We start from the raw sequence: 233551 nt of genomic DNA on the forward strand, positions 1-233551 counted from the left end.
CAAGTACTTACCTCGCGGACCTTTGAAAAAGCGTCGCTCTGCCTCACTGTAACTAACTGAGGTATCGACCGCAAATTCAGTCACAAATCCTCCTATGATGCAATCGAGCCAATGATCGACAACACGGGCGATCTTATCCTCAGAGGCTTCTAGTCTCTGTACTAACTCTGGGGTCCAGAAAATAGGACTGTCAAGTCTCCACCTTCCTTGGCTATTCGCTAGCTTCACGATCCACTTGCATAACTCAACTAGAAAGGAACAAAAAAAGATCTTGTGGATTTCTGTATATAGGTATCTGTCCGGCCACTATTCCTTTGTCAGCCATGGATTTCTGTTCTCCTGTGCCGCGAATTTGTGGACCTTTCTATCCAACCGGTCTTTGATCTCTTTCTTAGTTGGATTCCAGTGATATGACATCACACATCTCTTATGTAGATTCTGGTCCCGACAACGGAACCATTTGTTGGCTGTGTGGGGCTTGACCCAGTTAGCCAAACAAATCCCTACACTACTGGCCCTTTCGGCATCAGCCCACGGAGTGCGGACCGAAGTCTCACCCGAAGCAGTATGGGGGGATGCTGGAACCAAGTTTCCGCACCCTGAGATGGTCATGATGTCAGTTTATACCCTTTGTTCCTACTTTCGCGCAGGTCACTAAGCTTTAGGGCTCTGTCAGTCTAGCCCTTTATTCCGCCCTTTAGTACCTTCGCGAAGGTGTATGATTGACCTTCGTGCAACCTTAACTTGCGGTCCAAGTATTTTCGCGCTGCTATGACAGTGTATTTTAAAGGTTCCCAAGTTATCTTAAGCATTTTACTTATCATACTAAACAATCATAGCAAGCGCCGCGTAAACAGTTATTCTTACTTGCATTCAATTACCCAATATAATCACATATAATTGCACATCATATAAACATTATAACTTAAACCCAAATCACAATATAACCAGATGCATTAACAGGAAATAAATACACATAATTTGAAGAATACTTCTCTTCATTAATATCTTCAGATAATTACAAACTCTATCCGCCCTATGCACACAGCTGCGGACTTCCACCCTAGGCCTTTGCGCACTCAGCTGCAGAGCCTCTACCTATGCTAAGACCCAAACACTTAGAATTCTCTACCAAGACTCCAAGACTTGTCTTCTTCTTCGAAAACTACTTCTTGCTACTTAGAGCTTACTTACTTAGCTCCTTTTTATACAATCCCATGGTCCGCGGACTATGGGTGGATCTTTACAGCTGAATTTACACTTTATAAAATAAGGGCAGACAACCTTTTATGACTCTTGACACCTTCGTGCTCCGCGACCACAAAATGTGGAGACTTTACAACTTTATTACACAATTGACCCAAAACATGGGCTTTTAGCCCCAAAACTGTCCTTGAGGGATCTCGTTCCCAACAATTCATAATGTAGGCACAAAAGTAGAATGGAGGGAGGTTATCTGAAGAGGAGGCTTTCTTTTGTCGATGTTCAGCAATGGTGGTGGCTAGGTTATCAGATAGGATGGAGGGCCAATTCATGATGTGGGAATTAACACAGGCATCAATTAGAGGAATCCATTCTATTGAAAACTTAGTATTATTAGGTAGCCCATATAATCTACATAACATAGCTGCTGCATAGTTGTAGGGGTTTTCCAAAGAGGCTATAGCATACATACGCAATTTGTCATATTTGAATTTTTTGTCCAACACTCTCCAACCTTGAATCAACTTAAAGGGGTTTGGGTTCTTCTTTGTGAAGTTAGCCACAAATGTGTTGTCATAGATATCCTGCGAGTCAGGTATGTGGTACATTTTCTTCAAGTTCTCTGCTTTGAACGACCCTATGAGCTCCATTCTTGAATTCTTGAATTGCCTATCTTCAATGGTAAGGTTTTCGATCACCCCCCTGATCATATCCGTGTATGGGAGGATTTTAGCTCTTGCTCCTGTCATATGGAGGAAATAATAGGAAGCATCTATGCATTAAAGTCTTGAAGGCCTTGTTGAGTTAGCTGTAGCTCTCGTGACAATGATTTTAGGACGTTCATCCTCCAGCCTATTGTATATGACCTCCCAAGCTGTTGTGCCTCCGACAGTGTCACAAACTGTATTAGCGAAAATAGGAGCCATCTATGTAAACTCAGTTTCAATAATGGTCTGCTTGCTCTATTTCTGCATCACCTTTCCTAGTGACATGTCTTTTGTAACTTGCCTGAAATAGGTGAGATATATCAGCGCAGATGGTATCAGATAATTAAGACTGAAAGCTTCTTTGAAATGATTATGGATCGTGAGAAAGGTTTAATGAGATACTTGATGTTAACTACCCATAACTTGGAAAATAATTATCCTTCCTCGGGCCGTTATATATTTTTTAACATGTTAATTCGTTCGTTTTGGTATTTAAAACGTAATTATTTCACACGTTTTATCACTCTTAATTGCGCAATTCGCAATTGTTAAAGGGATACCATATAGCGCTACCAGATGCATCAAGCGAAATTCGATTGCGGATATCGCACTATCGCATTTCGCAAATCGCTAACGGACATTCTAATGGCATAGCTAAGTTTCTTGCGAAGTGCGAAATGCGATTGCGAAATGACAAGGTGCTATTTATCGGGTTATCGCAACGGGAGATTTAATCGCAGATCGCAATTTTTTGAAGATGCTTTAAGATAGTCACACGAAAAAGTGCAATTTGCGATGTGGATTTCATCCTTAGTTCGTTTTGCAAGGTTTTGCTAGGTATTTTCTTAGAGTTAGGTATTATTATCCTAAGCCTAAAAATTTAAAAGAGTCCCCATTTATAACTCTAACCTTAGCTATTGTTCTTTATAAATGGGGGGTTGTTTCGTAGTATGATACTTTTATTATTTGGCCCATGGACGGGATAAGTTGGAAGTATTCAGGCAACATCTAAGTAATCAATTTGACTTTATCAAGTTCATTATGCCAAGTTGAGGACAAAAGGAGTTTGCCTTTCCTAGATGTTCTCATCTCCAAAAATGTTGATGGTCCCATTTCTCACTAGGTTTACTATAAAAAGGCTCACACAGAGTAATACGTCCACATTGAGTCCCATCATCTTCGACCCAAAGAGTTTGGTGTTTTAAACACCTCGCCGACCCGAGCATTAAGGATCTCTGATGAACATCTTAATGATGAAAAATGTCACCTCTTAAATGTTTTTGTGAAAAATTTCTATAAGAAATACCAAGGCACAAGGCTTTCCAAAAAGCTAGCCAAAGTCCTAGATAATAAAAGGGATAGTGTTCACTCCATCTCCAAGGTATAACTTCCCTTTATCTAAGGAACTACAATAAGATCGCTCACATTTTAAGAAAGCATAAGGTTTCAGCCGCTTTCAAGCTGTTTAACACCATACGTCATATCCTAAAGTCAACTAGCGATCTAGTACACACTTCAAACATTAAAGGGATCTACTTAATCCCGTGCTCATGTGGGGCTCCTTATGTCACGCCCCTACACCTGCGGTGATCTTCCAACCGCTTGTATCGAGGTGCGGCACCACCGAACGCTTTCTTTTTAACAATACTAACGTTTATGGACTACGCCTACTCCAACATAAACTTACTTTAACTTATGTTCTCTTGCAACCAAGTAAAGAGTTATCCTTTATACTTTAAAGAAGACCATTCTCAATTATTAACCATGAACAATAAACCGAGAACATCAACAATACACAAGTATAAAGGGAGGGGCAACTCCCGGTAAAGTCTGCCCAACAATATATTATAACAGCTTCTTCAATTTTACAATACAAGTGTGCTTGACAAACTTCAAGCCAACACTTAGCCAAATAATACAACCGAGGGGCAATCCTGCCTTTACAACATCTTGTGCCTTTCTTGCACAAAGGACGGTGCTCACCCGAGCCACCAAGAATCCTTGCCAAGCCTTACACCAAGAACTGCACCTTAGAACTCACCCCGGACACGGTTGCCTCACTCAAAACGCACTTAAGTCAAAACTGCACCTTTGGTAGCACTACGCATGAGGTATGCGTAGTCTACCTCTATTTCTGCGCTGTTTTACCCCTTGTATATGAGAGATGAGCGAAGATGCTTGGATGCTTATGAGCTCTCAACGTATGCCATATATATGCATACTACATAGTTTATGTGTGGACCCATATGTGGGTGGTAGCCCTTTGGCCGACCCCCAAATTGGCATTCACACACCCTTTTTAATCTTTATTCAAGTCGGCCTTACCACCGTAAGCCAACCTCCACGCACAGGTATAAACCTCGCACTTCATTTCACCATTTTTAACTTTCGTCGCATTTCTGTGTGCTGAAACGTCGCTTTCCCGTGTGCGCTCACCCGCCCGTCGTGCAGACCCGCCCGCCGTGCAGCCTCGCCCGCCCGCCGTGGAGCCTCGCCCGCCTGTCGTGCAGACCTGCCCGCGTCCGCCCGTGCGCCCGCGCCCGCCCGTGCGCCCGTGCACGGTGACTTCGCCCGGCGCCCGAACGCGCCCGTACCCAAGGACCTTACACCTTATGCTAGAGAGATGGGTCGATTTGTTAAACAAAGGGTTTAAGAACATATAGTTGACAATAAGCATAGTTGGTCCTGTTCCTCAGCTCTAGTGAAGCATGTTGAGAAAACCAAACACCACATTTGCATTGAAGACTACAAGATCCTAGTCAAAATTAGACACTATCATCATAAGAAGTTTAGGGAAACCGTTGAGATTGAAAAACAAGTGGGCAATCTGAACAAAGATGATAGTTGGAAGATTAGTAGGAACTAGATTCCTACCCTCTCCTATAGTTTTACCTCTTCTCTAAGCATTTCATCTTCTTTTCCTTGGTTTCTTGCCTCCTTTTTTTTGGCTTTCCCTATCTCTCTTGTCCCTTTCCTTTTTTTTTCATGGGTTTAATACTCTTTAACCTTAATTAATATGATGTCTGGATATTTTTTTAATCATGATAAATATTTTATTATATTATTTCATTCTTTTATATATATATATATATATCAAATTATTTATTTTTAATTTTTAAATTGTTTGTACCCATTACCAATTTTGGATCATTTGACTTCTTTTTTTGACTTATTTCCTTATTTTAAAGTTATCATTACTATTTATTCATATATATTTTATTATAATATAATAATTTTATATTAACTAATATAACTTCTTCTTTATGATAGATTTTTCGGCGAAAATCACATGAGAAACCATTTGTCGACGCGTTTCGAACCAACCAGTGTGGTTCATCGTCAGGACAAGTTGAAAAACAGATCCAGCTTAGCCTGTTTAAATAGCTAGAGCAGAGACACCAACGGTTACCTGGGCAAAAAGTTGACTTAAGGAGCAAGGTCAAATTTAGTTATATTAGGTATAAAATAAATAAATAAATATATAAATGAAAAATAAAATAAAAATAAATTATAAATGGTATCATTAGTTAGGTAAAACAAAAGGGAAGTAGTTACGTAACGGAACTTCTCTTGTAATATATAAATCTTCTCTTGTAATATATAAATATGTAAACAAATTTTAATTTGTTTACATATTTATATATTACAAGAGAAGATTTATATATTACAAGAGAAGTTCCGTTACGTAACTACTTCCCTTTTGTTTTACCTAACTAATGATACCATTTATAATTTTTTTTTATTTTATTTTTCATTTATATATTTATTTATTTATTTTATACCTAATATAACTAAATTTGACCTTGCTCCTTAAGTCAACTTTTTGCCCAGGTAACCGTTGGTGTCTCTGCTCTAGCTATTTAAGCAGGCTAAGCTGGATCTGTTTTTCAACTTGTCCTGACGATGAACCACACTGGTTGGTTCGAAAAGCGTCGACAAATGGTTTCTCATGTGATTTTCGCCGGAAAAATCTATCATAAACTTGTTATGGATCACAGAAGCCTCAACTCTACAATAACTTCTTCTTCTTTCTTTATGTTTTAACTATCCAACGTTTATCAATGTTATATATTTATTTTTCAATGTTTGATCAAATTTCTTATCTAAGTCTTGTTCGCTCAAAACAAAAAATATTAGAATGTGATGAATCCAAAAATGCAAAATCAAATTTCTCTTCTCACAAAAGCCTTAATTTACCTAATATTTTTATCTCCCCATGACCATATTTATCATCATTCATATATATTTTAATATAATATAATATTTTAATATTTATTAATTTTATATTAACTAATATAACCATTTAATTGTGGTTATTTTTTAATTAATCTTAACTATCCAATATCTCTTTACATTGTTTCTATTATATATTTATTTTTCAATATTTGATCACATTTCTTGTCTTGATGAACCACATTTGTTGACTAGAAACAAAATATATTAAAATGTGATGAATCCAGAAATGCAAAATCAAAATTCTTTTATCACAAAAATCTTAACTTTGAAAAATCATATCCTATGAAATTTACCTTAGTATCTTATCTACCCAAGAACACATTTATTATCAATATTCACATAACTATTTGTATTAATATTATTTCTCCTCTAACAAATAAATAAAATTTACTAAACATTTTATGTAATTGTATCCACATTCATCACTAATTATAAGTATATACAACTTTTTGTATAAAGTAGAAAAAATCATAAAATCTTCTCCATTTTATATAAATTGAATAAGTTTAAAAATTAAAAAAATATTTTTTATACAAAAATACATTTTTAAATTTACAAAATAAAATATTTACAATTTCGTCAATTAACAAATAAATCAATCCTTTATCTTATCGGAACATACACTAATTTAATATATAACTTTATCTTAATTTTAAAATTAAATTAATTATTATTATTATTATTATAAAATTTGAAATCTATTTACAATATTCCCAAGGGTGTATACATATCAATATCAAATTGACAAATTTGCAAGGGAGTTGTCTATAATGCGACTTTTTGGAGATTCCGGTGACGGAATCCGGCGGAAGAAATTGAGGTTAAATCTTGATTTGTTGCAGTTAAAATGGTTTTTTAACTGCATATTTGGATTCAACACCCTCAAAAAGCCGTGGAATGCCTTGATTGTGCAGAAACTAGCTATCAAACTTGCGATTCCAATAAATTGCTGCTGGATTTTGCCCTGAAAAACCCACCGGAAAGACTTCCAAAAAGTCTCATTATAGACAACTGCAATTTGCAAGGCAGTGGCTAACCAGCCTGCCATAGGGCATTAAATGCCCGGGGAGATGCAGGCTGGATAGCTCGCTAACATGTGAATTCACATTTCTTATTTAGTGCCCAGTTTCCGAATTCGCGTGTTAGCGGGCTATCCAGCTTACATCTCTCGGGGCATTTAATACCCTATGACAGGCTGATTAGCCGCTGCCAATTTGCAATATTCGCACCGTGTATACATATTAATATCAAATTGACACCCGAGAAACGATCGAAATTCCGCGCGCCCTGCTGCGCACCTGACCTGAACCCTGAGCGTGCCCGCGCCTGGCAGCTTTGCTGCTGGGCTGCAGCCTCCTGCTGCTGCCCCCCCATTGCCCAGGGCCTTCTGCCCTCTCCTCTACTGGGCCTCCTGCCCTTTTACCCTTCCAGTTCGTTGGCGGAGCGCCCCTGCGCTGCACTATGGATCCACCCTCTCAGGAGCAGGCAGAACTGGAGAAAGCTTTTGCATCTCTCATTCCAAAGAACAACACGGAAAGGATCCGCCCTTCAGCCTCAAAGTTTGTCAAAAAACTTGATGCAATCCCGGAAGTATCGCTCCCCCCCGCCCTTCCAAGGAGAGCTGTTGTGGCTCTTGCTGAACGAGGCTTGGTAGGCCAGTTCACGGGGTTATGGCCTTCTCCTCGCACGGTCCAACGTTGGGTAGAACGAAACTGGAATGCAATGGTCCAAGGCAAGATCGCAATAAGGTTTTGTGGAAGGGGGTTCTTCACCTTCCTCTTTGAATCAGTGGAAGATCGTAACCTCATTTTCAGAAATGGTCCCTACTTCATGGACACCAGAGGCCTTTATCTCAACCGATGGACTCCCGACTTCGATCCAGAAATGGACGTCCCTAACGCGGTCCCCGTCTGGGTCCGCCTTCCACATCTGCCACTCCACTGTTGGGGAGATGAATCTGTGCGAGCCATCGGGAACGCGGTAGGGAAATACATCGATAGATCGGAGCCAAAGGAGAATATGCATGCATGCGCTAGGATATGTGTAGAAGTGGATTTGGGGAAAGGATTACCGGAGGCAATCAAACTCAAAGTAGACCAGTGGACGCACATTCAGCAGGTGGACTACGAGCAGCTGCCATTCAAGTGTAAGGTATGTCATGAATACGGGCATTTTGCTAATAGGTGCAGCAAATCTAAATCAATAGATAATAGCAATGATGAAGCCCCGGAAGAAGCTTGGGAAATCGTCAAGAAAAAAAAGACAAACCCTCCCCCTGTTTCATCAGAGCCCTCCTCTGAAACCCCAATCCTCTCTTCTCATCCCTCTAGATCTGGCCCTCCCTTCCCTTCCTCCTCCAATCCTTTCGAATCCTTGGCATCAGAGGAACCCTTATCCCCCCCTCCGTCTCCCAAGGGCCCCAGGGCTTCCCCTTCTTCCCCCCTCCAGGCCTCCCCCCCTCCAACAGTGGAAAGAATTCTAACTAGAAATAAAACAAAGGAAAACATCTCAGCCACGGACCCCCCAAGAAAAGTAGGAAGGAAATCAAACAAAGAGATAAGAGATGAGAATGCAACAAAAGAAATGGCCACAGGGACCCAACAGCCAATGGATACTTACCTTGATAAGAATAAAGGAAGCGGGGAGAAGATGAAGGAGAAGAGCGGGATCCACAACAAATCAAGTAAATGATGATTTTGGTCTCTTGGAACTGTAGGGGGATGGGCTCCTCCCTAAAATCAAATGCAGTTCGAGACCTTATTAAAGCAGAACATCCAGACTTCCTCCTACTCCAGGAGACCAAAATCAATGAACAAGAATTCCATAACAGTCTTAAAAGAAGTAGAAATTATGAAGGACTAGCCATGAGTGCAATAGGAGCCTTAGGAGGCATAGGGGCAATCTGGAATAAAAACAAATGGAAACTCACAGACAACAGGCAAAACAGATGGTGGATCAGACTAGATATGCAAAGCACAGCCAAGATGGAGGAATACACAATTTATAATGTCTATGCTCCTCCCCATTTCAGAGACAAAGCCTCTTGCTGGGATTCTCTCATCACAGATCTTGTGACTGCCCAAGGGAGGAATATTTTCCTGGGAGGAGACCTTAACTTAATAAGGAATGCAGATGAGAAAATAGGAGGGAATTTTTTGGTCGATCCCTCAAGAGACAAACTGGAAGAAATCATTCAAACACACAGTCTTATTGACATCCCTCCTCAGAATGGCCGCTACACCTGGTCAAACAAAAGAACAGGCAAAAACAATATCAAAGAGAGACTTGATCGAATTCTAGTTCAGGAGAGAATTGTTGCCAACTTCTCGAGGATTCGAAGTACAATTATACAGGGCTTCATATCAGACCACAAACCAGTGGCGCTGCATTTAGACAAAGGGGAAGACATGGGTCCGCTGCCATTCAAATACAATAGAGCATGGGATTCCAGTGAGGACTTCAGAAACGTGATAAAAGAAGCCTGGGCAACGGAGATAACAGGCTCCCCACACTTCATTTGGGAATCAAAGCTCAAACTGCTGCGGATTGCCATAAAACAGTGGGCTAGGAATCACGCGTTTGAGGAAAGGAAGGAAAAAACCGACCTGCAAATGAAATTAGAGCAATGGTATCAGGAAAAGGAAGCCGGCCAAGATACAGAAGAAGACCAAAGGAAAGAAAGTGAGCTGTATAAGGCACTCTACAACCAGCATCGTAAAGAAGAGGACGAGCAAAGACAGAAATCAAGATGTCTCTGGCTCAATTCTGGGGACAAAAACACCTCGTTTTTCCATAACAGTCTTAAAGTAAGGAGAGCTGGAAACAACATTGAAAGGATAACATTTGAAGGCAGAGAGCTTATGGACCAAGGGGAAATCAAGGAGGCGGCATCTAGACACTTCCAAACTCTTCTTACAGCAGACCCTCACTATCAGGAAAATCCGGAATTCCTCAATATCGTTGAGAGAAAGATCTCTGAAGCACAAAACTGTGAGCTGGACAAAGAAATCTCAAGGGAGGAGATTGAATGGTCAATCCATAGTATGCCCTTGGACAAAGCCCCTGGGCTTGATGGCTTCACGGTGAGCTTTTATAAAACTCACTGGGATATCATCAAGAAAGATTACATAAGAATGGTGAAAAATTTCCACTCAAAATGTAAAATGGGCAGCAGCATCAAATCTTCACATTTAGCGCTAATCCCAAAAGAGCCCAATCCCCAATCTTTTGACAGGTTCAGACCTATTTCATTGTGCAATGTCTCTTACAAAATTATCACTAAGATCCTGGCAAATAGGTTAAAAAAAATCCTTCCCTCACTCATTTCCGAAAACCAAGGAGGATTTGTCCCCAAGAGACATATAACAGATAATGTTATTCTCATTCAGGAGGCGATACACAGCAGCTTAGCCAGAAATGAAAAGGGTATGATCATCAAGCTGGACATGGCGAACGCTTTTGATAGGGTAAACCACTCTTTTCTGCAGGCAGTCCTAAAGAACTTCGGTGTCTCAGAGCTCTTCATCAGCAGGGTCATGGAATGCATCTCCTACAATTGGACAGCCCCTTTAATTAATGGCAGGCCCTGCAGCGCCTTCAAAAGTTCAAGAGGCATGAGGCAAGGATGTCCTCTATCTCCTTTCCTCTATATCATCATGGCAGAAACACTAAGTTTGCACCTGGAAAACAAGCGAAAGTTAAAGGAAATAATAGGAGTGGACATTGTTCGTGGAACCAAGGGGATCAATCACTCCTTATTTGCAGACGACACCCTTCTAATCGGCGGTGCATCAAGCCTCATGGCCAGGAGATTCAAGAACATCCTGGACCTCTTCCTTCAAGCCTCTGGGGGCAAATTAAACAACAATAAGTGCATGGTCTATACCTGGAATGTACCAAGATACATAACTCAAAGAATCTCTATGATCATGGAAATCCCAGCCCAATCAAATTGGTCCCACTTTATGTACTTAGGGCTGCCGCTAGCTAAAGAATCAATCAAAAATGAAGTTTGGGTAAAGCTAATCGAGAAATTGAGAGGGAAACTGCAGAGTTGGGGGATGTATTGGCTCAACTTGGCGGGCAGAACGATACTCATCAAGGCCATTCTATCAGCTCTTCCTATCTACCAATTTGCCATTACCCTCGCCCCAGCAAGCATCCATAAGCACATGGAGTTGATTATCAGAAGTTTCCTATGGAAGGGGGGAAAGCAAGACACAAAAAAATTCAGCTTGGTGAAATGGGAAAAGGTCATCCTTCCCCTAGAAAAAGGAGGACTGGGAATTAGAATTCCAAGACTGGCAAATATGGCAATGGGCTTCAAGTTAACTTGGAGAATCCTCAACGAGAAAGGGACCTGGTGGGCAGAGGCCATCAAAAGGAAATATCTGAATGGGATCAACAGCAACATCCTCTCTGAAGTCATCACTGATAGACATTGTACACCTGTTTGGAAATTGATCAAAAAAACTCTTCCCCTCTTCAAATCTAGCATATCTAAAGCCCCAGGTAACGGAAGATATATCAGCATATGGGAGGATAGAATTATGGGCACGGAAGCCAGGGAAAAGTCCACCAAATTCAGGCCCCTTCATCAGTGGATGACAGAAGCTAACCTCAAAACCCTCTTTGACATCTCCCTTTGGGACCAAAACAACTGGATAGGATGGAAAGCACTGCATCTCCCCAATGAAATAGAGAACCTCTGGAGTGACCTTAAGCTCTCTCTCACAGGGTCAGCCCCTATAAACAGAACGACAGATGACAATTATGTTTGGGATCCAAACGGAGGCAACTACACAGTGAAAGAAGGTTACAAGGCACTCCAAAATTCAACAGCAATCAACAACTGGCATCTATATAAAGCAGCATGGAGAATTGAAAGCCTGCCGAAGATAAAACTATTCAATTGGACCCTGCTTCATGGCAAAATCCTAACAGCAGAAAACCTTAGGAAAAAGGGTATCTAGGGCCCCTCATTTTGTTTCATGTGCAGGGAGGCAGAGGAAAACATCAATCATCTTTTCATTGACTGTCCAGTAGCAAGGTCTTGTTGGAAGCTTATAACTAGTCCTCTAAATATTGGAGACCTTCCCAATCAGATTTCTCTCCTCCAGAAAGGTTGGGGGAAAAGCTTCCCTTACGCCAACAAAAACATGAATCTGGCAAAGAGGATATGGACCAGCATCCCTTCAAATCTCTGTTGGCAGTTATGGTTAGCTAGGAATGAAAGTATTTTCAAAAATACGAAACCTAGTATATCCAGCATTCTGGCCAAAACAACTGCTCTCATCACAGAAACAATAGAAGCAAATGGAATCTCTCAAGCTGACCCGGACTATACAGATGGCAGGGTGAAGGAGTGGGTTTGGAGATTCAACTATAAACCAAGAGCAAAAAATAATACAATAACAGGCCCTGGACAAAAGGATTGGAAACTGAGAGGGACAAAGGACGAAGTCAACAATTGGATCCAAAATCAAAAGAGGTTTACACTCCACTTTGACGGGGCTTCAAAAAATAATCCAGGCAGAGCTGGAGCTGGGGGAATAATTAGGGATCCTCAGGGGAAAACGATTGTTACATATGAGTGGGGCTTGGGTACCATGACGAATAACAAGGCTGAAGCTTACAGCCTTCTAATGGGGACCTCCATCGCCATGAAACTAGGCATCCAAAATCTTCTAGTACTGGGCGACTCTGCAATCATAATAGCAGCTATGAACTCTGGAAAAGACTTTAACCAAACAGCCTTAAACAGAATCAAAGGCAGAATCATGGATCAGATCAGGGGCTTCAGCAAAGTGACATTCAAGCATATCCTAAGAAGCAACAACGTGGAAGCGGATGAGCAAGCAAACAATGCAACAGGAAGATCCACGGGCCAGGTAAGGGAAAACAATGAGTCTTATGAAAGGGATATTCCATAGACAGGCCTCTATCCCCTCTCTCCAGGTTATCGGTCACCTCAGGCATCCATATCAATGCATTTGGCCCTTCCACAACTTATCTTCATCATTTCCTATCCTTCTCGACTGCCAAAACAGGTGTTACAGGACAGCATATCGCCCTCAGGATCCGAGGAACGCAGGCAGGGTATGGACTCTCTCACTGACCAGCGCAGACATTTTCAGATGGTGTGATCACGCCCATACTGGTGGCAGGCTCCTCGGGCACGTAAAAATCACCTCTAAAGATCTCACCGATACCAAGAACAGATACTCTACTACTCGAAACAAGAAAGAGCAAGTCCTCACCGCTCCTATAAATGACAGTGAGCATCTCAGGACCACCACAGTTCAAGGCTATGCAAGACAGAGGCGCGGTGATTTCTACAGGCGAAGGCTTCAGTTAGCGGGCTCCTTCCAGGATCATAAGATCAGCTTTTTGTTTATGGTAAACATCGGGCTCCTCTCGGTTTTCATTAGTCAAACTAATCTTTCGTTCTGTTTTCGCAGAGGTCCAGGGATTACTTATTTCATAGTGGACTGCGCTTCTTCTCCTCCGATCCTCCCTCTCAGGATTTTTGTCCCTCCCTTTGTTCTTCTCCGCCCTGCTACCCTCCTCCACTCCCACCCCTCTGTTCTTCACTCCGTTCACTGCCTCATGGAGAACCAAGACCTGATAAATGTCCATGACCCAGCCATCAGGCCAATCGACAGACTCTTCAGCAGAGACTGCACCATGTGTAAAGCTCACACAATAACGATCAACAGTTTTGTGAAGCAGTTTAAGGATTTGAAGGATGATTTCGAAACTGATAGCAGGTCGAAGAGAAAGAAGCTAGAGAATCAGAAGGAAGAGATTGAAAGTCTCAAAGGAAGGTGCAGTCACCTTGAAGAAGCCATCGAACAGATTAAAGCACTCTCTCAAAGTTACCAGGCTGAAGCCTCCACCAAGGCTAGTGCAAGGAGGGATCCCAGGCCGGATGATTCGGTCACACAAAAACTCCCTAAAATCTTACATGGTTTTCAAATTCTGCTGGTTAGGCGGCACCTTTGTAAGGCAATATAGCCAATCTCTTTTTAACTTCAGTCATTATAGAGGCAGAATTGAGGAAAATGGGTCTGCGTACCTAATTTTGATCCTCTTCGCTCTAATCTCTGACATCTATGTACTAGAATTTTGATCTTGGGGTTTTATAATATGAAAGTAACCGAAGTTGTTAAAAAAAAATATCAAATTGACACCCACCGTGTATACGTATCAGTATCAAATTGAAAAATTTGCAATAGTCCCACCGTGTATACATATCAGTTATCAAATTGACAAAAATGTTTTGTAGGGATCTTGACTGAACGGCAAATCCTGTCAATCCAAAGGATTCTATTCGCATTACTTTTACCTCTGGTTTCGTCGTCCCCTTTAAACTGTCTTTGGCTGAGCGTGCATTCCCATTTTCGTTTTTCATCATCCTGGATACCTAGCGGCGGAAGAGCAACTCACTAGTCAGTGCTTTGGTCCCTCCTTCTTTCTTTTTTTTTTTCAGAGAGAAAATCATCATGGTCCCTCATTCTTTCTTTGCCTATTGAACAACGTGACATGGAAAATAATATTAAGGTCCGTTCACTGAATCAGACTCTGAAGTCTTCGGTTAGTTTGTAGTAGGAGTTAGAAAAAATATGCATTCTCAGCAATTTTAATGACATTTCATACGAAGCTCGATCGATTACATGGAACTGAATTCGTATCTACAACCTCCATTAACAATCTTAAATATGTAACCATGTAAGTTGGTGAAGGCTTTTGCTTGCAATTTTAGGGTTTACTAGTCCTGAACGATTTCAAATGGAACAATGTGTTTTGTTTGTTGGTTTCTTTGAAATATTCTTCTATTAAACTTTACAAGGGATGATAAAAAGAACTAACAGAAATCGGGGCTAAAACAGAAACCCAAAAAGCCAAGAGCCCCATTTTTCCTAGCAAACCATGGAGACCCAAAACCGCTAGTATCAGACTATATTATTTTTTATTTCGAGACATATTTTTCGGCAATAATCACATCAAAATTCATTTGTCCACACAACCAACAAGTGTGATTCATCGTCAGGACAAGATGAAGAACCACATCATGGCACCAAGTTAAATAGAGTTAAATAGAATGAAACGATTACCATGGAAAGGACCACAACACCACAACAAAAAACCACCATGGAAAGGACCACAACGCCACAACAACAAAACACTGGACCAAGAATTGGGGGAAAGTTTGAATAAATTAATTAATTAGCAAATTGTTAGGTTCAATTTTTTTATTTAAATATATATCCTAAGTTTGAATAAATTAATTAATTAGCAAATTGTTAGGTTCAATTTTTTTATTTAAATATATATCCTAAATAAACGTTAAGAGATAATATAAGATCTTCCTTTTTATTTTGATTTTGTTAGGTAAGCACCCACGGAGATTTGAACTTGTGACCTATCGCAATGAGTGCTTTAACTTTGCACCCATTCACCGTCAATCCAAAGCCCCATGGGCTAAGATCTTCCTTTTTATTAACTTACACTGCCATATGAATAAAAATATGAATATTAAATAATCAATTAGTTAATTAGTTAATTAAGTTTATTTATTTAAATATCTATGTAAAAATATATTCTCCTCAATATTTAATTAAAAATAAAATATGTATAAATTTATGAAAAATCATGGCACAAACTAAGATACAAATATAAATGATTCCTATTAATTCATTAAGTATTAAATTGTTTGATAAATTTATTTATTTTCAAATGAATATATATGTTATAATTTGGGATAAATTATGGTAAAATATAAATGATTACTAACTAATCAATCACTTAGCTAATTTGTTTAAATGTTTTTATTTAATAAGAATGTAACTTACTAAATAAAAGGAAATTTTATAAGAATATGTACTGCGAAATTAAACCTAATAACCTAATAAATATTACGCTAAGCTATATTTTCCTCTTATTTATAATTTAGAAATAAACTAATTAATATAGGATCAAATCGAAAACTTTAATAAAAACAGAGGTAAAGAGTACCAAAAAAAGAAAAAAACTATAAATCAAGAAAAAGGAGAACAAAAACAAACCAGGAGCTGAGGGAATAAAACTAGAAAGGAAAACAATGAAAAGAAGGAAGGAGGGTAAAAAAGAAGGCGGGGGGGAGCTAAGAAGAAAGGGCAAGGATCCAATAACTGGTAATCTTCTAGCCGTCATCCCTACTAAGATTGCTCGACCTCCTTTCAATTTCTATGGCCTCCCTGAACTTGCAGTGATGAAAATGAGCAATCTTAGCAATAACCTGGGCCTCCTCAATACATATATGATGCTTAGACTTCTCCGCATGCTCAGCCAAGGCTGAAGACCTGGTCCTCCCATGCTTGATGTCCACTGCGTGCTCATGAATCCTCTGACTAATAGAGCGCCCAATGTCACCAACATAGGGGGTCCCACAAGAACATGGAATAACATAAACACCCTTCATGTCCTTGGGGTCAACAGGGTCTTTTACAAACCCAAGGGAGTTACAAATGGTGTTAAGCAGTCTAAAGGTTGAGGGAATATTATGCTTCCTAAGGAGCCTCGCGATCTTGTCAATGGTCCCCTGGATGTAAGGGAGATGCACCCCTGAGATTTGATCTTTAGGGTCATTCTTAACCTTGGGACCTCTGCTAGCTTTAAGGAAAGCTTTTCGACCTTGGTACCTACTATATCCATTATTAACAAAAACATTAAGGAGATGGGCTTTCTCCTTATCAAGGTTCTTTTCATTAGAGATTCTCAATGCCCGAGTAGCAAGCGTGTTGAGAACACCAACTTTTGAGCAGGGAAATGATGAGAGTTGGCATGAAGATACTGCTCAGTCTGAATTTTTTTCGAAACACTTGGTGGGAGAAAGAACCGTCATCCTTTTTCGAAATAAGAACATCAAGGAAAGGCAGGCACCCCTCAACTTCATTTTCCATAGTAAACTTTATGGAGGAAGATTGATCGTTGAGATGCTAGAAAAAAAAGATCTAACTCTTCTTGGCCATGAGACCAGATGACACAAGTGTCATCCACAAACCTTTTCCAAAGCTTGGGCAGGAGCCGGGCTGAGGCCAAAGCCCTGGATTCAAAGTCTTCCATAAAAAGATTAGCAACAACCAGGGACAGGGGGGAGCCCATGGCAACCCCGCATGTCTGCTCATAGAATTCTCCTTCAAAGCAGAAAAAAGTAGAAGTAAGACAAATCTCTACTAAACAAGCGGTATCAGGATCAGTGAGGCAATTGATGACCTCAATAGCTTCCTTAATAGGGATGCAAGTGTAAAGGGAGACTACATCGAACCTCAAGGTCAAACTTTATGCCCTTTAACTCATTGACAAATGCAGAAGAGTCTTTGACGAATGAATCTGTAAGACCAACAAGGGGTTTAAGCTTCAAGGCAAGGAATTTGGCTAGGAGGTAGGTTGGCCCTCCTATGGTGTTGACAATGGGTCTCAGGGGGGCCCCTTCCTTGTGGATCTTTGGAAGACCATAGATCCTCGGAGTGATGGGGCTACTCTCAATAAGCTTGTGGCAAAGGGTGCCCATAATGTTACTAGACTTAATAGCCAGAGCAACTGTTTTGGAGATCCTTTTCAGGGGATTCTTATTAAGCTTTTTGTAGCTTCCACTATTACACAGGTGATCCAACATCTTCCTGCGATAATCCTCTTTGTCAAGGATAACAACAGCCCCACCTTTGTCGACTTTAAGAACAACAATGTCCTTGTTATGGTTCAAGGATCTGAGGGCATCAAATTCATCCTTGCTAATATTGTTCCTAGGGGGCTTTGCCTTCCTGAGGATTACAACACAATCTTGCCTTATTGTGTCTTTAATATTATCAGGCAAGCCCCTAATCCCAAACTCCACGTCACACATAATGTCTTCCACAGGGATTTTTCTAGGAGCAAGGGAAAAATTTAGTCCCTTACCAAGAAGACTATAGACAAAAGGGGGAAAGGAAAAACTAGAAAAATTGACTACCTTATTCCTAAGAGATGGATTATTATTATTATTATTATTACCACCACTATTGCTATTATTATCATTGATATTTTTATTACTATTATTATATTTTTTCATCATTGCTAATGTTGATGTTATTATTATTAATGATATTATTATTATTTGATTTTAGACTTTTGTGATCCATATTTTGAATATTATTATTAATATTACCGTAATTGAAATTATTATTAGTTATATCTTCTTCTTCTTCTTTTTAATTTAATTTTGAGTAAGGTTAAATCTATTAAAAAAGAGGAAAATTATTTACATAAGGACCGAAGTCAGTGCATTGCTCTGAAAAGAGCCAAAATTCCCAAGAAAGCAGATGTGAAACCAGTAGCAGAACCCACACAGGGGATCGGTATGAAGCCTTTCTGGAGAACCCCATGGACCCAAACAACAAAAAGCATAGGTAGACCATCGCCTTTCTACAACAGAACTATAGTAGACATGTTCAAAATAAACCATTACAAAACCAAAAGACAAACCCACGTCAGCGAGAACAAACTAGTCAGCAGGCGGTTCTTCCACGATCTGGCACCAACCGAACTCTGGCACATCATCAACAGGAGCAGCGATCTGATTGGAGGGCCCGGGATCCGTTGGCACCATCTCAGCATCCTGAGTGCTGCATCCTGGGGCTACCTGAACCTGCAGCGGCGCCACTCCAATGCCGAATTGAGTCGCAGAGGAAGGACCAGCAACTGCTCCCGAGCCCCCCGGATGAGAATTTGAACCTTCCAGCTGAGTTGTTTCATAGAAAAACACGGATATGTGGGCAATTATCTGGGGCCGATGCAGAGAGCTGTTGAATGTGAAGATGGTAGAGCCTGTCGAGGGTGGAGGCCCACGATAATGGCTGGAAACCTGCCGTCTCTCGCACCCACTTCGGGTTCCAGGATAATGACCAGAGAAGAGTTCACTGGTGGGGGCGGGCGAGTCCAAGGAAGAACCAGTTGGAGTGCGCCGGGGTTGCCCTCTACGGCACCCCATTCTCTGACGAAGGCGAGCCATTGAAGAAGGGGTAATGGGAAGGTTGCAGTCCGCCTGGTGCTTAGAACAATAAATGCGCGGGGACCTTGGAGAATGCCTAAGAATACCAAAAAGATTGCCTAGACCAATCTCCCTCCCTCCCAACTTGAAGACCGAGCGGAAGATGAAATTGTGGAATAGGGGGACGCAAACTGTAGACGGATTACTCAGACGCATTCCAGAGGAGCCGGCGGCCGGGACAGAGAAAACAAGATAATAAACCAACCCGAGAATCTTCAGACTTAGACCCAGAGCCCTCCCATGGAAAGAAATGTGCCAAAGGAGCTGCCCTTGAAAGGCCAAACAAAGCTTCCTTATCAAGGGCTCAGAAACTTCCGAAAGAACCGGAGTTCGAACAGAGGCGATGGGATGATCCCAAACAAACAATTCGCAAGGAGTGAGCATGAGCGCAGGGCATTGCCACTCCTTAAACTTGCCAAACCTGTCACGCAAAACCACATTCATAACTTCAGCATTGATGAACGCCGTCATCCCTTGCAAGTAGCAGCGTGCGGAGGGAGAATCCATTGCAGTGGGTAGAGAGAATGAGCCCAAATCACCTGACGGGGGGATAAAATACACCTGCTCGCGCGCATGCTAGGTGTTACTCCTATCTCCAATATTTAACTCCTTGTATTGGGTGGGCAGGCGTCGAGCCGCCTCGCCCCACCCCAGTCCTGTCAAATTTAAAACCGCTTCAGTCACCCGCATCCGGGGTATTAGTTATATCTTTATTCCTATTAACATTATTATATTTTTTATTATATTTATATTCAATATTCATATTACCGTAATTGAATTTTTTATTAATATTATTATTAATACTGTTAATATCATTATTATAGAATTTCATATTACTGTAGTCACTATTGACAGAATTTAAAAGATGCACCCTATCGTTATTTTCAATACTGTTATCATTATAACATATTAACTCAACGAGCTTTGGTACCACTAGCCCTCGAGCCACAGACAATATAGCTACGAGCAGTTAGATTGTGGACTCTGAAGCCCTAAGGAGTTGAGACTCTATTGTCTAAGGCTTTGAGTTTACGCTTGAGGAAAAGAAATTTGAAATGCTTCCCATGCCTATTGTTGCACATTGAATGAAGGAGTAATTGGAGTTGGGGTTTTTTGGTATTACATACGGGTATGTGGAGACTCCCATCATGGTGTAACGAAAAATCACTTCTCTTCAAGCCACAATCTATTGAAGGAACCTGGTAGTAAACAATACACTTGGAATGGATTGAGCACCAACTCGCTTCCTCGTCCATGCTTGGCCACCAGGCTTACAGTGTCCTCTACGAGGATTGACTAGTATTTCTCCATAATTTACAGGTTAATCTTTTAACCGGATTAGCTAGTCTCCTCGTTAGATGGTGTTTTGGTGGCTATTTCAGTTTTTTCGCTGGATATGCAGTAAAAGGTTCTTGGTTGGGTTTTTAGTTTCTACGCGGGCTTCTTGGCAGATGTATATTGACATTTTCCTCCTGTGAAGGGTGCTGCGACTGCAAGAGAACTTGTTTTTACCAACCAAGTATGCCTCATCCACTCTATAAACGCACTTTTATGTGATAAACATATTTGGGTGGTTTCACTGTTTGCCATATTGCTTACTGGGTAAATGTTCCTGATTACTGGGTTAATGTTTATAGCTCAGCTTAGTTTTTATTTAACTCTGATAAAATTCATAGACTGGGTTTTCCTCCGTTTTGAAGCCTTCTCATCACTACCTTATGCCGTGGGGTTTTGAAGCCATCAGGGACTATTACTCTGCATTTTCTTCTGTTTGGTTTACCACCTTCCATTTTAATTCACAAATTCCATCATGGCTCCAATTATCAAACCACATAGTTATTACTAGACCCTGCAAGCAATATGGGTTTCGGATATGCAATCTCTGGGTAAATTGCATGGGGTGTTACTGCTGCTGCTGTGATTTTGGTTTCTAAATCCATACTCTGGTTTCTTTGCATGTTATTACACACTCTGTGTATCATTTCCAAAATTCCAGTTTCATTGGCCATTTCCCTGGTGGAACACTCTCCTATCTCGTCTATTTGGCTCTTGATACCACTGTTTGAATGAATCTTCGCTTGATGCTTGGGTGAGCTTTCCTCTCCGTCTGTTTTTTTTTTTCCAGAGCTTGTCACCTTCGGCGTTACTCCCTGTTTCTTTGGCTTCTATTTTCTGTTGGCCGGTTTATCATTTCTAGGTGATTGTTTAAATTTTTCGGCTGGTGGGTGGCACTCTCATAAACTGACACCTCCTTGTTTTAAGACAACGCGTCATCCAGACGCTTTTCCATGTGATCATTAACTTCACATTGTTCCAAATCTGGATTATATTCCTTCTGTCAGTAACCTATCTCATTCCCGTTTTGGATCGTCCACTTGACGGCGTCTGACCTCCTGGTACATGATATTTTATTCCTCACACGCTCATTATCGCCTCGTTTTTTGTGGATTGGTGATCCCAAAGCTTGGTGGGCTAGATTTCTTGTCTGACATACCTATTTTTCTTCTCTACCGCCCTTCCTATCTTTATTTCTTTGTCGGGAGTATTAGACCTTTTCACCACCCTTCCCTCGAATTTCCATCCCATGGCGGACAACGTTTCTGACGTGTCTGCCAGCTCGGCTCTTATCCATGCCACCATGGAAGCTGAATCACTGCGTATTGGTTGTTCTGACCACGTCTGACAAAATAGCCCTCGTTCCCTTGATGCATGGCATACCATTCTCGGGGATGACAGGGTGCCAGATGTCACCCAAGGGCCTCATGTGCCGCAGGGTGGCGGGCATGCACTACATCAACGACGATCTAAACATCATTCTATTAAAACCTCTCCACCACCTTTGGCTCTAGCTTTGGATAACGCTACTCTGGTGGATCGTATTAACAGTCTCCAAAAATGCGCCCTCGTTGGCAGGTGGTATTTCTCGGAGATGGAGGACTCTGAGATGCGAAAATGGATTGACAAGAAATGGAAGACTATGCTCGGGTACTTGCCAACTGTTGTGAGACTGTTGAAAGGCTGGTACAACTTTCATTTTCTCAGTCAAGAGGACTTGGAGAAAATCAAAGCCATACCGTGGATTCATGGAAAAAGCTTCCTCGCCCTTCATAAATGGTACATAGGGTATAATCCTCTACACAATACGCTTACAAACAAACTGGTTTGGGTTAAATTGCCCGCCTGCCACTTGAATTATGGACCAAACAGGCTCTAACTGATATTGGCAATGCCATTGGCAAATTTATTTATGTTGACCCACGTTGTCTGGGGGCACAGGACAAGAGAGTTGCCTGGATTCTCATCGAGAAAGATTATCGTGGAAGGTTTCCTTATCATATTGAACTTCACTGGGGCGACACCTATCTTCAACAAAGGCTGGACTATTGGGGGGTTCCCTTCCGATGTTCTTTCTGTCATAGGATGGGTCATCTGCGGGTTTAGTGCCCTCTTCGACCGGGTGGACGCCTTCATGGTAGGAGATGTTACAATGGTGCCACGGTGTCCCGCTCTGACATGGGTCGACCGAGCCATAATGGTCATCGGGCTGTGCCACATATGCAACATACAATCATCCAGGTATGCCACAGGACAAAAACTCCAATCATCCACATGCTTTTGGTTCTATCGTTTCATCACCCATCTCAATTTCGTCTTCCCCGAGTGCCTCTCCAAAATCAGATTTCCCACTATCTGACAGTCCCCCCCCATTCATATGTCAACCGCCACTGGAACCGACTCCCTGTCAGGACATTCCTACCCCTTTTTTGGCTCCACACCCATATCACGACACCTTCCACCTCACACATCTCATATGTAGCTCCCCCGATACCACTCCGTCGTCAGTCCAAGGACAAAGGTCCTTGTCTTAGCATTACTCCCCCAAATTCGCCTACTGCCTCGCCTACAAACTCTGTCGGGAGTGATCTGGACTTCCTATTACAAAGAAAGACTTTAAACCTTCGTACCCTCACTATCCATAAATCGGGGGGTCCTTCCTCTCCCCACATCAGCCCTACCTCGGCGGGCAACATTACTGTCCGAAGGAAACAAAACCGAGGTAGTCGTCATTTTCGGGGACGCCCCAAGACAAACCCATTTTCCTCCCCCATGGATCGTTTTCTAGTTGATGTTCCCATTGCTGACATCTCCCCCTCACGGGCCCTTAGAGCACGACTTCTCAAGAAAGATCTCCCATGACGTGCATTATTTCCCTAAATATCCGGGGTCTGGGGGCTGCCCCTAAATACTTGGCTCTCAAACATCTTTTAACTTCTTTGCATCCCTTCATTATCCTCATTCAAGAAACCATGCATAATGTTCCACACACTGTTCAATACTTTCGGAAAATGTTTCCGAACTGGTACATATCTGCTACTGCTGCTATGGGTCTCTCTAGTGGATTGGTGGCATTATGGGACCCTAGCTGGATCAATATAAAGGCCTATAAGTGTTTTGCGGGTATATTGCTGGAAGGCAGCATTCGTGGCCTTCTTGGTCGTGTGCACATCCTCAACATATATGCACCATACAGAGATAGATGCATCTTCTGGGATTGTTTTTTATCTTCTGGCATGATGGATCTGGATTCTCTCATCATCGCGGGGGACCTAAATTGCACTGTCAATTTGGATGAAGTTTGGCATTGCTCTAGGAAAATAGACTGCCTAGCTTGGAAGATACAAGATGTTATTCTTATGCATAACTTTGTGGATATTTGCCCTACTAAAATTGCCTCTACATGGGACAATGGCCGTACTGGCACGACATATGTTGCTAAGACACTTGATCGTTTTCTGATCCATGAAAAGTTGTTGGGTTGTTTGGGGGATGTTTGTACTAACATCATCAACAATCATATATCCGATCATAGACCTATCACTCTACGATGGAGGAAAATGGATATTCGCACGGGCATCCCCCAGACCAAGCTCCACGCTGGGAAGCGGTAGAACCGACAACGAAGTACAAGAAACTGGAGGTAAGAAAAGAGAGACTGGAACCTCAGATTCTTATGCAAGTAAGCAGCTCAGAAAGTAGAGAGACTGGAACCTCAGATTCTTATGCAAGTAAGCAGCTCTAGCGTGAATGAAAAACCCGAACTGCAGCCAGCAATCAAGAGCATGTCACCAACAGATTGTCACTGAGGTGTGCCGACGCAACAACCCCGGTGTACGGGCGGCGTAGATGTTAAATTTTAACATGAAAAATAAATATAAACTATAGAATCAATCTCAACAGCTAAATTTGTAGGTAAGAAAAAGTAAAAAGAAGTTACCAAGCCTCATTTTAGATTGGATATAAAATTTTACCGATAAACCATGCGAACACTTACTGGAATCCATACAAACACGTACTTTGATCATCAATTGAAGATTAGATATAAAATTTTGTCCTTAAACCAGAAACACTTAGGGCAATCCATACTTACGAGAATCCATTGCGAAATTCTAGCCCCTACTTCCATTACCTAAAACATTCTAAACCCGGATTAAAAAATCCTAGATCCATACATGTCTGTTCTTGAATCCGACAATAAGAGGGATCTAGGCTGGAAATTGTACAAAATTCGGCGCTTGAATTCTATTACCTAATTGCCATTGCCTTCTTTCTCACAACTTTTGTTCTGAACAAATGTACAAAATTCGGCGCTTGAATTCCATTACCTAATTGCCATTGCCTTCTTTCTCACAACTTTTGTTCTGAACAAATCCATCGTTACAGAGTTTGAGGAGTAAGGGAGCATATATGCTCTTTCCATTCCAGGATAAATGTTTTAAGAAATGTCTTTACTGCAAAATCTACGTGGTCCTTTTTGTTAAATTTACCAGCTCGAAGGTTTTGACGGAGTTCGCTGCCGCCGTGATTTTTTTCTTGCACTCGTCTCTTTAAATTAATTTTATCGAGATTGTTTTCTGTCGATGTCAGTCAGGCTGAAGCTATTGTGCCAAAAATGCAAAATACTGAAATTAGTCGTGTAAATTTTCATGAATTGATTTTCAGTTAACCAAACCGGGAAGTTTTGCATTTTTAGAATGAATAATCCAGATTAAAAAACATATTTTGGGGCCACTGCAAAATGGCGGAGAACTTCATCAGTAATTTGAAATTGTGCACTGAATTTTACCATTTTATTTGCATTTAATATATTATAAATACTGTTGAACCTATGTTGGCGGAGAACTTTATGAGTAATTTGAAATTGTGCTCTGATTTTTACCAATTTATTTGCAGTTATTATATTATAAATACTGTTAAAACCTATGTTGCACGGGTTCGCGAACCCGGGGTGGTGGTGGGGTTCTTGAACCCGTCCTGCGTTTCCCATGTACCGAATTCGCGTACGGATGCTTATGAGAAGAACCCATAAGAACCAGATTCTGATATGAAGAATCAGGTTCTCCATTTAAAAAATTTTGGGTTCTGGTGGTAGGAGGTTTGCTGTCGAATATTTGTTGTGTTATATTCACATGGTCGAGTCTATTTGGCTTTAGCGTTGTCTCTAATCGTTGCACTGCTTGATTTGGGAAATAATTGGTCCTTCGGGTGCAGGGTAAATATATTTGCGCGTTGATCATAGAAAGCGGAATATTCTCTTGAAATCTTGTCAACTAACAGCCATCCGACGAATTATCACAGGTCTATAGATCTAAAACTCTTCAGTGTGTGCTTTGTTGGATAACTAGAGGATTAGTTCGTCTATTTATATTTCGGTGGTATTTTTGTGGCTGTGCCTTTACTCCATGATCTGCAGCACTGGGCATAAATTGTGCTGTAACTTTCGAGGATTAGTCTGTCTATTTATATTTAGGTTAAAATTTGTGGTTCTACTCCACAATCTGCAGCCCTAGGGATAAATCGGTCTTTATATTTCGGTTAAATTTTGTGATTCTACTCCACAATCTGCAACCCTAGGCATAAACTGTGCAGGACAATGGATTGAAAGGTGGAGGAATCGAAAACATCATCCACGATGTTTGCTGGTAAAGTGGTTTTTAGGTGCAGTTATATGTTCCAGCAGCATTGTTCGTTTTAGAGGTACAAGGTTATATGAGCCAGTCATGTGAAACTAGGACAAGAGGATGAGCAGGGGCATATTACGTCTGGATCAAGGGTAAGGAGAACCCCGATGATGGGTATCTGGAACCCAAAAACAGGTTCTTTCGGGTTCTTGTGGACCGATTTTGGATTAAAAATTTAAATAAAATTTTGTAGTGAAAGCTAAAAATTAAAATTAATAAAAGATAAAAGTTAAATTTAAATATTTTATTGAATGTTAAAGGTAAACCGTAAATACTAAAACCTACAGGCGAAGTCGACTTTTCTTTCATTTTGTTCACCCTTTGACGCCGGCAGAGGACGGGTAAGGAGAACCCCGATGATGGGTATCTGGAACCCAAAAACAGGTTCTTTCGGGTTCTTGTGGACCGATTTTGGATTAAAAATTTAAATAAAATTTTGTAGTGAAAGTAAAAAATTAAAATTAATGAAAGATAAAAGTTAAATTTAAATATTTTATTGAATGTTAAAGGTAAACCGTAAATACTTAAACCTAAAGGCGAAGTCGACTTTTCTTTCATTTTGTTCACCCTTCGACGCCGGCAGAGGACGGGCATTTGACGACAGGCATTTGGTTTCAGAGGACGAGGTGTTTGAGGGGAATTCGTTGGTGTATGCGAGGGGACTGAAGATTTCCTCCACAGAGACGCTAACGCCTTGAGAAGATTGTTCGTTGGTCTGCAGGAGAGTCGAGACATAATCCGTGCGGCGTGACTCAATCCACAGAGACGCATCACGCACTCCACAGGTAGTTGACTCTTGACTCTTGCCCACCTTCAGTGAAAAAATGAAATGTACCCTCAAACACCTGTAATTAAAGCAAAAAATTACATTCAGGATTCAAAATCCTAACAATGCTAAAAGGAAAATGAGAACAACACAGGAAATTAATCTGGCTTTTATAGCAATTTCTCACAGGAACTGTTGTCGGAAACTTGTAACAACAGCATGCTTTTGCTAATTTTATACATAAAACCACTTACATATTGCCGAAAAGTTTATTCTAGCTTACTTGGTGATTTTGATTGACAATACTCTTTTCCACTTTACTTAGATATCCAAATGTACCAATGGTCCATGTGATGTTAGTTGTTTTCATGGTTTTCATTGTCGACACTGAAAAGCAATCAGCCAATTGCCGAAAACCATCATATTTTTTGAACACTAAAGCATCATCAAAACAAAACATGGTATACCTTAAATCATAAAAACATGGTATACCTTAAATCATAAATATTTTAGTTTTGTTGTTTAAAGTTGAAAAATATACAAATTTATATATATTATAATTTATAAAATATAATATAATATGATATATAAATTATAATATACCTCGACGAGCCACGCACCCTGTTTCAAAAAATGACATCCCCAAACCCACGTTTCCGGGCAACATAGGTTAAAACCATTTTATTTTATAATAACTAAATACATGAGAACTTCTACCTGCCTTTCTTCAATTTGTCTGCAATTAATTTATATAATTACTTTTAAAGTATTATCCCTGTCAAAGCCACTCTTAGCAACCGACATTGTATTTGTAAAGCAACTTCGATCCATTTGTCTCTCTCTGCAATGTGCTCGGTCAGGTGTTTTTAGGCCCTTAAATCCGGTTGCAGATATGATTTGTTATGCTACGAGTTCTTTTCTATCTTATATAACGTTACTAGTATTTTGAGCTCATGCACTATTGGTCGTCAAAACCTAGGCAGAGTTTAAAGGAGCTTTATGCCGAACTTTATATATCTGACACTGCACATAGCGCGGCTAATAATCATATCCTTCTGTAATAATACTATTACTTACCAGAGTATTGAACATTTGACAGGTATCATTAAAACAGAGCAAATCGTGTTCTAGAAATAGCCAAACAGATACTTCGAATGCAGTTAGGAACTATGTGAGGCAGACATGGGGGCTTCCCCATAGGTTTTCAATCATTTGGAGTTTTTGCCTTTTCAACCATCGAAAAATGTGGTTTCTTTCCCCATTTTCTCTGCTGAAGAAATATGAAAATTAGCTCTTACGGCGATAGCGATTTTTCACTTTCCGGTTGATTTTCCCACCCTTCCACCATTTATTTTTGGCATATAATCAATCCATGCATGTCGAGTCTGTTTCTTATTCTTTATGTTATGGAAAATATTCTGTCAGGGTATATTTTTCTCAGCTTAGCAGTCCTTGCGCTAAATTTGGTTCCCTTGTATGTAGCTTTTGCTGCAGTTTGAATTTTTTTAAAACCATATTGGCAATAAAAGCTATGCCATCTGTTGGTCGCAGAGACAGGAATGGTTGTGGGGAAGTGTAGTATTTATTTCTATTGCAAATGCAAAACAAAAACAAATCATTTTCAATGGATTTACATTTTGGGTAGGGGCTTAGGATTTAGGGTTTAAGGGGTCTCAGTGAATAGAGCCAACAGTAAATTCAGTGAACAGTGCCATCAGATGGGATTCATGAGGTGCACCGTACACCATAAGACGTAGATTGACACCAGTAAAGTATTCTGAGCCATTTTTATTAATAAACTGGGAATGGGTACATAGAATGAGCTGAAACAATAGGACCTGGGCTTGCTATGCAAGCTATGCAAAACCCAGAAGAAATATCTCTGATGCAGATGAGGAATGGCCTGGAACAGAAAATGCGCACTGCCCAAAAATAATCTGCTGCTGACCGCTGGCTGGAACAATGATTTTAGGGCTGAATACTCCTTGGAATGCTCTGAATATTTAACCCTAGACTTCTCTCTCAAAACCCATAAAATACTGGGAAAGAGTTTGGCCCAACTCGAAGCAGTGTGAAAGCTCACACCCCTAGTCACCTTGTATGGTCCATCGAAGTGAAGCTTGAGATTCTCGACCCCTTTTTGCTTGAGAGTTGATTGCCAGTACGGCTATAGGCGTAGATAAATCAAGTCTCCAACCCCAAATTGCCTCTCAACTCGGTGGCGGTCTGCATAGATCTTATGCTGATTTTGTGCAACTTGTAAAGTGTCCTTGAGAGCCTTGAGTGTCTCTTGGTTCTCTTGGCTCCAATCTCTAGCTCCTGGGGCCCTGCTGTCTCCAAACACCATGTCAGCAAAAGATAAAGCATCATAACCATAAAGAGCTCTGAAAGGGGACATACCGATGGACATATGATATGAGGTGTTGTAGCAATACTCCCCAAGGTGTAGCCACTTCACCCATGCTCGCTGCTGCCTTGTCACGTAGTTTCTCAAGCAGCCTTCCAGCCACTTGTTCACTGCCTCTCTTTGTCTATCGGTTTGAGGGTGGTAGCTGGTACTATGTGTGAGGTCAGTGCACACCAATCTAAAAAGCTCCTTCCAAAAGCTCCCCATGAAATTGCTATCTCTGTCATTGATAATGGTTTTTCAAAGACCATGCAACCTAAACACCTACTTGAAAAAGTGCTTGGTTACGAGTGAAGCTGAGTACCTGGATGGACTAGCGAAAAATTGGGTGAACTTAGCCAACCTGTCCACCACCACATAGATGCAGTCTTGCCCCTGAACCATTGGGAGTCTTGTGATGAAGTCCATGGAGATGCTCTCCCATTTTTGCTCTAGAATAGGTAGAGGCTGAAGTAGTCCTATTAGTGCTTGTGCTCTACCTTATTTCTCTGGCACATGCTGCACTCCTGTACATATCTCAAGACATCCCCTTGAGGCCCCTCCATGTGAAACGTTCCTTGACAGCTCTGTAGGTCTTCAGGAAACCTGGATGCCCTACAAGAGGTGAATCGTGTGTTGCCCTTAGGATCTTCTCTTGAAGCTGAGACCCCAGAACCAGATAAATTCGATTCTTGTAGTATATCACCTCATCCATGACGCTATACCTATCATCCCCAAAGGTCCCATCCAAAATCTCACATGCCTGTTGGTTCTTGGAGTACTCTACTAGAAGCTGTGCCCTCCAATCCTGTGTGATATCCATGAGAGAGTGTGTCGGGGGTCTCTTGGAAAGCGCATCAACTACCACATTATGCTTCCCCTTGACGTACTCTATCTCAAAATCATAGGCTTGGATCTTGCTGACCCACTTTTGCTATTTATCATTGAGCTCCTTTTGCTCCAAGAAGAACTGGCAATTGTTGTGATCGGTCTTCACGTTGAACCGGTTCCCCACCAGATACTGTTTGAACTTGGCCAATGCATGCATTATGGCTAACATCTCTTTGTCATATATAGTCTCGAAGTTTTCGACTCTCATAAGCGATAGGGCGACCACCTTGCATCAAAACTGCTCCAATGCCCTCACCTGATGCATCACACTCCAATATGAAGGGTTGTGAGAAGTTTGGTAGTGCTAAAATGGGGCAGGAACTCATCACTACCTTGAGGTGCTCAAAAGCCTCCTATGCTGCATCTATCCACTCAAACGCCCCCTTCTTTGTGAGATCTGTGAGGGGTGCTGCCAACTGTGAAAACCCCTTCACAAACCGCCAGTAATATGTGCATATACCCAAGAAACCTCTCAGCTCTGTCATGCCCCTAGGAGTAGGCCAATCCAAAATGGCCCGAATCTTCTCCTGGTGAACTCACACTCCATCCTCCTTAATCACGTGGCCCAAGTACATCATCTTTGTCAAGCCAAATTCACACTTAGACATTTTGGCGTACAACTGTTGCTCCTCCAAAATGTGCAACACCTCCTCCAAGTGCTGTGGGTGCTCCTCCCAAGTCCTACCGTATGTCAGTATATCATCGAAAAACACCAACACATATTTGCACAACTGCTTGTGGAACACATGGTTAATGCAAGATTGGAAAGTATTCGGTGCATTGGTTAGCCCAAAGGGCATAACTAGGAACTCAAAGTTCCCATAGTGGCACCAAAAAACGGTCTTCGGGATGTCTTGCTCCCTCACCTGAATCTGGTGGTACCCTAAGTGCATGTCTATCTTGGAGAAGTTCTTGGCTCTTGGTTCCTCGTAGCTCGTCCATCAGCTCATCTATGCATGGGATGGGGTATCTGTTTTTCAGTGTCTTCTTATTAGGGGCCTTGTAGTTGATGCACATGCATAGAGTCCCATCCTTCTTCTTCATGAGTACCACAAAAAAAGTGAAGGGGCTAGAGAACTCAACCTGATATGGTCCAAGGTCAGCGACTCATGAATGGACCTCTCAATCTCATCCTGATATCCCTTGGGATGTCTGTAGGGAGTGGTGATGATCGCTTGCACCCCCTCTAGCTCGTCCATCAACTCATCTATGCATGGGATGGGGTATCTGTTTTTAAGTGTCTTCTTATTAAGGGCCTTGTAGTTGATGCACATGCATAGAGTCTCGCCCTTCTTCTTCACGAGTACCACGGAAGAAGTGAAGGGGCTAGAACTCGACCTGATATGGCCCAAGGTCAACAACTCATGAATGGACCTCTCAATCTCATCTTGGTATGCCTTGGATGTCTGTAGGGAGTGGTGATGACCACCTGCACCCTCTCTAGCTCTATGGTGTGTTGAAAACCTCTGTTTGGGGGACAACCTGGAAGAATCTCTCCAAAAACTACCTAATGTCTTTGAAGAATTGCTAAAATATCTGGATGATGCTGCTGTGCTAGAGTACCTAGCTCCGAAATCTTGAGCTCCACTACCCATGCTATATCCCCATGTCGCAAATCCGCCTCCATCCTGTGACACCACTTGAGGTGGGTAGGAATGCATACCCCTCAACACTACCTTCTTCCCATCAGGCCCCACAAACTCCATCTCTAGGGCCTTGTAATCCGTAGTGACATGCCCAAGAGAGTACAACCATTAAACGCCCAACACCACATTGGTGTCCAATATGTCTACTACAAAGAAGTCGGTGATGACTGAGTAGTTCCCCATCGTAAACGTCATCTTGGGGATTAGCTTGGTGCATTGCTTCGTTCAATCCCTTGGTACTGGTATTGAGAAGCCCTTAAAAGGCTAAGTGTGTAATCCCCTATGTTCTACCAACTGTGCGTCTATGAAGTTGTGGGTGGCTCCACTGTCTACTAAGACAGTCACTCACTGCCCCTGAATAGTGCCTTTGATCCATAATGTCAGGGACCTCAGAATCCCTGTAAGTGAAGCGATGATGCCTCCCTTGGCACCCTGATAATGCGGCTCCTCCCCTGCATCATGGTGCTCCTCCTCTCCTATTTGCTCCTGCTCGTCCTCCTCAGGCTCACTATCAGAAAACACCTTAATATAATGGGCCTTGCCTTTGGAACACTTGTGCCCTTGTGCCCAAGGCTCATGACATGTAAAGCATAGCTTCTGCCTTTGGAGGTCCCTCCTAGCCTCATCATCCATCTATCCACGTCTTGTCCACACCTTTTGAGGAGGTCTAGTGTCCTTACCTTTCTGAGGAAAGGTAGGCCTGCGAGGTACCCTGGTCTTAAGGACTCCATCTAGCATGTCCTAGTTCGGGCAATAGCATCATGCAAAGTCACAGGCTTATAAGCCCTCACCTGCCCATTCAATGGGTCTGACAGCCCCTCCACAAATAGGATTGTTACTGCTCAAACTAGTAGGGGGTCGTAGAGGGGCACTTGCTAGGTCAAGAGCGACAATGAAGCTAAAGGCCATTGGCACTGCAGCTAAAGCTTCCTACTCTTTATGGACTTTCATCGATGGGAGGAGACCTGATATCTGGAGAATCCCTTATGAAGGATAGATCAACTAAGATGGATGTGAATTGATATCGACGACCCTTTCCTAGGAGAGACTCAAGAGTGGAACTTGCTTGCCTTTTAAACAAGGTACAAGGATATCTAGGATAGGGGAATAGGGATTTGAGGGCTTGGCTTAGGGAATGTGACTTGTAAAGGAGCTTCCTAAACCCTAAAATTATTGTGGAACTTGGTTTCCCAAGTGGTTTTTGGGGAGTTGACTTTGATAAGATATGGGACCACATGGGACCAAGTGGACCCAGGTTAGGTCAAGAGGATAGGATTTAGCAACCAATGATTTGCTTGACCTAATTAGGGAGGGGAAAGGGATCAAGGAATGAATTTTCAATGGAAGGCAATGCAAAGATCCCAGTGAGGTCACTAGCCAAAGGAAACCTAGGGCAAGAAACAGTCCTTGAGCTAGGGCTTGCAATATCTCAAGATCCCACCCTCGGATTTGCCTCAAATTTGGAGGGCCTCTAGAGCAAACTCCATCGCAGTTGTGGACCAAAAATCGAAGTATTTGGATGGCTAGATTGTGATATGACTGATGCCCTAGGTGACCTATGTAGGCTAAGCCTAGAAAGAAAGAGAGAAGGTGAAGAAAAATATTCTTTAAAGTGATCACCAGTGGAAGACCAATGCCTTGCTCTTTGGGAGAGATGGAGTCATGGATAAATTAGGGTTTGACTTGATTTCAACTTATCAAGGAGGCCTAGAAGACACTTCGCTAGGCTTAGGGCTAGTTTGAAGCAACTTCAAGGTCTTTATACTTCATTTAGCATAATTTGATGACTTATCAAGAGAAATTTTATTCCTAGGAACATTCATTCATTCATTGCATGGCCCAATCATAGACAACACCATTTAGAAACTCAATTTCCACAACTTCGCATAAATTGATGCATAAATAAGCCCTAGAATAGCGAAATTCCCAACATCATGATGCAGCAAATTTTCATAACAAAAATAACATTTAAAAGGTACTTACATGCAAGAAGAATATATCCAATCATCAAATTTGCCAACAAGAGAAGCTCCAAGACAAAGAAGATTTAGCCAAACATCAAAATAAATCCATTCATCCAAAAAAATCTCCTCCTCCAAAGAATGCGAGATTCTCACAAGAGCTAATAATCAATCCAAGTGATGATACAAGTGAATTCACGTCTCTCCTATTTATACACTCATTAGGAGTTCGAATTACCTAATTTGAGCCTACATTAGCCCATCAACTAAAATAATGTGTAAATAACTATCTAATGGTGACAAGTCCACCATACTAGCTCACAAATAAAATAATAAGCCCCCCAATAGGTCGAATGATCAATAATGCATGTCATTGGGCTCTCTCAGAGGCTTGATGAAGTTTGTAAGGTCGAATGATCAATAAAGCATGTCGTTGGGCCCTCTCAGAGGCCTGATGAAGTCCATAAGTACCAAAATGATGAGTTGGACTTCCAAAAGTAATGGACACGGGGTTGGCCCCTTGTTCTCCACATAATAAACCTATGGTGCTCCCAATGGCTGTGACGGCATGCAAGTGACCTCATGGGTTTCTAAGTAAGTCGAAGATGCATGTAGACCACTTATAAGGGCTCAGATGATGGTGTAAGTGATGCCACATCATCCTACACGTCCTGGATCATCTGCTAAGGGTATGGTGCAAATCTGGGGCCAGCTGGGCATGATGGATCAGGTGCATCTTCCTTGTCCAATAAGTGAACCACGAGCAATCTCTGAATGGTTATGGGGATCCATGGAGTGCTTTCTATTGCTGTGGAGGCCCATGCCTCTCAACGCACACCCTACATGTGCCACTGTAACCCTCTGGAGGATTAGGACCTTGTATAGCCAAACCCAACATGGAGACCATCTGCAATTCAGCATAAGATCCAATGAGTCCCCTAGCCTTCCAGTACAACAAGTCATTAGAGAAATCTAGTAAATGAGCTTACCAATCATGGATCACAGGTGGGGACTTCATAATGGCCTGCCCTTCCATAATGGGCTTCGGGATGTGCCAATGTCTCCTAAACTCCAAATGGGGTTAACCAAGAATCCATTTAGGTGGTTTCTATTTCTAAAGGGGATAATATATTCAAGGTACATCCTTCAAAAGGTGGTGGCATGTGACAAATCGCTGAATGAAGTAGGGGATGAGAAGGGGCAGCCTTGGGTCACATGTTGGGGTACGAGGGTAGCTAATAAGAGGGAAGCCCACACTTAGGTTTATAATGTATAGGAGGGAGCAGTCGTGGTACATGAGGTGCCTCGACCTTGACTTTTCCACCCTTCTTTATATGCCTTTTGCCTTTTTATGGTTTTCTTTGATTAACTACTTGGGGCTCAAGGGGTAAGAGCATGATGCATAAGATATAACAGTGAATACCCCCTTTTAAGGTAGGGCAGTTCATTGCCCACTAGGGGTTGGGACAATCATGGGTTCCTATATGATGAAGGGGGCTCATAGAACCTGTGGGAACCAGAGTGATGGGGTAGAGCTCATATATTGGCTTTTTCCCATGTGCTAAATGTGTTTGTCTTGACCATCTTTTGCATTTTGTGGTACATTTTCCTGTTGAATGTGGCCAAATATGCTTTTATCCTTCTTTTTAGTAGCATCAACTTTCGGGGCATCATTCCAGGCTTGGCCCAAGGTCTGGGCAAGGGGAAGGGGTGAGGTATCCCCATGTGGACCCAGGTGGGAGAAATGATGAATGGAGTAATAATGAGTGGAAAGGGGGTAATTTATGCGAATAAGGGAGCGGGACCACGCAACCAAAATCAAGGTTTCTCGTGAAATACCATACCTAAGCCAAATGGCCAATAAAAGAGATCCCACGGGACTAGAATCCAAGGTTAATATCCAAAAGGGGTCTAGGGGACAAGAGCGCAAACCTAGCCTATTCTTTCCCCGAATCCCCCATTAATCCATGCCTAGAAGTGTCCATGATAAGCAAATTACAATACTCAATTACCAAATGACAAGGCGTACCTTTACGTTCAGGAGGCCCACCTTCAAATATACGATCATGGCAAATGGGCAAGGGACCATATGGCTGGCTCAAGTGGTGGAGAAATGGCACAGTGAGCTAGCTAGTGGTTGTAAGGGGTTGCTGGATGCGACTGAGGACCGTCTTGGAGAAATTTTTTTCTCCTAGGGATATCACCCACAAAATGGTGGGTAACAAGCATAACTAGTCTCGCTTTGAGATATCTGATATCATCACTGCCAACCTTTGAAACTCTACAATATATACCCTTGCGTCCCCAGTCTGCCTCAATTGCACTAACTCCCTGAAGTGCAACTTTGGGTCCTTCATTTCAAATCGCTTTATAAGCCTCCGAGTGAACTTTGTGTGGGACGTAATGGCAGCGTGACCGAGGGTGATCAATCTATGATACCACCATTCTTGTGTGTCTCCATCTAGGTGCAAGGTGGCAAACTTAATCACATCTGTCTTCCTCATGGGGTTTAGCTGGAAATAGGTGTCCAACTTTTGCACCCATGCTCTAGCAGAACTCTTGGTTGACCCATCAAAGCTGGGAAGAGTTATCTTTCCCTCTGTCCTCTGTATGTCGTGGTTCCACTAGTCTCCCTTATACGATGCCCCAACTTCTGTTCTATGCTTCTCCTTTAAGTGGCAAAACTCTTTGAAAGACATGGTCATCTTGATTCTCGGATCCAACACATCATTCTCCTCAATCCCCTCTGAGAATGACTTCATTAGAGTTGTGAATGAGTCTGGCTCTCCTTAGGGTCCATCTAAAAATTGGGGCATAGTGGGACAGCTAGAAGGACCAGTTAAACGTGGGTATCTTGATGGTTTGTGCATGCATGTATTTGGCTCTCTTCACTAGTTGAGGATCCACCTTCCCCATCCTTTTTGTGTCTCCCTTGGTTCTACAAATGCACGCTAGCCAACTGTGCCAACATGTCCATCATAGGCTTCTGCTGCCTGGTCAACTTTGCCAATGTCAACTCCTTGCTTCCCTGTTCAGGCTCTCCCTCATTCTGCATGGGCTCTTTGTCCCAGGTATCACGCCCTCTTGCGTGTTGTAACCTCAGTGTCTGAAAAAGGGTAAGGGACCTAAACTCTACCTTGTCCTCTTCTACCTTGGTCCTTGCCTCTGTGAAATACAATACCATTGAACCAAGGTGGCATCACCAGTTCCTGCTCCCGTAGCGGGCCAAGAACATGCTCTGATATTACTGTAATATTCCTAAATGGAAAATTAACAGTAATACCAAAACAATGTACAAGGAACAACAAGATAAATAAAAATCACAACCACAAATCAATACACGTTAAACACCAACGAAGTATTCTAATCCATTTTATTAATAAACTGGGGATGGGTACATAGAGTGAGCTTAAATATAGACCCTGGACTTGCTATGCAAAACCCAGAAGAAATATCACTGACCTAGATGAGGAATGGCCTGGAACAAGAAATACGCACTGCCCAAAAATAATCTGTTGCTGACTGCTGGCTGGAACAGTGATTTTAGGGCTCCTTGGAATGCTCTGAAAATGTAACCTCGGACTCCTCTCCCAAAACCCGAAAAAACCCCCGGAAAGAGTTTGGCCCAACTCCAAGCAGTGTGAGAGCCCTCCAAATGGTGCACGCATTGCCAAATTCAGATGAAATTGTCCCTCCAAATTGGCTCAATATTGGCTCTGCAAAATGCCACCAAAAATCACTGCACCAAAGGGGAAAATGCTCCTATAGTTTCCATCTTCACCCAAATCCTGTAGCTGGCCCTAATTCTGCTAGCTTGAACTGCCTCTGTGCCCGGGTAGTGCACACAACTGGAAAATCTGCTGCAATTGACTCCCTGTGGAAGCCCCATAATGGGCTCCCCAAATTCCCAGCTAGGGAGACACTTGAAGTTCTTCGAAACTGGTGTTGATTTCGCCTGAAATCCTTGTGCTCAACAACACTCCAACCCTTCTGCTAAACAGCTCCAAGAGAGGTGGGATTGAAATGTAATGGTCAAAAGATGGCTGGAAATGCCTCCCTTTTCGCCTTATATACTCCTGGCACATGCGTGACCCCTTGGTGGTCCCCACTTTCCAATAATTCACACTCCTCTCTCTAAGGGGTGCGTCTTGCCTCCTTTTTTAAGCGCGGGCCACATTAACCCACATCTCCTAAGCTCCCAAAACGCCAAAATTGCAAAAATGTGCTACACTTAGCAGCTTTATGGAATAGGGGATATTACATATGGACATTTATAAAAATAAATTTGTCGAAACTTGATAACTAGTTGCCTCAGGGGACAGGATATATCATGGATATTTTCATGTTAAAAAAATTGGACTTTCGATATTAATATGGAACAGTCATCTGAACAGTTTATGGTGTATTGATTAGAGGCAGTGACAGTCAAGTAAAGTAAGTTTTACAGGTGTGTATCTACACTAATGGTAACTGAGCTGTCAGAAACAATGTTTAACTGGTAGAATTTGACGGTAAAAAATTTATTTTCAGTGACTGTTATATATGTGTGTGTGTTAATGTTCTGAAATTGTTTTTAAAGATATAAATATTTTTACGTACAGATCAACATGGAAAGTAGGTTTTTGGTAGATGCTGTTGACACTGCATAGCGAGGTTCAGAACTGTTTATTATGAGATGTAAGTTGTTTTTTAATTATTTTCCATTTTTATATTAATTAACCATTTAATATTTTTCATTTTCTATGAATAAGATTAATTTGGATAGCTAAATTTTAAGCACAGAGAATGATATAACTACCGGTAATGATCTGAAAATCATATCAATAAAAATTAAATTGATAATATAAAAAAATATAAATATCTCTTCAATTATCTTTATATTTTATAAATTTAATTTTTATATAAATAAATATAAATTTAATGTTTAAATAAAAAATAAAACCTATGTTATAAAGAAATTAACAGCCTAGATCCATCTTAATTCCGAATCTACCAAGCTTTGAGAGGGATAAAATCTCTTGAGATATAAACCTCTTGTAGAGTAAAAAGAGATTTGATCTCTCTCGGTGCTTGGTATATCTGGAGTTAATATGGATCTAGGCTGGTTTTACTCAACGGATGATTTTCCAACTTTAAGTTCAAATGAATATTTGAAATTTTTTCTAAATTAAACTTGTGGTTAAAGGAATATTTGAAAATTGCTTCATACTACAGTGTCAAAAAGGGAATTCGGCAATTTTTTCTATTTGACTGGGAAATTTGATCTATATTTCATTTGCAAGGTTTAATGGCCTTCGAAGGGCACAGCAGATTGCAAATTTGTTCACAAAACATCTAGTAAGTATGATACAAAATTATATAATGAAATCATTCTAAACAACAGATTTGTTTTAGAACGAGTAACAAACTCTATGACATGAGCAGAGGATAAATGAAAGTTTGTTTGGATAATAAATAGGAAATAGCAGCTACAGCGGAGGAAATACAACACAAATATCTGCAACAGAGGCTACTTTTTTCCAAGTTCTGCTCTTCCACGTCACTCTCCAATATGGCTGCAGTAAGTCACTTTTTTTCAGTTGCCATCACCTTTTTTTCTTATAATAAGTTGTTTCATCCTAAATGCTCCTACTTTGGATTGATTGGCAGCCAGAGGAAGCCCAGCAACTTAATGGAGCCAAGGAAGAAGATCATGAGAAGAAGAAGAAGAAAGAGGAAAAGGTACAAAATTGAAAATACCATCTTAATTATCTTAGAATAAGTGCATGCTTACAATATCAGCTATCTTGGATATTGTGATTGATGCAAATTCAATGTTACACGGGGTTACACTCCCCAGTATTGTGGATGCATGCATGGGATGGTGGGACACCTTACAAAATGTTTATAGGCATCCCCAACAAGTGAAACTCAGCCAAACACACAGCATATGTTTTGCAAGGAACGGGGTGTGATTTGTACTTGTTCTGGGGGGTGGGGGTGATTGTCTAGATTCTCTTCCCCTGAAAAGAAGGATGCCTAGGTGCTTCCCCTCCCGAAAAATGGAACTTAGGTGCCCAGATATCTTGTTTGAGAAATTCATAAAAGAAAACAAAATGAAAGTGTTTGTAACATTTACAAATTTGAGCCCACGGGGCTTTGGATTGACGGTGAATGGGTGCGCTGTTAAGGCACTCCTTGCGATAGGTCACCAGTTCAAATCCCCCGTGGGTACTTAGATTAGTCTTAACTAGAAAAAAAAAAACATTTACAAATTTGAAATTACAATGGTGATTGATTAACTCCAATTAGTGTTTAGATTGTATCATTTTGATATATGTTCCACATCTTCAAATTTTTATTTATGATTTTGGAGATGGGTTCCCTATGCCAGGTGCCCCAATGTCCTTCTTGTGTCCCGCTCCTCCTTAAAATTTAGGGGATATCTCCACATGTCCCAATTCATAAAAGAAAACAAAATGAAAGTGTTTGTAACATTTACAAATTTGAAATTACAATGGTGATTGATTAACTCCAATTAGTGTTTAGATTGTATCATTTTGATATATGTTCCACATCTTCAAATTTTTATTTATGGTTTTGGAGATGGGTTCCCTATGCCAGGTGCCCCAATGTCCTTCCTGTGCCCCGCTCCTCCTTAAAATTTAGGGGATATCTCCACATGTCCCACGGGTGTGCTTCCTTGCTCCTGCATCCCCATGTCCTGTAAACTTGGTGGAACATTGTATAAATTTTGAACTTGCCCATAAGAGGGGAATCTGACCTCTGCTCATTGGCAAAGGATGAGACCTTTATTAGAAGACGATAAGCAAATGGAGGCATCCTCTAATGGAGCTTGGGGTCTATGATGACTCCACAAGAATGGAAGTTGTATCTGCTCCATTATAAATTTATTTTGTTTTCACTTTTCCCCTTGTGTCTGTGTCCTTATGTGAACGTTTTGTGTAAAGATGAAAAGATTGTACTTTTCAATTTTTGATTATAAGAATGATCACTTTGTTTTTGACTATTTATATGCCTTGCTCCTCAGATTTGCTCATGTCAAGAAATCAAGTTTAGCATAATAGTAGGTTGGTCGTATTTATTGAATGCAGCGTGCAGGTCAATCCTTAAGGGTTCATTTTGTGTGCAAACCCATTATAGGTCTTGTTGCAGACAAGGTACCCTGTTTGGATAAGTTGATCGGGACTTCAATCAAATCTGGAACTTTTTCCCATGGTTATAAATTGAATGAATGTTGGATTGTGCACTGGAAAATTTAAATTTTCTAAAATGAGACTGAACTACTGTTCATTGTTCGTGGTGTTTTTTGCTTCTGTCGGCTCAATTGGTGCAAGATTTTGTTAACATGTGCGTTTGTCACAATCTTTGCAACATGTCATGGACCAAATATTGATTTGATACATAGTACTATGCTCATGTTTTTAGTTTCAACTTTATGCAGGCCAGGGAAAAGGAGCTAAAGAAACTCAAAGCAGCACAGAAAGCTGAAGCAGCAAAGTCACAGGTTGTGAGATTAATACTTTTATCATTTTTCTATCATGATGATGAACAGCAACGTGCCTTTGTTTTCCTGCAATTTAGGAACTGTACCATTTTTAAATTTTTGCTATTAAGAATTAAACTGTTTAGATGTCCCAGGGGCTTATTCTCATATACAAAGATGCCGGTTTCTCTTTTTCACACTGCTGAAGCTTGTATACAGGCTGAAAAGGGATCACAGCTGTCGAAGAAATCTGAACAAAAAGCAGCAAAGAAGGCTGCAGCAGATGAAAACCAAGAACAGTATCAAGATCCCCCAACTCCTCTTGGTGAGAAGAAAAGGCTTGCTCCAGAAATGGCCAAAGCATACAATCCAAGTGCTGTGGAAGCTGGGTAAGTGCAGATCAATTGTCCATTTGTGTTTGAGGCCTGTAGTTAGTGTTTATTGTCTACTGATGCAAATGCTATATTATGCTATTGTTGTAACTTTTTGTTCTTATAGATGGTACGAGTGGTGGGAAAAGTCAGGTTTCTTTGTAGCTGATGCTAACAGCAAAAAGCCTCCATTTGTAATTGTGAGTATTCTTTCAGTATCAGATTAAGAGATATACTATAATTAAGATGACAATTATAAAGTCAATAAAATGACAAATGTGGGTTACTGTGTTAGCCTTATGATTGTGTATTTGCCAATGACAATGGTCTGGGCATTCCTTAATTTTTGTAGTGTCATGCATGCGTATTCTCTCATATTGCATGTAAATTTGAGAAACATATTGTAAACACCGTACCATCACACTTGTTCCTTTTCATCACTGAAAAATCTATTCTTGTATTTATACAACCAAAGCATCTCGAAGGCGACATTTATTCCATTGACAATTTTTTAGCCTGATGCTTTTTTCTGAATCAACAACATATTCATATACAGGTATTGCCCCTACCTCCCAGAAGTCTCATTCCAAGCCAGAGTTCTATGAACATTTAGGTAATGAAGGGAATGAGAGTTTTTATATAGAGTATTACATGATAATGATGAAGCTAAAAACATGCTCAAGCTCTATATTTTTAAACCATTATTTAAATTTTTTTAATGGCAGCATCTCAGAATGTTGTTTTCATACTCTGGCAAAAAGAATGTAGGAAATATTTGGACCACACTCATGGTGTTAAATTCAACCCTTAAACTAGATTGCAATCTGTTAGTTTAAATGGGGGACTCACTTAAGAAAGTTGCCTTCTTTATTTAACTTGAGTAGCCTTTTCAGGACTGAAGCTCAGCAGAAGCATCACTGTTCTAGCACATCTTAATAAAGGGTGTGCATTTCTATCTGTGCTAAGGATGGTATATCCTAACAGATGCCAAGCAAGGGATTTCCTGTTCCAGCTACTAGTAACATTAACTTATGTATCTGTGGTTCTGAACCTCTGGCATTTGGATTGAGATTGTGAATGCTTATGCTATTACTTGTATGTGTTTGTATAGTTCTTCTATTCAAGATCTAGTGTCTAGGTTTATTGGCAACAATTGCAGAAATGTAGTGGAGGATCTTCTACTGAAACTGTGGCATGAAACATGCAGTCCAATTAAGAGTTCTATTAGGGGTTGCAAAACAACAAAGATTCAATCACGCTTATTTGTATCAGTTATAAATTTTAAAAAATCATAGAAACACAATAGTCATCTTTAAAACAAGTTAACAAAAATAAAGAAACATATTTATATCACTGTGGTACATATCAAGAATTACATATGATGATGTGCTATATTTGTGGGTTATTAATCTTGACAAACAAGAGGGAATACTCCATCATCTGGCCGGAAATTTTGGAAAAAACACGGGAAAGCCTGGAAAGCAAAAGCTGAAGCCAGTATTGTTGGCTGAATTTGAAAATTGACCCTAGAAGTATAGATCAGTGTTGCAAACATTGCTGGCTGGTGTTTCTTTTGTGATGTCCAAGCAGAAATGGTACATTGTTTTCAAATAATAGGGGCATTGTGATGTTAAGAAAAAGTTGCCAAGGCTGTGAAAAAATGCCTTGATAAGCCTGAAAATCTATTTTTGGGTCATTTTCTCTAAAGCGGGGATTGAAAACAAAGGAATCTATCATCGTCTACCATTACCCTTAGGAGGCCAAACAATTGTTTTCATCACCATCAAATAAATTTTTGTGGAGTAGGGATTGATTTCTACCAGCCATTTCATATTTCGAAGGGATTGACTCATTAAATTTATTATGACTCTCTTTCAGGTTAGAATATTAGTGCTTGAATCTCCAGTTGTGGGTGATGTAATTTGAGAGACCCACAGATGTGGATATTGTTTCCTTGGATAACATTGACACAATGTATGAGTGGAGGGTGGGGAGCCTTGTTATGAAGGAGGCATTTGAGTGGGTTACAGGAGGAACAGTAACAGGGGGTAGGGGTGAATGACATCGTTTATGTCTATGACAATCTATAGTTATGGATGATGTAAATTATGCAACTCACTTGTGTGGATATTGTTTCTTTAGATAACATTGGCACCATGTATGAGTGGAGGGTTGGGAGCCTTGTTACATGAGGTGGAGGAGCAGGGGGTAGGGGTGAATGACCCACAACCATTTGGTTGGAGGAGGATTGTTGGCATTATGATTCAGATTTGGCACTATGACACAGGTGTTGTCCTTGATGGCAACTCACACAGATGACAGATCACAGTTCAGGCTCTTAAAATGAAGAAATAGAGGTATACGCAGGTTCCCTATTGTCCAAGTCGCGTGTACATGCGGGTTAGTAGAACGAAAGGCGCGTACAACGTGCACACGCACTTTCATGCAAAGAAAGGCGTGTACAACATGCACACGCACTTTCATGCAAAGAAAGGCGCGTACATGTTGGAAAACTAGTTTTGGTCTGTGGTATTTGGTCCATGGTATTTTGATCCATGGTATTGGTCCAAAGTATCATGTTCGAAATATTGACCCCAGGTATTTGGTCCAAGGTATTGCTTCTAAGTGGTTTTGGACCATGGTATTGAGTAAGGCCTAAGACTATAAAAGGAGGAGAAGATCATTAGGCAAAAGCACTCAAGTATTGAATATCTAATGAAGAATAAGATCTAGAATACAGGTCATTGGGTTATGGTGCATCGCTGGATTTGAATCAAGGAGGAACCTAAGCGCTTGATAAAGGATAAGTTCTATTGATGGGTCAAGATCTTAAGGCTTGAAGAGAAGTATCTTTGTGTTGTTTTGATTTTTTATCTGAATGTTTGGCACATGTCGTAATCTGTAAATCTGATGATCTGGGTATAACTGATGTCTGAATAGTTGTAAAAGTTAAATCATCTTTTACAGATTTGTATGCAGGGTCATTATAGAAAAGGCGCGTATACATGCCGGCAGCATTTCAAAACGGCGTGTACGCAGGTTTGCCTTGATACAAGTGCGCATGCATGCAGGTTCGTCACATTGAAGTAGCGTACACCTCATAAAATATGTTTTAGCTACTTCTGATTGATGTTGCAGTGTTCTGGGTTCTGGTGACTGTCACTGTATTCTGGTTACAACATTCAGAGAAGTGATTGTTAGATTCAGTTTTGGTTGGTGCAAATGAGATTGATTGATGCAAATATATTTGATGTTTGATTGATGATGTTGATGGATCCAGTTTGAAAATTTATGAAACATGGTCCTTGGAAGAAAAGAGAAGGTTGTAGCTTTCTGTAGGTCAGGACTTACGTACTAGTAAACACATCAGCTAGTACAAAAGCTAAGGGGTTTGAAGCTCCCTTCCAGGAGAAGCTGGAGAACGAGAGAAAGTTGCAGCCTTCTGCAGGTAGAAGCCTGTGTACTGGTATAAGACTTCATTAGTACAGAAATATTGTAAAAAGAAGTTTCTTATTAAAAGAAGATAGAGACGAATTGCAGCAGGTGGTTTTCACCCACATTGGGTTTCCACCTTATATCTTGTGTTCTTGTGTGTGATTGTTGGCTCTATTTTTACTGCACCTGGTTACTATTTATATGGTTCTGATACACAGATTAAAGTTCAACATATGAGGAATTAACTAAATTATAAGTTTTCAGGGTATAGGTTAGTTGCTTTAAATATAGTTGCGTATATACGCAAGTTCCATTAACTGAAGTAGCATATATGAATCTGATTTTGAAATGAAATATTAGTGACTTGATAATACTGATTCACCCCCCCTCTCAGTATTATTTCCAACAATTGGTATCAGAGCAGGTCCTTCAGAAGAAGCTTGATTGCTTGAAGGAAGATCTATCATTATGAGTAACTACGAAAGAGAGGCATCCATTAGACCATCGATCTTTGATGGGAGCAACTTCGTCTATTGGAAGGTAAGAACCACAACCTATCTTCAATCTCTTTGAACAGATGTCTGGGAAATCGTAGAAGGAGGATATACATTTCCATCAGCAATTCCTACAGATACGGCAGGTAAAAAGCAATATGAAACCAATGCCAAGGTTGTCAATACATTATTGGGGAGTCTATCACAATCAGAATTTGTCAAAGTTATGCAACTCAAGATCGTCAAAGAAATATGGGACAAGATCATTCTAAGCTATGAAGGGGATGACCAGGTAAAACGTGCAAAACTGCAATTTCTCAGAATTCAATATGAAACGCTCAAAATGCATAATGATGAAAGTATAGCTAATTACTTCTTACGTATAGATGAGAGTGTTAATCGCATGAAGAAATTGGGTGAAGAGATAAAAGAAGTTACTTTAGTTGAAAAAGTTTTAAGATCTTTGTCTACTAAGTTTGAATCAAAAGTTTTTGCTATAGAAGAAAAGCAGGATCTTTAGAGTATCACTATGACACAGTTGCATGGAATCTTAACTGCTTTTGAAATGAGAAAAGGAGGTCCATCAGACATGAGAGTGAAGATGAGAGAAAAGGAGGTCCATAGTTAATTACTTCTTACGTATAGATGAGAGTGTTAATCGCATGAAGAACTTGGGTGAAGAGATAAAAGAAGTTACTTTAGTTGAAAAAGTTTTAAGATCTTTGTCTACTAAGTTTGAATCAAAAGTTTTTGCTATAGAAGAAAAGCAGGATCTTCAGAGTATCACTATGACACAGCTGCATGGAATCTTAACTGCTTTTGAAATGAGAAAAGGAGGTCCATCAGACATGAGAGAAGTCGCCTTTAAAGCTTCAGGAAGAGAAGAGCTCAATGAACCAGGACATATTTCAGAAGGAGAGGAAGAAGCAAACTTTGTTAAGAACCTTCAATGGGGTTTTGGAAGATTCAAAGGTAAACTACCTTTCAAATGCTTTGCTTGTGGAAGAGTCGGTCATTATGCTGCCAAATGTTCTCACAAAGATAAGCTTGATAAAGGTAAGGAATCAACAAAATGGAATAAAAAAACAAAGTGTAAGTAAGAAGAGCTACTATATGCATGAAGATAGCGATGGTTTATCAAATAGTGATGAAGATGAAAATAATAATGATTATAGACTTCTGATGGCTTTTGAAGATGATGATTTTTTGGATGCTTTAAATGAAGATGGTCTTTATGAAGAAATATCTAAACATAAAATTTGTTTAGAAGAAAAGAATATGATTATAGATACTCTAACATTCCAACTCGTTGAAAGGGAAAAACATAATGAAAAATTAGAGTGTGAAATTGTGGGTCTAAGAAAGGATATTGAGAAAACAAAAGCTCTCAATCTTAGATTCGCTAAAGGATCAGAGACCCTAAATGAAATTATCAAAGTGCAGCGTTCTCCTCTGATAAAGATAGGTCTGGGATATATTGAAGAAGCACAGAAACCGTCCACCTCCACTAAAAGCTATCTTGATGCAGTAAAGAGCAGTGAACAGTTTGACAATCGTCAACAAAGGCATAAAGCAGATCACCAAGTAAATCGAGGTCAATCTACTTCAAGGATGAACAGAAGCCACAACCAACCATAGGTAAATCATGCTCAGTTTGCTTCAAGAATGAATGTCAATGGAAACTACAATCACTTGGTCAATAGGTTCGATAATCGCAGGAATTTCTTTAATGGCCAATGTTTTTCATGTCATAACTTTGGACACAAAGCTGCTCAATGTGTTGCTTACAAGACCATCATGACTAGGGAAGCACGAAATCAAAAGAATGTGATTGGGATCATGAAAAGGACCTACAATAACTTTTCTCCTCTTGAAAATGAAATAGAATGCTCTATCTGAAATAGAATGCTAGGGGGGTTGAAGCTCCTTTCCAGGAGAAGCTGGAGAATGAGAGAAGGTTGTAGCCTTCTACAGGTAGAAGCTTGTGTACTGGTATAAGACCGCACCAGTACAGAAATATTGTAAAAAGAAGTTTCTTATTAAAAGAAGATAGAGACGAATTGCAGCAGGTGGTTTTCACCCACATTGGGTTTCCACCTTATATCTTGTGTTCTTGTGTGTGATTGTCTGCTATGTTTTTACTGCACCTGGTTACTATTTATATGGTTCTGATACACAGATTAAAGTTCAACATATGAGGAATTAACTAAATTATAAGTTTTCAGGGTATACGCTAGTTGCTTTAAATACAATTGCGTATATATGCAAGCTCCATTAACTGAAGTAGCGTATATGAATCTGATTGTGAAATGAAATATTAGTGACTTGATAATACTGATTCACCCCCCCTCTCAGTATTATTTCCAACAGAGATTGTGAGTGAGGAGGCTGATGTGCCACTCTCAGCACCACCTTCTACATAAAGTGAGACACTTACCAATAGTCATCTGTTTATGGCCACAAGACCTGCTAGAAGATGAGCCATTACTATAAATTGTAAAAAGGGCAGAGGGAATGAATTATGAGGCACTTGGTTGTTACATGAGAAGGAGCAAGAGCATGGGGTAAGGGAGGAAGATCTACAACCTTTGAAGGATATGAGGAAATTGAGAGTGAGGAGGCTAATTTGCCATCCTTAGCACCACTTTTTGCATGGAGTGAGACATCCAGCAGTGGTCATCTATCTGTGACCACAAGACCTCCTACTAGAGGATGAACCATACTATTACTTGTTAAAAAGCCAAAGGGAATTGATAGCTAGCTGTTAGATTAGTCATTGTAGATGACTCATGATGATACGATACATTTATTATATATTTGATGTAAATTTGTGTTCAATTGAGTTCTGATTGGACGGCTCTCAGAATTTAGTATTGACTGTGAATATTTGATGTATCATTTGGTGTCTCATACATCTCTTGATACATGAGTGTTCTTTCATATTTATGTGGCATTGCAATAATTTGACGTTAGTTTATATTTTAAAAAAATTGAAAAAAATTGAAAAAATGAATTTATTTTGTATTTCTTAAATGCTTGTCATGGTTTGTGAAAAATTTTGATAATGTTTCTGATGTGGCGAGGTCAAGACCCTTGACAAATTTTTGATGATATGGGTGTTTACAATACTGGTATAGAGTGCCTTGTGACTGCTGGATATTTGGCATTAATCTTTGATTTAGCATGAGAATTCACCACATATTCACAAAAGATTTAGTGAAATGACAAATGAACAATTGTTTACCATCTTGTCGTAGCGTAACCAAGAAGCTTTTTTTACTGGTTATTTGTCATCAGCTATCAGTCACATGGTATGCGTTCATGTTCAAATTTGACAATAATGAATTTGTCAAATTGGGTGTAGCTCGAGTGGCTGAGAGGAAAGTTGTTATCCTCTCAACCCAGGTTCCATCCCTACTCTGTGACATGCTTGCGCATACCACTATAAAGTAGATAACATAAATAATATTTTAAAACCTACGTATATAAAATATTAAAAATATTGCATGTAAGATATCTTGAGTGAAAATTCATTTCACGGAGGGAAATGAAATAAGATGTGGACCTTTGCCTTTTGTAATTTGATCACTGACGAAGATGGAATGCATTTCGATCTTGAGTGTTTATTCATTCAATCAACCAAAGATAGGGGCCTGGATGCATTTCAGCATAGGTTACAGAGAATGGAAACACCAAAAATTACAGACAATGCAGACAACTGGGAATATGAATGTAGAGAACAGTATTTTTCAACTTGCTGAATGCAGACAACATAAATTACAGGGATACATTTAGGTAATAAATTTACTTATTAGAGTTTAGTCCTTTTAATATTTGATGAATATGAGATGCATTTATTGAGCAGATTAAAATTCAGAGAATTTTGAATTTCTTCCCAGAACTCTGTTGAACCATGTGATTACGTTCTCAGCATGATCTTGTTACTGACTTAGACACTCTTCCATAAGATATAGTGCAATAGATGTCCCAACTCTAGAAACTAGGAATCTTTATGGTAAAAGCTATGCAAGTGAACTCTCTTCTGCAATTTTCCTATCCTTTACTTATAATTTGGTAGTTATTTTGAAATATTTGATAGTGGTTGCTGGAAAGCAAGAGTCATATATATATATATATGCAAGCAATAGTTCCCAATGATAGGGAGGCAACTCCAAACATGGCATTCTAAGAAAATAATGCCAAGGAAGTACTTGCTGATATCCTTGATTTGTAACTAGATCTGTAAGATGCACATTGATGAAGTAGAAATGTGTTTGAATAAATTTGAAAGTCCCATATCATGTCAATGTGGTCAAGTGTGCAAAATGTTTCGGTAATAAATAATGTGCTGGGAGAAATGTGGACAGTAGTGGTGGTTTTCTCCCACATTGGGTTTCCACCTAAAATCCTGGTGTTCATATGTGTTTGATGTGCTTTATGGTCTACATGTCTTATTCTTGATGCTGGTCATGGTTTATTGAATATGCTTACACATTAACTTGCTAATAAAGTAATGGTTCACGTTAATTGTAAATGAAAGCATCAATTAAGTAAAGTTTAATTGGGAACAAAACACTGATTCCCCCCAGTGTTTCTAACAAGATCTAATGCGTCTCCTCACCATCAGGTACAATAATTCATTAGTGCATCTAAGTGAACCAAGCTTGTTAGTCGAGGGCACAAATGAGACTTCACATTGGGCCCCCCTTTCAAATTTAGGGCTTTTAGCATGTAATAGTGTTACCTCCCTAGTTAGGACTGGTTAATAAACAACCCTATTAAGTGTTCCCAACCCCTAAAGGGAAAGGCATGCCCAAGGTTGTAATGATGAGGGATGTCCACATATTTGGGTGTATAGATGTAGGAGGGAGCAATTGTGGTACATGAGTTACCTCGACCTTTGTTTTCCCACCCTTCATTTTCCTTTTGCCTTTTCTTGATTTTTCTTTATTATACTGCTTGGGGGTCTAGGGGATGAGAGCATGCTGTGCATGATATAAGTAGTGAGTACCCTGTTAAGGTAGGGCAGTTCATTGCCCACCAGGGGTTGGGACATGCATGGGTTCCTTAATGATGTTTGGGGTGCTCATAGGGTAGGGGGCATAGGAACCAGAGTGATGGCGATAATGATAAGCGCTAGAGCTTATGTTTGGCTTTTTCCCATGTACTAATATATTGTCCCGACCATCTTTTGCATTTTGTGGTATTATTTTCTTTTGTATGTGGCCATGATATGCTTTAATCTATTTTTAAATGCATCAACCTTTGGGGCAACATTCCAGTCCCACCCCAGACATGTGGACAATGGGAGGGGGAGTAGTAGAGCCTTGTGGACCCAGTGGTCATGTGGACCCAGAGGGGGAAGATGACGAAATAGGGAATGCAATGTGTGGACAAGAGAGAAAAATGTGAAACAGGACCTCACCACCAAAATCAGGGCTTCCCAGGTAGTGCCCATCCTGAAGCTATAAGTCAATAGGGGAGATCCCGTGGGACTAGGGTTGAGGATTAACCCCCCATTTAAGGTGAGGGAGCAAGACTACAGTCAAAACCGTTCATCCTTCCAACTCATCCAATAATCCATACCCAATGGTGCCCAAGGAAAAACAAGCATAAGCACCCGATTGCACAATGAAAGACATACCTTTAGGATTGGATGGACCACCTTCAAATATACGCTTTGAATAGATGGGCGAGGGGACATATGACTAGCTTAGGGAACAAAGATCAACTGACACAACATCAGCTACATTAGTGGCCGTTAGGGTCTGCTGGTTGAAGACAAATCTAGGAGAAAAATTCTCCTATGGAGTCACCCACTGGTGGTGGGCAACATCTGGCTCTAACTGGGACATGAGCTCTTTGTAGAGTGCACGAACCATGTACTCGAACGAGGAGGTCATGAGAACACTAGCAATCCTCTGGGACCATAGACCTGTATCCTGCACATCACAAATAATTGTTGGAAGCATCTGTCCTGGGCATACTTTTATCGCCCACATTTTCACCAAATAATAAATCACACAAAAAATAAAATCTATTGTAAAGTGCATGTTTAATCTAAATGCCTCTATTCTAGCATGAGAACATGATATGATGATGTTAGCCATGCAAAAATCAATATGTAGTGCATCCTACTCTAACATGCGTTTTACATTATGCAAATATAAGTGTAATCATAGATCCAATGCAACCAACATATCATCAAATCAATATAATATTTCCTACCCCTATGATTTATTATGAGGGGAGGTCACAAGGGTGGGCGGTGGGAAAATAAAGTGACCATATATAAAAGATCATGGATGAGCAAGGAAAGAGGGATGCAACTTGCACCATTGGATTCTTTCTTCCAACCAAAAGATGGAGATATCAACAATTAAGCTCATGAACCTTCGATGAATGGCCACCTCAAGCATATCATCCTCCTCTTGGACCTTTTTAGTTATGTCATGCTTCATGGTTTCTGCAAGGTCATGACGGGAAGGAAAAGGAGGCAGTTGGCACGAAGGATCACGACCAATGAGTTTTTTTTCCTCATGATCATATTCTGGAGGGGGAAAGGGTTCATCATCATTAGTGATTGTGTAAAATGGTGTGAGGAAAGGGTCCACAGATGACTCGAATATATCCCCAAGATCATATGGAAGGTAGGGACAACCAAGGCCCCTATTGATGTCATCATCAATATCATAGATAGGGTCATGGTCAGAATAACAATCAGTCACCTCCCACTGTTCTTTTTCAATGCATAAGTAATCTTTAATACTGTCTTGTAGGGGAGTGTAATTACCCTCTCTTTCGAGGTTATCGACAGTTGTATCATCAGAAGAAATATCTTGGAAAAGGGAAGACTAACCTTAACCTCATCTTCTTTATCAGTATCATAGATAGGTTCCTTATCAAAAGGATGGCCATCAATCTCCATGTGGCCATGATATGCTTTAATCTATTTTTAAATGCATCAACCTTTGGGGCAACATTCCAGTCCCACCCCAGACATGTGGACAATGGGAGGGGGAGTAGTAGAGCCTTGTGGACCCAGTGGTCATGTGGACCTAGAGGGGGAAGATGACGAAATAGGGAATGCAATGTGTGGACAAGAGAGAAAAATGTGAAACAGGACCGCACCACCAAAATCAGGGCTTCCCAAGTAGTGCCCATCCTGAAGCTATAAGTCAATAGGGGAGATCCCGTGGGACTAGGGTTGAGGATTAACCCCCCATTTAAGGTGAGGGAGCAAGACTACAGTCAAAACCGTTCATCCTTCCAACTCATCCAATAATCCATACCCAATGGTGCCCAAGGAAAAACAAGCATAAGCACCCGATTGCACAATGAAAGACATACCTTTAGGATTGGATGGACCACCTTCAAATATACGCTTTGAATAGATGGGCGAGGGGACATATGACTAGCTTAGGGAACAAAGATCAACTGACACAACATCAGCTACATTAGTGGCCGTTAGGGTCTGCTGGTTGAAGACAAATCTAGGAGAAAAATTCTCCTATGGAGTCACCCACTAGTGGTGGGCAACATCTGGCTCTAACTGGGACATGAGCTCTTTGTAGAGTGCACGAACCATGTACTCGAACGAGGAGGTCATGAGAACACTAGCAATCCTCTGGGACCATAGACCTGTATCCTGCACATCACAAATAATTGTTGGAAGCATCTGTCCTGGGCATACTTTTATCGCCCATATTTTCACCAAATAATAAATCACACAAAAAATAAAATCTATTGTAAAGTGCATGTTTAATCTAAATGCCTCTATTCTAGCATGAGAACATGATATGATGATGTTAGCTATGCAAAAATCAATATGTAGTGCATCCTACTCTAACATGCGTTTTACATTATACAAATATAAGTGTAATCATAGATCCAATGCAACCAACATATCATCAAATCAATATAATATTTCCTACCCCTATGATTTATTATGAGGGGAGGTCACAAGGGTGGGAGGTGGGAAAATAAAGTGACCATATATAAAAGATCATGGATGAGCAAGGAAAAGAGGGATGCAACTTGCACCATTGGATTCTTTCTTCCAACCAAAAGATGGAGAAATCAACAATTAATCTCATGAACCTTCGATGAATGGCCACCTCAAGCATATCATCCTCCTCTTGGACCTTTTTAGTTATGTCATGCTTCATGGTTTCTGCAAGGTCATGACGGGAAGGAAAAGGAGGCAGTTGGCACGAAGGATCACGACCAATGAGGTTTTTTTCCTCATGATCATATTTTGGAGGGGGAAGGGGTTCATCATCATTAGTGATTGTGTAAAATGGTGTGAGGAAAGGGTCCACAGATGACTCGAATATATCCCCAAGATCATATGGAAAGTAGGGACAACCAAGGCCCCTATTGATGTCATCATCAATATCATAGATAGGGTCATGGTTAGAATAACAATCAGTCACCTCCCACTGTTCTTTTTCAATGCATAAGTAATCTTTAATACCATCTTGTAGGGGAGTGTAATTACCCTCTCTTTCGAGGTTATCGACAGTTGTATCATCAGAAGAAATATCTTGGAAAAGGGAAGACTAACCTTAACCTCATCTTCTTTATCAGTATCATAGATAGGTTCCTTATCAAAAGGATGGCCATCAATCTCCCACTTCCCCTCTTCAATATGTAAGTAGTCAACAATATCATCATCCAAGGGGTTAATGGGAGCATCCTCCTCAATGTTAGGGATAACATTTTTGAAAGAGATTGGGTTATCTCGAACTCTACTCTCCAAGGAATTCTCTTTATCAAAATTCTTAACAAGATCACCCTTATTGTCTTCATTTATGACCGAATCTTGATGATCTAGAAAGAGATCTTCTTCTTCCTCACAATCCTCCCCACATTCAGGGAATGCTTCCTCAAATGCCATATTCCACATTTGACACGCTTCCACATTGGTTTCAAAGGTTGGTCCTTTATGCAAGAAGAAACATGAAATTAATGCAGAGGAGGAAATGCTTTTATGCTTACACAACCTAATCCAATCATAATCAAAATGAAGAGATAGGATAAACAAGTAAAACCAGTCATTGGGTTGAGTTATGTTGAGTTTTGAAATATATCTCATGAATGTCATGATATGATTGGCTATTGAAAGTGGATCCCCATCGAATATGGACACATCCTTTATGTACTCCAATTTGGGGTATTGCGGGTTCATGCTATGTCCAAAGTAGGAAAATGCTCGATTAGCATGTTGTTGGTCTTTATGTATTGATGACATGGGATTCGCCAAGGTAAATAAACTTTGCCTTAAAGAATGCTTGCTTCACCCAACAAACACTAAAACTTTGAAGCTCAATAAAGAACAAGGGATTTGTTCTTCTAATGGAGTCGCCATAAGAGGATCTATATTGTCGTTGAAATGATCACCTCATCAAATATTTGACCAAGGAGGGAGATTTGCTTCCTCCCCAACAACGACACAAAAAATGTTGCCACAAAATCTAGCCAGGCCCCAGGAAGGGGGACCTAAAGGACAACTACTAGGTTAAGTGACAACAATGGGACAAGGACCTATTGTCACCTCACTTAATGTCCCCTGCTCTTTACAGACTTTCACCGATGGGAGGAGTCCTGATATGGAGGAAATCACTTGTAAAGATGATGTCAATGACAAGGTATGAAGTGATTTCCAAGGCTCGTTCAAGGAGACTCAATTAGGGCATAATGCTATAAAGAAGCTAAAGGCTCTCCAAGAAAGACCTAGGAGGGAAGGTATGGACTTGGGGTTTTTGATTTCAATGATGATGAGAATACTTAAGGAAAAGACTTCCAAGATGATATAGGACCTCTTAATAAGCTTTGTAAGATGATTAGACACCTTAAATAGACTTTCACTATCTTTGAGAGACCTAATTAGGGATTATGCTAGACTTTTGGTTTTTAGGAAAAACATGAGAAAAAATTCCTCCAAAGTACTCTCTAGGTCGAGGCAAGATAGAAGAAAAGGTCTAGCTTGATTTATTCCTTTGAATATTGTGTTCATAACTTCATATGACCCTCAAGAAGACCACCTTATCCAAGTAAGAGCCAACTAGGCTTCCTTCCAAGGGCACACCTAGGGCATAAGACGATTAGACAACTTAAATAGATTTTCGCTATCTTTGAGAGACCTAATTAGGGATTATGCTAGACTTAGGGTTTTTAGGAAAAACGTGGGAAGAAATTCCTCCAAAGTACTCTCTAGGTCAAGGCAAGATAGAAGAAAGGGTCTAGCAAGATTTATTCCTTTGAATACTATGTTCATATGACCCTTAAGAAGACCACCTTATCCAAGGAAGAGCCAACTAGGCTTCTTTCCAAGGGCACACCTAGGGCATAAGATTTCCGGAGATTTAACTGTGAGAATTCCACCAAACTTTGAGATCCTCTAGAGGATCCACTGGCGTAGGTTTCTATCGAAGCGGATTTTAAAAATCTCTCCTCCAAAGAATTTCGTAGGGTACCCTAGCTAGGCCATCTAGGAAAAGGGGCCAGAAATTGGAAGAGAAGGAAAAGAGAAGGAGGTTGACCATCAATTTTGCTTGGACCAATGCCTAATTCTTGGGCTATGGAGTCTGACGATTAAAGATTTGCGAAATTTGTCTTCATGAAGATCAAAGAATGGTGCCCTAGCAACTACTATTCTATAATTACATACTCAATATCTATCGTTTTTTCATGGAAGAAGGACAAAATCCCATCCACTTAGAACATTCATCTATTGTCATTCAATGAGTAACATGTGCAATTTACAACCAAACAATATTTGACATTGATTTTCAATAAATTAGAGCACAAGAGATTTAGCTAGTTGCTATAATTCCACATATTAAACATTATTCCAAGAAAATTTCTCAACGAAATAGTACTTACAAGATGACAAGAGATATATCCAACCATAGAAAAACAAGTAGCTTCAAGTAAGATGGAAATTTCAGCCTCCAAAGATATCGAAATGCATCAATAGAATCTACAAGTAGCATCCAAGAAAAAGTGCGAAATTCGTACAAGAGAAGTTCCAAGTGACGATGACGATGATCTCTCACAATGACAATCATCTTTATTTATATGATCCTCTACTAATTAGATTTAGCCTAATTAGCCCCTAACAATTATAAAATAATGTGCAAAATAGAAATTTTGGTGACAAGCCCACCAAATATCTAATAAAGTAATGAATAAGCCATCCATAAGTGAGCCGAAATTATGAAATCATGGTGTAGAAGGGCCATTGGTGGGCCTCATTGAGTCCTCAAGGTGCCGTGATGAGAGTGAGGGCTCCATGAATGATAAATAAGGGGGTGGCCCCTTGATCTCTATGTAAATCATTATGTAGTGCTCCAAAGTGGCTCTGGGGCACAAGTAGTGGTCTCATAGGTAACCTAATGAAAGATAAACCTGTAGACTGCTCTAAATGAGGGCTTTGAAGATGGTGCATGCCCTTCCATGTCTCAAAGGTGAGACAAACCTCCTCTGGGCCTCGGATCAGCTACCAAACCCTATGATCACTGCTAAGCTGGCTGGGGGCAATGCTAGTCCAAGTGCACCATCTCGTGGAAATTATGGGGCGATGAACAAGTTGTTGAAGGTGTTGAGGTTACTCATGGCATGAGGTAATTCTCTGTTACATAATGGAATCCCATGGCTCTCAACGCATCCCCTACAAGTGTCAATATGATCCTCTAGTGGGCTTGGGCCCCAGTTAAGTTGCCCAACCCATGATGGAACCACCTGCCAATTACACATAAGATCCAATGCGTCTCCTCATCATTAGGTACAATAATTCATTAGTGCATCTAAGTGAACCAAGCTTGTTAGTCAAGGGCACAAATGAGACTTCATACTAGGCTTCCCCTCAAAATTTGTGGCTTTGAGCATGTAATAGTGTTACCTCCCTAGGTAGGAGTGGTTGATAAACAACCCTATTAGGTGTTCCCAACCCCTAAAGGGAAAGGCATGTCCAAGGTACATCCTTCAAGTGATAGGGGTCATGTGAATAATGATGAGATGGATTGGGACACAGGGGTCTCAAGGCCAAATGCCATGGGTTCAAGGGTGGTAATGATGAGGGATGTCCACATATTTGGGTGTATAAATGTAGGAGGGAGCAATCGTGGTACATGAGTTACCCCGACCTTTGTTTTTCCACCCTTCTTCATTTGCCTTTTGCCTTTTCTTGATTTTTCTTTATTATACTACTCGGGGCTCCAGGGGATGAGAGCATGCTGTGTATGATATAAGCAATGAGTACGCCCTTAAGGTAGGGCAGTTCATCGCCCACGAGGGTTTGGGACATGCATGGGTTCCTTAATGATGTTGGGAGCACTCATGGGAGGGGGGGCATAAAAACTAGGGTGATGGCCATAATGATAAGAGGTAGAGCTCATGTTTGTCTTTTGCCCACGCACTAATATATTGTTTCGACTATCTTTTGCATTTTGTGGTATTATTGACTTTTGTATGTGGCCATGATATGCTTTTATCTTTTTCTTTAGATGCATCAACCTTCAGGGCAATGTTCCAGGCCCAACCCAGGCATGTGGACAATGGGAGGGGGAGTAGCAGAGCCTTGTGGACCCAGTGGTCATGTGGACCCAGAGGGGGAAGATGATGAAATAGGGCATGTGATGTGTGGAGGGGAGTGAAAAATGTGAAACGGGAAAATGGTATCGTGCTACCAAAATCAGGGCTTCCCAAGTAGTGCCCATTCTGACGTTATAAGCCAATAGGGGAGATCCCGTGGGACTAGGGTTGAGGATTAACCTCCCATTTAAGGTGAGGGAACAAGACTACAGTCAAAACCATTCATCCTTCCAAGTCACCCAATAATCCATACCCAATGGTGCCAAAGGAAAAATAGGCATAAGCACCTGATTGCACAATGAAAACATACCTTTAGGATTGGATGGCCCACCTTCCAACATACGCTCTCAACAAAAGGGTGAGGGGACGTATGACTGGCTCAAGGAGTGGAGTTCAACTGGCACAACATCGGCTACATTGGTGGTCGTTAGCGGCTGCCGGTTGAAGACAAATCTAGGAGAAAACTTCTCCTATGGGGTCACCCATTGGTAGATGGTAACAAACCCAACAATATTTTCTTGAGAAATTGTCTTTTTAGCAAGGTTTACAAATCAGAAAATTGTTTAAAAATCTGAGCCAACTTTACAAGTCAAATCACTAGCCAAACTTGGTCAAAACACTGTTGGTCAATGCTTGTCAAACCGGTCGAAACTCAACTCGGTCAACATTGGTCAAACTTGTTGGAAATAATATTGGGAGGGGGGTGAATCAGTATTATCAGATCAATAATTTTATTTCTCAAGCAGATTTATATACGCTACTTCAGTGAAGTGAACTAGCGTGTACACGCAACTGTGTTAGAGAAACCAATGTATATCCAGAGAACTTGTGATTTAGACAATTTATCATTTGTTGATCTTAAACTAGTACATCAGTAACTTCAAAAGCAAAATAAAGCATTACACATAAGCAACACACATGAACACCAAGATTTAAGGTGGAAACCCAATGTGGGTGAAAACCACCTGCTGCTGTTGTCTTTGTTTTCTTTTAATAATAAGAAAATCTATTTACAATATTGTACTGGTGCAAAATCATACCAGTACGTAGGCTTCTACCTACAGAAGGTTACAACCCTCCAACTTCTACTCGAAGGAAGCTACAATCCTCTAGCTCTTGTACTAGCCAATATGTTTACTAGTATGTAGGTGCTAGCCTATAGAAAAACTGCACTCTTCCACTAGGGACCACGTTTCATAAATTTTAACACTGGATACTCCTGGAACACAACACCACAATCTGAAGGCCAAGTTTCATCGAATTTTCATACTAGACCCATCAACAACATCGAAGCTCAAAATTAATCACCATTGCAATACAACCATCAAATACATCTGCATCAACCAACATTCAATTAATCTAAACAATCAGATCACTGATACCGGAACACTAAGTTGAACCCAAAAACCTGCATCATCATTCAGAGCCAGCTATAACCTCAAAAATCATGCATCAGAGTGTATACGCTACTTGGCTGAACCCAAACTGCGTGTATATGCTACTTCCGTTAATCAAACCTGCGTATATCTTCAAAACTACTGCAAACATAAACTTTTGAATCAAGTCTGTACCAACCAACAATACACTGAACATCTACTGTCAACTTAGAGAGCTTTACACAGGCAACAATAGAGATCACTTCTTCTCACTTATACAATCAATCTATCAAATATCAAACTCCTTATTCATTCAGTTTTACATTCAGATCTAAGAAGACTTCATTGACAGACAGTAGTAAAACAACAACACTGATCTGATAGATCAGACATCCATGAACATCAAGCTTTTCTTTTGCATACGCTACTTGGAAGAGCTGAACTGGCGTGTATACGCACCTTCACCAAAGCGAATCAACGTAGAGATCTGCAAATACTTACTTCATAACTTTGCTGCACCTCTGGACTTTAAACATACTGAGATCAGAACATTTATAGTGTAAATCATGCGTTAGCATTCAGATCTAGACTATCCATGATTAAACCATATAATAATAATTCATTTTAGGTTTCATGATCTTGATCCATCATTAGATCTCATCCCCATCAACCGCTAAGGTTCATCCTTAGTTCAGATCAAGCAAAGCACCATAAACCCATAACATGCATATTTGCTTTTGATCTCACTCTTCATAAGATATTCATTACTTCTCGCCTTGGCCTAATGATCTTTTCCTTCTTATATAGTTTTAGGCCTTTCTCAATACCTTGGACCAAAACCACTTAGGACCAATACCTTGGACCAAATACCTTGGACCAATATCTCGGACCCAATACCTTGGGCCAGATACCTTGGACCGATACCTTGGACCAAAACCTTGATTTTCCATCCCATACGCGCTTTTCCTTCTGTGAAAGTGCATGTATACATATACGTTTTTTTTGTTCTGTGGACCAGCGTGTATACGCTGTTTTGACTAAGTGGACCTGCGTATACTACTTAAACTGCTTTACATCAACCTTTTTCTTTATCTTCTTTATTCTGATCAGTAGACTTTAGTTCCATCTTCCTGTTCTTCTGTACCAGTGCCCTGTTACCTCTGAATAGACCTATTACACTATAATTTTCCATATTATTTTTGAAATGATTTCTTTGAACTGCCCTGCATTTTGTCACATCTGTAAACACAACTGCGATGCATTCTGTTACATCTGATACCTCTCTTGTAGATTCATCTTGTTACCATATACAAGTGAGTTGTTTTGCTACAAGTGGGTTGCAATCAAGTACAACACATACATCATAATGCCAACAATCTCCCCCTTTGGACTTGATGGCAACCATGTTGGTGTTGATTACTGCAAGCTGTAGAAACCGTTGAAGAAATTTCAACCCCCACTCCTGTTATCAGTTTTCCTTATCACTCCACGTATTTAGTTTAAAATCCAAGCATGATAAAAATTCTAAAATCTGGAAATGATAATATTTTTCTGAAAACACAAATTTAGAGATTTCACAACTGCTGAAATTGCAGAAATAAAACACAGCGAAATTATGACAGCGACACATAGAAAATAACACAGTGATTTTTGGTCAATGTGACCCTGGAAAAACCCCCTACAACTCTTGGGGAAAACCAGTTTGAGAGCTCTTCTTTATTTCCGAAAATGCTTTTACAAAGAAACTGAAATACACAGTAAAAATTCTAGTGACCACAAATTACAATTTATCTCGATTTCTGTGCTTGAACTCCACCTCGAAAATCATGCCAATCAACAAATAGCCAAAACAGAAATTTTTACAACAATAAAACAACATTAAATGCTGTACGGCCAGCCTTGAAAAATGTGCCCAGAACTTGCTGTCTCTCTTCCTCGATTTTTGTGCCTTTCTCCTGCTGTACGGTTTTTCCTTGGGATGCGTGCCAATAAATGCCGCTGCCCAGGTTTGCTGAAATGTCTTCTTGTTGCTATCCTTCACTTCCTCATTGCTTAGAAATTTTCTCCTTGCTCTCTCTTTTGTTTCTCCCAAATGCTCATGAAAGAATGAATTGATCTTTTCCTCTTCACTTCTCCTTTTATTTTCTAAATGACCTTTTGGGTTACCCTAAGATCTAATGGTTGAGATTCATTTAGATCTAGGGATGAGAATAAATGTGCATTTAATTCTCACTTTCTATTTTTTAACTCACCCACTTAACCCACTTAGCCATTTATTTCCATAGTCACTTTTTCACTTTCTAATTCTTCATTCACTTTAATAAAGTCACCTTTAAAGTAGAATGTAACTTTACCACTTATAAAGTCACTTATAAATTAGAATGTAACTTTACCACTTATAAAGTCACTTTTAAATTAAATTGACTTTACCACTTATAAAGTCACTTTAGGAGAAAAGTAAAAAATAAATTTGGACACTTTTCTGTAGGCGAAATATCAAAAAGCCTTAGGGAACCACTTGTCCTCTAGTACCCAAATTTTAACACTCCCTCTTACCGAGGAAAGTGTTCCTCACCACTCCCATCTTGTTTCTGAAGTATACATGCTTGCCCCTTGGTAAGGCTTTGGTGAAAATGTCCTCTACCTGCTCATTTGTCGAAATGTACTCAAGCTTGACAGATCCCTTTTGAACATAGTCTCTAATGAAGTGATACTTGATATCAATATGCTTTGACCTGTCATGAAAAAATAGATTCTCCGTGAGTTTTATGCAACTCTGATTATCACAGTAAATTACTGAAGGTCTCAATGCCTGACCAAATAGACCAAACAACATCTTGCAAAGCCATATGGCCTCACAACTAGCCAAACTAGTAGCCATATACTCTGCCTCAGCTGAACTCAATGCAATTGACTGTTGTTTCCGACCGATCCACGACACAACTACCGAACCCAACCCAAAACAACACCCGGAAGTACTCTCCCTATCTGAAGCACAACCTGTGCAATTTGAATCCGTGTACCCTGCCAGTCTCACTCCATCACCCTATTTATAATCCAGACCAAAATCCACTGTCCCCTGCAAGTAACGAAGAATGTGTTTTGCAGCCACCCAGTGCACTCTCTTGGGCTCACACATGAACTAACTCATAGTGTTAATTGCAAAACATATAGTTGGTTGAGTGTTGACCAAATACATCAAACAACCAATCAACTGTCTGTATAGAGTAAGATCCACCAACTCGAAATCAGAAGCGTGAAGCTTCTTCCAGTTAGTGATCATAGGTGTAGACATGGGTTTGCAGTCCTCCATGTGAAATCTGCTAAGAATATCCACAATGTACTTCCCTTGTCCTTGGAAGAAATGCTTCTCCTCTTGCCACACCTCCAATCCCAGAAAATATTGCATCAAGCCGATATCCTTCATTTCAAGCTCTGAAGCAAGATCTCTCTTGCAACCCTCAATGAGTCTCTCTGCACCAGTGATGATCAAGTCATCAACATACAACACCAGAATGAGAGGCTTCTCACCCACCACAATGAAGTATAGGTTCGGATCAACCTCACTCTTTGTGAAACCCAACTGCTGCAAGTATGTATCAATCCTCGAGTACCAAGCTCTAGGAGCTTGCTTCAGGCCATAGAGTTCCTTTTTCAATCTGCATACATGGGACTCCTTCCCATGCACCTCAAAGCCCTGCGACTGCTCAATATAAACCTCCTCCTGAATGAAGCCATTGAGAAATGCGGTCTTCACATCCATCTGGTGGATCTTCCAACCCATCTCTGCTGCAATCGATATAATGGAGCGAATAGATGTATATTGAGCTACGGGAGCGAAGGTCTCCTCATAGTCAACTCCCTCTACCTGTGAGAACCCTCTCGCCACAAATCGAGCCTTGAACTTCTCGATGCTACCATCTACAACATGCTTTATCTTGTAGAGCCATCTGGAAGTAACAATCGATTTACCTTCAAGCCTTGTCACTACCTCCCAAACATCGTTCTTCATAATAGACGAATACTCCTCCATCATGGCCTCTCTCCAGACCTGCTCGTTGGCTGCCTCATAACTAGAAGGCTCGGAGTCAACAATTCTTGTTACCAATGCCATGTAACTACAAAACCGCTCAGGTGGTTTACTTTCTCTAACCTGTCTCTTTGGCCCAACAACTAATGTGGTCTCGTGCAAGGTATCTTAAAGCCACTTGGGCTTCCTCTTCCTTGAGCATATTTCTCCCACTGGAGTGAAAGAATCCTCATCATCATCAGAAGCCTGAACTCCTGAAGGCCTGCCAACTGATCTCATGCCTGAATCTGTGCCTGTAGATGCTGAAGTACTGTGCGAACTGTCCATTAGCGGACTACCTTTTGAACTGCTCTATGGACTGCCTTGCACGCTGCCTGAAAAACCACCCACCTGACTCTGAGAGCCACTGCTCACTGATGGACCTGACACTGTAATCGATGTACCACTCGATCTCTGACCACTCGATCCCTGTGACTGACTCAACTGCTCCTGAGGGTAAGGTGACTCCGGATACTCTAACTCCCATGACCTCCTGAAAGCTCTCTCCTCCTCGAACTTCACATCCCACTTGACAACCACTTTCCTCTGCGCGGGAATATAAATCCGATAAGCTTTTGAGGTCTCACTATAACCCACAAAGATGCTCTTGTCTGCAGTGGGCTCTAGCTTGGTCTTGTTCTCCTTGGGGACATAGGAATATGTAAGAGACCCAAAGAAACGAAAGTGCCCAACATCAGGCTTATTCCCAGAAAAAGCCTCCTCCGGAGTCGCATTCTCCGAGGCACGATGTGGACTCTTGTTCTGCAAGTACACAGCAGTGTTGCAGGCCTGCCCACAAAAATAAAGGTAACCCCTGATCATGAAGCATGGCTTTGGCAGCCCCTGCAATGGATCTGTTCTTCCTCTCTGAACTCCCTCCTAATGCCTGCCTCAACACAACAATCAACAAACTCACCAAGGGTATACTCCCCTCCATTGTCCTACCTAAGGACCTTGATCTTCCTACCTGTCTGGGTCTCCACAAGAGCTTTGAACTCTTGAAACTGCTTGAAGACCTCACTCTTGGTCTTCAAGAAATAAATCCAGCTCTTCCTAGAGTGGTCATCAATGAATAAAACATAGTACTCGTAGCCACTCAATGATACATGAGACATCCGACCACTCACATCAGTATGTATCAAGTCAAGGATCCTGGTCGCTCTGCGGTCACTGTTGGAAAAAGGGGATCTGGCAAACTTCCCCATAGCACATCCTCTGCCTACATCAAGGTGATCAGAACTGAAATCTGGCACACTAGTGGTGATCTCCCGCAATGTACTCAAGGCCTATGTCACACGGTTCGAGTTCGAGTTCGAGTTCGACAACGATTAAGTTCGATTCAAGTTCGAAATTTCTGATCAGGTTCGAATGACGTTCGGCATTAGGTTCGACTATACATATTTTTCAATATATATATATATATATATATATATCTATATATCACAAAATAATAGAAAATTCAAAATCGATCCATAAACACATGAACACAAATTCTTATGAACAGGCTTTTGGCTTTTGGGTATTAAAATATTCAAAATTTAAGAAAAACATTTTTAATAATAGTAAGATGTATATTCTCAAAAAAAACTTATAATTTTTTTTTTATCAAATCTAATTTATATTTAGATTCAAATTCAAACTTAATAGTTATATTATTTATTATCTTTGATTGATATCAATTCAGATTTACCTATTTACTACTAAACCAATAATTTAATAACTTTCTTTTTAAATATTTGAAATTTTAAATATAAAAATGGTTACTTTAAAATATTCAAAATTTAAGAAAAAACATCTTTAATAATACTAAGATGTATATTCTTAAAAAAAAATCTTACAATTTCTTTTTTATCAAATCTAATTTATATTTACATTCAAATTCAAACTTAATAATTATATTCTTTATTATCTTTGATTGATATCAATTCAGATTTACCTATTTACTACTCAACCAAATTTTTATTCAAGTCTTTTATCATTCAAATTACATTGAGTTTATCATGCACATAAGTAGAGTTGTTTATAGCAACTTTGACTTTAGACATACTTGTGTGATTTTGGTGCCTTGGTCATTTATTATGGTATGAAATCAATCTAAACAATTTCTTTTGAATATGTTATGTTGTTAACTGATAAACTCTACCAACTTATAGAAGTTTGAATAGCAATCAACAGCCAAAAACCATCCAGAATCTGTTAATTATTTCTTTGATCTGGCTTACTGAGCCATAAGTCCTTTGGATTTTCCAGCTACGTAGACCGCTTCCAGCAATTTCCTTTCCTACAAACATTCTGCCCACTGTTTTGAGCTGCTCAATAATGTAACCCCATGCGTTGCCTGCCGCTGGGTTCTTCCAATCCACAGAATCTCCAATCAGCTCAGCGTCCCTTTTACTTTCTTGTGAAAGCAGAGAAATGCTCAGTAAGCCAGATCGCACAGCCGCACAAACAAACGCTCAGCCGACAATGTGTGCCAAAACGCTAGCCAGCAATGGTTTATAAAAAATAATTTGGCGGGAACAATTGCTAAAAGGCGGTATGCGGCCCCTGGTTATCCTTTAAAACCGTCAACAAAACCATCTAAGGAAAATCGTCGAACCTGAACAAATTCGTTGAAGTTCGCGATTAAGTTCGATTAGGTTCGTTAGGTTCGTTTAGGTTCGATAAAATTCGTTCAGGTTCGAATTCGCCTTTAGGTTCGAATTTCAGGTTCGGCGAACCTGAACGAACCTGAAATTTTTTTACAGGTTCGGCGAATTTCAAACCTGAAGCTTCAGGTTCGCCGAACCCTGTGACTTAGCTCAAGGCACCATGATACATGTGCCCCATCCTGCGGTGCCAAATCTCACACAACTTTGAACTGCTAGATCTGCTGTCGGTCCTGTCTTGGGTGCTGCTACTTAATGCCATCAGGGGTTGGAATGAGAACTTGTACACCTTGCATGGCGCACACCAATCCCTCTAGCTGAAGAAGCTGGAGTTCCTCTAGGATATATAAGCACCTGCCCTCTCCTGAACAACACATCATACCCTCTATCCTCAAGTGCTGAGACGGATATCAGGTTCTTCTTCATTCTAGGCACATATAGAACATCTAACACTTTCAAGGGAGGTTTGGGTCCCCTATCAAATGTCAATGTCCCCACACCGACTGCTCTAACAATGCTGTCATCACCAAGTACTACCTCCATATCAGTATCACCCTTTGAAAGCTCTGAGAAGTACTCTCTGACTCCTGTCATGTGGCGGGAAGCACCACTGTCAACATACCAAATGCTAGAAGATGCTCTGCTAGTAGCGGGGAATGCACACTTCCGCTGAACCTGTATGGCAGGTGATCCTGCGCTAGTGGCCTCACTAGCTATGAACCCAAACTCCCGATCAAATCTCTCTGAGAAGCTCTCTATCTCTACAGAAGCTGCCATGGGTTTGTCTTTCCCTTTCTTGTTCTTCTTCTCCGGACACACAACAGTATAGTGTCCCAACTTTTGAAAATTCCAACATTTGACTTTGGAATAGTCCTTCTCCTTGTTTTGTTGCTTGCCTTTACCTTTGCTTTTGCCTCCACTATTGGAAGCTTGCTTCTTTGCTCTGCCCTTCTTGCCTTTTGCTAACAATGCCACATTGTCATCCTCCTCCACCTGTTTGGTTGCCCCAAGATGTTTCTTTCTGATCTCATTCTGAATGCAATCATCCCCACAACCTCTCCCAATCGGGAAGGTTTTCTCATGCAACAATGCCATCCACAAAATTCTCTCAAGTCTTGGGAAGACCATTCAAAGCAATTCTCACCAACTCAGTGGGTGCAATGATCTCACCTACAACTGCCAACTCATCTCTCACTGAAGTGATCTTTGTGAGGTATGCTGTAGCATTGTCAGTCTTAGCTATTTTAATGGCCTCCAGTTTCTCCTTTAGGACCATTTTTTTGTTTTCATTTGAGCTCTGGTAAACACTGGTCAAGGCTGTCCACATCTCATGTGCATAAGTCTTTCCTTTCACATGAGGAATGACATGGTCTTTGATTCCTTCTAGAATCAATCTTTTTGCCTTAGCATTCTTTTTGTTAAACTCTACCCACTGTACAGGGTTAGCAGGTACTACTACTGGGTTCTGTATGGTATTTACCATAATGCCCCATACTTTTGCTTCTTCAAAGATGCTTTGGATTCTCTCCTTCCATGCACTGTAGTTGTTCTGCCCGTCCAACCTGTCTTCAACTCTCAAACTCAAAGACATGTTTCACTTTCTTACCAAATTGAAATTTTCAAATCTGTGGTAAAGGTTTCTGTTTTCTGTGTAAAAATCAGTGTGCTGTAATTTTCACTTCACTGTCCCAAACTACGCTTTTCAGCCAACCAAGCTCTGATACCATGAAGAAATTTCAACCCCCACTCCGGTTATCAGTTTTCCTTATCACTCTATGCATTTAGTTTTAAATCCAAGCGTGATAAAAATTGTAAAATCTGGAAATGATAATATTTTTCTGAAAACACAAATTTAGAGATTTCACAACTGCTGAAATTGCAAAAATAAAACACAGCAAAATTATGATAGCCACACACAGAAAATAACACAGTGATTATTGGTCAATGTGACCTTGGAAAAACCCCTTACAACTTTTGGGGAAAACCAGTTTGAGAGCTCTTTTTTTATTTCTGAAAATGCTTTTACAGAGAAACTGAAATACACAGTAAAAATTCCAGCAACCACAAATTACAACTTATCTCGATTTCCATGCTTGAACTCCACCTCGAAAATCGTGCCAATCAGCGAATAGCCAAAACATAAATTTTTACAACAATAAAACAACATTAAATGCTGTACGACCAGCCTCGAAAAATGTGCCTGGAACTTGCTATCCCTCTTCCTCGATTTCTGTGCCTTTCTCCTGTTGTACAGTTTTCCTTGGGATGCGTGCCAATAAATGCCGCTGCCCAGAGTTGCTGAAATGTCATTTTGCTGCTCTCCTTTTCTTTCTCACTGTTCAGAAATTTTCTCCTTGCTCTCTCAAATGCTCATGAAAGAATGAATTGATCTTTTCCTCTTCTCTTCTCCTTTTATTCTCTAAATGACCGTTTGGGTTACCCTAAGATCTAATGGCTGAGATTAATTTAGATCTAGGGATGAAAATAAATGTGCAGTTAATTCTCGCTTTTTATTTTTTACCTCACTGACTTAAATAAAGACCCACTTAGCCTTTTATTTCCATAGTCACTTTTTCACTTTCTAATTCTTCATTCACTTTAATAAAGTCACCTTTAAAGTAGAATGTAACTTTACCACTTATAAAGTCACTTTTAAATTAGAATGTAACTTTACCACTTATAAAGTCACTTTTAAATTAAATTGACTTTACCACTTATAAAGTCATTTTAGGAGAAAAGTAAAAGAATAAATTTGGACACTTTTCCCTAGGTGAAAGATCAAAGCCTTAGGGAACCACTTGTTCTCTGGTACCCAAATTTTAACAACCAACACCAAAATACTCTCCCCCTTTGACATCAAGAGCAAAGGTTAGACCAAGATATTCTCCCCCTTTGATATCAAGGGAAAAGGGGTGACCAAAGTGAAGGCTTTCATATCTGAACAACTGAATATAAACATTGATCATGCTCCCCCTAGGCACATGCTGAATTCGCTGATGCTGTGATGCACTAAACCGTCCATGCTCCCCTTGAGCACATGCAGAGTCTACAAAAATATTTTCCAAAAGAATAACTTGACTCTATAACTCACCTATGTGAGTTTGACCTTCCTATCACCAATGACCCATACATACATCAATCTCCCAACCAAGTGGGGATATACCAAATTTGACTCATCCACCCAACCAAGTGGGGATATACCAAATTTGACTCATCCACGCAACCAAGTGGGGATATACCAATTGTTTATACATGACAGAAATACAATAAATTTTACATCATCCATCCCATGCAAAGTGGGGATACAAATTACATCATTTTTCCAATAGGACTCATTCAAATGTATGGGAAGTCATATATCACGCCCTATACTTTTACATGACTTAAGCAACAAATGGTATAAATATCTGAAGCCATCGTTGGACTCAGCAACCATAATGCCAACAATGCAGAATGCGTATGAAGGTTAATGCTCCCCCTGAACCTGTGCTACCTATGCATTGTTAACAAGTCATTAATCAAGACATCTTTGTCAGTTTGATAAAAATTAACGAACACAACATATCGTTAGGTGATAATCATCAACATTTGACAGAGCACCCATATCAGAGTCTGACCCATTGTTTTTCCTGTTAGACAAACATATACGCTTCTTCAGCTACCGAAACCCGCATTTGACTCATCCACCCAACGAAGTGGGGATATACCAATTGTTTATACATGACAGAAATACAATAAATTTTACATCATCCATCCCATGCAAAGTGGGGATACAAATTACATCATTTTTCCAATAGGACTCATTCAAATGTATGGGAAGTCATATATCACACCCTATACTTTTACATGACTTAAGCAACAAATGGTATAAATATCTGAAGCCATCGCTGGACTCAGCAACCATAATGCCAACAATGCAGAATGCGTATGAAGGCTAATGCTCCCCCTGAACCTGTGCTACCTATGCATTGTTAACAAGTCGTTAATCAAGGCATCTTTGTCAGTCTGATAAAAATTAATGAACACAACATATCGTTAGGTGATAATCATCAACATTTGACAGAGCATCCATATCAGAGTCTGACCCACTGTTTTTCCTGTTAGACAAACATATACGCTTTTTCAACTACCGAAACCTGCATGTATACGCGACTATACTTCATGAACCTGCGTATAATAACCTTCCTTTGAAAAACTGGATTTAACAATAGGATGATGCAACAACTACTCCTAGCTTTTGTCTGAGATATTCAAATGTTTCTTTGGGCAGTGGTTTAGTGAATATATCAACAACTTGTTCTTTGGAGGGGACATATTCCAATTTGACCTTTTGTTCTAGCACTTGTTCTCGTAGAAAATGGTACTTGATGGGTATGTGCTCGGTCTTGGAGTGCATGACTGGATTCTTTGAAACACTGATGGCACTTGCATTATCACATAGAATGGAGATGGGTGGAGTACATGTGATTTGAATGTCTTGCAAAGTTTGTATCATCCAAAGTAGTTGTGTGTAGCAAGATGCAGCAGCGACATATTCTGCTTCAGCTGTAGATAAAGCAATTGAACTTTGTTTTTTGCTGAACCAAGACACTAACCTGGAACCCATATAGAATGCACCACCACTAATGCTTTTTCTATCATCAACACTTCCTGCCCAATCTACCTTTGTATATGCACGAAGAGTAAGATTTGCATCTCTAGGATACCATAGTCCAAAGTCCTGAGTTCCTTGAAGATATTTGAAAATTTTTTGCGCTGCCTGAAGGTGTGATTCCTTTGGATTTGCTTGGAATCTTCCAACTCTTCCTACTGCATGCATGATGTCAAGTCGGGTACTTGTTAGATAAAACAGACTGCCTATCGTGAATCTGTAAGTTGGTTGATGTTCTGCGGCTGATTCATCATATGAGTTGAGATTGCATCCTGTTACCATTGGAGTACATACAGGTTTAGAATCTTCCATTTCGTACTTTTTCAAGATTTGGTTGAGATATTTGGTTTGTGAGAGAAAAATACCATTTTAATTTGCTGAACTTGTAGACCAAGAAAATAGGGAAGTTCACCAAGCAAGGACATTTCAAATTCTTGCTGCATTACTGAAGCAAAATTCTGACTCATGGATTCTTCATTGCTACCAAAAATGATATCATCAACATAAACAATAATAACTAGCAATTTATCATTTTCAATCTTTGTATATAAATTGCTATTTGCAGAACCTTTTGTAAAACCTTGTTGGTGTAGATATTTGTCAAGGTGGTAATACCAAGCCCTTGGAGCTTGTTTCAGACCATAGAGAGCCTTTTTGAGTCTGCATACAAGTTTTCCATCATTTCCAAGAATGAATCCTTCTTGCTGTTCAATATAAACTTCTTCTTCTAAATTTTCATTAAGGAGGGCTGATTTTACATTCATTTGGTATATTTTGAATTTTCGAAGACTAGAAAGAGCAAGAAACATTCTTATGGCTTCAAGTCTGGCAACAGGTGCAAAAGTTTCTTCAAAATCTATACCTTCTTGTTGAACATACCCTTTACAAACAAGTCTGGCCTTGTTTCTAATGACTTCTCCATTTTCATTCAGCTTGTTCTTGAATATCCATTTAGTTCCTATAATATTTTTATCATGAGGTCTAGGAACTAATTCTCAAGTGTCAATTTTTCAATTTGTTCAAGTTCTTCATCCATGGCCTTGACCCAACATTAATCTTTGCATGCTTCATTTACATTTTGAGGTTCGGTGGAGGATAGTAATGCTAGATAGCTTGAGGTCCCTGTAATAGTTATTCTTGTCTGCACACCAGCGTCCTTTTCTCTTAAAATTTGAATTTTTGGATGATTTTTCTGAACATACTTGGACGGAGGCTTTTCTTCTACCATTATATCTTCTTCTGGTGCTTCATTGGTTTTTTCTTCAATATAATTTTGATTTGATGTGGGAAGTAATCCCCATCTTCCTCATTGTAATAATATTCTGTTGATTTTATCTGTTTTGGATTTTTGCATGCTTCATCAACTACAACATCAATGCTTTCAACAATTTTCCCATGTCTTTTATTATAGTATTTATATCCTTTACTTCTGGAAGAATAACCCAGAAGAATCCCTTCATCTGCTTTGGGTTCAAACTTACCAAGCTTTTCATCAGTCCTTTTGATAAAGCATTTGCTTCCAAAAACTTTAAAATATTTTACAGTAGGAGTCTTACCATACTAAAGTTCATGTGGAGTTTGAGTGCTATTTACTGGAACATTTGCTTTGTTGAAAATAGTCACGGCAGCAAATGCAGCTTCACCCCAGAAGGTTGCAGGAGTTCCAGATTCATCTAGCATAGCTCGAGCCATTTGTTGAACTGTTCTGTTCATCCTTTCTACCACACCATTTTGCTGAGGAGTTTTTGCGGTGGAGAATTGCCTTTTTATTCTATGTTGCTGGCAAAAATCAAAGAATTCATCCGATATAAATTCCCCTCCTTGATCAGATCTGAGGCATTTGATTTTTCGATCTGATTCATTTTCAACCAAAGCTTTGAAGGCTTGGAACTTTTCAAATGCTTTATCTTTATGCTTTAGAAGAGCTATCCAACATATTATGGAAAAATCATTAATGAAAAAAATAAAGTATTCTTCTCCACGAGGTGACTTTTTCCTTGTTGGTCCACATAAATCAGTATGGATAAGTTCAAGAGGCTTACTAGCTGACCCTTCTTTTTCCATGAAGTGAACTTTGGTTTGCTTACCGATTTGACATGGTTTGCATATTGTATTTTCTGGGATGCTGATATCTGGAAGATCACGAACAACCTTGAGTTTGCATGCTTTTCTTATTTGAGAAAAGCTTAGATGTCCCAATCTTCTATGCCACAACCAGTTTTCATCATTTTTGCTTAGATAGCACTTTTGTTGTCCTCCTTTGAGTATGCATAAGTTGTTTGGAGTTCTTGTACCTTTGATCACGGTCTCTCCTGTATCAAACTCATGAACAATACATTCGTTTGATCGAAACACCATTTCATTTCCTTGATCACACATTTGATTGACACTCAACAGGTTATGCTTTAAACCATCTATATACATAACAGTTCTAGCTTTAACCTTTTCTTTCAAGAAAACATAACCTTTACCTTTTATGACAGCGGGAGTGTCATTTCCAAATGAGACATTATTTCCTTTTTCTAAGGCATGATATGAGTGAAGTTCCTCTTTGTCACCTGTCATATGTTTGAAGCATCCATTGTCAATGTACCACTAATTTTCTTGTCCTTTTGCATATAAGGCTATACCACATCTTTCTGTTTGAGATTTTTTCCTTCTCCATATCTTGGGATTTAATGGCGTTTACTTTTATGGAGGTGTTTGCTGAAATTTGCTCCTGCATTCAGATTCTTCATGACCAAATTTGTTACAAATTGAGCATTCTATTTCATTTTCAAGAGGAGAAAAGTTATTATAGGAACTTCTCTTGATCCCTGTTACATTCCTTTGATTTCGTGCTTCTCTAGTCATGATGATTTTGTAAGCAACGCATTGAGCAGCTTTGTGCCCAAAATTATGACATGAAAAGCATTGCCCATTAAAGAAGTTTCTGCGACTATCGAATCTATTTACCTGTTGATTGTAGTTTCTATTGATATTCATCTTTGGAGCAAATTGAGTATGATTTGCCTAAGGTTGGTTGTGGCTTCTATTGATATTCATCCTTGGAGCAAATTGAGTATGATTTACTTGGTGATCAGCGTTATGCCTTTGCTGACGATTGTCATACTGTTTACTGGTCTTTGCTGCATTAAAATAGCTTTTGGTGGAGGCTGACGACTTTTGTGATTGAGATGCTTCTTCAGTATATCCGAGACCTGTCTTTATCAGAGGAGAACGTTGAACTTTGATAATTTCATTTGAAGTTTCTGATCCTTTAGCAAATCTAAGATTGAGAGATTTTGTTTTCTCAAGATCTTTTCTTAGACCCATAATTTCACATTCTAGTTTTTCATTGTGTTTTTATTGTTGAAATTTGGTACCGGAGGACAGGTGGTTCCCTAAGGCTTTGATCTTTGGCCTAGGGAAAAGTGTCCAAAAGAATTTAATTTTTCTCCTAAAGTAACTTTATAATTTTTATAAAGTTAAATCTAATTTGAAAGTGACTTTAAGTGATAAAGTTACTAAGTCTAATTTTAAAGTGACTTTATAAAGTCAATGAAAAATTAGAAAGGAAAAGTGACTTTGGAAATAAATGACTAAGTGGGTCTTTATTAAAGTGGGGTGAATTAAAAAATAGAAAGTGAGATTTAAATGAACATTTAATCTCAGCCATTGATCTAAATCTATTTCAGCCATTGGATTTAGGGATCACCCAAAAGTCATTTAGGGTTGGGTTAAGGGAGGAAAAGGAGGAAAAGATCAATTATTCTTTCATGAGCAGATTGGGAGAAGGAGAGCAAGAGAGCAAGGGAGATTTCTGGACACGGAGGAGAAAGAGGCAGCAGTTTGGCACACACACCAAGGCAGCACTTCAGCAAATCCGAACAGCATAAAGAACAAGCAGAAAAAGGCAGTTTTTGTGAGCAAAATAGTGGAAAAAATTATTTTTCAGCACGAATATCGAGGAGGCGATTTTCTGCACTTTTCCCGAGGGCTGTCCGTACAAGTCCGTACGGCCGTCCGTACAGTCCGTACGGTCCGTACAGTCCGTACGGTCCGTACAGCTCTTCCAGCAGTTTTCAGATTGTCGTTTGGGCTGAAAACAGATAAGTTTTGCTTGCTGGAAAAATTTCTGTTTTGCTGATTTTTTGCTGAAAAAATTTTCTCTGTAAAAGGCATTTTCCAGAAATAAAGAAGAGCTCTCAAACTGGTTTTCCCCAAGAGTTGTAGGGGGTTTTTCCAGGGTCAAGTTGACCAAAAATCACTGAGTTTAAATGTGTTTTTATGGCTGTTTTAATTGCTGATTTTTTATTTCTGCAATTTCCAGCACTCTGAAAAATTTCCAGAATTTGTGTTTTCAGCAATATTTATTTTTTTCAGTCTGTTAAATGTATGGCTATGGGAATGGGCATTTAACTATATGGGAGAAATAAGGTGAAACTGAAAACCGGGGTGGGAAACAGAAAATTTTACATGGTATCAGAGCTTGAGCGCTGAAGGGCAGTTTGGGACAGCAAAAGAGAAAAAATACAGCTGCTGATTTTTTTTCACTCAGAAAATTCCAGCAAGCTGATTTTTCATAAACAGCAGTTTTATCTTTACCACAGCAGTGCTATTTTTCAGTTTTAGGACAGCAAGATGTCATTGGGATTGAGGGTGGAGGATAGGTTGGATGGGCATACAAATTACAGCGTTTGGAAGGAGAGAATGCAGAGTATCTTTGAGGAGGCAGAAGTCTGGGATATCATGGTGCATACAGCACAGCACCCTGTTGTTGTGCCTACTGATGCTACTCAGTTGGCAGCTTATAATAGAAAGAACAACAAGGGTAAGAGGCTGATTCTAGACGGAATCAAAGACCATTGCATTCCTCATGTGAGAGGAAAGAGCAATGCCCATGAGATGTGGACAGCATTGTCCAATCTCTACCAGAGTACCAATGAGAACCGGAAGATGGTCCTGAAGGAGAAGCTGAAGAACATTAAGATGGGGAATGATAGTGCAGCTGGATATCTCACAAAGATTACCAATGTGAGAGATGAGTTGGCAGCGATTGGAGAGGCCATTCCATCCACTGAGTTGGTGCGTATTGCAGTGAATGGCCTCCCCCGTTCATGGTTGAACTTTGCTGATGGGGTTTGTGCACGTGAGACCCTTCCCACATGGGAGAGGTTTTGGGATGATTGTATACAGACAGAGATCAGGAAAGGACAGCTTGGGGCAGCCAAGCCAGTTGAGCAGGATGAGGACGTAGCACTGGTGGCAGGAGGCAAGAAAGGCAAAGGGAAGAAGCAGGCTTCCACAAGCGGTGGTGGAGGCAAAGGCAAAGGTAAAGGTAAACAGGGTAACTCACAAAAGGACTATTCCAAAGTGAAGTGTTGGAATTGTCAGAAGATGGGACACTATGCAGTTGTGTGTCCGGAGAAGAAGAAGAAGAAGGGGAAGACCCAGGATGTGGCAGCGTCAGCTGAGATTGAGGACTTTGCAGGTCGTTTTGACCGGGAGTTTGCGTTCACTACATGTGAGTCCTCTAGTGCAGGATCACCTGCCACACAGGTTCAGAGGGAGCATGCTTTTCCCTCGATTAGCGGAGCATCTACAGGTATCTGGTATGTGGACAGTGGGGCTTCACGTCACATGACAGGAGTCCGGGAGTACTTCTCAGAGCTTTCAGAGAGTGGCACTGATATTGAGGTAGTACTCGGTGATGACAGAGTTGTTAGAGCAGTCGGGGTGGGGACAGTGACATTTCAGAGGGAGTCCAAACCTCCCTTGAAGGTGTCAGAGGTTCTTTATGTGCCAGGGATGAGGAAGAACCTCATATCCGTCTCAGCGTTGGAGGACAGAGGATATGAGGTACTGTTCAGGGAAGGATAGGTGTTGATGTATCCCAGGGGCTCTCCAGCTGATTCAGCTAGAGTGATAGGTGTACGCCATGCAAAGGTGTACAAGTTTGCATTCCAGCCCCCTTTGGCATTGAGCTGTAGTACCGACAGCAGAGCTAGCAGTTCTGAGCTATGCGAGATTTGGCACCGCAGGATGGGGCACATGTCTCATGGAGCCTTGAGGACATTGCGGGAGATCACTACAGGTGTGCCAGATTTCAGTACTGATCACCATGATACTTGCAGAGGTTGTGCGATGGGCAAGTTTGCCAAATCCCCTTTTCCCAGCAGTGACAGCAGAGCGACGGGGATACTTGATTTGATTCATTCCGATGTGAGCGGTCGGATGTCTCATGTTTCCTTGAGTGGATATGAGTACTATGTCTTATTCATTGATGATCACTCCAGGAGGACCTGGATTTATTTCTTGAAGACCAAGAGTGAGGTCTTCAAGCGGTTTCAGGAGTTCAGAGCTCTTGTGGAGACTCAGACAGGTCGAAAGATCAAGTCCCTGAGGTCGGACAATGGAGGAGAGTACACCCTTGGAGAGTTTGTTGACTATTGTGCAGAGGCAGGCATTAGGAGGGAGTTCACTGTTCCTTACAACCCCCAGCAGAACGGGGTTGCGGAGAGGAAGAACAGATCCATCATAGGGGCTGCCAAAGCCATGCTATATGATCAGGGGTTGCCATTGTTCTTGTGGGCAGAGGCCTGCAACACAGCTGTTTACTTGCAGAACAGGAGTCCGCATCGTGCCTTGGGGCACATGACTCCGGAGGAGGCTTTCTTTGGGAAGAAGCCTGATCTTGGTCATCTTCATATCCTTGGATGCATTACATACTCCTATATACCCAAGGAGGAGAGGACCAAACTAGAGCCCACCGCAGAGAAGGGTATCTTTGTGGGCTACAGTGAGACCTCAAAGGCCTTTCGGATTTACATTCCTGCACAGAGGAAAGTTGTTGTCAGACGGGATGTGAAGTTCGAGGAGGACAGGGCCTTTAGGAGGTCACGGGAGTTAGAGTATCTGGATCAGCCAGACCCTCAGCAGCAGTTGAGTCAGTCGCAGGGATCCAGTGGGCAGGGATCAGGAGGATCCGGAGGTACATCTATGAGGATGTCAGGTCCATCAGTGAGCAGTGGCTCGCCGAGCCAGAGGGGTGGTGCTCCGGGCAGCATGCAGAGCAGTTCACAGAGCAGTTCACTAGGGAGTCCACTGATGGACAGTTCACACGGTACCTCAGCTTCTACAGGTTCAGGTGCAGGCAGGAGGACAGCAGACAGACAGTCAGGAGTTCAGGCTACTGATGGGGATGAGGAGGAGGAGTTTCATTCTCCTATGGGAGAAGCATGCTCAGGGAAGAGGAAGCCCAAGTGGCTTCAGGACACCTTGAGAGATGCCACATCTGTTGCTGAGCCGAAGAGGCCGGTCAGAGAGAGTAGACCACCTGAGAGATTTTGTAGCTATATGGCGATGGTTACCAGCATCCTTGACTCTGAGCCTTCTAGCTATGAGGAGGCAGCTAGCCAGCAGGTCTGGAGAGAGGCCATGCAGGAGGAGTATTCTTCTATCATGAAGAATGATGTTTGGGAGGTGGTGCCGAGGCCTGAGGGCAAATCCGTGGTTACTTCCAGATGGCTTTACAAGGTAAAGCATGCTGCAGATGGCAGCATTGAGAAATTCAAAGCAAGGTTTGTGGCTAGAGGGTTCTCACAGGTAGAGGGAGTTGATTATGAGGAGACCTTCGCTCCCGTGGCTCGATATACTTCGATCCGCTCCATTATATCGATAGCAGCAGAGATGGGTTGGAAGATCCACCAGATGGATGTGAAGACCGCATTTCTCAATGGCTTCATACAGGAGGAGGTGTACATTGAGCAGCCACAGGGCTTTGAGGTGCATGGGAAGGAGTCCCATGTGTGCAGATTGAAGAAGGCCCTTTATGGCCTGAAGCAAGCTCCCAGAGCTTGGTACTCCAGGATAGATGCATACTTGCAGGGGATGGGTTTCACAAAGAGTGAGGCAGATCCGAACCTTTACTTTATTGTGATTGGTGAGGAGCCTCTCATTCTGGTGCTGTATGTGGATGACTTGATCATTACAGGTGCAGAGAGACTCATAGAGCACTGCAAGAGAGATCTTGCAGCGGAGTTTGAGATGAAGGACATCGGCTTGATGCATTACTTTTTGGGTTTGGAGGTGTGGCAGGAGGAGGGGCATTTCTTCCTGGGGCAGGGGAAGTATATTGTGGACATCCTTAGCAGATTCCACATGGAGGATTGTAGACCCATGTCGACACCGATGATCACCAACTGGAAGAAGCTTCATGCTTCGGATTCCGAGTTGGTGGATCCCACATTGTACAGGCAGCTGATTGGTTCCTTGATGTATTTGGTCAACACCAGACCAGATATCTGTTTTGCAGTCAACACGATGAGTCAGTTTATGTGTGAGCCTAGGAAGGTTCACTGGGTGGCTGCAAAACACATTTTGCGGTACTTGCAGGGGACAGTGGATTATGGTCTGGACTACAGGCAGGGAGATGGAGTGAGATTGGCAGGATACACTGATTCTGATTGGGCAGGTTGTGCTTCTGATAGGAAGAGCACTTCAGGGTGTTGTTTTGGGTTGGGTTCAGCAGTAGTGTCATGGTTCAGCCGGAAGCAGCAGTCAGTAGCACTGAGTTCAGCGGAAGCAGAGTATATGGCAGCCAGTCTAGCTAGTTGTGAGGCCATCTGGCTTCGCAAGATGTTGTTTGGCTTATTTGGTCAGCCGTTGAGACCTTCAGTGATTTACTGTGATAATCAAAGTTGCATTAAACTCACGGAGAATCCAGTATTTCATGACAGGTCAAAGCATATCGGGATCAGATATCATTTCATCAGAGACCATGTTCAGAAGGGAGCTGTAAAGCTTGAGTATATTTCCACTGATGAGCAGGTTGCTGATATTCTTACCAAAGCCTTACCACGGGGCAAGCATGTCTACTTCAGAGACAAGATGGGTGTGGTGAGGAACACCTTCCTCGGTAAGAGGGAGTGTTGAAATTTGGTACCGGAGGACAGGTGGTTCCCTAAGGCTTTGATCTTTGGCCCAGGGAAAAGTGTCCAAAAGAATTTAATTTTTCTCCTAAAGTAACTTTATAATTTTTATAAAGTTAAATCTAATTTGAAAGTGACTTTAAGTGATAAAGTTACTAAGTCTAATTTTAAAGTGACTTTATAAAGTCAATGAAAAATTAGAAAGGAAAAGTGACTTTGGAAATAAATGACTAAGTGGGTCTTTATTAAAGTGGGGTGAATTAAAAAATAGAAAGTGAGATTTAAATGAGCATTTAATCTCAGCCATTGATCTAAATCTATTTCAGCCATTGGATTTAGGGATCACCCAAAAGTCATTTAGGGTTGGGTTAAGGGAGGAAAAGGAGGAAAAGATCAATTATTCTTTCATGAGCAGATTGGGAGAAGGAGAGCAAGAGAGCAAGGGAGATTTCTGGACACGGAGGAGAAAGAGGCAGCAGTTTGGCACACACACCAAGGCAGCACTTCAGCAAATCCGAACAGCATAAAGAACAAGCAGAAAAAGGCAGTTTTTGTGAGCAAAATAGTGGAAAAAATTATTTTTCAGCACGAATATCGAGGAGGCGATTTTCTGCACTTTTCCCGAGGGCTGTCCGTACAAGTCCGTACGGCCGTCCGTACAGTCCGTACGGTCCGTACATCCGTACAGTCCGTACGGTCCGTACAGCTCTTCCAGCAGTTTTCAGATTGTCGTTTGGGCTGAAAACAGATAAGTTTTGCTTGCTGGAAAAATTTCTGTTTTGCTGATTTTTTGCTGAAAAAATTTTCTCTGTAAAAGGCATTTTCCAGAAATAAAGAAGAGCTCTCAAACTGGTTTTCCCCAAGAGTTGTAGGGGGTTTTTCCAAGGTCAAGTTGACAAAAAATCACTGAGTTTAAATGTGTTTTTATGGCTGTTTTAATTGCTGATTTTTTATTTCTGCAATTTCCAGCACTCTGAAAAATTTCCAGAATTTGTGTTTTCAGCAATATTTATTTTTTTCAGTCTGTTAAATGTATGGCTATGGGAATGGGCATTTAACTATATGGGAGAAATAAGGTGAAACTGAAAACCGGGGTGGGAAACAGAAAATTTTACATTTATTTTTTCAGCAAGTTGGTATGTCAAGGTATTTATGATCATATTCTTTTCTTCTAAATAGATTTTGAGTTTAGATATTTCTTCATGAAAGTTTTCCTCTTCTAAAGCATTCCAAAAATCATCATTGTCATAAGCCATGAGAAGTTTATAATCATCACTATTAGATAAACCATCACTATCCTCTTCTGAACTATCCCAAAAATCATCGCTATCATAAGCCATGAGAAGTATGTAATCTTGACCAGTTTCATCTTCATCACTATTAGATAAATCATCGCTATCTTCATGAGTATAGTAACTCCTTCTATTCATAACTTGTTTCTTATTCCCATTTGTATATTCCTTTCCTTTTTCATATTTATCTTTATGAGGACATTTGGCAGCATAATGACCGACTCTACCACAAGCAAAGCATTTGAAAGGTAGCTTACCTCTGAACTTTCCAGAACCCCGTTGAAGCTTCTTGATAAAATTTACCTCATCTTCTTCATCTGAAATGTGTCCCGATTCATTTTGTTCTTCCTTTTCTTTTCCTTTTGCTGAAGCTTTAAATGCGGCTTCTCTCATATCTGATGGACCTCCTTTTCTCATCTCAAAAGCAGTTAGGATTCCGTGAAGCTGTGTCATAGTGATATTTTGCAGATCCTGTTTTTCTTCTATGACAGACACTTTTGATTCAAATTTAGCAGACAAGGATTTCAAAATTTTCTCAACTAAGGTAAATTCCTTTATTTCTTTACCTAGATTCTTCATACAATTAACAACCTCATCTATACGTAAGAAGTAACTAGCTATACTCATCACTATGCATCTTAAGAGTTTCATACTGAATTTTGAGAGTTTGAAGCTTAGCATGTTTTACCTGAGAGTCTCCTTCGTAGCTCTGAACGATTTTGTCCCATATCTCTTTGGCTGATTTGAGCTGCATGACTTTGACAAACTCTGATTGTGACAAACTTCCCAATAAAGTATTGACAACTTTGGCATTGGTTTCATATTGCTTTTTACCTGCCGTGTTTGTAGGAATTGCTGTTGGAAAATTATATCCTCCTTCCACAATTTCCCAGACATCTGTTCCAAGAGATTGTAGATAGGTTGTGGTTCTTATTTTCCAATAAACAAAGTTGCTCCCATCGAAGATTGGCGGTCTGATGGATCCCATGCTTTCGTGATTATTCATCTTGATGGATCTTCCTTCAAGCGATCAAGCTTCTTCTGAAGGACCTGCTCTGATACCAATTGTTGGAAATAATACTGAGAGGGGGGTGAATCAGTATTATCAGATCAATAATTTTATTTCTCAAATAGATTTATATATGCTACTTCAGTGAAGTGAACTAGTGTGTACACGCAACTGTGATTAGAGAAATCAACGTATAATCGGAGAACTTGTGATTTAAACAATTTATCATGTGTTGATCTTAAACTAATACATCAGTAACTTAAAAAGCAAAATAAAGCATCACACATGAACACCAAGATTTAAGGTGGAAACCCAATGTGGGTGAAAACCACCTACTGCTGTTGTCTCTGTCTTCTTTTAATAATAAGAAAATCTGTTTACACTCTTGTACTGGTGCAGACTCATACCAGTACGCAGGCTTCTACTTGCAGAAGGTTACAACCTTTTCTCGTTCTCCAGCCTCTACTAGAAGGGAGCGACAACCCCCTAGTTCTTGTATTAGCCAATATGTTTACTAGTACGTAGGTGTCAGCCTACAGAAAAACTCCACTCTTCCACCAGGGACCACGTTTCATAAATTTTCAGACTGGATACTCCTGGAACACAATACCACAATCTGAAGGCCACGTTTCATCGAATTTTCATACTGGACCCATAAACAACATTGAAGCTCAAAATTAATCACCACTACAATACAACCATCAAATACATCTGCATCAACCATCATTTAGTTAATTTTGAACAATCAGATCACTGACACCAGAACACTAAGTTGAACCCAAAAACCTGCATCATCATTCAGAGCTAGTTGTAACCCAAAAATCATGCATCAGAGTGTATACAATACTTCACTGAACCCAAACTGTGTGTATAGGCTACTTCCGTTAATCAAACTTGCGTATATCTTCAAAACTACTGCAAACATAAACTTTTGAATCAAGTCTGTACCAACCAGCAATATACTGAACATCTACTGTCAACTTACAAAGCTTTACACAGGCAACAACAGAGATCACTTCTCACTTATACAATCAATCTATCAAATATCAAACTCCTTATTCATTCAGTTTTACATTCAGATCTAAGAAAACTTCATTGACAGACAACAATAAAACAACAGCATTGATCTGATAGATCAGTCATCCTTGAACATCAAGCTTTTCTTTTGCATACGCTACTTGGAAGAGCCGAACCAGTGTGTATACGCACCTTCACCAAAGTGAACCAGCGTACAGATCTGCAAATACTTCATAACTTCGTTGCACCTCTGGACTTCAGACATACCGAGATCAGAACATTTACAGTGTAAATCATGTGTTAGCATTCAGATCTAGACTATCCATGATCAAACCATATAATAATAATTCATTTTAAGTCTCATGATCTTGATACATCATAAGATCTCATCCCCATCAATCGCTAAGGTTCATCCTTAGTTTAGATCAAGCAAAGCACCATAAACCCATAACTTGCATATTTGCTTTTGATCTCACTCTTCATAAGATATTCATTACTTCCCGCCTTGGCCTAATGATCTTTTCCTCCTTATATAGTTTTAGGCGTTTCTCAATACCTTGGACCAAAACCACTTAGGACCAATACCTTGGACCAAATACCTTGGGCCATATACCTTGGACCAATACCTTGGACCAAAACCTTGATTTTCCATCCCATATGCGCTTTTCCTTCTGTGAAAGTGCGTGTATACGTATATGCATTTTTTGTTCTGTGGACCAGCATGTATACGCCGTTTTGACTAAGTGTACCTGTGTATACTTCTTAAACTGCTTTACATCAACCTTTTTCTTTACCTTCTTTATTCTGATCAGTAGACCTTAGTTCCATCTTCTTGTTCTTCTATACCAGTGCCCTGTTACCTCTGAATAGACTTGTTACACTGTAATTTTCCATATTACTTCTGAAATGATTCCTTTGAACTGCCCTGCATTTTGTCACATTTGTAAACACAACTGCCATGCATTCTGTTACATCTGATACCTCTCCTATAGATTCATCTCGTTACCATATACAAGTGAGTTGTTACCTCTAGGGAGAATCTTCCCAATTGGGACAGATTCTGGGATGATTGTGTGCAACATGAGATATGAAAGACTGGCAGTGGTGGGGTGAAGATAGTAGATGAGGAGGATGTAACCTTGACAGCCAGGGGGAAGAACAAAGGGAAGGTCAAGAAAGGGGCCTCATCAGATGGGGCTAAGGGAAAGGAGAAGAAGAAGAAGAAAGATACGGATATTTCCAAAGTCAAATGTTGGGCATGTCAGAAGATGGGACATTATGCTGCTATGTGTCCTGAGAGGAAGAACAAAGGGAAGAACGGTACTGTAGCTTCATTAGAGGTGGAGCAGTGTGCTTCATAGTTTGACTAGGACTTTGCATTTATTACTTTTACATATAGTAGGAGTACATCATCAGATGTGTGGTACATAGACAGCAGGGCTTCCCGCCATATGACAGGTGCACGAGAGTGCTTTTCAGAGCTTGCGGAGAGGGCACTTGGTATTGAGATTGTACTAGGAGATGACCGCACTGTGAGAGCTGTTGGTGTGCAGACTGTGACCTTTGAGAGGGAGTCCTTGCCTCCTTTGAAGGTCATGGATGTTTTGTATGTTCCGGGGATGAAGAAGAACTTGATTTCAGTGTTTGCTATGGAGGAGAGGGGGTTTGACGTCACTTTCTCAAGAGGGCAGGTATTGATGCATCCCAGGGGAGCTTCCATCACTTCGGCCAAAGTGATTGGAGTCTGCTCTGGGAAACTATACATGTTTAGTTTTCAGTCGGCAAGAGCTTTGGTGAGTAGTGCATTTGGTATCACTCACACTTGTACCACCAACAATAGAGACTTGTGCGAGTTATGGCACATATGCATCATGGAGCTTTGAGAGTATTGAGGGAGATCACTATTGGAGTTCTTGATTTCAGTGTCGAGCATTATGAGGTCTGTAGAGGGTGTGCTTTGGGAAAGTACACCAAGTTACCATTCCCAACGAGCAACAATAGATCTACAGATATACTAGACTTGATTCATATTGATGTTAGTGGTCGTATGTCTCATGTGTCTTTGGGTGGTTATGAGTATTATGTTATATTCATTGATGACTACTCTAGGAGGACTTGGATATATTTCCTAAAGACCAAGGGTGAGGTCTTCAGTTGCTTTAAAGAGTTCAAAGCTCTTGTGGAAAAGCAGACAGGTAGGAAGATTCAGGTCTTGAGGTCAAACAATGGTGGTGAGTACACCAATGGTGGGTTTTCTGACTTCTGTGCATAGGAGGGCATTAGGAGAGAGTTCACAGTTCCTTACAACCCCAACAGAATGGGGTGTTTAAAAGGGAGAACAAAGCTATTGTTGGGGCTGCTAGAAAGATGATTCATGATCAGGGGTTGCCTTTATTTTTGTGGCTGAGGCTTGCAATACTGTTGTTTATCTTTAGAACATGAGTCCTCACAGAGTATTGGGGAATATGACTCGGAGGAGGCTTTCACTAGAGAGAAGTCTCATGTGGGACATCTTCGTATCTTTTGATGTTTCACATATTCTTATATCCCCAAGGAGTAGAGGACGAAGCTGGAACCCATGGCAGAGAAGGGTATCTTTGTGGGTCACAACGAGACTTTGAAGGCCTATCGAATCTTCATTCCTTCTAAACAGAGAGTGATGATTAGGATGGATGTGAAGTTCGAGGAAGAGAGGGCCTATCGGAGATCACGGGAGTATGATGAGAGAGAGTCACAGACTTCTCCTCAGCAGGGAGGTCAGGTACAGGGAGCAGGACCTTAGGGTTCTGGATTGACTGGTACAAGAGGTACTTCAGTGTCAGTGACATCTAGGGCACCAGTGGCGAGTTCATCGAGCACTTCTTTAGGGAGTCCACTGGTACAAAGTTCACATGGCACTTCAACTGACACAGGCACAGGTGCCAGTACAGGTTCTTCAAGGACAGGTGTTGGTACATGCACACTAGGGTCAGTTCGCAGACCTTCAGGTTCACCAGATTGGGGGGCAGAGGATGCGGTTCCTTATGGGGAAGCTTCTTCAGGAAGAGGAGGCCTAAGTGGCTTCAAGACACCTTGAAGGAAGCAGAGTCTGTTGGTCCTCCGAAGAGGGTGAATAGGGAGAATGTGTCACTTGAGCAGTTTTGCAGTTATGTAGCCAAGGCTACCAACATTGTTGACTCTGAGCCTACTGGCTATGAGGAGGCTGCCAACCAGGGGGTATGGAGAGAGGCTATGGTGGAGGAGTATGCCTCTATCATTAAGAACAATGTCTGGCAAGTGGTGCCTAGGCCTGAGGGCAAGTCAGTTGTGACTTCCAGGTGGCTCTTCACGATCAAGCATGCTACGGATGGCAACATTGAGAAATTCAAGGCGAGGTTTGTGGCTAGAGGGTTCTCACAGATAGAGGGAGTTGACTATGATGAGACCTTCGCTCCCGTAGCTCGGTACACTTCTATCCGGTCCCTTATTTCTGTTGCTGCAAAAATGGGTTGGCAGATCCATCAGATGGATGTGAAGACCGCATTTCTGAACGAAGTTATAGAGGAGGAGGTGTATGTTGAGCAGCCATAGGGCTTTGAGGCACTTGGGCGGGAGACCCATGTATGCCGGTTGAGACAAGCACTCTATAGACTTAAGCAAGCTCTGAGAGCTTGGTGTTTGAGGATTGATACTTGCAGCAGGTCGATTTCACGAAGAGTGATGCAGATTCGAACCTATACGACATTGTTGTAGGGGATGATTCTCTCATTCTTGTGCTGTATGGCTATGAGGAGGCTGCCAACCAGGGGGTATGGAGAGAGGCTATGGTGGAGGAGTATGCCTCTATCATTAAGAACAATGTCTGGCAAGTGGTGCCTAGGCCTGAGGGCAAGTCAGTTGTGACTTCCAGGTGGCTCAACGCGATCAAGCATGCTACGGATGGCAACATTGAGAAATTCAAGGCGAGGTTTGTGGCTAGAGGGTTCTCACAGATAGAGGGAGTTGACTATGATGAGACCTTCGCTCCCATAGCTCGGTACACTTCTATCTGGTCCCTTATTTCTGTTGCTGCAAAAATGGGTTGGCAGATCCATCAGATGTATGTGAAGACCGCATTTCTGAACGTAGTTATAGAGGAGGAGGTGTATGTTGAGCAGCCACAGGGCTTTGAGGCACTTGGGCGGGAGACCCATGTATGCCGGTTGAGACAAGCACTCTACAGACTTAAGCAAGCTCTGAGAGCTTGGTGTTTGAGGATTGATACTTGCAGCAGGTCGATTTCACGAAGAGTGATACAGATCCGAACCTATACGACATTGTTGTAGGGGATGATTCTCTCATTCTTGTGCTGTATGTTAATGACTTGTTCATTACTGGGTCAGAGAGACTAATTAGTGGTTGCAAGGAGGATCTTGCTATGGAGTTCGAGATGAAGGACATTGGACTGATGCATTACTTTTTGGGGCTTGAGGTGTGGCAGGAGGAGGGGCATATCTTTCTGGGGCAGGGGCAGTATGCTGTGGATGTGTTGAGCAAATTTCACATGGCAGAATTTAGACCCATGTCTACACCTATAATCACCAACCAGAAGAATCTTCATGCTTCAGATTCTAGTTTGGTGGATCCCACATTGTATAGGCAGCTTATTGGGTCCTTCATGTATCTGGTCAACTCTAGGTCAGATATATACTTTGCAATGAACACACTTAGCCAGTTCATGGTTGAGCCTAGGAGGGTGCACTGGGTAGCTGCAAAGCACATGCTGCAAAGTACATTCTTCGCTACGTGCAGGGGACTATTGATTATGGTTTGGACTATAGGCAGGGAGATGGAGTGAGGCTGGCAGGTTACACAGATTCAGATTGGGTAGGTTGTGCTTTTGACAGGAAAAGCACTTCAGGGTGTTGCTTCAGATTGGGTTCGACAGCTGTGTCGTGGTTCAGTCGAAAGCAAAAGTCAGTTGCTTTGAGCTCTTCTGAGGCCGAGGATATGGCTGTTAGCCAGGCTAGTTGTGAGGCCATTTACCTTCGCAAGTTGTTGTATGGCCTATTTGATCAGGAGTTGAGATCGACGATTATTCACTGTGATAATCATAGTCGCATTAAACTCACGGAGAATCTAGTGTTTCATGACAGGTCAAAACACATTGATATCAGATATCATTTCATCAGGGACTATGTTTAGAAGGGGACAGTGAAGTTGGAGTATATATCAATAGATGAGCAGGTGGCTGATGTTCTCACGAAGTCCTTGCCAAGAGGCAAGCATGTCCATTTCATTGTGGTGAGAAACACTTTCCTCGGTAAGAGGGAGTGTGATTTTTAATGTACCTTGGACAAGTGGTTTTCCATGGGTTAGTCTCTACCTAGGGAAAAGTGTCCATAATAATTCTTTCCCTAAGTGTGACTTTATAAAGTGAAAGTGACTTTATAAGTGGTAAAGTCAATGTTAAATGATAAAGTGAAAAGTGACTTTAGACTTAAAGTACAATGTGGGTACTTTATTTAATGGGTGAGTTAAAAAATAGAAAATGAGAATTAAATTCATATTTATTCTCATCCCTTGATCTAAATGAATTTGAGCCATTAGATCTTAGGGTTGCCCAAAAGTCATTTAGGGAAACAAAAGGGGAAAAGAAAAGAGAGACTAATTTCATTCTTCATGAGCAGATTGGAGAGAGGAGGTTGAGAGCTGGAGAAAAGTTCTGAAGGAGAAATTTGTTGCAGCAAGCTGAAGGAGTGATTTCTGGGTAAAGCTGGGCATGGAAATCGAGGCATAGCAGACAACATAAGGTGGAGTACGAACAACATTGAATGCTGTGAGCTGCACACTGTTCGAGACAAGTTTTTGAGATTTTTTTTTGAAAAAAATCCGTACAGTTCGTACAACAATACAGAATCCGTACAATACAGTATGTACGAAATCTATACAGTACAGTCTGTACGGTTAGTGTCTATACAATACATATTTTCAACTTCAAGTGGGTACAGAAATCGAGGCAAAGTAGGCACGGTTTCCAAGGAGTTTTGGGTTGAAGAGATAAGTTGTATTTTGCTGTTTTGTTTTGTCTGCAAATGTATTTTTCCTAAACTTGAAACATAAATAAATTTGAAGAGCTCTCTAACAGGTTTTCGCTGGAGAAGATTGAAGGGGTTTTGCTTAGGCCTAAGTTGATCAAAAATTTGTGTATTTTTATGTGTGTTGCTGGTCTGTTTATGTCCATATTTATTTTCAGCATGTGTTGATAGTCCCATGTGTATTAATCTGAAAATTTCATTTTCATAATTCTATATGTTGAATGTATGTTTATGGGAAGGGCATTTAACTGAATGAGAGTGATAAGTTGAAATTAAAACCGGGTTGGGATTGTAGGAAACATTTTAGTCATCAAATTTCAACAATGTACACCTAAGTGTGGGAAAGTTTCCAAACCCACAAGGTATAAATTTTAAGGCGCAATGCTCGGAGCAAGGGCTGTCGCCTATTCCATACTCACTACGTTTAAGCTCTCTCCTAGGCATGCGAAAGCGGGGTAGTCCCTAAAGATGATTAGAAAGGAAAAACTTGTTGAAAACAACAAGTTCTAGGAGACTAAGGGCTAGGCAATTTAAGGATTATTTAGCATGTAAACTTATTAATGGGCAATGTATATGTTAGCAAGATGAATTCCAATTAGATCAATATGGCAATAGCAAAATAAACATATAAAGACCAGTGCCTTAATAACAATGCTCAATAAAGATATACCACTTGCAAAAGATAATATTTCAAGGTACAAGACATGCAAAGCTGCAAGACAAGCGTTGGTATAAGTAACCGAGAGTTTATAAGCAACTAAAAATATGAGCAATAAGATTGAGATAAAACTTGCGAGAAAATGTAAACTTGTATTTCAAGTAAAAGATACTCAATAATGATATAGCATGAAAATAACACGTACAAGAATGTAAAGTAAAATTTGCAAGTGAATAAATTATCCCACAATTCTAGCTACAATAACCAAATGAGAGATGAATGAAATGCAAGATCTATCTATGTGAAATGCAAGGATCTTGGTCAATTTTAATTAAAATGCCTAATCTAAGGTGAAGGCCTTCTCCTCAATTGTCAGAAACTAGTCTTAAACAAGGTTGTAGAAAGAAGTGTTGGAAAAGGACGCTAAGGCCTCATTAATGATACCTACCCAGGACTTCTAATGACCCAAGTGCCTTCGTTCCTACAAAGGACTCGACCACAAGAGAACAAGGTCACTTGTTTTAATCATTGAGTAAGGGTCAAGCTCTTGAATTGAAAATTGGAGTAGGCCTATCTTTTTATTCAACCAAGCTTATGCTTCGAGGTAGTTTTAAGAATACAAATCTAACTTTAATATGCAAGATGAGATGTCAATGAAATGCTTCAATGAGATGCAACTATAACCATAGATGCTTCAAAGAAAGAGATACTAATCCACAAGATAATGGTAAACACTTAGAACAAGAATAGCTTAGCTTACACAAATGACCAATGAAGCATAATGATTACTCAATGAAACAAAGGACTCGACCGCAAGAGAACAAGGTCACTTGTTTTAATCATTGAGTAAGGGTCAAGCTCTTGAATCGAAAATTGGAGAAGGTTGGCCTATATTTTTATTCAACCAAGCTTATGCTTCGAGTTAGATTTAAGAATACAAATCTAACTCTAATATGCAAGATGAGATGTCAATGAAATGCTTCAATGAGATGCAATTATAACCATAGATGCTTCAAAGAAAGAGATGCTAATCCACAAGATAATGGTAAACACTTAGAACAAGATTAGCTTAGCTTACACAAATAACCAATGAAGCATAATGATTACTCAATGAAACAAGAGATGACAAGATTAGGGAAAGAATTCAAATGCCTTGATTACAAAAGATAAACAACTTTAAGAGCACAAGATAATTGAAAGATGGCAGATGAGATTGCTAATGCAAATTATTACTTTAGTCTAGAATACAAATGATTTGACACAAGAATACTCAAGTGCAACTAAATCGAGTAGCAATAGTTCACAATAGCAAGATTAAGAGATGTAAGAGATTGGATGCAAGTTAGTAGTTAGATCTAATCTAGGTTAGTGAGTTAGAATGTCCTCCCTTTTAAATAAGGAGGGGGGATACCATGGGATGAATTCCCAAGCTCCCTCAAGAAATAATTTCTTTTATTATTGAAAGTTACAAAGAGAGACCCTTTTGACAAAGAGAAGGGCTCTTTAAACTTTGAAGAGGGCTTACAATTGATGGATCTCTAGACAACAAAAAGGATCCTCTTCAAGTTACAACAAAGAAATAAGGAGCAACAAATAGATCATATAAGAAACTAGCTCCAAATCCTTAACCAAATATGATTTTCTCATGAAGGAAAAGAGCCTCCTTGCCCTCGGCTTAAGGGACAAAGGAACTCAAACAAAATCTTCGATTTTCAATTTCCAAATAGTATGAAATATCCCTGTAAAACAAAGTCTTGAAACTTGATGATTGCCCTCTTGCAAAATCACAATGTTAACCTCAAGAAAGCTCGCACTAGGTAAGAAAAATGCCCTAGGCCTTCAACAAGAATGAACAATAGTCCTAGAAAGCTCATAGCCTTAGATGAAAAGAAGGCTTGAAAGCTTATGGCCAACCAAGAATTTAATAAAAAAAAAAATTAAATTTTATTTAAATTTTCAATGGGAATTTCTTAAGGTTCGAGGTCCGCAACTTCAAAATTTCACTGAAAGCCCTCTTCCAAACCAACTTTCACACCAGTGGAAGGAGGCTCATTTGGAGCTCACGACCTTGAGGAAAAAGGCCTCCAAATAATACTTGCGGCCCTGCCAAAATATGCAAGCTATCAAATAATGAATTTCCTTCCAAAATTTGGTGAGAAAACCCCTTCCAAAATTGATTTTAATTCTCTGCAAAATAGTGAAGGGTTAGTATATTGAAATAATAAAAACAAGCCCTAGATGGCTTGCGGCTTCCTCCTGAAATTGACACCGAAAGCCTGCGGTTTCTCAAGGAAATTTTAAACAAAAAATTTAGCTACCGAATCAAATAAAAACCCCTTGCTAAAATGTGAGAGGAAGCTTTCCAAGGCTAGTGGCTTATGGATTTTTTGCAAAAAAATGAATTTGATGCAAAAATTCCAAGGATATCAAGATAATCGCTCTCGACCTTGAAGGAAGGGCTAGAAACCCTAGCGGTTAGTAATAGAGGCCGATTTACAGAGTGGTTTGTGAAGAAAATCTCAAACCCTTATCCTGCCTTCATCTTCAGATCTGCAAAAGAAAAACCATAAAGAAAAATTCCAAAATATGTATGCAAGATGAACAAGATTATATTAGAAGGGTTAGATCTATTCTCAAAATTTACATATAAATTACAGATGTACAAGGAATAAGCTCATATTAGCCAGATCTATTTGATTAAGCACAATAGAATAAGAGAAACTTGAAAATATTAATTTTATGGGGTAAATGGCAAAGTAACTCCCTCAAAATTCTGAATGATAAGTCTTCAAAAAGTTCCACTATCGGTTCTTAGCTATTATGCCTCGAGAAGTTGGGTAATTCAATCAACAATGTCCCCAAGTGCCCAAGTCTCAAGTAGTTAGATGATTCAAACAAAAATGTCTCCAAGTACCCAAGTCTGATCAAACAAGATAATTTCTACACGCTGAAAATTTTTGTTAGATCCATAAGGATTGGATGGCACTTGAGAAGGAAGTCTAGTGGTTCAAACAAGAATCCACCAGATCTGCCCTATCAAAAGTGTTTCCCCAATCCAAATAATGGTGCAAGATACCATAATAGGTTGAAGAATAATACCATAGCTTTGCCCCAAAAACTTTATTTTATTGCTAAAAAAAATTACAAGATCTAGCAGAGCTTCTTCGCCAAGAGCTTGATCGCAATAATAATGTGTTACAATGAGGAGTCTTGAGCTCAATTTATAGAAAAAAATGAGAGATCTAGATCTCTCTCCAAGTGAAAATGGCTAGGCGCACAAAGTTGACTTGACCCCGGAGAAGAACAACTAGTTGAAAGGTTGATCCATGTCAAAATAATCTTGTCCCATGATATGGAAGAAAAAATTCGAATTCCTTGATGATGGCTTTGATCCTGGTCCAAAAACTATTTTTTTTTTTTTCGAATTTTTCTCCTTGAAAAATTCCCATTCACTTAACCACCTTGGACCACAAATTCAATTTTTCTGTTAAAAAATCAAATTTTCTTGGGAATTAATTCCTGTTTTCTGGCTCAACAATTTTTTCTTGGATTTTTGCTTGCTCGATTTGTGGAGATTCCCTTCTTGGAAAGTGCACATTCCTTTTTTTAATATTTTTCACTTGGAAAGAATTTTATTTTTCTTTCATTTGTATTTTCTGATCAGATTCCGGCTAATTATTTTGCAATTTTTTGTTAGAAAATAAAAATAATTATAATTTGTGGGGATAGACATATTTTCAACCCTCAAAAAGTGTCTAAATAGAAAGTTGAGGTGTAGATGTCTAATTATGATTACTCATACCCCCATCAACTTCTATAAACATTAGATTTTACATTTTACATCAAGATAATTATTAAAATCCCGAGCAATGGGAAATTTTAATAATTAAAGTTAGAGACTTGGACTTAACCAAATTCTGCAAGACTTTAGACATGATCTGGTGTGACCTTTTACATCGACTCTACACACTAGGACTCACTTAAGATTTTACCATTAATCCCCACTCTAGCTTTGGGGTATATTTGGGAGAAAAACTCAACTAATTATTTGCAGTTGAAAACACAAATAATTAGTTGAGGAAAAAAAACTCCCTAGAGTGAAACTCTCTAGAAAAAATCATAAGCTTACCTAGATGTGTTACATGGCTTTATAAACATACTAGAATTATTTTTACATAATGGTCGACAGGGTTGCAGAATTTGGATTACAATTGAAGACCAAAAGCTGAATGATGATGATGAATTCTGGATGTCTGACTGCTCTGACGATGAAAAATGTCTGAAAAAATATATTTTGCTATAGGGTAGCTGACACATGAGTGGTCAACAGGTTGTTTTCTAAGCAATTTGAAGTTTGACAACTCCAGAATTTCAAGAAATTGAAGAGTTAAAGAACTTAGAAATTTAGAGAATTTGGGATTTTAACCCCAATGAGGGTTATGATACAACTTGATGGAGTACGTATGGTATTTCAAATTTGAGGAGTGAATCTATTTAAGAAGTTCCTTTTTTCAGTTATTAATGTTGTATTGTTAAGAGGGGTGTTGGAGTATAACAGTCCAATACTAGGAAGTGCAACGTAATAAAATTATGTTTGTTAAAATCTTATCAGACATAGTTAACTTAATGCCGTTAGGTCATGGTTATAGTTTAAAGTACCTATGAACCAAATAAAAGGGAATCAACGTTATTGCATCAATTGATTCTGGTGTCCTCAAAATAAGACATATATTCCTATATTTTGTCCTTTTGTGCTCAATATTTTAACAAATAGTATGACTCATAACTCAACAACCTTAGCAAATAGAGAAGTAGAAGAGCACACAATTTGACCCAAATATTTTCCCCATTATAGATGTATTGTCAATGTAAACTTGTTTTAAATAGATAATATCATGATAGCATATATTGTGAAACACCATGGATTATGGATCATGACATGTGCCAAAAAGTTAGACACTAAAAATTGTTGAGTTAAGACTTAGGAATGGTAAGTCCATTATGTCTATGCCTCAATGTCGAGAAAATTGAAGTTCTCAGCCGTGAACTATGGCTTCTTATTCTCAACAATCCAATCTGATATTGGATCAACCTTGGTCAGGACAATTGCAGCGTTATCGTTGCTTCATGTAGTGTTTGTATTGAAAGCTTAACTCTCTAGATAATAAAAAAGGCTTTAAAGTAAATAAATAGAGAATAGGAAAAAAAGGAATTTTAAAACAATTAAGATTAAAATTCCCATCTTCTCAAGTGCTTTTTGCTGAGCTGGAGATTTTAGTTGATGCAGACTAAATCATTCAATTGTTTGGTCCTATCAGTTGCATTTCTTAGACCATGCATGCTCAAATATGTTCCCTTCAAACTTTCAATTCGATGCATCACATTTTTGACTCAAAATATAGATGGATACTAGAGATTTTCCCTCTAGATACAAAAATATGGCGAAAGGGCATCATTCCATCCATGCAAGACCTCATTTATTATTGTAAGATAGCTGGGAAAAATGAACAAAAAGAGGTTTCTTTCTCGTGTATATTGATGCCAATGAGTTTTTGCCTTGTCGAGTTGGATTCAATGAGTTTAGAAGACACATAAGTAACTTGTGGTACTCGTAATTGCACGGGGCCATTCATTGTTCTTAGATAGTTTGGAAAAATTGAACAAAAGCAATTCAAACATAGTTTTTCCTTATCCATATATATAGATGGTAATGAGTTTTTTTATTTGGGTTTGTCAAGTTAGGGTTACTGAGTTGGAAAGACACATGAGGTACTTGCAATATTTGTGGTTCCAACCCAGTTGTTGGCAATGGGGTTTTGCCAGGTCAAATTGATTTCACCTAGTTTTAGCACCGAGTCAGGTATAACCCACAAGTCTAGGTTATATGACACAAGTCCTGCTATTATGCTTTGGTCGTATGGATTTCTTTACAACAATATGTTAAGTGTGGATACATATATTTTTGAGCGCTGTGGTTGTGTTGCATTCAAGTCCAATATTGTTTACATAGTGGATGTTCTTACTCTTGTAGCAAAAACTATATGTTCCTGCACACTGGGCACTGTCGGGACACTGGAAATTGTTAGGAGTACATCCCATGTGTTTTTGGAGGATGACATTTGGTTACTTGAAAAATGGGGATATCATGATGTTTCCAACCCACAATGGACACCCAGGCCTCTCCTTTGGTTCCTAATTCCTCATCGCCTGTCAAAATAAAATCCATGTAAAAAAATTGCAATATTGGATCTTTGCTGTGTTTATTTGTGATTGGTATTGCGGAATTGAATATATTACTATCCTAAGTGATGTTTTTCTCAGTGTTTTAAAAACCGTTTTCAAAAACCGGTTACTGGTCAAACCGGCCAGTTAGCAAGCTGGCCGGTCCGAACTGGCCAAAAAACCCGGTTTGGAAGGCAGTTTCTCCAATTTTTGGCCCTAACCGGTGAAAACCGGCTGGTTTTAGGCATGCCCACCATAACTTGCAAAAAGCGGATTTCTAACTGTGGTTTTGGGGTTTTGGGGGGGAACTAAGGGTGTTTTCCCTCCAAAAACACCCTCTCCAAGCTATAAGAGGCCCCTCTCACTCTCATTTGTCTCACACAACTGATTTGGAGTGTTTGTGAGTTTGTTTGTGAGCTTGGAGAGTGTTGAGTTTTTGCTGAAGTAGTCATCTTGGAGTTGGAGTTGGAGCTATTTTGGAGATAGTGTGTAGCTGTCAGTGGAGTTGCCATCTTCAAGAGGAGGCTAAGGAAGCTAGTTTGCATTTCCAGGGAAGGATTTGCACTTGAAAATTCCTTATTTGACTGTTGTCCATGAATTAATTTTTTTTATGTGTTATAAACTTCTCACTTCTATGATCTACCATCCAGGGAGTCATCATGCCTCCAAAAGCCAGAGATACTGCATGGGCTCATTGTGATATGATTGATGGCAAAATGATCTGCAAATATTGCCAAAAATCCATTCAAGGAGGGGGTATTAACAGGTTCAAGCAACACTTGGTTGGGATAGGAGGCCATGTAAAGCCATGTGGAGCACCAAATGAAATAATAGGGCATATTAGGGCAGAATACCTTCAGAAGTTTGAGACTCAAGTCACTGAACCAATAGAGAAGTTTGTGACTGCAAAGTTTGGGAGTCGAGACTCAACCAACTGAGTTTGATCATGATGACTGAGACTCATGAGAAGTTTCAACTTCAAGTGATAATGTTGATCACTATTATAGTATTTACTATTATCATATATGTAGAGTCTAGACTGAAGTCTTGTAGTAGGCCACTGGCCCCATAGTTTGTAGGCTTTGTTTTTGCACTCTAGAGGCCATTTAGAGCCTCATTGCTTATGTATTTTGTCGATGATATGTATTGCACTCGGTGCCATTTTGATATATTCACCTTTACATGGTATATAAATGAGCAATCTTTGCATATTTTGTCTCTATTGGCTTGGAATCATGGTTTTAAATCTTAAAAATAGTTTTTTTCATTAAAAAATAATTATTTAATGTATTTTTCTAAAACCGGTTCGTTTAGACCAAACCAGTCCCGGTTAGACCGGTTCCGGTCGGTAAACCGGTTCATTAGGTGGACCGGTCCGGTCACCGGTTCCGGTTTTAAAAACATTGGTTTTTCTTCATGATATTGTATACATGGTTGTATACAATATTATGATGATAAAAGACAATATTAGATGCATTTTATGTTAATTTTGCACTGCTCTATGCTATTTCAATTACTTTAGCCCAATTCACTTTTTCGATTAGCAATCTTTTCAACAATAATTAATTTTTCCAATAAACAATAGTAACTGAAGATAGAATAGTAAATGCAATGACAATAGGAGACAATCAACACATCAACAAGAGATACTGATTTTGTCAAAGACTAAGGAAAAACCCTTTGAAATTCTTCTTCTATTAGATTGTCTTCAAATGTTCAGCAGAGGTTACAATGAGCCCAAATCCATAAATAAGAATGAAAGTCAAAGATTGACTTATCCAACAATACAACCAACCAAACTCCAAAACATGAGCCAATAGTCAAATCTGGTCAACTGTCATAATCTGCAATTCTGAAAAGTCAACAGCAGTCAACGTGCTCTAACCAGTCCACAAATCTGCAGTCAAAGTCCTCCAATCAAACTCGGTCAAAGATCAAAGAGTGTGGCCTCAATTGCTAGTCAACCAGAGCCCAAAACAGTCCAAAAATATCCAGTCAAACTCGGTCAAAAGACAGAAACTTCCGCAGTCAAGTCTGCAATTCTGCTGCGGTCAAAGTGCTCCAAATGCCTTGGTTTTTGTGCCCAAAAATGTGGCCAGCCCAAACATAAATCCTCCCAAAAGGTTGAACCCAAAATCAGCCCAGAAAGTCAAAGTCAAGGCTGGTCAAAGTTGCAGAACAGCTTCAGATTTCAGCCACCTGTAATTCGTCCTTCTTCTAGTCCACACATGTGAAGAGATCCTGTAATTTTGTATGAACCAATGAGGAGAGGAGAGAGATGTGTGGGTGATGATGAGTGTCCAAATGAGGTGGAGGTCACATGTATTTATAGGTGTCGGAGGAGGGATTAATTAGCCTCTAGGCCAAGTTGATCAAAAGTGACATGGTGGGCTTCACATCAAAAGTACACTTTCCCTTATCTGAATCCAGTGCTTCAAAGGTCAATTTTGGTCCTCTTGGAAAGAGGAGTCGAGTCCAATGATTGGAATTTGTCACTGAGCTACCAAATTAACATTTTATACCAAAAAATTCACTGGTTTTGAAAGACACGTTAGTAAATTTGTGATACTTGTGATTCCAACTCATAGTTGTCGATTTACAGTTGTTTTCAATGAGTTTTGCCAGGTCAAACTGTTTTGACCTTGTTTTAGGACCAAGTTAGGTCAACCTACGGGACTTGGTATTACTAGCCTAGTTCTGCTACTATGCTTGGGTGTTATGAATTTCTTTCCTACAATACATTAGTCTGGATTGATATATTCTTGATCTCTATGATTGTGGGGCAATCAAGTCCAATATTGTCTATATAGTGGATATTCTTATGCTTGTAGCAAAAGCTATATGATGAGTTGATCCACAAGGATGCGGCCCTTGCATTTCCTGCATATTGGGTACTGTTGAGATATCGGGACATGTTATGTACATCCCATGTGATTTCAGGGGATGAAATGGCAGAATTGCTTGCAAAATGGGGATGTAATGATGTCTCCCAGCCCATGGTGGACACCAAGGTGCCCCCTATGGTGCCTAGCCCTACAACCCCCTCCTAAAATAGATCCATTTGAAAAACTGCAACAGTGGAATTAGATAAATCGCTAACCCAAGTCACTCACAGGGAATTGAACTTGGGTGGGGGAGATAACAACTATTTTGCCCACCACCCGTGATAATTCCAATTGACACACACACACATACAAGATTCAAATTCATATTCAATAATGAAAGAATAAATACATTGATCCATGCATAATTGAATTAAATAATGAAATAGTCTGATCCATATTCATCATTCATACTGGTACATACATCATTCATACTCATCATTCATCCATACACTACAAGATTCAATAATGAAATGCATTGATCCATATTCATCATTCGTCATTCTAGAATCTACTTTGATTTAAAAATTAAATTCATCTTTCATCATTCTAGATTCTAATTTGATTTAAAATTTAAATTCATCATTCTAGAATCTAATTAATACTAAGCAAAATAGACTATAGTAGACACTGAAATCTGAACACTGGAATAGTAAATTGATATAACTCAAACTCAATAATAGTAAAAAGTGACGAGTCAAAGAATCAGTTTGAGGTCATTGATATCTAGATTCAAGACTCAAATGTTGAAATTGAAAATTAAAAATGGACAATGAGCATTGAAGGAGCGTTTGCGGGGGAGGAGAGGCAACAATTAATTGGTAAGTTAGATAGTTCTGTGGGTTAAGCCGAGCAGAGGTAAGCTTGGTAAGGTCATTGATATCTAGATTCAAGACTCAAATGTTGAAATTGAAAATTAAAAATAGAAAATGAGCATTGAAGGAGCGTTTGCGGGGGAGGAGAGGCAACAATTAATTGGTAAGTTAGATAGTTCCGTGGGTTAAGCCGAGCAGAGGTAAGCTTGGTAAGTCAAATGAGCTAGGGATTGCGAATTAGTTTAGGTTTTGATATTTTTAAAATTTTAAGGGTTATTAAACACATGTCCTTCCTCAAAAGGGGTGCTTCTAGTGTCCCCCTTTTGAGGGGGGGTGCCTAGAAGCACCCCTTTTGTGGAAATGCGTTCCCCACACTGCTGGAATGTTTCCCTTGTGTCTCCTCATGTTTTCCCAAAAGGGGGACATGGGAAAATGTTTCCCCATGTGTCCCTCCGTCGTAGGTGCGTGCACCCCACCTTGGGGATGCATCCCCATTGAACACTGGAATAAAATGCTTCCTTTAAACTCTATTAAAAATTATTTTAGATGCATTCTAAACAAAATTATGGGTGGCATAAATTAGCTGCCATGAGCAAAACCCAACATTACATACACACAAAGGGTTATATCAAAAGTAGAAATGTTTCTCCTTTCTGGGGAATGCCCATGAACTTTCCATGAAAAGGGAGTCACCAATATGCTCCCTTTGGAAAATGGGGATGCCTGGCTGCTGCCCCTGAATTTTGAAATTATAAATGTCATTCTATTTCAGGTATTTAAATTTAAATTTTATTAGGATTTTGGATGCGGTCCCCTATGTTGGGAACCTCAATCTACCCAGTGAAGTTGACGTAGCAGTCAAATCGCTGCGCGAAGGTGGGTCCCTTATCCCACAAACAAGGGGGTCTCATACACCAATTTGGTGTCTGGCTTGGCCGTGACCTTAAAATTGGGTAATAATAGTAATAATAATCTAAAATTTTGGGGGTGTTTCCACACATCTCTCAGACATCTTTCCCTATTCCTGTATGAAATTTGGTGGAACATTGAGAGTAGGTTCTGTTCAGAACCTCTCCGTTTTCATATTTTCACAAATGCTATATATGGTGCAATATCCGATTGCATGTTTTCCCAGGGACAGAATATAAGCTTTTCCCTGAATAAAAAGACAGACAGACAGACAGACACACATACACATTATGATGTTGCACTTCGTTCAGTCTTGATCTATCTATAATTTCTTTCTTTTGCTATACAGATGATGTATAGTAGTTTTGAGAAGCCACTGTTTTACTTTTGCTTGTTATAAATTTGTTTGTATTAGCAGCATTGTATGTATATATACATTTTTTGATATACAGGTGATATATAGTCATTTTGAGATGCCACTGATTTTCCTGTTATAAATTTGTTCGTATTAGCAGCGTTGTATGTATATATATATATATATATATATATATATCTTTTGATATACAAGTAATATATAGTCATTTTGAGATGCCACTGATTTGCTTGTTATAAATTTGTTTGCATTAGCAGCATTATGGGCCACACCATTTTTTTTGTATGTTGTCAACTTTCCATTGCCTTCAAATATGGACTCCTTGAATTATTTATCACTAATTACAGCATTACGAAATGATGCTGTAATTTTTGGAAGTCCTATTTGGACTGCTCAATATCTACTGAGCTGTTTCCTTTGGTTGCTTCTCCATGCAAAGTATGAGATTCCTTTGGTGATTAAATTCTTCTCGTAGGCTGTTTTTATGTTGATACTTTTTTGCCACTTATTTTTCTCATTATTAATCACTGTCCTATAACAATGTAGCTACTATTAACACTAGCTAATGTCCCTGACCAGGATGGATTCCCCTCTAAGACATACTATGTGTATGATACTGTCCAATGTAAAACGTTTGTGATCACCTTGCATAATTTCTAATGAATCAGGTTGACAATAATATGCATGCAATAATCCAAGCCACCACATCTATGATCACCATAATCGCAGGCACTTGAAAATATATAAAAAATAGCAATGCATTGACCATGCTTTAGATCATGGGTCAAAGTGATCTTACCGGTCTAAAATTCAGGAAACAATAAAGTTAACATGCATAGAAATTTAGAAATGTACCCTTTGTTTTAAATAACCCCTCTATGATTGCAAACTGTAGCACAAAGTGCCAAATTTGAAGGTTGCAATCTATTCCTGTTATATTGTACCATGTTTTATAATGTAGAATTTTATCATTAATGATGTTTGTGGCAGCAAAAGAGGATGTTGTTACCTCCACATGGTCAAACACCATCATTAAATTCACTATAAATGCTAAGAATTAGTCTGAAAAAACATTTTTGTGGTCACAATCGATTCCCTTGCCTTTTTTAACTTCAAAATCCTAATCATTCAGTAATAAATGGTCATATATGTACTATCAGATGATGGAAATAATGATGCAAGGAGATAGATGATAGTTTATTTATAGTAGTTACAAGTTACAACACCTTCCGATGGCCTTCTGGTGGACATGCAATTTAATTAACACTGCAATTGGATTGGTTGACGTGTGACCATTTTTATTAGCACTCTCAGTTTGTTCTAGCTAACTTGCATCTAACCTTTCTCATATCCACCATCTAAATGTGGTTCCTTTTCCATTTGATCATAATTATGACGAAAACCTTTTTATATTTTTAGATCATAGAATTATGTCAATGGCATAGGAAAGAGGAGAAATATTTTTTCGCTAATCAATTTTCCACATATTTAGTCTTAAAAATGATATTTAGACTTTACCAGATTTAAAATATTAATGGCTCTTTGTTTCATCATTAAAATTTAGATTTTTGTTTATTTCAGGTTTTACCTCCACCAAATGTTACAGGAGCGCTACACATTGGGCATGGTCTTACCTCTTCTATTGAGGTAGACCGTAGTACTGTAATTCCTTTGTTTTTATATTGGCCTTCTCATAACAATTCCCTCTTTCCACTTTGAATACAATTGTCTTTTTCTTTGCAGTGTTTCGTTGTAACATTTTTCTTTTTGGATGTAGGATGCCATCATCAGGTGGCGTAGAATGAGTGGTTACAATGCTCTTTGGGTGCCTGGAATGGACCATGCTGGAATAGCAACGCAGGTTTGAGTATTTGTGAATTTTTCTAGTAGAACTTTATTTTCTTATTGTGCCAATTTATATAAGCAACACAATATTGTTCAATGTTAAGTAGATGTAGTGCATGTTGATTGATATTTTTGTTGAGATTTCTAGGGCACAAGCTAGAATAAATTTTCTTCAACATGTTAACTACTACTAATGATTGAATTGCCATCGATTCCACATAGCATCATCAAGTGGTTATATAGAATAACATTTCAACCAATAATATGAATGCGCAGTAGAAAGTAACCATGAGACAATGAAACAAAAGACACAGAAATTAGGCTTGATGCCAGGGCAAAACCCACAAGGGGAAAACCCATAAATCTTTCCTTATCAGAGAGAGGTTTCAGAATTCATTAATACATCAGAAATAGCAACATCAAGATAATAGCCAAACCAAGAACAAGATGAAGTGTCAATCCCTCCATCTGAGTTTCAGCCCCCTCCTGCTTCTAACTTCGTTGGATCAGAGATAGTCAAGACACAAGTCGATTACAAATGAGGAGATGAGGTCTCCTTTAAATGGTCTTCAAAGGGGGTCGAATGGGTGCCTCTTAGGGGCCCAACCAACTTGAACAAAAGAAGTCCGACTTGAGTAATTTAGGAGGCATAAATCAAAATTCAAAATTTTCAATTTCCTCATGTTGAAAATACCGACCATGGCTATCATATTTCCAACACTCCCTCTTAGCCAGGGAGGTAATTTTCATTCTCTCTCTCAAGATCAATCTCCCTGACCAATCCATAGGTCTCTCAGCCCATAGCGTAAGGGAGAGATCACAAGTACAAATCTCTCTCTCTCTGTCAAGATCAATCTCCCTGACCAATCCATAGGTCTCTTGGTCCACAACTTAAGGGAGAGATCATTATTCTCATAATTATTAGAATATATTAGAATATTCCTATTTAGCATTTAATGCTCATTCCTTTTAGCTGTTACTATTTATATTCTTTTAGCAGTTTCTTTGATGAAACTGAGTGTTTCTATATTCTACATAGAAACCTGATGTTTCTATTATTGTAAATATCTCTGTATTATGATTGAGCTGTTTGCTCATTCGAAATTAATTCATTGAACATTCTTTTATGGTATCAGAGCAAGGTTAAGAGATTCTTCTTGAACAGTAATTCTCTTTGCATCGTAATCTCTTGAGTCCTTTCTAAGGTCGAGCCCTCTGTAAGCCAGGCAGCCTTCACTGAGTCTTAGCCTCGGCTTTGCTCGCTGTGATAAAAGCTTACAGTCGTCCATCTCGATACAGAAATGGATTCTTCTCTTGCATGATCATTTTATTAAAGAAATAACTCTGTGGCGGTGAATGTTTTCGTGGGAGCGGGATTTTTTTTGGCTGGCCAGTTTTGCTTGGAATCGCGGATCCGGCTATCTTCTTCTTCACCGGGCGGCTACTCGACCACACCGTGGAATTTCCCAGCATTCGTGATCCAGGTGTTTTTCTCTCAAATCTCATTTGTCTGTTTGAAAATCGGAGTTGTGTTTTGAAAAGTCGATCTGCGGGCATCTGTCATTTTTTAACTACTGCTAAAACGCTGTCAAACTCGTGGATTATGTACCTGAGGATATATATTTTGAAACCCGTGATTTATAAGTCAAACCCGTGATTTTGAAACGCCCGTGGATTTATAAGTCAAGTGACGTGCGTCAAACCCGTGTGCGTTAAACCCTTGGAAGTATATTTAAAAACCCGTGGTTCATTGTATTTCACGTAAACTGTGTATTTTGCAAACGCTGTATTTTGCAAACACCGTTACGTAACCCGTGGTTCAGTGTATCTCTGTCATACGCCTGTGGTTCATTATATCTCTGTTATACGCCCGTGGCTCATTATATTTCACGTAACCGGTGTATTTTGCAAACGCTGTATTGTTGCAAACGCTGTTACGTAACCCGTGGTTCATTGTATACGTGTGTGATCACTTCAATATCAAGCGTATTCACCTGTGGCCTTTATATACACGTCTATAAACATAGCTGAGACGGGACGTGCAGGTTTGATAACTCACGTGGTTCTATTTCAAGCATATGACCTGTAGCTGAGCGTGAAGTAACGTGATGCTTGGATAGCTCACGTGGGCCATTGTTTACATCTTTGTGTATTTTCTGTGGGCCAATTTGATACCTGAGAAATATATATATCCGTGGTGTTTGCCGGCAGTAGGTTACCATTCAGCAGAAGTGTGAAACTAAGACAGCACATTCTTCATTACAAACTCAGACCTGTGACATTTGGTTATTGCATCAGTATACTCTTATGGTAGACCGGTATTATCTTGTGGAAAACTGTATTTTCAGAACTGTACTCTGTGCTAGCAGTATTACTATTGTTTTAGACAGCAGAGATATTCTTTAGCAGGTCAAAGTCTGTTCTTTAAATTTTCACCAGGATAAACAGTCAGCTACATTGTTCTTGTGTGTCATACTTCTGTATTTTCTTTGTGAAAATGGCCACACTTACCAATCTGATGTTAGAAGGAAATCAACGCTTTAATGGCAGCAACTATAACATTTGGAAACAAAGAATGTTGACCATTTTTGAGTACAGGCGTCTTGATCAACTCATTTTGGGCAAAGAGCTTCGTCCAGGTACAGCCGGGACCGATCAAGATAAATTTGATGATCGAAATCGAGAGGCTGTTATGCTTCTCAAGCTCTCTGTCGCTGATGATCAGTTACCACAGATCCCTTCTGGCAAGACAGCTGCTGAAATCTGGCAACAGTTGAAAGAATTGCATGAGACATCTGATAAAAGCAGAGCTTTTTTTCTCAAAAATCAGTTGTTCTCCATCTTGATGGATGAACATATGTCTTTACAAGAACATCTCAACAAAATTAAAGACATTCGAGATCAGCTCGAAGCCATTGGTCGGACCATGGAGGAAGAAGATATGGTAGTCATTACTCTGAAGAGTCTACCGAAATCTTATGAACACTTCATTGAAACGCTCAACATTACCACCACAAATGTTGATCTGAAGTTTCCAGATTTATGTACCAAACTTCTGCAGCAGGATCGGTGGAAACAACAGTTTGGTAGTAGTGCTTCATCAGTGTCCTCGGAAAATGCATTTTCTGCAAAATATCAGTCCTCTCAGTCCTTTCAGCAGAAAGGCTCCTCTCAGCCTTTTGATCCTGCTAGGAAGAAAAGTGTGCAGTGTAATTACTGTCACAAGTTCGGTCACACGAAGAAAGATTGCCGGCAGAGGATTGCTTCTGAACAGAGGAAACAGGGCGGGCCACATCAGACAGCAAATGTTGCAGAACATTCCGAGCAGACAGAGTCTGCCTTTTACGCCTTTATGGCTAAAAGGTCTTCAGATCATGTTCCTTCCTCTGCATGGTACATTGATTCTGGCGCATCACGTCATTTTTCTCACAGGCGTGACTGGTTTATTGACTTCTCACCTTTCAGTGATTCCGTGGTATTTGGCGGAGGTGAAAAGTACACAGTAGCTGGCAGAGGTACAGTTCAAATTCAGTCTGGCCCGCACACTTATATTTCTGAATGTATACTATGTTCCTGGTATGGAAATTAATCTGCTATCTGTCAGCCAGATTATGAGAAATTCGCCTCAACTTGATGTAGTGTTCAGTACCCACAAGTGCTCCATTATTGACAGGGAGTCTAGGTTAACAGTTGCTGTTGGCCTAGAAGATCATGGTTTATACAGGCTACTTGACACCGGTGACTCTTCAGAAGTGGCTCTAGCAGCACGTATTTCTCCTATCAGCACTCTATGGCATCAGCGATATGGGCATCTCAATATGCAGTATCTCTCTCAGCTCTCTAGGGAGGGACTTGTGTCTGGATTACCTGATATTCAGACTCAGCAGTTGGGGGTATGCAGCGCCTGTCAAGCGGGAAAGCAACATCGGTCTTCATTCAAAAATGGGGAATCTTGGCGCGCATCTAAGGTACTTCAGTTACTTCATGCTGATATTTGCGGACCTATGAATACAGCTTCTATCACTGCTTGCAAATATTTTTTACTTATTGTAGATGATTTCAGTAGAAAGATGTGGGTATATTTTTTAAAAAATAAATCTGATGTTCTTAGTACCTTTCAGAAGTTTAAAACTTTAGTGGAGAAAGAATCTGGTTGTAACATAATGACCCTTAGGACAGACAATGGGGGGGAATTTTGTTCTTCAGCGTTTGCCAACTTCTGTGATATCCATGGCATCAAACGTCAATTAACCACTCCTTACACTCCTCAGCAAAACAGTGTTGTCGAGCGTCGCAATCGCACGGTTGTTGAAATGGCTCGTTCCATGCTACAACACAGGAGTGTTCCAAACAAATTCTGGGCTGAAGCAGTATTTACTGCTGTTTATCTTCTTAACAGATCACCCACTCAGGCTGTTACAGGGAAGACTCCTGAAGAGGTTTGGTCTGGCCGAAAGCCTAAGATCAGTCACCTCAAAGTTTTTGGCTCAGTTGCATATGTTTGGATTCCAGCTGCTAAGCGATCTAAGTTGGATTCCAAAAGCCAGAAACTCATGATGACAGGGTACAGTGATCATCACAAGGCCTATAGGCTGATAGATATAGCCACTGGTCGCCTTAGCTTCAGTCGGGATGTAGTATTTGATGAAGACAGAGGATTTTTTCAGTCTTCTTCTTCTAAGCAGTGTTCTGAGGATCAGTCTCACAGTGTTCTTCTTCCGGTCGGTCCACCTGATGGGAGGGATGATGTAGCATCAGTATTTGATCATACTCTATCTGAGCTTCCTCCAGAAAATAACCCTCCTCTTGCGGCCCCTATTGTTCTTGAGTCTCCTCCACCTCCTCCTGATATTGGTTCCTCTACTTCTGCTATTACTTCTTCTACTCTTCGACCAAAATGGTGGGCTAAAACCATTGGTGATCTCCGGGATGATGAGCTCCTTGAAGGCAGAACTTCTAGACATAAGAGCAGACAACAGTCTACAGTCAATTTTGCTCTTATGGCTAACCTGCACAGTACTTTTGAGCCTCAAACCTATTCAGAGGCTAAGGGTACATCTGAGTGGGAACAGGCTATGGAAGCCGAATTCCAGAGTCTTCAGAAGAATCACACATGGACACTTTCTGATCTTCCTGCAGATAAAAAACCCATAGGCTGCAAATGGGTGTATAAAGTGAAATACAAAGCTGATGGAACCATAGACAAGTATAAAGCTCGGCTTGTGGCTCGAGGATTTTCACAGAAGGAAGGCATCGACTATGAGGAGACTTTTGCTCCTACAGCCAAGATGAGTACCATAAGGCTTGTTCTTGCCTTAGCAGCTCAGTTCAATTGGAAAGTTCATCAGATGGATGTAAAAAGTGCTTTCCTAAATGGTGATCTCCAAGAAGAAGTCTACATGACGCAGCCTCCAGGATTTAAGGTTGCTGGTCAAGAACAGAAAGTGTGTCGGTTAGCTAAAGCAATCTATGGATTGAAACAAGCTCCTCGGGCTTGGTACATGAAAATTGATCAGTATCTGACAGATCAGGGTTTTCAGCGGAGCCCTTCTGATGCAAACCTGTACATCAAGCATACTGGTGATGATATCTTGTTTGTGGTTGTCTATGTGGATGATCTTATCATTACTGGCAGCTCTGCACATTTGATCCATGGGATCAAACAAGATTTATGCAGAACTTTTGAGATGACAGACTTGGGGCTTCTTCATTATTGTCTGGGGGTTGAAGTTTGGCAGACTGAAAATCAGATCTTTCTCTCTCAGTCCAAGTATGCCAAAAATCTTGTGGACAGATTCAGAATGCAGGATTGCAAACCGGCCACGACTCCTATGGAACCAGGGCTCAAACTTTCAGCTCAGTCATCCTCTCCCCTTGTGGATGAAACTTTATTCAGACAATTAGTGGGCAGTCTCATCTATCTTACTGCTACCAGACCTGACATCAGTTTTGCAGTAAGCTACATTTCTCGCTTCATGTCCGCTCCTAAAGCTGATCATTGGCAAGCAGCAAAGCGTGTGCTACGATATGTGCGTGGCACTTCTGATTATGGCCTTCTATACACTCGAAGTTCCAATCCTATTCTCAGTGGTTACACTGATTCTGACTGGGCCGGTTCGGTTGATGACCGTAAATCTACAGCTGGGTATGTGTTTAATCTAGGATCCGGTGCTGTTACTTGGACTAGTAAGAAGCAACAGGCAGTGGCTCTCTCCTCAACAGAAGCCGAGTATCGGGGAGCAGTTAAGGCATCCTGTGAGGCAGTTTGGCTTCGACGTATGCTGGCAGATATGCATGTTTCTCAGACAGGGCCTACTTTGTTTTGTGATAATCAGGGAGTGCTCAAACTTGCCAAGAATCCTGTCTTTCATGAACGAACAAAGCATGTGGAAACTCATTGTCACTACATTCGCCAGCTTGTTGAAGACGGCTCAGTTCAGTTGCAATATGTTCCCACAACAGAGCAGCCCGCCGACATCTTCACCAAGCCTCTTGGTCCTGATAAATTTGTAAAATTCAGAGGGTCTATTGGTGTTGTAAATAGATTGAGCATTAAGGGAGGGTATTAGAATATATTAGAATATTCCTATTTAGCATTTAATGCTCATTCCTTTTAGCTGTTACTATTTACATTCTTTTAGCAGTTTCTTTGATGAAACTGAGTGTTTCTATATTCTACATAGAAACCTGATGTTTCTATTATTGTAAATATCTCTGTATTATGATTGAGCTGTTTGCTCATTCGAAATTAATTCATTGAACATTCTTTTAATAATAAGGAAAGATACATAACATCCAACACATCGCAAAAACCAAAACCCTATGGCTTCTAGGTCAGTGCCCTACTGACCAGTGGGATCAGTAAATGAAGCAAAACCAAGCATATGCATAGGTACATCACCTCGACCACAAGCAAGGTCTCTCGGTCCACGAGTTAAGGGAGGAATCCCCATCTCAATCCCGGACTATATAGTCTCACGGTACACAACCGAAGGGAGAGAACTCGAGATCAATCTCCCGGGCCAATCCATAGGTCTCACAACCACTGCCTAAGGGAGAGATCACAAAATCAGTGGCCCCAACCAAATTGGTCTCACAGTCATCATGACCTAAGGGATCATTTTATGCCTCAAAACCAAGCTCCTTGACCAGACTCATTGGCCTCACAGTTAATTGACCTAAGGGAGTGACAATCTTCCCGACCAATCCATAGGTCTCATAATCACAACCTAAGGAAGATTCAGGATGCTATATAATCAATGCTCCCTCTCCAAGAGTAATTCTCAACCATTCCAGGCTTCTTATAGAAGCAAAACATCAACAACTTGCTCAATAACATAAAAGTAGCCATGGTGGATTTCAACACTTGGTCAAACATTTCAGTAGACAACAATAGACTGAACAACCAGGTATTCATTTAGCTTCAGTTGTGGCTTCTCACAGAAGAAAACATCAACAACCCTCTCATCAACAAACATGTATACCATGATCGATTCTAGCACAAGATCAAATAGATTAGCAAACAACTTCCGAAGCCTTCTTCATAAATCAACTACATTTCCAACATCAATCGTGCTAAATGCAATTGAAACATTTGTGTCATTCCGACCAACATAACACCCAAATAGAGTCAACAATCAGGTGGTTCAACGAGCAAAACAAAAAGATCCATCAAGTTAGCAACATAGTCTTGCAACTTCTTCAAATTTTCATCATGGAGATGTCCAAGGACTCATTGTCCGTTATGCCAAATCACAACAAGTATTTCACCAGGCTCATGCCTTTATGAGAATAACTCCCTCTTACACTGGACACAAAAGTCCTTAGTTCTTGTCAGGAACATATCATCAATACATAGCAAAAAAATTGCAGGCTTATCTTCATCAGATTTGGATTAGCATTCTTCAAGACATCTAATCATCTTCATCTTGAAAGTCACAACCGACTTCTTTTCATCATATATCAAAGCATGCTTCAATCAGGCTGATCTTGTCTGCTACTTCTAAGTCCAAAGCTCATCCAATCATGAGTCTTCTCGTCACATTGTTCTTCCATCCATTTCCAACGATTTCCACACCTTAGCAATCTTCATTATGTACATGCAATCCTCGCTAGGAGTTGGTGGAAGAACAAATACAACCATGCAAGATATACAAAGACAAGAAACTCATAATGAAACAATAAACAAGAAGGTATTTATCTCTTGAGAATGTGTCAGCTCATTCTTGATCTTAGCCTTCTCAGATTTAGTCAACCTCATCGACATCATCAAGGAGTTGACCTCGTCCACATCATTATCAAGGAGTCCACATCATCAAGGAGTCCATATCATCATCATCAAAGGGTTGTCCTCGTTCACATCATTATCAAGGAGTCCATATCATCAGTAACAATTTGAATATAAAAGAAATACAAGATACTTTTCTTTTTGACAACATTTCAGCTCCCTCTTAATCTTTAGCCTCTTTGCATTCGACCTGCAAATCAACCTCATCATCGAGATGTCAAATCTTTTAGGAGCTAGGGTTTTGTTCTTCTTTTAAATGGAAGCAATCAATCCATAAGCTTAAGGCTTTATTCTCCAACCCTTTTTGTCTAGATAGGGTTAACAATTGTATAGCAAGGGTTTTGATTCTAAACCCTAAAATTTCTTCAAGCTTAGTCTAGGGTTTTACAAACTCATTCTTGCACTCTTTTCCCAACTTCATCATTCTCGCTATCTGTCCTAGGGTTTGGTCTGAAAACCCTAGGGCTTTCTTATTCAAACCTTCTTGCTAGATTTTCAAAAATTTGTAGTGATCCTTGATCACTTTAAACCCAATATTTTCCTCTTCATAGTGCAATAAACCTTATTATTCTTATCCATATAAGTCCTTCAAATCATAATATATTTAGTCATTTATGACTCTTTCTTTGAGATTCAAGTACTCGAAGAGGAATTCAACCTTTCTTTAATTGACAACATGCAACCTGAATCACGGGTCGTAGCACAACTTAGACTTTCAACACATACAAATCTCTTGATACAAGTCTCATGACAGAATAGCCTCTGGATGAAAGTCTTTTACTTCAATAGGAATGTTGCAAACACAGGATCCAAAAACACAATGGATAGATACATACCTTCTATTTGGACACTGAGCTACTCATCACTGTTTGATTGCTCTAAAGGGGGTTTGAACAAAACTCTAAGGAAGATCATTATTGAAACTTCAATAATCATTACAATAATCCTGATCATCAGACTTACAAAGGAGTATGGCTTCTAAATTATATGATGGGCTTTCCAGGTGATATGGTGTTGGATCATTGGCTTCATTGCTTCCTCATTAATTAGGTTGGCCCCTTTTCAGAGTTATTTGTCCTTTTTATGTACAGAAGTCACTTGGTATCATAGACACACCAAGAATCTGAATCCTCCATGGACTTGACACCTTTCATAGGGATAAAGAAATCTCTTTCCATAAAAATATACAAACCTTGGACTTGATTTCTACTCCAGGCAACTCAGACTGTTTCTTCCACACTTAGGACTTATACTAGGTCTCAGTCATCTTCCAGATGTCATGAATGTAGCTCATCATCATCATGCTTAACAAAAGCTTGGATCATCATATTGAATTCGGATCATCACAGAGTTCAGATCGTAATCAATTCAGATCACAGAGCTTGGATCATGTTGTCATCATATCAATACAGATATTCTTACTAGCGTTTGTAAGATAGTATCATTGTAATTAGGATGCAACATAGGATTTGATGAGAATTTGGATTGCCTCAATTAGGCTCATATTTCCTTAGGTTTGCAAATTTCCACAGTGCAATGTACCTTAGAGAAGATCACATACCGTGCCATAGAGAGGCTTGCATACCATGCCACATAGAGGCTCGCATTACACCACAAAGATGCTCACATGACAAAGTATAAATGCCTTAGAGAGTTGGTGCCTTAGGTTTGCAAACTTCCACAGAAGATAGATGTCATCACACACCAAAGAGGCTCACATACCATAGGAGAACAGTGCCACAAAGACACTCGCATGACAAAAAATAGTGCCACATATAAGTCTCGCATGAATTATAGAGATGATGATGCCACAAAACTCACAAAACTCGCATGTTTCCACAGAGAACCACAAATTCATAGCTCACACTGTACACATCATAATAAACTTCAAACCTTCATTCGTTTTTTATCATTCCATGCATCATTCATAGTGATAAGGTGACTCAGGATAACATGATTTCCACAACTAATTAATGTCTCAACAGAGATATGATGCTATACGTAACTTGCATGAACTACCACAGAACTGGGCCTAAGTTACAGATTTGGCTTTTAACCACAATAGGGTTACCTCATGTTAAATTTTGCAGATTTAAAATTTAATTTCTGAGATCATAAACCATAGAAGACAGTCAATGAACATCAAGACATAGGATTTGGTACATGGAAAACATTGCAAACACGACTTTTATCAGGAAGGCTTAAGTTGTATGCTACTTGGCTGATCTTTTTGTTAATATGGTATGGTACATAGACTTTTGGTGCCAATTTGTTTTTTCCCTTCTGTTTTAAGGATAATTGCTTGTAAGGTTGAAGTTTAACAAATACCCATTGTCCAACTTCAAATTCTCTCTCTATTTTGTTTCGGTTAGCTTGCTACTTTATACGATTTCTTGCAATATTTAGATTTTCTTTTAGTGCTTGGATGACCTTTGGGTTTCTGTTGTGAACTTAAATTCATAACAATCAATTAAAATATTATTTAAATAAATAAATTATTAATTATAAACAATTAATTAACAAATAATTTCTAAATGAAGAGACATTAGTCCCCAAGGGACATGTCTCTCTGATTAGGCATGGCCAGTCAACTCCTATTTAAGGAGCACTGCCTCAGCCTTGTAATCATCATTCGAATTTTATCAATTAATATATATGTTACATTCAGAACTCATCTGGTGTATTTTTACAGTTAAATAGCAAATTAGAAATAAATATTTCTAACAGTAGTATCGAAGCCAACATTAGACTGGTGACACCCACGACGTCCTGTTGGTCGTCAAGCCCTACGAGCCTCCCATCCTCGGCCTGCTCTACGGTTTTGCTGCTGTAAGCATTGTTGGCACAGTCGTGCGTTGTGCTCTGTGGCAGCAAGGCCGCTGTTCTCCGAACAACCGTGCAGTTCCCTGTGCTCAGCGGTGTGGAGGAACAACGTGCCGTGGAGGAGCAGTCAAACAACCGTGCCACTGTTGAAAGATCCGCTGTTTGCATCTGTCTACATGTGTAAATCAGCGTAGAAAACAACCAAGGGACATTTGCGAGTTAAATGTAGACCGTGGAAGACATTACACTTGCTGTTCGCAGGTAAACGGGAGCCACGAGACTACGGTCGGATGTAGCAGGAGCCAGGAGGAGCCATGGTATTAACGCTCGGAAGATACAGGGAGTCATGGTCAAGGTCAATGGACGTGACTCGAGTAGACCTGTGACATTTGTTCATTTAAAAAAAATCGATTTACATGGTCATTTAAAAACTATATAATATAAGAACTAAAATTTAATTAATTAATTTAAAATATTTTTATTATTAATATTTAAAAAAAAAGATTGGGTCTTCAGGGAAAAAATGAAACAAAATGGCGGGCAACAACAATGACGATATGAAAAAAATTCATAAAGACATCAGCAAGTTAAATAAACGCTTAGATAACGTCGAGAAGTCAGTTAGTAAGCAGGACCAGATGGCCAACGATATCTCTTACTAAAAAAATTTGATGAGCCTACGTTTCGGAGAGGCCGATCCAGCTTTAGCTACACAGAGTCCCAAGACTCCGGAAGGTGAGACTTCTCTAGAGCATGAGTTCTTGAGACATGAGAAGCAGCGAAGAGGCTATCGGCTTCTCCAAGCTGCAGTAGAGAGTCTCCTGTAAGCTCTGATGGGACATCCACAGAAGAAGAATTTAACTAAATGTAAGAATTTAACTGTAGTCCTTAAATTATAATGTTTCCCAGGCTTTCACCTGATATTTTACAGTGTCCATTTCAACCAGGATGAATCTAGATACAGAGGCAGGAGGCTGAAATGGCTATTCTGTTATAATTCCCATTTTTCAAAGAAGGTTTAGGGAAAACTGGATAAAGTGGAAAAATGTCTTTTCCAACAATGCGTACTAAACTGTTGACAACATTGCAGTTTTTCAACCATTTATTCACATTCACTAACAACACTTACCACCATAGTTCTTCCAAAGGGAGCTTCCTACTTGTAGTGCTTGGAAGCGACATGACCCCCAACTGATCCTTTATATGTTTCTTTAAAAATACAATCAACTCGATTAGTGCCATGTACTTCTGCAAAAAGCGTTCAAACTTTATCTTGTACGTCACCAACATGCCCCTGGAATCAATTGATAAGGAGCAACTTTTTATAACAAGTTTTTGCCTTAATGCTTTGTTCATCACGATAGGGCCTAAGCACAAGGGCAGCGGTCAATTCATTGGAACTCAGCTGGTTCAGAATGCCTGGACAAGGTAGTGGATATTCCTATCATTTTAGGGTTTGAACAGGGGAAAGAGACCAATTGTATCCATGAATATTGTGGCTGAGGAATCATATCAGGGAATAGAAGGATGGGATGGGAAGCTCACGTAGGAGGTTCTAGATAAGTCGATGGAAGAACTTTGGCATGAAAAATTGTATTGAGCCTCCTCCGATCAAGTTGTTCATCATGATGTGAGTCCAGCTGCTAATTGGCTCGGTAGCTTACCAACCTTGAGTCCCAACCCACCAGCCTAACATCAGGATTAAATTGATTATATTGTCAGTGAACTTTTGTATCAGAAAATTTATACTTTTCAATATAAGTACTAAGAATAAGATGGTATTTAGTAACCAACCGTAGTTGGTTAGCAGCTAAGAATATTAGTTAGATTGTTAGAAAAAAAGCACTAAGAATAAGATGGTAGTTGGTAACAAACCACAGTTGGTTAACATCTGGGAATAATAGTTAGATTGGTATAAACTAGTTATGAATATTGTATAAAGGTTTAAACACAATGATGGGGTGCGGAGTTAAAGCCAAGCATCTGGAATTCCACTGTTTGATATCGTGTCTGGTAGACCACTCCTAAAGAGAGGAGACGATTCATCCCATACAATGTTGATGTTGATAGTTCGGACAGGTGCTTCTGCATAGGCTAGGTGTTGAGTATGCAGAAGATGTCCAAAGGCCTCTTTAGGTACTTGCTTATATTGAGCAAGTGACTTTTATGATTTCTTCCATAAGTTTAACTCAGGAAAAACACTTCAATTAATTGATCAATCTTTAATTAATGTTGGCTATTCAACCAAGGTATTTATTGAGACATGAATTTAATTCATTTTAGTGAATTAGATTTAATCTCTATCGCTTGATCTAAGTGGGTTAGCATTTCATCCTAACCATCCATCATTTTGGACATTGAGGGTTAGGGATTTGGCTTAATTAAAATCATAAGAGAAGCCTAAGGGAGATGTGAAGACATATGGAATGTGTGGGAGAGAGATTTTCTCTAGAGATTGAAGAGAAGAAGTGTGCAGTGAGGTGGTTTCAGGAGAAGAAAGAGGAGGCCGAGTTTGTGGAGAGGAGGTTGAGACTTGGAGAGGGCAAATCTGTGAGGGGTTGAGTTTTTCCAGCCAGGTTTGTGCAAGGGAAGGAGGATGAATGTCTCTAGTGCGCATGGGCCGTATAGGCTGAGGAGAAGGCGCAAGGGGCCCTATAGGCTGAGGAGAAGGAGGTCGAATTTGCACGTGGAGGCTGAGTTATTTCCAGGGCCAAAATTTCCAGTGGGCCAAACTCTTCAGGTGGTCGAAAATTTAGGTTCCATTGTGCTGTATTTTCTTTGTATTCTTTGATCATCATTTTCTTTGTTAAGGAAGCCCTACTTTTCCTCAGTAATAAAAAAGTGAAGGATAACCTGTTGTTCTGCTGTGTTTTCTGACTGATTTTCTAGCAGTTTTCAGAAAATTTAATCGATCAAGTGACTTTTATGATTTCTTTCATAAGTTTAACTCAGGAAAAACACTTCAATTAATTGATCAATCTTTAATTAATGTTGGCTATTCAACCAAGGTATTTATTGAGACATGAATTTAATTCATTTTAGTGAATTAGATTTAATCTCTATCACTTGATCTAAGTGGGTTAGAATTTCATCCTTTCCATCCATCATTTTGGACATTGAGGGTTAGGGATTTGGCTTAACTAAAATTATAAGAGAAGCCGATGGGAGATGTGAAGACATATGGAATGTGTGGGAGAGAGATTTTCTCTAGAGATTGAAGAGAAGAAGTGTGCAGTGAGGTGGTTTCAGGAGAAGAAAGAGGAGGCCGAGTTTGTGGAGAGGAGGTTGAGACTTGGAGAGGGCAAAATCTGTGAGGGGTTGAGTTTTTCCAGCCAGGTTTGTGCAAGGGAAGGAGGATGAATGTCTCTAGTGCGCATGGGGCCGTATAGGCTGAGGAGAAGGCACAAGGGGCTGTATAGGCTGAGGAGAAGGAGGTCGAATTTGCACATGGAGGCTGAGTTATTTGCAGGGCCAAAATTTCCAGTGGGCCAAATTCTTCAGGTGGTCGAAAATTTAGGTTCCATTGTGCTGTATTTTCTTTGTATTCTTTGATTGTCATTTTCTTTGTTAAGGAAGCCCTAATTTTCCTCAGTAATAAAAAAGTGAAGGATAATTTGTTGTTCTGCTGTGTTTTCTGACTGATTTTCTAGCAGTTTTAAAAAAATTTAATTGATGGGTGAATTTTATTTCTGGGTATAAAATAAATTGCTGAGAATAATAAATCAGACCTGGCATTGGAAAATTAACATGTAGCATACATGTTCTCTTTGGCTGTAATGTGCTTGTGGTGTTCTTTACTGCCATGTGCTGAGCTTTCAATGCTGTTCTTAATTTGGCTAGAAGTTTGAAAAATATTGAATACTAAAATTTGAATGGGAAGGGTGAAATTAATTGGGGTATGAAACATAACATCAGGGAATAACTGTGTAGGTAAATTGTTCACAGTGGCAGAGAATGGTTGTAAAGTTGATGGTGATTCAACCAAAATCTGATCATTTTTGCGAAATATTTTAGAAACCTCTAATCAAACAATATTTAAATTATGCCATTCTTATTTCTGGCTTTATCATTGTTTTTACATTTCATTTATGACCACAGGCTTTCTATAACACCTTGTGGTATTTTGTATTCCCATTTCTCCCTCCACCATATGAGCATAGTTCATATGGTGCCCCATCTTAAGTCTCGGACTTTAAGAAATTGGAGTAAACAATTGAGAAAACCTACAGGACATCCACCTTTCTGTCAAGAAATGATGAATGATTTCATTGTTGATATGGAGTTCTTTATGAGCATTGTTATGTTTAAATCCATCTTTTATGGCAATTTCAGAGGAAGGGACATTACTTGTCACATATTCAAGCAAAACATTTAAATCTTTGGGAATTTAATGGGTCACAAGATTGACTTAATGCTGCTCTCTTTTGCTGTCTTATGATAGGTCTTATTTTGTTTGACCAATTGTTGCAACTATTCTGTTGCTGTCCAATTTGCAGGTGGTGGTTGAAAAGAAACTAATGCGTGAAAGAGGATTAACAAGGCATGATCTTGGACGTGAGCAATTTACGGCTGAGGTAAGTAGTGTAACACCAAGAATTTTCCTTGACATCTAGTTGAATGGTGATGATATGTCAAAGATGGTTGAACAGAATAATTCTCATCTGGAAAGAACACTAATATGATGTCAATGATCTGTCCATTTGGTACATCCATATCTAACTGACTTTGGATCTTTAATCCTAGGCTGTTTGAGGTCTTTTCAGCTGATTGTTTATTCTGTTTGTAGGTGTGGAAGTGGAAAGATGAATATGGAGGAAAAATTTTGAACCAGGAACGTCGTCTGGGTGCCTCACTTGATTGGTCTCGAGAGGTTAGGAATTTCTATTGTATTAGTAATTGTAATGTTGCAAGTTGGAAACGAGCATAACAATAGAATGATACAAAATGTACACTATATATGCATGTAGATATTCTAAATGAGGCATGAATGCAGTGCTTCACAATGGATGATAAAAGATCAAAAGCAGTAACTGAGGCCTTTGTTCGACTGTATAAAGAAGGCCTTATTTACAGGTATGCCTTTAGTCGTCTACTTATTCATTTACGTCCGTTAGAGAGTAGAACATTACATTTACATTGTGGTTCTTGAGTCAAAGATTCATTTCAATCTTTACAACTTTGCTAATTCCAGAAAAGTTACTGTTACGAACAAATTTCATATACTCATAAGTTAAATACTCCAGAAGACTTGGAATATGAAGATCTCCATTGAAGATACAAGAATGTATTTTAAAATATATGAATGAGAATGATATTAGAAATGAGAGTGAGGGTCTGCTTATATATGCTAGGTAGGTGTCCCTTTATGAATGATCATGTCCTTAGGGACATACCTCTTCATTAACTAATTAATCATTATTTATGCTGTTTTGTTATCAACGTTGCACGAAGCAGGGACAAAATAGGGATGTTTTATGGAAGCGGGGATGCGGAAGCGTCATTTCCCAAAAATCTAGGAAGCAAGGCGTCTCGGAAGTGTCTACTATATATATGTATTTTATATTTTTTATATTTATATTAAAAAAATTGTATATAAAAATTAATTATCCCTGTAATTATTAGTTAAATTAAGGCAAGGAGATCATGCCCATTCACCAAGAGGCACCCAAGGCAGTATTTAAGCCAGGGGCCTCCCATAATTGTATCATCATCTTATTCATTAATAATATATACACATCATTTTCTGTTAAATGTTGGGTTTCTCTATTGCATGTGGTATAAGAGTTGTTGATTCTCCTTGGAATTCTCCATTAGTCCCTTTTTCATTCCGCCTCCTTCACTCATTCGACCCCCCCTTCAACTCCAACACAAACAGTCATGCCGTGTCACTTAATCTGCTGTGCCCCCCGCACTCATCTTCCACCGTCGTGCTCCATCGCCCTCAACGTCCGCTGCCCATCTCTGCGTTTGTGTCCCACGCCGCCTATAGTCCCCGCACTCAACTTCCATTGTTATGCTCCACTGCACTTGACAAAAGTATGAAATATCGAAAACCCCAATGAATTAGAAATATAATATTTACAAATCTACAATAATATTTAGATCAAGCAAATCTGCAGATTTAAACAAATTTTGCACAAATTTAGAAATAAATTTGAAATTTTAAAGAGGCACAAGCCTAAGAACAACCTTGCAAATAAAATATTTTATAAGATAACTTAAGAAATAAAAAAAAACAGTGGGCTCTTTAGATTAAGTAAACTGAGAGTCAGTTGGTCCAGCTGAGGACTTCCCTAAATACTCAAATCCTGAATGATAACTTCTACACACTTAGATCTGCTTGTTCGATTAATAGAAATTCAAAAAATGATCATAAAATTATCAAGAAATAGATATACTTGCTACTATCAAATCAAAATGATATTTAAAAAACCCAGAGATCTGTGCAAGATACCTGTCCACAGATTAATTCTCAAAGGCTATTAACCAAAAAATGCAAATAAAAACAACAGAGTATTAAGAACAATATTACCACATAAATTTGAACGAGGAACACCATGGTCTGAAACCCCAAAGTCTTTGCGTTTTATTAACCAAAAAAAGTTACAAGAGCTTTCTTGGAGCAAGTACACGATTCAGAAATCAGATCCAAATAATAGAGAGAGGCCTCTAATTTATAGAAAAATTCTCCGACAGCTAGATTGCTTGATCCTTGCGAAAACAATCTCAACTGTTGATGAAGATCAAATGATCTTTTAATCATTACCATTGAAATAAAGTTACATTTTGAGGAAATTCGAATTTCACTTTTAATTAACTCAAAAATGATTATTTTGAGTTAATTGCCGCACAAAGTTGACTTTGACTTAACTACTATGGCACAAGGGTTCAAAATATCTTGAAATTTTCAATATTCCCTTGGTCGGGGCCTCTAAAAATTAAAAACTTTAAAACCCACGAATTTTAAATGTTGGAGAATTTAAATTTTCCTAGGACCTAAATTGATTAAATTTCTGCCTTTAGCATTTTAATTTATTTTACTCAGAAATTTTAATTAATTGAATCATGAGGGGATTATTAATTTTTTCAACCCTCTAGTATTTAGCCATGGTGTCTAACTACAAGGAACCATGCATTAAATAATTATTACATGAAATATTACATTTCTAACCCAAGAAGGGGGAACACCCGTTCGTTATAGACTCTCAACATTTACCTATTTTTGCGACACAAAATATGATCTAGTAGACTAAGTGACTTGTAATAAAATAATCTAACCAAATAGTTAGAATTATTCCCAAATCACTTTTACAGAGACTCGATAAATAACACTAAGACTCATTTAAAATCCTGACGACAAAATCTACCCTAGGTTTGGGGTGAGACTGGAGGGAAAAACTTTGCCGATCATCCGTGTTTAGAAACACACATGAATCAGTGAGACTAAAAACCTCCTAGGATAGAAATCATCATTAGAAAAATAATTTTACCTACGTTGTTACATACATTTGTTTTACTAGGATCATTTACATTACAAAATGTAGAATGGGTTTACAAAACTCCAGTGTACATATAACTGACAATGATGAATCTGTGGATCATATGAGTGCTCGGACATGATGGAAATCCATATGCGAAAAAATGTACATCTATGGGGTAGTTGACATGGAGTGGTCAACAATGAGCGATAGAGATGCCAAATTTAAGGGTATTTTTGGAAGGAATTTTTCAAACATATAGGAACTTACCTCAACATGAGTTCAACTTACCATCCTCAAACAGATGACCAAACAGAGGTTGTCAATAAATGTTTAGAAGCTTACTTACGTTGTTACGCCATAGACAAACAAAATAAGTGTGTTCAATGGTTACATCTCGCTGAATGGTGGTACAATTCAACTTACCACACACACGTCAACAAAAATGACTCCATTTCAAGCTCTGTACGGTTATGAACCTCCGAAATTGAAGGAATTTGCTATCATTGAGATGAAGCTTCCAATTATTAAAAACCAGTTAGAGGAAACCCAAAAAATTGTCCAAACTCTAAAAGAAAATCTAAATAATGCAAGGAATCGTATGAAGCAGCAAGCTGACCGAAATAGAACCGAGAGAGAATTTGAAGTTGGAGAATGGGTCTTTGTTAAACTCCAACCTTATAAGTAGTTGTCCTTAAAACAAAAAGGAAAAATCAAATTGGCACCAAAGTTTTATGGACTGTACCAGATCAACAAAAAGATCAGCCAAGTAGCATACAATTTAAGCCTTCTCGATAAAAGTCGTGTTTGCAACATTTTCCATGTATCCTGCCTTAAAAAATCACTTGGTCAACATCAATCAGCGCAAACAACACTTCCGACTTTAGATGACGAAGGAAGGGTTATTCTAGAACCAGAAGGTATCATCTCCATTAGGGAAAAGAAACTGCGATCACGAGTAATCAAAGAATACCTGATCAAGTGGAAGGACTTACCGGAAGAAGAAGCTTCTTAGGAGAGATAAGTGTTTCGTCAATAACACCCATCATTACATATGCTTTGAGGACAAAACATCTTTTCACCAAGCATTATTAGTTAAATTAAGGCAAAGGGCATGATCTTTGATCATGCCCATTCACCAAGAGGCACCCGAGGCAGTATTTAAGCCAGGGGCCTCCCACAATTGTATCATCATCTTATTCATTAATAATATATACATATCATTTTAGGTTAAATGCAGGGTTTCTCTGCTGCAAAAAACATCCCAAATACGAAATTAGTTGTAGAAGACATGGAAACATGCATATTTTTACATAAATCAAGGTAGATACGACATCCATGATTCCATTGTACCTCAATGATTAATTATTCAAGCATCAACCATCCAGATTCTAGCAATTACAAACATACACAAGTTTTTAAGAGTATTATAAAACATAAAGCATTTAGAAGATAAAATCATCAAACATTCAAATAAATTTTCTAACAAGTGAGCAACTGTCAACATTAGTCATGTGCAAAATTCAAATAATAGTGTTTACAAAATAGGCCACTTGGCCACCATCAAGACTTAAGTACACATTGAACTAGGAAGAGTAAGACAAAAAATTTCAAATTCACAACAAGCCTACAAGCCTAATCTATGAAAAAATTAGTAATTTGTGCATATATCTACTAATCTCTCCTCCTTCCACCATGAACAGTACGTGGCGATGGGCCTCCACGTGGTGACAATGAAGAAGATGGTGGCTGTGGAAGTTGTGGCACTGAAACTGATGAAGATGAAGCCCCTGTTGTTGGTGTTAAAGCATGGAACCTGGAACCAAGGGACTAGATGGGGGTGGCATCTCAACTCGATCATCATCATCCTGGATAAGAGCATCCTCTAATGCTCTAATCGCAATACTTCATCCTCCAAATTGGGTTCCTCTGGATTTTTGTCCCAAACCTTAAGGTCTTTATTAGTCTTTGCATCATCATAGTAATGGGACAACAATCACAAGTTGTAGTTAACATAAACCACGCTCTTTGCCTGGTCTAAATTGAACCTATTCCTTTTAACACCGTGGATGAAAGAATAAAAGCTCCAACACCTCTCTGCAGAAGAAGTGTTTACCACCTGTGATAGCACCCACAATGCCAAAGTCTGTAGAAGTGGAGTAGCACCTCCATGCATGTTCCACCACTCAAGAGAAGAAAAAGTCTATCGATCTCTAATTGCATGCATGCTTCGAAATGGACCAGTGCCAAGCGTATAGTTGCTCAACTGTTTTCGTACCATGGCAGCCTTCTCATCAGGGACTAATTTATCCAATGCTCTCGTATAAGCCTCTAGAATCTCTGGATCTAGGTGTGCTTTTCTCGTGCTCCCCCCCCATGTGCTAGTGTTGAAGGCCATGATGGATGATAATATTTAGGTGTTAGAACATATGCTAAGGCATGCAATGGAATGCTTAGCATATCCCATCATTTTTCCACCTCGGAACAACTATAATTGTACAAGGTGATATCTATAGGCTCAACAATGTCTTTAATCTACCCCAACATGCTATCTATTTGCTCATACACCTCCCCAATTATTGGCCGATCTAAATATGCAAAGTTGATCATGTAATAAATTTGTTTGGTGAATTACAAAACATATTTAATCTGTGACCAAAAGAACATGACAAGAATAGTGTCCTTGGCTACATTAGCACCGTATCTATCAGTGTTAATTTCCTCCCATGACTCAAAGGTCACCATGTTAGTTAAAGCCTGCCTCACCTTCGCTAGCCGCCTAAAGGTGATGTAATAACTTGCAAATCTTGTTTTTGCAAGTTTAAGCAACTGCAACTTGGAGTAAGTGCCATGAAAGTATTTTACCCTTGTATGCCTTCTGATAATTTAACGAGTTGTTTCCGTCTCTTGTAAAGCTCATTAGTCCATCCACATTCTTTATGCTTCACAATATCATGCATCAAAAGGTTCAATGTGTGCACCAAGCACTTAGTCCAAACAATGTGTGGATGGGTATGCTCAATAACTTTTCCTGCTGCCTTACAATTTGTTGCATTATCAGTGATCACTTAAACCACATTATTAGGACCAACTTCTTTGATTGATTGCAATAGGAGACCTGCAATGTTTTGGGAAGTTGCATTGACAGAAGAGGAGTCATGACATGTAATAAATATTGCACCACTAGCAGAAACACCAAGAACAGTTATCAAATGTTGGTTTCTAATATTTGTCCACCCATCTGATACAATGGATACCCCACAATCCACTCACTCATTTGTAAAACGTGTCAAAGTTCTTTGAACCTTTGCTTTTTCTCTTTCTAATAACACTGTTCTAGCTTTCTCATAGTTGGGAATCTTGTATCCTTTTGGGGCCTCATTGATGGCCTTAACCATATCATGCCAATAGGGAGAGGGAAACACATTGAATGGTACACCGCAAACACAAAGAAATTGGACTATTTTTCCATCCACATCATCCCTCCCAACAACATTAAGGAAATCCCTTATTCTTCTACCTCCAAAGGTTGCAGAATTACCATGAGGAGATGAGCTACCAAATCTAGAGGTTGCACTTGATTCAGATTGAGTTTCTTGTTTCTTGCTTTTTTGTTGTGCAATCTCCTCTATTTGGATGTATTTTCTTCTTTGTTCAGTTGAAATATTTGGGCAAATTTGTATCCCATGACATCCTTTTTCTCATCACTTTCAATCACCCCACAAAGATGCCTCCTCATATGGGTGTATGAACCACTATATGGTTTTCCTCCATGACAACCATGAGGGCACAAAAACTTGTAGCTTCCACCACCTTTTCCTCCTTCAAGTTTGGTCACAAGGGTGTCAATGCAACTTTCCCCTCTATTGTTTCAATGTTCTCTTCAGGTTCATCCCCTTCCTCCGCATCATACATTGGGTCACTTATATGGGGACCACTATCCTCTTGTTCTTTTTCCCTTCTATTCCTACTTCCCCCTTGCCATCATGAAAACCAAAAGTGGAATGATACATAGAAGCCAAAAGAACACCATCTTGGAATATGAATATAGGTGGTGGACAACTTGCAATTACATGAGTAAGAAAAAAATGGGAAAGAGTAGGAGAGGGAGGAGAAAAAATACAAAAAACAATGACAGAAAAATGAAGGAGTTTGGGGTTTGCACTTATCTCTTTAGAACCCTTCTTTACTCCTCCAAGCTCCTCCTCCACTGCTCCTAGCTCCTCCTCCTTCACTCCTCCAAGCTCTCCTCAAGTCTCTCTTCTCCTCTCTTCTCCTCTTTTCTCCAAGCTCTCCATAAATACAAGAGTGAGGAAATGAGAGGAGAAATAGAGTTTTATTCCCTTCATTCTTTTCCCTAATCTAAGTTAAACCCACCCCTAACCACAATTAAAAAACAAGAAGAGTTTTGTGGGTTTTGTAGGTGGCCCACAAAAGCAGTCAGGATTCGCTTAGAGTCGGCCCCGATCCCTGCGGCGAATCCACCAAGTGATCTGGTCCTGGAACCATGTCTCAGGCGTACGGAAATGCATATTGGGCAGGATAGTTCCCACAGACCAGGAATCATTTTTTCCGGCCCGATCCGTGTTTTCGAATTTCCGAGACGCAGTTCTAGGGTGGGATCACGCATGGATCCATACGTTTCACGAATCCAAGTTTTGATCCAAGGGGGGGTTGCTCTTTGTCCAACACTAGTTATTATTATTTATATTTATATCTTATTCATAACATTGCCTTCCTCCTCAAAAAGATTTGTCCTCAAAGCTTACTGATGAAAAGACTTGATCTCTTTTTTTGTTTTGAATGTCTTTTCGTCTCGAAACTGCCATCTTCGTTGATGCAAGACGATTTGATCCTTTGAGTGATAAATAAAATTGCCGCACTGAGGAGGGATTTGACTATCCTAAATTAATCTTCTGTGAAACTTGGCAGTTACTTGACAACTGGGACAATTTGTTATTGTTAGTCTAGATTGTGTCGACATCATCATTCTTCATATCAGGAGTTTGTTGTTTCTGTTTTGAGTGATACAAATACGCAGACTAATTGAGATGTCTACTCTTGTGGTTCAAATGTCGATAAAGAGTACTGGTGATTTGATTTTCTCTTATCACGTGTTTGGCAATTTCCTGATTTACTCTAGGTGTCGATGTTGAGTTGGTTACAGAAACGTCACTTGGAATTTCTATCATTTGAACTACAACATCTGAATATGTTTTTCCTTCAACTGGTTTATCCTCTTTTTGAGTTGTGGTATTGACTGGATTGGTATTCGTTCCCTTATCTTCAGTTTGGATAGTTACATTTGACGACTTTGATACATCTTTCGTTTTTTCAATGATTGCATATCATTTTTTAGTTTCTTAATTTGAGTGAGTAATTTCTCGCTATGGTCCTTAAGGCGAGTAATTTCTTCGTTTTTGTTAGTGGCGATTTTGTCAACTTCCCTTTGCATATTTTCAATTTTGTATCGCATTTTACTTTCTTGAAGAATTACTTCTGATATTTCTTGCATATCTTTTGGCATCATTGAATCTGGCTTCAAAGTAACATCCTGTAGCGTTATTTTTTTTCTTTTTGCGGGAGAATGTCAAAAACTTCTTTTTCGTATTTAGGATAAAGGACCCTAGAGTTTCCATCCAGGGTGAGTCCAAAACAATGTCACTATCGCCAAAAAATAAAGTTTTCATGGTGAATTGCGAGATAAAGGTATAATCCCAAATCCTTAGTTGTAGATTGCTTATGTCGTATGATGTGTTGTTTTTATTTATATCTATATTTTATTCATAACAATTACTTATTAAACATAGTCCATGGTGAAGAGCATAAATGCTACCCATTTTTCGTCGCTGTCATTATCAATGACCATGTGTTCCCATGGTTAAGCTCTTCTTGTCATTCTTCCTTTTCAGTTTGATTCAAATATGTTCAGTTTCTGTTTGATATAGGTCTCATAATCAGCGGTTTCTTTTGTCCCTATCTGGGATATCATGTATGTCGCAGTGTGGAAAAAGTCTACAAAAAAGCGGGATTAAATCCTAAAATTGCGATTTTTTCAACAAAACGATTTAATCCTCCGATTTTTTGCGGAGTTTTTCAAAAACAAAAAAATCGCGATTTATTCGTTATATGCTCGATTTTATTGGGAGTCGACCGAAAAAGTCGGCCATCTCTGCTGAATGTGGGATATGACAGTGGTGTTTAAAGGCTATCATATAGTGAGTTGATAAGCAAAATTACTATGAGTTGCCACTACTGTTAAAGTTGTTATACAATGAATTTGACGAGGCAATTTGTTGTGAGGAGGTTGAACAATAAGGGTTTTGGACAACTAGTATTCAGTGTCTTGGAAGGGCCAAACCATTGTGAGTCGATGATATACTTTGATGCTGATTGTACTGTGATTAGGTGGTCAAATCCACTTGAGAAGTAGATCTGGTTAGGGTCGAGTATATTGTGTATTTTGGAGTCTCAAATACTCAGTGAGCAATTGATGGCAAATGAAGCAAAGGATCTGCCAGGTGTCAAGGACAAAAAATGCAGAAAGGTTTGATCTAGATGGGCTACTTCAACAAGTAAGCTATATGTTTGTTCTTGTCTATTTCTCATTGGTTAGATTGCAGATCTGATGTTGCAGACTACAAGCCCTAATGGACCGTGGATACTCTAGATGTTAAAAAAAAAATGAATATTTTTGTGTTTGCCGACTTTTTCAAAAAACTCCCGACTTTAACGAGTTTTTCAACCTTTGGACCCTTGCTGATTTAATCCCGACTTCGACTTTTTCCACATTGGTATGTCGTAACTTGTCAATCCACAAAATGACAAATTGTGAATACATAATGGTTTTTGCAACATTTTCTAACGTGTAGGTGAGTGTAATAATCCCACATTAGCAACAATTTTGAGACAAGGGCAGTTTTCATATACACACCAAAAGCTTTGCCAATCCATAAGCTGGCTTTGGGGTGAAAGTATTTTGGTTGTTGTGATAGCGCCTTCGCTTTCTTTGGTATTAACATCACTTGGAGATGCTTGTGTTCTTTGTTGGTCCTCTTCCTTGTAGTGGTCCTCAGCACTATGCCAGTTAAACCTCACATAACAGCCAAGTACGAATTTATTATGAATATAATTTATATAAAAATAATATAAATATAAATAATAACGATAATGATAATAAATATTAATTAAATAATGATTAGTATAGAAGAGGACCGTCTCGAAGGACATGACCATTCATGAAAGAGTACCTGCCTAGGTATATAATCTGGAAGAGACAATAATTTTTTTACTTCTTATCTTTTTATACAAAAGTAATCTGTATACAAGCCACATACGAATTCAAATCAACAACCATCACTCATAAGTTATTACTCATAAACTATTTCCAAAATTTTATTCCATAAACCATTAGATGGACCCTTCCCAATACCCACAACAAGAGTGCCGGAGAGCTCTTGGCTCATCTCCAAAACTATACATTCAAGTGATCCAATGCTCTTTGATATCATGGCAAGCCATTTCATTGTCTATTTATATTCATTCATTAATATGTAGTTCCAATTACTAAAACTTAACTTTTGAGGTTATTGAAACCAATTACTTATCATTAATAAATAAGCAACAGAACTCAAGCATACCCATGAAAGCAGCAGCTTCACAAATCTAGAAGAGGAATCTAACATTCTGAAGTGTCAAGAAAACAATCCATCTGCTACTATGATGTATCGCGATCTTAATGCAACATCAAGTTCACCAAGAGATTCCATATCTTAACCATCTTACACATTCAGTATTTCAAACTGATTTCATTACATAAACACATTCAAGTAATTCAAAACAATGCCATGAGAACACTCAGATAAGAAGTATACAAATCCTTCTTTTATTCATACAATCCTTTGTCTATATCAAGAAGCATTTCCAGCTTGAGATTAAACTTCAGCTCTACCTTTTATTTCAAAACATAGCCAAACAAGATGAATTTAGGATCTTTACCTAAAACCATATCTGTTTGTAACAAGAAACATGCTCTTTATTGTCATGCCAACAAGGCTAAAATATAAAGGAAAGTCTCACATTGAGTATGGTAGTGAAGAGCATATATAATGGTTATACAAAGGGGAATCAACAATGGAAGCTTATAAATATATCTGTCTATTAATTCTAGTTCATACATAACTTTGGACACTTGGCAAATAGGCTCAGAACATCAAGCTTTTGGGAGACAACTTTTGTCAAACACTTGGTCTGCAAGTCTTTATGAAAACATGTTGCATGCATGGTGTTACTCCTCATATTGTATTAAGCTCCACTTTGTGATTTTCATCATATTGATGGTAATTTGTTGCTGGTTCCTTTATTCTAATTGTAATGAACAGGGTTTGTATACTAAACGGAATATTTAAAATATCTGGAATTTGGTATATCCATTATAGGATAAGAATATTTATATGAGAATGTTGAATGTACAAGAGATAATGATATGTGATGTTTACAAATGGGGGCCCTGGTTATATACTAGGTAAAGTGCCTCTTCACGAATAGTCATGTCCTTTAGGAGATGTCTTTTCAATATGCTAATTATTTATTAATTATTAATTATTATTATGTTCATAACATTGCCTTTCCCTTTACAAAAGATTTGCCCTCAAAGCTTATTGATGGAAATGCTTGATATCTTTTTATGTTTCGTAATGTCTTCTTGTCTTACTCAATTCTTAGGACTGACATCTTTGATGATACAAGACAATATGAACTTTTAAGTGTGGTACAAAATTGTCATACTATGAAATGATCTAACCATCTTAAATTAATCCTCTATGGAATCTTGCGATCAGTGGAGACTCGGGATGAATTGTTATCATAAGATTGGATTATGATAACATCAATATTCTTGAGAACATAAGTGTCTTGTTCCTGGTCTGAGTGATATGGATATGCGAACTAGTTGAGATGTTTGCTTTTATGATTTGGGTGTCGATAAGGAGTTCTTTTAATTTGATTTCCCCTTAACCTGTTTGTGGTGGTTTCTTAATTTACTTGAGGTATCTGATTTCCTTCACGTTCAAAAGTCGCTTGGTTAATTCATTAGATCTTCACTTGAAATTTCCGTTGTTTGAAGTTTGCACTGCAACATCTAAGTATGTCTTCACTTCAATTTGATTGGGATCTTTCTGAATCATGATACTATCTGAATCAATGTTTGTTCCTTTAAGCGAGAAATTTCTTTGTTTTTATTGGAGTTGACTTCTTCAATTTTTATTTTATTTTTCCTTCTTTGATATTGTTTTTTGATTCTCTTGAAGCATCAGTTTCGAAATATCTTTAAAATCCTTTGATGAAGGTATTATTGATTATGACTTCATTGTCATGTCTTGGAATTTTTTCATCTTCTTCTTATAGAGAAACATCAATTTTTTTCTCCTTGTTTAACATGAACATAGATTGAGAATTATGTCAATCTCTTTGTTAAACATCGTTATGATGGTAAATTGAGATATACATTCATAATGATCAACTGTTACTTGTAAATCATTAATTTCATACTCTTTCTTAACAAAGGTATCTTCTCTTTCACCTATATTTGGCTCTGGAATTGATAGCTGATTCGCCAAATTAATATCGATGTAATTTTCTTTATTGCTTGCACTTGTAATGATATTAATCTCTTTCCCTTGAATACTCCCTTTGAATGTGAATAATCTATGATCTGTGATTGGAAGATCGTTATATAAAAATCTTCCTTCGTTTCCAAATTATAATCCATTTTTTTCTTCTTCAGTGATTGACTCCATTTTGCGTTCGCTGCGATGTTTCAGGGGCTCCACAAGGGACAACAAGAATCTATTTTTTTACCCTTTATATATATGTATATATATTTATTATTTATTTTTTAATATATATATGTATATATATATATATTTTTTAATCATAATCATTTTTCTTTATAAATTTTATTATTATTATTATTTTTTAATTTTCTTTTTTTTTTCCTATATATATACATATGTATTTAATATATATAGATATATATAATATAATTATATTTTAACTTTTAACCCAAAAGCTTGACAACAAAATGGGAAACCTCCAAACAAACTTTTTGTGGCTAAAGACCTCAATTGCAATGACAACAAACTTGACGAGGGGTTGATGGCCAAAGGCCGGGATTGAAGAACGAGGCTTTGATACCAATGTAACAAACATGGTTCGTATACTCAACAGAATATTTAGAATATCTGGAATATAGGAATATCCAATGTAGGATAAGATATTTATATAAGAATGTTGAATTCACAAGAGATATGTTATATGATGTTTACAAATGAGGGCCATGCTTATATACTAGGCTATGTGCTCCTTCACAAATAGTCATGTCTTTTAGGACATGTCTCTTCAATTTGCTAATTTTTATTTTATTTTTTAAACAAAATAGGTAGGGGTTTTCTCTATTAATTCAAACTGGTTTGAAAGCCAAAACCTTTTACATTTGCTACAAAATCATCATCCATTGTACAAAAATGACCAAAAAAGTTTGGAGTGTTTTACCTTCTGTTTACATACTGCTAATTTGATTTGGCAGATCTTATATTGCCTCCAAAAGACTCCTAAACCATAAACATACTTACATAACCTAGTTTAAAACTAAAAAGGACCGCCCTTCAATTTTCACCCTAGGGGAAACACTAACTTTAGGTCAGTCAATTCTTAGCTGGGAGGAAGGAGAAGCCAAATCCACAGAAGCTTACAAAGCTATCGATGCCCGATGGACTGGAGTTGCACTTTGTTGCTGTTGAGAAATGGCAACAAGAAATTCCAGTTTAATTTGTCCTTGAATTAAACTGAGAATTAAAATCTAATTCTATTCTCATAGCAACTTGTAAATAGTTAATTAAATTTAATTAACTTAATTAGCATAGGAATTTTGAGTTGGAAGTCTTTTTCTAGTCATGTATATGTTCTCCCTAAGTTTTAGGGGTCCAGTATGAGTTTAAATTGAGTTGGAAATTAGATCACTCAGTTTATTGAGTTAAGTTCAGTTAAATTAGTTCCAAACTGTTTGTGGAACTAATAGAGAGTTAACAGTCAGTTGGTGCACTAGTGCATCCACAAGTTTCACTCTAGTTAACTGAAGATTCCCTCATCAGAAACTCATGCATGTCGATTCTGAGAAAGACCTAGTTGAGACTAGAGTGCAGGGACAGTGTACTATCAGTGGTATTATTTACTAGAGTGTAAATATCATGCATGCATCAGAGATTGATCCTATGTTTGGATTGTGTAGTTTTGGAAGCATGAATTCCCTTTAAGTACACGCTATTCATCCTAGGAATTACGCAAGAGATTAGGAGCTTGGTAGGCAGTGGAAATTGGCTAAGTGTTGGCTAAGAGCGGGTTTGTGAGGCAGAGAGTTGATATACTTGTGTGGAATTGTTCTTGTGAGAACAAGCTTTGTATCTTCACTCGTATTTCTGATATATGCAGTACAAATAGCGAGGTTTTGACCAGTGGCTTTCCCCAGATACATCTTGTGTTATGTGCCATTGATTTATCTTCTTCTTGTTCATATTGTTTTTCATCGATCTATTGGCTTCCGCTAATTGAAAGTAGCAGTAGATTCTTGTCATGTTCTTTAGTACATTGCATGAGTTTGTGAATCTACATGAAAATCTACAGTTGCACAAGGACCTTTGTGAACAATTCCTCTTCCACACTACTTGTCCCTCCTTCAAACAAAGATACCAGTTTGTCAAGCTTAAGACTCAAGGAATCATATGCCACTTGAATTCTATCTATCTTATTCTGCAACAGGCCTATTTTCTGATGCAAGAGAACAAATTGGGCTTGTTATTCAGCCTTTCCCATCTCCCCTTGCCTGGTTAATAGGGTTATGATGTACTCCATCAAAGCCATCAGATAGTCCAACTGCTGATTAATTTCATCCTTATCTGCACTGACTGGATGCTCCATTTGGTTATTCACACCGTAAACTACCCTCTTTGTAGAACTTTTGGGCAAACAAACACAGATTCCTGATGAAACAGGAATGCACTAGCCCTCCTTATAATCTTGCAGGCCTGCCACCACCAGGTTGTCACTTCTTGCAACTTCTTTAATGCAACCATCATACTCATACATTCTCCGACTCCAACGCTTAGCCATAAAATTAATGCCTTTGCAACTTAAATCCTTCGCCATTAAAACCGAGATCCGCGAGTGTGTTTGCTGCACCTCAAAAATGAGGATACTAATTCCTTGCCTCCACCCGGATTTGTTAAATGGGAAATTTGTGTTGATGAAAACATTGATGTCTTCCCCTTGCATCTCTTCTTGTTTGGGCACTTTGTACATAATGACCATACTTATGGCATGTAAAGTACTTAACTTTTCTCATGTCTTTCCTTTTTTGTCCCTGTGAAGATGCTCCTCTATCCTACTTTTGCTTGGCTTTTCCCTTACCCTTCTTTGCTTGCCCAACAATAGAAAAATTCTCCTCACCTCCACCTCTAAATTTTGCACTAGATTTTTTATTCTCCCAAATCTCCTTTTGGGTGAAGTTGTTCAACAGCTTGGTCCAATCAGGAAGCTTGTCTCTAGTAAGGATACTTGTTACAAAGCCAACCCATTACTTGGTACAACCACTTAGGGCTATCTTAATGTTATGAATTAAAAATTCATAAACTATATATATATATATTATTTAAATAATAACATAAATAAAAGTAAATTAAGTTAATAACACTTTAATTAATATTGAAGAGACATTGGTTCCAAAGGACATGGTTTTTTTTTTTGGCATGGCTAGTCAACTCCTATATAAGGAGAACCACCTTAGCCATGTATTCATCCAATTCATTCAATTAATAAAATATTACAATTGATTATGTTTAATAGCAATGTCTATGAGCACTAATAGTGTGAGCGACCAAGTTCTTGTAACAGTGGTATCGCCATCTCCATCATTAGTTCGCGTTCGAGGTTCACCACCTTCCATTAACCGTTCCACTACTGAGCCACTTGCATTCCCCCAACCACCAAGACTTCCGCTGACACTTGTGTCCAGCCACGTCCACTTTCTGTTAACTGTCCACCCTCGTGTCGGATGTTCTGCACAGTATCGTGGTATCGTGGTATATGGTGCAGAGTATCGTGGTATCCCAACCCTTATCCGACCGTCTCACCCTTGAATAATTCTATTTCAGCCGCTGATTGGTTTCGTCCCTTCCCTGTTGGCCAATGGTCACATGCTTGCTGCCCTTCGAGATGTAAAGGCGTGCTGTCGGGACATTCCATTTATAAGTCGACTTACGATTTTGTCAATTGGGTCATACGATTTCATATATATATATATCTAAATATATTAATTTAAATAAATAAATTTATATAATTATTTAAAAAAATTAAAATTAAAATTTGGGTCTACTAGGAAGAAAAAAACAAAATGGGGAGTAACAATGACGATGTAAAAAAAATCCAAGAAGAACTCAATAAGATAAATAAGTGCCTTGATAATGTCGAGAAGACTATTAGTATACAAGACAAAATGGCTGAGGATATCACATAATTAAAAAGCATGATGAGCAAGTTTATGGGAAAGGACAATCCACCCTCAGCCACACAAAGTCCCAAAACTCCGGAAGACAGAAATTCTCCAAATCATGATTTCCTGATACATGAGAAGTCGCGAATACCGCAACTACACTTCGAAGGAAGTCAATACTATATGAAGTTCCCCAAAAGAGACCACCTTAAAATTAAAAGAGAATTACCAAAATACGATGGTAAGGACCATAAAGGTACCGTTGTATGGGTAAATAAGATGGACACCATTTTTCGAGCAAATCCACCAATAGGTGAAAAAGAGAAGGTCATGACCGCATCCAACTACCTAGAAGCAGAAGCGTATGATTGGTTCCTGTGGTGGTCTACTAAATGTACAACTCGCTTGTTCAATTGGCAAAATTTAAAAAATGCCCTGCTAAAAAGGTTTCATGATGAAGAAGAGGATGATGTATACGAGAGATTCATTCACCTCAAACAAAAAGGATCGATGAGTGAATACACCCACGAATGGCAAGTATTAGCGGTAAGGCAAAGGAGATTCTGAGGTGAAGAGCTATTAAAAATGTATCGTTGTGGCCTTAAGGATTACATTCAGCAAGAATTAAAATTATATAAACCCCAAACCATTGAAGAGGCCAGATGTGCAATCATAATTATTGAACGGAAATATAAACTCCATAAAGCACCATATGCCAGTAATGAAAAATCAAACAACTACTCCAAGGGGAAGTCAAGTAAACCATCTTCAGAGAGCATTGGTAAGTATGTTCCACCACCAATGCACAATGGAGGAAAACAACAATCTAGTGTTGAAAGGAAAAGGGATGGCAAGTGCTGCAAATGCAGAGATAAGTATTCCCTAGGGCACAAATGCACGACGCAAAAACTTTACAATTGCGAAGCCGAACAAGAAGAAGAATCTTTAGAAGATAGCTCTGATGAAGAAAACAATGAAGAAAATGACAACCCTAATCCAGATTTAGAAGAAGATATGTTGCGAATATATCTGGCAGCCATCACAGGGATAACTCAGCCATAGACACTAAAGCTTAAACGCCATATCTAGAAACAAAACTTTATCGTTCTAATAGACTTAGGAAGTACGCACAACTTTGTAGATGTCAATGTTGCAAAAAGACTGAACATTTTTGCTTACCCTATAGCAGATTTAAAAGTTATGGTGGAAAATGGAAAACAAATAGATGGAGTAGGAAAGTGCCATAAAGTCAAAATGCAACTGAACAAATATGAAATGGAGTCCAACTTTTATATAGTCTCCCTAGCAGGAGTAGATGTTGTTTTAGGAATGCAATGGTTGCAAACACTCGGCATGTATTTGACAAATCACCAAAAGCAGTTCATTAAATTCAAAACAGATGGAAGTATAAGTTGTTTGGGTTCGAAACTCCACCTACTCAAGTCATCTCTGCTCAACAGATGAAAAAACTTATTCGCAAAGGAGCCGCCACAATTGTTGCACAATGTTAGCGGTTGGAGTTATTATCAATAGAAGGGATTCACCAACCATTAGAAATTTCATCCCTAATCCAGAAGTATGAGAAGGTTTTTCAAGATCTGCCAATGAAATTACCCCCTGAAAGGAAAATTGAACACATCATTGAAGTCAAACCAAACTCGACACCAGTAAATGTAAAACCGTATTGTTACCCCCATCATCATAAAACAGAAATAGAACGATTGATACAAGACCTGTTAAAACATGGAATCATTACAAAAAGTAGAAGTCCATACGCTGCACCCATAGTATTGGTCAGAAAGAAAGATGGATCCTTCCGATTGTGTATAGATTACGGAGGACTAAACCAAATTACTATTAAACATAAGTTTTCGATCCCATTCATTGACGAGATGCTAGATGAGCTCCATGGCGCAAAATATTTGTCAAAATTAGATTTGAGATCAGGTTACTACCAAATTCGGGTAAGATTAGAGGACGTCGAAAAGACAACATTCAGAATTCACGAGGGGCACTATGAGTTTAAAGTTATGCCATTTGGATTAACAAATGCGCTAGCCACCATGAATGAACTTTTTCCACCCATACTGGCGGAAATTTGTATTGGTTTTTTTCAATGATGTTCTCGTTTACAGTAAGACATGGAAGGAACACCTCAAGCATTTGGAGGAAGTACAATTTCTATTAGAAAAGAATCAATTCTATGCTAAGTTATCAAAATGTACCTTTGGGCAAAAAGAAGTTGAATACCTAGGACATGTTATATCCAGGGAGGGAGTCAAAGTGGACCCAAACAAAATCAAAGCAATCAAAGAATGGCCAAAACCCAAGAACGTATCCAAGCTAAGAGGATTTCTAGGTCTAATCGGGTATTACAGAAGATTTATGAAAAACTATGCACACTTGACACACCCCTGACCAACTTGTTAAAAAAGAACACTTTTCAGTGGAATAACCAAGTAGATGAATGCTTCGAGAATCTAAAAGAAGTAATGTCAACCACACTGGTACTAGCAACGCCAGACTTCTCCAAACCATTTGTAGTAGAATGTGATGCTTCAGGATTCAGAATTGGGGCCATATTAATGCAAGACAACCACCCTATAACATTCGAGAGAAAGAAACTTAACAAACGGGAGAGTTTGAAATCAACTTACCAAAAGGAGATGCTTGCCATCATACATGCCTTAACGAAATGGCGACAATACTTGCTTGGAAGTAAATTCTCAATCTGAACCGACCACAATAGTCTCCAATTCCTACTTCAACAAAAGACATTGTCAACAAAACAACAAAAGTGGATGGAGAAGCTATCAACTTTCGACCTAGAAATATTGCACAAGAAAGGGAAGGAAAATGTTGTAGCTGATGCACTCTCACGTAAGGATGATGACAACACAACATGTGCTGCCATGGTAGTCGTTCCTGAATGGTTAGACAAAATACGAGCTGAATATGCCAAGGATGAGGATTGTGATTCTATGATTGAAAATATCAATCAATATACCAATTTTGAATGGAAGAATGACATAATATGGTACAAAGGTAGAATTTACCTAACACCAACATCCAAATTTAAGATGAAAATTCTAAAAGAATCTCACAGTTCTCCTGCAGTCGGACATGTAGGATTCTTCAAAACTTACTACAACATTCGACAATCATTCTATTGGAAGGGTATGAGCAAGGAAATCCAAAAATATGTTGCGGAATGTGATGTTTGTCAAAGGAATAAGAGTGAAAATATCCCAACCCTTGGTTTACTACACCCACTACACATTCCAAATCAGAAATGGGAGGAGATTTCGATGGACTTCATTGAAGGACTACCTGTATTTGACGGTAAGGACAAGATATTTGTCGTAGTCAACAGACTCACTAAATATGCCCATTTTATGGCTATCAAAAAAATTGACACAACTAAGCAAATTGCGGATATGTTTTGTAAAAATGTATACAAACTATGTGGGTTTTCCAAGATCATAGTAAGTGATAGAGACACAAAGTTTAAAGGGAATTTTTGGAAGGATTTCTACCACCAAGCAGGAATATTGCTCAACATGAGTTCGGCTTATCACCCCCAGACAGATGGTCAAACTGAAGTCGTAAATAAATGCTTGGAAACATATCTTCGTTGCTTCGTCATCGACAAACAAAACAAATGGACCTAGTGACTACACTTGGCAGAATGGTGGTATAATACCACCTACCATACTTCAACTAAAATGATGCCTTTCGAGGCCTTATATGGTTATGAGCCGCCTAGGTGGAAGGACTTTGCACTACTCGATTCTAAGGTTCCAACAGTAAAAGACCACTTAGAAGAAAGCCAAAAAGTCATTAACTTATTAAAATAAAATCTAACCGTGGCACGTAATAGAATGAAACAACAAGCCGACCAACGTCGCACTGAAAGAGAGTTCGAAGAAGGAGATTGGGTCTTTGTTAGGCTCCAACCTTATAAGCAATTGTCATTAAAACAACAAGGGAAAAATAAGCTATCACCTAAATATTATGGCCCATATCAAATAATCAAAAAAATAAGTAGCGTGGCTTATGGACTGAAGTTACCAAACAATTTTCGAAACAATAACACCTTCCCTGTGTCAAGTCTAAAAAAAGTACTAGGGCAAAATCAAATAGCTCAAATAGAGATACCGGAGACCGATGAAGAAGGAAGAATCGTACTAGAACCTGAAGGTATACTCGCTACCAGAGAGAAGGTATTGCAGTCCAAGACAATTAAGGAATATCTCATCAATTGGAAGAAACTACCGGAGGAAGACTCAGCTTGGGAGTCAGAACATTTGCTTCAACAACACCTAACCTTACCTATGCTTTGAGGACAAAGCATGTTTAAGGAAGAGGCAATGTTATGAATTAAAAATTCATAAACTATATATATATAACATAAATAAAACATAGATAAATAATTATTAAATTATTAAGTAAATTAAGTTAATAACACTTAATTAATATTGAAGAGACAATGGTTCCAAAGGACATGTCTTTTTATTTTGGCATGGCCAGTCAACTCCTATATAAGGAGAACCGCCATAGCCATGTATTCATCCAATTTATTCAATTAATAAGATATTATAACTGATTTTGTTTAATAGCAATGTCTATGAGCACTGATAGAGTGAGCGACCAGGTTCCTGTAACACTTAACAAGTTGCATATCATCCACAACTTCCCCAACAACTGATAGTTCATTACAAACCTGCTGAATTCTTGTGAAGAATGAGGCTATAGTTTAGCACCATCTTTTTGTTTTGGTTGTCGCTTTGGTGTAACTTTATTAAGGCTGTCAACATTTGATGAGTTGCTTGGTTCCTTGTGATGTGAGGGATTATGTGATCCTTCACAGCATCTGATATGATTTCTCTAGCCTTCATATCTTTCATATTTTGTTCAGTTGCTTGTTTAGGAGCCGAAGGAACTTGGATCTCTTTATTAACAAATTCCCACAGGCTATTGCCCATCAAAACTAGTGTGATCCTCTACTTCCATGGACTGAAGTTTGCAACCCCTTCCAACTTGTCTTCAAATCTCAGAGTTGATGATGCCATCTTTACCATATCGATTTCAGCCACAAAACCTTTGATAGAAAAATTCTGCTGTAAAAAAGGTGTTGATGTTGAAACCTTTGTCCACAGTCCAATGACAAGAGAAGGAATTTATTTCATACCTTAGATCAATTGAAGGAAGTCTGGTCTTGGAGAGGTTGTCACTGTACTCAATTTCAAGGTCTGCTTAAAGTATCTTCAACAAGTATCAAAATGTCCACCAATCTGGGCTTTAACCTTCTACAGAACTGATATTGAGGTATGCTACATAGACAACTTCAAGGTCTATTTCAAAGTGATGTCTTTGACTTGCCTTAACAAGTAAATTAATTTGCCACAAAGTGTTCTTCAGACAAGCTTGAAACAATTCAAGGAATGATCTCAAGATTATCTTCAAAATGTAGCTTTAGATTTGCCTCAGAAGAAGGGCTGAGATGGCTTCAGACTTGTCCTAGGTACAGTCCCTTAATAACTCGGTTTGATGTTTTAAAATTTAAACTGTCGTCCAATAAGCTTTCGAGATAGCCTTAAGAATAACCAAAACTATGCCTCAGGAAGTGCGAGAAAGTCACAGAACATAGTCTTCAGGATTCGGGTCTGTCTTAGGTTTGGTTCAACCTCAGAGATATTCGGACCTACAACAAAAGGGCTGCCTCAGAAAGATTCGGACCAGTGCAACAGAGCGTCAGAAAAATTCGGACCAGAGCTTCATAAAGATGCGGACCAGGCAATAAAGCTGCAGAAAGATTTGGACCAAAGCCTCAGAAAGATTCGAACCAGTGCAACAGAGCCTCAGAGAGATTCAGACTAGTGCAGCAGAGCCTTAGACCAGGCCGAATTTATGCCTTAGTAAAGTATCAAAACAGATCCTTGTTTACTCCTTAAACAGTCTTCAAATGGAAGCACAAAATTCTGCCAGCAGTGCCTCAAACAAGGAATAGAACAGGCTGAAGAAATCTTACCAAATGTAAAGTTGAATCTACTTCAAAATATAACCGATACTCCAAGCTTCAGATACCTCAGCCTACTTCAGATATGCTTTTTAGGGTTCAGCTGCAGAAAAGAAGATCTTGTGACTCATTCGATGTCTGTTTAGATGCCATGACCACCATATTTGTACATCTTTGGAGGGGGCCCAATATTGGGACCAACCTGTACCAGAAATACAAATTTTCATCAAAAGGCACGACCTTTTGTAGGAGCTGACTTCGGAAATTTTGCGGTGAGGCAGACATGAAAGAGGAGGCTTAGAACATTCTAAAAAATCAGATTTTTGACTTTCGTAGATTCTCCTTTCAAGGCTTGACTTTGATAATGGATATAGGACAATTTGAATTTCAATTTGACCTCCTTCCAGGGGCAGAAATAAAATATTAAAGACATGAATATAATGGGGCATGATCTGGTGCAAAACACATCCATTTGGGGCATCAAATTTCAACTTTAAATATCTCTTCAACCAGGAGGATGCCCAAGGCGTGCCACCTATTAAACTAAATGGTTTGACACGGGCTAATAATCTAAAAGGTCCTTGCATCCACATTCACTGATTTGTGCACGCAAATCACCAAACAAACGCTGGCCCATTCACCCTTTGACATCAATGACAAATTCTTCCAACAACTCTTACTCTGGTACCGTGTTATTTTTCAAGTTCCAGTTTCAGATTCAATGTCTCATGCTGCTATTTTACCCAATAAATGAATTTTTTTGCAGTACATAAAATCTGAAAACTACAAACAAAAAATTCTTTGGCACTTTAACTTAACAATTTGCAGCGGAATGTAAAAAGAAAAATTACTCAGAAAAATTACAACAATTATTTTAACCCTCCAATCTCTCTTCATTAAATTTTCTCAGAGAAATTATGGGCTCCCTTACCAAGGAAAATGGCCCTTTGAAAATACATGTAAAATATAGCTAATGGAATTTGGCAAAATTGGCCCCAAGAAATTTGTCCTGCACTTTGCTGACTTTCTTTGACAAGTTTGGCCCTCCCGAAGTTGCTTGGTCCCTCCACTAGTGTGGTCAAAACCCTCTCGGCCTCCCCACACTTACGGGACCACTCCACAAACTCAGCCTCTCAAATCTCGCAGCACATCTCGGCCTCATCCTCAAGTGAATCTCGGCCCTCCTCTTGTGCGCTCCACCTACAAAATTGTGCTCTCTCGAAATCCTAGCTGCACACTTTTCTGATTTTTTAAGCCTGTGAATCTCTCACTCATCAAATCTGCTGCACTATGACTCATGCAAATTCTTCAAAAAATCTATCTTTGTATTTCTCTTGTTGTGTCTTCATCCTTCCCCTTAGGCTGCTTTTGTAATTCTCCATAGGCCAAATCCCTAATCTCCAAAGTGATTGAGGGCTAGAATTAAATCCTAGCTTTCTTTGATCAACAATGGAGATTAGATATAAGTCACTTAAATAATTAATTATTTATCCTTAGAAAAAACATTAGCCCAACGTCTACATTAATCAAATAATTAATCAATGCACTTGTCATAACTTCTAATTTATAACTTAGGAAGGAAACCATATTAGTTGCTCTTGTTGAGCAACCACCGAAAGGAGACTTCTTCTCCTGCATGCAAAGACACCAGCCTATGCAGAAGACCTTTTGAAGCTATAAAAATCAACATGTTGTGGGTAAGGCTTGAATCATGGTGGAGGCATCATTAACACCTCACTGTCACCAATTGAGAGCGACCCATCATTGATTAAAAGGATAGCATCATTCTTATTAAAATTATCGAGTTCTCTAGAGCCATCCTGCTTTTTATGCTGTTGGGATATATCAGTGGTTGTAAATATTGCCCTGTTAGTTCATCCTTGTGCTCAAGTCAGAGTTCTACTGTCCGAAGATCAGCTGACCCAATCAAAAAAATAAAATAAAATATGGCATTAAAATGAACATGATCTGGATGAGTTTTAAAGTTGGACTCAGTATGGGTACAGTTTCAGGCACCTTGAAGGAAAATGTGGAAATCAAATATTATGGGTAGAGTTTCAGGTCCAATCTCAGCTTTTAAACGGAAAGATTTATGGTGTATTGGATGATGATTGTGAAAAAACTTAAAGAGTTCATACTTTATTGTTGATATGATCTCAACCCTCGAAAGACGATGTGAAGCTCTTGAACAGCTTAAACTCTAACAAGAGAGCTTGAACAATACATTTGTTTTGGTGCATTTCACAAGATGGAAGTGCCCTTCCACTTTTGAAGAAATACATAGCCTGCCAACCCAGTTCTCGAAAGTAATTTAAATAATTTGCATTAGAGGACACTGTTGCTTGATATTTTGTGGGAACCAAGTATCACTTGTAGCCAATTGGAGACAGTATTTTTACGAGTTATTAATATATATTTGATAATGTTGTGAGGAGTTTGCTATAATAATATCTAGTAAATGAAATATATAAAAAAGTAAATGATAGAAGTTATAAAATTGGGTAGTTTACTAAATTGAATGACAAACAGTATTTAAGGTTTGTTGAGAACATATTGTTCATCGAGAAAATTGTAACGTGTTGATCTCACTGAAGGGCATGGAAGGCCTTTGGTGGATTTGGTTGCACCCGTTAGCAGGTTTAGCCTTCTTTTTTGCTAAGAATTGTACCCATGGAATGCTTTGCTCATGGTACAGAATACATTGTTTGTCTACTTTGATGACGGGGTCTGCTAGATCAATTTACTCATCTTATTTTTATTCTGCATGTTATCTAGAACATGTTAGTATCTTTTAAATTCCTGATTTCCATGCAAAATTTTTATGATGCCCTCAGGATTCAAGCTGCAATTTTTTTGGCCGTATGGCACATTGTTTGCTGTATATTCCAGATTTGATGGTTAACTTAATGTTCATCTTGAATAACTCACAAACAATATTCAATACATACTGAGGGAATTAGTTCTTATCAATGTTTCCTTTTGTGCTCAAGCTTGTTGATTGTTTTTCTTGTATTGCACATCTTCCTTATAGAGGTGGCTCCAGAAATTATGATGTGTTTTGTTAGGTATTCCCTCGTTGATGCACCAATAGCTCAGTCACTAGCTGTTATTTTGGTTCTTCTTTTGTCAGTTGCAATAACTTATACGGTCTGATAGAATTTTCATTTCTCAGGGATCATCGACTTGTGAATTGGGATTGTATTCTAAGAACGGCCATTTCAGATATTGAAGTATGGCGACTTAAAAATACCTTTTTGTGCTATTGTAATTTTTTCTTTTCTTTTCTCATGTAGTTTCTAGGAATATTTCAAACCATCATGCGAGTTATCTTTACACCATTTTAGCTATTTGACATTCTTTTTTCATGTTGTGCAGGTAGACTATATTGATATCAAAGGGCGAACACTACTAAAAGTGCCTGGGTATAAATCCCCAGTGGAATTTGGTGTTCTAACATCTTTTGCTTATCCTTTAGAGGAGGATTTGGGGGAGATTGTTGTGGCAACAACAAGGCCTGAAACAATGCTAGGGGACACTGCAATTGCAGTTCACCCTGCAGATCAGAGGTATATGCATTTGCACAATAAATTTGCCATTCACCCTTTCAACAGAAGAAAACTTCCTATCATCTGTGATGCAGAGCTTGTTGATCCAAACTTTGGAACTGGTGCTGTTAAGGTAATGAACTATGATTGATTTTCTTACTAAATTGGATGGTCACACCTCGAGGGAAAATTCCTGTCTGTCTTCCTGTGGGATTTTTCTTTTTTTTCCAGTAGTTGCTTGAGGCATAAATTTGATTTCTCCAATGAAAATTTCTGTGTTAGTTTTTGTTCCGTTTAGATGGGCAAGGGCATGCAATTGAGAGGCCGAATTATAACTTTATATTGCCTTCGATATCTTTTGCAGATTACTCCAGCTCATGATCCAAATGATTTTCTTGTGGGGAAGCGCCACAATTTAGAATTCATTAATATATTTAGCGATGACGGTATGATCAATAGCAATGGGGGGAAGGAATTTGAAGGATTGAAGCGCTTTGATGCTCGTGTTACTGTGATTGAAGCTTTGAAAAGCAAGGTCAGTTTCATAATTCCTTGTCAGAATAAATGTACAGATTGCAAATTATAAAGCCACTGTAGCCCTCTCATTTGCAATTTCACTATCATATGTTAATAATTGAGTGCATACATTGAAAATGATGTACAAGTATTGCTGCTCTAATTTCTTTAGCATATCAGAAAAATGAGATAAACTAGCTACTAGAGGCATCTGTGAAATTATTTATGGACTGCAGGGTTTATTTTATTTTATTTTACTTTTATCTGGGTTAATCTTCTTATCTTAGACAGTCACTTTGCATGAAGCTGGCTGTATGGTTTTCCGAGTTCGACTCTTTTCATTCACTCTAAATTCATGCACCATATAACTTACATGAAGCTCACTAAATTTTTTCTCATAGTATGAATAGTTTTTTGTTGATAGGCACTACTGTCCTAATGACTTGGACATTGGAAATGGATTTGCAGATGTTCTTTTGATGAGGATGTTCAGGAATGTGCTTAAAAGTAGAAAATGCATATCTAAAAAAGGAAACCCCTGTTTTGTGTTGTGTATATATACTTCAGGAAATATCCACAATTACTGCCAATGATGGTCAAAGTTCAGAACGTCCGTCGTCTTCCTTAACTTCTTTGTTTCTTGTATGCTTATGTTCCAATCATGACCTCTAGTTGTTTCAACTTTATCATACTTAGCACTCCCATTGAACTATTTGTTGGACATCAAGGAAATGGATTTGCGGATGTTGTTTTGATGAAGATGTTTAAGAATGTGCTTGAAAATAGAAAATACACGTCTAAAAAAGAAAACACCTGTTTTTACATGGTGTGTATATACTTCAGGAAAGACCCACATTATTTCCACCAATGATGGTCAAATTTTAGAATGTCTTATCTTCTTTGTTTCTTGTGTGCTTATGTTCCAATCATGACCTGTAGTTGTTTCAGCTTTTATCCTACTTAGCACTCCAGTTCATTGGACATTAATAAAATCATATTATCTTATCTTTATGCAAAAGGTTTTATAATGAAAGGTGATCTTGTTAATGATTGATTTGTTTTTAGAGTAATTTTGTTCCAACATATTTCAGAAGAAAATGTAAGCGGTACTGATACTGTAATGAACAAAGTTCGTATACACAGCGGAATAATCCAGAAGAACTGAAATATGTAAGTATCCATCGTAGGACAAGTAGTAATTGACAAATTGTATATAAGAATTGTTGAATGTATAAAAGATGTGTGAAATGATTACAATGAGGGCACGCTTCTATACCTAGGCAGGTGCCCTTTCATAAATGGTGATGTCTCTAAGACATGCCTCTTCATTACTAACTAACTAACTATTAGTTAATTAATTATTATTTATTATTATTATATTTTATATTTGCATTTATTATTTTTATATGAATTATATTCATAACATTGTCCTTTTCTTCAAAAAGCTTTGTCCTCAAAGCTTACTAATGAAAACCCTTGATCTCTTTTTCAGGTCGTCGCGAAACTGTCATCTTTGTTGTTGCAAGACGATATGATCCTTGGAGCGATAAATAAAATTGCCGAATCAAAAATGGATTTGACCATCCTAGATTAATGATTAATCCTCTGTGAAATCTTCGAGTCACTGAAAATTTGCAATGAATTGTTACCATCGGACTGGATTTTGCAAACTAAAGTATTCTTTGGAACATAAATATGTTGTTTTTGTTCCAAGTGATACTGGTATGTAGATTGATTGGAAAGTCTGCTCTTGTGATTCAGATGTCAATAAGGAGTTCTTCTGGTTGGACTTTCCCTTATCATGTTAGTGGCAGTTCCCTGATTTCCTTCAGGTGTTGTTGTTGTTGAGTTGGCATCATCATTTGGAATGTCCATCATTTGCATTGCAACTTCTGAATATGTTTTAACTTCTTTTGGTTTCTCATCCTCTTAAGTTGTGATATTAATTGGATCGATATTTATTCCTTTATCTTCAACTTGAACTGAAACGACTGGAGACTTCAATGCTTCTTCTTGAAGTTGTTCAAACTTGATATTTAGTGACTTTTTGTCACTTTTTAGTTTCTTTATTTGCGTAAGAAGGGCTTGGTTATGATTCTTTAAGCATAGAAGCTCTTCGTTTTGTGAATCGTTGAATTTATCTTTGGTATCCTTCTCTTTATCTTTTATACTTTTGATTTGTTCTAATAATTTTTAATTAAGTTTCTTTAAGTGTAAATTTTCCTCCTCTTTTCTTGATGTTTGTTGAGTTTCTTTTCAGGAATTTCCTTTTTTTGTTCTAACTAGTGTTTCTTAGCTTTACATTTTCTTGCTTGTGTAAGTAGATTCTAATTATGCTCCTTCAAACATGAATTCTCTTTATTTTTGTTGGATATGACTTCTTCAAGCTCTTTCTGCTTCGTTGTTACTGTTTCTGGATTCTCTTGAAACATTAGTTTCGAAATATCCTTAAGATATTTTACTGAAGGCATTATTAGTTTTGATTTCGTTGTCATGTCTTGGAATGTGACCATCTTCTTCTTGTAAGGGAATATCAATAATTTTTTTTTTTTTGGTGTTTAGAATGAACGTATCTAATTCCTTGAACCAAAGTTGACCGAGAATTATGTCAACCTTTTTGCCAAGCATAGTTATGACATGGAATTGAGATATGTACTCATAATGATCAGTTGTCACTTGTAAATTATTAATTTCATATTTTTTTTTCCGCTAAAAAGGCATTCTCGTTTGCCTAACTACATGTGCTAACCAAAACTGTCACAACAGCGAAGTCAAACATTATTACAAGTTTACAACAGTGTTTTTGGAGGGATGTTGGGTCAAAAATGTTGACTAGACTTGGTTCAGTTTGATGGGCAACTTGAGGAGGCCTTAGGAGTTGTTTGGAGGAGCCCACGTGGATTGTTGGGAGGCCTACCAAGCAACCAAGGTGACAACAGGCACATCAGATTGGAAGGCAAGAGGACAGTAGCAAGAAGTGTTGCAGATGTTCCCTTGGTTGATGAGTTGATGGTGTCCTAGGAGAGGACAGGTTGTTGATGGCAGATGCCCAGGTTTGTGCAATAGCTCCTCTATTGCAAAACAAAGGGCAGATTGGTGGAGTCTGTGGGTAGCTATGTATAAGGGTCTCCTATGTGTGGGGATGCCCTTACTAGGTGTAGATGGTACAATGTGGACTTGGTCTCTCGCGGACTATTGGAGGGCAGCGTGAGAGAAGACCAAGTGTGGACGAGATTGGGCACTTATGGTTTGCTGGAGGACAGCGTGATAGTGTCCAAGTTGGAGCCCCATGAGCAACACGTTGATGGACAAAGTTAGTTGCGAGAGAAGTAGTTGTTGAGCTCAAGGTTTGGCGAACTAGAGGAGTAGTTGTGGAGTCCGAGACTTGTGTGTGGAGAAGGACATCTACAGTAGAAGATGGCATTCCTCCTAGCCTGTGTTCATTGTGGGAGATGGACATCTTGCAGTAATAGGTGGCAGCCCTTTGTGCCCTATGTTGGTCTTACGTCGGTGCAGCACAGGAAGACCGTAGTGGGCGGAAGTCCTTGAGTAGCTGAGGAGCAACATTGGGTAGATTGAGAGTTGTTCACAAGTGGAGCTGTGAACAACTCGATAGGAGTCTCGATGTGTTGTGGCCTTGATGGACAAAGGCACAACTAGAGAGCAGATTGGACAACCAAGATTCAGTGGCCAGATGGACTTGGAGCATTGATAGAGGCAGGAGCTGCATATCGATAGTCACAGGACAGGCAGGTACAAGGTACGATCGAGAGGAGCTGAGAGAGCATGCGACAGCCAAATGGTCAGAGTATCTTGTTGAGGGTAGATTGGTCGTCGATGCACTGGCACCAAGCCCCAGTTTTGTATCTTGTACTAGTGGATGTATGAGGGCCATTATCCCTGGTACGGGCGCCCTAGACTATTGTATTATATGTTGTTTAATATAATGAAGTTGGGTTGAAAACTGTAAAAAGTTGTCTATATTCTGTGCATATGTGATTTACTGCTATTTATATTCCGCTGTACAAAGTAGTATCATTGAGATTCTTGGTTTGGTAGTGTCAGAGATTTTAAGATTCTATCCTAGACCCAAGGTCGTGGAAATTTAACAGTACATCCATCAAATGGTAGGTGGTATGTGAAATAGTGATGGGATGGAGTGGGGCATTAGGAGAAGGCTCCAAGCCACATGCCACAGTACAAGGGTGTCTCAAATAAGAGAAGCCCACACTTGGGTATATGAATGTAGGAGGGAGCAATCGTGGTTCATGAGTTACCCTGACCATTGTTTTTCCACCCTTTTTCATATGCCTTTTGCCTTTTATAGATTTTTCTTTTGTAACTGCTCGGGGATCCAGGGGATGAGAGCATGATATGTAAGATATAACAATGAATACCCCCTTAAGGTGGGGCAATTCATCACCCACCAAGGATTGGGACAATCATGGGTTCCTTAATGATGTAAGGGGCCCATATGAGGTTCCTTAGGAACCAGGGTGATGATCTTGAAGCTAGGGGTAGAGCTCATATTTGGTTTTTGCTCACGTGCTAAATTTGTATGTCCTAACCATCTTTTGCATATTATGGTACATTTCTTGTTAAATGCACAATAGATAAAAATATATGTACATTTCCAAGTGGACACTTCATAGTGGCATGCCCTTTCATAATGTCCTTCAGAACGTACTAATGTCTCCAAGTTCAAGAAGAAGGTTAACCAAGGACCCTATTGGGTGGTTTCAGCCTCTAAGGGGGTGACATGCCCATGGTACATCCATCAAATGGCAGGTGGTATGTGAAATAACGATGGAATGGAGTGGGGCATTAGGAGAAGGCTCCAAGCCACATGCCACGGTACAAGTGTATCTCAAATAAGAGAAGCGAATACTTGGGTATATGAATGTAGGAGGGAGGAATCGTGGTACATGAGTTACTTCGGCCATTGTTTTTCCACCTTTCTTCATATGTCTTTTTCCTTTTATAGATTTTTCTTTTGTGACTGCTCGGGGCTCTAGGGGATGAGAGCATGATATGTAATATATAACAGTGAATACCCCCCTAATAGGAGGGAGCAATCTTCGTACATGAGTTACTCTAGCCATTGTTTTTCCACCTTTCTTCATATGCCTTTTCCTTTTATATATTTTTCTTTTGTAACTGCTCGGGGCTCCAAGGGATGAGAGCATGATATGTAAGATATTACAGTGAATACCCCCCTAAAGGTGGGGCAGTTCATCGCCTACCAAGGGTTGGGACAATCATGGGTTCCTTAATGATGTAAGGAGTCCATATGAGGGGCCCTAGGAACCAAGGTGATGATCATGATGCTAGGGGTAGAGCTCATGTTTGGTTGTTAAGCTTTTTTGTCTTGGGAGTTGGCTGGTCTAGCCGAAGACTTCCCCTCACGCCAAGATTTGAATCCCTGAAGTCTCTACACACTTAAGATCAAGTTATTAGATCAATAGGGGCTAGATAAACAACATAACCCTCAAGATCTAGAGATACCTGCTAGATCAATCAAGTTAGAATGCTTTTCTAAACCCAGTAACTAATGCAAAATCCCTGTGCAAATATTTATTCCAATCAAATGGATAAAGAAATAATAACTTATAAAATATTATTCAATAAAGAATTACGAACATGATCCAAAATATTACCACAAGAAGCAGAAGAGGAACACCACCATGTATAAACCCCAAAGTCTTTTGCTTTATGGACCAAAAAAATATTACAACCAGCAGAGCTTGACTTAGGGATTTTTTTACAAGATTTTTCCTGTATTGAGAAGCAAATGGATTCTAATTTATAGATAAATCCTCCAAATGGAAAATAACGACTAGTTGGCTTGATCTTCGTCAAAATAATCTTAACCGTTGATAAATGTTTGGTCATATTTTAATCTCCATCGTTGAAAATCTTTATTTTTGAGAAATTTTCGAATTTTTCATTTAACCCATTTTTTATTAGTTCAAAAATAATTATTTTGGGCTAATTTTCTCAAAAAAGTTGACTTTGACTTAACCACCAAAGCCTAAGGGTCCAATTTTTTTTGAAATTTCAAATATTCCCTTGGTGTAAGACCTCCAAAAATTAATTTCTTAAAAACCCACGAGTTTTTCCACTTGGATAGTTTAATCTCTCTAGGATTTTAATTTTGGCTTTAATTAATTAAATTTTTGGCTTAGGATTTTAATTTATTTTTGCTAGAAAATTTAATTAATCGACATTTGAGGGGATTAATAATTTTGACATGGTGTCTAAATATGAGGGACCATGCATTAACATTTTTTTTACATAAGATAATTACTTTTCAAACCTTAAAGGGGGAACATCTGTTTGTTATAGACCCTCAATTTATTACCCAATTCTGCGACTCAATATGATTTAGTAGACCAAGTGATTTGTAATAAAATAATTTAGTCAATTAGCTTAAATTATTCCCAAATCACTTTTACAAAAGACTCGACTAAAACACTAGGACTCACCTAAGATCTTGACAATAAATTCCACCATAGCTTTGGGGTGAGGCTGGAGGGAAAAACTTTGTCGATCATCTGTGTTTAGAAACACAAATGAATCAGTGAGACGAAAAACCTCCTAGGATGAAACACATTGCCAAAATAGTAGGCTTACCTAGGTTGTTACATACACACATGGTCCTACTAGCATCATTTACATTATACTTGCAGAATTGGGGTTTACAACTCTGATAAAATGATGAATGATGATGATGAATCCTGGATATCTGATTCCTCAAACATGATGGAATTCCATTGCAAAAATATGTACTGCTATAGGGTAGGTGACACGGAGTGGTCAACAGTGACCAAAATCAACACATGGTTATGAACACCAAAATTCAAGTAAAGCAAAGCTTCAATTGTTACCTGCCAGGTAAATCTACTCAGCAACACCACCTCATCCCAACAATACTATTTTTCCTTGATATTCCACATAACTCCCATGTGTCTGCTCTGGCCACAATTCCTTTGTGTGCATCATCTGACTGCCTTGGTCATATCTGTCTGCCCTATGTGTGCTTTCCTAGTCATGGTCCTGCAGTGCCATGACCCTGCCAATGAATTTTCTGCCTCTCCTCACGTTTTCAGTTATATCGGCCAGTGTTCACGTTTTCTAGAGACATCAAATAACCTCCTTTTCGACTCCTGTGCCACCCACAAAATGTCACCAGAATTTTTCTCTTATGTTACATTCCAAAACATTAGAAACTGCAATCTCTAAACTAACCAGACTTTCAGCTGAAACTGTCACACCACTCTTCAGACTTTTTATTGTACTGATGCATACTGAGGGATTAAGACTGGCATATCTCTGCTCAAAATTTTATTTCTGAACTGCTGCCTCAGTTTCTGTGGCTCAACAATAGAATTTATTCAACCTATTCTGCCTGGGAAATGCCACCACTGGACTGCTTGTGAGTTTCTGCCTACATGTGTAGTCTAGCCTCCCTATACAGAATGCTGCGATATGATAATCTGCAGGGGGAGCCACCACTCAGATCCACACCTACAATTTTCTATTAGCTGTTTTGATGTCCCAAACTGTCAACTGCAACTGCAGGTATTTTTCTGCTGTTCTTATTTATCTGCAAAACATTGACTGCAGATAAATGACATAACATGCATTTCTGTATATTGATCTGCCGTATCATCTATAACGTAGAAATTTTGTTGAATTAGCATTGTTTCACCATGGCACATGCTAATTTCTTTAAAAATTGCTGAGACTCTGAAAGACGATGAATGCACCTCATTATCTAAGTGCTGCTGTCTGATAAATCATAAATGACACAACGTGCATTTCCATATATTCATGTTCTGCTTGCTGTCAGATTTGAGTTTTTTGCCAGTTGGAACCAATGTCTACCTGTCCACACAGCTACACATTCATTGATTTGAAGAACAGTGTCCGATGAATATATCTGATTGGAGGCCTTATGTCTGTTGGTTACTCAGAGTACCTGTCTGTCTGCGGGATTCTGATTACCAGCCACCTAGCTACCTTCCTGCTCAGATTTATAGCCTCTGCCATCTACACTTGTTTCTCCTGGTGCCACCCAAGGTCAGAGTTGGGCTGTCAACCGTCCAAAACTTTTATTAATTTCCGTTCTGATTTACTTCTGTGAGTTCCAATGTAGGGTCTTGAAATTGCCATATATATATATATACAGACTCCATAATACTGGATTTAAATGCAGTGGATGCCTCCTTTGTCTTTGTGCCTTTGCTCTTCTGCCGTTGCCTTTGATTTCCCATATATGTATTCAATCAAAGCATTTCCCATCAACCTTAGAACAAGGCTTCAATATCATACAAGATTTTAGAACTGCACATGCACATGAAAATAAACAGAAGATATGGGGAGGAAGCTATAAATTCTATATATTATTAATGGTGCTATGGCAATACGCTGCAGGGTTAACCTGAGGTAGGCTAGTCATGTACCCGAATACATAAACGGCTGTCACCTATCTCTTCATACATTACATCATATATTAAGACCTAATTGAGTCCTAACATCAATTATCTTTAATGTCATTCCATAGTGTTTACATGTTATTACGAACATGGTCATCTTAAATACATAAGATATTAACGTTGGAGCTGGCTGTTTGCTCCAATAATAACAAAGTGCATGGGAGATTTTCAAACAGATTTCACCTTTCAAAATGATGTCACTGACCCATAACAGAGAAAAACATCAGTTTTTGCAATTTGGAACCCTATAAAACATGCCGCAATTCCTTCCATCTTGAGTAAGCCCATTATCATCCTCAATCTTTTTTGTAGTATCACAATCCATGTGTAAAATGATTAGCATACAAATTTTGAACTCTAGGACTTTGTCCAGTCTCCCTAGCATAAGACAATACGGTGAGAGTCCTTGACCTTGAAGTATCATCTATATCATGGAAATTTTGTTGAATTAGCATGTTTTCACCATGGTACATGCTAATTTCTTTAAAAATTGCTGAGACTCTGAAAGACAATGAGTGTGCCTCATTATCTAAAGTGCTAAGATGTGATAGTGAGAATGAAATTATGGTTATGTTTGATGATCACAGTCAACATGACCAAAAATTGTGTCATGTAAAATGAAAAACTAATACTTTAATAGTTTAGTAGATGACAATTGATGACTTTCTAGCTATAAACAACTGTGTAGGGCCGAGAATTGATGCAGGGGCTTATGACAATCAATATAGAGTATTTTGGAATAATATCTTCTTTTATATTGTCCTAGATCCTACTCTAATGTTTATGGATGTTGAAATATAATAAGATATTTAGCAGTGTTTATGTGGTAATTAAAAAGTGTGTATGTGGCACTTGAAGTTGTCATAGTAATATTAATAATGAGATTCACTTATGAGAGTACCAAATGAGACGAGGATGGATAAAAGTGTCACGCTCATAGTGTAATGTTTATTTTATGTCATAGATATGTTTGGGAAATGAAGTTGGGTAGTGTTTGCATTATGTAAATGTCATGGAATATTTCTCACATGAAATAAAAGGGAGATGTTTCACACATGCCAAAGATGTGTCTAAATTGCCACAATGTTGTCGACGAATATCAAGAGCTGTCACTTATATAGGACAAAGTTGTTAAAATATCATAGGAAGTTACTTGAGTGGTCATGAATATCGGTTAGCATAGTTACAGAGTGGCAGTTAGCTTCCAAGATATTTTAAAATATTATAGGTTTCAGACTATCCCACCATTGTTGAGCCATTGGAAGTAAATCCTTCCTTTAACTGTTTCCTTGATCAGTAATTTATCAGAATTTTCTGTTAATAATATTGAAATCTTGCCATTTCTCAATTGCGAAGATTAAAGTAACATAGTTGAGTGTTACAAAATTCTTGCTCTTTTATGCCTTCAGAAAATATTTTTTTTTCACAACACAGTAATTCATGCATTTCATGTGTGAAATACTCCCTGTTAAGACGGGCTTGGAAATATTGATCTTACAGAGTAGCAGAAAAATTGATCTCTTGAATCCTGACTATTTTTTTTTGAAACTGCTGGCATTGATGTTTTATTTGTTGTATGTACAGGGCCTTTACAGAGGTGCTGAAAACAATGAGATGCGCCTGGGCACATGTTCTCGAAGTGATGATATTGTAGAACCAATGGTAAAGCCACAATGGTTCGTCAACTGTTCTGATATGGGAAGAGAAGCCTGTGAAGCTGTGGAAGATGGTAGACTTGAGATTATTCCAAAGCAGTTTGAAGCTGATTGGTTCAGGTGTTCTTCCTGATTTTTCTTACTTGAACTGTCTGTTTAAAAATTAAATGTCATCATGAACATGTGCCGTTTAGTAGTTGGATGGATGCATTAGGTTCCTTTTTGAATGGTCTATATTTTGCAGATGGATGAGGAACATTCGAGATTGGTGTATATCAAGGCAACTATGGTGGGGTCATCGTGTTCCAGCATGGTATGTCACATTGGAGGATGATGACCTTAAAGAGTTTGGGGTATATGTTGATCACTGGGTAGTTGGAAGAAATGAGGTAGAAGCTCTTACTGAAGCAGGCACCAAATTTCCTGGCAAGAAATATCACATTGAACAAGATCCAGATGTGCTAGACACATGGTTCTCTTCTGGTCTCTTTCCTTTTTCAGTAATGTGTTGGCCTGAAGATACCATCGATATGAAGACTTTTTATCCAACATCCCTGCTTGAAACAGGACATGATATTATTTTCTTCTGGGTAGCACGCATGGTAATGCTAGGAATGAAACTTACAGGAGAAGTTCCTTTTAAGCAGGTAAGTTAAAGAAATAAAATGTGGTTTTATTTAATTGAATTCATGAAATGCACTAGGAATCATTAGAAGCTCTTTTGTTGATGCCAATTGGAAAAATTCTATGTATTAAAGACCTGAGGATTTGCTTATACTCCTTAGGAATCAGTACTGTGCACCACATTCGGCAGAGGAGTAAGATAGAGTTAAGTCTAACAGGTTCTATATGGTGGGTTAATTTTTGTTTTTCCATTGACCAGATATTGTCCATAGATTTCAAAGTAAGCTGCTCAATTCCTTTTCCTTCTAATCCTCTTTCCTCTGCATCTTACACTAGTTTTTTTTGGTTTTAGTTATGTCATTTGACTGATTGTGTCTATCCTCTTCCTCACAAACATGGAATAGTGGCTGCACTGTTGCATTGCCCCAGTTTCTGCTTGGAAAGAGATGAAGCATGAATAGTGTTTATCTAGCAGAGTTTCTAAGAGACAATTGTAGGATGGATATGTACTCATTAGGGCTTCTCTGACTTCATCAGTAGCGTCATTGTGGTCAAACAAGGATGCCCCGTCTTTCCTAGATTGTTTGGGATATAGATGGATGAGCTCGAGAAGTTTCCTAGTGAGAATGCTTAAAACATGTCTTGATTGCCATACGTTGTAGACGACGTATCTTTTTTTTTCCTTCCTTGAGGGCCTTTAGAGGCAATTGGACACTCTAGCCACAAAATCTCCTAGAAATGTCTAGAGGGATTTCATTTTTCCCTCCACAGAAGCAATGGAGGTTAATGCAAGCTTTATGTATTTTAGACACAGTATAATTGTTCTACATTTAGGCCTTTTTGGTTGGAATCCGACGATACAATTTTTGGTGATATTGCAATTTTTCATTGTTTAAATTGTGCTTTTGAATGCATATATGGATTTAGTGCCCTGAAAAACCTTGAGACACTTGGATTGTGCAGACTACACAGCTCAAATCTGTAATTTGTTAGGATATTCCGACACATAGGAAATAGTTAAGTATAACTTGGTCTAGTGTAGGTTAGGTAAAGTGTGTTTCTTTACTATGCACTTTTGTAACTTACAATTCGATGGTCATGATATGTTCTAGACATGAAGTGATCCGAGGGTTCATTCTCTCGGTATTACTGACACTTGATCCGTGGCTTAACCCCCGATTGGTCCATGATCTCTATTTAAAGAGCATTGAGGGTCATTTGTAGGGTGACCGTTCATGAGAGAAGCTTATGTAAATTTTCTTTCCTTTATTAATAAATTGCCTGAAGTGACCGCGTTGGCTCAGCTCGTGGACTGTTTCTCTCTTTGAGGGTTTTAACCACGTCAAGAATACTGGTGTATTGATTTGTGATCTGTTTGTGAGCGATGTCCTTTGGTGTTCTATCTGAGGAACTTACCCTGTAAATTCGTACATGGTATCAGAGCTATTTGAGGGTCGCATCCGTTGGTGATCCAAATCGGAATCCAGTACAATTGCATCCGACTGTCGTTTCCTAGATCTACTGTTTCTAACTACTTTCGGGCCAAGGGGACTGCTCTATTGTGTTAGGAGCATCTGTTCCAGTGAGGAAACCCTTTCGTTTCACGAAAAAAGGTTTCCGGTAGCCCTAGCTACGTCATTTTTAAGATCTAGAGCTATACAGTCTTTATTTGTAGTTTTAGTTATTTATCTCTCTATTTATTTCGGTTTATTTATCTCTTTGTTTTTTATTACCGGATCTATACCTTTCATTTCTGCGTATGCTCTTTGCTCTGCGACTTTGCGATTTGGGCAAATCAGAAACAAAAAGGAAGGATTTTTCTCATGCGTATGATCTTTTCCGCCGCGCCTTAGTGTGATCTCAGAAAATCAGAAACATTGAGGAAAATATTTAGTTTCTAGTGAAAGCTAACTTCAAGCTATAAGGCTTGGTTTTTTTTTTGCATGTCCGTGTTGGGTTGTGTGGTTTTTTGTTTTGTAGGCAAGAAGAGACTTTTCAAGTAAGCACGCACCCCAAAGCTTCAATGACTAAAAAAAAGGAACCCCTTCCTCTTTTCCAAAAATTACTAACCTTTTAAACTAGCTCACTTGGTCCAAAGTTGCTTTATTAGAATAGAGGTCTTGGGTTCAAGTCTTTCTTTTTGTTGAGTTACTTTTTCAAAAAACACATGTAACTTATGTTTTAAAGTTACTTTATGTAAAAGTGTTCTCACCCATTATAAAAAGTGAGTTACTTATAATTCTGAAGTCTCTTTATCTTTTATTTAAGTTACAGTTTAGTGAGTAGCTCATAAAATACCATTGTAAAAGTGACTTTCACTTATTTATAAAAGTGGGTCACATAAAATCTTTTTTTAAAGTGAGCTAATTAGATTAAGTTTGGAAGGGGGGGGGGGGATTTTTTTTTTTTTAATATAACATTATCATTCACTTCCGCACATTCACACACTTCGTTGGCATCTTCAACAACTTTTCTTCAAAAAGCCATAACTTCTTCATCCGGAAGCCGTTTTTTTTTAATCAGCCTAATTTTTCGAGATCTTTCCATTGGAACATTTATTTTCAGCATCTACAGCTTCAGTTTCTGTTAAAATGGAAAGTCCATGCCAAGTTATTCTTGACAACACCAACTATTTCGAATGGTGGTCCTACATTGTGTATTTACTTAGAAGTAAAGGTCTTTACAAAATAGCCTCTGGCCAAGAAACCAAACCTAAAAATGAAGACAAGGCAGCCAAATGAGAAAATAGGCAAGATCAAGCACGTGAGTTGATAGGGATGTCTATTTCTCCAGACCTTAGATTCCATATCGCAGAACTTGATACCGCTAATGAAGCAATGAAACAACTCACTAAATTTTTTGGAATTAAAAATGAGATTAGAGCCCATCAACTCGAAAATGAGTTGCTTACATTGGACCCCAATAATTTTTCTTCCATTGAAGATTTTTTGTCCAAGTTCAAGACCCTTAGACTTCTCTTGGAAGGTGTTAAGGTTAAGAAAGAAGATGGTAGCCTTGTCTATTCCATTCTTACTAAGTTGGGACTAGCCTACTCTGTGTTTGTTTCCACCTTCCATTCTACTAGAGAAGCATTTATTTCTCAAGGACAAGACTACAAGTCCCCCTCTTTTGATGCCTTTTGTGATTCTTTAATAAGAGAATAAGAAAAACTCTTATATCTTGGTCTTCTTAATCTTGAAAACTCTTCTAAGAAAGCCTTATCCGCCCAACAACAACCAAATTCAAAGAATCCTAAGAAGCAGTATCCTAAAAAGAATGGTCTTAAACCAAACAAGGGTCCTAAGCAATTTCAGTCTCAAAATGAAAAATCATTTCAACCAAATGATAAGTCAAATAAAAACAAAGGGAAGAAGACTGATAGACATTGCTGATTTTGTAATCGAGATGGCCACTTAGAATCCAAATGCTTTAAGAAGATGGAAGCCTTGGAAGCAGCAATGAAGAAGCATAACATACATTTGGAGCACTCTTCAACTTCAACTTCATCTTCAGGAATAACACTTTCTGCATGTGGTTGTCAAGCACCTCGGTCTGGTTATGCACTAAATGTATCTTCTTCTTCTCATTCTCATGAGTGGCTCATTGATTCTGGAGCTTCTTATCACATGGCCAAAAACAAAGCCATGTTTTCTTCTTTAAATGATTGTAACACCAAAAATATATTTGTTGGTGATGATAGATCTCGTAGTGTTGTAGGGCCTGGAACTGTTCATCTAGACAATGGTCAATTTAATGATGTATTATGTGTTCTAACCTTATCTTGCAACCTTCTATCTGTATATCAGATAACTCATTCAGGTGAAGGTAAAATCGTTGAATTTTCACCTCACGATGTTGTAACTAAGGACCTAAGAGATCCTAGACAGATTTTAGCTACTGGCATCGTTGATGATTCTACAAGGTTGTATAAGTTTAACAACTTTGGGTCATCAAATCTTCCCTCGGTATTTGTTGATCATAATGATGAAGTGAGCAAACTTTGGCATGAGCGATTTGGTCACTTAAAATATCGCTTCCTTCAGAATCTATGTAAAGAAAATATGGTGACAGGTCTTGCAATGGTATCTTGCAGAGATGGTGTTTGTTTCGGATGTACTCGGAAAAAATCATTGGGATAGTTTTGAAAAATGTGCCTCTTGGCACGCCTCAGCCCCTTTACAGCTTGTGTATAGTGATTTATGTAGTCCACTTCCAGTTGTTTTATTCTCTGGCTACAAGTATTTCTTAACTTTCATTGATGATTTCTCCAAACACACTTGGGTATACTTCTTAAAACTCAAGAGTGAAGTATTTAACATGTTCTTGGCCTTTAAGGCCTTCGTTGAAAAAGAATCTGGACATCAAATTCTTAAGCTAAGATCTGATAATGGTGGAGAATATGTTAACAAAAAATTCACCAACTTTTGCACTGAGCATGGAATTCAAATGCAACATGCTGTTCCATATACTCCACAACAAAATGGTGTAGCTGAAAGGAAGAATCACACCTTAAAGGAAATGGCTAATTGTATGCTTCAATCTAAAGGACTTAGTCTTAATTTTTGGGCAAAAGCAATTAACTGTGCAAATTACATAGTAAATCACACTCCTACTAAGGTTTTAAAGAATATCACTCCAGAAGAAGCATGGAGCTCAATTAAATCAAATGTAAATCACTTTCGTGTTTTTGGAAGTGAAGCATGGGCCCATATTCCAGATGAGAAACATAAAGCTTTAGAACCTAAGAGTGAAAAATGTATTTTTGTTGGATATTTTGAAGATGTCAAAGGATATAGACTTATTCCACTTAAGTCCAAAAATGTTATCATTAGAAGAGATGTAAAGTTTGCTAAAAATATATCAGCCTATGAGCCTAGTTCGGTGGATGTGCCACCTCTCTCTATCCCTTCTACTTCTGAAAATATTTCTTCTTTAGATGATGACAACGAGGATGACAATCCTCCCCCAACTTCTCAGGATCCTCCTTCAGCTCCTCAGCTTCCAAAATGGGTCCATGCTACTCGGGATGCAGTAGGTGCTCTTGCCGGTGATCCTACAGACCAACGACGTACATGTTCTCAATTTGATAGAGTCTCTTCTTTACTAGCTCAAGCTTCAGTGAATTATGATCCTGACACCTTTGCAGAAGCTTCAGGCCATCTAGATTGGGACGCAACTATGAATGAAGAATATCGTTCATTATTGGCAAATGATACATGCGATCTTGTTCCTCTTCCAAAGGGACGAAAACTTGTTAGATGCAAATGGGTTTACAGAACCAAGTATGGACTAGATGGAAAAGTTGATAAACATAAAGCTCGTCTTGTTGCTAAGGGTTTTTCACAAGTTGAAGGCATTGACTATACTGAAACCGTCTCCCCTGTTGCCAAAATGAACTCTATTCGCCTTGTCCTTTCCCTTGCTGCCTCTTTCAAATGGGAAGTCCACTAGATGGATGTTAAATCTGCCTTCTTGCATGGGGACTTGCATGAAGAAATCTATATGGAACAACCTATTGGCTTTATACAAACAGACTCCAACCTTGTATGTCGGCTTAAGAAATCCCTTTGTGATCTCAAGCAAGCCCTCGTGCTTGGTATGCAAAAATGGATAGCTTTCTTTTAGATTCTAACAATACTGTCAACACCAAGAAAGTGGGCAAGTCTCTTATCATTCTTGTTCTTTATGTTGATGATCTTATCCTTACTGGTAGTGATCCCAACCTTATAAACCATGTGAAGTCCAGCGTTAAAAAGAAGTTTGAAATGATAGACTTAGGACACTTGCATTATTTTCTTGGTCTTCAAGTCTTGCAATCCAAGGAAGGTATTTCCCTTTCCCAGTGATCTTCTTAGTCACTTGTACTTCCCCTGAAGTTGATGCTACCTTATACCATCAACTTGTAGGAAAACTTTTGTATCTAACCCATACTCATCCTGACCTTTCCTTTGCTGTTTGCCTTATTGCTCGGTTTATGCAAAACCCACATGAAAGTCATTGGAAAGCAGCTAAAAGAATACTTTGTTATGTTCGAGGTACAGATTAGTTTGGGATTGATTATAGTGCAGAAGCATCTCCTCTATTGGTTGGTTTCACTGATTCCGATTGGGCTGGTGACCCTGATGATCGGAAGTCTACTGCCAGTTATGTCTTCACTCTTGGTTCTGGACCTATTACATGGGCTTGCAAGAAACAAAGTGCCATCTCTCTTTCTTCAGCAGAAGCAGAGTATCGTGGCGCCGTAGAAGCTAGTAAGGAAGCCCTGTGGCTTCGTCAGATCCTGTCAGAGTTTGGTTTTCAGCAGCAACATCCGACTACACTTTGGTGTGATAATCAAAGTGCCATTCAACTATGCAAAGGTTCAGTCCAACATCAGTGCGACAAACACATTGAACTACACATGCACTTCATCAAAAAGCTCATTCATGACCATGTTTGTAAAGTGCAATATTGTTCAACAGATGATCAAGTTGCAGACATCTTTACAAAGGCTCTCATAGAGGCGAAGTTTACATCTTTCAATCCTATCCCAAGTTGTATTTGGGGGGGATGTTAGGATATGCAGACACATAGGAAATAGTTAAGTATAACTTGGTCTAGTGTAGAGTTAGGTAAAGTGTGTTTCTTTACTATGTACTTTTTTAATGTACAATCCGACAATCACGATATGTTCTAGACATGAAGTGATCCGATGGTTCATTCTCTCCTTGGTATTACCGACACTTGATCTGTGGCTTAACACCCGATTGGTCCATGATCTCTATTTAAAGAGCATGGAGGGTCATTTGTAGGGTGACCGTTCATGAGATAAGCTTATGTAAATTTTCTTTCTATTATTAATAAATTGCCTAAAGTGGCCGCGTTGGCTCAGGCTGTGGACTGTTTCCCTCTTTGAGGGTTTTAATCACGTCAACAATACTGATGTATTGATCTGTGATCTGTTTGTGAGCGGTGTCCTTTGGTGTTCTATTTGAGGAACTTAGCCTGTAAATTCCTACATAATTAAAACAAATCCCTCTCGGATTTGGGGAAAAATTGACCGGAAAATATGCTTGGAAAAACACCAAAACATAAAACAGTTAGTCTACGACATATGTTAGGGTCATGTTCACGTGGCCTCATTTCACCATGAAACCCTTTTTCCAAACCTGTCTTTGTAAAGGGAATGCTTACTTGGCCTTGCTTGAGTGCCAGTGTTTCCACTTGCATTTTTAGGACATCCTTAGAGAGATGTACCTTTTTGATACTATCATCAAACTCACTATTCTATATGGAGTTGATGTTTGGATTGATTTTGTGCTCTATAAATTGGGCATTGTTGAGATGGTGTAGTTTTTTATTATACAACACACAATCCATTGTAAACAGATGGTCCCCTAGGCCATTGTTCAAGGTGGGTTTGGGGCCCATGCTCTAGGCCTGGAAAACATTTTAAGACTTGTTTTCTTCCTTCACAAGGTTATTACTTCGTGGGACTTGACTTCTAGCCTGTACAACTATCCTATCTTGCTTTCTTCTCTGAGGAGATTGACTTTTTTGGGTGTAGACAACTCGTTCTTAGAGGCCACTGCATTTCTCTAGTTACCCTTTAGATGCCTGTAGCATAAAAACTATGCTAAAGCACGAAAGACTGATAGCTTGTAAACTTGAATGTTAAAATACATAGAAGGTATTTAAAAATAATAATTTATTATTATATAAAAATGTATAAGATGATTTTGAATATACAATGAGGCTCTGCTTTCATACCTCAGCAGGTGACCTTTCGTGAATGGGCATGTCTTTTGGACATGCCTTTTCACTTAATTTAATGACTAATTAACCTAAATAATATTTAATTATTTTATATTTATATTTATTTTATTTAGCTAATTGTTATGAATTATATTCATAACATAGCCTCTCCCTTTGGAAGCTTTGTCCTCAAAGCTTTAATACTGGGGTTTTCTTCACTTAGTTGTTGTCGATGTATACAACTTGGTCATTGATTCGTCAAGTAGCTTATCAGTACTATTTCCTTGGATTTTTTTTCGCAAGTATATATCCTTGATTGTTAATTGAATTCTCGTTATAGTGGCCAAAGCAATTTATTCATTGTAGCTGTAGATGCCCTTCACTCAACAAAGTTCAAAGATGTATACAATTAATGATAAACAGGGTTCTCAAACGAGCATTTATCGCCATCAGGCTTTAACGAGCAATGTAACAAACATCTCCATCACAAATTACTCCACCGAGTTTACTGCTTTCGTCAATCACAGCATCTGTGTCTTCTTCAGAACCTTCGTCAATCGCAGCATCTGCACCTTCTTCAGAGGGTTTATCAGTGGCATCTTCGTCTTCTTCGTCTTCTCCATAATTGTCATCAGTGGTATATTGATCTTCGTCGAGGGTATCCTTATGTTCTCCATGTTCTTCGAATTCCTTCTTCAGCGTTTCAAGACGCGCTTCAGTAAAGGGATAGGCCTTGGATCGGCAGTCGAGTATGGCATCTGTGGAATTTGACACCTCCTTCCCATCTGGATCAACCACAATGAAGGATGGAATGTCATCTCGTCCGTAAAGTTTGTTTACACTGTCCCTTGTTTTATCTCCAAATGGAAGAGCCAACCATGGCATGGTTCTGTGGTATTTTTCAAAAGCCTTTTGATTTCGGTCCCAAGACAGGAAAACGATCTCTAATTCTTCCCCTCTTTCCTTCAGTTTGTTGTATACGTTTACAAGCTTGAGAGTGAAACTTCTGCAGGGATGACACCAATAAGAAGAGAAATACAAACCAACTGTCTTACCCACAATCTTAGATACCAGGACCTGGGCACCTCCATTCTTGATGACGAAGTTGCGCTTATCAGACACCAAGATTGAACCCAGAGTCTTTGCTTCTCTTTTGGCTTTCTTTTCGGCCTCAAGCGCATCTAGTCGCTCTTTATTAAATGGGTAAGCTCGGCCACCATATTGTCGTTTAACGTCCATTGGACTCATCTCAAGTGTTTTCCTGTGTATATACCGAGACCGCATAAACCGACGACAACCCTTCATGTTGACCTTCGAGTAGGGGCCACGTCGTTTGACAGCGGGGATGACACATTTTTGAATAGTGTGGTGTCCACACAGTAAATTGCCAACTAAAACGCCTGTCCACCCATTCTGATACCATTTGCCGAGGCAAACATGGACAATGGTAGACAGAGGGATGGAATACGAAATGGACAGAAATAGGAATGCAAAATGGCCAACAGAAAAGGTTGCAGCAGACGGCAGGGGGGCAACATTGTCGGTGTGGTCGGGCAGGGTCTTCTGTCCAAAATAATCAAACAGCAGTGTCAACAGATCATTTATCCACCAGTCCTCACAACTTTCCACAAAAATCTCTTCGTTTAGCTGATATTTTGTTTCAAAAAGGCCCATCAGCACCCTCATAGAAATAGCCTCAACGCAGCTGTTTACAATAAGCATTTCTTCAGCTAGAGGATGAAGATTTTTACAGTTTCAGAGCACTTCAATCGCGTCTTCCTGGTTTTTCAGTGTTACTTGGTTGAAATAAAACTCGCTTTGCTTGCAAAGATTACCTCTGCAATACTCTTCCGTCATCTCTAAAAACTCCGCAGTGCATCTTAGAGCAACAATGTTGAATGGATTCATGAGAATCGAGGAGCCATTTCAGTAAGCTGCAATCATTTCTAATTTCCCAGTATGCATATCTTGTATCTTCCAAGATCCTAAATCTGGTTGACCATTTTTCTTATCGCCCACAAACACCAAATATATTATTCCATTCCCCCATTCGAACACATGCCTCAGCTCGAACGCGACATGAGGAAGCGTGTGAGGAAAATCCCAGGAAGTAGGCAGCTTCTGCCTCTTGGTATTTACATCTAACAATTCCGTGCCAACTAAATGTTGCGGCTGGAAGGGAATCGAACTCGCAAAGCGTAGCGGCAATGGCAACATTGGTAGCAAATTGGTAAAAGCCTCTAGAAACTTCTGTGCTTGTTCCACCTTCAAATCCACGAGGCCGTTTTCTTCTGCCTTTCTCTTCCTAGTTGAGAACTCCATTTCTTGGTCTAAATTCAAATTCCTCTCCTCTACTGAGCACTTTCACTATATCCTCTTGTATAAATTCTATATCTCCAAAAACTTGTTTTTTCTCAGGAGCCACCAATGGCAGATTTTTATCGACATCTTTTTTCAACAAGTATAAATCTAATATCCTTTCATTGTCAATATCTACAACAACTTGCTCTTTCTCCGGAGTCACAAATGGTAGTTTTTCATTAACGACTTCTTCTTCATTGTTATGATATTGTACATCTCCTTGTTTCTCAAGATAGTCCTTATCTTGATCTTGTTCAGCTTCATCAAAATCAACATTTTGATCGAATTCTTCTTTTTCTTCTTCCACATTTCCCTTTCGAAATGCTTTAACTTCTGCAATTGATTTTTTTAAATGCTGAAATGCTTCTTGAATTTCACTAAAATTTTCATTGTATTCAGGACGTGAATGTAATGACACATTGTGTGACGAACAACGTTCAAAGGCCCGCATGATTATATCGTGTGCCATGGCTTTTGATACCACTGTAGCATAAAAACTATGCTGAAGCATGAAAGACTGATAGCTTGTAAACGTGAATGTTAAAATACACAGAAGGCATTTAAAAATAATAATTTATTATTATATAAAAATGTATAAGATGATTTTGAATATACAATGAGGCTCTGCTTTTATACCTCAATAGGTGACCTTTCGTGAATGGGCATGTCTTTTAGACATGCCTTTTCACTTAATTTAATGACTAATTAACCTAAATAATATTTAATTATTTAATATTTATATTTATTTTATTTAGCTAATTGTTATGAATTATATTCATAACATAGCCTCTCCCTTCGGAAGCTTTGTCCTCAAAGGTTTAATACTGGGGTTTTCTTCACTTAGTCGCTGTCGATGTATACAATTTGGTCATTGATTCGTCAAGTAGCTTATCAGTACTATTTCCTTGGATTTTTTTCACAAGTACATATCCTTGATTGTCAATTGAATTCTTGTTATAGTGGCCAAAGCAATTTATTCATTGTAGCTGTAGATGCCCTTCACTCAACAAAGTTCAAAGATGTATACAATTAATGATAAATAGGGTTCTCAAATGAGCATTTAGCGCCATTAGGCTTTAACGAGCAATGTAACAAACATCTCCATCACAAATTACTCCACTGAATTTATTGCTCTCGTCAATCGCAACATTTGTGTCTTCTTCAGAACCTTAGTCAATCACAACATCTCCACCTTCTTCAGAGGGTTTATCAGTGGCATCTTCGTCTTCTTCATCTTCTCCATAACTGTCATCAGTGGTATATTGATCTTCATCAAGGGTATCCTTTGGTTTTCCATGTTCTTCGAATTCCTTCTTCAGCATTTCAAGACGTGCTTCAGTAAAGGGATAGGCCTTGGATCTGCAGTCGAGTATGGCATTTGTGGAATTTGACACCTCCTTCTCATCTGGATCAACCACAATGAAGGATGGAATGTCATCTCGGCCGTAAAGTCTGTCTACACTGTCCCTTGTTTTATCTCCAAATGGAAGAGCCAACCATTGCATGGTTCTGTGGTAGTTTTCGCCTTTCGATTTTGGTCCCAAGACAGGAAAACAATCTCTAATCCTTCCCCTCTTTCCTTCAGTTTGTTGTATACGTTTACAAGCTTGAGAGTGAAACTTCTGCAGGGACGACACCAATTAGAAGAGAAATACAAACCAACTGTCTTACCCACAATCTCAGATACCAGGACCTGGGCACCTCCATTCTTGATGACGAAGTTGCGCTTGTTAGACACCAAGATTGAACCCAGAGTCTTTGCTTCTCTTTTGGCTTTCTTTTCGGCCTCAAGCGCATCTAGTCGCTCTTTATTAAATGGGTAAGCTCGGCCACCATATTGTCGTATAACGTCCATTGGACTCATCTCAAGTGTTTTCCTGTGTATATACCGAGACCGCATAAACCGACGGCAACCCTTCATGTTGACCTTCGAGCAAGGGCCACGTCGTTTGACAGCGGGGACGACACATTTTTGAATAGTGTGGTGTTCGCAGAGTAAATTGCCAACTAGAACGTCTGTCCACCCATTCTGATACCATTTGCCGAGGCAAACATGGACAATGGTAGACAGAGGGATGGAATATGAAATGGACAGAAATAAGAATGCGGAACGACCAACAGAAAAGGTTGCAGCAGACGGCAGGGGGGCAACATTATCGGTGTGGTCGGGCAGGGTCTTCTGTCCAAAATGATCAAACAACAACGTCAATAGATCATTTATCCACCAGTCCTCACAGCTTTCCAGAAAAATCTCTTCGTTTAGCTGATATTTTGTTTCAAAAATGCCCATCAGTACCCTCATAGAAATAGCCTCAACACAGCTGTTTACAATAAGCATTTCTTCAGCTAGAGGATGTTATGTAAAAAATTAGTTAATTTCAGGTTTATTATTTAATTTAGGTTTAGTTAGGCGAAAGGGCACGATCATAAGATCATGCCCTTTCCTAAAGGGTGTCCATGGCGGTATATAAGCCAGGCAACCCACTGTAAACATCATCATCTGTCTATTCATTTATTAATAAAGTATTTTTATATATATTTCTGTTTATCCGGAAGTTTTACACTTCATCTGGTATCGGAGCAGGTTGATCCTTGGACACTCTACTATTGCACAGATCTTTTCGGATGCCATTTGCATCTCATAGTTCCGCTGTCAAAAACCTTCCTTGTCATTAAGTGCTGCACTAGAATTGTTCCACCCCATACATCCCTCAAGTGCTGCACCATCATTCCCCACCGCTCCTCAGGCTTGACACCTTTGTTTCTAGTTGTTTCCATCCATAATTTTGGTTCATCAAACCGCTCATGTATTGTTCTCTCCCTTGACCCGACAACCCTTGTCTCTGTGTCTTTCTGTTCAATCCAGCGTCTATACCCGTTCAATGCTCTTGTCGTCCGTCCAGCAATCGTATCATCCAACACCGTTATGTCTAGTCCCTGTGTAACCTCTGCATCATCTGGTTTAGAAAGGTTCGTCAATTGTCTGCAGTGACGTACGCTGAAATTTTCGTTTTTTTATTATCTGCGATTATTATCCCTGTCCGACTGCGTGGGATCTGCGGGATACGGGTCAGAAGGTCCCGTCATTTGTTTGGGCTGAACCAACGAAATTCCGGCGTTTTTTATATCTGCGGTGAGTCGTGACAACGCTGAAAGCCGTCTGCGGGATACGCTGAATTCTTGTTTTTCTTCCGGTGTTATTTCTGGCGATTACTATCTGTCCGCTCGAAAAAGGTTTTTGAATAGTCACGGTGATATTTCCCTTGGACGTGACTGTCCGCTTTAAAATATATAATATATATATAACGTGTGTATATATAACGTTTATTTATATATAATATATATAATATATATAACATATATATAATTATATTATATATTATATATAATTTAATTAATTTAATTTATTTATTTATTTATATATAATATATATATATAATTATATTATATATAATATATATAATTTAATTAATTAAATTTATTTTAATTAATTAAAATTTATATGTATAAAATTTATTTTAGATAATTAAAAAAAAAAAAGGGAGGAAAAATATTTTAGCTGGCAAATAAATACACGCCTCCGCAAACCCGCTCAATGTCGACAATGACAATGGCGGATTTCCAAAAAAGGTTGTTGGATGTAGAGCATAAGATAAATAACAACCACAACGAGGTCAGTAAAAGATTAAATGAAGTCGAGAGCAAGCTGGGGGAGCAAGCGGACAAAATCAAAAATCTTGAAGATACGACAAATCAAATAGAGATAAAAATGGAAAGTCAACATGTCCAAACAGAAGTAAACTTCAAAGAGGTCTTAACAATGCTAAAAGTTCTGTGTAAAAGGTCGAATTGTACGCCCGAACAACTACTGAAAGAAGGTGAAGAGAATCAAGAACACGTCTCGTCGGATTCAACTAAGTCCACAGACTCTCATGACAAGGTTGAATCCCCAAAAAAATCAGCAACACCCCACCAAGAAGCAAGTAACACAGTCTTTACAAACAAGCAACTCTAGGATAACTTTACCAATCAACACCCTTTTTTCGCTCAACCAGTGGCAACATACCAGCGAAGGGCAAAAGTCGAGATGCCTAAATTCGATGGAAACGAAAAAAACAATGTTGCATGGATAAATAAAGCAGAAGAATACTTTGAGATATATGACATCACTGACGATGACGAAAAGCTCAGACATGCATCCATGAAAATGGAGGGAGAAGCATATAACTGGTATATGTGGTGGAAAAAGACAACACATGTCATTAGCTGGAGGAAATTTAAAGATGCATTCTTCAAAAGATTCCAAGGTGTAAAGGAAGAAGAGTTCTTTTCAAAACTCATCAAACTACGACAAAAAGGAAGTGTTGATGAATACACTCAAGAATGGGAGACCTTAGTAACACGAGTACCTGGGTTATCAGAATCTCGTCTAATTCAGTCATACATCTCGGGACTCAAAACCCATTTACAAGCAGAACTTGAGATGCATGACATTACATCTATAGAAGTAGCAAGACGAAAAGCAAAAACAGCCGAAAAGAAATCCGAACCAATATTTTGGTCAACAGCGGAAAAAGCTTATGCAAGACGAAGGATACCCCAGTATGTGGACTCAATTAATACAAGATATGTTCCACCACATCGTCGTGAATATGAAAAATCTAATGTGGAAATGCAAAGGATAAAAAGGGTAAATGTAAACGCTGTGGTGAGAAGTGGGACCCCAAACATAGATGTGCTAAAGGAAAAGAACCAAAGAACCTATATAATTGTGAAGCAATCAATGATTCAAACAGTGAAGATTATGACGTAGAAGACACAGAAGACGCCCCAGAATTCTCACCAGAACTAGATGATGGAAGTATTCCACAAGTATCATTATTAGCTATGACAGGTATATCACAACCCCAGACTTTAAAGTTAAAAGGACACATAAAGAAGAACAAAGTAGTGGTTCTCGTCGACTCTGGAAGCACACACAATTTTTTAGATGCAACTGTGGCAAAAAGACTCAATATTTTTTCGTTTCCCTTACCAAACATGAAAGTGATGGTAGCTAATGGTAAGAAGATTGAAAAGGTAGGGAAATGCCATAAGGTCAATTTGCAGATTCAAAACTTTAATCTAGAGTCTCCATTCTTCACGGTACCGTTAGGAGGAGTAGATGTAGTCTTAGGTATCCAATGGCTACGAACTTTAGGTACTTATGCCGCCAACCATCAAGTACAATTTATAAAATTCAAATGGGGAGGTCAGAAGTACAAGCTACACGGATTCCAAGCACCAGAAAATCAAGTTACATCATCATCCCAGATGATGAAGCTGAGTCGAAATGGAGCACCTGCTTATGTAGTACAATGTCACCAATTAGAGATGTTAGCTGCAAATACGACCAGAGAAGAGTCACCAGAGATACAAGATTTGATTCGGAAGCATGAAAAAGTATTTCAAGACCTACCTATGAAGATGCCACCTAACAGGGAAATTGAGCATACAATAGAAGTCAAGGCAGGGTCAGACCCTGTCAACATCAAGCCATACCGATATCCACATCACCAAAAAACGGAACTTGACAGATTAATCCAAGACCTTTTAAAGTGTGCGACCTTGATCATCTTAGAATATCTGATCAAGTGGAAGGACTTACCCGAAGAAGACGCTTTCTGGGAGAATGAATCATTCTTCAACAACATCCGTCGTTACATATGCTTTGAGGACAAAGCATTCTTTCGAGAGGAAGGCAATGTTATGTAAAAAATTAGTTAATTTCAGGTTTATTATTTAATTTAGGTTTAGTTAGGCGAAAGGGCACGATCATAAGATCATGCCCTTTCCTAAAAGGTGTCCATGGCAGTATATAAGCCAGGCAACCCACTGTAAACATCATCATCTGTCTATTCATTTATTAATAAAGTATTTTTATATATATTTCTGTTTATCCGGAAGTTTTACACTTCAGAGGATGAAGATTTTTACAGTTTCGGAGCACTTCAATCGCGTCTTCCTGGTTTTTCAGTGTTACTTGGTTGAAATAAAGCTCACTTTGCTTGCAAAGATTACCTCTGCAATACTCTTCCGTCATCTCTAAAAACTCTGCAGTGCATCTTAGAGCAGCAATGTTGAATGGATTTATGAGAATCGAGGAGCCGTAGCAGTAAGCTGTTATGATTTCTAATCGCCCAGTATACATATCTTGTATCTTCCAAGATCCTAAATCTGGTTGACCATTTTTCTTATCGCCCTCAAACACCAAATATATTATTCCCTTCCCCCATTCTAACACATGCCTCAGCTTGAATGCGACATGAGGAAGCATGTGAGGAAAATCCCAGGAAGTAAGCAGCTGATTAATCTGCCTCTTGGTATTTACATCTAACAATTCCGTGCCAACAAAATGTTGCGGCTGGAAGGGAATCGAACTCACAAAGTGTAGCGGCAATGGCAGCATTGGTAGCAAATTGGTAAAAGCCTCTAGAAACTTCCGTGCTTGTTCCACCTTCAAATCCACGGGGCCGTTTTCTTCTGCCTTTCTCTTCCTAGATGAGAACTCCATTTCTTGGTCTGAATTCAAATTCCTCTCTTCTCTACTGAGCACTTTCACTATATCCTCTTGTATAAATTCTATATCTCCAAAAACTTGTTTTTTCTCAAGAGCCACCAATGGCAGATTTTTATCGACATCTTTTTTCAACAAGTATAAATCTAATATCCTTTCATTGTCGATATCTACAACAACTTGCTCTTTCTCCGGAGTCACAAATGGTAGTTTTTCATTAACGACTTCTTCTTCATTGTTATGATATTGTACATCTCCTTGTTTCTCAAGATAGTCCTTATCTTGATCTTGTTCAGCTTCATCAAAATCAACTTTTTGATCGAATTCTTCTTCTTTTTCTTCTTCCACATTTCCCTTTCGACATGCTTTAACTTCTGCAATTGATTTTTTTAAATGCTGAAATGCTTCTTGAATTTCACTAAAATGTTCACTGTATTCAGGACTTGAATGTAATGACACATTGTGTGACGAACAACGTTCAAAGGCCCGCATGATTATATCTTGTGCCATGGCTTTGATACCACTGCAGCATAAAAACTATGTTGAAGCACGAAACTCTGATAGCTTGTAAACTTGAATGTTAAAATACACAGAAGGTATTTAAAAATAATAATTTATTATTATATAAAAATGTATAAAATGATTTTGAATATACAATGAGGCTTTGCTTTTATACCTCAGCAGGTGACCTTTCGTGAATGGGCATGTCTTTTAGACATGCCTTTTCACTTAATTTAATGACTAATTAACCTGAATAATATTTAATTATTTAATATTTATATTTATTTTATTTAGCTAATTGTTATGAATTATATTCATAACAATGCCCTAGTCATCTCCTCCCTACCTAAGGAGAGATCAACAATGTAGTTAGGGATGAAATCTAACGAGCATACATTCAGAGCACCTGGGTCCTTTCCACTTTTGGCCCCAAGATGGTATTTTGCTATTAGCACTTCATGTAAATAAAGGATGGTCTCATTGTTTTTTCATGGCCCTTGTATCCCCCTTGACTAGTTGCAGGTTTGCTCTCACCATCTCTAGATCAAGGTAGACCATCGCATCCCATGGTTCAAGTTTATTTGTCAACTTTGCCATATCTAGGAGATCAAGTTCAAAGAGCACCTTGTTTTTATGTGTCCCGTACACTAAAATTTGGAGGAGGATAAACTGCTTCTTTCAGGCAGTTCCCTTCTGATTTTCATTTTCTACCCTAACTAGAGATGCCTTACATTATACATCCAAGAGGCAATGGTTCACAAATGAGAGATTTTGTGTGACCACTGCACACTGAATAGTGTTAGGCTTCTCACTTCTCTTTCAGCCTACCTCCACTGCCAGAGGCAGATATAGATGGACTCTTCACTCAATCCTATTGGTGGCAGAAAATTGAGACAATGAACTTCCATCCACTGGATTGATGTACATCCTACCTATTATTTTGTATCATGCCATGGTCTTTTATATGTGTGTCACAGCAGCACATCAGCAGCACTACTGCTTGTTTTTCTCTTTCTTTATGTTATTCTCAACATTTTCTAGGAGCTGCGCTTGCACTCCCTTATTGTATTCATACTGAGTGTACTCTTCATCAGTCCCATTGGCCTACATTTTTGGTCATTTGTTGGACATTAATAAAAATATCTTATATTATTATATCAAAGCTAGACCAGCACCATACAGAGTACTACTGATGAGGTCCGCTCATGTAACAATTTTTTTATTAGTTCTTTCCGTACTTTTGGGAGGATGCCATGATGCTTTGCATTGGTCCCTCACAAGGATAGATGGAGACATGTATACTTTTTGTTCCTCTTCGTCCTCTACCTCTATTTCTACTTATGATATTGATATCAGCTAGGGCATAATGCTTCTTAGTGTTCTCTTCCTCTCTGGTACCTAGATCCTGCTGTTCTCCTTTTTATTATTAGCCGTACCTTTTCTTTTGTGTCAGCCTTTTTACCGTCTAGGAGTTTTCTATACGGTCCCATAGTCTATGGACGGTTGGTTGTACACTAGTCCCTTTGACCTTTTCCTTGGTCATTAATAAAATTATCTTCTCCTCTCTGAAACAAGATAATAGATTACATTGGAAGGTACCTCCTTTTTACCCAGTTTGATATTTAGAGGTGCAGATTCTTTTATCTATGAGATGTAGAGGTTGGATGTGACTTCTTTGCATTGGATGCTAAAAATCATAGTTGGGAAACTTTTTTGTTGCATAACTTGTTGCTTCAATGCATTATGTTGAGTTGAAACTTTCAATTAGCTAATCTCTAAGATATTACACTTAATATCAGAAGCATGAGTCTTGAATGAATCCATATTTTTTATAGACTTTATTTATTTTGATTGAAGTCTTTCACAACTTACAATATATTGTTCTAAATTACATTGATGTTTTCAATGACTCATAACGATCTTTAACGTCCTTTTACATATGTGTTCCCTTGTCTGTTAAAAAATGATTTTATGATGTTTTACATAAATTTGTCTTGCATTGCCCCTGTAACCTTAAATTGGAATTTCAATTTCAATATCTTCTATCTCTTCTATCAATATTATAATTTCTCTGCTGTTAAATTATACTCCATGTTGTAGCTTTACAACTATGATGACTTTTTGAAGATACCATATGTAGGAGCATATATTCTAGAAAATTTTGAGGTTCTTTGAAAATATCATATTGTGGATTTATAGATTCACATTTGGCTTTCTTCCTGAAATTAAACTCATAAAGTTATTTGATACAGGTTTATTTGCATCCAATGGTACGTGATGCACATGGTCGTAAAATGTCCAAGTCATTAGGCAATGTGATTGATCCTTTGGAAGTCATAAATGGTATAACATTGGAGGATCTGCATAAAAGGCTGGAGCAGGGTAATTTAGATAGAAATGAACTTGACATTGCAAAAGCAGGACAAAAGCAAGACTTTCCAAATGGCATAGCAGAGTGTGGGACAGATGCCCTCCGTTTTTCTCTTGTGGCCTACACTGCTCAGGTATTTTGGTGCCAGTCTTGAATTGTAATAGGTTATATTATAGTATTATTAGTTGGAGCTTAGCCGTGTATGTTTTGAAATTATTGTGCAGTCAGATAAAATAAATTTGGATATCCAGCGGGTAGTTGGTTATCGGCATTGGTGTAATAAACTATGGAATGCTATCCGCTTTGCTATGCTCAACTTGGGAACAGATTTTTTGCCTTCTGAGAATTTGGATGTGAAATCTCTGCCATGTGGTTGCAAGTGGATACTTTCTGTTCTAAATAAAGCTATCTCAAAGACTGTCACAAGCATGGAAGTATATGATTTCTCCAGTGCAACCAATGCAGTTTACTCGTGGTGGCAATATCAATTATGTGATGTTTTTATTGAGATAATTAAGCCAGTCATGTCGGCAGATGATAATAATTCAACATCAGCATCAGTAAAACTCGTTACAAGGGATACATTATGGATATGCCTGGATAATGGATTGCGGTTATTGCATCCGTTCATGCCCTTTGTTACTGAAGAGTTATGGCAACGCTTACCCCAAAGACTAGGGGATACCTCAAGGAAAGAATCAATTATGATTTCTGATTATCCTACAGTCGTCGAGGTTTGCAATGCAAATCTTTTAATGTTTGTATTAGTTTGAAGGAATCTCTTATATTTCAATATTTTTTTAGCAACTTTGTTCAAGTTTGCCTTTTTAACATATTTGTAGAAATGTTATAGACATTAAATAGTTGTAGATCTTCTTGATGTTTCTTGTGTATTGCAGGAGTGGACAGATGATGAAATTGAATCACAGATGGTTCTTATTGAATCATCAGTAAGGTCAATAAGATCTCTTCGAATGGCTTATTTATTACTTCCAAAGCAAAGGTATGCAGAGGAATTTTACAATCATGTCCACATTATAATATTCTTTTTTTATATTTGCCATTAAGATGAGCTTTATTTTGGAATATTTTGGTCTAAGAGGACATTCTCATGCCAGGCCAGAGGCTTTCCTTCTATGCAAAACAGATGAAGTGGCCACAGTAGTCGAAAAGGGTGCTACAGAGATTTGCACGCTTGCTTCCTTAGCATCACTGAAGGTACAGCTACACTGAAACTTGTATTTTTTATTCAATGTCCTGTTGAGCTTGTCAAATTCCATAATTATTATTTGTTAGGTCGGGGTTAATGATTAACTTACTAATAAAACATTTATGTGGGTAATTGACATTGTTTTTGCTTTTCACTTAGTGGTTATTGATTATTATAAAGCTTGTTAAAATTTATGCATGCATCTACTCAGAGAAAATTTATGCATTTTGATTGATATTCATTTCAATGGATTAATCCATATATATTTTAATTCCTTTATGTTTTACTTCAGTGAGGGAAAATTTGTGTAAGAAAGCTGAGGTTTTCTGAAGCCAGAAACTTAGCCTGATTTTATGATTTTTATCCCTAACATTTTCCTGAATTTCCAAAGTAAAACCCCAACAATGATTTCAGGGAAGGAAGATGGAAGGAGGTGGGAAATGGGTATGATGGAAATAGGAGAAGAAATGCGGAGAAGGAATATGAATTGACAGAAATATAGGAGGGGATGGAAAATACTGCAGAATGTAAAGGTAATGAAATAGAAGCTCATGTCTACAGCAGTTGAATGAAGATAATGATGTTCAATGGAAAAGAACCAGATTCCAATACAAGTGGAGAAGGAAGCATAAATTCTATAATGTCAATAATACTTGTTAATATTTATGATTGAGAGAAAGAAGAGGATATCTATGAAAATGGAGATGATAAGTGTGGGTAGGTTATGTTGCTCTTCCTCAACTTGGGTCTAAGTGACCAACCTAGGGTGTATGGATGTGTTAACCTTCTACTGTAAATGCTACGCATTATTTACAGCATTGTTATACAAAGGGCTCATGATGGAAAATATAGCAGAGGAAATCCAGGGAAGAAATATGAATTGACAGAAATATAGGAGGGGATGGAAAATACTGCAGAATGTAAAGGAAATAAAATAGAAGCTCATATCTACAGCAGTCGAAGGAAGATAATAATGTTTAATGGAAAAGAACCGGATTCCAATACAAATGGCAGAGAAACATAAATTCTATATTGTCAGTAATAATTGTTAATATTTATGATTGAGAGAAAGAAGAGGATATATATGAAAATGGATGGTAAGTCTGGGTAGGTTATTTTGCTTTACCCCAAAATGGGGCTAAGTGACCAACTTAGGGTGTATGGGTGTGTTAACTTTCCACTGTTGATTTATATTTTTGGGAGCCATTTGTAATGTGAATAATAATGCTGTAAATAAGGCTTAACATTCACATTGCAGAGGGATGCATCCCTGATTTTTGGGAAAGGAATCATTACAGTTATGGCATTTATCCTAGGTTGGCATGGGGATGCTTGTGGGATGTCGCTTGTCAAATGGTGATATCCTTGAAAATGTCAAGGTGTTCCCTGGTCCCCATAATATGATTTTTTATTAATTTCTTGTATGGACTAAAATCTAAGCCTCATGGTATAAATATGATATTTGTTACCGATATGACAATTTATTAGAAAAGTTGTATAGACACAGATACATGATTGACAATATATATATATATATATATATATATATATTCACAGGTTCAATGCTATATATTCCATATGAGGAATATACATATACTGTCAACTTCCGTCATGTCACACGCAGGAATTGAACCTGGGTGGGGAGGATTGCATTCCTTCCTCCCAACCACCCAGGATAACCCCAATTGACATCTATATATATATATTAATTTTTTTAGAAGAAAGACTCATTATATTTTATTAAGAAATATACGTGTTGCTGTCCATGGGGAATTTAAAGGAGAACCTCAGATTGATACAAACTTGAGACATGGAATCATTGTTGATTTTATAGCATGCAAGAGGAGAAGTTCTTTTTAGGTGGTTGTTCGAGAGGAGCAATTAATATGATTTCTTTCCTAAGTTTAACTTAGGAAACACACATTAATTAATTTAATCAATTAATGTTGGGTAATTGAGCAAATTCCTAAGGATAAATAAGTTAGTTATTTAAGTGACTTAGATCTATTCTCAACCATTAATCTATGTGGGTTAGGATTTAATCTTTAGCTGTTTATTACTTTGGAGATTGAGGGTTAGGGATTATGCTCAATTTGAAATTATAAAAGAAGCCTAAAGGAGAGGATGAAGACAATTGTTTTGGAGAGATTCCGGTAGATTTGAATGAGCCTATTGCAAGTTTGTGATAAGCTGAAGAAATCAGAAAGTGAGCAGCAAGGGACAACAAGGGTTTTCTGGAAGGGAAATTGATGGAGGTCGAATTTTTAGGGGAGCGAGGCCAAGATCTTTGAGAAGAAGGCCAGGTTTTCTGTTTAGGCCGAATTTGTGGAGCAAGGCCGAGTTTCCAGCCATGGGCTTGTGGAGCAAGGGTGGCCATTTTTCCCAGTGCATAGGCCGTACAGGTGGGGGCCATAATTCACAAGTGGAAGCTGGGATTTGCCATGGCTGTGTTTATTCCAGGAGGGCCGAATTTCTCTTGGGCTGAAAATGCAGTGGGATTTTTCTAGGTTCTATTATTGTTTTTTCTTTTTGTGTAATTTTTAGGGCCATTTTCCTTGTGAGGGGAACCCTAATTTTTCTAGAGAAAATTTAATTAAGGATAAATTTTGGGGCAAATTAACTGTGTTTTTAGTGGTTGTTTTATGATTGATTTTCTAAATATTTATGCTGCAACATTATTGAGTTAAAAGTACTAGAGTATTTTTGTTTTGGAGTTTTCAGAATCTATTCACAACATAAATTTAATTTGTTTTTTTTGTTGGCTCATCCCACGAGTATTTGAACCTTAAATCTCATTTTTTATAGAACACTTCATATCATGATGATTGCCAATTGAGCTGCACCCCATGGGCAACAAAAAATTAATTCTTTGAGTTGAATATTTTCTGGGCATAAAATAGCTGTAGGAAAAAAAAATTTGAAATTGGTACTTGGAAATAAACATGGTATCAGAGTACTTGAAACTCTAAAAAAGGGAAGATTAGTAGCACAAGGGTTATAATAGCAGATTTTTAGTCTCAGCAGAAGGGTTTTGTGGCTAAATGTTTGATTTGAGAAAAAATCAAAAATGACCTCTACCGGGTTGAGATTTGAAGACCAGATGGAAGGGGCATCTAATTTCAGTCCATGGAAGGAGAGAATTTCACTAATTCTCATGGAAAATTGCCTATGAGAATTTGCTGATACTGATATACAACCTCCTTCGAATGCTACAACACAGGCCACTCACAATTTCAAGGATGTGAAAGTTAGACACATCATTTTGGACACTGTGAAGGATCATGTGATCCCTCACATATCAAGAAAGAACAATGCTTGTGAGATGTGGACGACTTTGGCAAAGCTGTAACAGAGTGTTGAGAGAGAAATTGAAAAACACCAAGATGAATAGATCAGACACAGTGGCATCATACCTCTCCGGGATTTAGCAAGTTCGAGATGAGCTTGCAATTGTTGAGGAAGCTGTGTCAGAGGATGAGCTTGTTAAGATAGCCTTGAGTGGGTTTTCCAAACAATTGGCTACCTTTGTGATAGGGATCCTAGCACGAGATAAGCTTCTGGATTGGAATAGACTATGGGAAAATTTCACTCAAAAGGAGATTTGTGAGGAGTCATTGTCTAGTGGCTACCTTTTTGACAAGGATCCTAGCATGAGATAAGCTTCTAGATTGGAATAGACTATGGGAAAATTTCTCTCAAAAGGAGATTTGTGAGAAGTCATTGTCTAGTGGCTACCTTTGTGACAGGGGTCCTGTTAGAAAATCAGGATGGCAGAAATATTTTCTTATATTTGTTAATTACTTGTGATGTTCTTGACTTCTTATTAGGTTTTTTTTATATCTTTTTTCTTTTAGTTCATCAAGCAATTACCAAAGCAAAGGCACATAAAACAATGGACACCAGATATAGGCACTATGGTAGGGCAAAATCCCCCTCAAGGGATGTGGAGGATACATAAATTATATTTGACTCAATACTAAACCTTTTTACCTGATTCAAGTTTCTTTAAGAGTACAATGACTCTTTTGACTCAGAATAAATCCTAGAAGTCCTCAATGGGGACTTTGACCTAAAACATGGTGACCCAAGCATGAAACCCATGCTTTAATAAGTCACAATAATAATAATAAAAATTCTTTTCTTTATTCTTTTGACAAGGACATTACAAGATGACTCAAATACATTTAATGAAGACTGAGCCTAGTTACATTTTCCAATAGATCATAGCATGAGATAAGCTTCTTGATTGGAATAGACTGTGGGAAAATTTCACTCAAAAGGAAATTTGTGAGGAGTCATTGTCTAGTGGATAACGTAAGGGTGGGGATGAGGAGAACCTTGTTCTTGTTGGGAAACCAAATAAGGGCAAGGCAAAGGCCAAGCAAAACTCAAGTGGAGGAGCTACTTCATAGGATGATAAGAAGAAGGACATGAACAAAGTTAAGTGCTTTACTTGTCACATATATGGAGGTTGTGCAGGTCAATGTCTGAACAAGAAGAAGGGCAAGGGAATGAGTTAGTTGATGGAACAGAAAACTGGTACGCAGTAGTGTAATTAAATGTAGTCTTGTGTAAGTAGTAAATGTATTATTGATAAATATGAATTGGTGGTTACAATTCTTCGTGGCGGTGTGCCTATATAGGCATTGATTGACCATGAAGATAGGTCACATCTTTTGACCAATGCCCTTCATAATTAATGGGACATTAATTAATTTAATTAATTAATTAATATTTGTTATTTAATGTTTATTATTAATTGATGTTTATGAATATTTTATTCATAACATTGCCACCCCCTTTAGAGATGCTTTGTCCTCAAAGCACAACCAGAAGGGTTTCCTCTAGTTGAACATTGTTGCTATGGAATGGCATCCTTTCATTGACTGGTGCAATCTTCACGAGTAATTGTACCTTCCTTGGAGTTGGGAGTGTTAACACCATTTAATTTATAATGTCGTCCTTGTCAGTTAAACTCCATGAATTGTTCTTCAAGGTTTGTAGTATAGCTCCCTAGTTGTATTAACCATTTTGTACCTAGAACTACATCCATTTCTTTGAGTGGTAGGGAAAATAGATCTATTTGTAGCTCCAATTCTTGTATTTGGATTGACAATTTGTGACATTCTCCTATTTCCTTGAATTTTTTCCCAGTAGCGACAAACATGGTCATGTCCTTGATTGGGCATATATAAAGATCAAGTTGTTTAGCAAGATCGATGTTTATACAATTATGAGTACTGCCAGAATCTATAAGTATATTGACATTTCTGCCTTTTATGAGTCCCTTGAGCTTTAGGGTTTTAGGACATCGTGTCCTCCTCATGTTTGTTGATGGCGTAGTAAGCTTAATGTTACTTCTTGGAGATTGGCTCTTCTTTCGAAGATGTGGTGGAACGTATTTTGTGTTGAAGGAAATGTAACTAGGCTAGGTCTTCATAAATGTAATTTTGATATTTGTACTTATTTAAGAAAAGAGAAATTATTTTGATATTATTTGTCAATGAGTTTCTTTCTCATTGAAAACATGTCAAGTACATTTTGAAGTGCTTCTAGAGAGTCAAAGTCAAAATGTAATTATGATGAGACCCTTTGATGGCATGTTACATCATGTATGTCAATATACAAGGTCATGGGAACATCTCCAAGCAAAGTCAAATCCTCTCCTAGCATCAATGAAGTCTCCAAGCAGCAAAATGATGAATAAAAGTTGAATTATAGTGCAAACTATAAGTCGGCCTAATGGACAGTCATGTCGGCTTGAAGAGGAGGGACAAACCTCTATTTATAGAGGTTGTCCACTCCTCAAAAGCACAATGAACTATCTCTGAAATCTGCAAGAAAAAGAAGACTAAGAAGGATGAAGAAAAGACAAGATAAAAGGTCTAACAAGGCAACAAAGAGAAGAGGAAGAACAATGAAGATTGAGAGGCTGTTTCTAGGGTTTATACGTCACATGTGCGAAGGAATAAAGGGCAGTTTGCGGCTACATCAACAGTAATATTACAGGATATATTTTCTATTGTTTGGGCTAGTAACTAGGTCTACAAAGGCCTCCTACTTTAGCGTGGAAGGAAGACTTTCAAGCGAAGGAAAGAATGGCATGTGAACCTGGTGATCCTCCCCCATGTGCGAAGACAAGGGCTGCAGTGCTGTCACACTCAGCCTACTACCATACATCAAGGAGAACTTAGATGACCTAGAGAAGGAGTGAAAGTGAATATCCTTAGGTGAAGGATATCACTAAGTAGAAGTATCTCTCCTAGAAGACCTACTTACTATAGAAGGAAGAACGAAGTGCCAGAAGGAGGAGCAAAGTGCTGGAAGACAAATTTCCATGTGCCGAAATTTATAGTGTAGAAAGAGGAAGGAGTTGACTTGTGCTTGGAGGATCTTATAGTCAAGGGTCTAGGGTTTGGCAGCTGTTCAAACATGAAGCTTCAATAAGAGAAAACTTACAAAGCGTTTTCCTCTCAAGAGTGGAGAGGTTTTTTCCTTGGCAGAGAGCCAAACTTTGTGTTCTTGTTATTTTGTTTTTGTTAATTTTGGTATGTTCTATGCTTAAGAGCAATTTACTTCAAATTTTCTTATTAGCTGATGGAGGGGCATTCACCCAAGGGAAATCATTGTAAATAGTAGACATAGGGGGTCATGTATTTTTAGGAAATAGTTTTCCTAAGTCTCAAGTTAATGTAATTTAGGCTTTTTAGTGATTTAATTAGATAAGAGAGGATGTGGACCATCGAGCTGAATAAAGGGACTTTTCTGTTTTAAAACAGAGAAAAAGATGGAATGGATAAGTCTCTAGAAGACTTAATTAAATGTAGTCTGCCATATGTATTCTGTAAGCGAGCTTTAGGGCTTTAGTTGAGTGATTTAAGGAAAGGATTGATTTGATCCATAGTTTTCAAAACCGTTCCGGTCTGACCGGTTACCGGCCTAACCGGCCGGTTAGGAGGCCCACCGGTCAGAACCGGTGAAAAAACCCGGTCAGCACCCTAATTTGCCCAGATTTTTGACCTAACCGGTCAAAACCGGCCGGTTTAGGTCCTAACCGGCCGGTTTTTTGCTAACCGGCCGGTTCCGTCCTAAACCGGCCGGTTTAGGGACAGGCCGCCGGTAAAGGTAAAAAGCGGACGGTTTATGGCAGCTGAGGGCGGTTTAGGGTTTTTGGGGGTGAGGGAAAGGGATTTTCCCTCCAAAAAGACCCTCACAATTGCTATAAGACACCCCTCTCACCCTCATTTGTCTCACACAACTGATTTGGAGTGTTTGTGAGTGTTTGTGAGTTTGTTTGTGAGCTTGGAGAGTGTGGAGTTTTTGCTGAAGTAGTCATCTTGGAGTTGGAGTTGGAGCTATTTTGGAGATAGTGTGTAGCTGTCAGTGGAGTTGCCATCATCAAGAGGAGGCTAAGGGAGCTACTTTGCATTTCCAGGTAAGGATTTGCACTTGATAATTCCTCATTTGGGTCTGCTGTCCATGAATTAATTTTTTTGTGCTATAAACTTCTCATTTCAATGATCTATCATCTATGCTAAGCCTATGAACTCTCTAGCTCTATGCTATCAAATTTTTTAGCTTGCATGTGCATTTTTTTTCCTACATTTATCATTGGTTTTCCATGTTCCTTAGCTGCAATTTTTTTTTTAAATGGCAGATTTATTTGCAAATTGTTATTATTTCAAGCAAACATGGCTCCAAAAGGAAAGGACAGTGCATGGGCTCATTGTGATGTAGTTGAGGGAAAAATGATATGCAAATTATGCCATAAATCTATTGGAGGTGGGGGTATTCTTAGGTTGAAACAACACTTGGCTGGGGTAAGAGGCCAAGTAAAGCCATGTGATGCACCAAATGCACTGTTAGGTCCTATTAGGGCAGAATACATTGCCAAGCTTGAAAAATTTTATGAGGATAAGGCTAGGGAGAAGGCCATCCAAGATGAAATTGCAAGGAAGAGGGAATTATTAGAAGCCATGAAAGAGAGTGGGTATGATGACTCTGAGATTCAAGACTCCACTTCTATCCCTTCCACCAATGACCCCTTTCACTATGTTCATCCTTCTGTTGGAGTTGGCCAACCATCAAGAGGACCAAAGAGACAAAACATCCAAAGTTATTTCTCATCTTCTGCCACCATTGCTTCTTCTAAATCTAATCCCACTTCCTCCCAGCCAAGTTCTCAACCCACTTTGGATCAGCATTGGAAAAAACAATGCAAAGAAACTTCTCACCAATACATTGCTAGATGGTGGTATGATTCAGATATCCCATTTAATGCTGCTCGCTCACCTTATTACCAAGCTATGTGGGACTCTGTTATAGCTGCAGGAAAGGGCTTCAAAGGCCCTAGTATGCATGACTTGAGGGGAGCTCTTTTGCAAAAAGAGATATCTTCCATTGATGAGTATTTGACTGAGTTTAGAGAGTCATGGGTCAAAACAGGTTGTTCCATTATGTCAGATGGATGGACCGATGGAAAGAACCGCACTATCATTAATTTCCTTGTTTCTTGCCCTCAAGGAACCATGTTTTTGAAATCAGTTGATGCATCTGATAGGGTAAAGGATGCAAGCCTTCTATTTGAGCTTTTGGATAACATTATTCAGGAAGTTGGGGAGCAGCATGTTGTGCAGGTCATCACTGATAATGCCTCAAACTATGTTCTTGCTGGAAAGATGCTTGAGGCCAAATATAAGACCATATTTTGGACTCCATGTGTTGCACATTGCATAGACCTCATGCTTGAGGATATAGGCAAGGTGGAGTGGGTAAAAAACACTGTAGAGCATGCCAAGTGCATTACAAAATACATTTACAACCACTCATGGGTATTGAGCCTAATGAGGAAACACACTGGAGGCAAAGAGCTTGTTAGGCCTGCAATTACGAGATTTGCAACTCACTTCCTCACGTTGCAATGTCTCAATGGTCAACATAGAAACTTGCAGAAAATGTTTTCCTCTGATGAATGGTCTGAATCTCGGTGGGCTCGTAGACCAGATGGAAAAGACACCAAAAAGAAAGTGTTAGACACTTATTTTTGGAAAAGGTCTGTAGAGCTTGTGAAAATTACCGAGCCCCTTGTTAAGGTGCTAAGGTTGGTGGATGGGGAAAGATTGGCCATGGGCTACATTTATGAAGCTATGGATCAGGCAAAGGAGCAGATACGGGCAGCTTACAATGACAGGTTAGCTAAATATGGCCGTATATGGGAGATCATTGATAACAGATGGAACAATCAACTCCATCGTCCTATACATGCAGCCGGGTATTTTTTGAACCCAAGGTATCACTATAAAAATCGGCTAGGAGATCAGCATGATGGGGAGGTCAGAGCTGGATTGATTGATTGCTTGGAGCGCATGGTCCCTAACCATGTAGACCAGTTGGATATACATAGACAGCTTACTATTTTCAATCAAGCAAGTGGTACTTTTGGCAAAAACTTGGCAAAGATGGCAAGAGATGTGGACCAACCAGGTAAGCAATTCCAATTTCCATTTTGTTTTTCATTTCAAGTTAAAATTGTTTACGTTCTTTACAATTCAAATTATAAACTAAGTTACTAATTATTGTCTTTTTCTTTGCAGCACATTGGTGGGAGTCATTTGGTGGCCAGTGTCCTCAATTGCAAAGGTTTGCAATTAGAGTCCTCAGTCAAACTTGCAGTGCTTCAGGTTGTGAGCGCAATTGGTCTGTTTTTGAGCGCATACACACGAAGAAGAGAAACCGTTTGGAACAAAAACGGTTAAATGATCTTGTTTTTGTGCAATACAACCTTCGACTGAGGAGGAACCAAATGATGAGCAAATCACCTGATCTAGATCCCATTGTGTTGGACGATATTGATCCAACATCAGAATGGGTGGAGGAGACTGAAGATCCTGTGTTTGAGGCTGATTTTGATATCGACATGGCTTTAGCGGAGGATGAGGCAGATTATGTGGCGGCATCAGAACCAGGATCAGTAGCGGCATCAAGGAAAGGCAAGGAACCAATGGAAGGCACTAGTCGTGCAGGTCGACAAACTCGTGCTTCCACTAGGTCCACTTCTATTGTCATTGGTGGCATTGATACTGATGTTGCAGATGAGGCAGAGGCATCCTCAGACTCTGAACCAGATGATGTCTATGTAGCTCCTGATGATGATCATGTGTCTAGTAGTGGTGATGATCTTGATGATTGATCATGTGTACACTGTAGACTTGTAGTAGGCCAATGGCCTCATAGCTTGCAGCATGGTTTTTGGACTCTATAGGCCATTTAGAGCCTCATTTCTTATGTATTTTGCTATTTTGTCGATGATATGTATTGCACTCGGTGCCATTTTGATATATTCACCTTTGCATGGTATATAAATGAGCAAACTTTGCATATTTTGTCTCTATTGGCTTGGAATCATGGTTTTACATCTTAAAAATAGTTTTTTTTCATTAAAAATTAATTATTTAATGTATTTTTTAAAAACCGGTTCGTTTAGACCAAACCAGTCCCGGTTAGACCGGTTCCGGTCGGTAAACCGGTTAGCTAGGTGGACCGGTTCGGTCACCGGTTCCGGTTTTAAAAACACTGATTTGATCCCTTCAGTGATCCGATCTAATGTATTTTATAAATAGTGAACTTGCACATTCAATTAAGGAGGGGACAAATAGAATATATGTAAGCCTACGAGCAGAGTCAAAAAGTAGAAATCAGGCCTGTGTGAGAGACCGAGCGTGTCAACTGTAATCAATTATATTTTATGTTTATATACAGAGGAGGAATTCGATTCTGAGTGTGTCGTATGCATGAATCGAGTGAATAATTGATTACTGTGTCAACTCGTAGGTTCTGTAACAGGTTGCAGGCAGAGTTTAGAGGACACGCAGAAGAGAAATTGAGTACTGTTCAACAAAATAACAAAGGAAATTGGGCCAAAACAAAACCCAAGAGGAAGCAGAAGGCAGAGTTGAAGAGCTCTGCAAGGACAGAGATCAAAGAAGAGTGAGGAGTTTAAGCTTAGAAGGAAGAGTGAGCTGCGAATGGGCAGAAGGCCGAAACCTTTAAAGAAGCCAAACCACAGAAGAACTGATGACTTAGCATAAAAACTAAGTAAAGGGACGAACAGAGAAGCGTGAAGTGTTAGTGCTCAGCAGCCGTTGGATTTGGGTGATCAACAGCTATGATTAAAATCGCAATCGCATTTCGGAGGTGCCAAGGGACGACGACAACTGAAATAGCGAACTCCGACAAGTGATGCGGCGATATTGCCGATAGACCGATCGACGATCGCGCAATCGGAGGTTTAGAGCAAAAGAAGCCAGGCGTGGTTGGAGAAGCGATATCCGATAGCAATAATTGGAGTATCGGAGCTCAGACCTATCGGTGTTTGGAGGAGCGGAAAGGTGATAGACTAAGAGGCGGACCCGACGCGTTTATAAATGGGGGTTAAATGTAATTAAAGTCCGATATATACGTTCGGCGGTGTTTTTCTTTATAAACAGGAATATGAAGAATTAAGTGCCGATAGTGTATTTCCCAATTTTGAAGGGAAATCACATATTGGGAAGAGGAAGGCATATATGTATGCATGGCCAAGGAAAGAATGCTAAGGCCGATTACGACGAGGTTAAACCTCGGGAGCCGTGACAAGACTGTACGGTAGGCAGAGAAGGTATGTTAAAGTTAATTCCTTTGTAATGCTTTATAAAGTAGAAGAGCGCCGATAGAAGGTTATATACGTTAAAACATATATAATGATCTATGTTGCAGGAAACATGGGGCAAAAGGGCGTTTCCATACGGAAACGGGTACGAAACGCTGAAACGCGTTTGGTACTGCCACGTTTCACGAAACTGAAACGTGGCCAATACGGCCTGAAACATGTTTCAGGGCCGTACGACCCACGTTTCAGCATTTACTTGTTTTTTTTTTTAATTTATTTTTTATTTTATTTGTTTTCTAATTTATTCTTACGTTAGCCTAGTGACTTCTAGTTGCTTCCAGATGCCTGACTAAAGTTATAAAAGTGAACTTTTGCCCTAGTGTTGATATGCAGTTCATGGTAATGTTAAATTCTTAAAGTAAAAGTGATATTCTCCTTTATTTTTCATTTTCATCCTTTTACTTAAATTTTTAACATTACCATGAAATGACTCAGGATGTTTGAGAGTGGTTTCGCCCTCATTGGATTTCATATGGAGAAAGTAGAATTTTAGATCTCACTCAAAATCCAACAGACTTATCTATTTTTCAGGATTTCAGGATTGGGGGGATTGCAATGTTTCCATTGGATTTTATCATGTACTAGGGTATGGAACTTGTATTTAATCAAGAGAACCAAGCCCTCTATGCAGGGGAGACTCCCAATAATCAAGAGAATGTAGGGTACTAAGGTATGAAACTTGTATTTAATCATGAGCATTAAGGTCGTTCGACTATGTAGGAGGAGACTCCCAATCAAGCACGAGACAAGAAATTAGAAATTTCTCGTGGCTGATTTTGGATATTTCTATTTTCATTATGTGATTATTCATGAGTAAATGTGATGCAAATTTAGATACTTATAGTTTATGCATTGACAATTAACAGTTTTATCATAATGTCATAAATTAGAATGTACCATATATGCTTTATGATTGCACATATTTCTTAAATGTCCTAATATATATATATATATATATATATATATATATATATATATATATATATATATATATATATATATATATATATATATTCGCGTTTCCCCATTTCCAAAATTTGGGGAGGTCGCGTTTCGTATCGCTTCCCGTTTCGGAAACTCGTACCCGTTTCCCCGTTTCGTGCAACCTTGATAATGATGTGTTAAGGGGGTTCTAATTTCCGATAAGAAGGATCTATGGGAAAGACTTCAATCCAAGTCATAACCAAAGGTTTGAGGGTTCATATAATCCCGATAGAGGTTTCAAGCGGGGTGATTAAGTTTCGATAACAAAGGAACTGCTAATAAAGGGGCCTTGACCATTTATGGTTTGAAGATTTGACTCCATTGTAGAGTAAAATGCCTGGGACAATTGTCTTGTGTAGATTCTTGCATGCTGTGGGTATGTGCAGGTTTAGCCTGCACCATTAGCCCAATATCAATTTCTAAATTAGCAATCACATCAGCATGATAGTAAAATCCAGATAGAACATAAACATAAATAGTAGAAGACAAGCCAAGACAAGAGGACACAAGTTGTGGCACCAGCCAAGGGACAAACCCCAATGCGGGGAAACCCTTAATAAATTCTTCTTATATTGTTCAATAATTCAGCATCGAGAGAGAGATAGTACAAATATACAGTTCTATAATTTTATGATGAAGTCTCCAAGATGCAAAACGATGAATAAAAGTTGAATTATAGTGCAAACTGTAAGTTGGCCTAATGGACAGTCATGTCGGCTTGAAGAGAAGGGACAAGCCTCTATTTATAGAGGCTGTCCACTCCTCAAAAGCACAACGAACTATCTCTGAAATCCTAAAGAAAAAGAAGACTAAGAAGGACGAAGAGAAGACAAGATAAAAGGTATAACAAGGCAGCGAAGAGAAGAGGAAGAACAACGAAGATTGAGAGGCTGTTTCTAGGGTTTATATAGTCACACGTGCGGAGGAATAAGGGACAGTCTGCGACTACATCAACAATGATATATTTTCTATTGTTTGGGCTAGTAACTAGGCCTACAAAGGCCTCCTACTCCAGCGTGGAAGGAAAACTATCAAGCGAAGGAAAGAAGGGCATGTGAACCTAGTGATCCTCCCCCATGTGCGAAGACTAGGACTGCAATGCTGTCACACTCAGCCTACTGCCATACATCAAGGAGAACTCAGATGACCTAGAGGAGGAGTGAAGATCCTTAGGTGAAATATGTCACGAAGTAGAAGTATCTCTCCTAGAAGACCAACTTACTATAGAAGGAAGAACGAAGTGCCAAAAGGAGCAGAGTGCCGGAAGACAAAGTTCCATGTGCCGAAATTCATAGTGTAGAAAGAGGAACGATTTGACTTGTGCTTGGAGGATCCTATAGTCAAGGGTCTAGGGTTTGGCAGTTGTTCAAATAAGAAGCTTCAATAAGAGAAAACTTACAAAGGGTTTTCCTCTTAAGAGTGGAGAGATTTTGTCCCTAGCAAAGAGCCAAACTTTGTGTTCTTTTTATTTTGTTTTTGTTAATTTTGGTATGTTCTATGCTTAAGAGCAATTTACTTCAAATTTTCTTATTAGCCCAATATCAATTTCCAGATTAGCAATCACATCAGCATGATAGTAAAATGCAGATAGAACATAAACATAAATAATAGAAGACAAGCCAAGACAAGAGGACACCATATGTGGCACCAGCTAGGGACAAACCCCAATGTGGGGAAACCCTTGATCAGTTCTTCTTATATTCTTCAATAATTCAGCAGAGAGAGAGATAGTACAAATATACAATTTTTGTAATTTTATGACAGCGACATCAAAACCCTAACGAACAAAGTCAAAGCTGGTCAAACAGGTCAGATTTGACCTCTAATCAGCTTGGTCAATATCCCAGTCAACTCAGCCTCCAACAACAAGAAGAGGTAGCCCAAAACAGTCCAAAAATCTAGTCAAACTTCAGTCAACGTCTGGTCAAACCTGCGGTCAGCTCTTTGACAGTCAACACTGGTCAAAACAACCGTTCAAAAATGCGGCCTGCCTAGGAGAGGCAGCCTAACACAATTTGCAAAAGAGAGGAGTCAATGCTTGGTCAACACTGTCCAAAAAGACACCCTGCAGCTTCAGTCAACCTAGGTCAACGCAACCCTAAACAGAAAGACAAATTTCCTCCTTGCACGTGTGAGAGAGATGCTGCTCCTTTATGCGTACCCAATCAAGTGTGGAGCGAGAGAAGGATGTGGGATGAGATGAGTGAAATAATGCCACGATGTCTCCTCCTTTTATATGCAACGTTGAGGATAAGCTGGGGGTGAAAATGACTGTTTTTGCTTGTTGGCCGACCTTTGACAAATTGTCAAGAAATACAAATAAATTCATATCTCCATGAATACATGTCGGAATTGGATGATCGTTAGATCAATCCTACACCTCTCGTAGAGAGGAATTCAAGAAAAATATCAGCTGCCATAAATGAGGTGACCCATATGGAGTTTGGCTCTAGTTGCCAATTTTAACACTCCCTCTCAACTAGGGAGAACTCCACCTGCTAATCTATTTGTCTGTCGGTACTATCTCTGCCATCAATGCATTGCTTTGCACTGCTATGCTCTGCTTTGCTGAACTATGAAGAAGAAGTAATTGAGAATGTATCATATCATTCTCTACTGACCCGAAGTCAGTCCCAGATAAAAGAGAGTGTCTCATACCACTCTTACTGACCCGAAGTTAGTTCCAATAAAGAGAGTGTGTCATACCACTCTTACTAATCCGAAATCAGTTTCAAATAAAGAGTGTCTCATACCACTCTTACTTACGTGAAGTCGGTTCCAATTGATCCCAGATTAATATCATCCTAGCATACGAAGTACGGTAGTACACGATGCGTCCATCGGTAGTACTATGGTCCCTATCTTGATTTCCCTACTCATTGGCCAGATGAGAGGTACTTCCGATGAGTCCTAGACTGCATGGGTAGGATGTCTCAATAGGAGAAGGATGAACCACTCATCTTGCCTACATGTCGCCATGGGGTATCACAGGGGAAGGTTGAACCACTCATCCTGTACATAGCAAACCACTAGGGGAAGGCTGAACCACTCACCTTATGATTGCTCATCGCTCCAAGAAGTACCCCAAGCCTCCCGAAGCTTGCAGAGCTCAAAGTACATATCATACAGGACCCTCATAAGAGGGTCTCTCCACGACTCCTAGTTGTTCTCAGAAAGTCAAGAATTTGACTTTTTCCAGGGGCTTCATCAGAATGTCGGCGACTTGCTCATCAGTCCCAATATGATGGAGCCTTATTGCTCCTTGTTGTACCATATCCTGGATAAGGTGGTACCTGATATCGATGTGCTTGGAGCGATCATGAAATACAGGATTCTCTGATAAATGAATCCCACTTTGGTTGTCGCAGAGGATCACGGTAGTATCCAATGTATGTCCAAACAGCGCACTGAAGAGCTTCCTCAACCAGACGACTTCATAGGAGGGCATACTCGCAGCAATGTATTCGGCCTCAGCGGTGCTTAAAGCAACCGACTTCTGCTTCCTGCTCATCCAGGATATCAAAGTAGAACCCAAAGAGAAACAACACCCAGAAGTGCTCTTGCGATCCACCACACTGCCTGCCCAATCAACATCAGAATAACCATGTAGCCTCACATCTCCGACAGTGTATCTCAGTCCATGAGTGATTGTGCCCCGAAGATATCTCAGAAGATTCTTGGCACCAATCCAATGTGAGTGATGAGGCTCAACCATATATTGGCTCAATGTGTTGACTGCAAAACATACATCCAGACGGGAGTTCACCAAGAACATCAGTGCTCATATGAGTTGATGCTACTTAGAAGCATTTCCCAATTCTGGTCCGATAACACTACCGCATAACATTTCGAAGTTAAGCTCCATCGAGTTAGTCATGGGCTTGCAGTTCACCATCTCAAATCTTTCGAATATCTTCACCACGTATTTTCCCCGAGAGAGGAAAATTTCTCCTGGCTTTTGCGAGACCTCCAACCCTAAGAAGTAGTGCATCAGTCCTAAGTCCTTTATCTCAAATTCGGAAGCCAACTCCCTCTTACATTTGTGAATGAGAGGGTCTGCACCAGTCAGAAAGATGTCATCCACATAAAGCACCAGTATGATTTGTGTCTTTTTGTTGTACAAAACTCCGATCTTTCTTCTGTACAGTCCGAGGTATTTTGTACCTTTGTTCCCTGCCTAGTCCGAGAGACCAACATGCTGTATAGTCTGAATAATAACCGAGCCACAGTCAACTAAAATCACAACAATCCGAGCTAAAACCTGAGCTTTTGTCCGAAGTATCAAGGAGTTTCCACAGCTGGTCTGAGGTATTAATCTTTAAGTGCACCGAGATGTATCACTTCTGTTCACCGTCCAAATCAGGCTTGAAGATATTACCTGCTCTGGTTTCGTGCCTCCTTTTCTTCAAAGTTTATGTTCTTCCTTAGTTCACGAGTTGTGAACTTATCCCTTTCTGTACTGTACTTGATGACCGAGTAAGTGCTGGAAGAATGAAATTAGATGCCTAATATATAGTGTTTTTCAATGCTAAACAAAGAGACATGACCCTTCAAGCAGGCCGACATGAGTAGGCTAGGATATAGGTGGACTTATCGATAGAAAGTTAATTTTAACCTGAAAAATTAATAACTTTCAAACCGCTTGGAGATTTGGGCTGAATAATAGCTCATTGGAAAGCTAAAATTATGCTCTTCAAGATGGTGTAGGTCTCATGGTGAGGTTTTGCCTCTATGGTGGAGAAAAATAATTTTCTTTGTGACTATCCTTAAATTTCTGTGCATAAAATATTTGGAACAATATGAGGGATGTTTTGGGACAACGTGGCTTCTCCATTGTTTTGCACCAATAATGTCATCATGATAGTATCCAGCATCACGAAGGTATAGCATCATGTATTCAATGATAGTGTAGTAATATGTGACAGTCCAACCTTCATTAATTTGTCAAAGACACCAAAGTAGTCTTCAGTATGTCAAAGTGCGGTCATTCTTGAGTATGACATCATCAAAAGTATGGCTTCATCAAGTATAATCCTTCACATCACGAGGTTGTATATTGACACTTAGGATCTAGGTCATCAATCAAGGCACATGATTGGCACTTGGCAACATCATAGTTAATTCAAGTACTTCATAGGGCTTCCTTCATTAGTGGTTTGACTTCTTCGTGACTTGACATCTTCATAGATGTTATCCTAGTCAACCAACCACCAAGAGTCATGGCATCATCATCTAGAACCAGGCATCTCAAGAATATTGACATCTTAGTCAATGCCATATTGACATCAATGACAACCTTGATTAACAAAGTTAATTATCCCATAGACTCCATCACCTATAAGGTCAAGGCATTGGCTTTGGTCATTTTGTTGATCACAACTCAAATTTAACTTCATAGCACATTTTTCTTCACTCAAACTTTATTTCGGCCTCTTAAGGAAAAGTCGCTAGTTAGGGTTAGGGCATGAATTTAACCTAAGGTAGAGAGTGCTACCTTGTGGAGGGATTCAAAACTTGGATGTGAGGTATTTGTCTCAAAATTAACCTTTTCTTGTGGCTAATTTCCCCATTTTAGGGTTGATGCGATTTGTCATAGGTAAATTGGGCCTTAGAAAAGCCTTATTTTTCCCTAGGCTTCAACTTGAGGCTTATTGAAGGCTCATTGTGCCATAAATTTAATGTATAAATCTATTGTATGCCTTTTCTTGGCCTTGTGATATCCTAGATAAGCCTGCTAGCCTTACTTAATCTCTACCCTAGGTCACATTGTGTCCTAATTGGGCCTTTGGATGATCCGTAAACTGTCGTGGATATTCCATTGGACAGTGCGTCACAACAAATTTGATAGTATTATATTAAAAATCTGAAATTCTACACTATTACACTTTTATTAAATTTCTAGATTTGTAGATTTTTACTGTAATTTTTAAGACACAAGATATGCTCTGGGAAACCCTTTCAGCGTTCAAGAGAAAAACCTAGCTGGAAGGTAAGGCTGCTCAACTCCCTTTCTCTGTCTGGAAATATGGCTGCAAGTACAAAGAAGTATGGCCTGTGGCCTATGGGTTGCTACAGTGCTTAAATCCTCTCTATGTGCTCTACCTCCTATCCCTCTTGGTTATTTTTGCTCGAGTATGGAACAAATGCACTCAAAAGAAATGGGATGCCTCTTCCTCCTAGTGGCCCCGTTATAACACAACGCGATAGCCTACTAATGGTTAAGTTTGACTACCTCAACTCTTAACCAAAGTTACAATATAGACTCTTTTAGAGTCTTTTACATCACAATCACGTGGCTAGCCCCTTTTCCGTGAATAATAGGGGCTGACGTGACATCTTGTCAAACTATTGTTGTGAAAACAGGAAGGTTAACTTTTGAGTCACATGACTTTTGCATACAGAGTTCGATTGACGTGCTTCTTTGTCGTTGGAAAGATCTCTGTGTAGAATAACAAGAAAAGGTGCGACGCTAAAGTGACAATTTTACCCTTAAAAAACTTCGTTTGATCAAAACGCTCCTCGAAGGTTTCATACTTCGTTTTGCCAAACTAGGTCCCATTGGTAAAAACGGTCCCATGAGTTAATTCATCCACTTTTCCCACTCTGAATGCATCGAGATGGATGACAAACAATACAATGATCGAATCCAGATCATTGGATGATGCACATTGCTCTAATTATGATAGATGGGCTTCCTTACCCTATTTTTTTCACCTTTCCCCTTGGACTAGATATATCCTTTAAGGTGACCTAGTATAGGGAAGCCTTCCTTGCGGTGAAAGTCCACTTAAGAGTAGGAGGTAGTGGCTATGGTGACAACGAGCCACACCTCATATTGTTATCCCTTGGTCTAGTTCTTGTCTTGTAAGCTACCTTGACAAGACTTGCTAGATTTTGATGAAACAGGGGCCTAGGGTTGAATATTAGGCTTCGACACTCATAAACTAATGTTTTCATGCAAAATTAAGGGGGTATGCCCACAAGCAACCCTTATGGGGAAACACATCCCACACATTGGGGAAACGTTACCCCCTACGTCTCCCCTAGTTTCCCCAAAAGGGGGACATGGGGAAACATTTCCCTAGGTGTCCTCCAATTCCGGGTGCGTGGAAAATGTGGGGTGCGTACACCCTACCTTGGAGGATGTGCCCTTCTGGAACATTGTTTACAAGATGCACAGGGGAAGATTGAGTTTCTATAGCTGAAATCTCAGCTCCAGTGAGATGAACTACAACAGAAGAGTCATCATTCTCAACTAGTTCTTGTTTAGAAAAATTCTCTTTTTGAGAGAGACTCCCACCAACAACCTGCACTTGATCTGTTTGTTGATGCCACGTTAAGAGCAGATTCAATTGAAGATGCAGAGGTATTGCTTGCACTTCCCAAACCCATCATCAGACTTTGGGAAAAAGTCATCAACAACAAGCACATAAGTGGTCATGAATATGAAAAAGAAGTGTCCTTTTACATTCCGGACTACTATAAATCTCAGTGTTGGGTATCTTCAAGAAAGCTCATCTTTGCTTGCTCCTCTGCCACAATATCTTCAGATTGTGAAATGCCAACATTGTGATCGGGTTGGCCATGTGAAAGATCAATGTTTTTTTCTTTACCCTTGTGAGCATTGTGGAGAACATACTCATTATTTAGACATATGTTCCATAGGCAAAGATTCACCTTGGATGGATTGCTTCTTGCCAATGGTCTTCAACAACCATGAAGATATATAGGTTATACCATTCCACTTGGTTTCACCAACCCTCCTACACTCTATAAATCCTCAATAAACAGACTACAAAATTACAATGATTATTTGCTAGTGTTGGGCTGCCAATTTGTTGCTGGGAAGTCATTTTGGTAGTGAAAACTCATAACCACATTGGATTCGACTCTCAACTATCATTGATATGTAGCATTAGTCACGTATGTATTATAAATGTTTTTAAATGGTTATTATACACATTAAAAATGGTTATTATACCTTGCTGTCCCCTGACTCTTTGTTTTGAGGTGGTTGTGGTGGGTAGACATACTGGGTACACATCCCCACTTACCCACACTGATGTACCGGAAACTTGGTGTAGCATAGCTAGAAAGTGAAGGGATCAAATAAAGAAACATGGCCTAAGCTGAGATGATGCTGTCACAAGGGGAAGGGGGATTTAGCCATGCTTATAATCTGAAACAAGTGTGGAGAGGTCAATGCAATGTACTTGATGAATGCTATCCTTGGGAGGCCTGGATTAATATGGCCTTGGGGAGAAATCTAGGTTGACATCAATACACTCCTGGTGGTGGTTGGAGTGGAGGATGAAGATATAGTCGTCCAACCATCCAGTGCTGAAGAATTAGTAAAGAAATTAGTGATGCATTTCTGAGTAGATGGTGGATCTCCCCAGTAGTTTTGACCTTTCTAGGCGCTTATTGGCATGCTTTGGACCTGGATGGTTCTAGTGCTGTCTGAGTATATGCGGTGCACTTTACTCCCTTACTGCCAGGGACCAGATGAAAGGAAGTGGCAATCTGGTTAGTTGTCCAACCATCCAGTGCTGAAGAATTAGTAAAGGAAAGAAATTAGTGATGCATTTCTGAGTAGGTGGTGGATCTCCCCAGTAGTTTTGACCTTTCTAGGTGCTTATTGGCATGCTTTGGAGCTGGATGGTTCTAGTGCTGTCCGAGTATATGCAGTGCACTTTACTCCCTTACTGTCAGGGACCAGATGAAAGGAAGTGGCAATCTGGTTATCTGTTGCAGAAGAGCTGTGGAGTAGATGGAATCTCTGAGAAAATGCCTCCGATGTACAAGCAAGTCACTGTTGATAAAGATCTGCTTGAGGCCCTGATGCTGCAATGAGAGCTTCCTCTAATATCATAATAGTCAGGACATCTACAAAGGGTTTGAGAGGATCTACCAAATAAAAGAAGATGCTATTGATGAGGCAGTGAAGGTATTTATCTTAGGATTTCTTTCTTTGGCCCATGCTTCAAATTGGAAAACTCCTGGAGCAGAGGTGCTGTGAAGTAGAGGCCATCTGAGAGGAAATGCCTCTCTAATATACAAGGCAAGTCACTGTTGATTAAGGTATTTGAAGAATGTCGATAAAGATCTGCCCCTGAAGAGGCACTGGAGACTCCCTTTAATATCATAATAGATAGTACATCTAGATAAGACATATTCACGCCTTTGCCTCACGAGCATCACTACCTTTCTTCGTTCCGCTTGATGTGTATGGCGTCGAGAGGATCTATAAAAAAAAAATTAAGAGGCTATTGATGAGGTGGCAGAGTTGTGGATCTAGGAATTTTTGTTGCACTTCAACTTTTATTTAGGGCTTCATGAATTTTAAAATTTTGCTTTTTCAATTATTAAAGATGCCGATCTTTACTGTCTCCTGAGACCAATTAGGTCAGACAAATAAAGGGAATCTGACTAAATGGGGTATTTCATGGTTTTTTATTTCCACATAATGTTACACTGCTGTCTATGAGCAACTTATTTATGCATTTCAATTATATATTTTTGTAGGTACTCCGGGAGGGTGATGTGCCTCCTGTTGGCTGCGCAGTAAATATTGTGAATGAGCATCTATCTGTATACTTATTACTCCGAGGCATTGTAGATGCACAGCTTGAACTTTCAAAACTGGAAAAAAAGAAAGAAGAACTTATCCGGTAGGCTATGATTTTTATAATTTTACACTGGAAGTCTTTGCTGTTTGTGTCTTCATCTGATGGAGTTTTTTGTGGAACCAGGCAACAGGAAGCAGTGACAAAGAAAATGAACATTCCCGGATATAGAGACAAAGTACCGGCCAATATACAAGAAGAAAATCTTTCTAAGTTGAATAAACTTATGGCTGAATTGAGCATCGTCGAAGAGGCAAATGAGAATTTTGAAAAACTTTTGGCAGATAGCAGCTAAAACAATGAGTTGAATTGCAGTATCTTGTCACTACTGATTTTCAAGTATTGATAGATCATAATTTGTGCCCATTAAATTCCATTCTTGGTATGGCACTCAATATATTTATTATTTCTGCTTTCAAACGCCGTCCTCAAGTAGAAATTTAAATGAAATCTATATCGGCCTTACTGATAATTCTCAATTTTTGTCGTAAGGCGAATGATCCTTCAGTCACTCTAGCTCCTAAATCACATTTTTCTAAAAGTAGAGAATTTTTTGATGCAAGAATAAAATATATATGTTGCATTATGTAAACAGATTTTCGCAAAAAAAATGAAATTTCACATGTTGTAGTGGTTTCTCTAGTTTCATAACAGTTTTATGTGATTGTATTGGGTTTACATGCTGACGTGCTTAAAGTAAGTCTACTGCCAAGGCATCAACATATTTCCGTGATAGCTTTCCGATATTGTAGACAGGTAGTCTACTGTGGAACATTTAAATTCAGTGAGACGCGTACAATGTATTTTAGATATCTGGAAAAGCAGCCCGAGTCTTGCCTAGCCGTGATGTTTTTGTATACCAGATTGATTGGTTTGACTTGCGAACATTCGTACACTACATCGGAACAAGTACTCTTGTAAACACCAGAACAAGTGCAATGCTTGTCTCAATGAACTTTCCAATGGTTATCCTCTTTATTAATGAATGGGTTATATGGATGTAACTGAGGGGGTAACCTTTTGGATCAGTTGTATAGCAGCTCTGTAATTAAATGTGACCACTACTCCAATATAAATGGAAAGTAATTTTTTTTAGCGACAAAGAAGTAAAAATAATTGGGCGGTTAGGACGGAATGTTCCTTACCAGATGTAGGAAAAAGACCTTCAAAAAAGATCAGAAACATGTTGATTTGTATTAAAAAAAATGATAGAGATACATAAGAGGGAAAAAACACTTTTATTAATGAATTGGTTGAATGGATACAAGTGATGGTAACTTTTTGGGTCACTCATTTTGTGCAGCAGCTCTGTAATCAAATGTGGCCATTATTGTAATATAAATAGAAAATGAACCATTGTAATAACAAATAAGCAAAAAAAATAAATAAATAAAAAAATCAGACACTTGCACATCCATGGGTGGATTGTTCCTGCTAATCTAAGTAATGGAAGATGACTTCTAAAATAGCACTAGACACTGGTTGATATATATTTGAAAACTTGATAAAAATATGTAAGAGACAAAAACCCTTATTTATATCAATAGAGGGAAAAATAACTAATAAAGCCTTAATTAAAGATTTAAATTATTAAATACGTCATTAGAACTTTCTTATACTTAAAAAGGTATTTTTTCACAAATATAACGTTATTGCAAAATCATCAACTTATAAGGAAAACCACTGATTTATATAAATTTTAATACATAATAAGATATTAGATATATAGCATCTCTAGCTCCATGATAAAATCCTTTGCCCAAATTCGAAGGCTTTACCAAAATTTATATGGACTCTCACATTGCTTCCTCCTCATCTAGACCCTTCCACCATATCTTATACTGCAATTTTCCATTTGTTAAGGTTTCACACCTATTCAACATATCTTTAGAGTCCATTATTAGCATTCCTTCCTCATCTGGTAGTGGAATCTCTCTGTCTTAGTGTGGCTTCTTAAACCTTCTTCTTTGAGTAAGAGACATAGAAGATGTCATGAAATTTTAATTTGTTCAAGTTGTCAAATCTGTATGCCATTTGTTTTTCTATTGCACACAATAGATATGCGCTGTAGAATTACTTGTGGAGTCTTTGCTGCTTCTTGTAATCAATAAAAATTAATGTGCTGAAAATATCTAAAAAAAGTGATAAATAATTGAAATCCATATAAGATACAAATATAAATTGTATGGGATGTGCGAGTTGATATGATGAGTTTTTTGTGATATAATTTATTTGCATTGAGTAGTCACAAAGGCGAAATATTTTATCCCCTAGGTTGTGTCTTAATTAATTTAATTAGCATATATAATAATAATGATAATCTATTTTTTAAGTCAAAAAGGAACTTAGCTCAAGTGGTGTGGTTCACGACTTGTGTCCCAAGTAGCTTTAGTTCAAGTCTCCAGAGACATATTGGCCCTTGTGGCATTTATGAAATATTGGTTCTACCAGGTAGAATAGTGGAAGCAGTTTCTATGAAGTTATTGATTATGCCTAGTGGAATGTACTTATAACCATTAAAAGATAATGATAATCTATTTTTAAGGTCAGGGCCAAGCCAGATACCAAATTGGTGTATGAGATCGCCTTGTTTGTGGGTCAAAAGACCTGCCTTTCCAGAACAATTTGATTGCTAAAGTCTATGGAGGTGTACATACTCTACGCCCTCTAGATTTAAACACATGCTTTTAACCATTATATTCATTACATTGTCTTTCCCTTCAAGAATGCTTTCTCTTCAAAGTGTTTTATACAAAAAAAAACTGTCTTCATTCTACCTAGCAATGTGTTTCTCATAATTCTCTATTCTTGAAGTTATGATGGTTAAAAAAACTTGACAATTGTTGTATTGTGTCAAGATACCTATTTTAAATATCTATTGTGATTGCTAGTAAATTTTTTGTTGATATTGTTGTTAGTTAGTGCAATACATTGACTATTATAATTAGAATAAAGATAAGACATCCTTGTATTTTGTGTTTTGTTTTTTGAACATTTGTTTTTTCATACTTTTTGTGTTTTATTGATTGATAACATTTCAATATCATTTTTTTTCTTCTTTATGTTGATTGGACTTGTATTAGTTCATCTTTGTTTGTTTGTTTTTTTTTCTTCGGTTTTGGATTTTCGTATCTTAAAACTTTGATCCAGGTGGATATTGGTGGCCACCCGCCAAATCCACTTGGACCACCACCATTGTTTCTTTTAGTTTTTCAGTTTCCTTAATTGTAGCACAATTTAGTATTTTTAGCAGTTTTTCGTGTCCTAAACTTTCGGAGCCGTTTTGAGACCTTAAACTTTCGGAGCAGGTTAACGTGTGTTCACCTAGTACATGAGTGAACCCACAAGCTGTTTGTAAACAGTAGCTTCCACTACCCCTTAAACAGTAGCTTCCACTACCCCTGAAGTAGCATCCCCCTTCCTCTAGTTACCAGCTAGAGGAGTCTCCATGAGTTCACTACTCTCCATGCGGAATCTCCTGAGTATCACGTCGGCATACTTGCCCTGAGATACAAACAACTCCCCATCTCCCTGCGATACCTCCATGCCAAGAAAGTAATGCATGAGCTCCATGTCCTTCATCTCAAACTCTCTCGCAAGGTCTTCGTTGCAAGATTTGATGAGCTTCTCATCACCTGTTAGTATAAGATCATCTACATAAAATATAATGATCAACAACTTACCTTCCACCACTATGTGATACAGGTTCGCATTCGCTTCACACTTTTTGTGAAGCCTAACCCAGTGAAGAAGCTATCTATTGTGGTGTACCAAGCATGAGGTGCTTGCTTCAACCCATACAATTCTCTCTTGAGTCGGCACACATGCGACTCATGGTCCAAGGTTTCAAAACCTTCAGGCTGCTCTATGTACACCTCTTCCTCAATCATGCCATTGAGGATGGTAGTCTTCGCATCCATATGATGGATCTTCCAAACCATTTGTGCTGATAATGCCAAAATAGATCTGATTGATGAGTACCTTGTAACGAGAGCAAAGGTATCATCATAGTCAATCCCCTCTACTCATGAAAAGTCATGGGCCACAAATCTGGCCTTATGCTTCTCCACACTACCATCTGCAGCTTGCTTTACGTTGTAAAGCAACTGGGAGCTCACAACTGATTTGTCCTCCGGTCTCGGGACCACATCCCAAACACTGTTTCGAACTATGGATTCATACTCCTCCACCATCGCATCAACCCAAACCGGTTGCTGCACTGCTTCCTGAAAGGAAGATGGTTTTGTCACAACACATGCACCCATAAGTGCCATGTATCCAGTGTACCTCTCTGGTGACCTCCTCTGTCTGCGCTGAGAAGAGGGTGCTCCCACATTCTCCCATGCATCATCCAACAATATGTCAACCTCTCTAGTGTGCTTTCTTCCCTCTTTGGAAGACTCTGCCTGAGTGGATGTCTCCACTCTCTGAACCTCTGCATGTGGCTGCTCCACATCAATCTGAGGCCCCTCAACCTTAGGAGCTAAAAGCTCCTCATCCGCATGTAGCTCAAGCTCCCTCTCAAGGGATACTCGCATGGCCTTCTCCTCATCGAACTTGATATCCCTGCGAACCATTGTCATCCGACTAGTCAGCATGTACACCCGATAGTTGTGGGGTGTATCAGTGTACCCCACAAAGATCCCCAACTCTGTTGTTGGCTCAAGCTTCTTCCGTGCATCTTTGGTCACATGGCAATAAATCGATGACCCAAAAATCCTGAAGTGACCAACATTTGGCCTCTTACCGGAATAAGCCTCCTCTAGTGTCTTCATCTCAAGTATCCGATGTGGGCTACGGTTCTGAACATAAACCGCTGTGTTGCATGCCTCGGACCACAAGTGTAGTGGTAGGCCTTGATCATGCAACATCACCCTTGCTACCTCTACTATGCTCCTGTTCTTCCTCTTGGCAACCCCATTCTGTTGAGGGTTATGGGGTGCCGTCAACTCTTGTTTAATCCCTTCTGCTACACAAAAGTTCCTAAACTCATTGGAGACATACTACGGTTATCACTCCGTAGAGATTTAACTTTCTTGCCAGACTCTTTCTCTACCAATGCTTTGAACTCACAAAACTTTGTGAAATTTTGATCCTTTTTCTGCATAGAAAATACTCTGCATTTACAAGAATAGTCATCAACAAATATAACATAATACATTGTTTGGCCGTGGATGTTGTCGAGAATGGTCCACACACATCTGAATGGACTCTCTTCAGAATAGACTCTGCTTGAATGTCTCTGTCTCCAAAGGAAGGCTTGGTGTATTTTCCCAAAGTACAACCCTTGCATTCATCAACTTGCTCAAGCATGCCTTTGAGAAGTTTGGTAGAGATTTGCTGCAATATCTTCAAAGCCCCATGATGCAAGTGGCCCAATCGCTTGTGCACAACTCGCCGATGTCTCGGCTCAACATCTTTTCCGCTTTTGAACTCAAAGCAGCACAATCCTCTACCTCTATCTTAGAGATTCCGAATTCGAATCCATATCTTCTTTACTTGACCTGTGGCTATGTGTCGAAGGAATGCCTTTCCTTTCGAAAAGATCACATCATAGCCTCTATTCTCAAGCATGGCAACGGATACCAAGTTCTTCGCCAGTCTGGGTACATGCATAACATTCTTCAAGGTGAGTGGAGTGGCATTCTCCCTTTGAAATGTAATAGTGCCCACACCAGTAACACTATACTTACCGTCATCACCCATCTCAATATGCATCTTGATATCTTTCTCCTCCAACTCACTGAATAAATCTTTGTCGCCAACCATGTGGAAAGAAGCTCCACTATCTAAGTACCATACACTTCCCATCACTGAAGACACCATGCATGCAATGAGGGAAAAGTAGAATTCGAATTGGGAGGCCAAAGTCTCACCAGTGGCTCCTCATGAGAACTTCTCCTTGGACTTCTTCAATGGACAATTTGTAGCAAAGTGACCCATCTTGTGACAATGGAAACATTTGACTTTCGTCATGTCCTTCTTCTTACCTCCATGATAAGAATTTTATTTGGAATGAGAAATTTTACCTTTCCCCTTCCTCGCCTTAATCGCTAAGGCACAATTCTTTTCATCATCAGTCTTTTATGAAGAGCCATCCCTGGTGTTCCTCCTGATCTCACCCTGCATCAAATCCTACCATAGTCATTCCCAATCTGGCAACTTCTCCCGACCACTGACAGAGTCCTGATAACTATGCAAACTCTTTGGGAGTCCAAGAAGAGCAAGACTCACCATATCCTCCTCAACAACCCTGATTCCAACACTTCCAAGTTCATCCTGACATTGAGTGAACTTGGTCAAATACTTTGGAATCGTCTCGCCTTTTTCCATCTTGATTTTACGAAGTTTATCTTTCAGTGCCAACTTCCTTTGATCACTGCTATTCTGATACAGGTTCGTCAATGTTTTCCACATAGCATGTGGGGTTCCCTTTCTATGGAGACTCGAAACAATATGATTTCGAACTCCCTCAAGGATTATCCGCCTTGCCTTCGCCACACACTTCTTCCACTTGACCAAGTTTTGTGTATCAGTGGTTGCTGGCTTAGGAGTTGCTTGTTCATAAAATTCCTTCAAGCCATTGTCCTCTAGCACAACCTCCATCGTGTCCCTCTAAGCTATGAAATTCGAGCTGCCTTCCAAGGCATACTCAAGCCTTAACCTATGGAACACCATCTTCCGATCCTAAAGTATATATGCAAATTTGAATTTCACTTGTAACCCAGAAACTCAAAACTTTGAAATCTCCTCTAGAGAGCTAATTTTAAATCAGCGATATCTCCTTCATCCAAACTCTGATTCGGTCGATTTTATTTTTTATTTTTTTGATAAATTTGGGTATTTTTTTCCCAAGGAATCCAGATTTGCAAATTGTTTCTTAAAACATTGCACATAAATTCTCAAATCTGCTCTACAAACTATCGGCCCAAAAAACAATCTTGCTTCAATACCATGTAGAAAATCCTGTAGATTCACAAGCTAATGCAATTTGCTAAAGTAAGAGACAAGAATTTACTTATACTCTTTACAATGGAAGCCTATAAAAATCGAGCAAAAAATAATCAATAGAGGAAGAGAATCAAAGGCACATAACACAATAAATATTCTGGGAAAGCCACAACTCAAAACCCCACTATCTGTTTTGTATTAATCTGGAAAATCGAGATGAAGTTACAATGCTTGTTCTCTCTAGAACAATCTCCAACTCATAAGCAAGCACAAGGCCAAAGCTTAGCCTCTTCACAAGCTCTCCAAGCCTCTATTCCAATGTGTAATTCCTATGGAGAATAACTTATATTTAAAGGGAAATAAAGCCTTTAAACACTGCGAAATCCTTAAAGGATTAGTTCCTGATTGCATGCACTATCAGTGCAACTCAAAAAAATCTAAAACAAATAGTGCATTGTCCCTGTACTCTAGTCTCAATTGGGTATTTCTTAGAATCGACATGCATGAGTTTCTGATGAGTAGATATTCAGTTAACTAAAGTAGCACTGGTGGAGTTCATTAGTGTCACCACTGACAGTTAACTCACCATTAACTCACACTGGACTCCTACAAAGTAGGGAGAACATATACATGACTTCCAAAAGACTTCCAACTCGAATTTCCTAAGTTAAGTAAGTTTAATAAACTTAATTTAAGTTTAAGTTGCTATGAGAATATATTTTGAATTTAATTCAATGACAAATTAAACTGGAATTTCTTGTTGCCATTTCTCAACACTATCATTGATATGTAGCATTAGTTAGGTATGTATTATAAATGTTTAAATATGGTTATTATACACATTAAAAATGGTTATTATCCCTTGTCCCTTGACTCTTTGTTTTGAGGTGGTTGTGGTGGGTAGACATACTGCGTACACATCCCCACTTACCCACACTGATGTACCCGAAACTTGGTGTAGCATAGCTAGAAAGTGAAGGGACCAAATAAAGAAACATGGCCTAAGCTGAGATGATGTTGTCACAAGGGGAAGGGGGATTTAGCCATGCTTATCATCTTAAAGAAGTGTGGAGAGGTCAATGCAATGTACTTGATGAATGGTATCCTTGGTAGAGGCCTGGATTAATATGGCCTTAGGGAGAAATCTAGGTTGACATCAATATACTCCTGGTGGTGGTTGGAGTGGAGGATGAAGATATAGTCGTCCAACCATCCAGTGCTAAAGAATTAGTAAAGGAAAGAAATTAGTGATGCATTTGTGAGTAGATGGTGGATCTCCCCAGTAGTTTTGACCTTTCTAGGTGCTTATTGGTATGCTTTGGAGTTTGGGCGGTGTGGGCTTAGGAGCAATGTTGGATGGTTCTTGTGCTGTCCGAGTATATGCGATGCACTTTACTCCCTTACTGTCAAGGACCAAATGGAAGGAAGTGGCAATCTGGTTATTTGTTGCAAAAGCGCTGTGGAGTAGATGGAATCTAAGAGAAAATGCCTTCGATGTACAAGCAAGTCACTGTTGATAAAGATCTGCTTGAGGCCCTAAAGCTGCAATGAGAGCATCCTCTAATATCATAATAGTCAGGACATCTACAAAGGGTTTGAGAGGACCTACCAAATAAAAGAAGATGCTATTGATGAGGCAGTGAAGGTATTCATCTTAGGATTTCTTTGTCTTTGGTCCATGCTTCAAATTAGAAAACTCTTGTAGCACAGGTGCTGTGAAGTAGAGGCCATCTGAGAGGAAATGCCTCTCTAATATACAAGGCAAGTCACTGTTGATTAAGGTATTTGAAGAATGTCGATAAAGATCTACCCTTGCAGAGGCACTGGAGACTCCCTCTAATCTCATAATTGATAGTACAACTAGATAAGACATATTCACACCCTTGCCTCATGACCATCACTACATTTCTTCATTCCGCTTAATGTGTATGGCGTCGAGAGGATCTAACAAATAAATCAAGAGGGTATTGATGAAGTGGCAAAGTTGTCGATCTAGGAATTTGTTACACTTTGTTGTAGCAATTTTTTTTGTTTTGATAAGTTAGAATAAATTAGACAAAAAATGAAAATATATTTACAAAATGTTAAGATAGGATGTGGACAAAAAGAATATTGAATAAAAAATGTTAGGAAAATATTTTGATAAATATGTCCATATCAAAGAAAATGTTAGGGTAGATGTCCTAAAAATTGAAGGCAAAATAAAATGTTAGGTTAGATAGAAAAAAAAAAAAACAGAGCATGAAAGTGTGCAAGTCTAAATGCCACCACTATTTACTTTTATGCATAATAATGATTGTGTGCAACTTGTTATTCATGCCGCAATCCATGGTAATCAAACTGTTTAATCTTGGTTATTTCATGCTTTGAATTTTATGTTTTTAATTAGAGAATAAAACCTGACCAAACAATTTAATATTAGCAGATCAATAGATAGGTAAAAAAATAGAAGGAGCTCATAAGCTTAATCTGAGCCCTTGGATGATATAAGGTTAGAAATAGATAGTTTGTTTTATAAAAGAAAAGAAAAGATAATGATTTTTTTAGCCTAAATACACCCAAATAAATGAAGAAAACATGTTAGGGTAAGAAATGGGTAAGTAAAAGAAAGGTTGCTGAAGTTCAAAGTTGGTTGAATTAAAACACATGCATCATTCTTAGACATTTGTGCTAATATGAATGATCAACTATGGAAGCAAAATCAAAAGGTTTGCAAGATAATGTGATTAACTCCCTCTCATTCATTTTCCTCTTACTAATTTCCTATCTACAAGTATGTTCTAGTACTTTTAATCCTTCAAGTCAAAGAGGCTTAGAGCATTTCTCTTATTTTTGGTGGGCCCGGACCCTCGGCTTAATGTCTTATGGACATCAAATGCTAGAATCCCCTTCATAAAATTCATTCCTCCTTCATTTCCCTATTAAAACCCCTTTTCCTAAGGTTAAACTTCATTTGCCTAGGAAAAGTGAAAACCCCCATGTAAATCTTTTTTCACTCAAAAACCCACAAAAGACATCTTATCCTAAATATTGAGTATATGTAAATAAAGTGCACAAATATTACATTTCACATGTATACTTAAGGGTATATCCACTCCGCCCACTTCATATTAATTTTTAACTTTATTATATAATTCCAGATATACTTTTTCTCGTATATTAATTAAATCCCATAAATAAATATTCCAACCCTTAGTTTAAATATAAACTATAGTTGACCCCCCTAAGCCTCTGTCCATTTCTTCTGCGCTAGTCTGCCACTCGACTACCGTCCGATCATCTGTGCCCAAATCCGACGATGCACAGCCATATCGGGCTCACCCAATGCTCGACCTTTACCTAAAGTTAAGTTAAACCTTCATTAAGCTACGCCCAATCATTTTAACCTGTCATTAACCTATTAATAAATCCAAATCCACCGAGGATTAAAGCTCTGCCCCCCCTTGAAGCCCGTGCTTTTATCACCCATGCACCTCCCTCGCCCGACTATTCTCCGATCACCATCCCTCTCATCCAATTGTCCACAGCCATATTAGCGTGCCCGATGGCCGATTGTTACCTGCCCGATAAAGTGGTCTTCCCCCGAACCCCAGAGGCTATGTGTTAGGCACAGAGGTAGATCGGGTGACCCCTCCTCAATACCGCCTTCGCCTCATAAGCGGTGTGACGACCTGGGAAACTGCTTCTCCGCTCAACCCAATAAACCACCTACCATTCATAATATGAATTTTTGTGCCAAATTTTAAAATTTGCCCGTTAAAACCCTAAAAACCCTCGTTTTCATTCCTTTCGCCCCGTTTCACAATAAAACCTATCAAACCTTCCGACGCCACCCTAAACCCCTGCAACACAATTCGACCTCCAATTACTTTCAAAACATTTCCATGACTCCTTCCCCAAACATCCCTATGCAATAAAGCCATCAATTGAATTTCCTGCCAACCTATGTTTTCTTAAGACATTCACTGTCAAAACAGAGGAACTAGACATAGTATACAACATTAAAGAAACAACTGAAACTAACAGCGTCTGAGGATCCAATGGCCAAAGAAATCGAGGAGATAGAGACTCAAAATTCAGATATGATGAAGCTCATCATAGAACAAAATTTGCAAATAAAACAAATGGAGGAACATCATAGTAAAAACACTCATAGATTCTTTCTTCATCCTAGATGAAATCAAGCATATATTTTTGGTAAAACCCACCTTTACTAAATACACTTAGATGTATGAAATCTACAAGAAGGTAACAAAGATTTCTATACCAGATAAGAAACACTGGGAATAAGTAACAGATCTACTTGATTAAGGGTAATTGAACTGTATTCAGTTTTTGAAGGAACAGTAGCCAACTTCAACCAATTTTCAACTTTTTCAGTAATAGTCACCAAACAGAGTAGCACCAAAATAGTGCCAGATCATTAGATAGTTTTATTTTTGATTGTTTAAATAATCTATTTTTGTAAAAGTAGTTCAGGATATTTTTCGTCCTACTATTGAATAAATAAATCTCTTCACAAGTTATTAAGGGTTGCACCCTTGAAGAAGCATTTCTAGATATCTGATGAAATTAGTCTTTCTCGATCATTAATACGGAGCAAATGATTCTGAATTTTGTTTTACACAGTTGTGTTTCTTGTAAGTGTTTCCAGTGTCATTCATTATGTTTTTTTTTTCATATACTTGTGTCTTGCAGAGATAATTAAGTAGGAATAATTATATTTCAATCTATTCCTATAAGCTTTTGAAGTAATAATCTATAAAGAGAATGAATTAATGGACTGTTTGTTTAATTAATTCCCTCAAGATCAATAAATCATCAGCATATTTTGTAAGCTCATGTGTATTTTCTCGAACCTTTAAACATAGTTTAAAGGTTTTCATACTTATTATTATTTAGATTTCAATTTGAAAACTGTGGCAATCATATTAATTTTTTGTTTCTTCTCATCATTATAAAAGCTATTTCACTGTGTAAATATTTATAGCAACCCTCTGCCGAGATATTGATATTATTCAAGAGGTTAGGCACATTAGTTCTATATTTGTTTCATCCATTGGTCTCCCAAATTAAAACAAAAACTCCAAAACAATTATCTTAGATGCTCTGGCATAACAACTGACCATCATTATCTTAGAGATACAACATCAAACTGGTGTCATTGCCTGGTATTCGAATTTCATTAAGTTTTCCTGGGGCAATGATATGTATTCTATTTCTTTAAGGTGATTACAGGTCTAGAAAGGTTAACATCCTTCACCTAGCGACTCCACTCTCTCAAACTGGCACGTTTTAAGCACCCCAGATCTCGTTCAGAGGCTGACATAGTTGATCCTCTGTCGGACACTGAAAAAATCCTGAGAAAAGCCAATTCTAAAAGGGGACATCAACCCTCTTTTTCTTCTTCAGTCTTGCAGTCTGAAGATTTAGCATCATTTGATCCTCATAGCAACATTCCACTCAACCCAGATTACTCTGTTAGCAATACAATGATTAAATTGTTGTAAACTGTAAACAAGACACGAGATAGGATTCTGAATGTAATATATATATATATATATGATAAAAATTGAATGATGATTTACAAGGCTGAGGCGGTGCTCCTTAAATAGGAGTTGACTGGCCATGCCTGATCAGAGAGACATGTCCCTTGGGACTGATGTCTCTTCATTTAACTAATTATTTGCTAATTAACTGATTATAATTAATAATTTATTTATTTAAATAATACTTTAATATTTTAATATTTTATTTAATTTGTTATGATTTTTAAGTTCATAACATTGCCTTCCCCTTAAGATGCTTTGTCCTCAAAGCATAGGTAGGCCTGGATGTTGATGCATGAAACGTTCTGATTCCCAAGACGAATCTTCGTCTGGTAACCTCTTCCACTTGATGAGGTATTCCTTAATTGTCTTAGATCATAAAACTTTTTCTCGGGTAGCAAGTATACCCTCAGGTTCAAGGATTATTCTTCCTTCTTCATCGGTCTCTGGTATTTCTGTCTGTGCTGTTTGATTTTGCCCTAATACTTTTTTGAGACTTGATACGTGAAAGGTATTATGGATTTGGCAATTGTCTGGTAACTTTAACCCATAAGCTACACTACTTATCTTTTTAATTATTTGGTAGGGTCCATAATATTTAGGTGACAATTTATTCTTCCCTTGTTGTTTTAGTGATAGTTGCTTATAAGGTTGGAGTCTAACAAAGACCCAATCTCCCTCCTCGAACTCTCTTTCAGAACGGTGTTGGTCGACTTGCTGTTTCATTCTATTACGGGCCATGGTTAGATTTTCTTTTAGTAAGTTGATGATTCTTTGACTTTCTCCTAAGTGGTCTTTAACAATTGGTACCCTAGAATCAAGGAATGCAAAGTCTTTCCACTTGGGTGGTTCGTAACCATATAGGGCTTGGAAGGGTGTCATTTTAGCTGACATGTGATATGCGGTATTATACCACCATTCGGCTAGGTGAAGCCATTGTGTCCATCTATTTTGTTTATCTGTAACAAAACAACGAAGATATGTTTCCAAGCATTTATTAATGATTTCGGTTTGCCCATCAGTTTGGGGGTGATAGGTTGAACTCATATTAAGTGATATTCCTGCTTGATGACAAAAATCCTTCCAAAATTTCCCTTTAAACCTTACATCTATATCGCTAACTATGACCTTAGGAAACCCGTGTAGTTTGTAAATGTTTTTACAAAACACATCAGCGATTTGTTTGGTTGTGTCAGTCTTTTTAATAGCCATAAAGTGGGCATATTTAGTGAGCTTGTCGACTACTACAAATATTTTATCCTTTCCGTCAGATGCAGGTAGTCCTTCAATAAAATCCATCGAAATCTCCTCCCACTTCTGATTTGGAATGTGTAGTGGATGTAGCAACCCTGGAGTTGGAACATTTTCGCTCTTGTTTCTTTGACAAATATCACATTCTGAAACATATTTCTGAATTTCCTTGCTCATACCCTTCCAATAGAATGACTGTCGAACATTGTAGTAAGTCTTGTAGAATCCGACATGTCCAGCTGCTGGTGAATTGTGAGACTCCTTTAGTATTTTTACCTTAAATTTGGATGCAGGTGTTAGATAAATTCTCCCCTTGTACCATAAGATGTCATTTTTCCACTCGAAGTTGGTATATTGACTGATATTGTTGATCATGGAGTCACAATCCTTATCCTTGGCATATTCGGCTCGTATTTCATCCAACCATTCCGGAATGACTATCATGGTGGCACATGTTGTGTGATCATCATCCTTACGTGAGAGTGCATCAACTACGACATTCTCCTTTCCCTTCTCGTGTAATATTTATAAATCAAAAGTTGACACCTTCTCCATCCACTTTTGTTGTTCTATTGATAATGTCTTTTGCTGAAGTAAGTATTGAAGACTATTGTGGTCGGTTCGGATTGAGAATTTACTTCCAAGCAAATACTGGCACCATTTCGTCAAAGCGTGTATGATGGCGAGCATCTCCTTTTGGTATGTTGATTTTAAGCCTTCTTGTTTATTAAGTTTCCTGCTCTCAAATGCTATAGGGTGGTTGTCCTGCATCAGTACAGCTCTAATTCCAAACCCAGAAGCATCACATTCGACCACAAATGGTTTGGAGAAATCAAGAGTTGCTAGTACTGGTGTGGTTGACATCACTTCCTTTAATTTCTCAAAACACTTGTCTGTTTGGTCATCCCATTTGAAAGCATTTTTCTTTAACAAATTCGTCAGGGGTGCTGTCAGGTGTGCATAGTTTTTTATAAATCTTCTGTAATACCCTGTTAAACCCAAAAATCCCCTTAGCTTAGATATGTTCTTGGGTTTTGGCCACTCTTTGATTGCCTTGATTTTGTTGGGGTCCACTTGGACTCCTTCCCTTGATATAATATGACCTAGGTATTCAACTTCCTTTTGCCCAAACGTACATTTTGATAGCTTGGCGTAAAACTGGTTCTTTTCCAAAACAGACAACACTTCTTCTAGATGTTTGAGATGTTCCTTCCACGTCTTACTGTACACTAAAATATCATCGAAGAAAACTAATATGAACTTCCTAAGGTAAGGATGAAAGAGCTCATTCATGGTGGCTTGGAAGGTGGCTGGTGCATTTGTTAATCCAAATGGCATGACCTTGAACTCGTAATGCCCTTCATGAGTCCTGAATGCTGTCTTTTCGATGTCTTCTAACCTTACTCGTATTTGGTAGTAACCTGATCTTAGATCTAACTTGGAAAAATATTCTGCACCGTGTAACTCATCTAACATTTCATCAATGAACGGAATCGGAAACTTATGCTTAATAGTGATTTTATTTAAGCCTCTGTAATCTATACATAATCGGAAGGATCTGTCCTTCTTCCTGACCAATACTACGGGTGCAGCGTATGGACTTCTACTCTTCGTAATGATTCCATGCTTCAGCAGGTCTTGAATTAAGCGCTCTATTTCTGTCTTGTGGTGATGGGGATAACGGTATGGCTTGACATTAACTGGAGTTGAATCAGTTTTGACTTCGATAATGTGTTCAATTTTCCTTTTTGGGGGTAACTTCATTGGTAGATCTTGGAAAACCTTCTCGTATCTCTGGATCAAGGATGAAATCTCTGATGTTTGATGAGTCCCTTCTGTTGATAATAATTCCAAGTGCTGACATTGCGCAACAAATGTTGGTGCCCCCTTGCAAATAAGCTTCTTCATTTGTTGAGCAGAGATGACTTGTGTTGGTGGTGCCTGAAAACCGAACAACTGATATTTCCGTCCATCCCATTTGAATTTAATGAATTGTTTTATGTGATTTGCTGAATAAGTGCCTAGTGTTCTCAACCATTGTACACCTAAAACAACATCTACTCCTCCTAGGGGAACCATATAAAAACTGGACTCTATTTCATAGTCGCTTAATTGCAACTTAACTTTATGGCACTTGCCAACTCCATCTATTTGTTTTCCATCTTCTACCATAACTTTTAAGTCTGCTATTTGGTAAGCAAAGATGTTCAATCTTTTTGCAACATTGACATCTACAAAGTTTTGTGTACTTCTTGAGTCCACCATCACAATAACGCTTTGCTTCTTGATGTAACCTTTAAGCTTCAGTGTTTTTGGTTGAGCTATCCCTATGATGGCTGCTATAGAAATTTGTGGCATCTCGTCCTCTGATTCTAGACTAGGGTTTGCATTTTCTTCATTTTCCTCTTCGTCGGAGCTATCTTCTGAGGATTCCTCTTCTTGCTTGGCTTCACAGTTGTACAATTTTTATGTTGCGCATTTGTGTCCTAGATGATACCTGTTTCCGCACTTCCAACATTTTCCATCTTTTTTTCTTTCGACATTAAATTGTTGTTTTCCTTCACTTCGTAAGGGTGGTGGAACGTACTTACTAGTATTCTCTGATGCGGTTTTACCTGCCCTTCCTTTGAATTCGTTGTTAGTCTTGTCATTAGTGACATATGGTGGTTTGTGAAGTTTATATTTTCGCTCGATAATTATGGCTGCATGTCTGGCCTCCTCAATAGTTTTAGGTTTATGCAATTTTAATTCTTCATGGATATAATCTTTAAAGCCACAATGGTACATTTTTAGTAGCTCCTCATCTGAAAACCCTCTCTGCCTTACTGCTAACACTTCCCACTCGTGAGTGTATTCACTCACTGATCCTTTTTGCTTCAGGTGAACAAATCTCTCATAGACATCATCCTCCTCTTCGTCATGAAACCTTTTTAACAGAGCGCTTTTAAGGTTTTTCCAATTGAATGAGCAACCCGTGCATTTAGATGACCACCACAAAAACCAATCGTATGCTTCTGCTTCTAAGTAATTGGATGCAGTGACGACTTTTTCTTGTTCACCGAGCGGAGGGTTTGCTAAAAAAATTGCATCCATCTTATTTACCCATACGACGGTGCCTTTAAAGTTCTTTCCATCATACTTCGGTAATTCATTTTTGATTTTAAGATGGTTCTTTCCGGGAGAATGTGTATAATATTGGCTCCCTTCGAAGTGGATTTGGGGTATTTGTTGCTTCTCACGCCTCATGAAGCCTTGCTCTAGGGAAGTCTCCCCTTCTGGAGTCTTGGGGCTTTGTGTAGCTGAAGGTGGATCAGTCTCTCTGGAGTGCCGGTTCATCAAGCTTTTTAAGGAGATCTCGTCGGCCATATGGTCTTGCTTACTAACTGAATTTTCAATGTTATCCATGCGTTTACAGAGCTTATTGATGTCCTCATGGATCTTCTTCATAATGTCATTGTTATCGTTCGTCATTTTGTTCCGATTTTTTTTTTAAGACCCAATATTTTTTTTTAATTAATCAAAAGATATTAATTAATTATTATTATTATTATTATTATTTTTAAATTAATTAATTAAATTAAAGTTATATATGTATATAGTTTTTATATGCTTAATATATACCTATGTTATATCATACCATAACACAGTCTTTTAATCAATTCACTGAACGGTCACATTACTGAACAGTCACGTGCCGAATGGTCACTTACTGTTTGACTGTCGACCCTTCGTGCCGATATCACCGCAGAGCCCACCGCAGATGAAAAGAAACGACGCAAACTTCTGTCGGACATGTTGTGTGGTTTAGTTGTGGGATTGTGCTACGATTTGGCGTAGCTATGTTCGACAACCCTGCGATAACTATTGTTTAGCTGCAAGTTGTGACCACATACTCCAGACAAAACACGCACAACCCACACGCACTGCTGTTTTATGGAAAGCCCGTGGGGCCTGATGGCCAACAGAACTTGTGGGTGTCACCAGTCTAAAGCTGGCTCTGATACCACTGTTAGCAATAAAATGATTAAATTGTTGTAAACTGTAAACAAGACACCAGATAGGATTTTGAATGTAATATTTTATATATATATATATATTTGATAAAAATTGAATGATGATTTACAAGGCTGAGGCGGTGCTCCTTAAATAGGAGTTGACTGGCCATGCCTGATCAGAGAGACATGTCCCTTGGGACTGATGTCTCTTCATTTAACTAATTATTTGCTAATTAACTTATTATAATTAATAATTTATTTATTTAAATAATTCTTTAATAATTTATTTAATTTGTTATGATTTTTAAGTTCATAACATACTCCCACCTATCACCTAGGGTTTATGAACTCTCAGACAGGGGAGTTGATTTTAAATCAACATTCCTTATTCATTCATTTGAATCTCATCCAAAACCCTCACTACCACCAGGATCACCTAAAACTGACTCTGACTTGGGTGTTAATTTACCAAAATACAAACCAACATATTTCATATCACCTACCACTTATTCATTTCCTTCCACTTTCGGACAACCTGAAGTTTCTACTTCTGAACAACCTAAAGAGACCCTCTTTGTGTATTTGAATCTACTCTTTGAAACAAAGGAGGGTATTCATCCATAGGTCCAGAAGACAGTTCTCAAGACTCCTTTGAAATCATTCAGGAGATCTCGCCCTTCTTCACCTACAACTGGTTCTTCACCCTCTCAATCACCTTTATCGACTCCTTCTTCATCTTCTTCAACTTCTTCATCCACACAAACACCTCATACACCACCTTACACTATGGCTTTCCAACCTATTGTATAGGTTAGATATGCAACTTTAGTCTTACGTCCTAATCTCGATGCATTCCCAGATGGATACTTGAAATATCTTCCCAGGTAGAATGGAAAAACTGGTCCCTCTGCTGAAGACCATCTTCAAGCCTTTTTAGACTTTGCAAATAACATGAATATTGAACAAGAAAATGTTTACATGAGGTTGTTTGTACAATCACTTGAAGGAAATGTAAGAATTTGGTTTAGGCAGTTACCTGCAAATTCCATTAGAAATTGGGAAGAACTTACAAACATATTTAAAAACTAGTGGGGTGTGAAAAAAGATCCTCTTTACTTTCTCACTGAGTTTGATGAACTTAAAAGAAATTTTGGTGAACCTGTATCAGACTTTATCAAAATATTCAATAAGCTTTATCATAAAATGCCCCCTGATTGTAAACCCCCTGTAGCAGCAGCAAAGTCTAGATTTTCTAAAGCCTTTGATGATGCTTTTTTCTGTTATGCTAAGAGAGAGAACTTCAAGAACTCTTGAAGATATGCAAACAAATGCTATTAAGGTAGAAGCAAACATGGTTGCTTCAACTTCTTTGAAAGCTAAAGAGGAAAAGGCCCAAAGAAAACTCAAATCGACACCAGAGGCTTCTAGTTCCTCTAAGACTAAAACTGAAGATTCTAAAATAGATGAAATAAATTCTCTTCTTAGAAATCTATCTAATAGAATTTCCAAGATTGAGACTCAACCTAGGACAATTCAACAAACAGTTACCAGACCCCAAAATCAAAATCAAGGTCAGTATAAAAGAAATCCACAATTACAAATTCTTCAGAGACCTAGTAATGATCAGTAGATTCCCACTCCTTTGTTGATAGATGATCAACAACTTGATGATAATACTTTTACCATCACTGAAGATATAAATAATATGGATACTTCCCATAATCAAACAGTTATTATTCCTCTTACACAACAAAATCAGGTTCAAGAAGATCAAGAATCTTCACAGGTTTCTAAATACCATGCCTTCTCTGAATTTTTAATTGCAGAGTTGAACAAAAGATATGACCTTAGGCCTAGACCTAGCCTTGAAAGACCTCCTAAGGAAACTCCAGTAATTGAACCTTGTGCCAAAACTGCTCAAACTCAAACAACTTTTATTCGACCGTTAGAACAGTCAATTGATACTCCTCAAAATGAAAAAAATACTTTGACTACATTTAGTGTTGAAAAGTAGTTGGAAAGAGTAAAAATCGCAATTCCTCTTTCAGAACTTTCTAAAAACCCTGGGTAAAAAAATCAGGTCTCCAAATGGATACAAAATACCTCGGTTGATGCTAAAGGTGATATCATTAGTCTGCAAGATGAAAAACTAGCAGTTGTTTTTGGCCCTAACTCAGTTATGATAGATGAAATAGTGCCTCATTTCTATGTAACTCTTAAGACAAATGATTCCATGTTGTATAATTGTATGCTTGATTCTGGAGCATCACATAACCTCATGCCAAAAGCTATCGTGGATCATTTGAAACTTGACATAACTAGATCTTATCATGACTTGTACACCTTTGATTCCAAAAGGGTGCCTTGCTTAGGATTGATTAACGATTTAGTAGTCACCCTTGCACAAATCCGAGTGAAAAGTGTAGTACTTGATATATGTTGGCATTATGAGATAAGTGTTGTCCTTGATGGCAAACCTCACTGATGACAAATCATAGTACAGAAGGTCAGCAGCAAGGAATTGATGATCAGACTATAAGAAGAAGAGAAAGTTCATACACGCAGGTTCGTTAAGCCCAAATCGCGTGTACACGCAGGTTGGCTTCAGCAAAAGCGCGTGTATGTGGAAAAGTACCTTTGGTCCATGGCGGTTATTCCTTGGAAGTTGTGCCTATGGTTTTGGACCTTGGCGTCTCGGCGGACGTGTTGATCCCTAGTTTTGAAGTTGATGGTATTGGATTTCTATGGTTTTGGCTCTTGGTATTGAACAAGGCCTAAGGCTATATAAAGGGAAGGAAATCATTAGGCAAGTGTATCTGAAATGTCTTGAATATCTGATGAAGCATTAGATCCAGTATGCAGGTTATGGGCTGATGATGCATTGCTTGATCTGAGCTAAGGAGAGATCTCATCGGTTGATGGAGAGCAAGATCTAAGGAGAGATCGGGATCAAATGGTTTGAAATGAACTATCTTTATTATGCTTATTCTAGATCTACATACTGACGCATGTATTGTTCTATAAGTATTATGAGTATGATTGATGTCTGGTACAGCTGCAAGTTATGAGAAATTATTTTTAGATCTGTACGCGGGTTGTCTTTGGAAAAAGCGCGTATACACGCGGGTTTGATTCATCGAAGTAGCGTATACATTGTAAAGCTTGATATTTGAAGTTGCAGATGGATCTGATGGTTATTACAGAGTTCTGTGTCTGCTCTGTGTTCTGGTGACTGTTGTTAACAGGGTTTCAGTGATTCAGGGTTTGATGATTGTTTTGAGCTTCAATGATAGTTATGGGTCCAGTATGAAAATTGGATGAAAAGTGGCCTTTCAGATTATGTGTTGTGCTTCAGTGTATCCAGTCTGAAAATTGATGAAACGTGGTACCTGGAGGAGAGAAGATTGTAGGCAAGCACCTACGTACTAGTATCTAAGCTAGTACAAAAGCTAAGGGAGATCTTTGGAGCATTGTAGCAGGTAGCAGCCTGTGTACTAGTAAATGGATCGGCTAGTACAAAAACAAAGGGGGTTGTAGCTCCCGTACTGGTATAAGACTGCACCAGTACAAATATTGTAAAAGTATTTTCTTATTAAGAAGAAGATTGAGATGACTTGCAGCAGGTGGTTTTCACCCACATTGGGTTTCCACCTTATATCTTTGTGTTCATGTGTGTGGCTTTTGTGTGATGATCTGTTCTGTTATACTGCACCTGTTTACTGTTAATATGGTTAATAATGTTCTGATGCATTTACTGAAGATAAGCTAACTGAATCATAAGATTTCTGGATATACGCTAGTTGCTTTAGACACAGAAGCGTGTACACGCGGGTTCACTTAACTGAAGTAGCGTATATGTTTTTGAGCATTGAAAAAGTTTTATTGATCTGATAATACTGATTCACCCCCCCCTCTCAGTATTATTTCCAACAATTGGTATCAGAGCAGGTCCTTTGGTAGAAGCTTGATCGCTTGAAGGAGATCCGTGGAACAATGGGAAAGAAGCTTAAGAAGAAAGCTCATAAGAAGAAGAAGACATCTCAGAAGGACTATGACAGTGGGAGAGTCGATTGGGGATTAGGTATAAGAAGCTCTTCAGATTCAGAATCAAATTCAGAATCATTATCAGGTATGAATGTGTTATCCTCTGATGTTCCTGCTATATTTCCTTGTGAAAGTGATGGAAGTGATAGTGAAACTATTGAACATGCTTTTATGGGTGAGCAAGAAAAGTGTCAAATAGAGGCAGTATTTAGAAGGCTTGCAGACAAAGTTAAAGATCAACAAGATCTATTGAACAAAAGGGAATGTGCTTTCAAAGAAGAAGTTACCAAACTAAAGGCCCAAGTAGAAGAAGGAAATAAGGTAAGAAAGCTACTCAAGGACAAGGAAGACCAATGTCAAAAATTGCAGCATGAAGTGACATCATTAAGAAAAGAAGTCAACAAAAGAAGCACAACCATCAAGAAACTCAAAGATAGATCCAGCTACTATGAAAATCTTGAAGCTACGATCCTCTCACTAAAGGAAGATCTTGAAGAATCCAAGAAGCAGAATGAAGATCTACACCAAGCAATTGAAAAACAAGACAACGAAGTCATCAGCTTAAAATCACAGTTGGAATGTGCCTTCAGAGTTCGTCAAATTCAGCAGGATCTGTATGAAAAGCAAGAAAAGGAGATACTCAATCTAAGGCAACAAATGGAAGAAGGAAGAAAATATGGAGAAGACATGAAGAAGCAATGTCTAGAAAAGGAGGAACAACTTCAAGTTGAGGTAAATATCTTGAAAGGTAAATTAGAAGAAAAGGATAAACTTTTGAGATTTCAAGATAGTACTAAAGCCTTGGATGATATTCTTAGTAGTCAAAGGTCTCCTGCAATCAAGACTGGTCTTGGTTTTCATGAATCTGTTGAAGGTGAATCTAGCTCACAAGGTGAGGCAAGGAACTCTAAAGAGAAAACTAAAATGATCAACAAGGAGATGAAAGGTCAACCCCATCAACAATCAAAGAAAAAGACTCCTCAAAGAAAATCTTTTACTCCTCCTATGAATAATATTGAATGTTATGTATGTCATAATCTTGGACATGTTGCAGCTAGATGTAGAAGAAGAAGAGTTCAAGACTATTATGCGGACAGGTCATCTCAATCAAGGTACTTTAATGGATATTGCTTTGCTTGCAATATGTATGGTCACAAAGCTGCTGATTGCTACAGGAGGAATATGAAACATGTAAGATGTTATGCATGTAACAAGCTTGGACATATAGCAAAGGAATGCAGGAACAAAGGATGGACATCACATCAAAAGGAGAAAACCTCATCACACTTGAAGATATGGAGGAAGAAGGAAGTACAGTCAGCACAATGTACTGAGACACAGCACAGCACAAACATACCAGACTCAGGGGGAGCTGAAGGTGTAAAACTTCAGTGTTCTAATTCTCATACGCAAGTTTCATGAAGTATAGCCGCGTATATACGCGAGTTTCACACTGCAAAGTCGCGTATATGTCAGTCTAAAGAAAAGCAGTGGGGACAGATCAGAAAAAGGATCTGATATGATTCAGTCTGTTATTTGCTCTATTGGTTACAGTCTGCTGAGGATGTGTGGAAATGTTTTGTTACTTGTATGATGTCTAGAAGTGTTTTTGATCCTAACTTGAGGATGATGATGTTTTGATGCTTATTGCTGATATATGCATGATCAGATCTAACAGATGGCACTGGTTGAGGGGGAGCATATGCCTTTAGTAATTCGTTGTTGGCATTATGGTTAATAATCCTTGGTGATGATTCTTATATGGCTAAATGATATATCTTGCTATGATGTGGTTGTGAGTTGTCTATGATAAACTCTCATATGATTCTTGAAGTTACATAGAAGATGTTCAGATCAGATTTATGGTTGATTCTTTGATGATGCATATATGGTGCTTACATGGTGATCTTCATAAGGACAAGGAGAAGTACAAAGCTTGAATACACATCTTCCTCACTTGATGATGAGTCACTTATATACTGCTGTTGTCATATGCATAAAGATCATACAGTTATGATGCAGGCACTCATGTGGATAAGGATTGTTGCTGATGATGATATCAAGAAGCTTTGTCAAAAGAGTTGAACTCAAGATACATAGTGTTGTACATGGATGACTCCTCAAAGTCACTGTCTTGGAGACATGATGATGAGTTCATATCTATATGATGATAGGTTGATACTTACATATGTTGATTGATGCAGATGTTCCCAAGTAATAATACTTGGATCATGTAGATCTTGACGTTGATGAAATGGCTATGGTGGTTTCACATGTAATGTGAATGATTTCATGATGATGTTTAAAAGGAGGAGTTGACATCTATGTTCAGACATACCTTGCTGCAGGACATTTACAGGTTGCTGATATGAAAATGGTTGTACGCGAGTTTCATAAGGCCTATCCGCGTATATACGCTTGTTTATGTGGATGAATACGCGTATATGGAGTTTTGAAGGAAATCAGCAGGGACAGATGTTGGTTGCAGAAAGTCTGATATGGGTCCGACAGAGATCATCTGGCACAGATTCAGGGGGAGCAGATAATCTTCCAATGATGCATTGTTGGCATTATCTTAAAGCTTTTGGTTCTAGTTCACATTTGTTGTTGGTTTCAAGTGGAACAAAGGCGAAATTGGTTGCTGATCTGAATGGTGATTATCAGATGCTGATAGTAACTTTCATAAATCTTGGTCTTTCGTCTCTATGTCATATATCTCTTTTGTGGTATCTCTTTCATGGTGTCGAGGTCATGTAACGGCCTATTTTGGTTTCCCCACTATGCCTGGGATGATTGATGCAATATGATTGGTTGTCATATGTAAACTTTTGATGTATCCCCACTTGGTTGGGTGGATGAGTCAATTTTTGTATATCCTCACTTAGTTGAGAGATGGATGTATGTATGAGTCTTTGGTGATAGGAAGGTCTTTTATGATGTATAGAGTCATGTTCTTCTTGAAGAACATCTTTTGCAGATCTTGCCTACAGTCAGGAAGAGCATGTACAACACACTTCAGCGGTACAGAGATTCAGCATGTACTCAGGGGGAGCATGGACAGATTGGTACACCTTGGCATATACAAAGGGGGAGACTATTCAGAGATTTCAGCAGGTACTCAGGGGGAGTATGGACAGTGGAATGATTCAGCAAAGGAAGAGAATATCTTGGTCCACCCTTTGCCCTTGATGTCAAAGGGGGAGAGTAATTTGGTGTTGTTGCCATCAAGTCCAAAGGGGGAGATTGTTGGCATTATGATGCATGTGTTGTACTTGATGGCAACCCTCTCATAGAAGAATATCTCACTTATGTATAACTGGGTGAATCTTCAGAAGAGATATCAAATGTGACTGATGGAGGACAGCTCAAAGGAATCAGATGATGAATCTTCAGAAGAGATATCAGATGTGACTGATGGAGGACGGCTCAAAGGAATCAGATGATAGTTCTAAGTGTGACAAGTTAGCTTTGCCATCAAGTCCAAAGGGGGAGATTGTTGGCATTATGAGATAAGTGTTGTCCTTGATGGCAAACCTCACTGATGACAAATCATAGTACAGAAGGTCAGCAGCAAGGAATTGATGATCAGACTATAAGAAGAAGAGAAAGTTCATACACGCAGGTTCGTTAAGCCCAAATCGCGTGTACACGCAGGTTGGCTTCAGCAAAAGCGCGTGTATGTGGAAAAGTACCTTTGGTCCATGGCGGTTATTCCTTGGAAGTTGTGCCTATGGTTTTGGACCTTGGCGTCTCGGCGGACGTGTTGATCCCTAGTTTTGAAGTTGATGGTATTGGATTTCTATGGTTTTGGCTCTTGGTATTGAACAAGGCCTAAGGCTATGTAAAGGGAAGGAAATCATTAGGCAAGTGTATCTGAAATGTCTTGAATATCTGATGAAGCATTAGATCCAGTATGCAGGTTATGGGTTGATGATGCATTGCTTGATCTGAGCTAAGGAGAGATCTCATCGGTTGATGGAGAGCAAGATCTAAGGAGAGATCGGGATCAAATGGTTTGAAATGAACTATCTTTATGATGCTTATTCTAGATCTACATACTGACGCATGTATTGTTCTATAAGTATTATGAGTATGATTGATGTCTGGTACAGCTGCAAGTTATGAGAAATTATTTTTAGATCTGTACGCGGGTTGTCTTTGGAAAAAGCGCGTATACACGCGGGTTTGATTCATCGAAGTAGCGTATACATTGTAAAGCTTGATATTTGAAGTTGCAGATGGATCTGATGGTTATTACAGAGTTCTGTGTCTGCTCTGTGTTCTGGTGACTGTTGTTAACAGGGTTTCAGTGATTCAGGGTTTGATGATTGTTTTGAGCTTCAATGATAGTTATGGGTCCAGTATGAAAATTGGATGAAAAGTGGCCTTTCAGATTATGTGTTGTGCTTCAGTGTATCCAGTCTGAAAATTGATGAAACGTGGTACCTGGAGGAGAGAAGATTGTAGGCAAGCACCTACGTACTAGTATCTAAGCTAGTACAAAAGCTAAGGGAGATCTTTGGAGCATTGTAGCAGGTAGCAGCCTGTGTACTAGTAAATGGATCGGCTAGTACAAAAGCAAAGGGGGTTGTAGCTCCCGTACTGGTATAAGACTGCACCAATACAAATATTGTAAAAGTATTTTCTTATTAAGAAGAAGATTGAGATGACTTGCAGCAGGTGGTTTTCACCCACATTGGGTTTCCACCTTATATCTTTGTGTTCATGTGTGTGGCTTTTGTGTGATGATCTGTTCTGTTATACTGCACCTGTTTACTGTTAATATGGTTAATAATGTTTTGATGCATTTACTGAAGATAAGCTAACTGAATCATAAGATTTCTGGATATACGCTAGTTGCTTTAGACACAGAAGCGTGTACACGCGGGTTCACTTAACTGAAGTAGCGTATATGTTTTTGAGCATTGAAAAAGTTTTATTGATCTGATAATACTGATTCACCCCCCCCTCTCAGTATTATTTCCAACATAGTTGTCATAGGTATCCCTCCCAAATTTGGAATGCTCTTTTCTAGGACTTGTTGGGCCAAATTAGGGGGAACTCTTTAGATGGATGTGTCTTATGCTACTATTCTAGTTTATGGGGGAGAACAAATAAGATTATATAGAGATGTGAGATTTGTGTACATTATTTGCAAAACAGACCAGCTAAGGAACCATCCCATTTATGCAATTGACGAAGATTTTGGTTGCTTTCAACTCTCTTCAAATCAAGTGCATGAAACTCAAGTTAAAATTGAAGATGTAATTGAAAGTCCAGCACCAAATCAACTGATATATGGAAACTATTTTTTGATGGCTCCTATACAAAAGATGGAGCAGGACCTGGAGTAGTTTTAATATCACCAGAAAAATGAAACATTACCTAATCATGTAAGCTTGACTTCAAAGTTACAAACAATGTGGCTGAATATGAAGCTTTCCTTTTGGGATTGCAATTAGCCAAAATGTTAGGTTCAAAAATTAAGTGTTTTTACTAATTCGGAACTTATTTTCAAGCAAGTGAGAAATATTTGCCAGACTTAGGTCTTACCGAAATGAAGTATGGGATTCAGTTGAAAACTTCTTTGATGCTTTTAATTTGACTTATATTCCAAGAGATCAGATTATTCATGCAGATGCCTTAGCTGTTTCTGCTAGTTCATTTAAAATTCCTGATTAGACTAATTTACTCTACCAAATACAAGTAAAGTATAGATCATCTATCCCAAACAATCTAAAACACTGGCAGATATTTGAAAATGATGAACATTTGAAATCTTTTCTACAGGTTGTAAATCAATTTTTTGTTCTACAAATTGATGAAGATAGATCCAAAATAAATGAAAACACAAGTCAGAATGATACTTTAGATTTTAGTTCAAAAATTGCTAATCATAATATTATTCAATTGCCTAACAATTTTATTCCCAAAGGCTTGATACCTTTAGAAAAAGTGTTTGATCAAAATGATGTTCTCCGAAATCCTCAGTCCATTTCTTCGGAAGAGGACATAGAAGAAATTAACATTGGAACAAATGATGATGTCAAAAGTATCAAAATATGTGCATCTCTAGACCCTAAGATTAAAACTCAATATCTTAAGTTACTTCAAAATTATAAAGTTGTTTTTGCTTGAACCTATGCTGATCTAAAAACCTATGATACTTCATTAATACAACATAAGTTCCTTTTGTAGCCAGAAGCAATACCTTATCAACAAAAAACTTAGGAGGATTAACCCAGCCTTTCTGCCAACTGTAGAAAAGGAAATTAAGAAAATGCTAGATGCCCAAATCATTCTCCCTCTTAGATATTCTAATTGGGTTGCAAATTTAGTTCCTGTTAGGAAGAAGAATGGAGAAATCAGACTTTGTGTGGATTTTAGAAATTTGGACAAAGCATCATTAAAGGATAATTACCCTTTGCCCAAAATAGATCAGTTACTTCAAATGGTTTCAGGAGCACAAAGACTTTCTATGCTTGATGGTCTTTCAGGTTATAATCAGGTAAATGTTAATCCAACAGACAGGGAAAAGACAACCTTCACTATACCCTGGGGTACATTTATGTACGCTAGAATGCCATTTGGCTTATGAAATGCTGGGGAAACATTTCAAAGAGCTATGGATGTAGCTTTTCTGGGTCAAGTAAACATATTTGTAGTTATTTATCTTGATGAAATTACTTTTTTTTCTAAATCTGATCAGAAACATCTAAAGCACTTGATCAAGGTTTTTGATAGGTGTAGGAAATTTGGGATATCATTGAACCCTAAAAAGTCTTTGTTTGCTATCAAAGAAGGAAAATTGTTGGGCCATATAATTTCAAAGGAAGGAGTGGTAATTGATCCCAAGCGTGTGTCTGCCATTGAAACATTGACCTTACCTAGAAACAAGAAAGAAATTCAAGCTTTTCTGGGCAAAATTAATTTTTTAAGGAGATTCATCCCAAATTATGCAGAGATTGTAAAGGATATAATTGACATGCTCCGAAAGGATCATGAAGTTAAATGGACTGTCTCTTCCAGGCATGCATTTGATCAGATCAAGAAAGCTATATCTGAAGCTCCCACCTTGGCCAACCCTGATTATACTAAACCATTCAGTGCCTTTTCTTTTGCCTCAGAAACAACCATTGCTGCTGTTCTATTACAAAAGAATGAAGATTTCCATGACCAGTCCATAGCCTTTTTCAGTAAGGTTATGAGAGATGTCGATCTTAAGTATGACATAATCGAGAAGCAAGCCTATGCCCTCATTCAAGCCCTGAAATCTTTCAGGATGTATGTCCTACATTCACCTATTACTGCTTATGTTCCTAATGGTGCTGTAAAAATTGTTTTAACACACCCTGACACTGATGGAAAAAGGGGTAGGTGGATCACTCAAATACTTGACTTTGATTTAACTATCAAAGCTACAAAGCTAGTAAAAGGCCAAGGATTAGCCAAGCTTCTAGCAGAATCCAATTGCAAAGTTCTTGGAATCTATTTTATTTTAGAAGCACAAGGGAAGAATCCACAAGAACCTTTCCTAATTTTACAAGGAAAGAACCCATAAGAACCTTTTTTCCTTGTAGAAGGGGAGAATCCACAAGAACCTTCTCTTCAACCTGAAGAAAAGAATCCACAAGAACTTTTACCTTCAAATCAGATAAGCCCTTTACATATCAATGACAAATTTCTATTGTCAAATTGGTATTAAGACATTGTAAATTTTTTGCTCCATTTTGAATGCTCAGCATCATTCTCCAAAGCCCAATGTAAAACTCTTAAATTGAAAGCAGTCAAGTACTGCATCATAAATGCAAATTTGTACCGGAAAGATCCACTGAATATTTTGTTATTATGTTTAACTGAATTAGAAACTGAAGGAATCATTGATTAGTTTCATACAAGATTTTGTGGAGGACATTATGCTTGGAGAGCAACAACATACAAGATTTTAAGGGGATGATTTCATTGCCAACATTGTTCTTGCAAGTAGGGGCAAAGGTTAGAGGTTGTGTTCTTTGTCAGATGTTTTCTGGTAAGCAGAAACTAGCAGCTCTTCCACTAGTACCATCAATAATTTCAGCACCTTTCCCTCAATGGCGATTAGATTTTGTTGGAGAAATCCATCCTACTTCAAGTAATCAACAAAGATGGATCTTCACAGCAACAGACTACTTCACTAAATGCTACCGATTCAGTAGTAATTAAATTCACTGAAGAAAATATCTTATCTAGGTTTGGTTGCCCAACTCAAGTTGTCATATATAATGCAACAAAATTCTCTAGTGTTAAAATGATTGAGTTTTTCCAAAAATATCAGATTCTGTTACATCATTCAACTCCATACTACCCTCAAGGTAATGGCCTTGCAGAATCCTCAAATAAAAGTCTGGTGAAGGTAATCAAAAAGACCCTAGCAGATCACAAAAAGAGCTGGGACTCTCATTTAATTTATGCAGTATGGGAAAACATAATAACTCCAAAAAGATCTACTGGGAAATCTCCTTTTCAGTTAGTCTATGGGAAAGATGCAATTTTTCCCACCAATTTGGATTTCCCAGTTTTAAAATTCTTGCAGGACTCAACAAATGAACCTGATGATTTTTCAAGAAGGATAAATCAAATTATTGAACTAAATGAAAACAGAGATGAAGTTCAATACAAATTGAAGAAATATCAGAATAAGATGAAAAGCCTATTTGATAGAAAAGCCAGGGAAAGGGACTTCAGGGAAGGTGACCTAGTTCTAAGATGGGACTCCAGGAGGGAGGAAAAGGGAAAGCATGGCAAGTTTGATAACCTATGGTTTGGTCCTTTAGCAATTTCCGAAGTGAAGAAAAACAACACTTTTGTGCTACAAAATCTTGAGGGACTATATTCCACTTATCCTGTAAATGGAAGGTTTTTCAAACATTTCATTCAATACTAAGAAGTTGGAATACATTTGATTGTAAAACTCTGGTTTCTTTTTCTTTTCAAGTTGTCAGTGAGATTTTTTACAGCAAAGGACTCCATAGCCCGAGGAGAACGCACATGGATCTGCAGGTTCTCTGCATTCTACAGGAGAAAGCAGTCTCTACTTGGAGCCAATGTTGTAGCATTTTGTTTTGTTTTGTTTTGATAAGTTAGAATAAATTAGACAAAAAATGAAAATATATTTACAAAATGTTGAGATAGAATGTGGACAAAAAGAATATTGAATAAAAAATGTTAGGAAAATATTTTGGTAAATATGTCCATATCAAAGAAAATGTTAGGGTAGATGCCTTAAAAAATGAAGGCAAAATAAAATGTTAGGTTAGACAAAAAAGAAAAATAGACCATGAAAGTGTGCAAGTCTAAATGCCATTACTATTTACTTTTATGTATAATAATGATTGTGTGCAACTTATTATTCATGCCACAATCCATGGTAATCAAACTGTTTAATTTTGGTTATTTCATGCTTTGAATTTTATGTTTTTAGTTAGAGAATAAAACTTGACCAAACAGTTTAATCTTGGTAGATCAATATATAGATAGAAAAATAAAAGGAGGTCATAAGATTAATCTGAGCCCTTGGATGATATAAGGTTAGAAATAGATAGTTTGTTTTATAAAAGAAAAGATAAGATAAGGATTTGTTAGCCTAAATGCACCCAAATAAATGAAGAAAACATGTTAGGGTAAGAAATGGGTAAGTAGAAGAAAGGTTGTTGAAGTTCAAAGTTGGTTGGATCAAAACACATACATCATGCTTGGACATATGTGCTAATATGAATGATCAACTAAGGAAGCAAAAGCAAAGGTTTGCAAGATAATGTGATTAACTCCCCCTCATTCATTTTTCCCTTACTTACTAATTCCCTATTTACAAGTATGTTCTAGTACTTTTAATTCTTCAAGTCAAAGAGACTTAGAGCATTTCTCTGACTTTTGGTGGGACCGAACTCTGGGCTTAATGACTTATGGACATCAAGTGCTAGAATCCCCTTTATAAAATTCATTACCCCTTCATTTCCCTAATAAAACCCCATTTCCTAAGGTTAAATTTCATTTGCCTATGAAAATTAAAAACCCCCATGTAAATCTTATTTCACTCAAAAACCCACAAAAGATATATTATCCTAAGTATTGAGTGTATGTAAATAAAGTGCACAAATATTACATTTTACATGTATACTTAAGGGTATATCCACTACGCCAACTTCATATTAATTTTTAACTTTATTATATAATTCCCAATATACTTTTTTACCGTATATTAATTAAATCTCATAAATAAATTTTCCAACCCTTAGTTTAAATATAAACTATAGTTGACCCCCCTAAGCCTCCGTCCATTTCCTCCGCGCTAGTCTGCCACCCGACTACCGTCTGATCATCTGTGCCCAAATTTGACAATGGACAGCGATATCGGGCTCACCCGATGATCGACCTTTACCCGAAGTTAAGTTAAACCTTTATTAAGCTTCGCCTGATCGTTTTAACTCGTCATTAACCTATTAATAAATCCAAATCTGCCAAGGATTAAAGCTCTAGCCCCCTCTGAAGCCCATGCTTTTATCACTCGTGCACCTCCCTCGCTGACTACCATCTGATCACCATTCCCCTCATTCAACGGTCCACAGCCCTATTGGCCATGCCCGATGGCCAATCATTCCCCGCCCGATAAAGCGATTTTCCCCCGAACCCCAGAGACTACGTGTCAAGCAGGGAGGTAGATCGGGTGACCCCTCCTCAATATCGTCGTCGCCTCATAAGCGGTGCGACGGTTTGGGAAACCGCCTCCCTGCTCAACCCGATAAACCACCTACTGTTCATAATATGAATTTCCACGCCAAATTTAAAAAATTGCTTGTTAAAAACCTGAAAACCCTCATTTTCATTCCTTTCGCCCCGTTTCACAGTAAAACCTATCAAACACTTCGGCGCCACCCTGAACTTCTGCAACACAATTCGACTTCTAATTAATTTCAAAACTTTGCCATGACTCCTTCCCCAAACATCCCTGTATAATAAAGGCATCAATTGAATTTTTTTGTCAACCTATGTTTTCTTAAGACATTGACTGTCAAAACAGAGGAACCAAAAAAAGTATACCACATTAAAGAAACAACTGAAATTACTAACATTTGAGGATCCAATGGCCAAAAAAATCGAGGAGACAGAGACTCTGATGAAGCTCATCATAGAACATAATTTGCAAATAAAACAAATGGAGGAACATCATAGTAAAAACATTAAGGGATTCTTTTTTCATCTTAGATTAAATCAATCATATATTTTTGGTAAAACCCACATAAGAGGGTAACAAATATTTCTATCCCAGATAAGAAACTTTGGGATGAGATAATAGAGCTACTTGATTAAGGATAATTGAACAATATTCAGTCAGCGCCAAAATAGTGCCAAATCATTAGACAATTTTATTTTTGATTGTGTAAATAATCTATTTTTGTAAAAGTAGTTCAAGATATTTTTCGTCCTACTATTGTATAAATAAATCTCTTCACGAGTTATTAAGGGTTGCACCTTTGAAGAAGCATTTCTAGATATCTGATGAAATTAGTCTTTCTGGATCATTAGTACGAAACAAATGATTCTGAATTCTGTTTTACACAGTTTTTGTTTCCTGCAAGTGTTTACAGTGTTATTCATTATGTTTTTTTCTTCATATACTTGAGTAGATAATCAGGTAGGAATAATTGTATTTCAATCTATTCCTATAAGCTTTTGAAGTGATAATATATAAAGAGAATGAATTAATGGACTGTTTGTTTAATTAATTCCTTCAGAATCAGTAAATCATCAACATTTTTTGTAAGCTTATGAAAAGTTATTTCATTGTGTAAATATTTATAGCAGCCGTCTCCGGAGATATTGATATCATTCAAAAGGTTAGGCACATCAGTTTTAGGTTAGGCAAATCAGTTTTATATCTGTTTCATCCATTGGTCTCCCAAATTAAAAGAAAAACCCCAAAACAATTATCTTAGATGCTCTGACATAATCGCTGAACATTATTATCTCATAGATACAATACAATTCAACTTTTATTTAGAGCCTCTGTGATTTTAAAATTTTGTTTTTTCAATTATTGAAGATATCGATCTTTACTGTGTCTCCTTAGACCAATTAAATGTATCTGACAAATAAAGGAAACCTGACTGAATAGGGTATTTCATGGTTTTTTATTTTCACATAATGTTACACTGCTGTCTATCAGCAACTTATTCATGCATTTGAAATCTATATTTTTGTAGGTACTCCGGGAGCAACTTATTCATGCATTTGAAATCTATATTTTTGTTGGTACTCCGGGAAAATGATGTGCCTCCTGTTGGCTGCGCAGTAAATATTGTAAGTGAGCATCTATCTATATACTTATTACTCCGAAGCATTGTAGATGCACAACTTGAACTTTCAAAACTGGAAAAAAAAAGAAAGAAGAACTTATCCGATAGGCTATGATTTTTATAATTTTACACAGTAAGTCTTTGCTGTCCGTGTCTCCATCTGATGGAGTATTTTGTGGAACCAGGCAACAGGAAGCAATGACAAAGAAAATGAACATTCCCGGATATAGAGACAAAGTACCGGCCAATATACAAGAAGAAAATCTTTCTAAGTTGAATAAACTTATGGCTGAATTGAGCATCGTCAAAGAGACAAATGAGAATTTTGAAAAACTTTGGTCAGATAACAACTAAAACAGTGAGTTGAATTGCAGTATCTTGTCACTATTG

At 38.7% G+C, this 233551-nt stretch overlaps 3 protein-coding genes across 9 annotated transcripts; 2 read left to right on the plus strand and 1 right to left on the minus strand.

Annotated features, from left to right (window-relative positions):
• Positions 1 to 24653: 24653 nt before the first annotated feature.
• LOC149226687 (valine--tRNA ligase, mitochondrial 1-like) lies at positions 24654 to 199631 on the plus strand. Of its 7 annotated transcripts, XM_089377560.1 has the most exons (27): positions 24654 to 24946; positions 25447 to 25609; positions 25765 to 25851; positions 26853 to 27019; positions 38486 to 38561; positions 39167 to 39221; positions 39343 to 39444; positions 39534 to 39605; positions 41329 to 41391; positions 41590 to 41759; positions 41869 to 41941; positions 102738 to 102803; positions 102934 to 103017; positions 118608 to 118685; positions 118898 to 118981; positions 119105 to 119184; positions 144324 to 144381; positions 144527 to 144829; positions 145061 to 145231; positions 155295 to 155485; positions 155610 to 156012; positions 175394 to 175645; positions 175737 to 176246; positions 176412 to 176515; positions 176631 to 176730; positions 198939 to 199084; positions 199166 to 199631. In XM_089377560.1, coding segments are annotated over exons 5-27 (3336 nt in total). In that variant the 5' UTR covers positions 24654 to 24946; positions 25447 to 25609; positions 25765 to 25851; positions 26853 to 27019; positions 38486 to 38559; the 3' UTR covers positions 199335 to 199631. The 7 variants fall into 7 exon arrangements, with proteins under 7 accessions (XP_089233686.1, XP_089233685.1, XP_089233689.1 ...); XM_089377559.1 differs by lacking the exon at positions 24654 to 24946 and having other exon boundaries at positions 25426 to 25609; XM_089377563.1 differs by lacking the exons at positions 24654 to 24946; positions 26853 to 27019 and having other exon boundaries at positions 25426 to 25609.
• On the plus strand, positions 183756 to 187209 carry LOC149226688 (uncharacterized). The gene is made up of 2 exons (XM_089375346.1): positions 183756 to 186205; positions 186316 to 187209. Exons 1-2 carry the CDS (start codon positions 184282 to 184284, stop codon positions 186909 to 186911), a joined length of 2520 nt encoding a protein of 839 aa, XP_089231472.1. The 5' UTR covers positions 183756 to 184281; the 3' UTR covers positions 186912 to 187209.
• A 13684-nt stretch (positions 199632 to 213315) lies between the features above and the next one.
• On the minus strand, positions 213316 to 216261 carry LOC149226689 (uncharacterized). The gene is made up of 3 exons (XM_089380272.1): positions 215406 to 216261; positions 213927 to 215237; positions 213316 to 213779 (listed from the first exon to the last, which is right to left on the minus strand). Exons 1-3 carry the CDS (start codon positions 216259 to 216261, stop codon positions 213316 to 213318), a joined length of 2631 nt encoding a protein of 876 aa, XP_089236398.1.
• Positions 216262 to 233551: the final 17290 nt, after the last annotated feature.

Source organism: Pinus tabuliformis, chromosome J, assembly GCF_031772625.1.
Source record: "Pinus tabuliformis cultivar Carrire ecotype Pingquan chromosome J, CPIR1, whole genome shotgun sequence".
NCBI classification, from domain to species: domain Eukaryota; kingdom Viridiplantae; phylum Streptophyta; class Pinopsida; order Pinales; family Pinaceae; genus Pinus; species Pinus tabuliformis.

What these genes read in the sequence shown, in the direction of transcription:
- LOC149226688 (XM_089375346.1), top strand. Translation starts at nt 184,282, where the DNA reads ATGCTATCAAATTTTTTAGCTTGCATGTGCATTTTTTTTCCTACATTT. An exon ending in AAGAGATGTGGACCAACCAG is followed by an intron (nt 186,206 to 186,315) that starts GTAAGCAATTCC and finishes TTTTCTTTGCAG; the next exon opens with CACATTGGTGGGAGTCATTT.
- LOC149226689 (XM_089380272.1), bottom strand. Translation starts at nt 216,261, where the DNA reads ATGACGAACGATAACAATGACATTATGAAGAAGATCCATGAGGACATC. An exon ending in CGAATTCAAAGGAAGGGCAG is followed by an intron (nt 215,238 to 215,405) that starts GTAAAACCGCAT and finishes ACAACTGTGAAG; the next exon opens with CCAAGCAAGAAGAGGAATCC. An exon ending in TTACGCCAAGCTATCAAAAT is followed by an intron (nt 213,780 to 213,926) that starts GTACGTTTGGGC and finishes TGGGTTTAACAG; the next exon opens with GGTATTACAGAAGATTTATA.
- LOC149226687 (XM_089377560.1), top strand. An exon ending in CTGAAGCAGCAAAGTCACAG is followed by an intron (nt 41,392 to 41,589) that starts GTTGTGAGATTA and finishes GCTTGTATACAG; the next exon opens with GCTGAAAAGGGATCACAGCT. An exon ending in TTGAAGCTTTGAAAAGCAAG is followed by an intron (nt 145,232 to 155,294) that starts GTCAGTTTCATA and finishes TTGTATGTACAG; the next exon opens with GGCCTTTACAGAGGTGCTGA.